The sequence below is a fragment of the Micropterus salmoides genome, unplaced genomic scaffold (assembly GCF_014851395.1).
Source record: "Micropterus salmoides isolate LMB-PRFRI ecotype aquatic unplaced genomic scaffold, ASM1485139v1 Ms_hic_scaffold_4, whole genome shotgun sequence".
In the NCBI taxonomy this organism is placed as follows: Eukaryota; Metazoa; Chordata; class Actinopteri; order Centrarchiformes; family Centrarchidae; genus Micropterus; species Micropterus salmoides.
This window is the reverse complement of record NW_024043372.1, coordinates 15,874,848-16,153,775: the sequence shown is the minus strand read 5'-3', so window position 1 is coordinate 16,153,775 and position 278,928 is coordinate 15,874,848. Positions and strand designations below refer to the sequence as shown.

General features: G+C 40.2%; 7 protein-coding genes and 2 long non-coding RNA genes across 14 annotated transcripts in view; 5 read left to right on the top strand and 4 right to left on the bottom strand.

The window, feature by feature from the left end:
- The first annotated feature begins 1,061 nt into the window (after window positions 1-1,061).
- shmt2 (serine hydroxymethyltransferase 2 (mitochondrial)) lies at window positions 1,062-34,487 on the top strand. Its single transcript, XM_038696081.1, has 12 exons — window positions 1,062-1,219; window positions 17,657-17,848; window positions 21,633-21,712; window positions 22,914-23,114; window positions 24,118-24,199; window positions 26,710-26,832; window positions 28,814-28,953; window positions 29,257-29,419; window positions 29,798-29,897; window positions 31,475-31,630; window positions 32,334-32,441; window positions 32,677-34,487. The coding sequence occupies exons 1-12, from the start codon at window positions 1,190-1,192 to the stop codon at window positions 32,802-32,804; spliced, it is 1,503 nt and encodes a 500-aa protein (XP_038552009.1). The 5' UTR covers window positions 1,062-1,189; the 3' UTR covers window positions 32,805-34,487.
- A 3,327-nt stretch (window positions 34,488-37,814) lies between these two features.
- On the top strand, window positions 37,815-120,544 carry LOC119885418. The gene is made up of 4 exons (XR_005441338.1): window positions 37,815-38,336; window positions 54,381-54,453; window positions 105,108-105,223; window positions 120,407-120,544. It is a non-coding gene; the product is annotated as an uncharacterized LOC119885418 (long non-coding RNA).
- Window positions 52,177-62,360, bottom strand: LOC119885417 (cytochrome c oxidase subunit NDUFA4). The gene is made up of 4 exons (XM_038695443.1): window positions 62,133-62,360; window positions 57,279-57,364; window positions 54,598-54,661; window positions 52,177-52,404 (listed from the first exon to the last, which is right to left on the bottom strand). The coding sequence occupies exons 1-4, from the start codon at window positions 62,172-62,174 to the stop codon at window positions 52,348-52,350; spliced, it is 249 nt and encodes an 82-aa protein (XP_038551371.1). The 5' UTR covers window positions 62,175-62,360; the 3' UTR covers window positions 52,177-52,347.
- fam210b (family with sequence similarity 210 member B) lies at window positions 88,159-99,821 on the bottom strand. Its single transcript, XM_038695442.1, has 3 exons — window positions 99,089-99,821; window positions 92,371-92,564; window positions 88,159-89,227 (listed from the first exon to the last, which is right to left on the bottom strand). The coding sequence occupies exons 1-3, from the start codon at window positions 99,638-99,640 to the stop codon at window positions 89,011-89,013; spliced, it is 963 nt and encodes a 320-aa protein (XP_038551370.1). The 5' UTR covers window positions 99,641-99,821; the 3' UTR covers window positions 88,159-89,010.
- Window positions 105,284-202,158, bottom strand: ppp1r16b (protein phosphatase 1, regulatory subunit 16B). 4 transcript variants are annotated; one of them, XM_038695440.1, is made up of 12 exons: window positions 202,006-202,153; window positions 187,501-187,564; window positions 167,518-167,932; window positions 141,509-141,579; window positions 129,307-129,452; window positions 125,799-125,902; window positions 117,442-117,566; window positions 110,267-110,392; window positions 110,108-110,183; window positions 109,581-109,710; window positions 109,310-109,457; window positions 105,284-108,815 (listed from the first exon to the last, which is right to left on the bottom strand). In XM_038695440.1, exons 3-12 carry the CDS (start codon window positions 167,780-167,782, stop codon window positions 108,342-108,344), a joined length of 1,665 nt encoding a protein of 554 aa, XP_038551368.1. In that variant the 5' UTR covers window positions 167,783-167,932; window positions 187,501-187,564; window positions 202,006-202,153; the 3' UTR covers window positions 105,284-108,341. The 4 variants fall into 4 exon arrangements, with proteins under 4 accessions (XP_038551368.1, XP_038551366.1, XP_038551369.1 ...); XM_038695438.1 differs by lacking the exon at window positions 187,501-187,564 and having other exon boundaries at window positions 202,006-202,158; XM_038695441.1 differs by lacking the exons at window positions 187,501-187,564; window positions 202,006-202,153 and adding an exon at window positions 193,989-194,125.
- Window positions 202,159-217,764: 15,606 nt separating this feature from the next.
- LOC119885497 lies at window positions 217,765-218,424 on the top strand. The gene is made up of 2 exons (XR_005441351.1): window positions 217,765-217,905; window positions 218,117-218,424. It is a non-coding gene; the product is annotated as an uncharacterized LOC119885497 (long non-coding RNA).
- A 5,050-nt stretch (window positions 218,425-223,474) lies between these two features.
- On the top strand, window positions 223,475-245,433 carry LOC119886544 (rho GTPase-activating protein 40). Of its 3 annotated transcripts, none has more exons than XM_038697360.1 (15): window positions 223,475-223,747; window positions 229,171-229,391; window positions 231,790-232,010; window positions 232,800-232,878; window positions 233,231-233,379; window positions 234,562-234,727; window positions 235,082-235,173; window positions 235,592-235,669; window positions 236,729-236,888; window positions 237,933-238,015; window positions 239,663-239,869; window positions 240,293-240,436; window positions 240,869-241,020; window positions 241,427-241,482; window positions 242,138-245,433. In XM_038697360.1, exons 1-15 carry the CDS (start codon window positions 223,677-223,679, stop codon window positions 242,242-242,244), a joined length of 1,986 nt encoding a protein of 661 aa, XP_038553288.1. In that variant the 5' UTR covers window positions 223,475-223,676; the 3' UTR covers window positions 242,245-245,433. The 3 variants fall into 3 exon arrangements, with proteins under 3 accessions (XP_038553288.1, XP_038553286.1, XP_038553285.1); XM_038697358.1 differs by lacking the exon at window positions 223,475-223,747 and adding an exon at window positions 224,851-225,900 and having other exon boundaries at window positions 231,793-232,010; XM_038697357.1 differs by lacking the exon at window positions 223,475-223,747 and adding an exon at window positions 224,869-225,900.
- Window positions 245,434-272,783: 27,350 nt separating this feature from the next.
- Window positions 272,784-277,558, top strand: slc32a1 (solute carrier family 32 member 1). The gene is made up of 2 exons (XM_038697542.1): window positions 272,784-273,719; window positions 274,947-277,558. Exons 1-2 carry the CDS (start codon window positions 273,333-273,335, stop codon window positions 276,132-276,134), a joined length of 1,575 nt encoding a protein of 524 aa, XP_038553470.1. The 5' UTR covers window positions 272,784-273,332; the 3' UTR covers window positions 276,135-277,558.
- Window positions 277,559-278,915: 1,357 nt separating this feature from the next.
- aurka (aurora kinase A) overlaps window positions 278,916-278,928 on the bottom strand; it is a 5,630-nt gene continuing 5,617 nt past the window's right edge. Inside the window, exon 9 of the mRNA XM_038697544.1 lies at window positions 278,916-278,928. This exon is cut by the window's right edge and continues 930 nt beyond it. The gene's annotated coding sequence lies outside the window, so the exon portion shown is untranslated.

Here is a 278,928-nt window from a genome sequence, read left to right as displayed (position 1 = left end):
CTCTGGCTCGATACCCTATTATGCTCTTGATCAATTACATTGAGATGGAGGTCCAGGGAGGTCCATGTATCTTACACAAGTTGCTGCGGACAGTCGGGACACACAGATTGATGGAGTCACAGCGACCCAGATTCTCTGGAGTTCCCCTCTTAGTTGCACAGATTCTCTACTGTGGTTTGGTGAAGAATCACTGGACTGGTCGTTTTGGACAGATACATACATTTGCGGTCATGTGATTGCGTGTTTGTGTGTATGTGACTCTGATTATCTTTATTTATGCCTGTGTGCGGTTGTTCAGAATTTCAACAAAAAAAAAACATTTAATAAACTATGAAAGAAAGTACACTATAGTAAAAGAATGTTTGTATTAAAGATTATAACAAGTCACAACAAAATAGCAGCACTTGACATATTGATCACGTATTTATGCAACAGTTTGTGCACCTAATAAGTGAAAATGGGTCAAAGATCGTTTTGGACAAACATCAGATTGCAGACGCCTTTGAATAAAAATTTAAGTTATTAGTAAATTTATGTAAACATTACGCTTCCCCAACCCCAACATGTAAATTCACTGGGATTACAGCTTTACACTGAGTGCACAATGCAACCAGTTTGAACAAACAAAATCAGACAAGCCACACTCATATCCATTTTTATTTAAAAAATTAAAGTCGCAGTGGCTTGAAAAGGCAAACACAGCACCAGAGGAACACAGGGAAAGCATTCAAATTCCCAAAGGAAGGAAGCACCAGGGGCTGAGGTACAAGCTGTGAACCTTCTTGCTGTGCAAGAAACTGACTAACAAAAGGTAGGCTACTCAATAACCTCCCCTACCTGCAAAGTTATTACAATAGAGTTGTCTATGAACAATTTATTACCTCTATTATCTGAACATGTCATCCACCACAAACAATTGCCTGTGTACTTTGCTACAGCATGCAAGACAAAGGTCTGCTGAAAATACTGTCTGTGTCTGACAACGGATGGAAGGAGTCGATATAGACAATGAATGAGTAAATGAATGACAGATCCAGTACTGCTTTAACGGCCTACGATTCCCATCAACCCATGCGGCAGGACAAGCGTAACCAGCCGTTGCTAACAACTCCGAACAGCCCTTTTGGAGCCTGTCAGCAGCGTGTCGCTTGGCTGTGCTGCTTCTTCCTCCGGCCTGAGACCTGGAAACATGTTCTTCGCTCTGAGACAACTCACACGGGTACGTGCATTATAAAGCCCCGTTGCTGTGTCAATGTTTCCTTGACGGTGTGTTTGAGTTGGGTAACTTAGCTAGCGGTTGTGTATGGTTGAACAGTTAGCTAGCTTAACGTCAGTGTGGTTCAGTAACGTTCGTGGGTGTTAAGTTGCCCACCTCCGCTTTAGCAGTATGTGCACTTGTCATCAAATGGAAGTATATTTGCAGCAGTTAGCCGCTAGCTACCTCTGCTGTCCTGTTCGCATTGCATTTTTGAAATCTTGTTTGCTAGCTGATAAGCTAGCAGGCTAGCTGTCAGTGCCTTAATGATGCAACAGCGACCGCTCAGTTTCATCATGTGGGAAAACTGAACGAAACAGCACCACTGATCATGTATATACGTATCACCAAATTTAACTAACTTACCTATCATGGAATATTTAGCTAACGTTACGCTTATTTGAAAAAGTGAAGCGCTACGTTACTTTGTAAAGTTATTTTATAGTGGATGAGCACTTTACACAATGTTAAAAAGATAAGCCAAAAGCCTCAGATATGATAACTCTGTGAAGATAATGCAAGGGAAGGTTAACGTTACAGACAATAAAATATTAACTAGAAATTAGTAGTCCACTAACGTTCAAAGTGCAAAACGAAGCTGGAGGTGCACCAAGCAAATATTAGTCTCATACCCCCATGGGTGGCTCTGTTGCCTTAACTTTTTTTAACTGAGGTGCACCAGGACACAGTTTAGGCTGGGCGGTATGGCCTAATATTCATATTGCGTGTCGAGGCGGCTTGTTGTTAATGACATAAACCATAAGGCTCCTTAGGGACAGGGGAGAGAGGTGTAAGGGTTACCTCCTGCGATGATGATGGACAGGTGGAACGGGCACCGCAGCGTTGGTTCATTGTTCATTCACGTCATTTTAACAGGGCTGACAATTTTTTGTCTGGCGAATACCAGTCTTAAAACTAAATGTACTCACCAGAGAAAGTGAACAGCCTACCCATAATACGCTTTTTCAACGGCGCTGGTTAAATTTACACGACGAGTCACTCTAGCTTGATTGACAGGTCGCCATGGTAACGATTTGTCAATCACAGATAATGAAGCATACTCTGCTTTACGGTCTATGTTCCTCCAAATGGGACCATAATTTACTAAATGAACATCATGTTCTAAGACCTGAAACTAGCGACTGAGACCACAAACTCATTAGGAAACTGTTTACTGAGGTAATAAATCAGGTGAGAAATAACCTAATTTTACCATTATTTCTAATGGAACCGGACTTCTTTTTGCAATCAGAAGAGTCGCCCCCTTCTGGCCGTTCAATAGAATGCAGGTTTTAAGGGACTTCCGCATTGGATTCCAGTGTTTACCCTGGGATGGAGTTGTAGCAGCGGAGGTGCAGCAAAAAAATTTTGGTGTACGTAGTATGTCTGAAAAGAAAAACACAACATGTCTCAGCAGTATTGCTCTTGTGTCCATGAGCATGCGATGCACATTAGATTAGTTAAAATTTCAGTGTTTTCCCATATGTTTTTGTGAGCTTTAGAGGAATGTTTTGGTGGTGGTCGTGTTAATCAGTGTCAGGGGTTTGGGGGTCCTTCCCCAAGAAAACTTTAAGTTTTCCAATGAAAAATATGTAATTCACATTGTATTGGGCCATCATTTTCACAAATATCTCTGAAAAAATAGTTGGAAAACCTAGAACAGATAATAAATAAACAACACCCAAAGATCAGTCTACTGGGGAGGAACTACAACCATTAGATTTGGGGAAATTAATTTGGTTGGATATGATGCTCTCCACAGTGATTTTACATTTATGGCACAGCATGTTTTGGGCATCACCACCTAAGCCTTAACGGCAGGAAATCCCTGTTAATATGACCTCAGAATCATTAAAGCTTTTGACATTCATCTGTATAGACATTAATATAAAGAAATAAGCAAAATGAGAAAACACTTCTCTTCTGAGGTGCATTTTATCTGCACATTAAAATCCTAAAAGAAATGTCTCCTCATTAGCGTAAAAGGACTAGTTTGCATCACTAATTTGCTTTACTAACCTCAGCTACTCCAGTCACCACTGTTCTTTCTTTTCCTAACAAGCACTTTTTCAGACTCATCTGAAAAAATGATTGAATCAGTCTATACAGAACAGATCTGTAGGCTAAACCACTTGAGTCTAAGTTTATACCTAATGTTCTCAACATTGGACAAGTACATAGTAATAAAATACAGCTACCAGTTAATTTGTATAAATTGAGCTAATGTTAAGTTACATAGCAGCCAAAAGACGAAACCCACTGTATAAGCTTTCCTGCTCAGCTGTGCAGTCTGAAGGGGAGGGGAGATGTTAGCTAACTTAGTGCAAACAGGCTTCACTTTTCCAGCAGTTGGGGAAACAACAAACACTTATTAAAACTAATGCTAAAACTCTAATATTTAGTCTACTCTTCTTGTTGATATACCTGGTTCAGACAAAATATTTCAAACACGTTCCAGTATAACGCAATACATTTCAATAGCAGCACAAACTGCATTCACCAAAATTACTATAAAATTGAATCAGTACCTCTTGAAACCAGTTCGAACAAAATCTGAACATTATTATCTTCAAGTATTTATTGCAGGGTTGTTGTATTAGACTGCATTAGTTTTACATAACCTAATAGACTGGGAACCGAGTGTAAATCCTAATATTTTACTACATAAAATACATACATAAATGCAGGAGAAAAACACGTCATAACCAGCACTTTACAATACTGTGTAATGAAGACCATAACAACACTACAAATCCTCAAATATCTCCTTATACTTTAATGAACGCCTTTTTGTTGCAGTGTTAATAATTTAACTTAACATTATATGGTTCACAAAGTGTGCTTAAGTACAGGACTGCATTACAATGTACAGTGGACAATATTATCCCTGTAAGTTATCATGTTTTTGAAATCTTATTCCCTGTTAGAGTAATTGTAGCCCCCTTAATACAATCATTTAGTTTGACAAATTAGTTTCCCAGTGGTCACGTCAAAGTTAAATAAAGTTTCTTAATCTGACAGTTTTGTATTAAACAAGTTGTTTGATTAGTTGAGACCTTTTATACAGCCTATGGTTGAGACATCAGGGTGATGGCGGTGTTGGGGGGAAGGGGAGTTTTTTGAGGGCTAATAATAGCCTAATTTTGAACTTTATGAAGTGACCCATTTTTGAGATGGTGCGAATTTCATGTAGTTTCTCAGAAACAACTAGGCTATGCCAAGTTTGTGCCAAAATCTTGTGGCATGTATTCAGACCTAGTTTTATAAGTCACTGTCAGTGTGTTTGAAGTTTCCCATGAAGCTGACTGACTCACATGCTTGCATGCTTTTCCTATTGGTTCTAATTGGTTAAGTGTGCACCTTCATTGAATTTCTAAAGGACTCACAAGACTCTTGAGTTCTTTTTGGTTAAGGCAAGCAGCCTCCTCATCGGATATGAGTTTGAGAGGGAGAGGTTTCAGTCCTTGTGCAGTTATTTCTTGTTGCTATTGAGCTAATCAGGCTCACGGGGAGTAGGCTGTGGGTGTAAGTCTGCCCAGGTATGTTAACAGCTGCCAAAGTATATTTCATTTATAAAACTGTGTAGAATACTCACCAAAAGTGTATGTGAGCTCAAAAGCCAAAACACGGTGTACGTCAAAAAAATTCAGACTTAGAAAACTGTGCGTACGCACACAGCAAGTTCCCTTTATAAATCACAATCAACTTGAAATGTGGCACATGTGAGGGAGCTCCATGTCGACCCTTCAAACGCCCATAGTTGCCTATAAATGGTCAGTGAAACGCCCCTCATTAATATTAATACGTACTGATTGCATGAAGAAAAGGAGGCAAATTCTGACAGAAAAGGTACAAAACGAAATTTAACTCAGTGTGACAATGACGTTCCTTTTGGTGAAGCTGAAGCATGTTGTTTGGTGGGTAAAAAACGCACTTTCACGCAATGCTTGTGCACCGGAGGTAAGGGGGTACCGGAGCACCACTCCTTTTATAAGTGATCTACAGGAAGGGACATCCCTCCTGATTAGTGACGTCGCTGGGGTAAGCTAAGTACTAATTTGGATTTCCCCAGTAAACCAAATGCATTCCGCATTTGTTTAAACATTTATTTAGGCTAAACAATCAGTCCACTCACTTAACAAAGCTGCCGATGAGTTAGAAGAAATATGACTTGTTGAAAATTACAATAAAATAGTGTTATATTTTCCATAACGTGTTTTTACAAACAGCGCATCACATCCATACACTGGCGCACAGCGTTTGGCTCAATAAGGCAAGGAACATGTGATAACAATAGGCTACATGAAACTGTGCACTCCCATTTGCTCGACTAATGCATTGAAAACGGCATCATTTTAAATGTAATTTGTCCTCCTGTTCACATTATTGATGAGAATAAATTGCACTGCATGCAAGTATTAATATGATTCCCGATTAAACTGTACAATACTTCTCCAATTGTGTTTATGATCCTAAATCTGGTTCTTTTTGTGCGCTGCAAATTATCTTAAATTATGTTTTTTGCGCACTTCAGGGAAAATAAATCAAACGGATGTTTGTTTATTCAGAAAGGCTTTAAGCCTATAATACTCAGAGGTAATATTATTACATGTAGTATATGTGAGTCGCAGTTTCTCTTTTCTCCTCTTTATGTGCGTACGCATGGTTCAGAGTTTACTTACCGCACATTCTCCCGTCAAGTTTGTTTTTTATAAATCACAACCTTTGCTTGGGATGTGGCGTACGCACATATCCAGCCCTGTTTTGTATATACGCACCGTTTATAAATGAGGTCCCTGGTAAAGCAAAAGTGAACACACCTGTTGGTGCCAATGTTATTCGGTACCACGGTTCTCTTGATTGTTGTGATAGGCTACGTCATTAACAGCAAACCTCCTCTCTTGAGTGACAGAGAGAGAATGTTCTGTAACCTGGTGTGGATTTGGAGAAAATGTAGTTATGTTAAAGTTATGTTTTTAAAATAGAATAGCCAATGTTTATGCTGGTGCTAATGGGGATGCAAAGAGAGAGAGAGAATTTTCCATTAAAGAAAAGTTACAATAATGTTTGTGTGTACTCATTTATAGCTCTTGGAAGAAAATCCTAATTGGCATCTCTACTTCTGACCAAATTAAGGCCTTTTGGAGGTGCTTAAGCTTTGTATTCAGTGTATAATGATGGGAAAGGTTTGAGTGCAAAGTCACACAGATTTAAATTGTAATGCAGTAAACTTGAGTCAAAGAAACTGACTGTGAATATGAAAGAATGTAGCATTTCCAAATGTTGTTTTTTTTAAGATCTTATTTTTGGCCGTTTAGGTTCTGCTCTGTGAGACATCTGTGGAATTGGAGAAATGAGAGTTCAACAGCATGAGATCATTGGAGAGAGTACTGATATTACCACAAACTCAGAAACTCTTTCTTTTTAAACTACTGATTGTAAGAACTGCAAGCCAGAGGTCAAATAGAAAACTGAGATGTGGCTCAAATATCTTGTTCTTAAAAACACTTAAAAATGTTAAATTGTCAGTAACAAATGTGTCCTTTCCTTTTTCAGTTTAAACACACAGAAAAGTTCCCATGCCTGAAGCTGTTTATCAGCCTTCTGCTACTGCTTGATAATAATTTACTGGTATTACCTAAGTCTAGACTTGCCACAACTAGACAAGTAGGACAGTCAACATGCCAGTGTTGGAACCAGGAAATTGACATCAATTTGCATTGAAACAAATCCAAGTAAAGTATTAACCTATCTAGACAGTTCTCTTTTGTTTTGTTTTTTACCAGATAGTAGGGCTGCCTGGTTAATGTAATCACAATCGCGATGTCGTACGTGAGATTACATAACCGCAAAAACTGTGCGCTGCAGTCTGCTCATTATCCCGCCCACACCGGGCTCTCGCATGTGCCTCTAAAAACAGATATTAAGCCTATCTGCAATTAAAAAATTATTTATGAACTGTGTGTGAGTAACTTTTAAGACAACAACCTACCGTAACACCCCTTCCCGCCCCGCTGCTAATCGTTCAAATGATAGTCGGACTCGCCACTGGAGCACCGAGAGAAAAGACATTGCTCTTTGAAAGAGAGATGTCGTCGGCAACTGAAGCTGTAAGACAACTGAAAGAAAACAGACAGTATAAGGAAGGTTTGGGTTTTGGCTCGAGACCTATTTAACATTAGCTGTATCGATGCCTTTTGTTGTTCAGCATGTTCAACTTTTCATAAACCCGATGTACTTGTCAGTCACTTTCCGTCAACCAACCACAGCCCGGATGGGTCAAGACATTAAAAAAAAGTTTGACGTGCTACAGCAAATCCTTAAATGTTGAACAATATGATTATTGACTAGGGCTGCACAATTAATCTAATCGCGATGTCGTCATGTGCCGCAAAAAGTGTGCGATTTAATAAAACAGTAAAAGTGTGTGAGACACTCTTCTCTGTGTGCGCTGTAGTCTGCTCATTATCTCCGCCCATACCAGGCTCTCGCAACAACCTAGCCCTAACCCTTCTCTTCATCCTGCTGCTTATCGGCAGCAGCTGAAGTGGTAAGACAGAAGAAAACTGGGAGAAGATGAGGGAGGTTTGGGTTTAGCTCGCTAGACCATTTAACGTTAGCTGCATTGATGCCTTTTGTTGTTCATGTTCAACTTTTCACAGAGCCGACGTGCTTGTTAGGCACTTTTCGTCAACTGACCAATCACAGCCGGGATGGGGTAGGACATTAAAAATAGTTTGACTTCGTTTTTATTAGGGGTCAAGCACAAGTGGGCTGAGAACCCGCGAATGCAAGGCATCGCGGTTCCCAGTACCAGCGGAGCTGGGAACCCTATTTTTTTCGCTCTGATTTTTATTAGAAAAATCAAAAAAAAAATGTTGGTGAACTTCATCAGCATATAATCATCTAAACACAACAATTGAAAATTTTAGATGACAGTGATGATTATGATAGCAGACCTGGCTTGATGTCACATGTGAGCTGGACACCCAAAGGCGCGCTGCCAAGTTCCGGCGACGGATATCCAAGCTCTGGAAATCCAAAATCTCCCAGAAACTGTGCGGCTCTGTCGGACAGATGGACAGGAGAAGGCTGGCTGGCGCTGTCCTCAGAACCGGCCAGACATCTAATAGACATCATAATTTTTTTTTATTATTTTTATTCTTCTGTGAATTTTTGCCTAATTCCACTACTGCAGCCTACACGGTAAGTGCTAGGAACGCGAAACTCACAGGGTAGGTTCAGGCCCATCAGACGACGGCATGTGAAAAATTACGCTCACTTCGGCCACTAGGGGGCGCTACAAGCAAGGTCCAAAGTTAGCACATTCAAAGCGCTGTAGCTCCCACATACAGTGGTGGATATCAAAAACCATATATCCACGCCGCAAGTCGGATCGACACCAAACTTGGCACGGATAATCTATGGACCAAGCTGATGAAAGTTTGTAGAGGAAATTTTGATCCGACAAAAAATGTCGCAATTATATGCGAAAAACGCCACTAACAGGAAATGATGACTTATCTTTGCTTTGGAATGGCCGATCGACAAAAAACTTGGAGCGTTAATGTGGGACGACCCCCTGAGGGCCTGTGCAAAATTTGGTGCAACTCGCCCCTGGGGGCGCTATTTAATCCAAGAAAATTGTTCCTCTATAACCACAAGTCACACTGACATCAAACCACTGCCGAATTCTTCAGCATGCTCCCCTTACTACAGGCACCAAACTTCACCCTAATATGCCCATAGGTGGCACTGTTATTGCAGCTTAAAGTCGTCAACAAAAATCCCATTGACTTACATGCATTTTATATCTCCATAACCACAAGTCCGATTGATACCAAATTTGGGTCAAGTGTTTCCCATGGGGCCCTGATGACACCTGAAAACTTTCGTGCAAGTTGGCCAAAAGGTGGCGCTATAATCGAAGCTCCAATACCCCATTCATTTCAATGGGATTTTCAATCAAAGGACATTTTGCCAGATAACTACGGCTCACTACATTGCACATTCATAAACCTTACGTCTACGTGTTTGGGGGATGCTGCTGATTCCGATGGTATAGGACACGCCTCTGTACGATGACGTTTTCATTTCGCGAAAACTGGAAAATCTATTTTAATTAACTCCTCCGAAGCCGCTAGTCCAATCGGCCTGAAACTTGGCACGGACCATCTCTGGACCAAGCCGAACAAATTTGTAGAGGGAATTTTGATCTGACAAAAAAATGTCCCAATTGCACGGTAACAAATATTTGCGAAAACGCTAAAAACCGTAAGTATAACATATCTCTGGCTTGGAAAGGCCGATCGGTACAGTTAGCCCCTAGATGGCGCTATTTGAAAAAATCCCATAGACTTACATCCATTTTACATCTCCACAACCACAACTCCAATTGATACCATATTTGGGGCAATTGTTCCCCATGGGGCCCTGATCACACATGACAATTTTGCCAAAGGTTGCGCTAAAAGCGAAGCTCAAATCTCTCACTAAATCCCATACATTCCTATGGCATTTTCAAAGGCAGGACGTTTTGCGTCTGTTTGGAATGGCCCATCAACACCAAACGTGGGGCCCTTATGCGGCATGACGGCGGAGCGCCTGGACCGACTCAGCTTGCGCTGGGAGGCTTGGACCCCGCTTATAACTGCTTGCAGTTCTAGTATATTATTGTTATACTAACAGTAAACTGTTAACTGTTTATTTAATACACTCATGTACAGTTCCTCCTCCAGGTTGTGGATAGAGACTCTGCATTAGACAGATGTACATTGAGCTGGTGCCAGTGTGCCAATATTTGCTGCTTCTATCCGCCCCTTCCGTAGAGCAACACGCTCCCCTTGTATCTGTTTTACTAGTTGTTCTTATAAACATTGTTGAGAAATACACATTTCAAAATGTCAGTATTTCACGCATTGCTTGATAATTAAGCAAGTAAACTCATAGTACCGTTTGTTCTATTATAATTGAATCGCAATATTGTCCACAATAATCGCAATATGTCTTTTTCTCCAAATCCTGCAACCCTACCAGATAGGCTATCAATTCTGGACAAAATGGTTGGTGTTAAGTATGTGGAAAGTTAGTGACTTGTCCCAATTACTAGTAGACAATTTAACTATTGTATCTTTGGTTATGTTGAATACTGAAGTCACACTTCAGAGTAACTCACTGTATAAATGAGAATGTGTAAATAACTACTTATTAGTCAAAATCAATAATAAAAGTTCTCATATTTTCTTTGCAGTGTACTGAAGGACTAGAGATCAGCTTTGCAGGGCTTTATTTTTTGTTGGTTAGAAGACCTGCTGCCCTTTGGAGTTTAGTGCATAACTCCTACTCATCATGCTTTTGTTTGAAGTTCAGAGGAAAAGATTCGAAGCAATCCTACTTTTCTCAAAAGTTCTAGTCAATACAGGTTGACTTGTTTTTTTCATTGCAACATCAACCAGCTGAGTGGTATTGATGGATTCACACGTTTTTCACACTTTAGCATTTTTTAATTCTGTTTTATTCATTCATGTCTTATCCTAAGTTTTTTCCTGTTACAGAAGCACTTCCTAAACTCATGGCTGTGTCCTATCCTGTCTCCGACGCTATATCTATTCTTAACTTAAGACATCCTAACTAGAACAGTAAACTCGATTCTTCAACAGGCACTTGTCCTGTCATGCATGAATCTGTGTTAGGAATGCACACAAGACTGTCTGGATCCTTGACAACGGAGTTGTCTTACTTCACTTGCCAGTGGATATCTAGCTTGCTATAATGGACAAGAAAAGACTGGCATTTAATTTGGGTGATCAGTTGGAGGCATTCATAGTGTCAGTGAAGGAGAGAAAAATCTTCTGTGGGAAAGTTTTATTCCCGGTTATCGGCCCAGGATAAAGATATTCACCTGATGTAGCATGTTGATCAAATTCAAAATTAATCGTCATGGCAGTCAATACATGGTCCGCATGGCTCTACAGTGCGACCATTTTGTTCGCATAAAAATCTATACGTGAACCGGAAAAATGACTTGCAAACACAATGTGCGAGTAATTACAACCTGCCATAATCCCCACCCCGCCCACTGCTTATCGTTCAAAACACCCCGCCCTGAGTAGCGGGCAGGATGCGACTTAAAACTGGTGTTAGTCAAAAGAGTTGCCAAAACCCTGACAGGAAAAAAGCCAGCTAGCCTCTGGAGCACCGGGAGAGATACCGGTGGGCCGGGCGCTCAGTGGCCGCTTGAGCAGCTTGTTTCAAAAACAAAGACAGAGATGCGGTGTCAGCAGCTAAAGTGGTGAGAAGCAAGAACTTAGGGCGAAGATAAGGAGGTTGTGGGTTTGGCTAGCTTGGTATTTAGCTGTATCAGGCGCCTTTTGTTGAAACATTATTCAACTTCTCATAAAATATATGTGCTTGTCAATGTCACTTTTCGTCAACTGACCAGTCACAGCCTGGATGGGGCGGGACATTAAAAAAAGTTTAACTTCCCACATTAAACTTTCAAATGTTGAACTCCTCCTACATGAATGGTTATGATCAATGATGAGATGGTAGCATTATCAAATCAAGAGACCAATATAGGCCATTTTTCTTGGACATGGAATGAAAACAACTCACAAACCTGAAACTGCTGTTTTGTCCAGCTGGAATTAATGGTATACCAGTGGTGGGCTATATAGTATACTATTATATAAAAGTATAGTAAAATTATATAACTAATATATTTACATACTAACAGTATACTATTAGATTAAAGTTTTACTTTTTATCTAATGTTATAATATTACAACACTAATACTACAAAGAGCCTCTGCAGTGGAAAGATGCATTTCCACTGCACAGGATGTCAGAGTGCAAATATGTGCTCCTTCTTGCCTCCTCCTGAGAGCAACGCGTTCCTGTTCTTCTGTTTTACTAGTTAGTACTAACTTAGTACTAAGTTATTAGGGATGCACCGAATGTTCAGCCACCAAAATTAATCAGCTTAAAACAGCAAAAAAATAACTTTCGGTGTTCGGCCTAATAAGTCAAAAGACCGAACAATTACGTTGACATGTCGACAGTGTGGAAGCTTTTTACAGATGAAAGAAAGATGCAAAAATCGCCATATGCAGACAATGTTCTGCTGAATTGTCTCCTAGCACATCCAATCCAATGACTTCCTAGCAAAGGCAACAAACGGTCTGACCTGCTTTGAGTGTTTCTGTCACTCTTTTATGAGAAGTCGATAAAGCTAGCTGCACCTAAATTTGGACTGCACACATATTCAAGCCTTTATGGTAGATCCACTGAAACAGACCAGTGCAAGCTGACGGGCAGGTTAGCATCTATATCCCGTCATTTTCTCTCTATACAAAGACATGTGTTGCAGTATGAGTGTCCTACCTGAAGAGAGGCTATGAAGTCTTTATGTTATGTAATACGAGAAACACATACAACATGATTTATCAAATTGGGTCGGACTTAATGAATTTAGGGCAAGGACAATGTCCGGTTTTCAAAATGAGGTGTCTGTACAGGATGGAAATAAGATTAATTGGATTATATTCACAGAAAGTATAAAACATATTACATCATGCGTACATTAAAAGTAAATTGACAAATGTAATTTACTTTACTGGACCCTCTTGGGCCTTGGACCCACCCACCATAGTCTCTCCAAATCCTGTGGGAAACACTGAGTAAAAGACACATTTTGACTATTTAATTTATGCAATGGTAAAAAAAAAAAAAGGCAAAATAAATGGAAAAGGTGTGAATGTACTTGTTCGGTGTTCGGCAAATTTTTTCATAAAATTCGGCAATGGGCAATAATTTTCATTTCGGTGCATCCCTAAAAGTTATTGTGGCTCATGCATGTGTGCTCAATTTCACGTTGACTGGGATGTATAAAGGAAAGGTGCGCAGGACCTGGAGTACGCCTGGTTTTATACATATGGATATTTCTGTGCGTACGTACTTTTGAAATTCAGTATAAAAGCTGCGCAGTCTTTTACCCCTGAGGCCCCAGATCCGGGAATTGTACGGTTTGAGGAGCCTTTCAGTTATAATATTTCGGTTTTCATGTTGTTCCCCATCTTCAATGTAATTGCAACACAGACCTAACAACAGTGCTGCCATTTTAGGCAGTTATTTTTAATTAAGGACAGGGTCTATTCCATTCTAACGTCTGATTCCTAACTTAGGAAATGCTTCAGTTAGGACGGGTCTGTAATAGTTAAATTCCTATGCTAAGAAAGATGGGATATTTTTCATAAACATAGTTAGGAAACTTGTTTCTATAATACCAAAAATCCTAGATGTCATCCTGACATCCTTTCCATGAAAGATGGCTGCCACTAACTTCAAAATTTCAAGTGTTCCTCATGTCAAGGCTGATTAAACACGTAACTAACATCTGCTTGTGTCTCGGTATAGCTTTCTACAGTAGCCCAAAGGCTTCTCAAATGTGAGGATTTGCTGTTTCTGTCTTATGACATTGTAAATTGAATATTTAATTATTTTTAAGAACGGTCACATTAGGCTATGGGAAATTATACCAGGCAGTTTCACTACTTTCAGCCTAAGTTTAGTGAAGTTTGCTATACCTGAGAGACGGCCCTTTCTATTTTCTTCTAGAAAGAAAATAGTGAATTGAAAACATTAACTGATTTTCTCTCCTTTTATTGCTGTTAGAATACTGTAATATCCACTAACAACAGTGCTGCCATTTTATTTTTACAATGCAGGAAGGTTCCACCGCCCACACCTTCTAAAGAGTGTCTCTGATTGTCACCCTGACATCCCTTTGACCGAATAGAGTGGAGTCACAATGGACGCTCTCTCCTATTGCTGTTAGAAACTCTTAATATCCATTGTGGCATAAAATCATTATTAAAATAAAGTTTTTAGAACAAGATAATACAATGCAGGAAATGTAAGTATTTCTAGTTTTGATTTAACAGACTGTGCATGTGGCAGGGACAATGTGACAGTTGTGGGCACAGACGCAAGAAATACCATGAGCCAGGCTTGACCCAGACTTTGTCAACAGTACAATACACAGCGTGCACCTAGACTCCCTGAGGCACCAGGAAGTCCAGTGTAGAGCTCTTTCACCATCATCTATGCCATCATAAGAAGTGTTGTGGAACGATTACACGAAAAATGTATTGTTCCGCTGCCTACACCTCCTGAAGATTGGCTTTGTTGCCGGCATCGCATAAGTCTCTGATTGTCACCCTGACATCCCTTTGACCTGAATAGAGTGGAGTCGCACTGGACTCTGCCTCCGTCCCTTCACGCCTCTTCACCCCATCCAGATTTCTCAGTCTAGTGTTATCCAGACTGAATCACAGGGCAATTTGTAACGGACAGCCCTGCTATTAGTCAGTGACAGGGAAAGCAAGGCAACTTTGTGTCAGACTGAGGGATGCAGCTGCCCTGTTGACACTTCTTCTTTCTAACCTTATATCTTTCTTTTCTTCACTGTTTCTCCTCTCATGTCCCTTCTGTTTTTCTTCCGTTACCAGGTTGATTGTTCTTTGGTATAGCCTAGTCGCTGATGGACAGCATTCATCTGTAAAATTGACTTGCCTCAGGAGCTGCTTCAGGAAATGGGCAAAATATAACAGAACTAGGATTAATGAAATGATTTTCTTCTCTGTCTTTGGGCACAGATGTTTGTTCAGGAATGGTAAACGGCCAATAATTACCGTATCAATGTCATGCAGATGCAGCACATCTGTGACTGCCATTATTTCGTGCTTGGCGCCCTGGTTGATGTGGCATATCCCACCCCTTTTCTCACAGCAGAGTTTTCATCAAGTTCACCTTCAAACGACGGTGTCATCTGCCGCCTAAAAATAGGGCCACTGTGACATATTTGGTGCTTGTATCTCGGCTCTCACTTTTCTTGGATCATTTTACCCTGTGTTTATTAATTAATCTCCCGTTATGATCAGGGCTGGCAAATGAGGCAGGAAAGTGGAGAGGCAGACCACAGGGACTGACCTGCATGTTGTTTGTTTAGGCCCACGCTGTGGGACGCCATGGAAGTGATGTTGATGACAAGACGAACTAATAAAAACGCCACACGAGTGCTACTAGGCTGAGCTTGCTTAGCAGCATTAGTGACATTTCGGGGACAGGACAAGGGTGGGAAAAGGAAAGCAGGGGTGACGGAGGAGGGAGAGGCACCCTTGTCTGATTTGCAGTTGTCAGTGGTGCGAACCATAGCAGCGTTGACTTGTATTTGGTTTCTCTGCCACTGCTTTCCCCGGTCTTGGTGTGTCCCAGCAGAAACGCAGACAGCGAAGGACAGTTCCCGTCAAGATTTAATGACCCGTGTGATTTCTCTGCAAGAAACGCGTCCTCAGAAGCAGCCTGACCTGTCTCCCCAGGCCCTCATCTCTTCCAGAACCCAGAGGGGAGGGCCTCTCCCCTTTTCCACAATCACCATTGCCACTGGTGACAGGAGGCCATAGTAGAGACAGTTAGAAATCGGTCATTAATGTGCCAGACGCCTCCCCTGGTGTGTTACCACTGTCCCCTCTGCCACCCCGGCAAGCAGATGAAGAGGCGGAGTAGAGAGGATGGGCTGAACAGCGATGGAGTAGATAAACTATCTGCAAGCTGTTGTTAAGGATAAAGGGTTCTTGTTAACTGTTGCATTATAAGATTACAGTTGGTCATTTTTGCATTGTAGAGAAGAATAGATGCACCGATCGCAATTTTTTCGGATGATTCCAAGTTTTTTAAAAGTATGAGCTTTTTTAACATTTCTGTAACTTTTCTTTAATGCAAAATCCTTTATTTATTTCTTTGTTAAGATCCCAATTAGCACCAACATAAGCATTGGCTTTTCTTTCTGGGGTCCGTTCAATTGTATGTTCTTAATAAAACAATGACTATTTATGAAGATTTTAACATTTTCACCAAAACTGCACCAGGTTACAGGACCTTCTGTCATTATCACTTATACAAATCTCAAAAAAAAAAAGTGCTGCAGGTCCGGTCACTGGTGCATCTCTACAGAGAAGATTCCCCATTTGATGCAGCTTTTATCATTTCTGTCCAACATTAAAATTATTAAAAAATAATTGTCTTAAAAGGTGTTACAAACTACAGAGTTGGTTTATTTTGCTAGATTGACAATGCAATAAAGCCATTATAAAAAAGACTAAGTACCCACCACATTTTCTTTCATATGGCTGTTCTTAACCAGTCCTGAGCATTGTGTTAATTGCTTTTTAATGGTGCTATTAAAGGGAGGTTGTCCCTCACACCCCAGCACACCTGTACAGATGATAACTATATGTTGGCAGTGGTTGGATTGAGCTGAACACAGAGTCATCATCATATTGTTGATTAAATGATGGAAGAAAGCCAATTTGTTCTGAGTGCAATCAACCTGTCAGGGATTTTTTTTTAAACCTCTTTGTGTTCTCCCACACAATGCTCTTCCTGTTGATTGAGGTTTATAAAGGGGACTTATGCACTGAAGGGCACACATACAGCTTTAATACATGACAATATTTTAATACTTTTTTTTTATATTATCTATGCAAAGAATCTACTACTGGAGCCAGCAATTTAAGATAATATATCAGAGGCATAGTGCATAGATGAACCTGGATTGTACCCAGTATATAGGATTCATGTTTAACTTGGGAAAAATCCAGAAACCATGAAAATTGTATGGACTCTGCACACTCGCATGATCAGGCATTGCAGCAGCAGGAGGAGAACTCGCCAGCTTCAGTCCAGATTAGATAAGCAGGAAGTGCTGAGTCTGTTCTCTATATGCCTCCTTCGGTACACTGAGGCTGTAAAAGTCAGTACTTCAGTTTGTGGAAGTGCTGATAGAAGCATAATTGAACAACCATGCTGATTATTGATATCACACAAACACGCCAGTATCTAATTATACCAGGCTACACATTAGAGTATGAGGAACGGAGGAGGGGACTTGAAATGTCTCCTTATTTATATAGGACAAATCAGGCTGTTACATCAAATATGTAATATGATCAAATATATTCTGTAGAAAAATTGTTTTTTCATGACATTCTGGGGCCCCAACTAGTTTAATCTTCATAGATAATAGAACTCAAAATTCATACACCAGTTGTAAAAAATAAATAAAAGTGCTCATCTTTTTATGGTACTTCTATTAAAGCTATGGTCATCTGCAGTGCAGTAAGATTTTGGTTAAATAACAAAATCTGCAGGTGTGGATGAAGGAGGGGAGAAAAAAAAAAAAAAATCCCCAAATTTTGGTTGCTTATACCAGACTCCTACATGACCCAATATAGTGCAGTGACCCAGTACTAGAAAATGGGTTCACCATAACTGTTACATCAGTAACACAAATATAGTCTCAATTAATCCTTTTCCTTTCTCTGCATCTCCTCTGTCACACAGCCGCTATGCCAGCGAGCCCCAGTTCGTGTCTGTGTACGCGGCCAGCAGTCCCACGCCGCCACTCGTACTGTGGATGAAGATCGTCCATGGACGGGCCAAGAAAGCCTGGCTCAGGACGACCCCGAGATGTGGGATCTGCTGCGAAAGGAAAAGGACAGGCAGAGCCGCGGCTTGGAGCTCATTGCATCTGAGGTAAAACATCTTTCTCAGATATGAATGATTTTTTTAGGGATCTTTCTTTCTTCCAAAAATCTAAGAAAATTGGCCTACGTCCTAGAGAGCTGAACATTTTTCAGCCTATCTATTGATATGTGACAAACGTTTGCCTCACTGCAACCTATGGTCAATTCAGAAGTCAGTCACTCTGTTTTTCAGAATATGCTAAATCAATTAACATCTATATCTCCACAAGTCTTTCTTCAAACGCTACCAAAATCAACACAGACATTCTCTAGATGGCTGATTTCAAGTGTTTCTAAGAGTTTTTAAATCAGTCAAACGGTGAGTCTGCAGTGATATTCAGTATTTTGCTGTAACTTCAATTCAGTTTTATTTATATAGCATCAAATCACAACAACAGTTATCTCACAGCGCTTTTCATAAAAGAGCAGGTCTAGACCATACTCTGATATTTACAGAAGCCCAACAATTCCCAGCTTGTACAGTATGCACAACATTTTCTTGTTTGCTCAGTTTTGGATCAAATGCCATCAAAATAATTTACAACACACCCCAGAATGATGTGTGATTTTGTTTTCTTACCAACATCTTGACAGTTTAAACTGACAAGAATATTCGGGTTTGGCACATGTGATGTCACTGCCTCAATTTGTGAGAAGGTGTGTGGAAACAGCTCTCACCAGTAGCTCAGTCAGTAAGTCACCTACTCTGGAGGTCTGAAGTTTCAGGGTTCAAATCCCCACGTGACGCAAGTAGGACTTGCTGACAGTCGGGTGTGCAGATCATAGTTCTTTATTTTATTTAGATCCCGTGACACTTCCTTCATATTTTTCTGTGTTTGTTTTGTGCATCTTAAACTTTAAAACTGGGAAACAAAATGTTGGAGGTGGGTTGAACATTTCACCCAGTACTCAGGCACATATAATGTCACTCTTATCTCAAGGTGATGCTGTTAAATTCAAGTTTGCGTTTCCACAATTACCTCAGTCAAAATTCTTTCTTCACTTTAATCTCTGTTGTTCTCTTCTGAAAATATCAATGTATTTGTTTTTTTTTGCTAAATTCACTTTACAGTGGTGAGAGATGGGAAGAATGGGATGCAAAATAAATGGTGACGACGTATGATGTTCTCAAGCCTGATTATAAGTAGTAAATGATGGGAATGAAGGATGATTACCAGATAGCCTTGGCACACTAATGCATTTCCTTGAACCTCTTGATTGGTCAGGCAAGGACATCATTGGTCAGTGCCTTTAAAGATGCTGTCTTAGAATTTACATGCTGGCAGATAGTTTGAATTATAGTAAAAAGGTTTGTCATTCAGACAGCCTATTAGTAGAAGATAAAGTCCCATTCTGTAGAATTTTTGTGTTGATTGAGTTGACTCATTTTTAAAGAAAGACAGTCACTCGACGCCTGTAAGAGCTGCCAGCACATCCCCTATATATGTTGGCAGTGCAGGAAGCTGAGAATGCTTCAGCACCTCTGATTAAAGTTTTTTGCAAAATGAATGAATGAATAGACTTGCTAACTCATGGATATCTATTGTTTTTTGTTTTTTTCTCTTCATATTACTGCTGGCGGCATTAACAGAAAGCCTGTATCAGTGTTTTGTCAAGCCTCATACTGTAGATAAATATAGCACAGCACATCAAGTACAACAAATTATTTTACATTTTCCTTCATGCTGATGCTTTTATCCAAAGCAACTTACAATTGCTATACAAGTCAGAGGTTGCACGCCTCTGGAGCAACAAGGGGTTACATCAAGCCATCACCACCCTTAAATTATATACATATTTGCATAAAAGCCATACACTGCAAAAACATTTTTGATAATTTATTCCTAAATTGTTTTGCCGTTGTATGTTTTAATATTTTATAAGAGTAAATTTGCTGGTTTTTAGTATTTTCATTGGCTTGCTAGGCCAGAGAAACTGCGACCTTCTGTCTCAAACATGATAAAACAGATATCATAAACTCTGACAAGTGAATTCACATCAGATCATTCAAACGTGGCTTCTTGAAAATGTTAGCAGAATAGCTCACTTGTTACAGAAACATTTGGGTAACTTTGTTTTCATTCCAAGGCTGGATTTTGGGAAATTTTACTATTCAAAAGAGCAGACAAGGTTTTGTCTTGTGATGTTCTTTCGATCCCCGCCTGTTTTTTCTTCGCCACAGTAGTTGTTCAGTGGAGTATATCAGCCCTCTCTCTACAAAAAGCCTGACCGCTCTAGTGTGAGATAAAACTGATATCTTCATTCCGCCTCCTCCCCAACTCACTCTGCAAGGCACATCACAGTACAACTCAGGCAGGGAAGGAATGAATGAAAAGACATACATTATTCCCCCCCCATCACACACACACTTAAAGACGCTGAGAAGCAAATGCAATTCCTTTTTTAATATATGCACAGTCATTGGCATGACAGACGGACGCAGCACAAAGCTGTTACTGGAGCTGTTATCTCCCTTGATCTCCTCTTGGCTAGGTGAAGCATTAGCATAACCACACACATCACCTGAACAATAGACAGAGTAAAGACGTGTGTGTGTGTGTGTGTGTGTGTGTGTGTGTGTGTGTGTGTGTGTGTGTGTGTGTGTGACCTTGTATACAGTGTTTAAGGGGGCTTTACTAAGCCATAGTGCCCAACCCTGGTATAAAAAGAACATGGTACTTGATGTTTTTTTCACATCCAGCAGTAGCCTTACTTCTTTTTAGCATCTTAAATATAAATAGCTCTTTAAATTAACATGGCTTTTTCTTGTATACTTCAACATTTTGTATAATGTCCAATCCTGTACTGTCAATATGTACAATACCTATGGGGAGAGTGTCTTGTGGGTCAGTTGTGGGTCAGGGTATTATAAGGGCTTATTAAAACTGCTTGTTTTTCCAACCAATAGTCCAAAACAAAAAGATCTAATAGTCTTTGTTTGAACAACTGATTTAAAAGGGTTGGGCACTGAAACCCGGTACCAATATGGAACCAGTTCCTTCTGGATGCAAATTGCGGTACCTCTTTTCGGTGCCACTTAAATTTGTCGATTGACCTTTTTTCTGTTCAATCAACAAAAAGTTAAAGTTAAATTTTAAATATAATTTTTTTTTATTAAAGCCCTTTTTTTTCTTTTTTTTTTAAGGCTCAATTTGGCAACGGAATTGTCAACAAGCCCCAAACGATACCGAATCCTACTGATTTAATCAACTAATTGTTGTAGCTTTATGGCAATCAAAAAAACAGTATTGTAATTCAGTAGCCAGATTTTAATTGGTCTAACTCCACTGATAGTATTAAGAAATTCACTAAAATAACTTCAAGGAATGAATACTGAAATCAAGCTAATACAATGTGTTTATTTGACATGTCTTTTTCATCTTGCAGCACACAGACAAGATACAAAGAATCACTTTTGGAGAATAATTATCCCTTTAGCAGCAAACCATACAAATTAAAATTTGTTTTTCTTGAAAAATGCATTGCAAAGTGATTAAAAATGGCCACACCAATCTATCCCAGCATGTGCAGGAAAGTTTATTATTACATTATCTCGTATCCTCCAGCGGCGAGGCGATAAGCATTGTGAAGTGCAGTGTTAGTCTATGGAAGTCCAGAGGTTCAATACTGTAATGATTGTCTTTAGCTGGAGGGGGATTTCTTACTATCACTTAACGGACTTTAATTTGCGGTCCTTGTCCCTTCTGTCCACTTGCGCCATTGATCTGTGTGTGTGTGTGTGTGTGTGTGTGTGTGTGTGTGTGTGTGTGTGTGTGTTCGTTCTCTCACCACAGAATTTCTGCAGTCGAGCAGCTTTGGAAGCTCTGGGCTCCTGTCTGAACAACAAATACTCTGAAGGCTACCCAGGGAGAAGGTGAGTGTGTTCATTCAGTCACACCCAGCTTATTAACACTGTTGATATTCTTTGCTTTAGGATATTTGTTATATTTGCAGACATGAACACCTAAACACGCACATAGACACTGATTTATTCTGTGTTCTCTAGCTTGCCCTATAATAATACATGCCAACCACACTGCAAATAATCCACAGCCTCTGCCTTGCCAAAGAAAGTTCCTGGGGGGATACATTGGAAGAATTTAGTGCCCAGGCTGATAGTTTTCTATTTTCAGTTTTCCTATTTTCTGTTATTTCCCTCAGATAATTCACATTTATCAGCAGCAAACAGAGAACTGACATGTTTTGAAATGGTTCTCAGTTTATGCCTTTGATTCCTGGAATACAAGCCTACTATAAATCTCCCTCCCACTGTGGTTTTAATTTTATTTTCCCCCCACATCCTACTCATCTGCTGTTTTACACTTTAATGTAATGAAACAAAAGGGTGACCTCATTGAATGAGTGGTTTGTACAGTAGTCATCTGTTGCTCCTTCATCTGTAATTCCTCTGAAAAGGTTTTTGTGACCAACAGTGCCATTTTTGGCAAATGCATGATTGGTAACAAGCACTGTTGATATTGACTGAAAGCAGCTATAACCAGTATATTTATAATAACAATTTATCAAATGACAATGTGAAAGGGGCTTGTAGTGAACCTACAGAGAATTATCACCTGGATTTGCAGCTCCTCATGGCTTTACAGAGCTTTAGAGTGACATTCAGCTCACATCTCTCATAGCATTGTTTCAAGCGAAAAAGCTTTAAAATCTCAGTGTACACCTGCTCATCACCAAACGGCAGACAGAAAAAGTTAGCGACTAGCTGGTGAACATATTGGAACAGTTAGCAGTTAAATATTTCCCTCAGGAGCTGGTAGAGACCAAAAACACGAGAAACACGACTTTGAATGACACCCTGAATAAGTGATAATGTTGCTCCCCATACACTTTCTTATAAATAAGAAACTATGTTCTAACAAGCCCGCCATATCGACTTAAAATGGGATGATATGTCATTGTTCATAACTTGTTTCCTGTGGCAAAAAACATTATTGCGGGTTTGAATTTAATTACTATTGGAGCTGAATCCAGAAGGATATTTGCAGGAGAGATGAATCTGTAAGTAAATGGCCGAAGAGTGTCTATATTTTTTTTTTTTCCTACCCCACCCTCAGATACTATGGTGGAGCAGAAGTGGTTGACCAAATTGAGTTGTTGTGTGAGAAACGAGCCCTGGAGGCCTTTGACCTGGACCCAGCTCTGTGGGGTGTTAACGTCCAGCCGTACTCTGGCTCTCCTGCTAACTTTGCCGTCTACACCGCCGTGCTGAACCCCCATGACCGCATCATGGGCCTGGACCTGCCCGACGGAGGACAGTCAGTAGTCACTGCTATTTCTTTTTATTCTTAATCCTCACCCTGTCACTTATTTTCTCCTGTTAGAATTTTCTGTCCCTGTTTCTTTGTTTGTTTTTTTGCGTGCATTTTCAGGTACTGCATTAGAAAAGGTTGATAGAAATGGCAAAATTCAAACAAACCTCCTCAGTTATTCAGAAAGGTTCTTATGCTCAATTGAAAAAGAGTCGACACCGAGAGGAAACACCTTTTTAAAAGAAGTTGTGATGTAAAATGTAAACTCACATGTCTGATCAGCTGTTTCTGTTCTGAGAGGAGGAGGTGGAGGAGGAGGAGGAGGAGGAGAAGAAGGGTTAGGGAATTCTGCCCCTCCATTTTTTTTTCCTCTTGGATGGCCAAGGTGACTAGTTTTGTGTTTTCTTCAGTCTCTTTGGATTTTATTGGTGGTTGGCAGAAAAGTGGTTTTGTTTCTAGCTACTTTTGTTTGTCAACTTCTACATTTTCTTCTCGGTTTTACAGCCACAGCGTAAAGTAGCCTTTACTGGCAACTTCTTGTGAAACTATGCTTTAGTCAAAGTATTTTCAACTCAAAGTCTGCTGTCTGAGATTCCTCAGTCAGATAGCTCTGAGGGGCATTAGCTTTGTTTTGAGAATTGTCTGTTAAGCAAACAACAGGACAACTATCTTATAAACAACAGTTTACTGGGCCATCTTGTTTAATACTTCAGTAATGCTGAAAGGGGAGACATCTCCAACCTCTGCAGGTTCTTTATAGAGGACGGCGTGTCGGTCCTGCAGGTGCTTTGCTCTTTCGTTAACACCGCTCAGTCACTTTCATATGGGCTTGCTTGTATCATTTGCTAGTATCCAGTTTTCTTTCTTTGTAATCTTCTTTTTTTGTAACATTTCAAATGTTTGCTTCAAATTTACTTGACTATTAGATGGAAATGTGGCTACTGACATGCATTTTACCTCCTTTTTTCCTGCACATTTGACTGACCACATGTTTCTTTTTGATCCCCAGTCTGACTCATGGCTACATGTCCGATGTGAAGAGGATCTCAGCAACCTCAATCTATTTTGAGTCCATGCCCTACAAGCTAAATGTAAGTAGAGAACCCTACAGCTGATATGACTTCCTATACCAGTGATAAACAGTCAGCTCTTTTGGTAATGGTGAGGAACAGTATCACCAGTAAAATTGATGGGAATGGGACAACAGCGATACAAGCCATGATTCATCCTTTCATGTCAAGGCAATAGGAGGGAATTTGTTCTGACTCATGAACCGACATGAACCAGTACTGTTGGTCAGAACTGCTGATGTGTCAGGATCTACCGTCTTAGATATCTGATACCTGCCAGTGGAAAGCATTGCTTGTTCTGCTGTAGCACTCTCTACAAGGTTTCATGTGTTTTAGTTATCTCTTCTGCTTTGTCAGTTTCTGCCCTTAATTTTAAAGTTGTCGGTTGACATAAAAGATTGTGCTGGTATTAATGTAGGAACCACACCAAGACTGTAAGTGAACGTTTGCAAGTGAATATGTTGTACGTTATGTTGTGGAGTTAAGATGTGTTCCTTGCTAACTGAATTTTCTTAAGCCCCTTCACTGTAAATCTGTAAAAAAAGAAAAATGGACTGGATAAATACCAGTTTGTGCCTGTACCTCCACGACATAAAATATGTAGTGTATGTGCTGCTTATAATAAACCATACTTTTTTCTTTTTTTTAATAGATATTGCTGTCATTATGTTGGCAGTAAAGTACACAGTGATTTCAGTCATCCTTATCAGTAGGTATCAAATGTGAAGAATATACCACATTTGTTGTTTTGATCAAAATGTACGCACTGTTTTTTGTTTTTTAAATTACTTCTGTTTGAGTCATGGAATGAAATTAGCACCTGCCACCTGGCAAATACAGGGTAAATGTTTGCTGTGGCAGGTAAAAATTTCAGGTCACCTGCCACCATGACAGATAGGTTTTCGTCATATTCTTTTAATTTAAAAAGCAATTCTTAAGGAAAGAATAGCAAGGGATTAAGGTTACATGATATATTCCATATGTCCACAGCCAGGTACCACTGACTCAGTGTTTATAAGAAGAGTGTCAAACAAATTGAGTGGCTGGTAGAAATGTTCAGTAACCTGCCTGAAAAAAAACTAATTTCAGACCCTGGAGTCATTGACTAAAGTAAGTAGAGAGTACAATGAGCACCAACATCTACATTTCAAATGGCAAATATGCTGGTCTTGGTATTTCCTCTGAGAACGAATTCAATAACAAGATAGTGATTCAAAATAAACAGCAAAGAAGAAAAAGTGTAATAAAAACATTGATTCCCTTTTTGGGAAATCCTATTTGCACTTATGCCCCCGAAGGAATAACACCAAGGCAGTGTGGTTAGGGGTACAGTCGCTAACTCAAACTTCAGCCCAGCAGACACTTGCTGGCAGATGCTAGGTGACAGAAGGGCTTGCATGTAGATGTTTTGGTTGATGTCCCTCACAATGCAACCATACAGTGCTATTAGTTTAGTATAGTATGTAAATCACTCATTGAGATCTGTACTACCAGGTTCCCTCAGAAGTGACGTAATTTTTTTGAGTCAACATGTTGATATGATGAGTGTGCATCGTATTTTAGTGTACAGTGTTTTATTCCCGGGGTCATGGTTGTGTGGTAGTGTTGGTAGCAGCTGATGGATGGCCATGAGAGTCTGCATGCCCAGGCCCGCTGATGTATGGGCAGGCAGGACCCCTCTGCGAGAGAGATAATGGGAAATCGACAGGCTGGCCAGCACCACTGGCTCTGTCTTCACAATGAGCAGCTTGATGGAGTGAGGGGGCATCCATAGATGTGCTCTGGAGATGGGAGATTATCAGGTTGTCTAAATAAAGCTCTCCCTCCTCCTTTCCTCTCGCCTTTTTCTTCATTGTGTCTCCTTTTATTCTCTATCCTTTCTGTCTCTCACTTTGTTTTTCCTTCTCCGTGCTGCTCTCTTTCCCTCGCCTGTAGTGTCTCTCTTTTCTTGTGCTCGTCGGAGGAGTAGAGGGGTAAAACTGGATATTCAGGCACACTAGTCGACTCCATTTCATGTGACTTTTGAAGTACATCCCCCAAACAATGGTTTGTCTAACATATTTCTCAAATTGCGTATCTCAATGAAAAGAGCAGGGAAAAGTCCCCAAACCAACGTCTGATCTGTTCAGCCTCATCACACCAGTTGAGTGATCCCTGAAAGGCTGAATTAGGATAAGTAGGGGTGCATTACTGCAATTGCTCCATCTTCTTCCTTGATGTGATGGGTTGAAATGTCTCCCTTAGATAAATCCCTTCCCCTTTTTAAGGTAGCCAAAGTACTTCAAATGCAGCTGCATCAAATGATCTTCAAATGGTAAAAAATCTCTCTTCCGTGTTGATATGTTTGCTCTTGATCCTCAAGATATCTGACAACTTTTTTTTTTTTCATCCTCATGTTCCTTTTTCTTCCCCCTGACCCTTACTCTCCCTCTAACACTCCCTCTAACGTTTTTATATTTATCCTCCACTTCTTTCCTCCCTCTCTGCCTCATTTTCTCTCTCCTCAATCTGCCCCCCCCCTGTCTCTGCAGACTGCAACAGGACTCATAGACTACGACCAGATGGAGATGACGGCCAAGCTGTTCCGGCCCAAGCTCATCATCGCTGGCACCAGCGCCTATGCCCGCCTCATTGACTACGCCCGCATCAAGAAGGTGCACGGAGAACTCTCTCTGTATTTCAAACTCACCCGCTACCTGTTTTCTCCACTTCTCATCCTGCATTAGGGAGGTCAGACCAGCTTTGTCTTTTTATTTAAAACTCCGTCAGCCTTTATCACCGAACTTTCACACTCACCTGCCTCCCTTAGTGATAGGTCGCACCTAGCCGGGATCACTTCCAACCACATCTTCGTTAATTTCTGTGCCCCAGCAGAGACCTGTCTGCTCTAAATACCGAGCATTCACTTTCAAACGGCAACATTTCCAAATACAAATCAATTTTCTAGGGTCTTTCACACTTGCACTCAACAAAAATGCTTTCTTCCTCTCTTGCCTACTCATCCGGACTGAACGTGGATACTCGCACTGACTCATACAGCAGCAACTTTTAACTGCACACTTCATTGCTCTCTTTGACAGTGCACAAGAGGCCCCTTTTATCTGTTTTGCTATACCCACCCGCTCATTCACTTCATTCACTCCATGACTGCTTCCCTTTTGTTGCAGAGCTCCACTTTAGCTAGTACCATCAGATGGAGTGTCCCACCATTACAGAGCTGTGTTGTTATTAAGCACCATAACTACTTTGCCACTAGGCCTGAAGTGGGGCCATATTTTCCCCATGGCATGTGTGTGAAACTGTTCACTGTTTTATGACAGAATCTGCCAGGCCGGGCTCCTCTCCAGATTTTCAGTGTTGTTACTTAGATTGGAGTAGGGGTTTTTTTTTGTATCTGAAATTTGTTTCACTACCGACGTTCATCAGCTACCGCACATCACCCTCTTGTGTTCTTTACCCCCTCCAGTAACCTTGCCATCTATCCTGCCTTTTAATCTAATAAACATGCGCTGATCCAGTTTAGATATGAAAGGAAGGGAGATTGTCATGATAATGCATATTAATTGGAGCACTAAAAAGATTGTTTACTGCTCTGATCATTTGCCAGCGAGTCATTTGCATGTTAGCGAGCTATTTATTGTTTGTGCCTTTTTCAATAAATGTTGGCAAGAGACGGCAAGGATTTATTGAATTACACTGTAATATTTCGGGCCTCTGAAGACTGTGGAAGAGTGCAATAACACCAGCTCTGAATTGAAATATCTGCCCTTGGAGAAGACAGGTATTGCTAACAGATGTAGATGTAGTTAGTCTTAACTATGGGGGAATTATATAAATGGATAGCGCTAAGAGATTGTATCTTGCATTTCTACTTGGAGCACAGTCAAATAGTAGTTTAGTTTTATAGTAAAGTCCTTTCTGGTAGCACTCTGTATATCAAGAATAATAAATGCAAAGACAGTGCTGTTAATAAATATTTGGACAGTGCACATTTTTACTCTGTGCTCCAGGACACTACATCAGTGGCTGAGGCTGAAGTGCTGACACTCAGCATTATAGGGGTTTGAGTGTGTTCCCATCTATGTTGGATTAGCAGTGTAGACTTTTTGTTCATAGTCCCACAATTTTAACAAGAATACTGAAAAGGCAGCTGAAGAGGTTTTCATGGCAAAACACTAAAATGCTAAATGACTTCAATCAGACTGAGTATTTGTTCACTTGCTAAAGATCAAACTGAAGGCAAACCCCACCCCCACCCCCCTAAACAGGTGAGAACCTAAGAAGTTTCGTAGAGTTTGTAGACTTAAGGTCGTTACTGACTTCTATCTGAACTTGTCTAATGACTTGGTCACCTAAAAGTAAGGGATTATGTATAAGATTGTATTGTTCCTACACCGTAAATCTGGAGGGGCAAACACCTTGAGTCAGCACTTCAAACTGACTCACTGTTTCATTTTAAATCCAAAGCTCTGGAGCAAACTTAGTTCACTGTTTATAAGGCAGTAATTTCATGACTGTGGGCTTGTACAAAAAAGTTATAAAATAAAAATGTAATATAAAATGTGCTGCCTCATGCTATAAATTCTAATCCTAATTTTGTGTTTGTTCCCTCTTTTCCACCCTTTTCACCCTCAGCTGTGTACTGACATTAAGGCTTACATGCTAGCTGATATGGCCCACATCAGTGGCCTGGTGGCAGGCAAAGCCATCCCCTCTCCCTTTGAATATGCTGACCTGGTCACCACTACCACACACAAATCCCTCAGAGGAGCCAGGTAAGAGCAGCAGAAAAGTCAGAAATGTCTCATTAGAACTGTTGCATTGTTGTGACTGAAGTTAGGGTCTAAGAGGCTCAATAGCAGTGCATTATTGTTTCTCCCTGTCACATACCTTTTAGAGCATCATGAAAATTATTTGTTGTCTTTAGTAGTATTTTGTGACGTCATGATACCCTCCTAATCAGACAGCTGCCATGCATAGCGACAAATCAAATTATGAAGGATGATACCTTTTTTGGGATTTAGAGAAAAATAAAAAGGTAAAAATGCTTTGTCAGTTAATTAGTCTGTTCTGTTCAGGGCTGGCCTCATCTTCTATCGTAAGGGTGTCCGCTCGATGGATAAGAAGGGGAAAGAGATCATTTACGACCTGGAGGACAAGGTCAACTTCTCGGTCTTTCCCTCACTGCAGGGTGGACCTCATAACCATGCCATCGCTGGTGTGGCTGTGGCGCTCAGACAGGTCAGCACAACACACAAACTGCATACAATGCAAAAGTAACTAACTTTATTTGTATTGATGTAACACTTTATTACCCTGGTCTTCTATTTCCTAATGAGAATTTGATGATCAGATTTTACTGTGAAACAAAATCTTACCTCAGGAACTTGTTCCCTAAGCTACTGTGCACATCTGCACCTTCTCTTTCTCAAGTGTGAACTGTCTAATGCTGTGCTACTGAAATATAATCTGTTAAAGATGATGGGAAGCCAATGTCTCTCATGACGTGTTGATAACTCTCAAATCATTTCTTGAGCTTAAACAAACAAAAAACTTAATCTAACTTAAGTCTGTCTATATAGCTCAACCGCCTTCCATTGTTAATTTGTGTTTGGCCAGGCACAGTCTGCCATGTTCAAGGAGTATATCAGCCAGGTACTAAAGAACGCCAAGGCTATGGCTACAGCTCTCCTCAGCAAAGGCTACACCCTGGTATCAGGTAATCTAACTTTTTTAAGCATTAAGCAACTATTTAAGCATTCTTTTTTTATTTTTATTATTATTTCCTGGGAGACACTGCCTCAGCAAACCGCAGCAAGAAGCAGAAAAACACAAGTCAATAAAGAGTAATGTCCTGTCACAAAATGCAGATTACACACCAGAATAGCATTTAAATTCATGATGTGCAGAAGGCTAATGTCAGTGTAGCTGTCCTGTCAGTCAAGAAAATAAAACCAGATGAAAGTGGTCTGTTTCTGGTTGTGAATGAATGCTTGAATATTGTACTGCGTTTAATTCGCTGGCCTCAGCTTTTTTTTGATGTATAGCCTTCAATTGCTACCCTAAACAACACAGAGTGCTGTGCTTACACTGCATTGTGTGCATTCTCCATTCTTTTCCCACTCCTTTGTAGATGTTGTGTAAAAAAGAAAGGGGTGTTGAATACTGTTAGTCTATACGAAACATTAAAAAAAGGAGTGTGGCGCTACCTTAGGTAAGTTAGTTACATTAATGGCTGAAGGAAAATGTAGGCATTTTCAAGTATGCACATTTTAGTAATAATATACAGTCAGTTGCCAGTTTATAGGAACACCTAGCTAAAACTAATGCGGTCTAATACAACAGTCCTGCAACAAGTCCTCCTTCATGAATGATGTTTGGTTGATTCAACTTTATGGTCATATTGGAGGCTGCAGGTGCACTTGACCTGGAGTGCATTATATACCCTCACTGATATTAAAAGGGTGGACAGAATTTCATGTCCCAGAATGAAGTAAACCTACAGTTCTCAGATTGACACAAAGCAGATATGTATATAAACATGGGGAAATGTATGGGAAAGGTGAAGATGTGATTCATTGGAGGCCCTGATTAGGCATGGGCCGCTATGAGACTTTCACGGTATGGTAACCTTAAGCAAGAGTATCAAGGTATCGCGCTTACAGCTCTAAAATGTGTTTTTAAATGTCTGGGTAAAAAACATCACCTTTTTTCCACTGAACACAATTTTTTACTTTTAAGCAATAAGATATTCTACTGCTGCTAAAAATAATGTCAAATAACGCTATAAAATCCATTGTTATTATTTCAGTGTTGATGCACATATAAACATAAGGAGAGAGAGAGAGCGCAAGTGTGTCATGCGCACACACACAATGTTCAGGGATTCCCCTCCTTCGGCCATCCTACACACAGGTGACTGAGGAGAGGGCGTGTTTTGCGCTATGCTGCTCACAACCAACCTGCAGGATTCCTGCACTTTCTGTATTTGACAAGACAAAAAAGCGGCTCATACCACAGCAACGCTATAACAGAAATAACTTTTTGCATACAGCAGGATACATTGAAACCGGTAACTGGCCCATGTCTAGACCTGATAACACACTACCCAACAGTCATTTAATTAACTGCATTCAGTTTCATATCCTAAAGCTCACAAATCTAGTAAAATTACCTCATCCATGTTAAAGTAAAGTTGAGGTGGTCTAATCAAAGGCTTAAAAGTGAAGTCTGTTTTTACAGTCTCCGACTTTCCTCCTCTTCAAAAGTTATGACTAAAAATGCTGAATATTTCAGGTGGGACCGACAACCACCTGGTCCTGGTGGACCTGCGGCCTAAGGGCATTGATGGGGCTCGGGCTGAGAGGGTGCTGGAGCTCGTGTCAATCACTGCCAATAAGAACACCTGCCCCGGGGACAAGAGTGCCCTGACTCCTGGTGGCCTCAGGCTTGGTAAACTTCACGTTACATTACATTTAACTTTAAGGTTTTGTCATACTTATTAAGGGTATAATCAGAAACCACATTTTATGGTTTGTATATACAAAAGGTTTTAAATCTCAAAACATGTGTAAATATCACCACTTTGTCAAGATAATAATTTTTGATATGCTGGTCTGCTATTCAGCCTGATGTGTTCAATATTTAACTACAAGGTGAGTTGTTTTTCTGTCAAATTTACTTTGCACTTCCTCTTCACGTAATCTGTTTTACTTAAAATGTAGTTCTGCATATGGAAATTAGTCAGCCACCAATTAAGCCACAAGCACTGAGCACATCATGATTAATTTAGCATGTTTGGGTTTTTAATCATCTTCCAGGAAGTTCAAGAGCTCCCCATCTACACTGCCACATTTATAGCATTGTCTTAAGGCGAGGTTCTATTAATTGTTTATTATATTGAGATTTGGGCTGCACCTTAGTGACCCATCAGCCATTAGTATCAGTGTATGTTTGACACATCTGGAGTCTGTGTAGATGCATTACTAAAATTTTAAGTAGCTCCAGGGTTCTTTTTTTTTTTTCCCAAAGACCATATGGTTGGTAAGTAGAAAAAAAAATAGTTGGAGTCAGTTGGGCCTGTAAAAGCAAAAGGGAGTAATTGCTACTTACTTTGTATTTCAAGCTGCAGATTTTGTGTTCTTCTCGGCCACAGGTGCTCCAGCCCTGACCTCCAGACAGTTCAAAGAAGCTGACTTTGTGCAGGTTGTCGAGTTCATGGACGAGGGCTTCAAGATTGCCTTGGACGTCAAGAAAAAGACAGGCAAGTCTACTGTGAGAAGGGAGACAGATTACAGTGTAGCCTTTTTTTGTCTTTTCTTTTTAAATCATAATTTGAAGCTATGCACTTATGAGAAAGGCAACAAAAGTGCAATATTAAATTGTTGGATACTGAAACATAAGGGGAGGCCTGTGGTGGGGGGAAAAAAAAAGAAGGAAGTAAAGAAATTGAAAACTGAGCCTTCCCTCCCCCCTCTCTCCTCTGTTGTCTTCTCCAGGAAAGCTCCAAGACTTCAAGAACTTCCTTCTTCAGGACCCAGAGACAGTGGCTCGCATCGCCGAACTGCGCCACCGCGTAGAAGCTTTTGCCAGGCCCTTCCCCATGCCAGGTTTCCACGACCATTAGGCAAGCCAATATAGAGTCGAGGGGCCATAAAAGCCAGGTGGCAGAAAGCTGGCTGGGCAGAAGTGTGCAAGGAGAGGGGGAAACATGTGGTCGGTGCCTGTGATTCGTTCCCTTTATTCTAATCACATCTGGGAAACCACATTTGTTTTTTTCATACTACTTTGCAGTTATCCATCAAGCTATTCTTGTAAAGTCATGCCCTCCATGTCGAGGTAAAGAAACAATAAAATATGGCTGATTTTGTAGAGCCGAAGAACCTATTTTCTATGGTATGTGTAAATATACTTCTCAGTTGTCTTCATGCATCTTCAATAATGTGGGTGTGTGGGAGGAAAAAAATAACATATCAAATCAAACAACAAGCAACAGCTCTTGGTGTCACAGTCTCTGTGACTTGATTAGTGTATAATTAGTTATAAGAATATACTAAAGAGTCTTAATGCTGTAAAGAGTCTTAACAAATCCCATTTATGTAGATTATTACATTCACATGGAGATGTGTGCACGATAGCTTTCTGCTGTCATTTTCTGTTTAGGGAAACCAGGTACATGAGGAGGCTTCATGAGATTAAGGGGTGTCCTGCCATACAGATGGCCTTTTACATTTCTGTGGTGGAAAGTTAGTCAAAAAAATTTAAAGAAAGAACCAAAATTTAGTAAGAATATCATTTTAAAGTTATCCCTTCAATTTAGAGGAGATGTGTGCAACTTGTCTTTTACAAGTCAGATTATAGAGGAGGTGGATTAATAATTCTAACACCTTTTTAATGTATAGTCCAATAAAGGTGGTCACAAATACTGTTTAATAACACATGTCACACACATTGTAAACACATTTTTAAAATGGGAATTTGTATTAGATTGCATTAGACTAAAATATGTCCACCTTGTGTGAAAATCTATTTTTAGTAATTTTCTTTCTACCCTGTAATGATTTTGTCCTTTTCTTCAATTTCAGTGTTTAATTGCATTATTATTTTTGTAATGAGAGATAACCAAATGGACTAACAGATCTCCCCTCCATTATTATTTCATACTTTCCTGTTAAGCGTGTTTACAAAGAATATATACTTTTCTATATATTTAAAAAGAGTTAACTATGTAATTTCCATCACATCACCTATATCTTAAGGTTTCCAATACCAGCTGGTTTGTTGTACCAGAAGAAATTTGTAGTGCAGTCTGCCTCATTTTAAGTCCCAATCATTTCACCATGGTGTTCTGTGGTTGAAACTGTAAAGCAGCTTGATTTGATAAAACAGTATTTTGTCGTCTCTCCGGTTCACAGATTGGAACTGTTGTCATTATCACTGCATCAGTGAGGAAGCAAGATTTCTGTTTGTGAAAGGGTCTTACAGCACAATTGAGAAAAGAGTATTAGAGCTGGATGGCGTGGTTACTTTACTTTGCACAAAACGCAGCTTCTAAAGTGAACCAAATCATATGAATTATCCACATCACACATTTTTGACAGCCAATATATTAGACTTTGCCAAAATATACCAAAAAGTAGTTATTTTTAACTACGATGTTCATAAATCTCCTGTTTTCCTGCAATCATCTCTGATATGTACCTGCCATTGTACATCGACACAAGTTTGAACTAACTGTTTTTTTTTTTACATAACATTTCTATTAATTAGTATTTGGTGAGTACATAATAAAATACAATACTGAAAACACTGTATTGTGTTATTAATATTATACATCACTTGTCACAACCAACTAGTATGTGGGAAGATGTCATTCTGTCAAAATCTGATAATGTTTATGTGGGAGGCTGTGCACTTTAGAGAAAATGTATGTGAAATAATATTTAACTAGCTATTGTACAAAAATGATGAGGAGTAATGGAGTTGCAGTATATGTAGTATCTGGTGGCAGTGTTTCGATAAGAAAATGTGTCCCTATCAACCTAGATTCTCACCACCTAATGCTGCCCTGCTCAGAAGACCTATTTTGCAGTTGAGAAATACTTGGGTGCATTTCTTAGGTTAGCTACTTATAGTATTAGTAGTATTTCCATTTCATACAGCTTTACACTATGTGGAAATTTTGTACTTTTTACACTACATTGTGATGTCAACTGATGAGTTTTCTTAGTTATGTAGGGGAGAGTGGGGTGAGTTGAGCCAGTTTTTACTTGGTGTCTTTAGGATGTGGTGCATCCCTGGGAATAATCCATTTGGATCTAAAATAAACTTTTCAAAATCTGGCGTGTACTCTTGGCTCATGTGGTTCATATGAGGGGGTAAGTTGAGCCACATGGGGGTCCGTGACATCAATGGCATTTTATAATGCAAACTCAAATGGCAGTTCCAAACATTTAATTGCATTTAGTAGTGAAATATAGTTGTTTCATATCTATGTATCCTTTAAAGTCATCCTGTTTGTCGTCATGTCCCGTGCCACCTGATGAACGGACTTCCTAGGGTGACCAGACGTCCTGAAAGATCCGCGACAGTCTCAAATTACTAGCCGTTGTCCAGACTCCTGTCTGGGTTGTCCCGAAAATCAGACCTATGAGTTTTGATTATAGCTTAATTAATCATTAAATACTGATCATTGTGCAGTTCTCTTGCTCCAGCAGGGGTTGCAGGTTATCTGTACACATTGTGTGTCAACAGCCTTGTTATAGCCTCAAAGTAACACTCGTGCTCTTTTCCCCTTTTGTTTTCTTGTGGTTAGTGGACGTGACAGTCGCGAGGACAGGGAAAGTGTAGCTTCAGGCACCCACGCCGAAAGATCTGACACACGCGTTGCGCAGGAATAAAATAAAAATTAGGTAAAAGATCATGATTGGCCTACCTATCCACAGTTGTTGTGTGTTTCCTAATGACAGACAGGTGACTTCATGAACAAAAATTATTAATTTTAGCATTGTGTTTTGATTTTCACGTGTGTTAATGGTCATTGACACTCAATGTACCGGTAGCCACACCGAATTTCACCCATTCTCATCTGGTCACGCTTGTACCTCTCCCACTACTCTGTCCAAATCCACAATAGGAGTTTAAGAGTAACGTCATGCAAACATTATAGCTTCATGTTGTAACTTCCTAAAGCACTAACACATGCATAAGATTTTTTCAAACCTATCTGCAATTGTTCAGACCCAAGAATCAGACTCCTTGAACATAAAAAAATCACTTTGAATGGCAAAAAACAGTTTTTTTATTCTCTTACATGTGCTTATCACTTATTCAATGGGCCTCTCTCCACCACAGGGTGAGTAAAATGATGAACTCTTCAAAAATGTGTATTCATATAACCAATTTTGTCTGTGGTTGTGGAGAAACAAGGGGTGGCTCAACTTCCCCACAGGCTCAAATCACCCCGCTCTCTCCTACATAGCTTAAGTTATATACTTGTTTACTTTTTTCAGGAGTTACACTTGTAACAGAGTATCTTCAGTGTAGTATACTTCCTGCACTGCTGTTTAGAAATATTTCTCAGTCAGTTAGTGATGGGAAAAGTCACTCTTTTGAAAGATTCGAGTCACCAAATCTCGTTCATTAAAATGAACTAATCTTTTTTTATGTCATTTCGTTCATTTTAACTAGGCTGGTTATTGCAGTGCTTCAGCCCTCTAGTGGGCGATTTAAAAAAAAACAAATAAAAAAAAAACAGCGCCGTTCTCAAACAGAAGGCTGTCTGGCTTGCTTTAATTGACAAAGTAATGCACATAATGCACAAATTCACCTCTTGATCTTTCTCTATCACGGTTCTATAAAGCCCCATGGAGCCACAACCAAATTCAAACCATGTCAAAACCACAGAAATATGTTGTCAATATTCGATTAAGCCACTACTCCGGCTAAATCCGTCCATTTTCACAATCTTTCCTGAGTATACTAACAGACCAGCCATTTATATAATATATATATAGTAATTACTATCACTATATCTGTAAAGTGCTCATTCATACAGTAGCCTAACGCCTATCCATGAGTAAAATCTATGTATTAACATCAGATTTACAGGGAATATATTGAAGTAATAAGCTTGACACACTAGATGAATAAAACACACTCTTATTAAAATTTAACAGATTTAATAATAATCTCAAACACTGCAGGTTGTTCACCAGTGAGGACCGGTGAAACAGCAGCAGGGCTCTGTCGATAAATAAAAAGTAAAAGTTAAGTTGCGTTCTCTGGCGGACCGGATCAGCTGTTAGCTGTAAACAAACCACAGGGCTAACGCTAACGCTGCTATGTGGCTGTGTTTTGATGGTTTAATGTCCGGGTCCGTTTGTTTTGGACAGGAGACGACCTCTGTGGTAATTCAGCTCCCGGTAGGACTCTGTCAGGGCTCAGAAGTGGAGCGGACCCAGAACAACTCTCATCAGCTGTTGGCTGTAAACACTAGCAGGACTAAAGTTACGGTGCGGCTGTGTTAAAACTATAACTTAGCACAACATAACTGCGCTGTAATAACGTTATGCTTTATTAAATGTCACAAAATTATCAAAATAGATATTAGATATGTCAGTCCAGTGACTGTTACCTGACAACAGACTTGCCTCTCATTCCCCGGTGCTGGCAGTAGGTCAGCCTGCCGAGTGAAGACCCATGTGAGCGCTGAACGATTAGTTCATTCCTGCTCCACAGTAGCCGAGATGTCACGTGAAAAATTAACGACTCAAACCCAGAGACCAACGGTTATGAGTCGTGAACTAATCAATTCTGTTTCCTGAGCTGCCTGCTTACCACAGCCCATAGACTGTATATAAAAAGCCACAGCCTGTAGCCAGCTGTCACGTGACAAATGAACGATTCAAACCCAGAGAACCACAGTTGAGAGTCGTGAACTGATCATTTCTGTTTCCTGTGCTGACGGAGACCTTGCAGCTGCTGTGTAACGAGTGAACGTTAGAGTCCAAGACTATTCACGCATGCGTGAAAATTATGGAATTACTCACTGAGACAACCCGTTCCTCCGGAGTCACATACAAGATTAGGTCAAATGAACGAAACGTTCTTTGAACGACACAACACTACAGTCAGTCTGTGAGAGGTTGACAAACAGGATTAGAAGTTTAGTTACAATTAGCCAAATTAAGTCATAGTTTGTTTGCGTCCTCCACTTCCGGTGTTAGATGTGTTTCCCCAACGGTTATCCGTAAGTCACTAGATTTACCATAACACAGGTAACAAGACTTGTATGTATTGTCCTTCCAGGAGACTGTTTAAAAGGACAATTGTGGGCCTGAAAGCTAGTTCGGAACTAGCATAACGTTAGTTCCTGTAACTAGCCGCAACACAAATCCAACGCACCCTTTTTGATTGGGCAGACTAATTAAGCCGTCGCCCATGTTCACTTGCGGCGTCACAACTCACCTGTAACACTGCTAAAAACACCGCTGCTGCTGCTTTCACTGGTCAAGTGGCTTTTTTATTAAGAAGCTAACTGTTACCATTTAACTTAGCTGCTGTGTTCAAGGACCGTTGCCGCCACTTGAAACTTAGAGGCACTGTTCCAAAGGGTTTACCTTGCTACCTGTTAAGATGCCGGGCATCACTGCTTCAAGTAAGTGTTAGTTGTTTTTTTTCTAACATGCCTGTCATGAGTTGGACAAGTTGCTTGTCCGATGTAGCTCTCTGGCTGTTTGCTCATGCTGATCTGCTTTTGTTGGTGCCTGCTAGTTGCTGTTGATCTTATTCTGGCTATCATCTACAGTGCAGTATTTGCTTTTGTGTTAATTGTGAAATACTTTCTCAGTGGTTTGAGGTTACTTTCCCTTTGGTTGATTGTTTGACACCTGCAGTATAACGTCATTCCGTTTACTAGTTGACATACATGTTGGAAAACATATTTTTGAGCATTAGAAGTGTTAATGGCCTGAATTGTGTCATAATTCCCACATATAGCTTGACCAATTGTCAAGTAATATTGTATATTAACATGACTTTTGCCTTGCACCCACCACATTCAAACAAGTACCTTGAGATAAAGGCTTCACATGAGAGAAATATTTCAGCTGAAACCAATGAGTTCATGTGACCGTTTGCTTTACTGTTTTTCAGGCCTTACCTTTTGTGAGATTTATGCAGCTGCAGCAGCAACATTCAATGCAGCTGCACAGTGTCGCATAACATTTTATGAGAGAGTTGCCTGCTCAAAACCATTAATTTCAATAATTTTAAGATGTATAAATAAATACTTATCCTTAGCCTGCTGCTGCATAACAGGTGGATTGCTCTGCTTGGAGTTATCAGTCTCTATTCCCTAAACACTACACAGTATAGGTGTTCAGTGCAGCAGTGCATGTACAAATGCATCTTTGGGAGCGAATCTTTAAACTGAGCTGACTAAATTGAATCATCATTAGTCACTTAACAAATCAGTAGCTTTTCCGAGCTATTAACCTCATTAAACTTAATATAACAGCCTGGACCAGCAACAAAATGAATGTACTGAACCTGGCCTCATCAACAGTGATGCGTGCTAACGTACATACGACTATGAAGAGCATTTGAAAAGTGATGTGAACACTTGGCTTAGTGGGGAAAAAAGCAAAGGAACTGCATAGTCCGTGATTACGAATCTTTGAACTGAACTAAATGACCTGATTCAAATCAGCAAAGTGAGTCAAGACTTCCACCTGTGCTGGACAAATATAGGCTACTGGAGGTGTCATGCTGGGCAGCAATCGGTGGTGCAGGGTTCGTAGTAGTAGATTTCACATAAAAGCTGGTATTGGGCTCTGTACACTTTTTTTTTTTAATATGCAGTTTTGGTGGAGGGTATATTACTGGCACCTGTAACACCTCTCCCTGATTATTATTATCACTTCACAGTTTCTACTGTGCTGAGTTTAATGAGTGCTTGCATGGGTGAAGAGGTCAGTGCCTTGATGGCAAAAATATCTACACTGCACTTACTCATTGATAGAGCAATTTGAGTTGTATGTGTTAGTATTTGTTTATCTGAGCACTAAATTGAGCATTCGTACATGTATCATGAGGTCATTTCAGTGGACATTTTAGCATGTCATAGAATCAAACCACAATCGGTAAAAGCCCCTAATGGTCATTCATGCACATTAAATTGTTGCTATACTCTCCATTGATATTTAAAAAATCAGTTCCAGATGAGTTAGCTGACTGACTAGTTTGTTTACAGGATTGTGATGAAGACAGTTTTAAAAAAAAAAACTTGTTGGAAGTCCAAAGATTATCCCTAACATTTGTTATGTGTAGTTATGAGATCTCACCAAGATAACATGACGTAATGCAGTTTAAAAGGGTACTTTGAACAAAAGTACAGCTGATTACTGTGTTTTGTGGTGAATTTGTGGCCTCCAAACGTGTGTTGCCAACAGTGGAGTTGCAGAGTGCCCTCTTGTGAACAAACTTTGCAAGGACAACACTCATAACATGATTTAAGGCCTCTCTCTCCATTTCTTTAATTGTCATTTATGCCTGGTATAAACACTGATACCAATTCATCTGCAATTATCTCATATTGGCACATCGATTTTATTATATATTTAAATTATTGATTGGGCTGTAATTTGGATATTGCACTTGGCCATACTGTGATTTGCAGCCTTAATGTAAAATACAACATCTCCCTTGCGTTTAGAGTGAAAATCAATAAAGCTGACAATATCAATCACACAATTCAGTGGTACCTCTAACAAAGTAACGATATAAATACACAAAGTTATTTTCATTTTTTTCCTGTCCTGTTTCTCTCCTGTATAAGCTTTCCTATATCTCCATGTTTTTAAAAGAAATCATAAAATGGTTCCTAAATTCCCTTGAATACCCAATTTGTTATTTTTTACACTGACATTCATTACGCCGTATTATTGATCCAAGCATCAATTGTAGGTGCAACAGTTTTCTTCCAGTTAAAAACTATCATTCATTTTTGCCTGCAGTATAGCAAAATATTGTCCCTGAGCAAGACAACCCCTAGTTGCTCCAGAGGCATGCAACCTCTGATATGTATAGCAATTGTAAGTCGCTTTGGATAAAAGCGTCAGCTAAATGTAATGTAATTAATCAATTCTTCCATCGGTTAGTTCAGTATTGGGCAATTCACAGTAAAAGCTTTACCAAATTTGTTATCGCTGAAGAATATTTAATCAGTTTTTGTTTGATGTGCTAACAGCTACTTGAAGACATGAACACGGACGTGTACCCACTGTCTTTTTGTCAGGTTTGTTAACAATGCCTACTGAGACCAATATTATCTGTGCATCACGGCACACACTTAAACAGAAGACATTGTCACTTTTGTGAATATTGCTGATAATGGAAACTGCTTTGAGAAGCTACAATGTGTACGTGTACATGCTAACGTTTACAGGCAGCATTGTTGGTGTTGCATCAAAATGCATTTAGGTCGGGGAATTTAAGTCCCCCTTGCAGTTTTTTGTTCATTTTATATAAAGGAGCCTTCTCTTTTAGAGGAGTGAACACAATGAGAAGCAACACAGATGAGCGATATCTTTCAGCAGCAGAACAGATCGTAAAATCACTCTGTAAAATGAATAGGCCATGAGCAAGAAAAAGTACTCTTCAGATGTAATTGTCATAATTGTACACAGTATAACCCATCTGCTACATTTGCTCATAATGTTGGTCATATATCAAAGCCTTAAAACTCCCTTCTAATCTGCCCTCTGCTGTTATAGAAGCGCACACACACACACACACACACAATGAAATGTTCGAAATGAAAAGATGATAAAATTCAGTTCCCTTGATGGCTGATCTGACAATAAATCATGTCTGTTTAATGACGAGAGGGATAAATGACAATGTCAGCAATTAATTTGAAATGTTTCTTCAGTGGGGGGGGGTGTGTGTGTGTGTGTGTGTATGTAAAGTATATGTATCTGTGGATACAGTATGCATGAATGTACCTCTGTCACTTCAATACTTGCCACAATTAAACCTGACAGAAGTTGATATGATAGTAAAACGATCTAAATATAGATAGAAAGAGCTGACCGGATGTAATGTTCCAAATCCTATTCAGACATCCAAGCCATACTAATGCGCTGTAATTATCAACATGAGCGCTCCTCATGGTGTAAGAGGCATCACTTCAGTGTGTGGGTGTTGTCTGCATGTCCAATAATCCTAATCGCCGTCCCAATCCTTCCTTACTACTGCACCTGCTACTACTGCTGCTAATAACATTAGTAAAATATTTCTTCCTGTAACACTTTACTGTATCTACTGTAAAAACAGTTAAGCCAATGCTGCTGTAATGTATAACAAAATTAAAGGAATAGTTAAAGTAAAAATAAGTGTAGGGGTAGAGAAGAATTGTAACATTTAACAATAACATACACATGTGTAAGAACATGTTTTTTTTTCTTTCAAAAGTTACATCGTCTCACTTAAGGTAGCAAACAAAAACTTACTAACTGTAAACAGTTTTTATGCCTTTAAGACATTCATTTGGCAGACTCTTATGCCCAAAGTGACTTGCAATAAGTGCATTCAGACTTGTTTGAAAACTTAACGTTCTTTTAAACACAAACTAAAAAGGAATATCTTTGAGTTTTTAATATGTCACAGTAGGTGTAAAACTGCAAAACACAATGGCTGAAAGTTACTGTAGCTGCTTCATTCTCAGCGTGATGGTATTGTGCATGCTGGCTCACTGGTTAACTTGACATCTGTGCTTTTCCCACTATGTCAAGTGACACTGTATGCCCTATTTTGCTAATTTCTGTGATTAGTTAAAAAAACTTTTTTACTGGGTCAGGTTCATAAAACTATGGGTTTATTTCATAAAGCAATCTAAAATGTTTATTTGACAGAAAGGCTATGTTTTTGTCTTTGCATCTACACTATTGCTGGATTAATGTTACTTGGTACTTAGGAGGCTGAAGAAATCTTACCCCCTAACAATTATTTATGCAACAGTTCCCAGATCTGGATGTGGAAACTAGATCAGAACCAGTCTGTTGATGTAGGCAGTGAGATTGTGCATGCATGTCAGAGAGAGAGAAAGAGAGAGAGAGATTATTATATCTTTTTTTTAACCTCCAAGTAAACAAACATTTTGTCACACCTTCAGTAGGGAGCCAATAATTGAAACCTGTTGTGTTTTTTTTTTTGTTTTTTTTTTCACCACCTCGAACTCAATGGGAACTCTTCTGGCTCCTGAAGCGGTGAGGGATTCTAGGAACAAGACTGCCAATGCAGCATAATTCTTTGTCCTGCTTTTCACACAGTGTGAGCTATTCTCATGCTGTATATTATAAACATGCCGCTGGCATATTTAGGAATTCATATAAGCAGGATGTTACCTTGTACATTGTCATATTTTTAGTGGGATGTGCTGTTGTCTGTGCTGCTTGTGTGGCTCGCTTGTGTTGTGGTTTGGTGATCTGTATTGGTCAGCTCAGCAAACTTTATATAAAGTCTGAAAAAACTACTTTACTAAAGCATAGCGATATTCTCATCAGACAGAAAGATGGGAATACAAAACCATGTCACCATATGTATGATTAAAATGTTGAACTTTAACTATATTATTTCATTCCGGTTTTAAATAGATTTTACTATTGAATAATCTGTGTTGTTAACCTATAAACACTAAAACTAGCATATGCCACACATCAAAGATGGGGCATGTTGAATTTCTTGGAAGAAACTTCACTATGAATTCTCTATAAACTAACCTGGAAAATTTTTTTTTCAAAACATCTGCAATGGGACTGGAATCACTGCTGGGGCAGATATCAAGTTCTTTCTTTGCCTTATGGACAGTATATTTTTGCAAGAACCTGCCTGTATAAATACAATTATTTAATACTATTGCTGTGAAGGGATAGTTTGGGATTTTTGAAGTGGGTCTGTATGGGATACTTATCCATGGTCAGCGTATTACTGCAGTAAATGGCAGTCAGCGCATCTCCAGCTTGGAGAAACAAGCTGTACCGGTACAGAAGCTAAGCAATCTACTGCTGTGGACAGGGTCAGCAGCAAAATGTGTTTTAGCCACCTAAAAGACACGCCGACCACCATCTACTTATCCATAGTCAAGTAATAATGGATACGTACTTCATACAGCCCCACTTCAAATATCCTGAACTATTGCTTTAATCACAAATTTACATAGTAGTTAAATCTAATTAGAAGATCTTCGTCCTTTTGCCAGTTGATGAATAAATATGCTCCATCTGCTGACGCAAGTCATGTGAAAGGGTTGAAAGCTCTGGAAAAAGCTTGATTACATGTAAATGGCCCATGGTCTTTAAATTAGAGCCCGACTGATTTATCGTTTTGCGGATATTATCGGCCAATATAAGCTACTTGCTGCTATATCTGCATCGGCATTTTTAACAGCTGATATGACTATTAAAGAAACAGTCGGATCCTTCCCTCAGGTCATAAGTGTTGCATAGTTTGCCCACCAGAGGGCGCTTTGCAGCTCCTCTGTTCAAAATAGTGCAGCACCACATAACAAAACATCAGCTGAGCTCAGGGCCTTTCTCAATCTGTGTTCTTGTCTGTACTTGTGAAACGTAATCTTTCGTGGCTCAAGTGCTGTCCCAGTACACAAGTTTGCATTTTGGCAAGAACGGTTCAAATTCCCCAAAGTGTTCTTGACACGCCCATTTTGCCGAGGATACATCAGTTGGTAACTTGTTCGAACTTGACGACACAGAGATCCCAGCATTCATTTCGGCATTCAAGCGACAGAGTGATGGCAAGAAGCTGAGAGAGAGGCCAACAACAGAACGTATTTTCACCACTAAATCCACTTCTGAGAAGTTTTGAGGCAAGAAATAAACTGTGTAGATGTCGAATATTGGCAGTTTTACTAAAAATGATAGCGAATCGAAAAATCTGGTCTTGTGGAACTTTATTAGACATTACATTGCTAGTGTACAGTAGAGTTATGGTCACAGTATTTGCCTTTTATTTGCTTTTATTTTATATAATTTTTATGTCTGTGCAAATATATCTTGTTAAGTTAAAGCCTACATTTAACCCGATTCTGAGCTTTTTGTTTTGGGGGATAAAGCCTGGCTGTTATAATTAGAGCAATGCAGGCGACCTCTGCCCTTGGTATTGCGCAATACCAGCAAGAACGCATCGTCTCAAACCGTCAGCAGCGTTATGTGTGCTGGTGACTATGCAAGTTCATTCTTCCAAGAACGACTAGCAGGAACGTTCTCCCTTAAGAGAAACACCCTCAGTCTGCCGGAACTACGGTGAGTAGCTCCTTTTTATAGCTCAGTTTTAAAGGTGAGTTGGTCATTTGTCACGTCAGTTACGTGACTTAAATAATAATAAAAACAAACTTCATCACTTCTCCTCTCCTCCTGAAAACATTCATACCAGACTTGCTAACTGACCGTTTTTCACTGCACTCTCCTGGGTCACAGCAGGATGTTTAATGTTACAGTAGGTGATTGGTAGAGGCTAATGTTTCGCTGACAGACGTGTGGTAGATGTATTTCTGAAACAGCGCGGCACTTCTAGTGAACAGTCCTCATTTCTCCCCAGTTCATTACTTCTAAATATTCTCTAACATCACTTACAGCAGCTAACGCTGCCCATTCGTAAATTAGCCACAAAGCCAATGGCATGTTTATCAGTATAGCGCTAACGTTCTTAATGAGCAGTAAATTATATTGTTTAACGTATTCTAAATATATCTGCGAGCTGCTTGTATCAGCCGATATATTGGCTATCAAAATTGTCATCAGACTAAAAAATACCATATCGGCCGGGCTCTACTTTAAATTGGGATTGTCATCTTTTACTATATCAAATTTGTTTTTTATGTTTTAGTGGGCAGATGTAGTGAACAGGTTGACACACAAACACCTAAACCTGAGTAAAATACACGTATTAAAAGCTTTATAAGTGCATTTGTTCTAATGTCAGTGAAGTAGTCAATAATAGAAAGGTGTAGTAATATTTAAATATCCCTGCTTTCAAATCTGCCAAAGACTGAGTGAGTACTACGAGGATGTACTGTCAGCTACTGTCACTTACATAAAGGTCAGCCATATGCGACAAAAACAAACTTTTACTTTTTACTTCCAAACAGGCCAGTTAACATAATTGACCAGTTAACATAATTTACCAGTCAAGCAATGCCAGCACATTCTTCAACATCAGACATCTGATTACTTTGAAAATTACACACAGACATATTATGTTGTAAACACGCACAGAACACACACACACACACACACACACACAAACCTCCTAGATCACCAGGATGCCCTGTGGTTTGACCTTTTTTAAAGATTTAAAATTGCAGTCCTCCCTTGTGGAAATGAAACTCTACTAAGTAGGTTCTTTACAACTCTGCAGTCTGTTTTTGTACACCCGTGAATTTTTTTTTTGTTATTATACGTTATTTAATGCTCAAGGCTTTGTGAACCCTGAAACATACCACAACAAGGTATTTTTCAGTTTTACAAATGTAGCAGTTTTTCTTAGCTTCGTTCTGAAGTGATCAAAAATAGCATTTTTGTTTCTCAAAACATGGTTTTGTGAATATGTCATCACTAGGTCAGTACGTGGACCTTAGATAGCCCAAAAGTGAAGTCCCTTGAACCTGTATTCCTTTTAAAGGCCAGCAGGAGCTGACTCCACTACTTCGGAAAAAAAAAAAATTCGATATGAGAAATTTACCCTATGTCTCACTCGATTTATTATCTCAGCAAATCCTTTCAAGTCTTCAATACGGCATGATGTTTATTTAGGAAATGATGGTCCCCTTTAGAGTAAAAGAGATGATCAAGCAGGGAATGTTTTAGGACGTGGCTTCCTTATCCTTGACAAGTCACAACCACAATGACCTGTCAGGCATAGCAATGTGTAGACATGTGTCACCATTTCTGAATGCGGTCACTTCTGGTTCTGACGGCCAAAATGCCAGACTCTGGGCTTCAAAACGGTAGTCCACAAGCCAATGTGTGACGTCACAGTGGCTACGTCCACTTCTTTTATACAGTCTATGCATAGAACACATTTAAGATGATACTTTTGTTGGAAATGAAAGTCGGGAACAAAAGCACCATCTAACCTCACAACCTCTCCTTTACGAGAGGTCTCTCCATTTGCAGTTATGGACAAACACTGGTTTGCTCTTTGATTTTCATGGATCACCTCTGGGAGAAAACATTAAAGGATGAAAGGCCTCACTATCTCCACTGGATCAGTGGATCTGCCCAGGGCCTCGCAACAACAGCCACACTACCCCGATGCTGCCACCACTGCCTTCTGTTTTGCGGCATGTCCTATTTACTTATTTATCCGTCTCTCCTCCGCCCACAACTCCAACTTCTTATCTCAACCATTAAAATTAATCCTCATCTAAAAATACCTACTCTTGCTCATCAGAGAGGATGCAAAGAGGAGATGGTCTCCCTCCCTCCTTCTTGCCTCACTCTCTCTGACAAGTGCCCAAGTATCTGTGTGTTGAGGAAGTGCTCTCCCTTCTACTTCTGAGGTAGAAAAATGACAAACACAACCTGTGTTTGTAAAACTGAGATCTTAATCACACACTGCCATACTTCGCTGCTTACTGAGGCCTGATTGTGACTGCATGTCTGCCTTAATGTTTGCTGTTTTCAAAAAGGACTGCGTGGGTGTGTTGACACTGTTAAAGCCATCAATGTAGTAATTCAGCTCTATAGTCCTATTATCGGTAACATGAGTTGGGAAAATGGCGAAAGCAGGAAAGCAAAACATGTTATTAGCTAAAGACCTCTTAGAACACACATTTGGGATGGGACAGTGTGTTCAGGTGATGTTTTTGAAAACAAGTGCTTTGTAAATGGACCAGCGCCTTTTATTGTCTTCGACCACTAAATGCGCTTCACACTCACTACATGTCGCATTCACTCCGTTCACACACATTCATACTCTGATGGCAGTGGCTACCATGCAAGGTGCAAACTGCTCATCAGAAACGAATACATGCACACACGCTCACACACCGATGGCACTTTGGGGTTCAGTATCTTGCCCAAGGACACTTAGACGTGCAGAATGGATAAGCCGGGGATCGAACCGCCAACATAATCAGAATCGGCTTTATTGCCAGGTATGTGTACACATACGAGGAATTTGACTCTGGATTGTACATTGCTCACAATGTACTTACAAAATCACAATGATAAAAATAAAATCAGACACAGACTTCAGTGTAGACAATACAAATATCTCATGATTAGTGGACGACCTTCTCTACTTTCAGAGCCGCACTTGCTAAATGGGGAGAATGTGAATTGCATAAAAAAAAAAAAAAAAAAGATACTACATAACTGCTATCATCACTGTCTTCAATGCTCTGAAGATCGTGGAGATGGTCGCAGACTTCAGAAAGAACCTAGCCCCACCCTCCCCCATCATCCTGTGTGACTCCCCAGTCGCCACTGTGAACTCCTTCTGCTTCCTGGGCAGCATAATCTCCCAGGACCTCAAGTGGGAGCTGAACATCACCTCCCTCTCCAAGAAGGCCCAGCAGAGGATGTACTTTCTGCGGCAGCTGAAGAAGTTCAGCCTGCCAAAGACAATGATGGTGCACTTCTACACCGCCATCATTGAGTCCATCCTCACCTCCTCCATCACCATCTGGTACACTGCTGCCTCAGCCAGGGACAAAGGCAGACTGCAGCGTATCATTCGCTCTGCAGAGAAGGTGATTGGCTGCAATCTTCCATCACTTCAGGACCTGTACGCCTTGAGGACTCTGAGGTGTGCAGGAAAGATTGCAGCTGACCCCACCTCAGACACAAACTGTTTCAGACTCTCCTCTGGAAGGAGGCTGCGGTCCATCAGGACCAAAACCTCTCGCCACAAGAACAGTTTCTTTCCGATGGCAGTGGGCTTCCTCAACAAGGCCGGGTCCACACTGTCAGTGACTCCCCAAACTCTCATACACTCTCCTGACTGACTCCCACACTTTACAACAATGCTTAACTGTGCTTTATGCTTATGTTGCCAACTTTTTCACATACTTGTCAGCATTGTATTATAGTAATAGTATTGTTTTTGTATAATTTTTTAGATCTCCTTACTTTTTATATATTTATATTACTATTTATGTGTACTGTAAGCACCAATTCATACCAAGGCAAATTCCTCATATGTGAAAATGTACTTGGCAATAAACCCGATTGTCACCAAAATTGGTAAATTGTTTGATGGTGAGATGCTGGCGTCACCCTCTACCTTAAAGTTTTTACACTGATACTAACACACAGAGGCAATGCAATCATGACGACCTGTAAAGCTGTTCGGGTTGGGGGGTGGGTGTGGGTGTGTGAGTGTGTGTGTGAGAGAGAGAGAGTGACCTTGTGATTATGCCCCAGTGTGATGCTTTGGCCTCACTGATTACCTGTCAGCAGGTTTTGTTCCCGTGTGTGTGTGTGTGTGTGTGTGTGTGTGTGTGTGTGTGTGTGTGCCACACACACAAGCCAGCAACAGACAATACCCACTGGGCAGGTCACCACACTGTTGCAGGAAGCATATTGCTGTTTAAAAGGAGCAGGCGCGCACACACACATAAATGGGCCCATGCAGGGTCGGGAACATAGATTGTCTATTAAGGAGTGTATTAGGAGAACCCAGGGGTCTGACATTGAGACAGTTTGTGTGCCATTAGAGCGGGATTTTATGTTGTTTGGTGTCCAGTGATACTGTGTGTGTGTGTGTGTGTGTGTGTGTGTGTGTGTGAGAGAGAGACACACACACACACGGGCGCACAGCACACAGACAAACATTTATCATTCAATGAACTCTCCAACATGGGAGACTTAAGCCAGCAGGAGGCATATTTGGAGAAACTACTGATTCGGAGTCTTGTCATTTTCCTGCTTCATACCGAAGTGGAAAATTAATGTTTTGGTTTTTACAGACAAGCAGTGATCAAACCCTTCAGTGATGTGTCTCTTTGGACTGCATCTTTCTGGGACTGAAAACTAGTTTAAAAGAACTCTATGACCCACACAAATCTTCATCTCTCATGATTGATTTCTATTTTGGTCCTCTTCATCTGCAACATCATATCTCAGCATGTGTGACTTACTTGTCCTAGAAGAGCTGGATTTGTGATGTAATGAGCTCCGTAAATGTTTTTTTCCCCTGGAAATTAAAAGCAAGATTTTGATTTTGTGTTAATAGTTCATTAACAGATATTGGCTGTTCATGGTGTGCATAGAAATGTCACAGACTTTTATTAGTTTAGCAGCAGGGTGGCTTAGTGAGCCAGGATATTGTCCTTAACCTTTAGAACCTACTGTAGATGAGGTGTCCTCTACTGTTTTATCAAATATAAGACTGAGCCTTTCCATAACAACAAACTTTTAAGAACCTGTGAGATATTGGCACTAGATTGTCTTTAATGTCTCCACTGTATTTTACAAAGCAGGACACTTTGTAAATATTTCCCAGAGAGTGGCCCAGAAGTGTGCCGAATAACTGTTTAATATGTTTAGCAGATTTTTTCAATATTCTTGATTGATTAATCTAATATGCTTTAATTTCTTACATTTGTTTTCAGCTCCCTATTCTCCCAAAATTCCTTTCAGGGTATTGCCTAACATACATATCCCTTTTAGATATTGATTGTTAAAATAATAGATCACTCAAAATTAACAGCACAACTATTGCTGCCTGAGAGTATGTGTAACTTAATGTAGAATCACTTCCTGAGCAGGGCCAAAATTCAGTTTAAAAAAACTTTTCTCTCAAAAGCACGTGGAAGCTGTGTCATCCAAGAGAGACATACCGGAAAAGAAACCGCTTTAAATGAATTTAGCATGGTTTTACAAAATTCACTCGCCTCCAGATTGAGGCCAGTGGCTGTACTGTCTTTTAGTTTTGTTTTAGTTTGCACCAACGTCTGAGGGAAATATGTCTTTTTAGCTGCTAAATGCTCCACTATTTTCCAGAGGTGGGAGTAAGTCACAAATATCCAAATCTCAAGCAAGTCCCAAGTTACTTTGAAAGACAAGCAAGTCACAAGTCAAGTCATATGAAATTCTTAGGAATTTAGTTTGTTTAAACCGTTTGAGAGGTGGCAATTCAACTGTAAGAACAGAAACACACAATGTTCTCACATCTTCCAAAATGATCAAACTATATTGAACTATACACAGGTTTTATATTATTTAGTCTACTATAGGCTTCACTGATTATTGAAATGGGGTAGAAAAATGGAGTAAAAGAAACACTTGTCAGTTATGGTAACCTCTTTCTTACCATTACTGTGAAATTAAAAATTTTATACCAATGCCATGAAAAATTTATATTTTACAGTTTTTTGTTTAGTTGTTTTTTGCTTCAAAAACAACACTGCTGTTGCATCACGCTGTAGATTGACGCAGATGTGTTTTTGTTTTTTTTTTTGCTGGTAGACCATGAACTTCCTACTTAAAGTTGGATAGCGTTATTTTCAAAATTTTAAAAAGTGCCAGTCATTGGCACAATTGGTTGCAATTCATTCTGCCTACCCACCAAATAATAGGGGCTGGCCCTTCCTTACAGCGCGGGCTCTCGTTAGCTGTTGTAGGCTGTGGATGTGATGTGAGCTCCTATTTGGTCGAAATAGCAGTCAGTCGAAAGGTCAGAGTTCAGTGGCTAACTTGAATACATGAGATTGCATAATTTGTTTGCATCCAAATTGGAGTTATTACAGTTATAATGACAAACTAGCCATGTCTGCCGGCAAATATGAAACTATTCAGCAGCAGACACTGGGGATTTATTGATGGAATAATGTGTTTTGGACTAAATGTTTTTACTGGATTTGACGTTACCATTTTTGTTGGAATATAATCTATCGGTGGATTAAGTTACTATGAGGATCACCAGGATTTTAGCTTTCAAACGGTGTATCATGAGTATGAACTTAACATAGCAGTTGTGGGCACATAAAAAAAGCTGTCATCAGGACCTGTTATCACCAGGGATGTTAGGAGGTGGTCACATAAAGTTACAACAGCACCAAACTGCAGCCAAACAACTGGATAAACTTAATGCTAGCTTTCTATGCGTTTGAACAGCCTATAAGTTAGCTAAAAAGCCACAGTCACGTAACGTACCTTTCTTTATGGGTTCTGTAGTAACGGATGAAGTTTGATGTTGTGTTGGTCGTGTCACTTATCTTTGAGCTGCAGACCTTGCTCACCACTGTTCTTTTCTTGGTTACGAAATGTGAAATGCTTTAAAGAAAGACTTTTGGCATCATTACTAGTTCTAAACTTGCTTTTCAGTATCAGACCCTAACTTATGACCTCTCGGCCAATATCCACCAAGTGAAATATTTTATGATGAATATGGACCATCTAAATAAATAGTAAAGTAGCAAACATAAGTACCACCTTGTGTATATACTCATGCACTAAAGAACCAGCCTTATATCTCACATGACCTTTTATTAGTTTTTGTTCGCAGGTTAGTGTTAATTCAGAGCTCTTGTCGTGGAGCATGAGGTAAGACTGAGCAAATGTTCAGGAAGACGTTTCACATCACTGAGGCCACAGCAGGGGGTCAAGCCAAACTTGGTGCCCCTGGAGTTGCCTGGAGGACCTTTAGAAGTCAGGGCCATCTTTCTTCAGGTTCTTGTAGTCTGTGTTGACCGCCAAAAACTGTGGAAGGCAGGAGGAATACATTTAAATCTGTTTTGCTTAAATTAAATTCATCAGTGCTGTCTTTAGGAGAACGTGGGGAGGAAAACAGTCGCAGGGGTGAACATTTTCTTTTTCCACTAGTGCAAATATAGACACAAACATGCACGCACTCACCCAAACACACCAATCTACCATGATATGATTCACATTACTTTCTTACTCAAACCATTCAGTGGCCTCTCGTGCCATATGGATGGGTGAATTGTAGGGCTGGACCCGAATATTCAAGGTTTTTTCCCTGCACGCCTGACATCCCTCTCACTGCAGTGAATGTAAAGCTCCAGTTCACATCAAAGGGAAAAGAAAATGCCGAAGCTGTGTGGGAGCACTTTAAATTGAGTGATGACAATGGCAGTGTGGCAGTTATGTGGTTTATAAATTTTACAATTGCATTACTGATCAACACAAACAAATGGCCTACATTTTATTAATTATTCAGTAAACTGTAGGCTACAACAAACTAACAAACATGTTAAAATAAAATAAGAACATTTAGTAGGCTATCCTAAAAGTTAAAATTGAAATTTGCAGAATTGTTACGCCACTGGAAATAGCGCTCATCCTGTCTACTCTCCCTGGACCCCAGCCGATAGACAATGCCATTGTCCATTGGCGATGGCTGACAGACATCACGACGTTGATGTGCTTGTAAAACCCTCGCGCCCCCAGCAAAAAAAAATCTAAAATTTTCACGTCCTGTGAAAGCAGCTTTTAATGACCACAGTATTCTTTGCACCTGCCTCGGAATTCTCTTCTCCCCATGCTTTGACACACACACACACACACACACACACACACACACACACACACACACACACACACACACACACACACACACACACACACACACACACACACACACACACACACACCTCTCAAATGTAGGTGTGTGTGTGTCTTGCCCTGCCTCTCTGAAGTTTGTGCGAGAACGCATGTATGCACATAAGACGACTGCTGCCCCGCACCGATGACATAGCAGACATCGTGCGATGGAAATTTTGTAGACATCGCCCAACCCTATTTACTGATGTCTTTCTGTAAGATCTAATTGCAGATGTCACTTTAGTCACTGTTCTGATTGAAACACTCGCCAGTTGAGCAGTCTGTGACTGAATCTCCTGCCATCCGTGCCCCCAACAATGAACCCTCCTTCAAAGTCACCTAGATGTTTTTGTCTTGCAATTTTGATACAAAAGTATAATCTGGACCTGCTCAGCATTTGTATGTATGTCACATGATGATGATGATGATGATTGGATGTTAATTGCTTAATTGTACCCATACAGTGAAGTGTGGAACCATTATTTATTCAGGTTTGTCCTTTAATTTGTTACCCGCCTGTCGTCATCATCATGGATGATATGTTGTGTGACTGCATGGACGTGTTCCGCATTCATCACATCCCTTCAACCACGATAAACACATATTTTTGCACTGGCAGTGATTATTTTTCTCCCTGAATATTTTTCTTGATTGGTCTGCCATTAAAACCCTTGTGCCCCCCCCCAGCCTTCTCCCTCCCCTCTTTCCCCCCCCCCCCCCCCCCCCCCCCCCTCATTACGATCATTGTTTGGACTTCAACGGAATTTCGATGCGAGACCTTTGCCTTGTTATCGAGAATTAAACATGCCGTGTCCTGACCTTTTTGTCTGAAGCGACTTTCATTCCACTGGCAAGCAGTGCAGCCTTGAAACCCTCAGAAAATGATCTTTTCTCTGAAAAACACATCATCCAGATCTCCTCTTCTGGGACCTGTCAGTTGGTTGTTTTTCTGCTCTATTTTGGATCAGTGTTAATATTTTCATTAGTTTGTCTGTGGCTCTGGCCCTGTTCAAGAGGGTAAGGCAAATTAATACAGACCACTAAAAGCTTCCGTTTCCATCTGCCTTAATTTGTTTTTGAAAGACACTTTATTTTCCCTTTTATTTGAACAGATGTGAAGAAAGCCAGGAAGCAGCCATATTGATCTGACATTTTTCCAGAATTGGATGGTCCAAATCTATTTTGGTAAGTTTTTAAGTGATGATGGTGAAATGAGATTTTCAGTGACTCAATGAAACAATTCTATTCTTATCTAGATTAGTTTTCTGGAAGACATGTTTGGTGTGAGCGTGCATATGGCCGCAGAGTCTGTGACAGGAGAGTAATTACCTTGTACTGGTAGGTTGGGTCGAGCTTGTTCCAGGGCTCTGGGTTGTTCTTCTTGTCCCAGAAGCTGCAAATGTGGAAAGATTCAGGGCATGAAGAACGAAGAGAAAATTCAGAACATGAGTATGAGAATGGCATGCATGATGATAGAGGCATATATGATGTAGGCTAAAAGCAATATAAACTGCAGATGCAGAGAAAACGACTTGGAAGAGAAACAGGCCGAGATCTAAACAAATAGGAGGAAAAAGACAAAGGAACAGAAGGACAGCGACAAAGGGAGATAAATACATAGATGCTGGATGGAGACATGAGTGGGGGGGTGATTATGAGATGAGGTGAACTCAGCCCAGTGACTTGGCAGTGCTCCTCTGTTCATTAACCAAAGTCTGGATTTCACAGCACTCCACTGCGACTGTCCATCCCTCCTCTTCCCCCCTCTGGCAGCACGTCATGCCACCAAAGCACAAACAAAAAGACAGAGAGACTGATGGCAGAGCGGGCATGTCTCCCCCCGTCTCTCCATTACCACAAACACTAGATAGTCTCTGAGAGAGAGGCAGCCACTGACCACAGCACTTATCACCAGCTGGTGATGAGGTCAGGCTTTATGGCTGACCTCCAGAACAAGTGGTTCTGTGTGGTCCAAAATAGGACATGAACCGTGCACATTTTACAGTATGTGTTCAGAGACTGAATTTAGTGTGGTTGGTGCAACTGAGAGACGAAAATCTAACACAGCCAGCCATATTTTTTATTATCTTTAATTCAACAACTGTAGCTATCAAAAAATCTTTGTTTTGATTCTAGTATTAAAGTCATTGAACTCGTAATATGTGCTTATTTAATCCAAATATTTTTCAAATCCCTTATCAAAGGCTTCACTTTCATCTTTTGTAATAAGGCCCAACTATGGGCTAATATTTGTGTCAGTAAAAACCGAATTTGATTAATTTAGATCTGAATTTAAATTCCTCAATTTGAATAATCTCATTAAAAACTGAATCTGAATAGCATAATTTGAAATTGAATTTATTAGTTTGAAGCTGTATTCCAATAAACTTGAAACTGAATGTAGTAACATGAACTTGAATTTAGTCATACAATCATTACATCCAATCTATAAATCAATTGGCTGAAATTTTCTGCAGATGTTAACTCACCACAGAGATATTGGCCAATAAGTAAGAAACTTGCAGTACAAAAATGCTGAGGATGTGTTTGAGGTAACTAAGCTGGAAACTGTAATGCTCCCATACAGTAGATCTAAATGTTTTTGAAGGATCCCCCAGCTCTGGGGTCTCATTTATAAAACTGTGCGTAGAAACCTTACTAAAAGTATACATATACCCAAAAGACAAAAATGGCGTACACCAAAAATATTCAAACTTATAAAATTGTGTGTACGTACACTTCTAAGTAATGTGATGTAAACACAATTAGCTTGAAATGTGGCGCATGAGGGGAGGGAGGAAGCTCCATGTACAATCTTTCAAACGCCCATAGTTGCCTATAAATGGTCAGTGAAACGCCCCGCTTTAATATTAATATGTACTGACTGTAGGAAGAAAAGGAGGAAAATAATGACAGAAAAGCTAGAAAATTAAATTTAAGTCAGTGTGACAGTGATGTTCCTTTTGGTGGGTAAAAAAACACTTTGGCACAATGCTTATGCAACAGAGGAAAGGGGACACAGGAGCTCCACTCCCTTATAATCTCTCCTGATTAGTGACGTCACTGGCGTACACACACACACACACACACACACACACACACACACACACACACACACACACACACACACACACACACACACACACACACACACACACACACACACACACACACACCGGGATGACCCAGGTACCAATTTGGATTCCCCCATTTTGAAAGGAGATTATATTATATACCAAATGCATTCCGCTTGTGTTTAAACATTTATTTAGGCTAAACATTCAGTCGATGAATTAAAAGAAATATGGCTTGTTGTTGGCTAAATGACTTAAGCTTAATGATTTGCTTAATAAAATAGTGTTATTTTCCATAGAGTTTTCAACCCGCTCTACCTCCTGAGCCACAGCCGCCCTATAGGCCTATTCATTTCAAACAGTTTCACCAACCAATCAACAGTTTCAGGCAGTTGGGGCGGCAGTAGCTCAGTCCGTAAGGATTACGCTGAGAACTGCTGGTTCGAATCCAGTTCGGACCAGAGTTGCGGAGTGTGGACTGGTAGCTGGAGAGGTGCCAGTTCGGCTCCTGGACACTGCCGAAGGAGGCCTTGAACAAGCCCCTGAACCCCCTCACTCTGACATCTCTCTGTGTGTTGCTATGGGTCCTTTTTGTGCATGTGTGTGTCTTTTGGACCTGTGTGTAAAATTATAACATAATAATAACAGAGTGGAAAAAAACATTGAGTTTCCCCTCTGGGATTAATAAAGTATATCTTAATCTTATTACACCCCCATATTGCCAACCTGGACCAAGATCCAAAAGGGGACCACCTATCGGAACCCAACTCTGTTGGCAGCGTTAAATCGAATGAAATGCAGCTTAATTTATGCAAGGTTTGGATTCAGCTGACTGGATTGGAACATTCTGTGAAATCTCACAATATCAAAAGCAAGGTGGAAGATTACATGATTAAGACTACAATGGCTCTAAGTGTAGAAAGATGACAGTCTTACATGACATGAGGTCCTCTCGCCAGACGAATCAGATAGAGGGTGGCCCCTGTGATGCCCACACTCAGGAAGAAAAATTGCGGGATTAACTGAGGAGAGGAGGAATGCATTAGTTCGAGACCAGAGACACATGAAGGTAAACAAACAATCAAGTGGTCGGCTGTGATATGTACCATTAACATACACCTGTGTGAAATAAACACATCAAACACACATACACAGATAGTTGTTGTTCTAGTTTTTTTTTCCCTCTCCCTGCCCTCCTCCATATGCATGAGGCCCAGGCCATGTGTGAGGCAGCTCACTGTCAGCCTGGGTTGAATGGGCAAGGACACAGTGGAAGAGAGAGCTGCCGCATCTCTGGGTGTGCCAGCCTCTGCTCCACAGCACTATACCTGTCAGACTGAGCGACAGCATCTCGCTCGCTCGCTCTCTCTCTCGCTCTCTGAGACACACACAAACTGAGAGCGAGACACACGTAAACACATGCATTTACTTACACACACACACATGCTCGTAAATGAGCCAACACACACAGGCATGAATGTGTGCACACTTGCACTTGACATTGGTGGTGATGATGACAGGAATTAAAAAAGAAAAGCACATTAGGGGGACAGGGGGATAATGTAATATGTCATCTTAAACACCCAAAGCTTAGCTGCGTCAATCCTCTCACCACGTAGCATCTATTCATCAACACTACACTACCATGCATTTCCTGTCTACTTTGCGATATTATACTCCCTGTATGAGAGAGAGAGTCACACCACTGGCTAACAGCTGTTCTCAGCCCACACAGATCTAGTTAAGCTGTAGGGAGATGACAGTTTGATCAGGTTGAACTAAAGGATGTCTCTACTCGGCTGTATCTAGACATCTGTCTTCTGTCTGATTGCGTTGCCACTTGCCTTGTTGATTAGGAGATGTCTGGTGATAAAACTTTGATATTCACTACCTTTTTAAAGCTGCTGTTGAGAGATGACTCAAACAAACCACTTGGCACACAAGTATTTAACACCTCCCACTTCAAACTTTCTTACTCAAGTGATCAGATGCTGAAGGTACTTGACAGCAGTATTGTACAGATTCACAGCAGGGCTGAAACTATCAGTTGTTGTCATTGCCGACTATCGGCGAATTATTTACTCAATTCATCGTTTAATAGACAGGTTTCTTGTATACAAACACTACTGGATGCGTGCGCAGCCACTGAGCAAAAGCGCTTCTGTAGTCGGTCAGAAGACTGTAGTCAACCGCTGTATCAGTGTAGATTACGCATTGTTTCTAAATTCTTGTTGACTTAATAATAAACTCCCATTCCAGAGCTGGATCTGCTTGTTTGTTTCATTTCGCATATTACTATAACATGCACGACCGTGCTGCAGGTCAGCGACACCGGAACTAAGGTTAATGTTGTTCAAGACAGCTGCTAGCCGAAAAGCCAAAGGAAGAATGGGGAACTATGGAGAGGTGTTCTTTCCACAGCTGTAAGTACTGCCATTGTCACACAGAGATACAAAGAATATTGTCTTCCATTGTAAACTTTGTGCAACCAGCAAAAAGCTTTCAACCGCGAACAGTTTTGTTTTGCAATTTGAATTATTATTAATAATATCGTCGTCGTCGTGTCATTACAAAGATGCCGTTTAAGGGGGGAGATGGCAATCTTCTTATTAAGAACACTTGTGGTTGTTCATTACTAATGGTAATGCACTACAGGAAGTGCTGGCGGCAGTATCACTTCCACTGTCTGCCTTGACTGTAAGGCTACTCACGAAGAAGAAGCATTCATGCAAGAAGCAGATAGCAACGGAGAAAGAGGCTAGCAGCAAAAGGTTTTTGTTTGTTTTTACAAGTTTTGTACGCTATTTCAAATACTAAATACACTTTTGAGAGGTTTTGTGGCGCGAAATCCGCTGTGAAGAACCTGAATATTGAGAAGCTCTACAAATGCCCGTGAGGTTAGCGCTGCTAGCCAGGTTGGCCTGTCACGCCCACAGAGCCCTCTGGGTGGGGTTTTACAATCGCATGTCTGCTCGACCATCTGTCAGCCATTGCCGAGAGACGATCTTTACAATCTGAATAATGGTTTAACATTTTAAAATAAATCAAGAAACATCTGGCTGGTTATAGTACTTTACTTTTAATGTGCTTTTATTTTATATAGTTCCAAATCAGAAATCTTTGTTAAAAGTTAAAGAGGTGGTATTATGCTCATTTTCAGGTTCAAAATCTTATTTAGGGGTTGTACCAGGTTTACATGGTTTAATTTTCAAAAAACACACCACCCGCGGGTTGGAACAGGCATCCCCCACAGCCACTTGCGAAGCTCCTCAACTCCGAAAATATTCAAAAACATTTTTGTTCCGCCATCACTTCTTATAAAACTGTCAATATTCAATATCTACACCGCTGATTTCTTACCTCCAAAACTTCTCAGAAGTGGATTTAGTGATGAAATTGCATACAAAAACTGTAAAATATAAAGTTTTCTGTTTCTGGCCTCTGACTGGCGCACGCAATGATGATGCAGTGAATAGTGAATATTCTCTCTGACCAATCAACAGTCTGTCGTGTTTTCACGACAGACGGCTGGCCTTTGGACTTTTTCACTTGTTACATGCACAAAAAAGATATATAACTCAATAAAGGAGAGGGGAAAAGCCACAAAGCATAATACCACCTCTTTAAACGTTTTAAAGTTAAAACTTACTTGGCAGTAAATCAGATTGTGAGCTTATTGTTTTGGGTGAAAAAGCCTGGCTGTTATCTGGAGCAGCCTATCCATAGTTCTTTGCATTCTTGGTTTTGAGGTCTCATGGATGATGCTGGCTAAGAGAATGCTCTTTTAGTTGTGTTGGCAAACACGTTAAGTGCAATAATAAATCAGTGAATTATAGGAGTATCCTATGCAAGGTTATTGCTAGTTTTGAATTAGTTTTTAACATGGGTTTGATAGTTTAGTTTTTATTTTTGGGAAAATGCTTAGTTTTAGTTTTCATTAGTTTCAGTGTTTGTTTTAGTCTTTGTCGCTGCAGGATGTCAAGCTCAATTCAGTTTAGTTCAGTCCAGTTTAGTTTTTTCACAAAACTGGAAGATATTGTAAGCCCCCCTTGGAGCTACAAACAGGTCCCTAGCACCCTGAAGGCATGTATGACAGGAAAGCAGTTAGCTACTTAGGCTGTGTGTTGGATATCAGTAATTCACTTGAAAGATAATTATTTATTCGATTAGTTGAGTAGTCACGATTATTTTTGTCACCCCCTTATCCTAATTAAACCATGTAAATAATTAAATAACTGATTAGTCGACAACGAAAATAATCCTTAGTTGTAGTCGTTTTTTCATGTCAGAAAACATCCATTTCCCAGAAGAAGAAAGATGAGATCTTCAAATTACTTGTTTGCTTGGAATTTCAATTTATGCAATTTTTACATCACAATTTCTCAGAGGCCAAAGTGATGTCGTCAAAGTCCTATTTATTTATATTTTCTTTCAATCAAAAGTCTAAAACCCCCAGATATTGCATTTGCAGTTATATATGAAAGACAAAAGCCTCAATGCCTTACAATTTACATGGTGAAACCACTGATTGTTTGTTGTTGAATGACTTCAGCGATTCATGGGTTTTATGTTTGCTGAATTGTTCAAGTTCACTATGAACTCCTCAACTTCTTCCAAGTTAACCTCGGAAAAAAGTTCATAGTGCACTCCAAGTTTTCACTGCACGTGTGTGCGTGCGTGCGCACAGTGAACACACACACACACACACACACACACACACACACACACACACAGTGAACACTGCACAGATACTTTGACTGCAGACACTCTGCTTCGATCACTGAAGTAAACAAACACCCATGCACACACAAAAACACGGAAGCAGGTCAGCTTTGATCACTGACACACACAGACGCACACACTCTCTAATAATCAAGACAAGCCTGTGTGTTGGGAGCTGTCCACTCCCCAGTGCTAATATCTTCATATCGTGCCACACAAGTGAGTGTTTCACCTTTTATCATTCAGCCTGACCGATATAGGAAGTGTTTTATACTCGCTGGGGTTCGATACTGTTGCTGCCCTTATTACTTTTCTGGTGCACTGCCAAGCCAGCCCTGTCAATCCATGAATTTGGGTCACCCTCAGCATAGCTCTGAGGCAACAGAAAAAAACAAAAAAAACAAGCACCGACTGATTCTGTGTCTTTTTTTTTTCGTCTCTTTCTTCATTTTTATTACGATAGCAATAAAACAAATTAACATGCCAATCATATAAAGTAATTATGTGCCCCCAAAGTTTTAGTTTTTAACAATTCAGATGATCAAATCAGTAATTAGAATTGTTTTTAAGTTATGTAGCAGAATAATCTAAACTCAAATGTCCACTTTTATCCACTTTTTTTATCTCATAGTCTTGGTTTGATATTATATTAATGCCAGTATTTATTGTGGCAGATATTTTACGTTAATAATGTAGTAGTGCTGCAACTAACGCTTATTTTCATCATTGAAGTCTTCTCATCTTTTTCTCAATTAATTAATTAATTGTTTTGTCTACAAAATGCTCATCACAAGTTCCCAGAGCCCAAGGTGACATTTTATAATCGCTTGTTTTGTCTGACCAACAGCCCAAAACACAAAGGTATTACATTTTGTATCACATTAGACCAAGAAAAAGCATTATATCCTCACATTTTAGAAGCAAATGTTTTCTTCTGTTTTTGCTTTGGAAAAACAACTCAAATGGGTCGTATTTATATAATTTGAATTGAGGAGTTTGACATAAGGTTGAAATAGTCATTGAAATATTCACAAAGCTCAATAGAAATGGGAATATGATGCAACCTACCCCCGGATGTTTCTTCGCATGTTGAAACATGGTCTTAATCATCTTTATTATTCTTCTTAAAGAAGAAGCAAATAAATCCCCCAAATAAAAATAAAACCATACAAAAAGAAAAGCTGACAGCTAAAGTCTGACGAATGTATCCTTATGAATGAATGTCTCTGTGCAGATTTATAGAAAGAGTTGTTTGTTAGCTGAAGTATAGTATGTTGGCTAGAGCAGTGAAACTGTTGCCAATCTCTCCCCTCCACTCTGTCGCCCGCCCTCCCTCCCATTGGAGGGTCAGGGGGGAGAGGGAGAGACAGTCCTAATCCTCATAATCACATCTGTTGAGGACACTGTATGTTTCCACTGAGGCTCATTCGGTACTCAGTGTCCTAAATTGTTTTGTTACACAACCACAAAACTGCAGGTTTCCACACAGATAGAGACTGACATTTTCCAAACATTTCCTCATTTAGATGCGGCAGTAGTGCTAGCAATAGTGCTAGTCCTGTAATGGCTTCATGTTTAGACCTCACACCCAGAGTGCAGCCATTGTGTTGGATAGTTTCAGGTTATATTGTCGTTTCTAAAATGATAAGCCACTGTTTTTATGGATAGCCATCACTCTAAAACTTATTAAAAGGGGAAAATTTGGCAGAGCAAAGAAGTAATGGCAGCGTCCAACAGGGGAGAAGTAATGGCAGTGTCCAGCATGTCCCTTGGGTCGAGACCTTTGTACCAGGCATGATAATGGCAATTGATTAGTCAGTGATGCAGCGCCTGCAGACCTTTCAGGTTTCTTAACAGTACTTTGCAACCTAATGTAATTAACACCAAAATACTAGACTGTGCAAAATGCATGGGTCATTACTATTCCGTACTTAAGGTACCTATTGTGTTCTTATCGTTTATCATGTTTAAGTGGAAGAGCCGCAGTGGTTGCATTTTTAGCAATGCTGAGGTCGTGGCTCAAAGGGTGGCACTGTAATTCTGTCAGTCGCTTTGATCTAAACTGAAACGTCTCAACAGCTACTGGACCAATTGCCATGAAATTTTGTACATTGACATGCCCAGAGGATGAATCCCACTGAATTTTCCCTTGCCCCACCATGAGGTGGACATTTTTTAGTTTTTAGTGAAATGTCTTGAAAGCTATTGGCTGAATTGTTATCACATTTTGCATGGACATCAGTGGTTTACAAACGCTACACTAATGACTTTGAAATTCTATTTTGAGTAAAATGAATAAGGATTGGCATGCATTTTGGTTTAAACATTTTTGTAACCCACAGGATGAATTGGAATACCTTTTTATCAGATCCCCTGAATTTCAAGTGCATTCCTCTCAGCCTCAGCATGTTAGCAATGTAATTGTGACCATGTTAGCATGCCTTACATTAGCATTTTGCTCAGAGCATTGCTGTGCCTAAGTATAGCCTCACAGAGCTGCTGGCATGGCCATAGATGCTTACTCTTGATAAACCACAATTTTTACTTGAAGTCATCACAGAGTCCTTTTAAGACATGACATTGACAACTCTGCTGTGAATAAAACAAATGTTGCCTATAAAGTAATAAAAAAAAATACAACCAGACGCTTTAGTAGCTTCTAAACCTCATTTAACTGGTCAAATACTCAACACCCTGTTATCTTCACTTAGCAGCCTGTGGAATTAAGATAATGATCAATATCAAAGGGGCTGTATGTAGTTTTTCAATGAAATTACTAGGGCTGGACCCGAATATTTGAATATTCGATCGTTGTTTTTTTCACGCGCCTGACCTCTGCTCAGAGCAGTGAACGTAACACTCCAGTTTACATCAAAGGGAAAAATGAAGCCCTCAGCTGCGTGGGAGCACTTTAAACTTAATGATGACAACGGCAGTGTGGCAGCTATAGTGTTTATTCATTTTACAATTGCTTAATTTCATTATCCTACAGATCAAAAAATGTAAAATAGCCTACATTATAAAATGAATCAGTAGCCTAAACTGTAGGCAACAGCAAACTAACATAATGAACACATTTAAATCATAATCTTAGGCCAATTAAAGAACATGTAGTAGGCTATAATAAAAGTTAAAAGTGATGACTCCTAATAATGTGTGGTTTTGGTCACGCTACCGGAAATAGCATCATCCTGTCTGCTCTCCTTGGGCGCCCATCCCTCTAATAGATTCCCGTATGCTGCTCAGTTTGGAGTCTCAGGTAGGTATGTTCCAACCTGCTCTGCACAGCAGCCACCAACCTGGTTAGGCACACACCTAATCTTCCACTTTTCCCATGCTCCATCTCTTGGCATGTTTTTCCCCCGTATGATTCTCCCTCACTCATGTCATTGACAGAACCTCATTTATCCTTCTTTTGCTGTTCTGCTTATATCTATCAAATGTGTAGCTGTAGCTCCTGACAGCCAGCTTATCAACAGACATTTGGCATAACGCGACCGCTGCATCCCCTGTTTACTAGCCTAACTAACGTTACAGTGATGTCAGGCAGGACAGCCAACTAACGCTACATTAGCTCGGACCTGCCGCTGTTTGCATCGTAACGTTCAATATAGATTTATTCTCAGGTGCGGTCGAGTCCGAGACGAGTCAATGACCACCAAAAAGTGGTCTTAAGACCATTCCCAGGACCGGTCTCGAGTACTACAACACTAGTTAGCACGTCGGCTAAATGCAGTAAATGTAACGTTATCATGTTAACGAGCATGGATTAGTTCAACTTCAAGCAGCTGATAAAAATATTTCTGTAACATTACATTGGGAGTTTACCTGCGTTTCCACTATGTTGTGTGAAGATGTCTCCCTGTCTGTCTACTAGCTGCTCTCACGCTGCCTTTTTTTTCCTGGAGTATTGAGCCAATATGCCGGTGTCTCGCTGCACTGTGTAACAGGTACATAGCTGGTGTTGATCTGCCTCTGAGCAGGGAACGTTGAAGTAACAGAGCCTGAACATGTCTGAACAAAAGACACAGCTGACATGCCCGTGTTTCTACGTTTATTGCAGGATTTCTGTATGAATGCAGTTGTGTTTCGGATTACGCTCGCCCATGAGTTCAAGTGAGCACGCTTACGAGCACATACCTGGTTGCAATCTTAAAGCTGCACCGCCAGTGGCAGGTGAAAACTCCATAATGCCCTTTTAATGATAATATTTGAAATAGGACTAATGATGATAAATTTAGCTGCGGGTGTCAACCAAGAACATTGGGCAGCAGGAAGCCCGCAACCACAGATCCAGACTCCAAAGCTGCAGAGCCTGAAATACCTGCTGATAATGAGAGGAGAGGGATGAAAAAACACAAAACTACGATAAAGGGAAGATTTTCAGTTGGTAACGTGCATTCATTGTATAACGCAGGGAATCCACTGACTTTGTCTACGGCATGTTACGGCTGCGCCACAGTTTTGATGCGTCCACCACAAAGTCCACTGGAAGCATGTCAGAAGCGTTTCAGCAGCGGAGCGTGCAGCCTGCCCCACCTTATTGACTTGTTATTAATTTGTCATTTTCGTTCTTCTACCTTCTTCACAGCTCTGTGACCCTGTTTCGTTCCATCAACTTCAGGCTGCATTTCCCACAGGGAGCATTTCAGAATCGGAGCGTTTTGCCTGCCTGACTTTGATTTTGTTGCTTTGGTAACCAGTGTTTGCATTTTGTGCTTCTACTATGATTAACTACGTAGTTTAATGTGTTCCTTTTTTGTCTGTTTTAACCGTGTTTATTGTTTTATGATCGGGAGTCTCCACACTGTTTTATTTTGAAAATTGACCGGATCCTCTCTGCCGTTCTGTGTCTGACTTCCTGCCTGACTTTAATGGCCGTGATTAGCTCTGGCAACCATGGCGCAGCCGTAACGCGCCGTAGACGGAGTCGGTGGATTTTAGGGGTAAGAATGCATGGAGAGGGAGAGGAGTAGAGAGGAGCTCATTGCATCATGGGAAGTCCCCCAGTAGTCTAGGCCTGTAACAGCATAACTAAGGAATGGTTCAGGGTTCACCTATGCCAGCCCTAACTAAGCTTTGTCAAAGAAGAAAGTCTTAAGCCTACTCTTAAATGTGGAGGTGGTGTCTGTCCTCTGAACCCAAACTGGGACCTGATAGCTGAAGGCTCTTACTACCATTCTGCTTTTCGAAGTAACCCTGCGTTCTTCGAGTGCAGTGTTCTAGTAGCATAATAAGGTACTATGAGCTCTTTAAGATATGATGGTGGCTGACCATTAGGGGCTTTGTATGTGAGCAGAAAGATTTTAAATTCTATTCTGGATTTTACAGGGAGCCAGTGCAGAGAAACTAATACGGAAGAAATATTATCTCATTTCCTGGTTCTTGTCAGCACAGGTGCCACAGCAGTCTGGATCAACTGAAGAGCCTGCATTATTTGGGATGTGCACCCATTTCCCCAGACTTTTGACTTCACTTTACTGTATGAAAGTTTTTCCAATATTTGGGAGTGATTTATGCTGTGCTGCCTGCGTCCTGCAGTCTTGTGAGTCACCGTAAGTTGTTTTACCTGACGTTTGTCAGTGTAAAGAATGCTATTTCTGTATACCACGTGACAAAAGTAATGGGTGCAATTTTTCACCCAGCAAGGAGAGAGAGATTGATGGAGGTTGATGGGGAAGGAAAGGTGTTCAACAAAAGAGGATGGGAGGAAAATGAGATGCATTAAGATGAAAGAGGAGAGCGAAAAAGTCAATACATGCTCCCCCTCCCTCATCAGTCTCCCCCATTGTTCCCCCTAACAGATCGCAGGCCGAGTGCTTAAAAGACGAGGCAGAGTGCAATATCCAAATCTGTTTCCCACTGGTGATGTAGCTAAGAGGAAGAGTGGCTTTAATGAGATTTTCTTTGTAAGGATGGATACAGTGGGCAGGGCCTGTCTGGAGTCCTGACCCCAACCCCAACCAAACCACCACCACATTCATACACTTACATACTGCTTATACACATTTAAAGACAAACATGTGACTGTGCGTCTTTCTTTGTTTGTTGCAACCATAATCAACAATTTTGTTATTATAATAATGATTATGTCTGCTCAATGTGTAAATAAACAACTATAATAATAATTAATATGTCGGTGTTGTGTTATTAGCTTGTTTCCGCTGCCTCCAAGTGTCTGTTATTTTTATCTCTCTTGTTTCTCATTTTCTGTCTGTGCCTTGCTCTCTGTAACAGACATCTGCACACATTTGAAAATAAATACACACCTCGCTACCATGAGGTCATGTAACCTGATATATCTCAGAAATCCACCTCATGACCCGACACACACACACACACGTCGCGTGGAATCATAGTGCCCCTCAGTGACCAAACATCCAGGGAATACAGCAGCATTATCCCACCCACCACCTCCCGTACAAATAAATGGTGACCCCAACATGGGATCTCACAGGAAAGCTTCCAAGTAATCATTACTTATTTCTCTACTTGTGATTGTGGCTCATGATTGTACAGAGACTGCAACTGTGTTTATTTTGAATTTTAACCGTTATTTCCACAGAGGACCAAGGGTGCCACTATTAAATTGTAGCCCAATAACAAGGTGAGACAGGCCCCCCTCCTTGTCATTTACAATGCCCTAAAAGATAGAAAATACAAGGGCCAGTTTCCTGATTTTTACACTGCATTCTCTTTATCTAAAAGCTGTATTTAAAACGATGATTCCTGTAAAAAAATAATAATAATAAAACTTATTTGTGATTGGGAATCAATAAGAGACAATGGCTTTTTACCTGCATGAACCTCATGAAGAGAGTAAATGTTCCCTATATTCTGTGTATTTAGTGCAGTACAGTGTCACTTATGCGGACCCCAAAGGAGTATTTCTCACCTTCTCCTCTCACTACTGGAACATGTGGTGAGGTGTTTTTTATTTCACTTATAATATGAGGTGCTACATGTCCCAAAGCAGCAGTTATTTTCAGTATAGACTAATAAGTTTATTTGTGAAGATCTTGCAACAAAACTGAACTACAGGAAAATAGAGGTTTTGGGGTTTAGGTTGGAGTATATTAATAGTTCCATTCTTTAAGAAAAACTCTGTTACCTGCATTTTCTGGGTTATGTACTACTCAAACTTCTAATAAAAATGCAACTTATGTTTCCCAAATGCAAAGCTAAACTTCCACTTAGCGTGATGGCTACATACCAATCTCAGCATCTGTTGCTACATACTGTATTGGATACAGAATAGTTTCAATTACCGTATGGAACAACAATATGATAATGTAGAGAACACTGCAGAATCCTCCCATGAATATCACAAACAGGATAGGTGACAAAGCACAGCCCTGGCGAAGGCCAACCCTCACCTGGAAAGAGTCCGACTTACTGCCGAGTACTCGGACACAGCTCTCACTTTGGATGTACAGGGATTGGATAGCCCTGAGAAGGGCCCCCCTCACCCCATACTCCCGCAGCACCTCCTACAGTATCTCCCGGGGGACCCGGTCATACGCCTGCTCCAGATCTACAAAGCACATGTAGACTGGATGGGCATACTCCCAAGCCCACTCCAGGATCCTTGTGAGAGTAAAGAGCTGGTCAGTTGTTCCACGACCGGGACGAAAACCGCATTGTTCCTCTTCGATCTGAGGTTCGACAATCGGCCGAACCCTCTGTTCCAGCACCTTGGAGTAGACTTTACCGGGGAGGCTGAGAAGTGTGATACCCCTGTAATTGGCACACACTCTCTGGTCCCCCTTTTTGAACAGGGGAACCACCACCCCAGTCTGCCACTCCTTGGGCACTGTACCCAACTTCCACGCAATGTTAAAGAGACGTGTTATCCAAGACAGCCCCTCCACACTCAAAGCTTTTAGCATTTCTGGGCGGATCTCATCAATCCCTGGGGCTTTGCCACTGTGGAGTTGTTTGACTTACCTCAGTGACTTCCACCAGGGAAATTGACCAGAATCCCCCATCAGCCTCGCGCTCTGCCTCTACTAAAGAGGGCGTGTCAGTCGGATTTAGGAGTTCCTCAAAGTGTTCCTTCCACCGCCCAATTACCTCCCCAGTTGAGGTCAACAGGGTCCCATCCTTACTGTACACAGCTTGGAAGGTTCCCCGCTTCCCCCTCCAGAGATGGCGGACAGTTCTCCAGAAACACTTTGGTGCCGACCGAAAGTCCTTCTCCAATTTTTTTCTCCGAACTTCTCCCACACCCGCTGCTTTCCATCTGCCACAGCAGAGGCTGCAGTCCTTCGGGCCCGTCGGTACCTTGCAACTGCGTCCGGAGTCCTCCGAGACAACAAATCCCCGAAGGCCTCCTTCAGTCGGACGGCTTCCCTGACCACCGGTGTCCACCACGGTGTTCAAGGGTTACCGCCCCTTGAGGCACCTAAGACCTTGAGACCACAGCTTTCCGCTGCAGCTTCAGCAATAGAGGTTTTGAACATTGCCCACTCATGTTCAATGTCCCCAACCTCCACAGGGATGCCAGAAAAGCTCCGCCGGAGGTTTGAGTTGAAGATCTCACGGATAGGGGCCTCCTCCAGACATTCCCAGTTCACCCGCACTACCCGTTTGGGCTTATCAGGTCTGTCCAGAGTCTTCCCCCACCCCCTGACCCAACTCATCACCAGATGGTGATCAGTTGACAGCTCCGCGCCTCTCTTCACCCGAGTGTCCGAAACATGCGGCTTCAAATCAGATGAAACGATTACAAAATCGATCATTGATCTTCGGCCTAGGGTGTTCTAGTACCGTGTACACTTATGAGCATCCTTATGCTCGAACATGGTGTTCGTTATAGACAATCCATGACTAGCACAGAAGTCTAACAACAAACACCCACTCGGGTTCAGATCAGGGGTTCCTCCCAATCACGCCTTTCCAGGTATCTCCATCATTGCCCACATGCGCAATGAAGTCTCCCAGCAGAACTATGGAGCCCCATACAGAACTCCATTCAGGGTCTCCAAGAAGGCCGAATACTCTAAACTGCTATTTGGTGCATACGCACAAACAACAGAGTTTCCCTCCCCCAGTATCCGAAGGCGTAGGGAGGCGACCCTCTCGTTCACTGGAGTAAACTCCAACGTAGCGGTGCTCAGCTGGGGACTTGTGAGTATCCCCACACCCGCCTTGCGCCTCACACCTTGAGCAACTCCAGAGAATAGTGTCCATCCCCTATCAAGGAGTACTGTTCCAGAACCGAGACTGTGCGTGGAGGTCACCCCACCAGATCTAATTTGTAGCGCTCCTTCTCCCGCACAAGTTCCGGCTCCTTCCCCCACAGAGAGGTAACGTTCCATATCCCCATAGCCAGCCTCTGCCGCCCGGGTCAGGTCCGTCGAGGTCCCTGACCTTCACTGCCACCCATGTGGCCACATTTTCCAACATTTTACGCACACGCAAAAAAGAGTTTTTGCACTGATGCGTATAGATATCAATATGGGTTTCTACCCCTAGAAATCTTCAGAGGGGGGTGTGTGTGTGTGTGTGTGTATGTATGTAGGCCTACTTATCAGAAATGGAGCAGAAGTAGTAATAACAGCATGAGCTTTGCTGCTTTAATAACTCAGAGCGATGAACTTTCCTTTTTCCTTCTTACAGAGCAGATGAGTGGAGAGCATGACGTCTGTGGGGAATAATCCATCTGTGAATGATCTGATTTCAGTTCTGCCTAACTACCAGTGCAAACGTAAGAAAGTCATAGTTAGACTGTGACCATCGTTATTTGCGATTTCTCCGAGCAGACGGTGGAAGAGAGAGTTGTTCCTAAAGCAGAAGGCATTTCAGCTAATAGCCGTGTGTGAATGTAAGCATGAAAAACAGCACAATCTGTTTCCAAGTTTTCAAGAGGCATGGAAAATACCAGTCACCGCCACTGACAAATTGTTTCTGTACACTGTAGCACACACACACACACACACACACACACACACACACACACACACACACACACACACACACACACACACACACACAGCCATAGAAATTAAAGGAATCTGTGTTACCATGGTCTGGCAGGGTGCTTGTTTTTATTATTAAGTGGCACAGTAGCATTTCAAACCCTCCACTATAAGCAGCAGCAGCTCCCTTCCATCCTCACCACCGAGGTTTGGATGATGGTCACGACTTTGTGTGCCCAAACCCAGTCCCACGAGTTCTGCAATTGCTTTGATGCATTTTTCAAAAGGGCTGTGACATGAATGCCAAAAACACATAGCTTCCCATTCCTCCAGACAGCACACAGTATCCTCACCATTTCTCCTTTGTCACATTTTCTTGCGTAACCGTTTTCTTTGCCGTTTGTAACAATAATATAAGTTCTGTTGAGAGCGCTATACTGTAGCTCCACACTGCCAGCTGACAGAATTGTGGCAGTGCTCAAGTTCTGTTTTGGTACACTTTGTTAAGAAACTCTTTCTCCCCCTCTTCTTTTTCTCTTTGTCTCCTCCTCTATAATGTTTTGCAGGTTAGACTGTGTTTATCCAGACCGAGGCAAATACAACTAGAATATCTGGATATTGTCTCATCATAATATCCAACTTTTTATTAACGTTACTGTGTTATTGTTTAATGTGATTAATCAAAATGTTATCGAAATCACAAAATGGCCAAGTGTAATATTGTAGAAGCTGCCATTTTTTGATTAAGGTAAAATGTGCAAAAATTACTATAGTGCTGCAGATATACCCCAGTCTACAAATGTTATTCTCAAGAAATAAAACATGTTTGTTTGGTACAGACCCCAACAAATGTCCCATCATCATGATTTAAATTTTTTTTTTTTTTTGTGAAAATGAAAATTGTGACGCAACATTTTAAAATGATCATTACCACTAATTGTGAATCACAATTGTAATATCTGTCAAAATGATCACAATATGATTGTTTTATCTTATCAAGCAGCCCTAGTTTAATGTTAAAGGTGTTACAAACCCACAGAGAATAATCTACCAACTACAGAGCTTTACTGGCATTGTAGAATTATTGCGGTTTTCTGGCCCACAAACACTGCTCTCACAGCTGTTTAACAGAAAAAAGGATTAAGAAACCCACCATATGCTTACCTGCACATAATTGTGCTGGTTCCAAATCTGTGAATTGCTGCCCACATCTACTCTCACTGACAGTTGTTTTCCTCAAAAAACAACCAATTTTTTACTTTGAGAATGCACACAGAGAGAGTTGAGGACCAATGTGAGCTTCAATTGAAGTGCATCAAAATAAAAATAAAGCCGACCAAAGCCTGCATGGAAGGTTCAATGTAGGCCCAAAAGCCCTGAGACATACCGTCACACATGAGAGATATAACCGTATTGCTTAGATTATAAACTCTCTGTGAATCTAAAAAAAACTATTCGGCCATCAGTGATGCTGCGTTTGTGTTTGGCAGATAAGCCTTGTAGGTGGGCTGATTAAACAGTCATGATCCGAATCACACAAACACAGTGAGCCAAGAGACATTTTGTTGATGCAGCATAGAGCAGCTATGCAGCTACCAGAATTACAGGGTTTCTGCCATTGCTCTACGTCATTAAACCATGCTTGTGTGTGATCATGCGCAGTAGACACTGGTACCAAAAGAAAGTAGCCCCGTAGTAGTATTTCAGAGGACCAAAACCGGCTTCACTGCTCTCCATTGAAACCCGCGGGGTGGCTTCATCCAGTAATATACGGTCTATGCTTCCTGGTCCCAAGCCATGAAATAGTGGATGAGATTGATACAGTAATACAGGTTGTTGTAAGTCGACTTACAGAAATGACTCTTCTTTCACGTGGGGAAAAAAAAAAAAAACCGGCTGCAAAATAACAACCCCTCCCAAACAGAAAATGGCTAACAGGAACACAGAGTCAAAATGACTTGTGGAGCAAAACAAACTGATGGTTTAGTCAGATTATCAGGCTAGCAACAAATGACTGACAGGAAAGGTTAGCGACTAGCAGGTGAGCACACAAAAACCAGAGAAAAAAGGATAGACTTAAATATTGGACTTAAACAGGGTTTTTCCTGCATAAAGAATTACGAGGTAGCCATCTCTGTCAAATGTCGTCCCACCTCCAGCTCTCGACAAAATCTTGACAGGTGTCTTCTAGGGCTGACCCCAAATAGTCAAAGATTCGATGCTTCGATGGGCGGAGCCTGATTCGACTGTCAATCTCACAGTCGAAGCTTCGCAGCGAAATAAGGATTATGCCATTTTGAAGATATTGGTGGTATTACATAGATTTTACATAGAACTACATTACAATATACATTTCAACATTTAATGTTGTAAATGAACATGTAAAAAGAATAAAACTTTCAATAAATATTTTTAAACTGCATAAATAAATCCAAAATTGTAACCCTAACATTGAGTTGTCAATGAGCATGTGTAGGCATAGCGTCCGTGTGTAGCAGAAGAGATGGAGCCCCAACTTCCCTGGTGTTGGACTTTGATAATTTATCACCGTTGATGAACCACACAAAGAATATTTTATCGTGTTTAAATGGCCGGCTACTTGAAATAGACCCGCGAGGTACCGCAACATGCATGTACTGCTATATACACAAAAGTGCAATAACATGATTTGCAAACACTTTAAACAAAGAAGGTGCTTTTTACCAGCAGTAGTTCTTTTACACAATAGCAATAAAATATTTCTTGTAAATCTCAACTTAAACATTAATGTAATTAAATAAAATATAAAACAAAAGCTATTAAACACTGCCAGGGCATTACCTTTTTATCTAGCTTGTTTAAACAAGTTATCATCCAGAGCCACGATCAGGCATCTTCTGAGAAACAGGTTAACAAACGTAAATCTGTTTTCTTGTTTGTTTTTTTTCTGAAGTAGCAAGTGTCTCTGTTAGTGAATTGCTCGCCTCACACACACGCCCGCCCACTGCCGAAGTTGAATTGTCTTGAACATTTTGTACGCGAAGCGCAGCACAAATCATTTGAAGAGAGACTGATCCTCGTTGTTTGTGAGTTTCAAGAACCTATTACTGTTTACTAGATAGGACATCAACAGGAGGGAATTCACATGGCAGAGCATCTTGATAGAGGCCTATCAGGTAAAGTTGTTTTAATTTTAACTTAAGTTAAATGGGCTACAGCTGTGTAGCATACAGAAACCGTTGCCATGGTTACTATCCAAAAAGCGTCTGCCATTTCCTCGCGGAGTGCTATCTGATCACCGGAGCGTAGAGCAACCCCACGAACGTTCCTAAGACCGACATCCTCTCCAATAGTAATCAGCGTGTAGCTATCCACTTCGCTATGGCATTTGATCGCTTGTCTTGCTTTTGTCTTGCTCTACTTCTCCCACACGCTGCATCCAAGTAGTCTCCCGAAGCCTCGCTCCACTGCTTGTTTGGGTGGGTGATTTGCAGGCTGATCAACATCCCACCCCTCCTGTGACCCATGGTTTGACTGTATGTGTATTCAGAGCCAGTGAGCAACGTACTTTCAAAATGCTTTCAAAAAACTTTTCAAAAACTGCGTTAACGTGTCATAAAATAATTGTCGGCGTTAATTAATGAATGCGTTAATCTGTCAACATGCCAAGCCCTAATAGTTATTAGTGTCCACGTGATGAGGATGGTTTCGTTATATTTTTCAGGCAGCCAGAAATATGATTTCAGATGATGAAGGCTGATGTCGCTCCATGACTGCTGGATTTGTAAATAAGCAACTGTTTGGTAACAATATTGCCATAAAAAACTTTACAAGGGGAGAATATGCTAAAGTTGAGTTTTGAGCTAATGTAGCTTTAAGTCTAAATAAGTCATCTCTCCTATTGCCGTGTATTAAAAATGAAATAGTATTTTATATATATATATATATATATATATATATATATATATATATATATATATATATATATATATATATATATATATATATATATATATATATATATGAAGTAGTATTATCCTGAGGCACGAAGAAAGGTGAATTTACACTTTCTATGGGAAGATTCTTGCACCTTCCTTTCTGCCTACCTAGGATCTTCATTTGAAAACCCTCACTTATATTATAAGGGACCAAGAAATACTGCAGTTTCTTTATCGTGTGCGATTTCTAAAACCATACTTAATTATCCTGTTGCGGGTTCATCATGAAGCACGTTTAAAATGTCTGGTGTTGTCAGTGAGGGAAACACTCCACAAGCATTATGGATTGACTTGAGTGTCATAAATTCTGCCAAATAGCCTAATATCATAATATGAAAGGCAACGTCATATCTGAATATGAGAGGAATAATAGCTTTTCCTCCTTCTGTCTGGGGGTTTTGATGAAAACCTCATTTTATTGCCACAATCATAATGGAATTATCTCCAGGTGTGATGAGGGCATTTAATGAAATCATTACAAAGGATTACTTGCTCTTTTTCATGGGCTTATTAAAAGGGCCTTTTGTGATAGGAGGCTGAGTAAGAGAGGATGTGTTTATTTAAATTTTTTTTCTCCCTCTCCACTCTGAGTGATTGCGTGTTTGTCAGTCTGGCAGTCGCACCATTTGTGGCTGGCATAAAAGCCTGCAGGGAGCCACACGATCTGATTGGGAATCAGAAGAAAAAGGGGGAAAAAATACATTGGCTGCTGCAGTGTTGTATTGATGTGTTTGAACATGGGGCTCTCATTTTCATGCCCTCAAAGCACACATAAAAATGGTTTTTCAATAAACGCTACACTTTGATGCATAGTTTATCTGTTCAGGCTATAATAATGGTGGTTTCTCTTTCTTTCTTTCTCTCTCTGTGTCTTTCTTTTGTGTGCATCCTCTTTTCCTTTTTCCTTCTCCTCCTTTTCTATCTGTTCCACTTCTTCTTCCTCTTTGTTTCCTTCTTTCTTCCCCTGCGTTGTATTGACTACCTTTTTCAGCTCACCCACCTTTTTATTAGCCATCATGTGACTTCACCTCTTAAATATTGAACTGTATTTAACCTACCCCTGTAAATCTTATTCCTACATTGCCAGCGGGAAGACATACACTATGGATGTTTCGCTTAATGAGCAGCACAGGCAAATCACAGTAGTATTGCCATCCATAATTCTCTTTGATTGAGTCCTGAATTGTAAAATCGATGTCTCTTTGCCCCCTGTCCTCTTGTAGTTAATATTTCTTTCTATGACAAAGCTTTGTTTCTTCCCTCATCAACCAGCGGTGGCCTCAGGATCTCCATACATCAGCTTTTGATGGCAAATATACCTCTAATTATTCATCTTTATTGTTGTTATTGGCATTGTTGTTATGTCCGGGGTTTTTGGCGACAACCAGTATTTTATTTTCTTTTTTTCATGGTTATCTCATCTCACTTTAAAGCTGGAGTGTGGGACTTAAATCAACATCAGTTACATTCAAGCCCTTGCCAAAAGTGTTCACCTAATACTGATTAAGTTTTGAAATCTGGTGACACTGGTGCACTGGTAGTGATGCGTTTCATGTCAACCAGCAGGATTGTTTTGCCAGAGCTGAAGAGGGGATCAACTGTAGCAATAGAGTAGGCTAGTAGTAAGAAGAGTCCAAAAAAGTTTCTGATACTGCAGATAAAAAAGAAACTCAGCATTCAGAGGAAGGATTAGGAAGGAGGGGGAGGGAGGGGGACAATATACACACAGAGGTACAGACAGTAAAGGTAATGTTGCTATAGACTAAATGAAAAATGGTACAGATATTTATAGTAGTGTTAATGACAATAATTGTAATGTTAATGATTTATAATAACAATAATAACAATAGGACTAGTAACAATAGTTAATAGAACACAGGAGCAGCAGGTGACTCGCAGCCACAGATCCAGACTCAACAGCTCCAGAGCCAGAAACACCTGCAGGAAATGATAGGAGGAGAGAGGAGCGGGAAGAGAAAGCACAAGACTACCGGAAAAGGGAGAAGTTGTGTTAGTAACATGCATTAATGGGATGAGGTTGCGTAGAGAGGGAGAGAAAGTAGAGGAGAGAGGACCTCAGTGCATCATGGGAAGTCCCCCGGCCGTCTAGGCCTATAGCAGCATAACTAAGGGATGGTTCAGGACTCACCTGAGCCAGCCCTAACTATAAGCTTTATCAAAGAGGAAAGTCTTAAGCCTACTCTTAAATGTGGAGATGGTGTCTGCCTCCTGAACCCAAACTGGAACCTGGTTCCACAGGAGAGGAGCTTGATAGCTGAACGATCTGGCTCCCATTCTACTTTTGGAGACTCTAGGAACCACAAGTAACCCTGCATTCTGGGAGCGCAGTGCTCTGGTGGGGTAGTAAGGTCCTATGAGCTCTTTAAGATAAGATGGTGCCTGACCATTAAGAGCTTTGTAGGTGAGAAGAATGATTTTAAATTCTATTCTGGATTTTACTGAAGCCAATGCAGAGAAGCTAAGACAGGAGAAATGTGATCTCTTTTCCTGGTTCCTGTCAGAACACGTGCTGCAGCATTCTGGATCAGCTGAAGAGTCTCAATGGACTCTTTCGAGCAGCCTGATAATAGGGAATTGTAGTAATCCAGGCTAGAAGTAACAAATGCATGGACTAGTTTTTCTGCATCATTTTTAGACAGGATGTTCCTGATTTTCACAATATTACGTAGGTGAAAAAAGGCGGTCCTTGAAATTTGCTTAATGTAAGACTTAAACGACATGTCCTGATCAAAGATAACTCCAAGATTCCTCACAGTGGTGCTGGAGGCCAGAGCAATGCCATCAAGGGCAGGAATATTTCCTGATAATATTGCCTAAAGGAAGCATATATAAAGTGAAGAGGATTGGTCCGAGGACAGATCCTTGAGGAACTCCATGACTAACTTTGGCGTGCATGGAGGACTCATTGTTAACATGTACAAACTGAAATTGATCTGATAAATAGGACTTAAACCAGTTAAGAGTGGTTCCTTTAATGCCAATGAAATGTTGGTGATGGTCAATGGTATCAAATGCAGCACTAAGATCTAATAAAACCAGTACAAAGTCCTTTGTCTGATGCAATGAGGAGGTCGTTAGCAACTCTAAATCATGCATCTCTAAATCAATGCATCCCTGTACGGTGTCCTTGAGTGCCGAGAAAGGCTCCTTAAATAAAATGTATTATTATTTTAGCAACTGCTTTCTCCAGGATCTTGGAGAGAAATGGAAGGTTAGATATAGGTCTATAGTTGGCTAAAACATCTGGATCAAGTTTGGGCTTTTTCAGAAGAGGTATAATTACAGTTACTTTAAAGTACTGTGGTACATAGCCTGTTGATAAAGATTGATCATATCTAGTAAGTGCTGACTAAGGGTAAAACATCTTTAAGCAGCCTAGTCAGGATGGGGTCTAAGAGGCAGGTTGATGGTTTAGATGAAGAAATTATTGAAGTTAGTTGGTAAAGACTGAGGGAAATAAAGAAGTCTAAACATCATATATCTGGTTTTACAGCTGTTTCTAAGGTTCCTGAGTTTGGAGATAAGTCGGTGCCAGTTGAGGGCAGGTCTTGGTGAATTTTGTTTCTAATAGTTAGAATTTTATCATTAAAGAAGCTCATGAAGTCGTAACTACTGAGCTATGGGAATACTTGGCTCAATAGAGCTGTGACTCTCTGTCAGCCTGGCTACAGTGCTGAAAAGAAACCTGGGGATGTTCCTATTTTCCTCTATGACAAGTAGTACGCTGCTCTGGCATTACGGAGGGCCTTCCTATAAGTTTTAAGATTATCTTGCCAAATTAAACGAGAATTTTCCATTTTGGTGGAACGCCTATTCCTCAAGTTTCCGTGATATTTGCTTTAATTTGCGAGTTTCAGTATTATACCATGGAGCTAACTGTCTTTGTTTGATTATGTTCTTTTTTAGAGGGGCTACAGAGTCGAGTGTCATTTGCACCGAGCCTGCAGCACTATCAACAAAATGATCGATTTGGGAGGGACTGAATTTAGCATAGGAGTCCTCCATACTTTCCTCCATACTTTGTGACTTGATAATGAATTTAGAGCTGATGGAATTGCATCCTTAAATTTAGCTACAACACTATCAGACAGACATCTTGTATAGAAATGTTTGCCCAATGGCATGTAGTTCAGCAAAACAAACTCAAAAGTTATCAAACAGTGGTCAGATAAAGAGGGATTCTGTGGGAACACTATTTTCTCTACCTAAATGTGTGTGTGTGTGTATGTATGTATGTATATGTGTGTGTGTATGTATGTATGTATGTATGTATGTATGTGTGTATATATATATATATATACACACACACACAGTATGTAGCCTATATGTGTATCAGCCATAACATGACCACTGACAGGTGAACACTGATTATCTCGTTAGTGTGGCACCTGTCAGTGGGTGTTATATATTAGGCAGCAAGTGAATGTTTTGTCCCCATAGTTGACGTGAACGTTGAAAACTGGCAACTAGTTGGTTTCGTATGGGGCTGCGTAGCCAACGACCAGTCAGGGTGCCCGTGCTGACCCCTGTCCACTGTGCCTACAATGGGCATCAGAACTTGACCAAATGGAAGAAGGTGGCGTGTGCGTTGCTTACCTGGGAATCGCTTGGCACGAGGATGCACAATGGGGAAAAGGCAAGCAGGCCGAGGCAGTGTGATTTGGGCAATGTTCTGCTGGGAAACCTTGGGTCCTGTCATTCATGTGGATGTTACTTTGACACGTACCACTTACCTAAGGATTGCTGCAGACCATGCACACCCTTTCATGAAATTGGTATTCCCTGATGGCAGTGGCCTCTTCCAGGAGAATAATGCGCCCTGCCACAAAGCAAAATGGTTCAGGAATGGTTTGAGGAACACAAGGAGTTCAAGGTGTTGACTTGGCCTCTAAGATCTCAATCCAATCGAGCATCTATGGGATGTGCTGAACAAACAAGTCCGATCCGTGGAGGCCCCACCTCTCAAATCACAGGACTTAAAGGATCTGCTGCTAATGTGTTGGTGTCAGATACCACAGCACACCTTCAGAGGTGGAGTCCATGCCTTGAAGGCTCAGGGCTGTTTTAGTGGCAAAAGGGGGACCAACACAATATTAGGCAGATGGTCATAATGTTATGGCTTATTGGTGTACGTGTGTGCATGTATAAAAGGCACCAATGACAAACAACATAAAATATCTATATACAAGTCAAGTGCTTTTGTAAGTTGTAAACAATACAAATAGTGTAAAGTAATGTTTAAAGGGATTAGGCTACATGGATAATTATGTACAGTATATGCACATGTCTGTATACATCATGCAGACAGTAACAGTGCATGATGTACAAATATAATCAATAATGAAAGTAAGTAGATGTTTTGGTGTTGGTTATTGACACTATATAAGATAAGTTATATTGCTGAAAAATACTGTACACTTAAATATGTAATTCTGCGCACAACTACATTAGATTGTGTTAAACCATTTATTTAATGTGCCTTAATTTAAGTGTCACCCTTTTTTCTTTTAATACTTTTGTACTTGCAAGCCTTTTACTATTTTTATTGTGTGGTATTGCTACTTAAAGGATCTGTGTATACTTCTTCAACCACTGGTAAAGTCAGTGCTTTGGGAGTGACGCAGGGAAATTGGAGTCTTAAAGATAGTGAATTACTCACTGGCCTATTTTGAACAGCCCCAACAAAGATTCTGTTTTTAATTATAGCTCTAAATTCACATAAAATGTGCTGTATGTTTAAAAAAAAAAGAAAAAAAAAGAGAAAAAAGAAACTAAAGTAATTCAGCTGGCAGCTGAGTGGCTGAGTCTTTCTCTGCAGGCCATCACTTCAGCTGACACCAAGGGTGAACAATGGTTACGATCACGGCTGTTGTCAAGCTGTGATGAATAGCTCCGCCTAACCACTCAGGAATAATGCTTAAAACAGAAAATGAATCCAAGTCGTGAATAAATGTATTAAACATTTGTGTTGTGCGTGGTCAGCACTGACTCCAGTTAGCTGAAGGAAGGAGGGAAGGCCAGGGAAAGAAAAGAAGAGCAGGCGACCAGTAGAGTGGCACAAAATCAAGCATTCAGCAGCTCCACAATACCCCATTAGTCTTCATTTTCAGCAGGACATGCAGTGGGGCCCTTACGTCTTGAGGAACAAACTAAAATTTATTGGGTCGGCCAGTTCGGGCTAATTGAAAGAAATTGTCTGTCTGTTTGCTTTCCATTATGTTTGTAGAGGGCGGTGGGTTGGGGCGGGGTGATGATCTGGGGCCTGAGCTTGTTGCCCTCCGCTCGTCACCCGGGCCTAGTTTTCCATTAATGGTTTGATCCATGAGCGCCCTCCACTGAGCGGACAGTCTGAGCTGTGGGAATCATTTAAGGAGGAATCGTTTAGGGAGGATTTATGAGATGCATTCATTATGAAGTGTGTACAGGCAAACAGACTTCGATCGGTAATGGCAGCTCAGTGGTGGTTTACAGCGCTGTTTCTGCACTTGCTGTAGTTTTGGTCCACTCTTCTCCCAGAGTGCAAACAAACTGATTATGACTGATCATCTCAGCCTTGTGATTTTGAAATATTGTTTTAGATGCAACAACGGGATCTTCCATAAATGTTGATTTCAGATTATAGCTGGTTTTACTGCAAGTCATTAGGTTACTGGTGTATTTCTTAACACTATTATAGTGTCCAAGCAATTGGACACAGTTGTAAACTTGAATGTTCAGTTTTCATCATTGTCAAAGAGTCCTTGAGCAAGACATTAAACCTACCTAATGTAGCAGCCAGTTCAAATGACCTTTGTCAACATCTCTATTAATATGATATTATAGAAGAATGGTTGAAGGTTGAAAATACTTTTTAACTACTTGGGTCTTTAGAATTTTCATATCTCTCTCTTTTTATCACCAACTATTTATTTACCAATTACCTTGATCTACAGACATAGTGTGTTGCATTTGGGTGTACTTCATTAGATCTTGCAGAGCAACTTTCTAATTCAAGTATGACCTAACGTCTGAATAAATGGTTTAAACAATTAAGTTATTGTCTAAATTTGTTTAAAACAAACCTAATTGTCTGCCCTTTTGGACCTCTAAAGGAGTACCAGGATGTTAAAATGTAGAGTGTGTAATACGGCAGTTTAGCACTTATACATTCCCAAAACAACAGACAGTAAACCAGTCCTGTTATCTGACTTCTACTTTAAAAGACTGTTTTGTACTTTCTAGAGGTGATTACTAGGGAAGCCCTAAGCGGCCATCGATTCAAAAAATTTTTTTTACTCCGTTATCCTGTGATAACGGGATAATTATCTCAGAGATCACGATTGTTGTTTCCCCGTGATAACAGGATAATTTTCTTGTGATCTTGAGATAACAAAACAGAAGTTTTACAAAGTAATTTTAATGGTAATTTCAATGTAAATATTAGGGATGCACCGAAATTAAAATTCTTGGCCGAAGCCAAAACGGAATATATTGAAAAAATTTACAGAATACTGAACAAGTACATTCACACTTTTCCAATAGTTTTGCCTTTTTTTTTTTTTTTTTTTTTTTTACCATTGCATAAATTAAATAATCAAAATGTGCTTTTTATTCAGTGTTTCCCACAGGATTTGGAGAGACTATGGTTGGTGGGCCCAAGGCCCAAGAGGGTCCGGTAAAGTAAATTACATGTATCCATTTACTTTTAATGTACACATGGAATATGTTTTATACTTTCTGTGAATATAATCCAATTAATCTTATTTCCATACTGTATGGAAATACAGTATGCTGTATTGGGAGTGGGATCCCGCGGGTCCCCCGGGACCCATCACAAATCGCGCTGGAGTGGGTGGTTTTAACTCTGCTGCGGGTGGGAGTGGGCAGTTAAAAAATATACTGGGGGTCCCGCAGTAGCGCTGATAAGATGGAGTCAAGAAACAAAGTTGAAAAGAAGATTAAAGTGAGTGCATGCGCTGCTCCCGGGAACGTACTACATGAGACTGATTCGAACCGGCGACCTTGAGTAAAAGAGGTATATACACTGACGAGGAGGCTAAACCCCATGGGCACTGTGTTGGTCGCCAGTGATTCTCTTAAGGTATGGGGGAATAAAGTTTACTCACTGCATAGCCTCATCGGTGTCCATCACACGCTCTTATACAAGACTTTGGAAAACTTCTCACTTGTTACTGACAAAAATTAATTTATGTTGGTTATTCTGAACGTTTAGCTTAGCCCAAACATTTGTGTACTTTTTTTACACTGCATGTCACAATGTTTACGGGCGCGGACGGGAGTGGATACACATGTTGCAGGAGCAGGCGGTAGAGCAACACATGATGCGGGAGTGGGCGGTAATAGTCACAAAATCAGCGGGAGCGGGATCGAGAAAACAGTTCCGCGCAAGTCTCTACTGTGTATATACACCTTATTTTAAAAACCGGATGTTGTCACGTGTGTATCCTCGCGCTAAATTCATCAAGTCCGTCCCAATTTGATAAATGTTGACTCGGATTGCGTAACATGAGGACTTCTTAGCCTCTCTTCACTTCTCTTTGTAAAGAGAGAAATGGATAAAGTCGCTAACCTGCCTGTCAGCTCGCACTGATCCGTTTCAGTGGATTCACCATAAAGGCTTGATTACGTGTGCAGTCCAAATTTAGGTGCGGCTAGCTTTATGGACTTCTCAGAAACGAGTGACAAACACTCAAAGCGGGTCAGACCGTTTGTTGCCTTTTCTAAGAAGTCAGCCACAGATGGGAGTGGATGTGGTAGGAGACAATTCAGCAGAACAGTGTCTGCAAACGGCGATTTTTGTGTCTTTCTCGGACACTTTAAAATGCTTCCACATTGCTGACATGTCAACCTAATTGTCTGGTAAAATTTATTCGGTCTTTTTACTTATTAGGCCAAACACGGAAAGTGCCTTTTTTGCTATTTTCGGCAGATTAATTTCGGTGGCTGAACATTTGGTGCATCCCTGGTCAAATCACTCACTGGTTAGCTCAGTTGGTAGAGCACAGGACCAACATTGTTTTTTCTTTTCTTTTTTTTCCATAATCCTTTTCAACAAAGTTCTTATGAAGAGACTGTTGCTGGACTGTGTGCATCCCAGCGATTGGTCCACATCCATCAACCTATGTACTTTTCATTTCTACATCATTCCCAGGCAGCAGAAATTCCTGTGCTTCTCATTCAGGGGAATCCATTTAACGTTACACATTACCTGGCGGCTATCTAAAAGTTTCTTAAATAGCCATCGGGAAATGTTAACTTTGTTAAAGAGGATAATAAAAAAACAAGTTGCTGAAAACAGGATTAGAACCCACAATCCTTGGATTACAATTCCTGCGCTCTACCAACTGACCAGTCACACTGAAAAATGCTATTATAATTATCAAAAAGAAACACAGGCCTACCCCTGTATTCAGCTGTGGTTTGTTATCTCAAGATCACAAGAAAATTATCCGTTATCACAGGAAAACTGTATATTTGAATGGATGGCCACTTAAGGCTTCTGTAGACTTAAGAGGAAATGAGATAAACCCTTTCCACCAACAATGTAACATTCATGCTTATCAAGTGCATCCTCATTTTTAACAAGAAATTGTAGTGGAACAGTTGGGGCATCCCCATTGCTAAATGTCAGTGTGATGCAATGTGTACAGTATATGTAGGAGGGAGATTGAGAGTAAACCAGAAGGTGTCACGTTGCTGAACATCTATTAAAACTAAACCTGGATGAGATTCATTTGTAAGTAAACAAATCAAATATATGATAACTACCACCTAAACTACCAGTTATACTGTATGTGATGTTAGCAATTCTGGATGGGGACATAACCATATGAAATCAACAGATGTAGGAGAGCTGGTTTTATTTCATCTTGCATTCAGTCTGGCATCTAATGCTGAATATGTTTCTTGTTTGTTGTGAGTAAATCTGTACTAGAAAATATTTTGTGGAAACAAATCCTATTAGCCTGTCAGCCAGATCAGTATTTTCATGCCCGTATGTCTATGTAATTCTTAAAAATGGTTATTGTGAATTCACAGAAGACAAAATGGAGGTCATGATTTGACTCAAAAATGGGGGAACTGTGGCATTAATTGGACTAAAAGGACGGAGACTCTCAATATCATTACATGTCGCAGTACGCTGCACCTACATTCTGAAGTATTGCATTAACAAAGCCCAAACTCAATGACCAGCTGCCTGTTAGCTGAATGCCTGTCACTTGTCTAAGTTACAGTAACAGTCAAAAACATAATCCTATGCCTGCTGTCTCCTCTCCCTTCTCTTCTGTTACCTGTTGGATAAACTCTGTCTCCAACCTCGCCTCCCACTCTGCTCGATTATAATTGCTCACATTTAACAGCTGAGCTTCTGAATCCTGAGGAGCAAAGACGAGGAGGAGGAGGAGGTGGCGACATGCACAAAAAAATAAAATAATAAATGCACGCATCTCTGGTGGAAATTGACTGGCAACGGCGTTTAAAATAATAAGATGCAGCTGTTGATAGTAGTGACTGTCTCCAGGTTTACTTCCCCGTGGCCCCTGTGGCAGCCGAGGAGCCGTGATGAAGGCAGACAGCTGACAGGTGCTCCAGGATGATGCTGCCATCAGGTGCATCTGCTAAACTTAACTCAGAGGCAGGAGAGGAGAGATAGGGAGGGAGAGGGGGAGGAAAAGAGAGTGAAAGACAAAAATGCTCGAGAGTGAGCAGGGAAAAAGGAGAGGAGTGGCCAAAAACATGAGGAAAAGAGGGTTTATGCAAAGAAGACAGATGATGGTGAGAAGGCAAGAGAGAGCGAGAATAAGTGTTTGAGTTTGCGGTGTGTATGATTGCGTGCACCTTGAAACTTTATGCCAGCCCCTTCCTGTGAAGAAATTCATAGGGTGTCTTTGAACCCGCGAGGTTGACGTCTAGACCCTGACACTCCGGAGGGCTAACAAGTTTACTGAGCAGGTCAGGAGATGGGTGAGATGGCAAGGGAAAGGTAATAAGGGGGAGATAATGAGCAGGTGCAGAAAATGATGGAGAGGAAATAGTTCATATTAATAATAAAAAAAAAAGAAAGAAGAAATGAAATAAAAGAAGGTGCAAGGCGGGGGAAAAGGCAGCTTGTCAGGAAGTTAGTTTGGGAGTGCGTATAAGGAGTAAGAGTGGATGTGTTGTTGCCATATGTTGATATATCACTGCATGCATCAGCACTTTGCAGCTGCTACACACACACGCACACACACATGCCTTCCGACTCTTGTGTCAGAAATGCAGCCTGGGTCTGAATACACAGCCATAATGGATTCACTCTGTGTGTTGCTCTGACAGTGGTGGCGCTGACAGTGTACCTGACTTTAATAAAAGGTGCAGCGGGCACAAGTCAGGAGCTGAGGCAGGGATTTGAACCCCCTTGAACCCCTGATGCTGGGGGGAGGGGCCCCTCATCCAACTCAAGGCCAGCCAGATGAAGTGTTCACTTGTATCACGACCCCCACGCGCAAATGCACAGCAGTGAAGGAGAGGAGCCTGACAGAGCCCGGTGCATCGCAGGTAGCCCGACAGAGTGGCTGGGAGCGCTGTCACCAATTTGTTCCTAGCCATGGGGGATATGCAGGGGATGGAGAGGCGATGGCAGCTCCCTGTCCTCATCATGGCTAATGAGGCCCAGGCTTCTCCTGCTTTGTGTGTGTGTGTGTGTGTGTGTGTGTGTGTGAGAGAGAGGGAGAGGGAGAGAGAAAGATCAGTTTGTATCAGTTCGTGTCACAATGCTGCCAAAGCTACTATTCCTAAAAAAACAGGGTTGATATCTGGCACAGATCACCGTGCACTCTTAGCTCTCCTTATACAACTCTCCTGGCTGAATATTTTACTGGGTCAAGAAACACACACACAGGGTGAGAGTCTTGTTCAAGGCGACCACCATTCAATACATTGCGGATCTTCAGGGACGCCACACCAGCTGAGGTTTGCTTGCTGTGCTGGCTGACCCATCAAACCCTCGAGGAAGGAGAGGGAGGACAGGAGGGAAGAGAGAGGAGAGGGATGGCGCCACACCTGCTGTGATAAAATACACCCTGAAATAATGAATTCTCATGAGGACTAAAACTGGTCAACGTATGATGACCTAAACCCTTAGGAAACATATGGCAAATGCTTTATTCAAATCTTAATCACTGGGGTTTTTTTTCCAGCCTAGTTTTTCAAGTTGAAGTTTAATCTAATTCCCATGTGTCTGTGACAGAAAACTACATTTTTTTCTGTAATGTTTTGAGTAATTTCACAAAATGTTTACACTCATTTTGTTTCATCGCTTTATACACACACCAATCTGTCAGGTTGAACAACACTTAAGTAGTTTGATATGCATTTTAGTAGATCTTATCTGTGGGATATATGAGGAGGGATGCTCCTTCTTGTGATATAATGCCGGTATCCATCTTGAGGACATTAAGAGTACAAATACATTCGATCTCATAAGAGAGGAAAACTGTGTGATGCGTTTGTGTCAGAGGAATGGAGGAAGAACGGCACTGTATTTGCAGTTCATGAGCTCCCCAGTGTGGTTAAAAAGGATAAGTGCAACCAGAGTTTCAAAATGTTTTTTTTTTTTTTGCTTTCAAACATCCTTCCATACATTTGGTTGAAAAGTAATCCAGACATATAATAATGGCAGTTAAAATTGTTCTTTTTCCCATTTGTTTTTATATTTGTTGTGAATTAGAAATGTGGAGTTTTCTACTGGATAAAAATGGTTAACTAAAAAGGTGAAACCAGCTTGGCTGTAGATGAACTTATCTGCATTGGAAAAAAAACAATTATGCAACAACAAAAATTTTTCACGTTTTGATATTGCTGACATGAGCAAACGGGTATTTATTCCTATTAAATTTCTGGCCAATATTCACTCTCCTTGTAGATCTCCACCAACTCTTGAGGGAAATCTTTGGCTCTTTAGCTGCTAAATGCTCCACAGCATTCACTGGCTAGTTTGCTAACTTTGCTGTCTGGTGCTGGGCAGGTAGCCTCCAGTGGGTTTTTAGAGCTATTTGTCTGCTGCAGCTGTTTAGAACAAATAGCCACTCAGTGAAAACACTGAGTGGTGAGAGTGAATCAAAACGGTTAAATTGCGGGCTATAAAACCAAAACAATGAGCTCAAAGTATATTTCATGACAAATTAACACCAAATATAAAAGAGAGCATCCCTTTTATTAGTTAAATAGTCCATTCAATCAGGAAAAAACTCACAAACCTACATTCTTCAAAGCTTGCAATGAACTATAATCAGCTTCACTAATTTGAGATTAATGTTCTTGAAATTACTGCTTGGACGTTGGCATTTGCTAAATTAAATAACAAGGAGGATAGAAAAAAGGATGGTAAAGCAAAGGGATATAAGGGGAAGAAAATGGATTCCAGGAGAGATGCTTAGAAGAAATATAGGAGGGAAGCTATACAGCAGAAAATAAAAACAGACCGTAGAGAGAGCCTGAGCTAAGTAAGGAGAGAAAGGATGCAAGGAGGAGTAGGAGACAGAGGGAACCTGAATTATTCTGCTGATTCATATAACACCAGAACATGGCCTAGTCAGCTAACAGGGAACAATGGAGGAGAGATCAGCTTTTTCCACTTCTTCCCCCACGGGGAACCTTCACAGCATTGAGAGAAATCTGCCTACTGAAAGAGCACAGAAATAAAACTTATAATCCCTGATCATACTTTTGATTGTAAATAAGTATTGACAAACAAACCCAGCTTTGTTTTTGGAATGTACACATTAAGGCATGAATTTATATACACTTATTTTGTGGAGCGCTGTTTCACACTTTTAATCCTACAGTAACACAATTTAAATTTTCATTCTGTTGCAACTGGGACAAATATAGGAAATTCTTCACCTGCCTATACAACAACAGCTGAGGAAAGATTACGCATTTCAAGATGAAGGCAAATGAGTAAGAATATATACAGGCGGTTTAATTATGGCCAATAACAGTCAGGATGTTTGTTGCTTAATGAGGAAGCAGAGGAGTAGAGGGTCATCAGGGGGCAGGTGTGGGCGGTTTAAAGAGACCAGTCTTTCTGAAGTAACGCACGATGAGAGGCACCGACACCAGAGTGATGCTGATGCGAACCGGAGCGAAGAGCTTGTGGATGGCGTAAGCCAAGACGAATGTGCTCGTCCCTGCTGCCATTTTAGACCGAACGACTGCTTCGCTGAAGCCCAGTTTGCACAGCAAGGCCGTCATATCGATCCCACTGGGGAGACAAATGACATGGAAAATTGGTGAGAAGTACAAAACAACAATGTAACATAATGATAAAAGGAACAACTTTTAAAAATAAAATAAATTAATAATAAAATAATTAATAAATGTAATGAAAGAAATTAAAATTAAAAAAACGTGAGAAAATAATAATGGTAAACAGCCATCCAAACCCCCCATGCATCTTAACAATAAGATTACTTTCTATAGGCTGGATTACTACAGAAAGAAAATAAACGTTGAAACGTGCCTGAGCTTCAGAGCCAAAAAGTCCTAAAAGCTTCAAGATGCAACAACCACCTCTCTTGCTTTTGCCTAGCTTTTGTTCCTGGCTGGTTCCTCAAGGACCAGGAGGGGGACATTAAATACGCTGCTCAAAAAAATAAAGGGAACACTAAAATAATACCTCCTAGATCTGAATGAATGAAATAATCTCATTAAATACTCCTTTCTTTACATAGTTGAATGTGCTGACAACAAAATCACACAAAAATTATCAATGGAAATCAAATTTATCAACCCATGGAGGTCTGGATTTGGAGTCACACTCAAAATCAAAGTGGAAAACCACACTACAGGCCGATCCAACTTTGATGTTATGTCCTTAAAACAAGTCAAAATGAGGCTCTGTATTGTGTGTGGCCTCCACGTGCCTGTATGACCTCCCTACAACGCCTAGGCATGCTCCTGATGAGGTGGCGGATGGTCTCCTGAGGGATCTCCTCCCAGACCTGGACTCAAGCATTCGCCAACTCCTGGACAGTCTGTGGTGCAACGTGGCGTTGGTGGATGGAGCGAGACATGATGTCCCAGATGTGCTCAATTGGATTCAGGTCTGGGGAACGGGCGGGCCAGTCCATAGCATCAATGCCTTCCTCTTGCAGGAACTGCTGACACACTCCAGCCACATGAGGTCTAGCATTGTCTTGCATTAGGAGGAACCCAGGGCCAAACGCACCAGCATATGGTCTCACAAGGGGTCTGAGGATCTCATCTTGGTACCTAATGGCAGTCAGGCTACCTCTGGTAGCAGTCCTGCTGCTGGGTTGTTAATAATAATAATAAATTTTATTTATAATGCACTTTACATTTCAGGGAAATCTCAAAGTGCTACAACAACAAGGGGTTGTTGCCCTCCTACGGCCTCCTCCACATCTCGTGATGTACTGGCCTGTCTCCTGGTAGCGCCTCCATGCTCTGGACACTACGCTGACAGACACAGCAAACCTTCTTGCCACAGCTCGTATTGATGTGCCATCCTGGATGAGCTGCACTACCTGAGCCACTTGTGTGGGTTGTAGACTCCGTCTCATGCTACCACTAGAGTGAAAGCACCGCCAACATTCAAAAGTGATCAAAACATCAGCCAGGAAGCATAGGAACTGAGAAGTGGTCTGTGGTCACCACCTGCAGTACCACTCATTTATTGGGGGTGTCTTGCTAATTGCCTATAATTTCCACCTGCTGTCTATTCCATTTGCACAACAGCATGTGAAATTGATTGTCAATCAGTGTTGCTTCCTAAGTGGACAGTTTGATTTCACAGGAGTGTGACTGACTTGGTTATATTGTGTTGTTTAAGTGTTCCCTTTATTTTTCTGAGCAGTGTATAAAGTAAACGAGTCCATTCCTCTCTTTGGGTCTGTGTGCACATCACCTTTTATCTCCACCAGAGGGAGCTGTGTTTGATCAAGAATGTTGTGTAATAGTTTATTTTGCAGCCTTTTAACGCATTTATACTGATGAGCATAACAAGCACTGCAGGCATGAAATCAAAGCAGGTTTAACAAGGTACACGTATCGCTGCCTTTGGGCGGCACTCTTGTCGAAGCATTTTCATGAGTCAGGAAAATAAATATGTAAAGAATGTGCCCAACACGTGGTTCAGAGCTGCGTCAGTCAACACAGCTCTCACACACACACACAGCTCAGTTGCAAACTTTAGTCAGCTAAATATAAAGATCCATCTGCACCCTGACAACTGTTGGGTTCTGTGGCCACACAGTGATCAAGCTCATGCGAGCTACAGAGTCAGTTTTCACTTCGAGGGTCATTATCGGCTATCCAAGTAAATCTCCAAGCTGTCAGATAATCTGCCAAGTCTCTCTGGTATTTAAGCCACTGGCATGTGGCCAGACAGACTGACAAGGGCCTCAAAACTGTCTAGACTGACACACTTGCTAAAACGTTGTGCTGCGCTGTTTTAGCTTTTCACTGTCTGTCCCCATCAATAGAAGGCTATCAAATGCACAAGACTATTTAATGTATTTCAAATTCTGCATGGCTTGTTGCAAAGTTACAAGTCTTTAAAAAAATGCTTGTAAGATGAGAAATTGAACGTGATTTCAGTGTCTGCCTGATTCAGCCGGTAGTGGTTTTTCAACAACAGCATGGCCGGTGTAATGTAGCTGACTGACTAGACATTTTCAAGTGCCTGTACTTTGCTTTCTCTCATAACAGGTCCCATTTACGGGCAATTTGCAGCAGACATTTTGCATTCCACTGTAATTTCCATGAGTCCGTAATTTCCTGTGCACAACTTCAGGTTTAAAGACACTAACTGCCAGATAATATCAGTAAGTGATGTTTGATGCAATACGTTGAGTGCATAGTAGTCTTGCATTTTACTTTCCCTTCAGCCAGCTTCATCTGCTTTTACTCCAGTCAGTGATTTCCTACATTTCCCCCAAAACTTTGAAAGTGCTTAGGGAAAACTTCAAAATATGTTGCATAAAGTATGCAGGCTCTAGACGATCACTCTGAACAAGAGAAAAAGATTCCTCTACTGACAATAAACCACAATAGTCAAAAGTACTTCTCCTTCTTGTGCTGAGAATCGCTGTATCTAGAAATATGCTTTGACATAGCTTGACTTTACAGCAAAGAATCTATACTTCATCAATCAAAGAGATAAAGAGAATTTTACAAAACAAGAAAAGAGGACCAGACAAGGTCATGGTCCACCACGTTTAACCACAATGTTAAGACATTTTTAAGGTGGATAATTTTGCACTTCATCAATCCTGTGATCTTTTGTTATGAAAAGACAAAATGGGAACTACTAAATAAAAACTCAATCCAGTATAAGTGGCCACATTCACCTCTAGATAAAGCAATAATCTGATGTTTTGTTACCTGGATATAAGGAGGTAGAACATTCCTAAAGACATGAGTGAGATCCCGATGTGAAATGAAACTCCCACAGCTCCATACTCCTTGAAGACTTTCTTTAGTTGCTGGGTCTTGTTGGGTTTTCCTCCATCTGGCTCCTCTGGGGCCTTTGTGGCGGATAAAGATGTAGTAGAGGCCTCCTTTAAATTCTGCTCCTCCTGGACCAAAAACATTAATAAGAGCAGAGTGAAATGCGAGGATGAATTAAGAATCAGACTCGATCAGAGTCGGATAAAGAATCCCTGGTGCTACAGGAAGCAGAGGAATGAGACAGACAGACTGTACATCTAGACAAAAATGGAATGAACGGCAAGAAGTGGATTACAATTGTGGGAATAGTTACCACTCTGCATACAAAATCGTGACACTTTTCACTTTAGCTTTCCAGGGATTCCCTCGAACTACAAAAAACTGACAATGACCAAGATGGAGGCTTCACTTCTTGTTCATATTATGTCACTTTTTGGATTTCAATACACGAGGCAGAAAAGCACAAACAACCAACCACTTAGTATGTTACATTCAATATCCACTTGACGTGAGTTGACAATGTTAGGTGTTGCTGTGCTGTTTACTTTCACTTTAATTTGTTACGTTTGTCTTGACAAAACACTTGTTGTAAATGTAAAGTTATTTAATTCAAGTGTTTACAGGCACAATTAGTGTAAAATGTAAAAATTCCATGCATGACCTTTGACCTTACAATTGTCAGGGTTACAGTTTGCTTTGGCAGGGTAGTATGATAAAACAATCTCATTATTACACAATTCATCTAAACAAGTTCAGAATTTCACCAGAATCACCACACAAAAGGGTGTATGTTGGAGTAATTTTGTTCACCCAAACAAACTTATTATTTTTTTAGGTCAGATATAGAAATCACTATTGTCATAGAGAAAATAACTGCTGTGACAGCTTCATCCATGTAGGTCAAACAAAGGCTGAATAGAGGAAGCCTTTTTATTGTTTCTCTGTTCATCGTGCAGCCAAGTCAGCTGATTTAAACAGAATGTGTGGTTTAGGTAATACAGGTGCTGGTCATAATTAGAATATCATCAAAAAGTTGATTTATTTCAGTAATTCCATTCAAAAAGTGAAACTTGGATATTATATTCATTCATTACACACAGACTGATATTTCAAATGTTTATTTCATTTAATTGTGATGATTAAAACTGACAACTAATGAAAATCCCAAATTCAGTATCTCTGAAAATTAGAATATTAAGACCAATTGGAAAAAAAAGGATTTTTAGAAATGTTGGCCAACTGAAAGGTATGAACATGAAAAGTATGAGCATGTACAGCACTCAATACTTAGTTGGGGCTCCTTTTGCCTGAATTACTGCATCAATGCGGTGTGGCGTGGAGTCAATCAGTCTGTGGCACTGCTCAGGTGTTATGAGAGCCCAGGTTGCTCTGATAGTGGCCTTCAGCTCTTCTGCATTGTTGGGTCTGGCGTATTGCATCTTCCTCTTCACAATACCCATAGATTTTCTATAGGGTTAAGGTCAGGCGAGTCTGCTGGCCAATTAAGAACAGGGATATCATGGTCCTTAAACCAGGTACTGGTAGCTTTTGGCACTGTGTGCAGGTGCCAAGTCCTGTTGGAAAATGAAATCTGCATCTCCATAAAGTTGGTCAGCAGCAGGAAGCATGAAGTGCTCTAAAACTTCCTGGTAGACGGCTGCGTTGACCTCAGAAAACACACTGGAGCAACACCAACAGATGACATGGCACCCCAAACCATCACTGACTATGGAAACTTTACACTGGACTTCAAGCAATGTGGATTCTGTGCCTCTCCTCTCTTCCTCCAGACTCTAGGACCTTGATTTCCAAAGGAAATGCAAAATTTGCTTTCATCAGAGAACATAACTTTGGACCACTCAGCAGCAAGTCCAGTCCTTTTTGTCTTTAGCCCAGGCGAGACGCTTCTGACGCTGTGTCTTGTTCAAGAGTGGCTTGACACAAGGAAGGCAACAGCTGAAACCCGTGTCTGGCATATGTCTGTGCGTGGTGGTTCTTGAAGCACTGACTCCAGCTGCAGTCCACTCTTTGTGAATCTCCGTCACATTTTTGAATGGGTTTTGTTTCACAATCCTCTCCAGGGTGCAGTTATCCCTATCGCTTGTACACTTTTTCTACCACATCTTTTCCTTCCCTTCGCCTCTCTATTAATGTACTTGGACATAGAGCTCTGAACAGCCAGCCTCTTTAGCAATGACCTTTTGTGTCTTGCCCTCCTTGTGCAAGGTGTCAGTGGTCGTCTTTTGGACAGCTGTCAAGTCAGCAGTCTTCCCCATGATTGTGTAGCCTACAGAACTAGACTGAGACCATTTAAAGGCCTTTGCAGGTGTTTTGAATTAATTAGCTGATTAGAGTGTGGCACCAGATGTCTTTAATATTGAAGCTTTTCACAATATTCTAATTTTCTGAGATACTGATTTTGGGGTTTTCATTAGTTGTCAGTTATAATCATCAAAATTAAAAGGAATGAACACTTGAAATGTATCAGTCTGTGTGGAATGAATGTATAAATTATACAAGTTTCACTTTTTGAATGGAATTACTGAAATAAATCAACTTTTTGATGATATTCTAATTATATGACCAGCACCTGTATGCTTGATCTAACCCTTTCAGACTCATGAAGTCTGTCACTCTCTCTTACAGATGCGCGCGCACACACACACACACACACACACACACACACACACACACACACACACACACACACACACACACACACACACACACACACACACACACACTCTTCAGCTGTCTGACATGTAGCAGGGAACAGGCAGGTCACTCCAGTGTGTGCTGGCAGTAAAACAGATTAGTGAACTACACACAGCACAACAATAAGGCCACCACAGCAGACAACAGACTGCAACAGAACATTGGTTATGGAGGCGTGACTCAGAGCAGCTTGGGAAGAAGGAATTTAAATAAAGAGTGCAGTATGTTAACAGTACAATATGTAAATAAACATAATCCTCCCTCTAAATCCTGAAGGGCTGCATTTTACAACAGTAGTCCTGCTTAATGCAGCACAACCTGTACAGGAAGTTAAAAAAAGAAATAGTTCTATGCCACTCATGTAAACTCTTACAGTTGTTAAACTTTAATGCAAGGGAAAATGAAATTTGAGTGCCGGATGTACTCAGCATTGAGTTGACTAAACAAAGCTTTGTGGTGTTGTACAGTCATTTGGCTTAAAATTGTTGTCTCATGTGAAAATCTTTCATCATATCCCTCTCTCAAAACATCATTGATTTGTTTTAATACTAATCTGTAGGTAGTCATTTATTCAGTGTCCTGACATAGTTTTTGTTACATACTGTGTGAAACTGCAATATACATTTTCCCAGGCTTTGAGCTGTGTTGGCAGCATACTGAAAACCTCTTCAAACCATTTGAGTAAATACCTGGGTGCAACTGGGTTATGGTGCAGCAGGGGTTCCAGGGACAAGCTGAACTTTTTAAAAGCGTGTTACTTGAATGCTAGGACTCCTTTTGGGAATTTAGAAATGATTAGGTATAGGGATGTAAATGGGCCCATAATGAAGATAATACATTTATTATGGATCATGAAGAACAAGACAATAGGAGAAATATCTGTAGTGAATCACAGATGCAGCATGCAGGAGGGCAGTCCAATGTGTTTCAGTTTTAAAATAAAATTACCTTAATCAGGAAATATCTGGCTAAAGAACGAATAAATAAGCCCAAATATCCAACCACGCATTCAGAACCAGAGTTCACTATTTAAGAGTTTCTGATACCCAGTGCTATGGGGCTCCTCTAGTGTGCTGCTATGGTAAGTCTGGGGCGTCCTTTCAGGTTAATTTGAGCTTTCATTATGATTAAAGCTGCTAGGGGAAAATAATTTAATTTGTATTGCCCATATTTAATATTTTTTTTGTTTTGATGATTAGGGCTGTTAAACTGTAATTGGAAAAAGTAAAGAAATGGCAGCTGACGGGAGGACATTGTATCCAGTGCTTCCATTTCAAGCCAGGTTATTTAAATATGTCAAAAGGAAACGTATTCCCTCTCTGAGAAAACAGGAAGTAGCTCTGGCCTCTATGGAATGAGCCTAATTTTTGACATAGTATTGACCGTGTGCCTACAAAGCTGAGACAACTTAAGTGCAAAGAATACGATCTACTGTGACCTCTTTAACAGGGAACTTATTGTTACAGTAGTCTAGGACAACTTGAACAGTGACAAGGACAAAATTTAGGCTGATGAGAAATGTGTTTATGTGTATAAGGATACTTTTCCTGTGAATTTTGGCAGAAATAAGCAGATAAAAGAAGACAGAAATTATAACTATGGTAATAATATGCATAAGAGTAACTTTTACCTTACAAAAAAATGGAAAAATAAATGAGCTTTCAATATGTAATGCTCTAGATTTCTGACTGAAGCACTGTACTGAAATGTGCGAAGTTTCAAAGTTTACATAGGCCTATGTGTAACAGGATATTTCATGTACATTTGTTCTCCATTCAAAACTTGTTCCATTGATTTGAAGTTTAGCAACTTGATTTATAACTACTTTTGTAACTGCTACCTTGTTGTTCCTTCCATGTTCAATAACTCCATGGTCAAATGTGACACATTCAGTGGAAAGATCTGTTTCTGAAAAGTGGGACTGCAAAAGGCAGATGTAGCCTGCTGTCTTTTCACTGCCATGGAAGACATTTTCTCTAAACAGTAACTTTCATTTATATCCTTCCATGCCTTTTTCACTGCACTGACATCCTGCTTGCTTTCAACTGTCTTCTCTTGTAGGCCTGAGCCAGACAATTAATCAACAGGGCAGAAACAATGAAGAGGAGAACAGGAGAGAAAAATGCTGATCTGTTCTCTTCGCTTCAATTTGTCTTGCTAAATTTTGGCCAAAGTCTCCTGGATGAAGCTAGAGTCTTGGCGACGTATTCACTGGCCTGCCAACAATAAACAATAGCAAGGCCAGAGTGGGCGAGGGGAGCAGGCCTTTTGCTAAAAGTAAAGGCAGGCAGCAGTGTAGGAGGGTCATGTGAGCCAGCGGCCAAAGGGAGTTGTGCCAGGGAGGGTGTATGGGAGGGGAACAGTGGGCTGCTGTGTCTGATAACAACTTCTCAGAGGCATGAAAACACATACAGATATGCGAAGTCACAGTGGCATGCAAACAAAGACACACATACGTGCAACTACACAGACAGAGCAGGGGGGAAATGTCAGAGGCTCGAGCAGCTAAAAAGTCACTGCTGAATGTCAAACTGAACAAAATATCCTGCTACAGAACTGTAATTTCTTGTCTCCTTAAATGAAAAACTGTACCAATTTTATCCATCAATTGTGTTTACAGCTCTGTGAGTACTGCATATGAGTGGGGGTAAAAATTGCACAAAGCCAAAATCTCATAAATTACCTTAGGTGATGACCCAGACTTATCAACTCTACCAGTACTTCTGTTAATACTGTACCCACACTCCTTACATTTATATTTCATATTTCTACCTATTCCACGTCAACTCTAACTCTAATACTTATTATTACCATTGCTTTCTAATTCATTACATTTCTTTAATACGTTAAAACACTGTACATATCCACACTGCTTTATATTTATATTTTTATATTTGTACATTCAACTTACCTACGTTCTATTATTATTTATATTCTTTATACCTTGATATGCAAGTGAGCAATTTGGAAAGAATTTTCCCTTGGGGATCTATAAAGTATTTCTGATTCCCACTTTGCAAGACACAAAAGCCACCAGAATCCAGGTTGCCCACTTCATAAAATTGGCAGTGTGGTGATGTGCCTACATTAGATGCTTGCAGAAGGGAGGATTTTGAAGATGAATAATGGCTATAAAGTCTTTAGATTACAGCAAGACTTATGATCAAAATAGGTATTCTTTTGTCCATACCACAGAGCCCGATATCAAAACATAGTTTTGGCATTTCTTTACTGCTATTTATTGTTACTTGTTGACCAACATTAGTAACAATATGCTACAATAATCTGCCAATATATAATTGGCCTAGTCTTAAATAAAATTCAAAATAATTTAGCTCAAATCACCTCTGTGCCCAAGTACAGCCTCAGAGAGCATCCAGCCTGGCTGTACACTTTAGACTTGTGTACAGTAATTATCTAACAAAAGTCATTATAGGACAAGTTCACCCACTTTTTAATCTACTGCTCTTTCACCTCTTATTCTGTCCTAAACCTATCTAATTTGAATGACTCATTCTTCCAGTGACTTCCTACAGAAGGAGCCAGCATGTCCAGTTGAACAGCCAGGTGTCAACGAGCCTGTTGCACAGTGAGTCAGAATGAGTACTCTCAACTCTCTGCTTCAGATTCAAGTTGTGAATGCGGATCTTTATGCATTGTAACTTCTGTGTATTCCCTGCAAACGTAGACAGCCCGCATGGGGCTGAGCGTCATGCAGTGTTGTATAACAATCCTGCCTGCTTACATGATGGCTGTTACCGAAGAGGCCCCGGCAGGCTGGCAGCCCTTTGCATATTTTATGGTTTTGAGGTCAGAGACACGTTCACGGTGTTCCCCACCAGTTGATCACTGTGTGGACACAGACTCGGACCTGTGTGCTCTGATTAAATGGTCATTGGGGTTACACAAACACTTGAGTTCAGTTGTTGAGGATTACCCTTTTGTTGTTGTCAGCCGCCTGTCCCTCGCTGGCGTCGCTCTTCTTCGTGGCGGTGGAGGAGGATCTGGTCTGCATGGTCCTGGTGGAGCAGCATCGATTGAAAACCCCCCAGCTAACATTACCTGTGAACAAAACACTGCCCACCGACTCTCCTCCCTTGCCGTAGCGCCTGTTCACGTGAACAAGCGGCCGCCTGATACTGTGTGAATTGCCGCCGTCACTTTGCACGCTTTGGGAGAGACTCTCAGCTATAGCAGCCACCTGGTCCAAGTGTCTCCAGTCCGTGCTTACAAAACCAGCCGACCAGTCTGAGTTCTGGACGTGTTGCGGGTCCGATTGCTTCCCCAGTTGCACAAGAGTTGAATCGACGCCCCAGACGGACACGCAGAAACACCGGTGTCGCTGAAACGTGTTGTCTCTGCGTAATGTCAAAGTCACGTCTCTCAGTCTGTTTGCTTTAACTTGCACAAGAGGCGAGCCAGTTGACTTGAAAGCCTGATCCAGAGCCGCTGCAGCCAGCCGCTGCCTCCCTGAGCGGCACAACAACATTTTCAGCCTTGAAACCAGCTTCGTGTCTCCGGAGGAAGATAAATAAATAAATAAATAAATCGAGTAAGTAGTTTACAACAGCTAAAGGCTAATTATGAGTGTAAGTAGCTGTAAACATGCTGCCCCTATGCCCTCCTGCCTCTCTCCGGTCCTCTTGTTGACCGATTATCCCCGTCAGCCAATGAGGGCTGACGCGCAATCGCAGATACTAAAGCCTGAAGAGAAAGGAGGGGGTATTTAAAGGTGTAACCTTGTTAATTCTTACACTTGAGTTATATCACGAACCGTCTCGGGAGTATATGAAACTGAGCCCAATACATGTGTTTGTAAAGCCAGGCAGCGCTGCTTCAAGTATACTATACTTTTTAAATGAATACATTATTTGCAGGCTGTTGGTTCACTTTAGTACACTTCAGGTAGATAAGGAGCAGTTTGAGTCTTGAATATAGCTCCAGTTGTCATCTAGCAGAGTAAGAGACCCACTGATCCAACCTCGATAGCCCAAGCAACGTTTGACCATGCTGTGAATAAAATTAGCAAAACAACACAATTATACAGAATTCTTATGACAAACTATACAGTGTTAGTTCGTGCTTATCTGTTTTTGGATGTACATACTGTGTGTTTATGGGGAGATAAGGCTGTCCAACCAGTAGAAAGAAAAGATAACAAGTCATTTGTAACGGTCAGCATGTTGTTTTTATAGCCGTTGCATCGCTCATGGAGGAAAAAAGAAAGATGTAATGTATTCAAATCTTTAACGTTGCAGTTTTTCCCCTTAACTGTAGGTGAAGCCAAACGATTTCCCTGTCTTCTCTTCTGGTTAGGGGACGTATTGAGACCTTTTAACTAAAGTAGCACTACCATACAACAAAAAAACTAACAAACACCATCACAAGTAAATGTCCCATATTTCAAATTTTACACTACTTACATTACAATACTTTGGTTTTGCATACATGTGCAAATTTACATGAGAAACATGAGGCAATGGTGCAGACATGTTAAGAAAAGCCGAGCTAAAAAGGAAGTGGTGGCAGAGCACAAGTACTGAAATCTCACTACATTTACCTCACTGTGGAAGTTTAATGTAATTCCTTAAATATTTCAGAGACCGATGAATCATGTCTGTGGTCACTGTTGCATCATGTGACAAACATGATCTGCTTTCAGATGTAAAAAGAGTGTTCTGTGGCATTTACAACTTTTTTTCTTAACCATACATTGCTGATAGAAAAGCATAAACGCGCATGAGGTAAAAGGCAGTGAGAAAGAAGTGCAAGTGAGTAGGAGGTGAGATAAAGAAGAAGAGGGGTGGGATGTTTGGCAGGAAGCCATAAAAATGGCATCGACAGAGCCTCTGACCTTTCCTCTGCAAAACCACAAGTACAACATATGGGCTGATTTAAAATAGAGATTATTTTTATACCCCCTCTTCATATTTATGGTCGGGTAAGAAATCCTTTTATTTGTTCAGAATGAAACATCTCTTTGTCAGTATGGGACATCACTGAATGTGAATGTTAAAAAGTGACATTAACTATTATTTGTAGTAGTAGTCCTCAGATGTGATATTAATGTGAACTTCTGCTTCCCACAGCCAGAAGGATCAGGAAGAAGTTTACCCTAGTTCCTTATCTGTGATGTCAGCTTAAAACAGTCCCACGTGGAGAATGGAAAAGGTGACTATTCATATAACTATGTTTAGGTCAGAATTAATTCTTAAATTAAGGTCACTTGGGTGTAAATGGTCTGACGCAGATTACTAAAAATTTCTCACATATTTTATTGGTGTGGCTCTTGGTTGGCTTAGCGTCAGTGTAACCATGTCTGCTCAGTAAACAATAATTTTGTGATTAGTTTTAAACTGGGCTAAATTTGACATCTAAAAAGGAAAACTTTTTTTAGATGTCGACGTTGTATTATAATAATTGCTTCAACAGCAATTCAGTGACTACATTTCAGTGTGTACTGTCATTACAAACAATAGTCACTTAAATGCTGGTGAAACAATGATTATACTAATGCAGGGATCCCGACCTAGACACATCTGGTAGGTCAGAAGATGATTAAACAGATGAGGGGGAAAAAACTATATATTTATGTTTATATATTTTTTTCTATAATTAAAAAAAACTTCTTGTGTAATGCGAGATGCTTTTACCACTTCAGGCCTCAATAATCCTCTAAATGAAACAACCAAGAACCTATGAAGGAAAATTTATTCTTTGGTTCATCTGAATGTAAATGTAATGTATGATCTGCTCATAACTCATGTCTGCATTTGGGCCATAACCAGTGATACGAGATTACAAGTGGACATTTGGTTTATTATGAGTCACTTGCCAAAAAGTTTGGGAATCACTGTAGTAACCTAGACTTTCACTTTTCAGTTAAATTTAGCTGCATGCTAATTGGGTGGTTTCTTGCTTAGGTAATGAGCTGTTCATTCAGCTTTCAAGATGACTTATCTGTTTTAAACTCTCATGGTGTGACATGGGCATTTCAAATACAACATATTTTATAAAATGCACTCACTCAGTACAGTACAAGACTTTGAACTGCAGTTATTGGAAACCGTGTTAATGAACAGATGTGGACTAAAATAAACAATTATACAGTTTTTGTGACGCATAATGTTACATTTCAGTTGTGTAATAACTATCATACATTTTGAGGCTTAAACATTGGATTGCACAAATGTTCGTTATAGGCCATGTTCCTTTTTTAAAATTAAATGAGTCAGGACTGTGAACATCACTCATCCTTACTTCTTCTAATTCAGAAGAATCGATTCTTTGATTCATCATCTTTCCAATGAATGTTTTTCCATCAGTGTTTTAACTGCAACTCGCTGAGTATTGCTTGTGATTGTGTTGTGAATTCTATGGAGCACCCTCCTGACCTGGCATCAGGCCTTGTAGCTAAAGGACTTATGCAGAAGGAGGAGGACATACTGAGAACTGCACACCTACAGCTAGGTCATTAATGTAGGACACTTTACAGGTGAGAGTTTGTTGTTAAAGGATGGTGTCTCAGCTCTGACATGCTCAAACCAGTTAATCAGGTTTATTGTGGACTGTAACATTTCCTCTTTTAGTTGAACTTAAAGTCGCAGAGAACTAAATGCTGGTGTGTGTCATGATTGGATCTCTTAAATAGCTTCTACGTGATGACACTTTCAGATTTACAGTATTGTGATCAGTGAAACGTGTGTTACTGTTATAGAACATCTCTTGTGTAAATTAATGCTTGCCAGCAAATTGTAATTATAAACTAATAAGTTAGTAATTTAAGTTTAGTTTTACAATTCTTTGCATCAAACATTAATTTGATTATTTTCTGTGATTATGCTTATAATTTGTTATATGTAATTATATATCAGGATCAAGGATAAGAGTCTACAGCCACCTTTAGGGACAGCAGTGCTTTGAGCTAAATGCTGTCAGCATGCTAGCATGCTAATGTTTAGAAGGCATATTTACCATATTCACCATCCTAGGTTATTGTGTTAGCATGCTGTTATTTGACAAATTCAAACTAGAACCGGATGATGGCACTAGAGGAAATGTCAGGGGATTGTCAAGGGAAACGTGAATATCTGCACACAATTTCATAGCAATCCTTCCAATAGTTCTTGAGATACAACTGACATTGCACTCCCTTGAGCCATGCCGCTAGTGTAGACATTAATATTGATTTCAACTATATCTCTGAGTCAGTAGCTGTTGCACTGACATAGTGTCTCATCTGAGAGTGAGTAACTGACTTTGACCTCAGAGTGGAAATACCTCGGTTGACAGGCTCTCATTGACTCGTTCTACTAAGACATCTTAAATTCAGGTCAAAAAAGACACCGAAGCCCTGTTAAGTCCAACGGGTCCTGGGAACCGGGCAGACGTTCTGACCCACTGAGCCATACAGTTCCTCCATGCAATCGTTCTTTTTGTTCAGCTTTTCTCTATGTCTTCTAACAAGCTGGCAGGATGATCAGTAGTTGTGGCCTCCTCCCCACTTTCAGTCCCTGCCATACAGCCTTCATTTGCATGCCGTCATTTCATCAGTGCAGATGCCCCTTCTTTGCATCCATCCATCCATCATGGTGGTCAGTGTCTAAGCAACATTTCCCTATTTTATCCTCCACACTCCCAACTGCTCCTCAGTACCTTCCAGCATCATCCCTTCCATGTATGTGTCCCGCAGGGTGGTCAGTATGTGTCTGTATGCTCTTCCTGGCTCTGATCCACGTCGTCCTTCAGTGAAGAGGACTGAAGGACTGGGACCGGAGCCAGCTGGCCTGGACTCAGTGTAACTCAGGCACAATAGCAAAGCCAGGCCACGGAGAGGAGGTTAATGCAGTCTGCATCATGTGTTTTCAGCCCTATTGTGCTCCTCTCTGTCTATATGCCTTAGACATACTGACTGTGCCCACAGGGGGCTTCAGATGAAAGAGTGATTTCTCCTAACATTTGCTCAAGACATGGTGATACAAGATTGTAACCATCCATCCATCGTCAACCGCTTATCCTTCATACAGGGTCGTGGGGGGTCATCAGGCAAAAGGCGAAGGTCCAAGACTGTAACCTGATGTAGATTTGTCAAATTAGTTACTGTTTTTGCTGGTGTATTTTTATTATTTTTTTTTTAATTCCATGACCCTGCACACTGTTTTGACAACCTAATGAACTGTAAAAACTATATATAGATATTCGTGCCTTAAAGTCAGCAGCTATGAGACTGAAAATGCTTGCCAGTGGCTGCTGTTTTCCACATGAACTGGCAGTGGAGAAAGTACAGTATGTTAAATGGCAGGAAACAAAAAAAGGCCAGTCAGATTCAAAATCCCTAAAATGTGTCTCTCGGTAAACTTTGAGAAGCATAAAATACTACTTTTCTAAATTGTCTTTACTTGTCTCTCTAACCCAACTGTTATGCGTCTGAGCAATGACTGGTGCATGCAGCCAGCAGAAATATTGACCCTGCTGACCCCACAGCCAGTGAACGAGAGGAAGTTCAGAAAGAGGGCGGAGGGGGTGGACAAAACAAAGAATCATTGAAGGAAGCACTTGACGCTGGGCCAAGACCCTGACAGCTGTGTGGTGAAGGGCGGTCCAGCCTCTGTCTGTTTCAGAACAAAAAGAAACTGTAGAAGTAGGGCAGAGAAAGCAGACGTCTCAGGGTGAAATATAGTTGTAACCTTCATACTGCATGCAAACATGAGGTGCATATTCATCTGGCTTCAGCATTAAAGTGCCTGAGTAATGTCTGAAGAAAACAATTGTGCTAAAAGATGAACAACAGCAAGAGTTGTTTTTTTTTCCCCCAACATGCAACAAGTGATGTGTCCACCCAAGCCATGCATGGCTTCAGCTAATTAGTGCTTTCACTGTTGCTTAATCTGTTGCTTATTTTCTATGAATTGCCTAATTGTAATGTCTTCAAATGTCTTGTTTTTTCCAACCAACAGTTGGAAACCAAAGACACTCTACATACAGTGATAAAACTGAGAAAAGCATCAAATTTGAACAACAGGGGACCAAGAGATGAGTGTCTAGGAACGTCGGACACATTCTAATTAACATGGTAAGAGATCCAACGTACCTGACAACACAAAACAGCTTCACTAATTCAGAAGAGATGATATAAAATTCTCAAAATATACAATTTATTCAAAATATGTTAATGCAACCATCAATATATTACAGTAATTACAAAATCAGTAGTTTTTCATCTTTATAATCTTATCCTTATAGACAACAAGGCTTGCAGACAAACACAAGCTTTGATCTTTAAATACCATGAGAACACCGGGTACTTTTCTGGCTAATACTGACCAGGTTGCAGTTTAAAATTACATTTCAGTGTTATTGGATTTCATTAATAAGAAGGCAGAACTGAAATTCAAATTGAAGTGATTGTAGCACTTGGACAGATGTGAGCTGGAGTAACTTCAATGAAATATAGCTGACTCATAACAAGATGATGTCACTGCCTTGGACAATTCTTGAAAAAATGAAGGAACCAAAAATAGGGGGTAGAGCTGTCTCTTTGAATGACTTAATTTGCACTTCCTCAAACTGAGTTTACAATCCAAACTGTTTCCAGTGACATCTGCTGAAAATTAGGAAAAAAAACACTAAATAAAGAAATCAACCGCAGACGCTGGTCACCAGGGAGAACACATTATGCATGATGAAGATACCTGGGTGCACTCAACTTCACAGATAGATTTTAAACTTCTGGACTACTAAGGGGGTCTACATAGACTCAGTTTCCCCTTTGACAACCAAATGTCTGCTAACACTCAATGTGGGTAATTGATTTTTCCTACAACTTCCTCAACAGTAACAACACAGACATGTAAATGCAGTTCATGGGAACAGATAAGGGGATACTAATACAAACATATTTACAAACACATCTGTACAAATATTTGACAATGTACAGTAGATAGTGGGGATAAAGTGGTAGTGGCATTGTGGTTAATCACACATTTAAAGGGGATGGTCATCAGACAAATCTCTATAGTGGCAAGAAAGCCTTCCTTCAAAGTTTTTAAATGTCCTTATAAGTAGTTTAAATCATGGAAGACTTTTTGGCAATCACAAGGAGATTAGATATTAAAAAGGAGTAAGTCAACATTTTGGGAAATATGCTTATTAGCTTTTTTGCTGAGCGTTAGATGAGGAGATTGATACCCCTCTCATATCTGTCTGTTAAATATGAAGCTGGAGCTAGCAGCCAGTTAGCTTAGCATAAAACTGTAAACAGCTAGCATAGCACAGTAAAAAGGTTTTTCAAAAGATGCACCTGTAAAGCAAAATCCACAACGACATGTCAAAGCACAGATGTAATTTATAACATGAATGATGGCTGTATTCTATTTCACTAGCTGTTTCTCCCGTTTTGCTTTCTTTATGCTAAGATAACCAGCTGCTAGCTCCAGCTATATATTAAAGGTGGGGTAAGCGATTCTGTAGAAATGCAATACAAACATGATATAGAAAACATGACAAATACCATGATATAGAACAAATAACGACACAGCAAGTAATGGAACTAACGTTAGCCAAGTTGTGGGTAAACTGTCGCTACAGTTGTTGCTGCTAATAAGCCTACATTTCCCAAAATGTCAAACACAGCAGAGAAACTACTTCTAGTACTTGGTTTTTGGCTGCAACGTTTATATTTTGTTATGAGGACACCTGACACGATGGTGTGGGCTCACTCCATACCAAATGTGGAGATTAATGTTTTTGTTTTTTGTTTTTTAAATCAGGCAAGCAGAGTCCATGTGTATCTTCAGTAAACTCATATTATACGTACAGTTATTCATTACATAACATTTACAGTTTCTGTTAGACAACTACAATGACTGGGAGATAAAGCCACACAATGGCCACCAGAAAAAAAACTACAAAGAAACCCATAAACAAATAACACTGTTATTTGTAGTGACACAAATATGAAATCCATCCCAATAGGATGGCCTGCTTGTGTGATATTAATAACATACATATAGCAGACAGTAACCCTTACTTCACTTTATCAGTTTGATTTTCCTTGTCAGAAGGTGCTTTGCTGGAAGACTCCCCAGCTCATCTTGCATTGCATTCACTCACCATCCAAATAATAAATACACTCAACTTTTTTTTTTCTTTTTTTTTACATATTACATAAATTTCATAAATAAAGAAATGTACAGTAATTTTCAACCATGTTTGCTTAAATTATCTAAACGAGAGAGCACAAAACATTATGCATAAAACAGAGCGTGACCTGTCAGTTCAGGTTTGATATGAGAGGACGGTGAGGTGAAGTATAGTTTGACAGAATATTACAAAACACTTGCGCACTACTCTGCTCTTTCCTGTTATCACTCGCTGTAGATATACACTTCCTGAATATTTTAACACTGTTTTATGGCATTCCTTCCCTTTTTACATATGCAGGCAGCATTTTAACGTGATAGATACTTCAAAAGAGAAGTCACAGGTCTTTTTGCTACGTTTAGCTATTTCTGATATGTTGTAGTACAACACATCTGGAACGCTCTGTGCTGCCCTTCCTGCACATTTGAAAATGACAAGAATATGTGAGCTCATCCTGAAGAAATGTTTAATTACATGGTAACCATCCATGTGCAAGATAAAAAAAAAAGAAAGTCTTTCATATTTATCTCTGAGGGCAGAACATGCACTTGTACCTTGAGATCTTTTCTGATTAAATTTTTTTAAACCTTTCCAGGTGAAAAGCTTAAAAAAACTGCCCACACTTTTCTTAAAGGTGGGCAGGGACAGCAGGGCCAGAGTAACAGCTTCTTGCACTCTTTCTATCCCTTTTGGCATGTCTTGTAGAGAGACTCCATTTTTGAAAAGGAATTTTAATCCAAGCGACGTCTAGAGGAAAAAAGTGGCATTGCTCAGTTCCTTTCCCGTTCTCTGCTACACTTGAAAAATGTCTGAATTTGGGGATGGTGTCTCTTCAACTGTAGCAGGGCATCACATGGCAGGGAGGTACAAGGAGAAGTTGCTAAACCTTCTTCAGGCCAACTGTCTTCTCTGGACGAAGTTTAAAGGAGGGGAGGAAAAGGACTTTAAAAGACAGCAACACTCACTCTTTCCTGCTTTCCTTCCTCCCTTCCTTCCCTCTTTTCTGTGCAAATACTTCCTGATCCATCAACAGTCACATGACCAGGGAGCTATGACACGCAGCAGCAGGTCTGCGCCTTTGGCTGCTCTTCCTCTATTGGCTGTTTCAGTTTGAGCAGGGGCGGGTCGCCGCTGGCTGGTGTGTAGTAAACCGCGCTGCCATTGGAGGAGACCAGCGGCATGCGGGGGTCCTCGGAGTTGGTTTTGGCATCAGAGAAGGAGTCTGTGGAGCCATTACCTAGGTGACCGTTAAACAGGGGGTGATTCAACAGTTTGGCGGCGGCCCTCTGTTTCTTTAGCTCAGACAGTGTCTGAGCGCGCTCTCGCGGCAAGGCTTCCTCCTGGGTGGGCTGGGTGGTGATGACCCCACCCTTGTCAGACGATGGCGTGTTGCCATTGGAGGGCGGTTGCGGCGGCATGGACGTCATCGTAGAGATGAGGCCGTTCTGTTTGCTGTTGCCATCTTTGAGGATGGTTGGCAGCTTGGGCTTGTCTGGCAGCTCCACAGCTATGACTGGCTTGACCTGCAGGACATCAAAAAAGATTTCTCTTAAAGCCTTCTGATAATCTGCTGATAATGTGCCCCAATTTGATGCAGTTAGTGTGTGGAAGCTCTTATTGCCTAATTAGAGCAACAGTTATTTTTGTAGCCGTCTTCACTTCAAATATGTGACTATCTAGCATTCTTATCTTCTGACTCTTCTGTTGGAAGATTGTATTGCACTTTTTTTCCATTGTGGGTTTCTTCCTGTGTGACCGTGTTTTAAAGACACCAAAATCTGACATTTAGACTCCTGATGTGTGGGAGAGATTATAATATTACACCTTTCTAGCTGTGCTAAAAATATCTGTCATGTCAGGTCACACATATCTGGCAAGTTATGTACAGGAAGTTAGAAAATACACCATCAAAGGAAGGATTCATTCTAAAATGTTACTTAACTAATGTAATTACACAAAAGGTTTCCCTAGTTAAAACTAGCAACAACAATAAAAGATGAATAACCTTAAGACTCACATTAACCACCTGGTTATTCTCCTGATCGGACTCTTTCTCCTTTTCATCCTCCTCCTCCCTCCCACCCCTCCACATGATGGCTTCCGTCTCGTATTCTTTACGGCACAAGTTGTGTCTGTCCGACATGCTGGCTCGCCGCACCACTTTTCTGTGGAAACAGACACAAGAGTTTCCAGTGAGAGAGCGCATTTGTCCTTGATCAGCAGGGCTCTTTGAGCGGGGGGGGGGATTTGTAGTAGCAGTAGTAACGCCAGCAGATGTCAGCACTTACCCACGACTGCCTGCACTGGATGTTCGCCTACACAGTGAGGTCTTGTGCTTGAGCTGTGACTTCATGATGATGTCGTGTTTGTGTTTGAGGTCCAGCAGGATGGCTCTGAACTCCTCATCCTCACACAAATCTTAAAGTGAAAAGGGTGAAGGACAGGAAATGCTCCTTTCAAATAAACTGCGTTTGCTTTACTGGTCTCTAAATGAACAATAAATGAACAAAACCAGGATTGTGCAATGAATTTGTTTATATAATTATCATTAACAATGCTACCAGTCTCTCATACTGTTAACATACTTAAGTTGTAATAATGTACCAACCATCAACACCGCCAAAAATGTAAAAGCCGACATAACTAGTGCTGAAAATAGCACAAAAAAGGGTTCCATATGCTTTAACAAGAAGACCCATGGTGTAAAATTGCATTGACTAAACGAGCTGGAAATGAGACCCTGCTGAAATAGGACTTTGTTTTCTTAACTCCCCTCCAGGTGTATTGATAAGAAAGTGCTGAGGTGTAAACATACCAATGGGGGTCTCCTCTAGGAAGGTCTTGGCGTTGAGACTGGCTCCATGAGACACCAACAGCTCTGCCACATGCATCTGACACAACAGCAGAAGCAAATTACGTTAATGGTTTCAGAATCCTTTGTGTGCTTATCCGTTTCATGTTATGTTTACCTTACCTGACCCCAGCACGCTGCAGCATGAAGGGGCTGCCATCCATCTGAATCTCTCAGGTCCATGCGAGCTCCCCCCTCCAGCAGCAGCTCTGCAGCCTGCACGTAGCCATTTGCTGCTGTGATGTGGAGCTGTGAGGACAGAGGACGAACAATGATTTGATTTTTCCAGTACACAGCATTTGCAATAGATAGTGCTCTGTGCATCAAATCCAGCATGGATTTCACACTAAAGCCACAATTTAGATGCCCAAGAATAGTGTACTACTAACTCAAAAATATCACACTACACCTGCAAAAATCTATATATATTCACTTGTGTCCAAGTTTGAGGATGTGGGTGTGTCACTGGGCACCTTCAATAATAGGTCCATGGCTTTGTAAAAAGGCTCTGCCATCATTTCAAGCTGGTGGGGTGCTGAATCCTGCTGAAACGGCTCTTCTGCAGTTTTTAAACTTCACCGCATTAACAGTTAAAGATAAAAACTGATCCTGCTGGCCTGAGATGAACGCAGGTCAGAAATGCACTTGTGTGAGAAAACCGAAACTGGGAAGACTGTTCTATTTGGATAGCACAGCCAAAGAGAGACAGGAAATGTAGGACAGAGAAGTGGGGGAATGACATGCAGCAAATGACCCGCGGGTCGGACTCGAATCCAGGCCGCTGTTGTACCAGGTGAGCTAACAGACACCCCTCACACTGCTTCTTTAAAATGATATCTATTCTTTCAGGATATTAACTTTAGTCATGTAGTTTTAACCTCTTAAACCTCTCTGAACCAACAGCAGGCCAGTCAGTACAAACTTGTGTTATACAGTCAAACATTGTTCAAACCCACAGTTCTTTACTTTAAATTCTACTGCAGATACCAGCGTTTCCAAAGATACCAAATATGTTGGGCTCAATTAGTTAGGTGACAGGAGACATCTTCAAATTGTTTGCTTTGACTGACAAGCAATTCAAAAGCAGGGCTCCAGAGTCCGATCAAAAATAGATGTCTAGTGTGACTAAATGTTTGTCTCTGTGTGCGTTTTCCCCAAAACTCACTCTGGCAGAAGAGAGCGCCAATCAAAAGAAGAGAAGGGGCGCTGGATTTATACTCCTGGTATGACTCTATGCCGATGCCTATAGCGCTGGACATGCACATACCCTAGTATTTATACCTGTGTGTTGGTGTCTGTGTAGCTCTGCAAGTACACCACCCAAACACTAGTTGGCGGTGGGGTTGTGATGTTCCACTGTGTTGACTTCTGTCGGTGAGCCGGCAAACTTCCGGTTTAACCCTCTACTAACTTGAATGGGGGTGAAATAATAATTATGTCTTCTAGACTTTACAGCTGTTATCGACTGAATGAATCAAATTTATTAATAAATTGTTGGTTCTTCTGTTTGTATGGGAAATGATAAAGGTGCTGCGAAAAATTTGTGTGCACCTAAGTTTTGTGCGCGTTAGGGCTGCAACTAACGTGACTTCTTCAATTAGCTTCTTTTGTCCAACCAACCATCCAAAACCCAAAGACTCTTCATTTGTCTTTATAAATGACTTGCAACAATTCCTCACATTTAAGAAGATGAAACCAGCAACTCTTTCAAATTTTTGCTTTAAAAAAATGAAACGATTAATCGATTATCAAAATAGTTGTCGATTAATTTTCTTTCGATCAACTAATCGAATAATTGACTAATCATTGCAGCTCTAGAGGGGGTGCACCTAAATGAAAAGTTTAGGCACACCAGTGCAACCAATACAAAAAGTTAATCTGGGGCCTTGAAAAGCCAAAGATATTCAATTTTCTATCATAGCAGAAAGAAAGCCATTAAATATTCAAATTTCAACAGTTCATTTGGCATTTCTGCTTGAGAAAAATTACTTAATCGATTATTTAAACTGTTGCTGATTATTTTTATAGCGATTTTATTGATTAATGAACTGATTGTTTCAGCTCTACATCATATGTTTGATGAAAAGCTGCATAAATGTGATCCTGTCAAAGTGAGTAGTATAAGATGATTTTAACAACCTTGAAGCTACTTTAAGGGAAAACTGCACAATAAATTAATAGGAACATTATGTTATGGGCTTATTCATAAGACAACAATAATTGGTGTTGTCCGGTGTTTTTGGACACACATTGGACATTTTTCAAAACCTTCAAATCATCGTGAATCGGTCTGAGAAACACACATACACTCATGATATGAAGGCCAATGCCAGCCTTCATTTCATCTGTAGCAGGACTGAAGCCTGATGATTTCTCAGGCAGGTTTATTTGGTTACTATGTCAATAACCTTATACCCTACTTAAACTCTAATGAGAGAGAATATATCTTCAACATAACTGGTCCGAAATAACAAGCAGAGGACAGAGTTTGAGCAACTGGTGACGACGTGAGCTTATACACACTGGAGTGTTAATGAAGTGCATAGAGAAATGCACACAATGTGAGATTAAACATTATTGATCCGCATGCGGAAATTGGCAGAGGAAGATCACTGCTTTGTGTACTGCCGGGGTTCAGGCACATGCACTTGATGGGGTGATGCTTCTTGTAAGGTATATCATTTTGTAACGACTCACTGAAATAAATCAAATTCTACTTCAGTAGGATGTAATGCAAAATGCCAAGAGAAACCAATACTTAAAAACAAGTCATGGAAATAAAACAGTGACATCAGAGTTAATTACAGGCAGCAATTTTCTTTTGCAGTATTTTTAATACAAAGGTGTCTCCTAGAAAGCAGGTGAGGGAGCACACTCCTATGTATAGATAAAAATCACTTAAAAATAGAAGCATTTAAATTTTGTCTGTTGTCTTTTAAAAGTATATTTTTCTGTGACTGTTAAATGTCACAGAAAATGACCTAATGTTTATAACCTACACTAAATGTATCTACAGCAAAACATCAGAACAACAGAAATATTTGGAAAGCAGAATGTAAAGGCTGAATTCAGGCTTCATAGCACATCAGTTATGTCAATGGCTGGCTGATCTTTGAGTACCGGACATGTTTAAGTGGATGTTTATCTGAGGTGCTACAACAAGAGGACATTTTGAAAGCATAAGAGGAATGCCAAGGTCAATCAGTTCCTGGATGGCTCAGCTCGGTCTGGTTTTATTGCCTGTTGGATGAACAAAACCCACTGATGCAGGGCAGCATCTCCAGAAATGGTATTCTGCTAATGGAGGCTTTGTTGCTTTTGTCTCAACAGCAAACACCTGGACAATTTCTGCGAAAATATTCCATTAGATTTGCTTGTTGGATGGTCAAATAGCTTTGGAAACCCCCTACTGCTACTGGCATAACACACTTGAATCTCTATAGGTAGTTGAATTGCATTTTGGGTAATATAGGCACCAAGTTTGACATGAAATAAGAATGTTTTGAATAAAAAAAGATGATCTCTCATCAATTTTGATCTTTTTTTTAACTGTATCGTGAGTCAGACAATGTTAAATCAGGTATGTGAGGTGAGCGTTAGGCCCAGCGGTGCTTTGAGCTAAACGCTAATTTTGGCATGCTCAAAATGACAATGGTGATGTTTAGCTTTTTAGTTTGGCATGTTAGCATACTAATGTTTGATTAAAAAGTGAAAGGATCACCAAAAACGGTCCACAGACGGAATTTCATTTTGATATTTAATGTCCCATGTTGCACTTGATAGCATAACTTTGCAGCAAATACACTTGGGTGATGGCGCTACCAGTTAATGTAATTAGAGTTAATGTGACAAATAAGAGCTTGAACGTCAATGATTTTTTTCTTCAACAAAGTATTTTGAAAAATGTCACGTTAAAAGTCTTCACTTGTGTGAACAGAAACGCTCACAAGGAACAGGAAGTATAATGTTGCCATGGATATTGGATCATTGGAAGTTCATTGGAGTTCATTTTTACTGTGTACCACTGGATGTACTGACAACTATCACTGAATCACTTTGATACTCAGGGAATCTTAACAACTGGAGGATGATTCTCAGGCAAGTTCTGTTCCAGCACACACACACAGCGAGTTACACCGTGTGTTGCAAATTGAGGCTTGTTTTTTTATTTCCCAAAATAGTAATTAAAAACCACTTATGTTGATGTTCAAGCTCATATTCATTACATTTCAGGTACGGGTCATTGCCTAGCAACTTTCTGGTTACACAAATCAGACAGATCAAAATTTCTCTGTAGCCTGTTTTTTCATTTTATTATATATATATATATACACACACACATTTCTTGTTTATTTTTATTTTTTTAAATGCATAATGTAAAAGCACATTGTAAATAAACTTGCCTAATTAATTCTGCCTGTCAGAATGAAACATGTTCTGTTCATTGTTTCTCCTCTTAGAGTTTGATCAACCCATTTGCCACCACAAGAAATGAAAATCATTGTATTTCAGTGGAAAACAAAAGATTAACCTTACATAACTTCCTACCAATTCCAGGTCTCTTCCTCTCTTCTTTGCCAGAGATTTTAATAAGGCATGCTCTAGTTTGCTTCATCATGCTTGAATGAGGATTAACAGGGCGCATAAAGCATGGGGACAAGCAGCTCAATCAGACAATCTGTGGTAAGACTTTAAAGCTTAACAGGGTTATTTTGGGCTACTACCATGTAATGCCCCCTAGCTATTTTCATCCAGTGATCTGTCATAGCGTAGCTAAATTCCTGATACATAATAAAGACTTCATTAAGGCATCTGACATTATACGCTCCGCTCAGGAAAATTGTATGGCAATGATTTTTTTTATGCCCTACTTGAATTTTTAATGCATCAGTGCACTGAACCTCTAGACAAAACAAATTCAGTGACGACTTTATAAGGTACAGTTCCCCAATAATACTAAACTTATCCACTCAAACACGCGGCTGGGACACACAAGAAACAAAAGAAAGCGCCGTCTTATCATTCCCACGCGTGCTTGGGTCTTCTCTAAGGCAATTTGACAGAACATGCAAGAATGACTGCATTTGACTCAGTATATGCAGAGTCAGACCACTAAATATTTCGAATCATCAAGTTATTCGGGGTTTTCTAGTCTCAGTTGTGGCCTAAACGGCCCACAACAACACTAACACAGCATGCTGGTTTTGAGTGAAAGTAAAACCATTTATGATTCATAATCCTTGTATCCACAAGCTAACAGTACAAGAGTACTAGTCCATGAACAAATATGGCGAGCCCCACAGCCCCCATGTAGTCTCTGCAGTACACAAGCAGTGGTTTGGCATGTACCAGAAGTGTCGAGGGCAGAGAGTATGTACAGGAGCTCGTGTCGAGTCAGTTCCAGTATATGGGTGTGAAGTGCTGAACTGTCTCAGCAGGGGAGCATGCAGCTACAGAAAAACATCAGTCAGTCACCACCTGCACTGCTTGAAGCAACTTAAAACTTTGTCACAGTACTTGGGTGAGTTTGTAGTACTATCTATAATCTTCATTTGCTGTTTGGTGAAATATAAAACAAGAGAAGGTGCGAGTGCCAGGCTGTGGCTGTTTTGTGGAAGTACTACATACCAGTGCAGAACCAGTACATACCGAACTCTGCATCAGTTTGTGAGCTCTGTGCTGAAATCTTGCTTTTATGATTCTCGGTCACGTCTCAATGTATTATTGTTTTTCCTTAATGCATACATATGTGTTATTACAGGTTTATTCTAATCCATCGGACTGCAGACATATTCTGTGCTGACGAACAGATCACTTTTATAGCTGCAGGGCATTTTAAAATCATACAGCTGATTTGCCTTTAAGAAGGTTATATTGAGTCTCTAAACGCCTGATTAGCTTTGAAGATTTTATAGCCTCATGAGCCAGTGTAGCAGAGCACATAATCATTAAACTGTGAATCTAAAGATGGTCCCCTGAATATTTACACACCATTTCCTCATTCCTCCCAGTACAGACATGTGATACTTGATTATTTGATAAGAGTTGTGTGCGTTTCTGCAGCACTTTTCTCAAAGAAAACACACTCATTACAGTTTAAACTCAACACAGTCTGCTGGCAGCTCATGTCCTCTCTTATTGCCATAGCATTCATGGTGTTGCTCTTGTCACAGATTATATTGCATTATATCAATTTGGCAAACCTTTGTCAATGCAACTTACAGCTTCTTCTATACACACACATTGGGAGCAATTGTGTGTTCCGTGTAAACAGGAGGACCTGAGAAATTAACCACCAACCCTTCAATTAATTTAGTTTACACATCACAGTTTACGGGTGCTACCGCATATGTGAAAAGTAATATAAAGCCTTTTGTGGCTCCAAAGGGGGCTTTCGTGAAGTCTGAATAGCCTCAAGTGACATCAGTTGAGGCAACGTTGGTTGGTTAAACTTAAACTGTTTCACAGTGAAATCCACAAAGAGTTCTCTTTACTTGGAAACTTATTGTGAAGCAGCTGCGGGAACGGGTGAGTCTGCATTGCGTTATACTCAAACTTGGCTTACGTTGTTGAAATAATAAACACACAACTGTAACATAGCTGTTTAAGCTATCTCTGGTACAAAACAACAAATGGTAACATTTATATATGATGTTGTACACAGCCCCTTTCAAATAAATGTAATCAATAAATTTTATTTCTTTCCCCTGTCCTATGCACTTTTTTTTTTTTAAACAAACTCAAGCTTTTAATTTGCTTTTAGATATTTTTGTCTGACGTTTTGCCATTTTCTTTATACCTAAGCCATAAAAGAGACATTTCCAATCAGCTACAATTCATTTTAGTTGAAATGACAATAAACTTGAAAAAACATTTTGTCAGCTTGTTTTAAATTGACATTGGTAGAGAAAAGTCGAAACGAACTCTGACACTCCCCCTCCACCCCACTTTACAGTACATTTTGTAAATGTCTTTGCACATTTAAATCTAATGAAAATAATTTACTTTTCACTGCACAAACTGCCCTATTACACAAAGGTTTTTATTCGTCTATATTTTTATATTTTGTCAGTTCATATGTTTATATAAATACAAATCCTCTCCCCCTGTAAATATCTGCCACATTGTTTATTTTCTCTACACATAGTTCTATTAGTATTTTATATTTCTAAGCATCTGTTTATTCCATATTTATATATTTATTTATGTCAACTGTTTGTCACCATAGCAAATTCCTTGTATGTGTAAAATACTACTTGGCAGTAAATCTCTTCCTGATTCTGAGAACAAAGTCTTACCAGAGTGGCTCCCTGAGAGTCCTGTTGGTTGACCTCCTCTCCCTGTCTCAGCAGTTCCTGGATGTCTCCCAGCATCCTCCTCTCTGTAGACGCTCGTGTCTCGTTGATCATCTCCTGGGTGATGCCTGTCAATCAAATACACAAGCAGAAACACAACATTATTTCCTGCCAGCCTTAATATACAACTGCAGCATGCTGACAGGGCCAGTTCAGAGGGCCAAAGCAGAGCAGCTCAGGTACTATGGGGTAGGGACACAACATGGCATGTACATAAAACTAACTTGAAAATGTGAAAGAAAAAGAGAAATTTTCTAAATTGACAGAAATTGTTTTTTAAAATTACACTGGGTGTTTTTATGGATTCCCCTCAGCAGGTGTTTAGCATCCTGAATTTTTTGGTACTTTTAGCAAAGTATTTGGTTCGCAATTATAAAAAAAATAAATGGAATAACTGTTTTGTCTAAGTGGTAGTCTTCATGCTGGCTTTCCTACCATCTCTTGGCAAAGAGTTCTGTAGTGTTGGGCCAAGTTGAAGCTCAGGCAATTCTGTACTTTACAGCTACTCTAAATTCCTCCTTTAATCCATCGCCCTGCTGCCAGGTAGGACTCAATACTGTCACCGCCACACTTGATGACTTCTCCCACAGCTCAGCAGAAATATATTGTACTGCACTATCCAGCAAATTCAAATAAATGTCCGATTAACAATAATGAAAACAGCCTGTCAGTCAGAACATTTTAATATATGTATCACTCGAGGAGGTCAACTATCCTTTCAAAAGGACAGCAGCTGAAAATGAAAGCTTAAAGTTGTAATATTCAGAGGAGTTGATCATTTAAATATACTTAAATATCTTTGGTGCAGTGGTTAGCACTGTTGGTTAGCATTGTTGCCTCACAGCAAGAAGGTTGTGGGTTCAAACCTCCGTTGCCCCGGCCTTTCTGTGTGGAGTTTGCATGTTCTCCCCGTGTCTGCGTGGGTTCTCTCCAGGTGCTCCAGCTTCCTCCCACCGTCCAAAGACATGCAGGCTAGGTTAATTGGTGTCTCTAAAAAATTGTCCTTAGGTGTGAGTGGTTGTTTGTCTATGTGTGGGCCCTGCGATGGACTGGCGAACTGTCCCCCGCCTTTTGCCCAATGTCAGCTGGGATAGGCTCCAGCCCCCCGCGACCCTGTACGCAGGATAAGTGGTTGACGATGGATGGATCTTTTTTGTGGAGTACGGAGGACAGTCCTCTGAAACGGACTACTTTTACTTGACATAAAAAGGTAGAAGTAGAAAGGCATCACCTGACAGTCAATATTTCAGCACTGCGACCTTTCCCGTGACACTGAGTTATAAATTGAACCTGTGCAGGTGCACTCAGCCAACATTACATCCTCCAGCGCGCCGTTTTAAAGTCAAACTCCTGTTTCAATGTCACGTTCTTGTTTCAGTGATGGCCAGTGATTGTGGCGAAAAAAGGTGAGAAGGTTAACTGGGACTTCTCTCCAAATTGACAATCAGAATCACAGCTGCAGGGTGTTTTAAGGCGCAGGAATCAGAACAATGACAGTCCCCTTTGTCGACTTAAATTAAATGCATCCCTCCAGCAATTTCCTTCATTTTCTGTTTTCTGTTCTGTTGTTCCCCTTCTAACCATTGGTCTCTCTGATACTAATGAACAATTTGTTTCTGTCATGTCTTGATTTAGCTACAGTGCTAACAATGCTTAACAATGCCCTAAAGGATTTAAAGATGTAAAATACAGTAAACATTACTCTTGGTCACAGTATCTAGTGTAGTAAACAGAAATACTGTGAATATATCACATAAATAATGAAACAAGAAAAGCTATTTTTAACCCGGAAATCTGACCGCTAAGGAACAAACACTGGTGGAACAAAAGTACTCCCAATTAGGGTTGTGTATTGTTTACAATACCAGTACCAAAACCAGTACCCTTAAAGTGATACCAATACCAACTGAGTACTCATGTTAAACCACCTGCTGAAGCCATAGTAGTTGATTGGTAGCCTATTATTATTTTTATAGTTGTTAAGGACAAGTAAGGTGATTTTTTTTTTCTTTTTTCAAATAACTGTTATATAAAAATATTGGGAGATTGTTTCAGCTCCTCCTCATCCTAATTAGGTCATCCTCACGGGTAGTAGCCTATATGGGAAAAGACTTGTGAGTTTTTTTGTATTTGAATGAGAGAGAAGTGAAATAGTTTAGTGACCAAATGAGTTGTGGGAAACAAATTTAAGTTAATTTTTTGATACGTTTGTTTAAACACAGGGAATTATTTTGTTAACTTTCGATCAATAAACTGAATTGAAAGATCTCCGCGAGTGCTTTTTCCTTTTTGTGGTGAGTCGCAAACCTCAAAAAAAGACGACAGTAAGAAGTAGAAAATGAGTCATTAAACTACACTAAAGACTCACGTCCAGCCGATCACACCACCTACATCTGAAGAAGCCGCAGCTGCAGCCGGAGGCTCCGTGAGTAAAATCAGCTGATCGCTGTTGCGCCACCAATGCATTTAATTGATGCAATCAAAACCATACAAATAGTATTTTTTTACTGCGATTTGGTTATAAAAAGTATTGAATGGAGGACTGGTTTGACTGGAGATGTTTTGATACTACTCAATACTGGACTGTTTTGGTCGATAAAATAAAGGTATCGACTAGCGATACCTATCTCTATTGTACACATTTATTTCATCTCAAAGGCTACTGTAATGCGCTATTCTCATCACTTATTAATCCATGGACCATGGTCTCACATTACCCCTATACTTACCTATCTCTTCGCTGGCTCCCTGTCACACATAGGATCCAATTCAAGATTCTCACTATTACTTTAAGAAATGAAAAATATAACACTATTTATTAAATAGATACAGTATTTCAGTGTATAGTCTTGTTTTTTTTCTTGGCAACCTTGTTAATTGAGTAGATGGAGTCTGTTTGCCTTTGTAGGACAGCATCTACACGGATACTGGAGGTGCAGTGGAGACGCCGGGGGCACTCAGCTCCTGCTCAGCACCACCACAGGCAGCCACCAAAAACAATAGAAAATGTCTTATTCACTCCACACACTCTGAGTGAGTATGTGCCCTTTTGTCCACCAAACAAACATCTTCTGTCTTACTTCAACCTTTCCAACATGAACTTAAATCTCACACTCACACAATTTTGTTCTTTATTTTGCTTTTCTATCAGGATTTGCCCTCATTTTCTTCATGCAGTCAGTATGTATTAATATTAAGTGGGGGTGTTTCACTGATGATTTATTGGCAACTAAGGGTGTTAAAGGTGGGCTTGGTGAACAGAAGCTTGGTCGCCTGCGCCAAATTTCGAGTTGATTATGATTTATAAAAGGAAATTTTTTGAAGTGAATCCTATGCAGTTTTACAAGAGACTCTTGATATGCTGTTCCCTATTATTTTGGAGTATGAATTAAAATTTTAAAGATTTAAAGTCATAAATGATGTTTGTTTTGGGGGGAAATTGCATGACAGACTGTTGGCCCAGCTTTTTCCTTGTATCTGCTTCCTTTCCTTGTATCTGCTTCCCCTTGGACATATTATCCATAAACATTGCGTGTCTTTTCATATTTACGCTGATGACACACAAATATACTTGCCCATCAGATCCACAGACCCTGGAGTGCTGAGTTCACTTAACAACTGCCTTTGTGAAGTTAAAAAATGGATGTCAAATAATTTCCTCCAGCTGAACTCAGACAAAACAGAAATCCTGGTCATCGGGTCCCAGCAGATGGCAAATCAAATACTGCCATCTGCTGGTTCCCTAGTAAATCACATTAAGCCTGTGGCAAAGAACCATGGTGTTTGGTTTGATAGTAATTTAAATTTTGAGCAGCACACCACAAAGCTTGTTCAATCATGTTTTTATCAACTTAGAAATATAGGAAAAATTAGACCATCAAGGACACCGAGACCATTTTACATGCCTTCATCTCATCACGCCTGGATTATTGCAACAGCCTTTTCACCTGTTTAACCCAAAAATCTATTGATCGACTCCAGACTGTCCAGAACTCAGCTGCCAGGCTTTTAACCAAAACAAAGAAATATGACCACATTACTCCTATTTTAGCTTCATTACACTGGCTCCCAGTATGTTTTAGAATTGACTTTAAAATTCTATTGATCACTTTTAAAGCTCTTCATGGCCTCTCGCCTTGTTATATTTCTGAACTTTTAGTCCCATACACACCAGCACGTACCTTGAGATCCTCGGGCAGAGGTCTGTTGTCTGTTCCAGAGTCTCGACTGAAAACTAAAGGGGACAGAGCGTTTGCTGTCAGGGCCCCGAGGCTCTGGAACAGCCTGCCCGAGGAAATCAGGTCAGCTGAGTCAGTCAACTCTTTTAAGTCCCTTCTTAAAACATACTTTTATAGGAGAGCCTTTCCGATCTTATTTGACTTTATTTTATCCCTTTTATTTTATTCTATTTTACTAATTTTATATTTATCTTAAATGTGTATTTTAGTCTTTTCAATGTTTTCATGCTTTTATCTTGTATTGTTTTTGTATTATTGTCTTTATACTTGTAAAAGTACTTTGTAACTTGTTTTTGAAAAGTGCTCCACAAATAAAGATTATTATTATTATTTTTATTATTATTAGAGTGAGCATTGCTATTTAGCACACACTCATTCCATATTAGTTTTGCTCACGCTTCCTTCCCTTTTCACCAAAGGTTGTAGCTCCAGGAACGACCAAGATGATAAAGAGAAATCCAAATCGAATTAGGGCCTCAACTAAGGATTATTTTGATTACTGATTAATCTAGTGATTATTTTATCTATTACTACCCCGAGCTCAATATGACGCAAAAGTCTTGTTTTGTCAGACCAAAAAAGATATTTAATTTACAATCATATAGAACAGAGAAAAGCAGCAAACCATTACATTTGAAGAGCTAGAACCAACAAATGTTTGGTATTTTTATAAAATAAATTACATCACAAATTCCACGGCCATGTTCATCTTTCTTGAACTGGAATTCTTTATCCCTCAATCATTGGGGATACAAAATGACAGCTGTGTAGCCAGTGGCTTTGACTACTCTGCATTCCCCACTCTATCACCGGTTCAGTTCCTGGTAGACATTTTCCCCTTATCACTGCAGCTCATCACAGATGGACTGGGCTCTACAAGGGAGGATCAAGGAAGCGTCAGATCAGTCGATGCTGCATATGAAGTGCCGTGTGTTTCTTTGTGTGAGTGTAAGAGGGAGAGACAGAGACAGAGAGAGAGAGAGAGTGTGTGTGTGTGCTGGTGTGCCCATCCCTGTGGCGTCTCTGGAGAGTGAAGTCTTCTCCAGCAGTACAGTGCCGAGAACATTACGGAAACAATTAGCAGCGCAGCGCTTCTTTTGATCGGCTTAATAATCATTCTTCTCACCTACTGTACCACTATCTGCATTCTGCGGCTTGAGAGATCCTATTGTAAGCTGAGAACCTCATTTTTTGCGGTCTCAGTTTTCCCTTTTCAAGCCCCCACCCTCTCTCTCTCTCTCTCTCTGTCTGTCTGTTTCGAATATTGTCTCAAATCCAGGATTAAAACCACACAATGTGATGTCCTGTGCCCTATTTGCACTGTTAAAACTATCAAAATCATTAACTCTGCACTTGTTTACAATAAAGAACTTATCATAACAGGACTTTTTGTGACCTTTACTTATTTAAGGAAATATGACTGAGCACTCATGATGCTCCAGCATCACCTTCCTTCCACACAGTTTTCTCCTGTTTACTAGTGAGCAGTTCCACTGAAGCATTTGGGATTTAACATTACGCTGAAGGGTCCTTGTTTGCTGCTAATTCTCTACCATGTTCACATGCTAAACGGACAGCAACCCACAGCCTTACATGTAAATATACCGATGTGCACAGACGAATAGGATGCTAGTCTGGTTAGCTGCAAGTTCCCCCGAAAATAGATCCCTATAAAGTCTTGTGCTCCAGTAGTAGGAAAACCTCATTCAAAATCCCACTAACATTTGTAACAACGCTACTACAGGCTAATACAGCCTTGGAACAGATCCTTTCTCAACAGTATGTTATGTAGCCCGCTTCTTATGTCTATATATAAGGAAGGTAATATTGTTGTTTTAATAGTTCTTTTTAGAGGCCTTTAACAAAAGCCTCAGACCTTCGCGGGCTAAACGTCACGGCTCAACAAAAGAACTGAGTTCATGGGCTGCAGTTAGAGGTCGAACTCTGAAAGTTTTTACACAGGAAAGAACAAAAAAAAGTACAATAGAAGATAATTTTATGGATATAGACAAAACAAAGTTACAATGACCTGAATATCCACGCTGCTACGGGTACAGGTTAATCAAACTGTAAAAATGACAATTTGCCATTTTACAGGAAGTTATGTAAAGTAACTTTCTTGAGTCTCCGCTGGTTGCCTGGCAACTGCACCCTGCTGTGAAATGGTCCACATAACTCCCTGTAAAACAAGAAACACCTAATTGTAGTTTTTGAGAGAGGTCTCAATCTTCTGATCAAACTCCACCAGAAAGCGAATAAGCATTTTTCACCAAAATGTTAAACTATTCCTTTAAAACAACCACATTTCGGCAGCCAGTCTATACATTCATACTGCAATATGTCTCTAAACCCAAAGCCCCTGCAGCCACAGATGATTTTACAGCTTTATTGCCAACTGTGTGCTCAAACGTCTGTCTGTGGATGTAACTGTTTACCAGAAAACAAAAGCAAAACATTGGCAAGAGCTTATGTTAAGAAGGTTGATTGTGATTTAACTCCAGTGTCCATAAAGCTGTCTGTCACCTCGACTCTCTTTGTGTCAGTTTTTCCTTGTATCGCACAAACACAGACACAAATGCACATCACACATTTAAAACACAGCGTGAGAATTTATGGGCATTCACATGCATGTCAGCGCTGATCTCTTTGAACTCTTTCTCAGTCGTGTCACACAGACCAAGTACGTTTAGTTTACAGTGACACAGCATATATATACAGTATCCCAATCTGCCTCCCGTCAGGAGTGAGCGACCTATGTATCTACTATATTTCAAAGCACCCCGAAGTGTCAATCCTGAAAATGTGCAGGACACCATGTGCTTTCTGAGGTCACAACCCCGCTGCCATCTTCCTCAACAATCTCTTCCTGTGGTTGACATACCTTTAAGACTGTAGGATACAAACCACTCTTATCTTGCTGCAAATGTTAAGGAAACTGTATACTGTATGTTGAAAGTAAGGAAAGGGTTTGGGGTTCAAAGACAGAGAGAATTGTGCAATATTGAACATTAGCTAATACCCTTCCCGTCTGTCTCCACATGCCAAAACTGTGTGTATGGAGCTATAGTAAGACTGGTTTAGAAAAGTCTGAAAAAATATCTTCCAAACCTTCAAAGTGTAAAGACTGGATTAAACAGTGTGTTCATCTGCTCTAATGTAAGTTGCAACTGTAGCAAGACCAGCTAATTAGCTTACTGCCTGCAGTAGTAACAGAGCGTTACTTTCAAAGTTGTTCTCCAAAAATATTAGTTTGTAGGGTTACAGGTTATGTTAAATAAATAGCCCAGTTCATCACTAGCAAATCCATTATGTAGTATTTTCTCACTGTGTGGAAGCTGGTCCTCGATGCTATCAGAGTTTATGCTAACGTTTAACGTTTAGCCTGGGACATGCTGCTTTAGCCTCAGTCTTTTAGCACAATATTACATAGGAAGCCATGAAGAGCATATTTATGATGATTTTTCCATGATTCTTGTCTACTAACACCTCTAAGCTTGAAGCATAAAAAGTCAGCAGGAGACGGCCTTTTTTAAACAACTCACAGAGCTAACATTGGATCAATTAGCTAGCTAGCAACAGCAGATGCAATCTGGCAGTGACAGTTGGCAAAAATCAATGCTAGAAATAAGAAACCTGCATTTGTTTACCTCTTGTCTGAAAACCAGGAGCTATTTTTTAAAAATCCCTAAGAGTTTTGACTGCTAAACTTGACACAGTTATCATTGTAACCTGCATTATGTGCAGAGCAAGAACAAGAACAGAAACAGCTTGCTTGACAGGCGTAGAAGAGTTACTAAGGCGGGTGGAGTGTGTGGTGATTGGATTCACATAAATCACATGTTGCACAAGATGATAGTTAACAAGCCTGTAATGATAAAATGAATTGCCATAGGTTAGAAAGTAGATGAATCTGTCTGCAGACATTGTGAGACTGATAAGTTCCCAAACTTGTTCAAGGAAGCACAAAAACTGTGCATATCAACTGAGAGCTTCAGCCTAAAGATTCTGTTCACAGATGCTGATGTCTGAGGTCGTGCCATGTCTCAAACATTTATACTCTACCTCTGTTGGCCATAGCCGTCTCAATGATGTCCAGTGTTGGGTCGTCTTCACACAGGTCATAGGGCATGTTCCCATCAGAGTTGACCGCCAGCAAATCTGCACCGCTGTGGGAGATAGACGTGCAGATAAATGATTAAAACCTTTACAATTTTTATTGGGTAATAAATGTTTACAAATGTATATCCATGATTAACATGAAGACTATGTAGGGGAATCATCTGTGATTCAAATGTACACAAAAAGGTTAAAATAAAAAGACAATTGATTAGTCTTTTTTGGTTAAAAGCAAAACGGCTATATATAATAATCAAAATAATATAATTTTATATTTTGTAAAAGGTGTGTTTACATCCGCAATGTTTTAATCATTACAAGGCCTGTATTTCATATTCTGGTCAGTTGCAAGACCCACAAAACGCTGAGGGGCTGCGGGGGGGGGTTGATTTTTAACTCAAAGTCTTGGACAGGAATGATAAAATAAATCTCTGTTGCAGCGCTAATTGATGATGCTAATTTACTCTTTCAGTCCAGAACAAGTTGGCCTGCATTATTCAGGGGGTTTTGATCAGTAATTTCACTGTGGATAATGAGTCCAAGCAATATGATGAGTGGCTTGACAAGTCCTGCATGTCAACAGGTGGCAGCAGTGTGTCTGTATATCTTGTGTGCCTATGTTACGTGTGCATTTCTAGTTACTGCATACAGGCTTTGATTCAAAGTGCGTGCACATACAGTCTTCATTAGTCTGCATCTGTACATGCCTCTTTCTGTGTGTGCATGCTGTTACCTCAGAGGATCTAATTAAATCCTAATTAAACATGTTCACAAAGTGTATACCCATGTAACTCTACAGTCCTTATTCCTTATGTTCAGATATGTTCATATGAGAATGTTTTTGCCTCTGGGTCAGTATTATTTAATTATGATTTACATTTAACAAAGATGGCTAATAATTCAATCGGTGTCATTTGTAAATCATTATCCTAGTAAATTGACTCCAAGCAAATTCTAATTAAAACTGTAGTTTGTCTAATGTAACACACAAACAACATCCAATTAACTGTACTGTACGTCAATTGTAATATTTTGTGTAACATTCATACACTGCCATATCATTAGATCCACTGATGTCAGAAAAATATGGATAAATAATATTGTGACACTGATTTCAACCATATCTGCCTGCCCTGATCTGCCGTCTGCTTCTTTCCAACAACTGGAAAAGGCGGAGAACAATGTCATTTCCCATTTTCAAATATTGTTTTTTGTAAATTATTGTCTTGCTACTGCTATTAGTGTGGGAATTTCCTCTACTGCCAGGTGCATTTCCATCGGTTTTGGCTACTCGAGGTTGCAGCTTCTGTTGTTTTTGGATCAGAAACGCCTCATCTCTCTAGCCCAGAACTCAATTAAAAAATAATTCATAGGTTTCTACTAATTGCCATCAGACTGTGGTGTGTGCGTGTGTGTGTGTGTGTGTGTGTGTGTGTGTGTGTGTGTGTGTGTGTGTGTGTGTGTATACAGGGTTTACAGGGTGGTGAGCGCTGCCCACCCCTCCACCTGGTTAATACGAACTTTAAACTACAGTGCCTTGCGAAAGTATTCGGCCCCCTTGAACTTTTCGACCTTTTGCCACATTGCAGGCTTCAAACATAAAGATATAAAACTGTACAAAATTTTTTGTGAAGAACCAACAACAAGTGGGACACAATCATGAAGTGGAACGAAATTTATTGGATATTTCAAACTTTTTTAACAAATAAAAAACTTAAAAATTGGGCGTACAAAATTATTCAGCCCCCTTACGTTAATACTTTGTAGCGCCACCTTTTGCTGTGATTACAGCTGTAAGTCGCTTGGGGTACGTCTCTATCAGTTTTGCACATCGAGAGACTGAAATTTTTGCCCATTCCTCCTTGCAAAACAGCTCGAGCTCAGTGAGGTTGGATGGAGAGCGTTTGTGAACAGCAGTTTTCAGTTCTTTCCACAGATTCTCGATTGGATTCAGGTCTGGACTTTGACTTGGCCATTCTAACACCTGGATATGTTTATTTGTGAACCATTCCAGTGTAGATTTTGCTTTATGTTTTGGATCATTGTCTTGTTGGAAGACAAATCTCCGTCCCAGTCTCGGGTCTTTTGCAGACTCCATCAGGTTTTCTTCCAGAATGGTCCTGTATTTGGCTCCAACCATCTTCCCATCAATTTTAACCATGTTCCCTGTCCCTGCTGAAGAAAAGCAGGCCCAAACCATGATGCTGCCACCACCATGTTTGACAGTGGGGATGGTGTGTTCAGGGTGATGAGCTGTGTTGCCTTTACGCCAAACATAACGTTTTGCATTGTTGCCAAAAAGTTCGATTTTGGTTTCATCTGACCAGAGCACCTTCTTCCACATGTTTGGTGTGTCTCCCAGGTGGCTTGTGGCAAACTTTAAATGAGACTTTTTATGGATATCTTTAAGAAATGGCTTTTTTCTTGCCACTCTTCCATAAAGGCCAGATTTGTGCAGTATACGACTGACTGTCCATAGGACAACAGAGTCTCCCACCTCAGCTGTAGATCTCTGCAGTTCATCCAGAGTGATCATGGGCCTCTTGGCTGCATCTCTGATCGGTCTTCTCCTTGTATGAGCTGAAAGTTTAGAGGGACGGCCGGGTCTTCGTAGATTTGCAGTGGTCTGATACTCCTTCCATTTCAATATTATCTCTTGCACAGTGCTCCTTGGGATGTTTAAAGCTTCGGAAATCTTTTTGTATCCAAATCCAGCTTTAAACTTCTCCACAACAGTATCTCGGACCTGCCTGGTGTGTTCCTTGTTCTTCATGATGCTCTCTGCGCTTTAAACGGACCTCTGAGACTATCACAGAGCAGGTGTATTTATACGGAGACTTGATTTCACACAGGTGGATTCTATTTATCATCATTAGTCATTTAGGTCAACATTGGATCATTCAGAGATCCTCACTGAACTTCTGGAGAGAGTTTGCTGCACTGAAAGTAAAGGGGCTGAATAATTTTGCACGCCCAATTTTTAAGTTTTTTATTTGTTAAAAAAGTTTGAAATATCCAATAAATTTCGTTCCACTTCATGATTGTGTCCCACTTGTTGTTGGTTCTTCACAAAAAATTACAGTTTTATATCTTTATATTTGAAGCCTGCAATGTGGCAAAAGGTCGAAAAGTTCAAGGGGGCCGAATACTTTCGCAAGGCACTGTAACTTCAGCTTGATGCAAATGGGGTAAAATGTGTCAGGAACTTGTTTTTCTTTACTTTTCTCAACTTCTGAACAAGAACTCAACTCTCATAAATTACTGCAAATTGAACACAATGATTAGCTGAATCAGTAATACATTTTCATTGTTGTGACTATATGATGGTTCAAACCACTTTCTTTCTTTCTTTCTTTCTCAAACAGAAGTGTTCTTTATTCCAGGCGAGACACCTCCACAATAAATCAATGCAGGAAACCCTGGTGGAGTTCCTGGTGTAGCGTATCTGTCTTACTGTGCTATGAGTATCTTGACCAGTCCTGCGTGGCCACATGTAGCAGCAGCGTGCAGCGGCGTCCACAGCTCGTTGTCCTGAGCGTTGACGCTGGCTCCTCGGTCCAGCAGGATCTTCACCATCTCCTCATAGTTATCTATACAACACTGTAACGAAAGAGAGGGAGAAGGGGGAAAGAAGAAATGCATTTCATTTTTGATACTGTAAGACTTGCTGGTGTAATACCCCATACTGAGTTAGATGGAGGAAAGAAGTACGACAAGTTGGGGGTAAAGGAGTAAGAAAGAAATGGATAAAGAATAAGTGATATTGAGTGAACAGGAGGCAAGAAGGCAGAGAAGGGAAATGCAACAGAGTTAACGCTTTGCAAGATATGTGTCTGTATCTGCCGTTTTTAACTCAACCACAAAGTAATGTGAGAACGCTGGCGACAGATTGACTCTTGTTTGGAGGAAAATGAAATGCTGACTGAGAAGAAGCTCTACGTTTTGTTATTTTCAGTCTGGTCGTAACAGTGAGTACTCAGCTGTGCTGTAACACTTCAACACCTTAATCATTGTAAAAAAGGAATGAAAAGAGACTCATGTGCCACCTAGAGCACAGACGAACAAGAAGTCCATTGAGAAGTCTAACCGCATCTCTACAAGATAGCTTATTGCAGAGTGCAAAGCTGAGAACACATTAAGCCAATTTGAACACAGTTGTTCTGACATCTCGCCCATTGTGTGGGTTGTTCCCTGGATCTGAGACAAAACTGGAAATGCACCCATAACTCACACCCATTCACAGACAGAGAAACAAAGACGAAGAGGGACAGAAAGTATTTTCCTTGTTAGACTTGGGTGTGATTATAGGGTGTGGAGGAAGGAATTTTTTTCCATGAAAACCATCCTCCAGTCTAGCTGCTGTCAGCAACAGCAGTTTTCTCCATCAGAGCTAATTGGTGTGAGTGTGGCAGAACAAAGATGGCCGAGAAGACAAGGGAGGAAAAACAACACCGAGAGACAGACTGCACGGAGCGTGAGGATTCAGAGCAACCGTTTCAGCAAGAGCCTGTGTTATTATTTGTGCTGCTAAAGTTGCGGGTTTGAATCTGTTGTAATCTCTCATCACTCACTCTAAAGCAGAAATGTCATGAAAAATCTTTCTTTGTTCTCAGAAACAGTTGCATGTTGTTACCAACGAGAACCTTCACTTCTGTGAGAGGCCACCGAGGTGTTTTCATTTCTCTACGCTCCGTTTTGAAATAAAAATGAGACATCTGTCATAATAAAATGTAAAATCTCCTCTGACAAAATGACTGCTGTTGATCCCATTATGATTCTACCCACTGAAAGCCATTTATTGACGTTTTAAACAATGAGAGTGAAATAGGACAAAAAATAAAGGTTTATAACAAAAAATCCTGATTTCCACCCAACAAATGAATCCTTCAGTGCAAACATTAAAGTCTCTAATTATTAATTCACCTGGAAAATTGTGATGGGAATTTCTTTACTACCTTCCAGCATTTAGTATACTTAATGGTTAATCAAGAAGATTAGCAGATTAGAATATAATGAAATTAATTAATACATTTTTGCAGCCAATATAAATGTATTCGGGCAAAAGGAATTATATGAGATCTGTAAACTACATTTTTGTGAATGCAAACTGATTTTATGATTTTGTTTTATTTCCGTAGTCACTCAACTAATGACAATCCCTGACTACTAGTTGACACTGAGGACAAAAGGATGGTGCAGTGCCCAGGAAAATCTTCCTTCCTTCAAACATTTGTCCTTATTAATAAAAGTATTATATGGCCGTTATTTTTTACTAAAGGCCCATAAACCAACCGCTGCCATTTTACAGAATTTTAACATCAATTGTCTGTTTCAGGTTTCAATTGACATTAAAAGGAAGTTCCAAACATTTTAGGTAACAGGTAATAAATGCTTACCTTTTTTAATAAAATTTTTTTGGCATAATAATATTATAGTGCCTGCTGCCTCGGTTTACACTGTGCTCCATCTTTTGGGCAATTGACAAAGTGAGCGGCAGCGAAGTTTCTTTCTAGAGCAGAGAGGACGGGCTGGAAAGAGACTGTACATCAGCAAGTAACTGAGTTACAGGCATTAATGAACCTCATCACCATCCCTGCAGATGTGTTATGGTTAAGATTCACCAAGAAAGAGTAATGTGTCAACGCCCCTGAAAAGTTTGATGTGAATTTGAAAAAGTGACCCATTAGAATTAAGAGATAACTTAAGTCACTGATTCACAAAAATGTCATTAATAAGAAATGGCATGCACGGATGAATGAGTTAATTCACTTTATCTAGTCTTTAAGTGGCCCGCATCCTATGGGTTTTTCATGCAGTTGTTCTACTGAACCAAAGTCCGGCTCTTTTCAGACATGAAACAAGTAACATTACATTAATCTGACAATATTAGATTTAGACCTGTGCTGTGCTGAAAGTGTTACAAAAATCTTACTAGGTGCAACCTAGTAGTTAAGGTACAAATTAATTGACATGCTCTTACACATCTGTTGTTTTGAGTGATAAGGTTCTTATAAAGAGTTTCTTTTTCACCCCCCAAAAGAATTCTTCACCTTTTACACTCATCTTTTAGTATTCCTCCACACTGCACATGCTCACCATATAAACCTTGAGAAGTTGAGTTGCACCAAGAAGACTGTTTTTCTTGTTCATGGATTTACATAGAGGATGAACAGAACTGCAATCTCTGGAGGTTTCTAGTATCTGACAATAGGAGCAAGAGCAAGTCAGACAATAATACAGAGAGAGGCACAAACATGAATATAAACCACAGGATGGAAGTGCCAGGAAAAAGAAGGGGAGGGCAGATTAGAAGACAGACGAAAGTGACTTTGGAAAATGCAACTACTGCAGACTGTCTTCTTCAGCCTCCTATTGACATCATTTAGATTTAGACTTTTAAATGCTTTTAGCACAGTTAATGGGCGTACAGCACCGGTAACAGACCAATGTATCACAAATGAACAACAACAGAACATTACACCGCAATTAAATATAGTAGGGAAAAAATAAATGTTACTTTTCTGACAATAAATATCCGTGCAGTAGTAAGTATAAGTGTTGATCCTGCATTGAAGAACTGAGCACAGAAACTGTTATTTTGCGACAAGGCGAGCAGATGTGAGTGAGGTGATTTAATGAGTAAGACTGTCACCTGGTACCACATACATACATGCCGGCCTAAAACAAAACCAAAATCTGTCTTCTGACACCTGCCTTCCAACTCTGTGTCTGCCTTCCTACACAAATGTTAATCTCAACGCTTAAACAGCGGTTTAGACTGAATAGACTGTTAGACCACATTGGTGTAGGAATAAAGTGAGTTGCGTGTGTTTTCTGGAGTTTCGTAGCTTCGACTCCAAAGTCTACTCATATATGGCAGTTCTGACAGGAGTCTGTGAGTGGGGGGGGTTTACATAATTTAATATAAAAACACAACAGAGGAAATGAAATTACTTGACAGATGCACAGGATAGATAGCAGGAATACAGATAAGAGGTGAAACAGATGCATAGAAAACACAACCACAGACTGACTGGAAACACTGTGGGCTGACAAACACATCCTGTAAGTAACATTTTAGTCGCAGTGAAAGTATGTACGTGAAGATTACCAGTTCAAAATGTTCACACGAGAATTATTTTGATTAGTACATTGTTTGTGTGAGTTAACTGACCAGTAAAACACAATTTGGCTCAGGAGCTACTGTTCATGTGACCCATGTGTCCTAAAGAAACAAAAAGTCAGACACAAGGATAATTTTTGTTTCAGGATTTGTGTGAACGATCTTAAAGTAACCTGGGCAATATGTTGCCTGGTTACACACTTCTTAATGGCCACAAAAATGGTGAAAAGTGTGGAAGATCAACTAAATGCATCATAACATATTCCTTAATCGACGTGTAAAGCATTTACATACAGTATTTAGTGGTGGCTAACGTTAGCAAACTTTAAATACTAACTTACATTACTGAGTCCATTTACTAAATGAATGAATCTTCTCTGATTCTGATGTACAGATACATCACTTGCTACTGATTTATTGGGTAAAATACCAACAACTCCCAAACAGGAAACTACCAACATGAACATGTCAGACAAAACAAAGTAAAATGAAATGTTTATTCAGTCTGATCATCAGGCTGGACAATATAAACAGCGGACATGTTATCAGCCTCTGCTGATACATATTCTTCTCTTTTGTTGCCTAAAATGCTGTCCCGGCGATTTTTAAAGTGAAAGATTGCAGAAATCTCTGATATGTTTATGAGAAGGAGAAAAAAAGCTGCATGATACTAAAAGCAGGCTTGCGGCATCAAAAGAAAAGAAGACTTGAAGGCCACAGTATGGAGATCCTGGTCCCAGTCAGGAAGAGGTTCGCTTAGATGTAGTTTGTTCTGAATTTCTTCTCAAGCACTGCACCAGTCTTGGTATGAAAGGATTATGTGCATAAAATAAAATAATCACAACCTTTTTTTTTTTAAGTAAAGAATATAAATTCAGTTGGACTTGGTGTGAAAGGCCTTTAATGTGATGCTCAGATAAGGAAAGTAAGAGACAGGAAGAATAAAGTGTCTATACGACCTTGTTAAATAAAGCTGCCGAAAGGGGAAGTGATACTCTGTGGAGGTTGGTTTTATTTCTGTCAACTACTTCCGGCGTAAACAATGTGAAAAGCGCAGCAAAGACAACAGATTCAAAGGAAGCGACTGAAGAACATGAGTCACAAATATCCTTATTATCATATGTGTGTTGGTGTATGATGGCATTAAATTTGCAACTTGTCCATCTCCTTACACAGAGATGGTAATTCACAGAGCAAGTTACGGATTTCATTCTCTCTCCGAGTATCGTAATTGGCAAGCTTGAAGATATAATTCAGGAAAAATGAGCAGCCTCATAAAACTGCCAAGAACAAGACTCTTGAGAGACGTACAAGCTTGTCAAAGACATCCGATACACTGACGGATTAGCTCACATCTAAAGCTCCAGCCGGCAGCAGTGGCATGGCAGATGTCGTAAGAAAAACCCAAGAGAGACTGCAACCTACACACCACCTAGGCTAATCTCTTAACCTCCTTCTGAATAAACCCACATCCTTCAGCCCACCTGCTAGCTGACTGCTAGGCTAATCTCTTATTTTTTTCCTCTGAAATAAAAATCAAACATACTTGCACCCACAAGCTAACTAACCATAAAACTAAACTCCTAGTCTTCCCCTGTAGATCACTAGACCCCTTCTTGTCTTGGCAACAAGACAATGAGCCAAGCAAGAAAATAATGTGCCTTTCATGAGAACTATTCACACAAGGATAGGGAGTGCGGCTTTGACAAAGGCTCAGATTATGCCTGGAAAACAACAGCAACAGTCTTGTTGGGATCCGTCAGTGGGTTGAGGGGACTGTGGTCTGGGTCGAGGAGCAAAATGACAAGGTAATAAGGCTGACTATGACTGTATGGCTGAAAACAGGGCTATTGCCAGAGAGACGGAGCTGGCTATGAAACTGAAATACTGAGGGGTTAAGTGAGCAAGAACAGGACCAGGTGGTGGAGAGCACAGCTGAGACTGCAGGAGGTAAAAGGATAAAAGGGCTTTAAATTATTTTACCAGAGCTGATGGGACTAATGCAAATCATGAAGAGGGAAGGGGGTCTGAGTGAAGAAACTCAAGATGCCAAGTTCAGCTGTTGAGAATTACACCTAAAAGGCTAAATGAATTAAATGCAGGCTTTGACAAACAGCTGGGGCTTCAGGAGTGCGGTGGATCATTTCTGAGCTTAGGTACAGCTTAAACCACTGTTGCATTTCATTTTCCAACCTCTCTCCTTCACATACTGTCTAACAGGGCATCACATCTCTGAAAAACACATTACTCAGAGAAATTACAGGTGCTAAGAAAGGCTAGATTGACAGTTCTAGGGTTATTACTGAATTTGGGGAGCTGAGTGTAAGGACATGGTACTGGAAGGCTGTAGTAACTAATGACAAGGCTGATGAAAAGCCTGCCTCCATTCATCTCTGTACCCGTTTCTGTCATCTCTGCATAAATACTTGAGCCTGACAATAGTTTGTTTAGCTGTCCCAGATGACCTGCAGTATTAAACCACATTTTATTGTTTATTTTCACCAGTAACCACAGGTGTCACATGCACTGCATTCTGCAGTTACATTTACAATCACAGGTTTTAACCATCACTGAACTGCCTTCTTGGCCTTCTGAGAGTATCTAGCATGTAGTTGTCATTATGGATCTACCATGTTTTTAGTAGTCTGTTCACACTGATACAGGCTAATAAAAATGAAAGTGCAAATATTAAACACTAATGTCAATTAAGCCTAAATACATTTTTAATTTGAAAGTCCAGCCCCCACAGTGTCTGCTTAGAGAAATTCTGGCCCTTGAACAAATGTAGATGAGGACCCCTGCTTTAAACCAAATGTCTTTCCCTGAACTGATTGGCTCATAGAACGCGTGGTGCTAGCGGCTAGAGAGAAAGAGCTGTTTTTAAAAGCATCTTCAGATCAGTATATTTTCTATCTGGATGTCTGTGCTCTGGAATTAAGTTTCACTCCTACATTCTTGCTCATACTTTCAGATATATGTATTTGAGATGTGTCAAGTTATAACTACAAACCAAACATTTCCTGCTGCTTCACATTAAAAGCTGTCCCCCAGCAAAACAGCCCTTACTGTGATGCAGCCACAGAATATTTAATGTATTGCAACTAGGGCTGCACGATTTTGGCCAAAGTGATCATGAAGATTATTTTGATCTATATCGAGATCACAATTATTTATCACCATGATTCATTGATTTTAGGGACAAGATATTTTTATTGCACTTTCTAATAAAACAATTAAATAAACAGGCAACTGTTTTCACATCCACACAAGAAGCTCTCTAACTAAAGCGTTTGCCAAAACCAAAACACAAAGCGCACAGCACCCCTGAACCTAGTGGAACCTAACATACAACACACTACTGTGGGTACAAGAAGGGTATCAGTTCTTAAACCTTATTCCTGGCCCACTTCCTTACCTTTGCACAATTTACCCAATCACGTACACAATGTGAGCCAAGACTAACAAAAACACTAAGTACATCAAGCTCTGAGACATGTGTCACCGAGGCAAGCAAATCAGGACTGATAGCTGCCCAGAACTGCAGATCCAGCAGGCTTTTAAACAGGTGGTGGTTTTCACTGGCGCTCCATGATTGGCCAGCAGTAGCATGACGCACCAATTGATGTCGTGTTCACAGGAACCCAGGAAGTAGGCTAGCTCAGCTAGCTCAGCCTAACAAATACTCACAGGTAAATTACAGACGGGTGCCGGCGGCAGCCGTAACAAGTGCATCATCTCCTAGAAGCTAAATATAAATAACATTTTACCCGGAAACTCCTGAGTCCATTGTTGGCTGTTGTTATATTGTCCTTTTTGCGTTTCTACCTATAGCTTCTACTCTGCTTACCAGCAATGCCTCTTTCATCGCTGCATCTCCCACAGGGAGCATTTCAGAATCAGAGCGTTTTACCTGCCTGATTTTGCTGACATGTTTAGATTTTTTTGATTTGGTAATCAACAAACTTAATTAAGTAGGCAATGTAGATAAATGGTTATTTTTTCTGTTTTAACTATGTTTTTGTTGATTTATGATTGGGAGTATGCACAGGGTGTTTTATTCTTGCCCAGTTCGATGTGCTCTGTGCAGCCTGACGGGGCTTCCGTCAAAAATAGACTTGTGTATTCTTTGCAGAGCTGAGCTGAGAGCTGCTTCTAGCATGCCTCTGGGACGCGCTGCGTCTGATCGTCTCCCAAGCATTGACTACAAGGGCCGCGAGTGGCTGGTCGCTCGTCCAGCTCCGGCCACTCGTCGACTTTGCTGTTCACTCTGGACTGCAGCGGCAGGAGGAGGATGCGCGCGCAGCCAAACCGGCCCCTTGGCTGTAAGTTTAGCAAGCGCTTGATTTGATATGCATCAGAGTTTTCCATAAGCGGAGCATGCATTTTAAACATGTTCATTTAATTGTGGGAAGCTAACACATTTAAAATAATCAGCTAAGCTTATTAAATATATTCACATAAATAACACTGATCAGACATTGAACATGCTTCGTAGGAGTTCCCATTAAAACTGTGACAACTTTAACTATGCCATCGCTGATCGCAGACCGGGGATCTCCCCGCATATGTCTTTCCCCCACCCACTTTTTTAACAAATCTGTTGTAAAGATAAAATAAATATCCCTGGAATGAGTCATCAGTGTAACTAATCAACTGGACATGGTTAAACTAAAGCAAAAATAATGTATAACTAAAATGTTTGCTGACCACAGAAACTGTGGTGTAAGGGCATTTTCTGTGGGGGTAGAGGGACCGGGTTGCCCATCTTAGTTTCTTTCACTCTTCAAGAACATACTTCCTTCTTCTCGTGATGCATTTTGCTCTCGACCAAGCTTCCTCTAGTTAAAGACACACCAGCTCACCCGAGTTTACCAACAGTTGCAGTAGTGCACAGTTATAATTTGCAATTTGCTCACTGGTTGCTGTGCAAATGTTATCTTTAAGATGTGGACCATTCATAATATTAGACCTCACAGTATTGACCAAATTGGATGACTTCCAGCTCTGACTAGTGAATGAGAGGAAGTTTGGAATATGGCAACATTTTGAGATCATAATGAGGTCACTGACTAGTTGACGTCAGCAAAAAGAGGACATTGAAAAATGACAGCAAACTGATTTGTAGGCGAAACGTTTAACTGCAACCACTCACTGAATATTTATAGATACTCTGTCATGTCTGGACCACGTGCAATGAACTGCAGGGGTGTTGTGCAACACAATAAGATACTTATGTATTGTGCAATATAATGTTTTAAATGTTGCAGGGAAGAATACAGCAACAAAAAACATTATGTATATATAAATAATCCTACCCCCATCGAAAACAGCATTGTCTGAAGACTTGCCAAACACCAAAATAGCGCACACTGTTTTTTAATTATTAGTCAGAATTGTACAATTGTGGAAATTTATCATGGCATAAATAATTGCATTATCATTCTTGAGAACAGCGAGGTAAACGGCAGAGAAAGACGTTTGTGTAAGAAAATGATCAGCCAGGAAGTGGCCAGATGATGTCGCTTTTGCTGGACAATCCTGCTCAAGTCCTCACAGTGGTCTTATTAAAATGAGGATGTTGTGATTATGACGCAGCATTAATGACTGTCTGAACATGGCCTTACACACAGTAATCCAAACAGAAACATGCATACATAACCTTGTCATTGAACAAAAGGTCTCCATTTGTCCTTCACATCATCCCAAAAAAAATGCTAGGTTCTCTACCAGAATCGAAGCTGTCAAGGAGCTTTCATGTAGAGTGTGTGTGTGTGTGTGTGTGTGTGTGTGTGTGTGTGTGCCCTGCAAGCCATCTATTGATTTATGTCTCATAGCAGTGAGGTGAGACCAACCTTAGATAGGTATGACATCTCATTTAGAGAAACATCACCCCAACTTTCCTTCATTTATCTTGCCCCCTGCCATATGATGTGTGTGTGTGTGTGTGTGTGTGTGTGTGTGTGTGTGTGTGTGTGTGTGTGTGTGTGTGTGTGTGTGTGTGTGTGTGAGTGAGTGAGTGAGTGAGTGAGTGAGTGAGTGAGTGAGTGAGTGAGAGAAGACGTGTCATGTGGTGGTATTCGTCAAATCGTAGCAGAAGGGAAAAGGTCTCATCTCAAAGACAGTGTGCAGGCTGACCCATCCAAATAGCAGATTATCGGGAACACACACATTCAAAGCCGAAAGGTCAATCTGATGGCCCACAGCCCACAGCTTTTAAAACACCAGCCACACCGGTGGTGACTGATGGACTTCAATTTTCTCTCCTTGTTCATTTCTCTGCCTCCCAGCAGGAACCTGAATATTAGGCTTTAAGCAGCTGAGAGGGAAAGAGACTCGGCTGTGTTAGCTGAGGCAGAACGAAAACAGGCAAAGAAGGAGAGAGGACATAAACTGTCAGAGGTATAGTACAACTGTAGAGAGAGATAAATCAGAGGGGCCGGGAAGGGTGAAAAGCAGGGAAGAAACTGAGGTAATAGATGATGATTTATTTAACTTAAGAGAGAAAGCATGGTGTCTTTTTACACTGTGTCTATCTCCTTCTCTGCCCATAAAGATGCTGTCTAGGCCTTGATGTGGGATTAGATTTTGAGCTTCTCCAGGGTTTGACATTTCAGTGTACGAGGGACAAACCAAATGGTTTGATGCTTGTTTGTGTTTACGGTCAGCCATTGCAGCAGCTTTATGGACAGTCTTCAGTTTGAATAATCAATCCTTTCTGGCTGGTGAGTGCCAGTTTAACAAAGCCGTTTAGACTTCTCTGTTGTGTTTAGGCCAGTCTTAATTTTGCTCTTAAATTTGTCTAATCCAGGTTAGACAGCTTAAAAAATGTAAGCCTAAAAAGTTAGCTAGCCTACCCACCAGGCTAACTCAGAAATACAGTAAGTGCTGAGTTTTCATTCTTTTAATTTGTCATTTGCTAACTATTTTGTAGAGCGAGTAATGAGAAGAGAAAGACTTATTTAGAGAGCTAAACAAATGTTTGTACGCTGAAAAGTGGGCCAGTCTCTTTCAGTGTGGTGACGGGAACTGGCTGTAAGTCAGAGGAATGAAGGAAAAACACTTTTCACACCAAAGGTTGGACAATTTGTGACCAAATGAGACAAGTAATGATCCATTATTTACACAGACAACTGAGCAGTGTTCAGTGAAAAGTGATTTGGAGCACTGATTTGGATGAGTTGGAAGCTTTGATTATTGTGCCAGTAATGGCTCTAAGAAGCAAGCGAAAATAGGCAGATCTCCTCTATCAATTTCCTACATCAAAATGGACTAATTTCCCCAATACTGAACTCATTTCCTCACTATTAAAGATAATTTTTTTCAGTGTCAGAAAACCTCAACACATTCTGCACAAGGCCTTTAATTCCTACTGCTGCACTACACAACTAAATCACACCAGACATGGTAATGGTAAAGTTGGATCTTCTAAAAGAAGAAGAGAGTCACAAGACACTCCAAAGAGGGAAAACAAGAAGATGTGGAATATGTATATAACAGAATAAACTCAATAAAATATCAGTTTCAAAGGTCAAGTACCTTTTGCAGAATGGGATTTTGTATTTCTAATATTAAAATTGAGCAGTATGTCAGTCTTGAAAATTTGCTATTTGTCCTTGTCGCATCAAAATTATATATAAATCATATTCTATTTTATTTTCTAGTGTCCTCAATATTTTGTATAGCAGAATAAAAACTGATTTAAAAAACTGATTCAAAACGGACGACACACAAAGTTTTCTATTCACATATGAAACATTCAGATTAGGCAGTTCCTCAGGGAAAACTCTGGGAGATGAGGGGGAAACATATCTATTGTAAAAACAGTCAATCCTTCCTTCTTTCTTTCTTTATTCTGCCATTTGCCAATGTCATGTTTAGCTGCCTAAGGAAATTATAATTGAATTAAAATTGGCTTCAAAAACTGCATTTAAATTAAAGTTAATTTTGGAGATTACCCAAAAATAACTGACTGTCTTTCCGGACGTTTTATTTCCTTTTGCCCAGAGGAGGCTAATGTATGCTCCATAGCATATTCATTTCTAAAGGAAAAACTACGTAAGTGCTGAACAAGCACCACTACTAATGAAAACAATCAATGCTGACAAACTTACAGTATGTGTCTTCTGGAGAGAAAAAACAGCAACCTTTCAGCAGTTTCCCATTACATTTTAAATAATATAATTGTGTGATGCTATGGTTTGTTTTTCTTTTTGGACTTCATCTACAGTAAATAACGCCTTTATCCAAAGTGCTTCATAATTTGGCCTCCTGTTCACCTCATTCACACACACCAGTGTTTTACCCAACACAAGTCACCAACCCTGCAATTAGTGGGAGACCGGCTCAACATGCTGGTGTTACCAGAAGACTTCTTCTATCCAACTACTTTCCATCATTTGTCATTTTCAAAAAAATGTTTTGTATGTATTAGTTATTAGGGCCCCAGGTTCAGGGAAAAACACCGTATGATAGAGACATATCAGAGAAGTCAGACACAAAGACAAAAGGTGGAAACAGAGTGAGACAATCTTACCTGATGTAGGGCGGTGAGACCGTCTTCATTGCAGAGGTCTGGACTCACGTTATTCTTCAGCAGGTAACGTACTGGTGGTAAGAGAGATGGAGAAGCACATAAGGAAAGGAGAAATTATGGATTTCTTTCAGTTGGCTTAAATAACTGCATTTCCTTTTAAAATTTCAACCAGATTTAGAGGCATCACCTGCACTGATGAAATACTATTTTATGGCTGAGAATAAAAAAATAAAATAAAAAAATCCGAGTTAAGAGGCACACATGTTGCATGGCGATTCGGCTGTTCTACTATAATCAATATTTCAGAAATGATACGTTGTTCTGGCTGCTGCATACAAACAACAGATGCAGGATAAAAGCATTATGAGATTCCATACAACCCAATTCCTCTTGATTGCTTACACTCTGCACCTTAACTTAACCTTTTGTTACCCAGTAACATCAGCAACCAATCAATCTGCAATCCATTAGTCTTACTGCATCGTCATGATGCATCCCTGCAGGAACTTCAATCTCACAAATTATCAGCCCTGCCAGGATGTTACCCAACTGACCTTGGAAATATGGATGAAAGACGGATGAGGGGGACGGAGGATGATGTAATGATGCTCGGGATTACACCGTTTGTCTACCTCCTAGTCTAAACAGATAAACCCTCTGTCTGGAACCTAATTCACAAAATATCAACTATCACAGTCTGCACACTGGATAGCTGCCTGACTGCTAACGCCGCTAAACCTGCTGGACAGGAAGTGGCAGTGGCACATAGGGCTCCTTTCCATGTCATTATTATCCCGTTTTTGGCAGTGCTGCCAGCTGCCTTTATTTCATAGAGACAAAAAAACCCACAGTGAGTGGATAAATCAGGTTATGACGCTGAAAGAGAGATGAGAGAGATTTGGGATGATAATTATTACATCTGTCCCTCAGACTGGCGGAAAAACAGTCTCATACATATGAACTATATACACCACGTGTAAGGGCACGAACACACAAAGCCAGATGGCTATACACAGACACACACACACACACACACACACACACAAAACAGTCATTGATGTTTAATAACATCAATAGTGGAGGGGATCAAAGGTTTAACCCCCCCCCCTCCCAAAGATCTTGCCTTTATATTCAGTACCTTTATGTATCAATCTAAAAATAACATATTGTAAAGAGACTGTTTATCATGTTTTTGTGATGTTACTGTATAATAAAACACTTATCGATCCATCATTTTTGAGGATTTTCTACTTTTCTGTTTTACTTCGGTTTCAACTGTTGGCCAAATAAAACAGAACACTATATACCGTAGAACAAACGATTAGACAAGAAAATAATCAGCAGATGTAATAAACAATGAAAACAACTGTTTGTTGCAGCTCTTCACTGTAGCCCTGGCAGCAACAGTATCTACACAGGATGCATTCAGACACAGCTTTGAGTGCAAATCACCTGCTTTTTGGCTCCCAACACACAAAACATAAGAAAATACGCTTCAGGTCGCAGTTACAGGTGTAAAGCGTTAGTTGAACACAAGCCATTAATCTGCCTGTGTTGACAGATGGATTGATTAAAATAGAAGCGTATCTGTTCCGTCAGACAGACGTGAGACGTTGACATTCAAAGGACACTGTTTAAAGAGATTTTAGTGAGTAAATCAAACTTAAACCGTAAAAGTGAGAAAATTACATGCTTGCACACACACAAACACTAACATGCCACACAATCAGTAATGTCATTGGCGAAATAGAAAAGTTAGTATTTATGCTCTGTTGCTGTTTGACAAAAATGGCATCTGGTCATTATGGAAACACATTATGCAAACCACAAAATGTGGCTGATTGAGTGCTTTTACAACAATAAAGTACAGTGATGTGCAGCCATCATCAGCCAAACTCTATTAGCCTACTTCCTGAATCCTGCATCTATTAGACCTCTATTAGGCATCCGATTGGTATCACTGTTAATGTCCAACTGTGAAATTTGACTTTGCCAGAATATTTTCAGTATTATCACAGTCATCTACACAGGAGCTCAGCAGCAGTCACATCTCCAGCATCAGCTGCCATTAAAATCCAAGGCCAGCAAACCAAAACCAAGCAAAACGAGCTGCTGCAGCCACGAAAACTGATGCCTCACTGTTCATGCACTCCTGTAAGAGGGAAGTGAGGGGGAAAAAGTGAAATATTACATCGAGTGCTGTGAGAATTGGATCCAAGGTTATCCACTGCAAGCTCAGTCTGACTGCAGCCCATAAATGTCACACACCATCTCTGCTTTCCACTGTGTATTTGGAGCGCTGGTTTGTACATGAACAGTGTTCAGCCTGGATGGTAAACAACACATCTCGGAGGAACTACAGTCCTAACCTAAGCTTCACAGTCTGATTTTCTTGAAATTAGGTACCACGCTGTTTTTCAAAATCTTCAGGGGACCTTCTAAATGTCAAGTGTAGCTACCTAAGGAGATTATAATTGAATTTAAATTGCATCTTTAAAAAACTGCATTTAAATAAAACTATTTAGGAGGATGAATCGAGCACAATGTTCCCAGCGTCTGCCCTGGTCACTGTGACTCTCAGTCAGTGGCTGAAGTATATGAATTTATTTATTTTTATCAACCAAAGCAAAGCACAGTCAACTGTCTTGTGAGCCACTCACACACTATACTGCCAGCTCCACTGAAAAGGGTTTGCCACAATGTTTACTATAACATAGGCAGCTTCATAGCATAATCATTTTTAAAGAAATGTATATATCAAAACATTACACAGTGACCCTGCTTCAAACTAAGAAGCCATACTGACAAACAGAGATAGAGAATGTTTCTGCCACATCACAATGTTACTAAAGATAAGTCGATGCCAAAACTTGATGTCTGTAAAATAATCAAAATTTGCACTGAAGAGGTTTAGGTACTGATTATTGGCTGCAAACTCAGTGGGAAAGGCATAATCTAAGCTTATTTTTATTTTATTTTTTTTATCTAAGAGACAAAAAATCCAGATCCTTTAGCCGCTGCCACTGCTAGCACTCGGTCCGCCGTCTGTTAACCTCCCTCAGCTACACGGAGCTCTGAGGCTAAGCCTGTCGGACATTTCTACATGCAGATACTGGATGAATAATGGCAGGCTATGCAGTTCATTGGAGAGAGAACCTCCAGGAAATCCGTGTTCTACTTGGTGAGTAAAATTCCTGTATTTTATTCATGTGTTAACATTTAACAGGTATCGCTGTCGGCATATAGCTTGTTGGCTTAACGTTAGCTTGTTACGCTAATTAGCCAGATATGAGCAGCCCCAAGCTGCTAAGTTAGTGTAAGTAAGTAAGTTAGTGTAGATACTAGTCAGATACTTTTATAAGTGGCTGCACCTGATCCCGATGGACACTAAGAGTTTAAAGGCAGAGAGCCGAGGGGGGAGCGGCTGCGGAGTTCTGCCTGAAACTGTCACACCGAGGAGCACCGATGCCACTTTTTTAGTTAGCTGTCTCTCCCAAGGAGAGCCGTGCACATCCAAGTGTAACGTTACTGTTTAAAAACGATAACGTTATACTATTCCGTTCCGAGCCGCCTCTGAGTTTGTTTGGTGGGTTAGAATTGGCCAAAAAAGGTAGTATAGTTCAATAAGAAATATAAAATAAGATCCTTATAATAAACGTTCAATAAGTTCTGACTTGGGTAGTTATTATTGCATAGTGTCCAGCAGAAAACCGTATATTGCACATATTAGGAAACAGTATATTTCACATTGCCACCCCTAATTACTGTCACATGCCAGAGAGGTTATCATGCTGAGGCGATCTCAGAGTTCAGTAGCTTTATGGCTCTTTGAAAGAAGCTGCTTAACTGTCTACCCATTGTTGTCTTTACAGGTGCCAGAGGAGCTGATTGCAGAACCCTCCAGATGTGATTAGCTGTGTCCAGCTCTTCAGGAGAGAACAGCTCCAGCTTCCAGCTCTTCAGCTCCTGCTTTTCTTTTTACTCACAACACCTGAACACTACTGATGTGAAAATATGACACTGGGTCCTTTTCAACAGATTCTATCATTATAATAACTCTTACAACACATTTCAAGTCATACAAAACTACTTTTACATTTATTATACATAATAAAATCTTCATTCATCATCAGTTTCATATTTTAATTTTAAATAGTGTGATCTAAACTTAATGTATTATAGTTAACAGCTGTAAATGAAAATATTAAGATGCTATTTATAGGCTAACATTTTACATGTTAGTAGAAAGTAAAAAATGAAAGGTTGATGTTAGGTTGATATACTGTTTTATTTTGACATTTCTTTAAGAGACAAATGTGACATTGACTGAGAAGTTACTCTGTTGTGGAAAAAAAAAGAATTATCTGCACACTGAATAGTTTTGAAGCCCTGTAGGAGGTGTCATTTATTGCAACCTCTGAGAAGGTCTTGTGTGGTTTACATTGTATAGACTCACCTATTTACTACATGTGCATTCGGTCAGCTCTGAGACCTCAGAGTTTGCAAAGTCACAATAAAAAACCCTAGTGGGATTCATAATTACTCTGTGCAGATCATTCTTTGTTTGAGCACTTACCCACAGGATGGTTTGGATGTGCCCACATTATTCTGTGTTTAAACTAGACTTTTATCAGGGAAACTTCAGGCTCTTTTATATACAGTATATGTTTACTGGGTGTATGGCTCTTTAATTATCTTAAAGCATAAGGTAGAAAGTAAAAATACTCCTGCACACACAGAAATACACTGCATAATTACTTTTCAACATTTCATGTGAAACATGTTGGGAGTATTTTCACTTTTCAACTTATCCTAGACTGATGTTCTTTAGCAAGAGTTCAGTTTTAATGTTTCATGTTTTATCTGTGGTATATGATTAGCTTTTCAGTAAGAAGTAAAGACAGGGAGTGCTAATATATATAGAATTTATTACAATGTGAACCATAAACCATATCTTTTTTTAAATGGATCTATGGTACAAATATGGACAATATTTAAAAGTCAAGGTGGGACATCTGGGATCCACAGTGTGACTCTGGGAGGAAAATGTGTAATAAATGCTTCAGGGCGATGAAAAATATAAAGTAAATACAGAGTCTTTAATAAATAGAATATTGTAGTGAAGTAAATTTTCTAAAGTAATTTAATTCAAAAAGTGAATCTTTGATATATTCTAGATTCATTACATAAAGCGAAGCATTATATGCCCTTTTTGCTGTCATCTTGATGATTATGGTTTACAGCTCATTGAAATAAAAACTCCACTATCTCAAAATTTATTTTAGAATAGCCTAAATACATTTCTGTATTATAAATTATACAGAAACATCAACTAGAGAAGAGCTCTCTAATCACCTAATTAACTCAAAACACCTGCAAAGGTTTCTGAAGCCTGTAATCTCTCTCAGTGTGGTTCTGATGCTCACAATGAACTTTTCCTCAGTATTCAAATTTTTTGAGATGGTCCTCTAAAAGATGCCTTAGTGTTTTAATGTTGACAGCACTATTATGTCACATACGTGGGAGAAAATGGAACAAGGGAGACGGTCTTTAAATGTTTTTGTTTTGTCCTTTTAAGACAAATGTCAAATGTCCAGTAGCCAAGACTAGTAACGTTATTTTAGACTCAAAGTTTAAGCTTTGAGTAGCAGATGTGGAGGCATCGGAACCTCAACAAAAATCAAGTACCTTTCTTTCTCTCAAGTGTCCTATTCCAGACAATAATCCGACACAGCCCTGCAGACAGCAGCAGCGTTACTCAATATAGCAGTGTGGGGAATTAATTAACGTGATAGCAGCCATGGCTAACGTTTTACAAGTTATACAGCTTCCATCATGTAACTAAGGACTCTACCGCTAGCTTATTACGTTTATTACATGTAAAATACTGAGGTGACGTCCAAATAAACGACTCGTAACCACTACTAACCAACAGTATGTAAAAGGGTTAAGTGATTTGCTTGAAATTGTTCATTTGAACTGTAACTTTAATGTTAAGTAAACTTAAGGTAATTGATAACAGATTCATAGTTAACTGTTAACGTTGGTCTCAACAAAATCTAACGTTAGTGTTGCAAAATAACGTTAACGTTACCACATTAATATATTAAAAGCATTTAAAACCTTGTGAAGTATCATGTCAATAACAGATATCTGAGTTATTTTAATATTTTCCGGTGTCTTACCTTGACTGTAGCTGGTAATGTCGGTAAACTGGTAACAACACGGCTGCAGGTTCCAACCTCCACCGTACAGCACCGCAGAGTAGCATGTAGCATTAGCTGCTTAGCCTGAGCTAACTCGGTCACATGGAGCTAGGCGGGAGTGGTTTCAGCAACACGTCACCTCAGCTCCACCTACGACCCGCCTCTTTGCCCATTTTTGGTTATCCGGGATAACCAAAGATGGCGCCGTCCAGCTCCGCCAATTTTGAGCTTCAAAATGGCTCTTCAGAAACCAACGGGTGGCATCACGGACGCTACGTCCATTTTTATATACAGTCTATGGATTTATCTCCATTGACTATGTAATATGCCTCTAATTTGTACAATCCACTGTTGCGCGCCTACAAAAAAACAGAATTAATCTTAATTATCTGCACTTGTCTTTCCTTTCCTGCTTCTTAATTCACTGTAGCAAATGACGCAAGTCTAAGAGAGACAGTCAGGGTATGATAACTCCAAACCTTTAATGAGAGGATTTCACAAGGACATGAAATGATTTTTTTTATTGATTTTTCAGAGTAGACATTCACCCTTTTCATCCCCCCATACGAAGATATGTCAGAGTTCAGCTAGACAGACACCAAACATTTTAGAACATCTTTTATAACTAATGTTTACAGTCTCTATATATTTAAAATTAAATTAAAATAAGGTGGAAAGAAATGAATGTGGCTACATGAAGTGTTCAATTGGCATCTAGCTTTTAATCCACAGGAAGATTTATTATATCCGTGTCATCAGCCACCTGCCTGTCAACCAGCAGTTCAAGCTTCAGTCTCATCCTCAGAACAAGACACACACACACAAAGGATCACAGTCCTATGCAATATGCATACACATGTTAATGAAATTCTCATGTCTGTAATCAGACAAATACATACTGTACATGCACATGTAAAAAGAAGTGTGAACACACTTCATGATGAGGCTGAACAATACGTCGAAATTATATTAAATAAAAACAAGAGCAGTAGTCCCAAAAGGACTTCAACTCAAAGTAAAGTGAGACTAAACACAGAATCATAATAAATCACAGGGAAAAAACAAAACGAATAAGACAAAGCTTTATTACTACAGTATTATTAAGCGGCAGAAAGGCTGTGGGGATCTGGATGAAGTTAAACTTCATCCAGATCCCCACAGCCCCATGTCCAATCCCATCTGACAGCTCGCTAATGCAAAACTTACCACGTACATATAATCTGGCATCCTGGTCTGCAAAACATTACTGTGAATAAAGCAAAAAAAAAATCTGTTTTCCAGCAGCTCTGATCAGATAACGGAGATCTAATTTCTGTTGCATCCAGCTTTAACAAAACTCTTTCACCACGGCTAAAAACAATCCAGAGGTTTAGGCAGTTTCATTGGTGTGAAAATAAAAATTAAAAAACAATCAAGATGAGTGACAGAATCTGCGTGAACACCAGCACTACCCTGTCACTTTTAACTCCCCCTCCTGGAACACCCTGCTATTAATCTCCATTAAATACTGACTGGTGTTACGCACAAACCTCTGAGGCAGTAAAGGCAGGTATGGGTGTGTACGTCAACACAATTGCATCTAAATGCATGGCTACGATTCCAATTTATTGTTTTCACATTATTTCATATTCACGCGGGAGCCCCTCGTGTTTGTATTTGTATGCATAGATTTTCCTCTGCATGATGTTGGCCATGCACACAGCAATGTGTAAACACATTCGGTTGTCACGTTGTTTGAGTCTGGAAAAGTAATCAGTAGGTGAGGGTTATCTAATGGTGTCTCTCGGAGGCAGAAGTCAGACAGCTCTGCCCCCGCCTCTCAACCTGGAAATTATACATTTTAAAATATGTGCTGGAAACCAGATAGGATTACCAAATGCACATGCAGGCAGCACAGACACACCAACAGTTTGATATTTGATTTTTTTTTTTCTTAGAATGCGTCCAGCAAAATATAGGCATTGGTTCTGAATTGCTTTCTTTGTGAGAGAGAGGGCGGGCGCTGGTGCATTAGTTATGACGTGTGATCTATCTGACGATGAGAGTGATGTGATGGAAAGACGGAGAGAAGTGTAAACAGCTGGGGGAGAAAGACGGCAATGGCTCAATTTGAAAAACACACTTTCATATGGTTGTGTTGTCGCTTAATATTTATGAATGTTTCTGTTGCTTTGTTTTGTTTCAACTCTTTTAATGCATATTTTATGTTGTGTTTTGTAAGATTTTTTTAAAGTCTGGGTGGAATATTTTGTTTTTGTTTTACATATTTAGTCTGTCTGAACCAATTTGTGTAAACAACGTTCAATAAAGTGCTTATGAAATTCAAATGCTCTGTCTTTTATGCCAATTTACTGTAGCTACAATATGATGGTGTGTGTGAATGTGAAATATATAAATATAATATAAGGTGACAGCTTGAGTGTGTGTGTGCAATGATAATGGCCTCCTTTATTACGACAAAACAGAGATGCACACAGTAACGCAAACAAATGCATCAATACTGAGGCAAATTCAGAATCTATTTCTCCTTTTGTTCCTAGAGTGCAAAAAGGCATGAGCAGACATTATCACCCCTTAGAAGATACAGTATCTCTCTGTAAACGCAGTCAGTTACTTTTCATGTTAGTGAGAATATAAAAATGTTCAAATTTCAATGTTTGATCTATGCGTGATCTGAATCGATATGAATGGTGATGCTCAAAGTGAAATTCTGTCTCTTTTTATTTAGACTCATCCTGTTATACAATGTCTGCCTGTGTGTGGCTAATGTGCGCTAGGGTGACAGAGCTCTTCTATCACATCAAAATATCACAGAAATCTCCAAGGGCAAAACTAAGTGTGTGTGTGTGATTTGTCTCACTCACACACACACACACACACACACACACACACACACACACCCACACCCACACACCCACGCACTAAGAAAGTCACGTAATGTGATGCAATCCCTCCCTGCTGAAAGATCGATGGCTGGAACATTCTGCCTTTTCAAATGAAAAAGGAGACAGCACACATTAACATGAAAACAAAAATAACAACAACAAACCAACCAACCCCTTTTAGGAGCAGTGACTAATTAACAGTGTAATTACCAGATAACTTTCTGGATACATTAACTTACACAGGGGAGAGACATAATAATGGCAAAACCTCATTAATGTGACTTTGTCTCTATAATTACAATTACTAACACGGTTAAAATATCCATTAGCAGCATTTATCAGATATAAAACACCTTTGGCATTAGCACTTTGAATTGTGAGTTTACAAAACAATTTAAAGGAAGACAGAAACCACCTGTGTGAGTGGGGATCACCAAATGGAACACAATTCATCCTGAAGGAAACGTGAACATTTGCATAAAATGTCATGTCAATCAAGGTAGATTTATTTGTCACAATACAACAGGTTTTAGAGTCAAACTGAGTTTGTAATTCCCTTCTGCTACGTAGCAGACAATATAAAAGCAATTATAAAATGGTAAACAGAAATAACTATAGAACTAGAAGTGGAGGAGGTGTGTCCACCAATCCAAACTATCTGGGGTCAAGTCATATATCCAGTTACGGAGTGCTAAATTTGCCGATCAGTTTCATGGGGGAGATTGTGTTGAATGCTGAGCTGAAATCGACAAACAGCATCTGATTTAGGTCTTGTTTTTCTCAAGGTGTGTGCGGGCTGAGTGGATCTGTTGGTTCTGAAAGCAAACTGGTGAGGGTCCAGGAATTTTGTTCTTTATGTGCCGAAGAACCAGTTTCTCAAAGCACTTCATCAGAATGGGGGTGAGTATATATAATCCAATCCATCCAGTGGTTGTCGAGATATTTCAGTTTGGATCAAAGTGGTGACAGAGTGACCTAGCAACAGACCGACATCGCAATCCCAACAGCTGCACAAAAATCAGCTAATACTAACATTTGAGAGGTTGGAACAAGATCATTTTTGGTTGACAAATGACTTTAATGATAAATCAAATATCAGAAGTGTCGATTATTTTCTGTTGATTGACGTATCAATTGAGAACTTGTCTAAATTGGTAAAAACACCCAGCTTGGGAGCAGTATTTGCAGTGGTGGTATAGTTATTTCGAAGATAAAGTTCCTTTTTCATTAACAGACTGTGTTGTTTTGCCTCCTGCGTGTCTCATTAGCAGCATGTACGCTCAGACTTAATGACCAATAGCACTTAAAAAGGAACTTCTTTCCTTTTATCTCACCTATGACTTGAGTTTTATAATTAAAGGAAACGGGATCTTAAAGAATACATCACACAAATCCCGAAAGGGGAGTGCAGGAGGTAAAATGTTCTACACACACACTGACAGATAGAAATAGATCAGACAAAGTAAAATAGACTTGGAGCTGGCGACCATGAATGTGATTCCTATCTGTCTGTACCACCACCCTCTGGGGCCAAGCATACACACACATACATACAAACACAAAAATCTTTAAAAAGCAATCCATTACATCAGAGGGTCACCGTGGTGATTATCTACAACCACAAAATCCAGTAACACGCCGCTGCAGAAATCTCGAACATGTCTTCCTGGGCAGGTCCCATACATTCCTATTTAGGGAGGAGATGGAGCTGGACGAGATGCTTCCAAAAAGATAAAGATACATCAACAAACAACAGCACGAGAAGAGAAACCCACCCTTCCTTCCTGTTATCTTGCTATGCCTCGACAATACTGTGTGTGAGTGTGTTGGAGATGGAAACAAATCCCAAGCGAATGAACTTTGACTATACAGAAATTATTTAGGTCACAAGTTTCCAGAACTCTGATAATTGATAAGAGGTTATTCACAAACATGAATGTGGGCTCCCAAAGTGGAAACCAGGGTCTTGAATATTATGAATACTAATATACTGTGAGGTTTCTATAGTTCAGTAGTTTATAGCAGAGTTCCAAGTCTGTGCTTCTGTATACATCTTAAACAAAGTAAAAGTCACGGCATCCACGCCATAGATACGCTTTAACTGTAGATCATGTAACATGCACACTATTTGGACAAAAGTACTGGGACAACCCTGTCCCAGTACATTTGTCAGGGGCTGTTTTTTCATGGTGTGGTCTTTCTTAAAGAGATCATAAAATGCTTTTTGGCTTGCATGTACAACTACTAAAACCTTCCATGTTTGCAGTTACAAAGATTACGAGTTCATTTGTATTCCTGTTCAGGGAATCCCTTGGCAGATAATTGATGAGGGAGCCTCATTTCACAGCATATTGGATGCACGGACGCTCTGATCTAAGAAACGCGGTACCGAATACCTGCATATCTCCCGTCATGGAAAAGCAACACCGGTGTTTGCCAGCTGTACATTTATTAGCAAGGATGTTCTTATTGTCAGGGTTTAGCTCAGGATGCTGACTCATACCGATGCCCCTGTAGGCTCATATCTCACAGCCAATGACCAGTGATAAGGGGGGAATGGTCGGTGAAGTGAGGATCAAGTAAAGATTGTGATATGAGAGAGCTGTGTGAGTTCAGATGCGGGAGAGTCCAAGTGTAGAATTGATTTTCTTTCAAGAGTATCTCTCTTTGCTATATTGAAGAGGCAAATATTTGTTGTGCAGCAATAATAACTGCCACAGAATCCCTTAAATATCACATACTAGCTGACACCCATAAGAAAATGCTTTATGTAATATACCTAAAATGTCACTGTGGTTTATAATCCCTCTGAAACTGTGATATGCTGGCAAGAGAGCAGATCCTAATCCACTGCAGGCAACACTGATATTTCACAGTCCCAAGTACACTATAAAGCATTATAAGATAGGTCAAATTAAATACAGAGATAAGGGGGATACACTTGAGGCTGCTCCCAGTGACTCTGTTAAATTAAACGTTGAACTGAAATTTGAATTCTTCTCACTTTAATGGAATATACTTTCCATTTTTCAAAAGAGGATAAAGCCATTTTTGGAAACAGCGTCCAGCTTACTGGCCGTTTCTTATGGTATCACTGAGCCAGTGTTACAAGGAGAAGCACCATCGATCTTCATGGTGTGCTACTACCAACATAGGTTTAACCCATCTGCCCCTTTACAACATGCAACATTTGGAAGGCCCCGTCATGCTAAGTTTGCATTCCAATTAGATGATGGAAGCTAGTTAGCCTAGCTTGCTATATTTAGCACTGATTCCAATTAGGTGCTAATGTGCATGCATGTTTTAATGTGCACACTCAGTACCAAAAATATACATGGCAACATTTTAATTTCCTTTTTTCAGCAATTTCAGTTTTGATAAAATAAATCAAAAGATCTGATTTTTTTTTTTTTTTTGCAAAAAAAGGTGTAGGGGGACAATAACTGAAGTTGACAATAACCTTCAGCATAACTATTGTTTTTATTATTATCGAAATAAACCTTATGTATAAAAAGTTATGCAACAATTTTCCATTATCTAACTTTTCTTCTAGCTAGGAGAAAGACCCAAAGGCCCAAATACAATACATGTAATACACGAGAAGTATGCTAGCACTAGCAAGATGCTTACCATGTTTGTTAAGAAACTTAATTTGATTAATTTTGTGACGCTCAGCAGGACATTTATTCAAACATTTCAAGTCATGAAACTCTAAGCCAGAAGAAACACGACTATACTGCAAGTTCTGCATAAGGTCTGGAAAAAAATAACAATAACATTTTAAGTAGGTTTAAAATCAGCACAACGTATCTACAAAAACACTTTCTGAATCCCAGTTTCATGATTTAAAGTGTGATTACACAGATAAAATTGGGCACCTTTTCAGCATTTTGAAGTCACAGTACATGAAATGATCAAGAGGCATATTTCTCATTCAGCTCGCACTACCGAGGTAATTGATAGAAATATTGCTAGCATTCATTTCTGTCATCATTAGGTTTTGTCACGACTCCATTTCATTCATTTTTCACTAATTTACTGCAAATCGAAAAGGGCTGATGTAGCACACATACTCATCAGTGCTCGTCAGATCCCACAAATGAGATACTTTAATCTTAGAACAACCTAAATAGCCCAAAACATTTCAACAGTGCAAACATTTTCAGAATATAACAAAATTATGTTCCAAACACTCTTCAGGCAAGGTAGCCCTCTCTGCTTTCATGTCGGCTGTGCAGAAAGTAGGCCACTTGGCACGTCCATAAGTAGCAGCTAAATGACATTGGTTTTAGTAGGACGTTAGGGGAGACGATCATTGATATAATTAGCATTCTGCTATGTTAAAATTATCATCCACATGGTGAGCTATTAAGGGACTTTAATTGTATGTTACATTGCTTTAACAGATGTAGTTCGATAGCACAGCGGGGAAGGCATTTTGGAAGACACAACAAACTGCAGATTGGGATACGGCAGGTGTTCTCTGGGTCACTGTGAGCAAATTAATGCTGAAATAGAATAAACATAACATATAATAATGAGCTCAGGTTTCAATTTGGAAAGATGATTGGAACTTACTCTAAAAGCTAGACAGCGTTAAAGGACTCTTTATAATGTAGTTAACAGACAAATCCAGGTGGCCCGCTGACATTGTCACTAGGATTCATCCTCAGGGGACCATGTGGAAATGTTGTTGAGATATTTCATTCTGCAACAAAGTGATGGGCCGACGGACAGACCAATATTGCCATCCCTAAAACTGTGCCGCAAGAGAGGCAAAAAAATATATAAAAATAAATATTTCCAAGAACATCGGCTTTTACTGACCATTTATTGTAGCAGACTGTATGTAAGGCACTAAGACCAGGAGCCAATCCAGGCTTCATAATCAGTCATATCAGTACAGAGTCACATCAGCTACAGAAACAGATGGAGATGCAAAACCATTAAAAAATAACCATTTTAACAAACATTTCAATTAATACTCTTCACCTTTCTAGCAGTATTCCAAACCTGAAGACAAGCTGCCATAAACAAAAACATTCACTCTTAGAATTGAGTTCTGCTTCTTGCTCCTACTGACATAATCAAGAAACTATGTGCCCAATGTGTAAACTTAAATACAATTCAAAAGTGGCATTCAAGTCTGTGCATGCTTACGATCTACTGTAGGAACAGAGAAAGACTGAAACAGTATTGTTTGTCTCAGTAATACTCTGGATTATGCGGCAGTGCTCCAACCAGTTAGCGCCAGTATGCTTGCTAAAACACATTATAATAGCAGGCTTCCTCCGGTTATAGTGAAAGAGAGGAAAGGATAAAAAAAAAATAAGACAGACTGCCGGGGTGTGACTGTAAGACAAAGGGAAGTCTTTTCTTTTCTTTTTTTATCACAAATTAAACATATAGCTCAAACCCAACGTGAAGACCTGACCTGCATGTCTGAGCCAAGGAGCAACCAACACTGCTCAGTGTTCAAGAGGAAGTCTGCCTATTTGACACATCAAAGTCTATTGCAGGGCACTACTGCATATGTGACTTGTATAAAGCCTTTTATAGCTTGTTTTTTTTTCAATGGCCACTAAATGAATTCAATGGAGAAACTGCCAACTTTTCTTTAGAAAAACAAAAATCCATCAATTCTTAAGAGCTATTTTTACTTTTTCCTAACGTGTCTTCTGTGACATTTTGAAAAGTATTGTTCCATTTAAGGTTTCTGAGGCTTAATGACGGGTGTATTTTTGGCCTTGTTGTTTGCCTTGATTGACAGCTCCTCAGGCTATAAACAGCTGCTTTGGTAGCCATTTGTTCATCCCAGCTCAGCTCCACTCCACTGCCCCGATTTGGGTTTTACGGCTCCAGTAATAACAGATAAAAATGGCAGTGAGCAGGATTGGGTTATTATTGGTATTTTATCTAAATCTAGTATCTAATCTGCTTTCTGACCTTTTCAAATCCCTCATCCAATATTTATAAGTATAGTTTTTAAGATGTATAAGTGAGAATAGTAATACACATTTTCACTCCATGTCTCCCATTAGTTGTTTGTTCATCTTCATATTTTTCAGGTTTTTACTCTCAATCTGTACTAAATTCATCCCCCCAGTCCACAGGAGTCTCTGGAGGTTCACAACACATACAATTCACAGGTCATTCACTGTGCGTCAAGTCTTTAACATTATCAATTTAAGTGTTGTTAATGAAGCACGCTGCCCCTGTTTGGTTTGGTGAGGCCCAATCCTCATTGGATAATCCAGAATCCCATTGCAGGATTATTGTGTGTTGGAGGGATGTTCATTCATTATGGGGGAGGGATGTGGGTAGGCAGATGGAGAGTCAGTGGAATATGCTACGAGGTGGTTTAGAAAGAGTGGGGGAGCAGTGGGGTGCTGAACAGGCATACGGGGAGGATTGGATCAACCCAACTCGCACTGCCACTTAAACACCTTGCTGGCCAGTTTGGAGGCAGGTGGCCTCAAAGGCGCTGATAAGGACGCAGTGGATGGGAGAGCAACGGGACAGATGCATCAGGGTTTTTACAGATCCAGATCAATTTCATATAAAAAATAAAATGGAAAATGCTAATAATTATAATAATTATAGATTTTACTGAGTCAATAAATGCTTACAACTGTGCCAGTTACATTCATGGTAATACAAATACCTCCCTGACAGTTTTTTACACTTTCCATTTGCAACATAAACAGCAACAAAACTAAATTGTGCTTCTTGTTGGCTCAAAGTATGTGTCATCTTTTCCATTTAGAAGATTTCTTCTACAATACTATTTGAAAATAAATCCTTTGCTGGGGTCACTACCTTCCACTACATCAACAAATCTTCCAGATTAAATGACAAAAAATGGCATTTGTCCATGCCCTCTATGACATTTAGAAGTGTCTTCTGATCTGACAACTTTTGAAAAATAAATGTATTTTATGATGCCATAATTACTAAGGTCACTAGAGGGATTTGTGACTTGAACATAAATGTCCTCCTTCGCCACCAAATGATTCACACTCCCTCAAACATTTCTGACGTCTATTTAACTGCTTACTTTTCACCTCAATTGTCATAACAAAACAAATCAGATTTTTCCAGGAGAATATCCTTAAATTGGTCGATGTATGATGCACAACATGCAAATCATTATCTAAAATCTAAAACGTTAAGCTCTTTCCCATTCCTCTTTTTTATATTTAGTTGAGTGTTTATAATTATAGTTCAACTATTGATATACCACCTAAAATCATTCTCAGATGACTTTCCTAATATCCGTTGACTGTGATTTGAATCACACCATTCTTTTCCACCAATGACAGTTTTACTTGAGGGTGAGTTAACCCAGCAGCCACAACCACACCGTCTCCCACATGCTATCCCATGCAGCAGCAACAATGATGATGCACAATTTGTGCCTTTGCAGCTGAGTAGCTCTGGGCCGTGGCTGCCTGGACCTCTCTCTGTCTGCCTCAGTTACCATGGAAATAGGAGTTAACTTGAGAGTCAGGGCTCTCCCGGGAGATCCGACTGATGTCAAAGAGGGGAGGAGAGGGAGAAGATTTCAATGAGCTCATTGGCAGACTACCACAGTTCACTTAAGACTGCATCTAATCCAGCAGTGAATGACAATAATAGTAATAACAATAATAGTATGATTTTATGTGAGCAGTTTCAAAATTGGCAAATGCACCAGAAAGACAAGTACATGAAAAGAAGAAAATGAGTGCTGTACTGAAAGTAGGACACAATGAAACAGCCAGTAAAGTGATCAAGTTCAATAAATGACCCTTTGTTGTTGTGTGTTGTTACATGGCCAAGAAACATGTTCAATTATGGACCTAAATAAGCCAAAACCCTAATAATTCCACGGTCCAATGCAACCTGCTCTTTTAACTGACTACACCAACTCTGACACGATATTACAGACATTTATACTGTACACAACACGCTCGTTCAACCAATCACACCGCTTCCACTTTTGTACTTTGACTTTTTTTCAACAATTTTTAATCCCAAATGATGTTACATGACCAGGATGAGTCAGTCCCCTCTGGCCAGACTGAGGCACGTGAACTAGCATGGAGGGGAGGAGACAGCAGTGCTAGTGTGTGCCAGGCAGAGCAGCAACGCATGGAGGAGCAGAGTCTGGCGAGCCCATGGAGGAATGTTAATTTAGACAGACAGGGGAAGAGAGAGGCAGCAGGGGAAGAGACTCGCAGCGAGGACAGAAAAAGAGTTTTGTTGACCTGAAGGCTACCTGAGAATCCATGAAGACAGCCCTAATCACAAAGGCCTCAGAGGAAGGAAAAGAATATCAATAGAGGCAGTAGCAATGGTGAGAACCACATAAGAAAGACGTAGTTTCTAAAATCGACTGATGTCAGGAGTGTAAGACTAGTCCTCCTAATCACAGAAGCATTCAATAGATACCTGCCCTAGGATGCTTTTTATGTGTAGTTCTCAACCCCGTCATTGTCGCGCCCCTGCTCAGGGCATGAAATGTCAAATCCCACTTCAGTAATCAGCTGCTCGGAAATGTCACATAAAATCAGTGGTGATCGTACAAGAGGGAAAAGCTAAAATGCAAAGAGCCGGTGGTGAAGGAGCCTTGATTTGGCCTCAAGTGAAGCGGCTTAATTTTATCCCCAGGAAAGATGTACGGATGGTAAAAACAGTCGCACTTATCTTTGGTCTTATGATTGAATGAGGAACACATCAAGAAAGAGCCACATGGCATTATATGATGTCAGCAGACTGAATGCAGTAAATGCTGAATTTGTTCTTGACAAATTTAATTAAATCTGAAACTAAATTTATCATTTTTATGATTTGAGTAATTTAACATCTCAGGGCAGACCTGAGCTCACAACACAGCCAAGTGGTTGAAGGCCATCATGGTTTCAGATTTTATTACTGAAATTTGGTCAGTGGTCAAAAGTACATATCAAGTGAACGATATAATCTAGGGCTGCAGTTAACAATTATTTTCATTATTGATTAATCTGCAAAATATTTGTGATTGATCAAGTAATTATACGGTGTAAGGAATCTTCACAATCAGGAAGATGGAGTCAATTAATTATTATAATTTTTGCTTAAGAAATGACTTGATTGATTATCAAAATAGTTGCCAATTAATTTTCTATATTATTTTCTATAATCTATTGAATAATTGATTAATAGACTAGTTGCTTCAGCTCAAGTTTAATCTTATACACACACACAAGATCATAGTAATACACACACACAGTCTTATAGTAAAAGTTATGTATTGTATAAGTATACTATGTAGGTATTGTATGCTGTTTACACATAGTTTAACCCTTAAAAAACATCTCAAACTGTAAATGAGAGATGATAGACTACAGTGGCCTGCATTGCAATTTAAGAAAACATCCAAACAAAAGCAAATGAAGGAAATAAATAGGCACAAAGTGAGAAAACAAATTCAAATACAGAAACTGTGCAAGTCGCAGAGAACACAATGGGAGTTAGTTACCAAAAAAAGTGATGAACATGACTCCTGTCCCCTGAAAATTCTCCTGTGTTTTTTCTAAATGCTGCACGTGTTGTTCCAAGCTGCATTGCGTTGGACTCTGAGCCACCATAATAAACAGAGCTGTAAATCTTCATCTCTACACATACCTGTGTCCTACCAGACTGCTCACCCTTGTTGTGGTTCGTGTTACGACACATGATGCACGAGAGGTACTGGCCAGCTTACACTACAGTTGTCAAAGGTCAGCGGTCACATCAGCTTAGCTCACCATGAGTAAACAGCCTCCTGTTCGGGATCACTTGTTAGTGCTGAGCTAAAAAAAATCTCTCTGTTAAAATCTTTAAAAAATGTATGACTTTTTAAAATACTTTGGGCATAACACAGGTTGATTACATATTTGTGTAGTTATAAAAATAGGTTATGGCTTAGCCACAAAACTAATCAAACAATAATTTTGAGAAGATATGAAAGGCCCCATAATAAATCATTATGAAATACTTAAAGAAAAAAGGACCAAAAAAGACCAAGTACACATTTAAAGTCTGTTTGCTAGAAACAAGCCCCTGGATCACTTGTCATATCACTGGTCTTTCTATGAGATCAAATGTTTACTGTATTTGAAGGGATCTGAAAGAAGTGGTGGATAACAAGCTTCAGGCAGCTTTTATTGGCTGGTAAATCTGGTTCAAAAGTCCATCCTTTTATGTCTGCAAGTGCAAACGTTTGAAGTTTACCAATTCTATTCTGTCTTGGTCTGACTTTATCATTGCAATCTAACAAGAGAGCAGTAACACTGCACAGAGACCTACATCATCACTGCACAGCACTTTGATTTTTAATATTGTGACTGTGATTAGTTATCCCGTTTCATGAGCTCAGCTCATTACTCTTGTATAAAAATCTTGTTAATACCAGCCTCTGATAAGCATGACTACACAGAAGCTAGTTTGTGTTTAGCCAAAAATTGTTAAGTGCCTCCCTCCAAATCAAACAAAAGTATCTTTTCTGACAAATTTAGGTAAAACTTTATACAGTATATAAGTACAATGGTACACCAAAGTTTATTTGGAGCCATTTTGTTTCACACCCAGCTCTAATGAAACAGGCTGTTAGCATTATTAAATAAGCCATGCTAACGGCTCTGCAAGGCTGTACTTGGGCACAGTGTTGCTTTGAGCTCAATACTAATAATCATGTTACCACGCTCACAATGACGATGCAAACATGCCGATGTTGAGCAAGTTTACCATGTTCACCAACTTAGTTCAGTGAATTAGCATGGTAACATTGGCTAATTAGCGCCAATCACAAAGTATAGCTGAGGCAGATGGAAATTGGACAACTTACTGTAAAATTTTGACCAGATGATGGTACTACGTGAAAAGTCAGGGTCATAGTCTGGGAACAATGAATATGTGAACAAGATTTCATGGCAATATATCCAATAGCTGCTGAGACATTTCACAGAGAAAATGTAAAGGTGAAAAGTCAGGAGATCACCAAAAGTCAGTAGGATTCGTCCTCTGAGGAACATAGATGTCAGCGTACGATATTTTATGACAATCCTATGGGCTGCTATTTATGTCAGTAGAATCTGAATTTGAATGATTTAGATCTGAATTTAAATTGCTCAACTTGAATTATTGCATTAAAAACTGAATTTGAATAGCATAATTTGAATTTGTATTTTTTTTTTACTTGAATAATTTTATTGAAAAACTGCATCTGAGTAACATTATTTGAAATTGAATTTATTAGTTTGAAACTGTTCCAATTAACTTGAAACTGCATGTAATATTATGAAACTGAATTCAGTTGTAACTGAAATTGTATTTAAGTCTCACTAAAAATTCACATCTATGTTTTTACTTTCAGTTCTCTCAATTCAAATTCTCTACAATCCATCCAACAGGGGAACTATTTCGGTCTGAACCAAAGTGTTGGACTGATCTGACCTAACAAATACTACATCTGTGATTAGCTGGAGATATTTCTTGCCTCCGCACTTGTCATACAGTTGGTGCAGAGTACGAGCTTTAGCATCTTTAACATAAATCCTATATACTGTATACTAGGTGTCAGTCTTGTATTTTGCATCCAAGCAGTATGTTGCTAAAGTCCTCCAACCTCTTTCAATCACCCAGAAAATACTTATTTTAACCAGAGAAGGTCACCGACTCTAAACATTCAACACAAAAGGTCCTGAGGTCCTGACTGACTGTTCTCATTTCCTTTCGAACTCCATGAAAGGATCTGATTAAATCTTTCTGCTGCCATTTTAAATCAAGAGCAAAGGTTAAGCAACAGTATCCGAATGTGTTTCCTTCTATAGCCTAGATTAAAAAAAAAAACGTAGAAAGCTGAAGTAAGATTGGACTGAGGTGTGTCAAAGAAACAGAGAGAATGGACATCACTGTCAATAGTCAGTGTTGTCTTGACAATCACTTCCGCATCCGATGTAATGTACTTTGGTTTGTGTTGCAGTCGTCTTCTTTTCACTCCGCTCTTGTGTGTCTTTTTAATACTACTCTGTTGCTGCCATATGCCTGGGAGCAGCTAAGCCTATCTAAGGCCTCCGAGGAGAAGGCCTTAACACTCTTAATAAGACAGCAGAAGAAGACAAAAACTCCACTGAGACCTAATTTGCACACAAATAACTAGAAAGAGAAAAAGAAGGAGACAAAACCACAAGTGAATTCTCCTTCCAAGGGCCGTTTCAATCCTGAAATCTTCAAGTTATTCCTCCTCTGTATTTATATGGTGGTGATATGGCTGAGAAAAAAAAAAGGTGGTGAACCAAAAGGAAAAGCCACATGGCTAAAAAGGGAATGGGGATTTAAAGCGTGGCTTCTCAAACATAAAGTTATAATTTATGATTTTAAGTGGGGAATATGTGTGTTTGGTGTTGCCACGTGATAATTATAAAGTCCAAATAGAGTTCAGGGGTGGGAAACACACAGAGCTGTAAAACACAGACTGGGTTCATGGAGGGGTAAAATACAACCGACTCAGTCATTGAAGCCAGTCACATTATCACATGTTTCAAACAGACTTAAGTCTTACAAGATAGAAGACAAGAGTTACATTAACAACACTGTGGATCTCCAGTCAGTTTCAGAAGTAAAACAAGTTGACTGATGCTCTTGTATTTCTATGCTTGTGAAAAATGTCGGCTAAAAGCTGCAGCAAAAAATCTCAATAGGGTAAAAAAATGCACCTCTCCATGTGTCTGTGGTTGTTACCTTTTTGAATTATGTATCTATACTATAAAATGTGCTTATTGTAAGTTGCTAAATAAAATGCCTTAAAATCAATATATAATAAAATGACTCAAACTTCATAAGATGCTTTGGCAGTTTGCAGGAGATACACAAGTATGACTAATATAGTTAATTTGAATAGAAATTAAAGAACTATAAAAACTCAAAACCGTAAAGGTTTACTCACTCGTAATTCTTTCATTTGGTAAATGAACTGCTTTTATATAGGGCCATTACATTAAAAGCAGTATGACAGAGTTTAATGCTCCATTATACTCAATATATGTATACAACTGCTTGTCAGATCTTCAAACTCCTTCAGAAACCCCCTGGTGGGCAGTGTCCCACCATTTATGTAGCTTTACAAACCGACAAATCTGATTTCACACCTACATCACACTGCGATTGGCCATTAATCAGTTGGATGATTCAACTGTCGTCAAACCTGATGGTTTTGCCTTGATTATAAATACTGAGCAGCTTTGCAAGTCAAACTGGAACTGCCATGAAAATAAAATTAAATTCACTTTATAATAGTTTTCTTTCAGGTGTCGCGCATGTTACATTTGTAGAACCCAACTTTTTGGTTTCAGTTGTTGATTTTTTTTCCCCTTTTCCACAGAGATTCTTAAGCCCTTCAATCATTTGAGTTGTTTGACAACTTTATCAGATCACACAGCGGTGTTAAGAGGAAATGTCAGCTCAGTCTATATTCTGTGTGTGTGTGGGTTGACTGTACTTTTTGACCTCAATGGCTGCTCCTTTGCAGGATAGCGGCTCTCTGGAGAGCAGAAAACCTATCAGTCTCAATAGCCAGAGAGCCGCAGAGAGAGACAGTGAGGTGCTTCACAGTAATTTCACAGCCAGCAACCCACACCACTGTGAGGGGGCAGAGGGTTTGGTAAGGTGGCAGCCGGAGGGCAAAGAAATGGGCTCAGAATCAGGATGCATCCCTTTCTATCCGATCCTCTCCTACCTACCATTTTCTACTTTCTTATCCCCACAAACATCTTCTGAAAAGTTTAACACATTCACGGGTACACACAGACACACAAACTTCAGCTCGACAACACATTGTGTCCTCTGTGGCTTTACTATATCTGCATCTCCCCAAGGCTTGGTAAGTCTGCTCCCGCAGCTTCCAGTAAGGAAGTTATAATGACAGGGACATTGTAGTTCAGAGAGGAAAGAAGTCTCTCAGTCTCTCTCTCAGTCTCTATCTCTGTCTCTCTCTCTCTCTGTCTCTCTCTCTCTCTCGAATATAAACATGCACACCTGCATTGTTCATGGATAGTTTCAATAACACCATCTACTGTTCAAGATACAGTAAAGCTTACAAAGTACAACAATAAAAAACAGTAAATACAGCATGAATAATGCACACCAATGAACATACACACATTTGTCAGTGTGTGTGTGTTCACACACATACCCTCCGGTCAACCCAGTGATGCTCTGACTGCAACCACAGAAAAGCCACAGGAAACATTTCACTAAATGCAACCAATCGGAGATTAAACAAGAGTCAGCCCGGCCAATCCAACGTCTCATCTTATTATGGCCTCGAGGCTGGTGGAGTCAGCCTCAGGTCAAAGTAAATCTCCATCTCGTTTTGTTGTTGTTTTTACTCTCTCTATTCTCTCACTTCTCTATTAGTTTTGGAACTTTCCACTGCTCATATTGGCTTTGACAGTCATTTTTACAAAAAAGTATAGTTCTGATTTATGAAAATAAATCTTGATGTGAAAGTCAGCACTGATGTCTTGTCTTTCTAAAATGCTCAAACTCATTTCCATCATGATCTACACTCAACTTTCTTTTCTATTTTTACATAATAGAAAATAATTGAAATGACTACAAAAGGCAGTGTTCGTGTCATGCATTCAATGACTACACAAGAGAATGCATGACACCGTCACATCATATATTTGCAAAGGAAGCCCGGAGACTGCAGCATAGTGTGTGGAGTCATGATGCTTGATTGAGCATTTGGGGACTAGAGGGAATGAGAGGAGATTATCAGGCTCCTGAGCTAGCCAGCTGCCACTGGAGCTGTGTAGGCAACACTACACCCCGTCTCCCTTTCTTTTTATCTCTCTGCTTCTTTCATGGTCACCCTCATTAAACTGCACTGATAACAAATGTTTCTTTGCCCAGGCACTGTCAGCATTAAGTAGAGCACTGACAAAGCTTCTGCAGATCAGTAATGCTCAAAGTGCCCAGTGCTGCACACAGAGAGACACTGGTCTTGATGAAAGGAGGATCGCAAAAGTTATTAGGATTCATCCTCTGGTAACCACAAATGTCTGGACAAAGTTTCATGGAAATCCATGAGATATATCAGTCTTGACAAATGTGGTCGACAGACCACCATGTCTTGATGTCTTAAAAACGTAAAATACTTGGCCATATGCCATTAACTCTAAAGCAAGTTTATTGAAAACTTAATAAAAATAATAAACACATGTCAACAGCAACACTTTATTGTTATTTCTACATTTATTCAGCCCACTGTATCATGTAAACTTAAGGCCAGATGGCCTTCAAAAGTTGTACAAGGGAATTGTTTTGCTGGGAAGGTCAAACATCTTTTATGTAAAAAGAAAAAAAAGACTGGCCACTCAACAAATTCAACTATTGCTTCGTGTGTTTTCTGTGTCCTCTCAAAACTGGTTATAAAGCACATAAAAGCTGCTCTTTGACATTTAATTAGCACCACAATTCACTAATATCTTAATGCCTCAACCTCGTATAAATACTGGCCTGACCTTAAAAACACAGAATATGTTGCTAATATTTATGAAGCTGCTTTCGATAAATGTTTTATTCATCAAACATCCTTCCTGATTCATCCTTGAATGACAGCATACAGTATTGTTAATTACACACATTTCCTGGAACTGACAGTAAATGAGTACATGGTGCATGTTTCTTGGCCAGTATGTGTGATTTTTCAAACAGATCTAAAAGAATTCACCAACAGCAACAACATCCTGGTTCAAAGTCTAAGTGGCTCAGCAGTCTTTCGGGGAATTACACACCGCACAACAGCATGCGAAGAAAACCTTTCAATGCAGTTCAAACCAAAATCTTTCACACAACAACACCTCTGTTCAACGAAGCAACAGAATCAGCAACATAACTGCTAGTCATTTTTTCTACTATGGAAAGAGCGTTTCCTTTTTACCCAATTCAATGATATCCTTTTATCGCCTGCTGGTTTTGTCAGATCTTTATTTAGGTTACACATGATGGCAGAATCAAACAGGCCATCCAGACAACACAAACCCCAAGACTTACACTGACTCTCACTCCAGCTGGAGCTTATACAATCCAGTTCACAGTCCATGTGCATATGGGTGCACATGTGTGTGTGTGTACACACACAGTGCAGAGCTGCTTCTGCTATGTAAGAATAATTCTGAAAATACCTCAGCCTTGTGGCGGTTTCCATATCTGTAAAAGACAGACTCGGACAAACAAAGAATGTACAGTAGCACAGCCATGGGCTGTATTTGTTTTGATAAAAAGAGTTCTAATCTAATTTCAAGTTAAAGTAAAGCTAAGTTAGATGTCATATCTAACTGATAAGCAGCCCGTTATCATTCCTGCATCACTGACACACTGTTAGCACTGGCACAGCATCGGACTGTTTGTACTGGAGGAAAACAATTATTATCTCCAAATAGGGGGGGCACCATCCGTAGAAATTTTAATTAAAAGACTGGCAGAGTTTCATCTCAGTGTGACAACTCCATTATTTCCCAGTGATAAAACAGTCTCCTATCGAACATAGTGGAGTTCCACTGGCAGCTTAAGTGGGCAGGCCACGCTAATAGTTGTTCTGACCTTGCCATTTTATCCAGCTGAAGTAGTGAGATGAGGCTGAAATTAGAGTAATTATTCAAATGTGGTGTCCATGAGCTTTGTGCTGGGTTTGATTGTGAGCTCATGAAAGAAACCCACACTTTTAGTGTGTGGCCTTGTTACAACGAAAATAAATCTGGTTATATTTTGTTTGTCCCTAGGTGACCTGTGTTTATAGCACTTGGGTAGTTAGTTTGTGTCATCCTTTTCACTAGACAGCATTCACTTCCCCATAAATCTACATTTTTTGAACCAATTTCAACATAAAAATATTATTTAAAGCCCCTACCTTCATCTGGATCATTCCTGGCCGAGGCCTCCAGAAGTGCCACGCTGGCGGCAAAGGACACATGCCTCTTGGACTCTTGCTGGAGGTTGTTGGCATTGCGTGCCTTCTTGTCAGCCTTTCGCTTCTTGTTTTGCATCTCCTTCTCGTACACAGCCCATCTCTTCAGCTGCTGGGTACGCCGCTTCTGGGCCGCCCGCAGCCTCTCCAAACTGGGCACTTTGTCCAGCTGCTGCAGCTCCTGGATCAGCTCCAGGTGGTTGGCCATGACGCAGGGGGTGGGGTGGGGTGGGGTGGCAGTAGTGGATGACGGTGGAGGGGTGAAGTTGGGAGACGAAGTATGATTCTAGCGAGGGCTGCACCTTCGGCCGTGGCCTCCTCCCATCACCATCATCGTCATGCTTTTGGCAGCAGCGTCCTGAGTGAGGAGAGAGAGAGAGAGAGAGAGAGAGAGAGAGGCTGAGCCAGTGTTCATAAAATATCAGCCACAAATTTTTACTACCTGGAACTTCAATAAATACTTTAGTAAATATGTGAATGTAGAAGTAGTTTCACACAGCCGAAGACTTCTAGTAAATCTTTGGAAAGATGTACTGGGGAAACACTGAACATCAAAAGTGGTCTGTTGCACCACAGCAAAGTGCACACCTATGCTGCTCAGATGCATTTTGGTGGCCTACCTAGAGAGGCCCAAGCTCAAACGAACATGCAAACAAGTTTTTTCTGTCTTTACTCTGTGTTGTCTATTTGAGGCCAGCAGATCATCAAATCATATTTCTTTCCTAACAAACACTCTCTGGTTCACATCAAGGTAAAACAAACTGAAAGCAATGTGTCATTCTAATAATCACTGCATTTTCTTCCATTTGCATGATATACACTCCATCAAGATGATGCCTTTAAGGGCTCAGGAAATTGGACAAATGTACCTCCATGAAAATGTCTCAATTTTTATCTAAATGGCTGAGCATGGATTGCAGTCTCAATTTTCCATTTGCTTTGTGAGCCGTTATAGACCCGTCTACCATCTTCCATCAAGGTTAACCACTTCCTTCCTGCTGGTGTGATGACAAACTGATGAAAAAAGTATGAGGGCAGTATGCTGAAGCGGGGATTTTACATGTCATCATTACCTTAATGTAGCCTGGCTTGGCTGTAAACATGAACAAAAGTCTCTTTCTCTCTCTATATCTCTCTCTGACAATTGAAAGTGACAGAGTCAGTGAACTTAGAGATCTACCAAGAAAGCAGCATACTGTATGTTCAGTGATTCTATGGAAATCTCTACAAATGATCTTCTAAAGGGGGAAAACTAACTTAGCAATACAACAGGTCAAAAGCAGGATTACACACATTTGCAATAAACCTTAATTAGTTAAATAATTAACTGTTAAATACAGTAAATACAGGCTAAATACAAACACACAGTAGGTAGGAATTCGACAGTGATCGAGCTTATTCAGACCACTTCCTCTGAACAGCACTCTTAACAATGTACAGACATTTTATTACCACAGCCAGAAAACCCTCTCTTGATAAAAGTTCAGGCCTTCCTAGTCACTTAGCATGCAAACACTTACCAAAACAAATTACATTTTATATGATCCCATAGTTTTAAAAACATGTATGTTTTATCTATGAAACGTGTTTGTACTTACTATTTCATAAATGCTCCTAAATACTTCCCCATGTCTGCAGCCCTTCACTAATGAAACCCTGAAGTCCAGCAGCATCGCCTTATAAATCCTCCACAATGCAATGTAGTTAAAGTCTGCCACCAACCTTATATTACATTTCCTTTGCAGCTCTACAGTACCTACCTAACTGCTAAAAACATGGACAGGAAACAAGCAGCATAAACACTTCCTACCACACCACTGTCAGTTCACCAGAGCAGTGTGTGTCTCAAAAAGGCATCCACACATGCAAATGAAACTCCAAGCTAAACCTTGCCGCACTGTTGACTCTGACACTTTTGGATGCATAAAACCTTCCAGCGCAAAGGTGCGAGTACGTCCTTCAATTTAATATACAAAAAGAACCTATTTACCAAACGAAAAGCTGATATCAGTACAATCAGTGTGGGCTTGTGTGAAAGAGGCACGAGCTGGAAATGTCTTTAACACGGCAAATTGGTTATTAGCAAATGATTCATTAAGACTGGGTCAGAATCCAAAGGCCGATCACAAGAGGATTAAGCAGCGGGATCTCAAATTATTCTGGAGGAATTTCAAAGTAAAGCTGTCAGCAACTTTTTCCCTGTCCCAGTCTTTCAAGGAAGACAGACAGCAGATGCATAAGTGCTTAACAGTCTCCAGCCATGGGTTTAATTTGCTGGTTTGCATGATACCAAAAAGATTTTGAAGCTAAAAACTTTACCATACAATAAACAAGCAATAAAATTTATCTACCTGTAGTCATCATACCCGAGGTAATAAATAACAATTCTTCTAAAACTTATTGCATGTAAATATATTCTGAAAGCACTGCTCATTCTCCCCAGAATAGCATGATAAAATAAACACATATTGTCATAGTGTTTGTTCTGTCAGTGTCACCTGTTCCTGGCACACTGTTCCTACTAATAGAGGCACATCCATTCAAGTAATGACATGAAACAGACCCCTCAGCTCATCTTAATGCACCGTCAGCACTAAAACAGGAAATGCACCATGCTGGGTAATAAGGGGACTGCTTAGATGAAAGCAAAGATATGAGCAACACCACATCCAGCTCCTGTGCACGTGTTCGTCCATGATGTCTTTACTTTTTAATCTTAGACATTTTAAACAAAAAGAACCCTTAACTGTTTTTGTTCTCATATTGTATTTTACAATTTATTATGAATAACTTTGCTTAGTTGTAAAGTTTGTATGGCCTTATTTTATCAGTGAAATTAAGTTCCAGTCAGCTGAACTGCAGCCAAACTGTCAGACGCCCTTCTCTGGTTTAAAGGAGCAGACTTCAGTTAACGAACTGATGAAATAATAAATACTCCACAGAATCACAACACACAAGCACACACAGCAGTGGCCACACACAACTGAAACACAGCTGCAAAATAACAAAAAAAACTTGGTCATGAAAAATATGTTTTTGATTGGTAGGCAGACATTAAAATATTCTAAAAAAGGACCTCAAAGAGCTAGTCAACAATTTTACCAACGGTCTACATCCATACAAGTGGCCATGGCAGTGGTAAAAAATACCATTTTTATATACCATAAGTACATTTACTCAAGTACTGTACAATTCTGAGGTACTGGAGTATTTCCATTTTATGCTACTTTATACTTGTGCTCCACTACATTTTAGAGGCAAATATTGTACTTTTTTACTCCATTAACATTTATCTGACAGGATTAATTACCAGTTACTCTGCAGATTTGATTTTTAATACAAAATATAAATCAACTATAAATGGTAAACAGACTGCATTTATAAACATTTGTACATTTGTACTTTTACTTAAGTCACACTTTTAATTGTGACATAGTATTTTTATACAGTATTATTGCTACTTTTACTTAAGTACAAGAGATCTGAATACTTCTTGGTGTCTATATAAGTGTGCTATCACCTATGATTACATGATTACAGATTAATAAATGTTTCCCCCTGAGGAATAATTGCCCAAAAACATAATACAAATATCATCAACATTTTTTTGTATGATTAAACCATCACCATTATCACAATGAGAGCCATAACTTCAACACACAGATCTGATCCAGGAAAAGTCCAACTAGCAAAGTGGGTCTCAGAAAACCACTGTGAGCCTTAAACTGCTGACATCTATAAAACATTTTACAAGGAATGATTTATTTTACAACAGGCCGAGTTTAACAAGGTAAAAGTTTCCCCTGATGCACCATGAATGATTCCAGGCATGGCTTACCCCCCTTCTCTCTCCCTTTGTCTCTCTCTGAGATGTGTGTAGCAGGCAAAGTCAATTTACTTCAGATAGGATGTGTGACAAACAAGGAACATCCAGTGTTTTCTTTACCTGTCTTTGATGGTCAGTGGCATTAGAGCCAGGAGCTACAGCTAATCAAATCAGGGGAATCAGAGCAGACATAATGATATTACTCATATACACACATACACACACACACACACACGTGAAAGTATGGCTAGGGGTAAAAAAGTAACTAGTGACAAAAACAGATCCACATAAACTAACAACTTCTGTATTAATCAGCAGATGATTGCCGTATCTCATGTAAAGCACTTTGAATTGCCTTGTTGATGAAAGGTCAGTGTAAACACAGGTCGTGGTGCCTGGTTCAGTTGATCTGGCTAAGGGGGGATCGTCTCAAGGTCCACTGATCTTCAGTTCCAACTCCCACTCCATTATCAGTTTCTGTCACAGGTAATACGTGTTTCACCAATAATGCCAAAAAACAAAAATGTAGCAGTTGCCATAGTCAAAATTTTCTGATCCAGTCGATTTGAACAATTATGGCTTAGCCCTTTAAATCAAATCCAATCAGACATTAGTCAATGGTGTTTCAGAAAACAAGATGGCAAATTTTCACAGTTTTAGGATGTTTTAAAGACCAAATAATGAATCAATAAAGAATCGCCAGATGAATCGATCGTTAGTAGCTGTGTATATTGTGTGTAAACATAAAAATCATACATGCTGCCAAACTAGGGCTGGACAATAAAACAATAATTATCGCAATATATTTTTTTCAATAACAATATAACTAAATGTTCAATAAATAAATGTTTGATTTTATTCACTTTAATCATACACGGACTTAATTTTTTATTAACATGGTTATTTTGTTGAGGAAAAAGGACTGAAAAAAAGCTTTTACTAAATTTTACTTATGCATATGTGTTGAAATAGATTTTATCATAATTGTTTTGAATGTTCTACCTCAGATTTGTGAAGTGATCCACTGTTCGGTGTGTTGACCATAAAGACGAGTTTAAACCACAATTAACCGGGTTTCTTCAACTTTCCCTCAGTAGCAAAAACAAATAAAGATTTGATACTTATCGTGATAATTATCGATATCGAAAGATATGAAACTTTTTATCATGATAACATTTTTGCCCATATCGTCCAGCCCTATGCCAAACTACAATTTTTCCAAGAAAACCACAGATTTTTTAGACTAATAACAATCGTACTACCCTCCCAAAAGCACCTGAACGCCCCAAAACCCTGAGTGAAAAGGAAGACAAGCTGCTTGGAAACACCGCTCTCTTGATAGGAAACCAGTGCCTAAAACTAGCACGCAGCAGTTTCCCCGCTCATCACATGTTGTCAGCTTAAGCTTTCATCAGGCTTTACTCTGTGGGCAATGCTCCGAGGGGTATTTACAAACAAGTTTCCATTTGACTATTCGACTGACATATCGACCGACTGTTCTCTGACAGCTCATGAGGCAAATCATGAAATTTAAAATTTGCTGACATGCTGACATGCTGTCTGGTTTATATCACATTAAAAAATACATTACCACATCCTTTGGCATTTTTTAAACAGCTGAAGATAGAAGAAAATAAATCATTTGTTGCCCCAAGGGGAGGTCTTGCACATTTTCAGCAGTTCATGAAAAACAGACAATGCATGCACTCTGTGTACTTAATATGATATCCTAGCAGGAGTAAAAGACAAACTGTTTGAAGATATGTAAAACACGGGGAGCTGTGGGCAACTCTAAGCCCTTTGGCGATATCACAGCCAGTCCCTGAGGCCAAGACAGCAAATCACAGATTGACCTCAATCAGCTCCCAGGCTTGCAGATAAGAATGCTACACTGCACTCACGCTTTGTATTTCACATTTTTATGGAAAAAGGGCATAGTGTAACTTTTATACCAATTATTTAAAAAGCAGGTCAGAAAATCCACATCAAGCAGCTGCTACTGCCGCTGCTACCAGTAAAGTATCAAGTAAAACGTAAACCACCAACACAGAGTAACAACTGTTCTCCCAGTTCTGTCTCCGTTTTAATTCACGTCGTTGTTTTCATAGATTGTCAGCAAAACCCTTGCTTTGTTGTGGCTACAAGATCACAAAGATGCAAACTACTCCACTCACACTCCTGAATAAAATGTAAATGGTCTGGAGTTTAGAAGATGCTGTTTCTTTGCCCAAAAAAAAACACAGCATGTCCTTGAGGCAGAGTTTCCATTTACCCTTTAGCCTCAAACCATAATTGACTTTCTTGTAAAACCTGCTAGACCAGAATATTAATAAAAAGGTATTTTATAAAAGACAGAGACAATCACATGGCTTTAAAAAACAAACAGAATAGCCCACATTGTCCAAGGTAAATATCTTAATAATGAATTGTTATAAGCCTGGAGGCATTTACTGTATCTCAGCTATATGGAGAAGCTGGTAGTTTGAACATCTCGTCATGGCTGCCTTACAGTTCATTATAAAGTACTCTGCGACTGAGTATTCATGTCCATTTTCTCAAAAAACTCAAACTACGTGTGTTTTTCTACTACTCAATTTAAAAGGTGCTGTTAGATTAGAATTAGGGGTACATTTAAGTTAGGTATGTTCAAGTGAGGAAACAAATGCTTCCCCCGCCTAAAAATCATAGCATGACAAAAGTGTGACATCAGCGTTAATTCACTAATATCTCCACAAACCAGCTGGATTGAGGTCATTCTGGACCTTCCATCATCATTAGGCACACAGAAGGCAATATAATATAGACGGAGATTATAGATAATGGCATCACACTATGGCACATAATACACCACAAGCAGGATTTCATCTAAACCTTAATAATATTAACTGTCCTGCTATAATATTGTCCATTTTTACTTATTTTACTCCTCTACTTTTCACTGCATCTTTCCTGCATATTTCTCACCTGCACCTCAACCTATATGTGTGTTTGTCAGCAGTGTGGATAAATGAACAGTCATTGAATTTGACAAAAACAATCCCAACAACTCAACTCCATTTACTAGCTTTTTCAGGAGCTTTTCACTGCATCACACAGTCAACAACAAAACAAATACGGCTTTCTCAGATGTCATGGAGATGAATTTGATGACATGCAAGCTGTACTACTGCTAATTAGCGATGCAACGATCCGAATTTTCGGATCGACCGATGCCAAGTCCCAATCCGATACCGGTGTGAAATTAATAAGCTGTATTCCTCACTGTGAGGAAGAAACTGAGAATCATTCTTTTATGTGTAAGGCAACATCAAGCATGAAATACCTCCAAACTGCTGATCCCTTGTTTTTAGCTCCTTCCATGCTGTTATGTTGGCTCTACTGGCACACTGCTGGTGCACATTGATCGGCACCCTTATCACCGATGCCCAGTCCAGCTATTTGAGTCAGTATCGGACCAATATTTGATATCAGTATCAGACAGTTAATGCAAACCAAATTTCCTACCACCACTGCTTCACATTAAAAGTCAAGCTCAACTAGCAACCGTGGTGGCTTTTATTGTGAAACAGTCACAGGATACGCAATGTGTTCATTTGTCAAAAATGTGTCTACACAACAAGAAATTTATCTTTTTTTTTTTTTACATTTTTGCAAGGGATTGATGGAACAAGGAGGAGCATTCACAATGAGCTGTTAGATGAAGAGCTGCAGGTGACAGGCTGCACACATGCCACATTGTGTAAAGCATGAAATCAAACAGCAGTTTATTTATTTTTTACCGACTTCTTTATTAAAACAACTTGGCTTGCACTGTAAAGAGACATACCAGTTGCTCTTCTGTTGTATTTCTGACAAAGTAGTTGCTCAAGAGTTGTTTGTTGTGGTATGAAACCACACTTGCTGTTACCACCAGGAACCACAAGTGTCGCCAAATCACCCAGGACTGAAATCTTTGAGTCTAATGACGGAGTTGCTTAGTCACCAAAATAAGAAACTGCAAGTATCTATACGGAAAAAAACAGTGGCAATGATATCAGACATTTTCACTTAACAGACAAACCAGGCTGGAGCCAACTGTATGTTTTATCTGTAATTAAAATGCAGCACTCACTGATTTTAAGAAAACCCCTCCACTATCCAAACACACCCAGCGCAGTCATTATGAGTTCTGTGAGAACGGTTCATGAAGAGTTGAACAAGTCAACAGAAAGTTAATTCCCCCCACGCATTCTGAATTTTCATGCAGAAGTCCGTCACTTGTGTTTAATGTTTTTGACTGAGTGCCAACAGACTCAGTGTCCTAATGCAAACTCTTTTAGAGAGAGAATAAATTAATGGACCTTAATAGACTTGAAGCTCAAAATGAAGCCTGATGGTCAAACACCACAAGCCTTTCAAATCTTCCCCCCTTACCACCTCTACCTCCTCTCATCACCTCATCAAATCCTTCTGAAGGAGAAAAGCTAAACGTTTCTCATCACTTCCTTTTATCTCATTGATTTTAAGAGGAGAGTATATGAAGAATAAAAATTACAATTCAGCTTAAATGGATGCAGTCTGACTACAAAAACTGTGTCAATGTTAGAGCACAATCCAAAGCTGACGAAAAAAAAAAAAAAAGACTGTTCAGTAGCAGACAAAAGATTTTAACAATACCTCAAATTAAAACCATATCGTTTTGAAGACTTCCCATTCACTCACTTTCATCCCATTATGAATGTATAATGTATTTAGAAATGTCCCCTTAACCCATTACAGATATGCCTTTCATAACAACAATGGTAATTTTCCTTTAGGTAGTGAACAGACCATCTTGACAAGCAATTACTTCACTTGTTTAGCTTCTAACCGTGACAAAGACGAGGACAAAGGGGTACAAAGTTGCACAGTTGCCCTCTCAGCTGTAACGGGCAGTAGGAGCAAGTTACCAAAATAAGAACACTCAGTCCACTGTGGCTGTGACCCCGTCAATCAGAAAGAAGAAGAAGAGGAAGAAGGCCGAGCACTGGGCTGTTTGTGTCCTTTTGCTGCTGGTGAATCCTGCTGTACTTTCACTGTCTCCTCTCCTCCCCACAGTTCATCATTTGCTGTTATGAGGAGACAAGCTAATGCTGTTTTCAGTCTCTGCCTGGCACGAGCAGATGCAGCAGAAGGCAAACAGATCTGAGGAAATAGGACGTCTACAGTAAAGCAGAACACAGATGAAATGATTGGTGGTGAGTTTTTCTGCGTTTTATAAGATAGATAATATGTTTGGGCAATCTCTCTTTTGGTATTTGATTCAGGTTATGCAATTCATCATGCATTCATGAAAAGAATCTTTTTGCTGCTACACAAAAAGTATTAGAAAGACAGTGATGAAACACTGACAAATAAACAATAATTGACTGCAATTTTAAAAATAGATATAGATACAGTGGGTACAGAAAGTATTCAGACCCCTTTAAATTTTTCACTCTTTGTTTCATTGCAGCCATTTTCCAAAAATCAAAAAAGTTCATTTTATTTCTCAGTAATGTACACTCAGCACCCCATCTTGACAGAAAAAAACAGAAATGTAGACATTTTTGCAAATTTATTAAAAAAGAAGAACTGAAATATCACATGGTCATAAGTATTCAGACCCTTTGCCGTGACACTCATATTTAACTCAGGTGCTGTCTATTTCTTCTGATCATCCTTGAGATGGTTCTACACCTTCATTTGAGTCCAGCTGTGTTTGATTATACTGATTGGACTTGATTAGGAAAGCCACACACCTGTCTATATAAGACCTTACAGCTCACAGTGCATGTCAGAGCAAATGAGAATCATGAGGTCAAAGGAACTGCCTGAAGAGCTCAGAGACAGAATTGTGGCAAGGCACAGATCTGGCCAAGGTTACAAAAAAATTTCTGCTGCACTTAAGGTTCCTAAGAGCAAAGTGGCCTCCATAATCCTCAAATGGAAGACGTTTGGGACGACCAGAACCCTTCCTAGAGCTGGCCGTCCGGCCAAACTGAGCTATCGGGGGAGAAGAGCCTTGGTGAGAGAGGTAAAGAAGAACCCAAAGGTCACTGTGGCTGAGCTCCAGAGATGCAGTCGGGAGATGGGAGAAAGTTGTAGTAAGTCAACCATCACTGCAGCAATCCACCAGTCGGGGCTTTATGGCAGAGTGGCCCGACGGAAGCCTCTCCTCACTGCAAGACACATGAAAGCCCGCATGGAGTTTGCTAAAAAACACCTGAAGGACTCCAAGATGGTGATAAATAAGATCCTCTGGTCTGATGAGACCAAGACAGAACTTTTTGGCCTTAATTCTAAGCGGTATGTGTGGAGAAAACCAGGCACTGCTCATCACCTGTCCAATACAGTCTCAACAGTGAAGCATGGTGGTGGCAGCATCATGCTGTGGGGCTGTTTTTCAGCTGCAGGGACAGGACGACTGGTTGCAATCGAGGGAAAGATGAATGCGGCCAAGTACAGGGATATCCTGGACGAAAACCTTTTCCAGAGTGCTCTGGACCTCAGACTGGGCCGAAGGTTTACCTTCCAACAAGACAATGACCCTAAGCGCACCGCTAAAATAACGAAGGAGTGGCTTCACAACAACTCCGTGGCTGTTCTTGAATGGCCCAGCCAGAGCCCTGACTTAAACCCAATTGAGCATCTCTGGAGAGACCTGAAAATGGCTGTCCACCAACGTTTACCATCCAACCTGACAGAACTGGAGAGGATCTGCAAGGAGGAATGGCAGAGGATACCCAAATCCAGATGTGAAAAACTTGTTGCATCTTTCCCAAAACGACTCATGGCTGTATTAGATCAAAAGGGTGCTTCTACTAAATACTGAGCAAAGGGTCTGAATACTTATGACCATGTGATATTTCAGTTTTTCTTTTTTAATAAATTTGCTAAAATTTCTACATTTCTGTTTTTTTCTGTCAAGATGGGGTGCTGAGTGTACATTACTGAGAAATAAAATGAATTTTTTGATTTTTGGAAAATGGCTGCAATGAAACAAAGAGTGAAAAATTTAAAGGGGTCTGAATACTTTCCGTACCCACTGTATTTATCAAGCAAAAAGATGGAAAAAATATATATAACTTAAATAATAGTCAGCGGCAGCCCTAAAAAGAAAATCACTGAAGGCACCCTGAACACCATGGCTGCAACTAATGATTTTTTTTCGTTTACCAATAGTCTGATTATCGTCTTGGTTAATCAACAAAACCATTTGGTCTTTAAAATGTCAGCAAACTGTAAAAAATGCCAAACCCAGAGTGACATATTCAAATATCTCGTTTTGTCAGTTCACACTAGTGTCTAAAACAGAGAAAAGCAGAAAGTACTCACTTTTAAGAAGCTGGTACCATAAAATGTCAGCTGTTTCTTTTAGTAGAGAAGTGACTCAAGCGATTAATTGTTTATCAAATTAGCTACCAAGATTTTCCATCGATTGACTAACCGATTCCTTGCTGCATCGCTTCAGCTATACCGCATACACAGCAGAAACAACCAATACACAACTGTCAGCATCCACAAGAACATGACACAAGAACACACACTCACTCGCTGCACTTCGCATCAGCTGTAGTGTCAGTAACAGTGCGTGACATTGAGCAGTGAGGAGGCGTGTGCTGTGTCATCGCCGATGGAGACATAGTGGCAGTAGTGTCACACACAATGGCCCAGTGTGTGTGATAGAGTGTGCGTGTATCTGCATTTTATCTCTGTGTGTGTATTCATGCGCGATACACAAACCCCTCTATCTCATGAGAGAGAGTGAGTGAGTGAGTGAGTGAGTGAGTGAGTGAGTGAGTGAGTGAGTGAGTGAGTGAGTGAGTGTGTGTGTGTGTGTGTGTGTGTGTGTGTGTGTGTACATGGTGTATGCATGCCTGCTTGACATATAACTGTGTTCCTCCACTCTGCCCCCCTAATCCAGACTCGTCGTGGCCCCCTGAGTCCCTGAGACCCCGCGTTCAGGGCCATTGCTTATGTCTGCAGGTCCTGCTAATTCATTTAATCACCTACTAATACCAAAGGCAGGCCAAGCTGATTAAAAAGCCCACCGAAGCCATTCAGCCAGATATTAGCGGCAGTTACAGCTGTCGTCCAAGTGACGCACACCATCATTCCCTACACCCAAGGTGGCTGACTTGGCTTCAGGGTCGTGATGCATAGAAGACCATTTTATTGTTAACTGAAAAAAAAAAAAAGAGAAGGAAGAAGAAGAAAAATTTATTGCAGGAGTTCTGAAGTGAAATGAACGATTGGGTGTTGTGCAGCAGTACAAAGCTTCTCTATCAATCACTTCTAACTTTTTACACCACTTCTGGAGTCCAGTGGGATTATTTAGTACAGAAATTTGCAATGAAAGAGCTCAATCCAATTTCATGTTTAAAATGAGCAATATAGGCTCTTGGAATGAAATGAAATGACTTCTCATTTCACAATTTAGCTGAACCATAAAAGCTTTTTACACAGCGAAAGGCCTGTTCTGATTTCACAATTGAGCTTAAACCAAAGTGTTGAAGGCATCAGAGACAAATCCATGACTTCAGACTGTGCAGTAATTGTCAGCACACTGTGTCTGTCACTGGTGCTGGTGAAGATGATGGCCTCAGCTGACATATTAGACTCAAAAATCAAATCAATGCATAGCCCACTCTTTGCATACCAGAAAAGGTTAGACAATGTGCAGCATTTATCATATGCTAATAGGTACTTAAAGCATGTAGCACACAGAAATATGTTAATGTTCCCTGTCCTCCCATCAGGACTCCAGTGACTTTTACCATTAACCAGAACTATTTGATTATTTGTTGTGTGGTGCTTTTAAAGCTATGGATCTAGCATAACTAATACCTCTTTTTACTTTAAGGATAATTATGGCTTGTTACAACTTACCTCATCTTAATTTCTAATTCCAGCCACCATTTAAATCAACTGTGATAACATTGTACTTCATAAAGTAATTACTGCTATCTGGAAACACAGTGACATTGCATAGAGTATGAAGGGGCAGACAAGAAACAGGTGTGCTCAGATGATCAGAAAGGTTGTAAACAAGCCAACTGTCAAAACAGATCATCTAAAACCAGTGATTCCCAACCAGGCACTAACCCTAGTATGACATGGGTGAGAGAAGAGGGTGAACTAGGTGGCTAGTGAAGTGAAACAATTGTTAAAACATCCAGCTTCTGCCATTCCAAACAGTAATAGCACAGACCCAAACTTGAGACCAAAGCTAATTCAAGAACCCCTGATCTAAGCAACTTTATTTGGAGGTAAATTCAATGTCAATGCAAAGACACAAATTTTAAAATTAGACACGAGTTTAAACTTAAGCCACCAGACAATAAGGAGAAAAAAGATTGCTTGGGGAAAAAGGCGAGGAAGTTGAGTTTCCTGTTCTGAAAATATGTGTCAGTTACTTGATTCCAGCCATCGGTTGTACTTTACTTTGAAACAAGTTAGCGTAGCCCCGATTAACCCAAACTCCATTAACAAAACAATCATTTTAAAAGTTGTTTGCTTGTAATCTTGCGGGACAGACCTGACCATGAATTTAGACTTTTTTCAAGTCGGCATCATGATGTAGTTATTTTGGAATCCTTTTGATCTGTTAATTGCAATTAAATCACAGCAAAATCAGTTTGTCTTAGAATCATACAGCTGTTGCAAACCGGATTAAGGGAAAATATTTGCAGTATTTTGTGTGCTCATGTTACAAATATTCCAGGAGTCAAACTCGCACGAGTAACGCGAGGTAAACATTCGCTTCACTTTCTGTGTGAACAAATCTTTACAACTTCTGTAACTTTTTACGAAACATCATCATCCACACCCTCGTTCACGCAGCGTTTGGCAAGGTGTGTGGACGTGAGGGTTTGAACTCCTCTTTGAAGCCCTCATATTCATTCTTCCAACAACTATTTCTGGCACTTTTTGTGTGAAACTGAATCACTTCCGGGAAAGATCTTTTGAAAATATGCCCCGTTATCACTCTTTTTACAGCGAATGCTCTCCTTTTTGACCAGGACTGTTCGGAACAGCTATAAATACTTTTATCCTCCAACACGGTCGGACAATACATCATTCAAACTAGTTATTTTCAAGCATAACCCAAGCCATTGTTTCCCATTTATTAACGAGACCATGGCGGCCCTCCACAGTCTAATTTGCTCCGCCATAGTTTCAAAATGAACCGAAAATATTTATACACACATCTCATAATAACATTTCAGAACTGTAACGTTGTGTTTTATGGGTGCTGCTGTAAGCTCACAGCTCACACACTTTGGCATCAGACTCGAGACAACCACTTTTTTTTTGAGGTAACTACAGTAACATTAACGGTCTGTTACTGTCACTCATTTGTGAGAAGGCAATTAAGCTAGTCGCACCTAAATTTGTCTGGTTTTCAAAATAAGGTGTCTATCCTGAATGTAAATGATTAATTGGATTATATTTACAGAAAGTAGAAAACATACTACATGTGTACATTAAAAGTAAAAATAACAATAAAATGTTTGGGAAATTACATATTCTATTTTCTATTCTTCGATTTAGGGTTACTGGAAAAACATTAAATAAATTTGTTGACTTTTGTTGCTGTTATATCACCATTTATACAATTGGTTTATGATTAAACTGGGCACAGATAGCCTCTTAATTTTGCACCAAATTAACGCATTTAACTGCGAGAGGGAACCCAAGAGGGTCCAAGGCCCACCCACCATAGTCTCTTAAAATCCTGTGGGAAACACAGCACGCTCAGTCATCACTCAGTGTGCAGGTAAACAGCCTAGTAGTTGTCGTGTTGTTGTTTTTTTCTTCTGAGTATGTAACCTGTGGGGTTTGTTTAAAGCTTTAATGATAATCATCTCACTGCTCATTTTTTCTTGCCTTGTTTGACTTGTGATGTCACTGTGATACAAGATTCAATTATTCACTTGGTAAGTACATTATTGCCCTCACTAATTGGAATGAAAGCCAAAACTATAAATAAAAAAATATCTAAAGTTGTAACAAACCTGAATCATCATTTAATGATCAGACAGAGACAGCGGCTCTTAAGCTTATTTTACCTCAGACCCAAATTCCTGAAGTTCCGTTTTCAAAGTCCTCATTATCATACACTAACAATTATTCTGGGCCCTGAGCCAGTGTTGGAGAAACACTGCACACAAAAGGCTAATGACACAGGAAGCAGTTGGTTTTGACTGCTACACTGAGATCTGACATCTGACCTTTCTGACAACCGCAGCCATTACCCGAAACACGACCCCTCGCCATGTCAAACTGAAGCCACTGAAGTCAAACTGACAGAACGCAGGTCTGTGTTTGGAGAGCCGGGAAGGACAGCGTGCACACGCGCACACATGCGCACAACACCTTAAACACAGCAGTCGTCAAAAGAAGCTGACTTTTTTTTTTGTGAACCCTGGGGGTCATGGTATTTCTGTGGGAGTCCCGCGGGATGAGAGTCAATTTCACTATTCATCAAGGAAGTGGTATGGGCAAGGACGAAAATTCAATCATAGGTCATAAATATGCATTTCCAATATAAATAAAGACAAACATAGTTCCCCTCAGTCAATTCTGCCTAAATTATGTAACCAGATTCCAGTATTATACATTTAAATATCCTCTAATGTCTGTCATGTAAACATTTGTTACATAATGTCTTGATGCTAAATATGTACCCACCCCCCCATTTTTCACAGATATGGAAATAAACATGCAAGAAAAGGGGATACACGATAAGTTGGAATAAGATAATTCTATTCCTTGGAGAGGCGTCATTTGATTTTCTCAAAGTCAGCCTCTGACAGTGTGAGCCAATTTGCCAGCGCTTTATGTTTATGTGTGTCATATTATGGACGTCTGTCTCAGCTCGCTCAGTAGCGACAGCACCAGTTTCCTTGTTCAACAAAGAGAGAATCAAAAGGAAAGCCTGATTCTGATTCAGCAGTGGAGGAGAGCAGAGGAGTGGAAAGAAAAAGCAGAGTAGCAGCTGTTGGTGTTTGTAAACAGATAAACAGAAAAGGCCTGAGTGAGCCACACACACACACACACACACACACACACTTGGCCAGAGAGTCAGATCATTAAACTTTAAAGAAGATGCCTTAACCTATGTTTTGCTGGCCTTTTAGTTATAGTGGATGGAACACCATAAATGGCTGATACTTTGCTCTGGCGCCTTTGGTGAAATCTATCAGAGGAATATCTGAAGATGCAAACACTTAATTAAACTGGCCTGGTTTTTAATACCTTACTTTGACAAATATACACCTGATTTTCACCAAAAAAGTAAAAGATCTGAAATGTTAAACCAACAGTTTAACTTTTCACTTTCTTATGGAGAGTTTGAGGAATAGTTTGAAATCACCCTCGTGTCAGCACGGTAAATATGAAGCTACAGTCAGTAGCTAATAAATAAATTAAATAAAATAGCCTAAGACTGACATTTTGAGCTTGGTGGTTCATTTTGGACCTTGGAAACAGGTCCAAAATGAACCTGAAGCACCTCAAGGTCTACTTATCTGCTTGTTCTGGAGCTTTTAACTGTATCACATGGAACTAGCACAGTACCTAATAAAATACAAGTCTAAAATTGATAAAAAATGAACTATCTGATCAAAGAGTAAGTAAACAAGACATGGCCAGAAATTCAGTGCCACCGTTGGTACTTTTTACAGTTTGACACTCAATATTGAGGAGGATCTGTGTTCAGATTTAAACAGGATGCTGCAAATATAATGTAGAGGAATGGACGCAAATACTTGTCTAACTATTTTCTGCTCAGATCTCTGTCCCATGAAATAACTTAAAAACATGTTGCAAGCAACCAGTGCACCTCTTCTCCATAGATCAGTCAATAATCCGGCTCCTGCTCTCCGTCTTCCTTTCTTAGACTATCACCTCTCCACTCCTCCATCCCTCTCTCCCTCGGCGTCCTCTTAGAGGACGTTTTTATTCTGTCTGGATTACTTGTCCTAGTTGGCGCGGGGCTGCTGGTGGGGGGAGAATGTATTTCCTCCAGTGGAGCCTTGATTTAAAGCACTCAGGTCAACTTGATTCTGGGTCATTGTCTCCCCTGTCGTAATGAACCAGGGCGGTGGTAGACAGCAGGCTGCATATCTTCAAAAGCAAGGTGTTGGGGTACTACACGACGCCACAGCTGGCCAGCTGAGTTCATAACTCATGCAAGATGCATTAACATGGTTTAGGCAGCTTTAGTTTTTGCGCCCTAAAGTAATTCAATATTCCACAGTGATAAACATGAAGCAATAAGCTCAACTCATAAGTACACACGTTACATTAGCTTATGTCCACATAAGCCGTTTTCTTGATGCTTGTAAATACTAAGCCAGCAAATCTTGCAGTAACTCTTGCCTACTGACCAACTTATTAAATCACTGCTACACGACACTGCTGGCCCTACAGTCATGCAAAGTCCGCATTATTATTCCCGTTAACCTAATTCATCGTTGTACTTCTTCCTGGCTGACACAGCCGGGTCAACAATGCACCAGGTCCAGAAGTCCCACCATTGTACTGTCTCCAATCCTGCATTCAGCAAAGATGGACAAAACCAGAACTCGGCTCAATCACCTGGACGGAAAGTTTTAAAACATGAGGAAGAAAAGATCCAACCAAAATGGCAGTTCCAATTTCGGAGCATTTATTTCATTTAAGTAATTACGAGAGTGCAAAACATCTCGACTCCTTTAAAAAGACTGAAAGAAGAAAGTCATACTGTTGTTTGGACACATCTTAGCCAGTTTTTTTTCAAATTGGTGTAATTTCTTTGGCCAGTTCTTATAAAAACTACTTTATTACAAGAATCTGCTATGACACAACAAACAAAATATGTTACTTGTTTAACATCACTCCATCATTCCACTTTACTTGTTGCAGCATGTAAAGGCATCTAAAGTTTCTATTTTGCTCCTGCTTGTCCATCTTGATTTTGTTGTTTTGAGCAAGCGGAGGGAGTGCCACAGAGAAATAATGCTAAATATGCTTCATCCTAACAAGAAAAACAAGCCTGAACAAGCTAAGACATTTTAGCACTTCATTTTCATCAAGTCCCATAATGCCTCTGAATGTCTGACAGCCCTGTCTAAGGACCCATGCAGGTGTCACTAATCATTACTTAGGCGGGAATCCAATACTGCACCTACGCCAGCATAAAAACAACAGCAGAAATTATCTGACACTTTCACTTAACCGGACCTCATGGTCACATGGCAGCTGAGTCATGGAGGAACAAAACAGTATTTAGTGGGATAAATCCGAGGAGGAGGAGCATGAAGGAGTTACAGGAGTGAATAGAGAAGAAAATAGAATGCAAATGTGCAAAAATGATTAATCAAACAAAAATTTAAAAATTAAACATGCAACAATATCTACGTGGACTGAAAAAGTCGTACTAAAAAGCAACCTGCTGTGTCTCAAATATTAAGATACGCTGAAATATGCTATCAATCTGATATCCATCTGCTAAAATCCCATTTGTGGGTTGTGAATTACAATGAAGCTGTACAATGTGAAGAAAAAAGAAATAAAAAAAAACAAAAAAATACACTTTATAGGCTCTCGCTACGTTCTTTTGCATTTATAGAGGATTTATGGGATGAATTTTCTTTCCCCCCCGCAATTCTCACTTCAAACTAGATTCATCTTCGTCTCACAACCGTCCATCTGCCCAAGATGAAAATTATGTGAGGAAAGCAAAACACGCAGCCAAATGCCACACATGAAAAGAACAATCAATCACATGACATGTTAACAACGTGCAGCAACACATTTTCTGACAACACATTTTCAGCAATCGAGGCCCGACGCAGCACTTTTTTGTTTGTTTTTTAACAAACCAACCAGTTTGCCTGTTAGAAGACAAATACCTGTTCGGTTTGTATGTTGCAAACTTAAGTCTCTTAAAATTACAGTCAAAAACATTCACATGCATTTCTTTGTTTAATTTATATATAAATAATAATTTGTTAACTGAATAATCATTTTACCACCAGGTCATCTGTTTGTCAACTAATAAACACAAAACATTTTCCATCCCTGCACAAGGTGACCACAGTGTCAGCAGCAGGTCAGAGGGAGGCTCAGCAGACAGAGAGTAAACTCTTACTGTACACTCGTACGCTTGTTGTTTATCTTTGCACCTGTAGGCTGACGTTGCTTGTAGGGAACACCTAATCTGCTATTGGTGGCCTTTCAAATAAATTCAACTTGAATTTTCAGGGGTGCTTGTATTTTATCATGCAATGTACCAAAAGGAGATCCACTTGACATGATGTCAGAATACGTTCTATGAATTATGGATTAAATATAATAATAATATGGATTAAAATAGTAAAATGGACTCTCCCAAAATGAACATGAGCGAACAGATAATCATCAATTCTAGAGCCAGTCCTGTAAAGTGCTGGTGATTCTCAGCCTCTTTCCCACTTGCATTAAGTGCATTAAGGTGCTGTGGGTGTTTTATTTCCATGTTTGCCTCATTTCTTTTTGTTTTTATGTAAGAAGCTGTTACTATTTCTAAGTTGAAGACCTAGTGAGATTACAGAACAATCTTCTTCCACAGCTGTGGTGAGAGCAAAGCAGCGACATTCCCGGGCAAAGCATGCAACAAGTGAACTTGATGGATGGTTTGATTTAGATCAAGCGAGCCACTAAAAATAAATTTAAAAAGCTACCCTAAAGGGGTTTTCTTGTAAACAAGTTATGTTTACATTCTATTTTTCCTGCCAAAACACATTTACTGCATGTAGGACTGCAACAATTTTTACTGTTAATAGATCTACTGATTATTTTTTTGATTAACCGATTAATGGCTTGGTCTAGAAAATGTCAGAAAATAGTGAATAATGTCCATCACAATTTCCTAAAGCCCATCATGGCACTTTTAAATGTCTTGTTTTGTCCAGCCGACACAAACATGTTCAGTTCACTATCATAGAAGCTTGAGGAAACCAGAGACATCATTATTATTATTAACATACACGCAGTTTAAGAAGCTGAAACCAGAGAATCGTTGGCATTTTTGAAAAATAGAGCAATGAGTGGTCAAACACCTCACAGGGTACCTGTAATGTCTTGCATAAACTCATCTCACCAGCCACATTCCATCTCTGGCACGTCTTGCGTAATCTGTTGAACACAGACGCGTCATGTGGTCAGAGACACGACAAAAACTTTTTCCATATACAGTAGAAGACCTGTGTGTGACGTGTGAACTACTCTGAACTAATTTTCCCTGGTAATTTAACCAGAAATGTTGCGGCTTCCCTGTGTGTAAGCAGTTCCTCATCTGGACTCAGTCATCTGTATTCCTGTTTTACAGTCCATTAGGCCAACTTTGAAGGAAAATAATTCACCTCCTCTCACCAGCAGGCACTTTGCAATAAAGATTCATGTCCTGCCATGTTCAAAAAATTGTTTAATTATTCTTCTGTAGTCTGTAGTCTCCATTTGCTTGTCATCTTTGCTATTGTGTGATGGCTGCTTTTATTCCTTGAGATGCTTTTTTATAAAATGGACAGCTTTTATTTCACCTGCCCACCACAAGCCTATTGCTTTCTGTTTCATCAGCAGAAGGGCGTGCAGGTCTTAAGCGGTGGTGAGACGTTTACAGCTTTCAAAAAGAGATCCAGAACCTCGGGTCAGGGTTCCTAACCTGTCCAGAGAGGACACCGCAACCGATCCCACAACTGCAAGTCAATCTGGACTTGGGAGAAAGACTGAACTGGTTGTTGTCCTCAGATTTTCTTGTTTACATGGCTTTACAAAAGAGGCCTCAACCTCAGTGCAGGAAAAACCTGGCCTGCAGCCTCACTGCACACCAGCAGCAGCCCATGTTTAGGGCCTGCTGTCCTGTCCCGGTTCTGGGTGGGGTTACTTGTCCATCTGCTCCACACTGACATGAGCGATTCATGTTTATTTTAGACCAATCTGTCTGTTTATTTATAAAAAGGGTTTGACCACAGCACGCCCTGTTCTCCAGGTTCTAACTACCCCCCTGCTGCAGTCATCCGGTTCACTCTATCTCCAATTCAGGAATATCCTCTGTTTTTATGTTTGTCTTTCTTTTCTGAATTGTTCCTCCCACTCTTTTTCCCTCTTCAGTCTTCTCTCCCGCTCTCCCTGTCTGGGGCCCTGTCCCACTGTTGAGTCATTTCGCTGCCTAATGATGGTTTGAGTCCCCGGCTAAGACCCAGCCAGAGTAAACAAGGCTTAGAATCAGCCAGCCTGCAGTAAGTGTCACTTCTAATCCACTACTAAACCAAGATGGGTGCGCAGTGAGTCTGCACTGTCCCAGTAACTGCAGCCATGGGCAGAGCAAAAGCTATGCAGGCCAATATCTCATTTTACTACACTACAAAACAAAGATCTGTCTGGATTTGTTAGGGTCAAAAAATGCCAAGGCAGACAAAACACATGAGAGTACAGTTGATCTCCACAATCTGTTCTTGCTGCTGGACAGTTTGATGATTCCCAGGGCGCATAGGCTGAGAGAGTTTATATTGTCACTTGAGGTTCAGTTCACAAAAAAAAAAAAAACAGTTGGCAAATGAACTGGCAGTCAGGCCACAAATACACGATTGAAAAACAACTTTAAGGTTCATTAACTTCTGACCTAATGTAGTTGTGGGACAGTTTGCCTAAAATATGGAAACTTTTCCCCCCAATCTTATGTGGAGACAAAGGAACTGCACAACTGATTGCAGTCAGAGATCAATTACTGTTAAATGGTATAGTGAGCAGAATGTAATCTGTACACCCAGTGGCAAAAGATCCCTGCGCATTTGTCATAACATTATTTATAGCACTGTTTGTAAGAAAATGCTTCACTGAGCACAGAATAACATGAAAGCCCATCTCGATGCCAAACAATATTCTCTTCAAAGTGTGACTGTCTGTTTTTTACTTCTCTGCGTTCCCTTCAGTCATACTCATATTGCTCCACTAACCCGTACACTATTGTCAATTTTCTAGGGATGCACCGAATGTTTGGCAACCAAAATTAATCGAAAAAAAAAATAATAACAATTTCGGTGTGTGGGTTGGACTTGATGAATTTAGAGCGAGGATACACATATGACAATGTCCGGTTTTCAAAATAAGGTGTCTATACAGTATGGAAATAAGATAAAAATTGGATTATATTCACAGAAAGTATAAAACATATTACATGTGTACATTAAACGTAAATGGACACATGTAATTTACTTTACCGGACTCTCTTGGGCCTCGGACCCACCCACCATAGTCTCTCCAAATCAAATGAGATGCACTGAGTAAAAAGCACACTTTGACTATTTAATTTATGCAATGGTATAAAAAAAAAAAAAAAGGCCAAATAAATGGAAAAAAAATTGTAAAAAACCTTATTTGGTATCCCGGGAAGTTTTTCATCATATTCTTGTTTTACAATTTTCCGTGCATATGTCTAAACAATATTTTTTGGCTTATTTTTTGTCTGTTTGAAGTAAATAATGCAAACAACATTAAAAAGTAAAACCAAAATATTGGTTCTCAACCAACATTGGGATCCAGGACTATTGGTGGTTTTAAATTTACAAATTTGGATTAATTCACTGTCACAGACATCAACGATAAAATGCCGATGCAGATGTTTTCCTTTAAAGTTCTTTCTAGGGCTGAACGATTTGGGGAAAAAAATCTAATTGCGTTTTTTCTGCCAAATATTGTCATTATGATTCGATTTGCGATTTTTTTTGTTTAAGTTCAATATTCACTGGCAGGCTATTTTTGACTGAAGCCACATCAAGCAGCACAGAGCAGATGATCCAGGCAGGAAGTCAGACACAGCACGGCAGAGAGAATCCAGAGATTCAATTTTCTAAATAAAACACCTTTTGCAGATTCCCGATTGTACATAAACAATAACATAGTTAAAACATACAAAAAAAGGAACAATTTAATTACGTAGCCAACTTAATCATAGTAGATGCACAAAAATCAAGGATAACTGAACAAATAAGCAAATCTGAACAGGTCAGCAAAATCAGATGGGAAAAACGCTCTTATTCTGAAATGCTCCATGTGGATGTGTAACGTTACCTTAGCCTTCAGAGAGCTGAGCGGAATGTGCTCACAGAGAGCTGTTATCCGTAGTTGGAGCACACAAATGACAAATGAACATGTCAATGTCGGTTTGGCTGGTGCCATTAAAGGAGACCTATTGTGCTTTTCCACATTTTATGACTTATCTACAATGTTATAATGTTAGATGTTCATGTTAAACATGGCCAAAGTTTCAAAAAATTAGGTTAAAGCATTTATAAGAAATCACTGTGACCTGTGACCAAAAACCTCAGTTTCCTCCTGTTTTGAAGCTCTGTTTTGGACTGCTTTTTCTACCAAGGGCTCCTTTCTACGTAATACCGAGCCAGATGGAGCCGGTGTTCCATATATAGTCATGTGCTCCCACACTAACACACGGCAATGCTCAGTCTGCCTGTTCCGCCCAGCAACAACAACAGCCTGTTAACATGCTTCAGGTCTTGGCCAATCAGAAGACAGTGGGCTTTGAGAGGGGGGGCCTTAAAGAGACAGGAACATCTACAGCTTGTTCAGACCAAGCGGCAAACTTCCAGTTGACCCACATGTTAAAATGGCCAACTTTATAGCAGCCTGGTTAAAAAAATGGTTTTAGTGCATATTGCTAATTTTGCCCTTCGTGACAACTGTGAGGGGGGTGTATTGTTTTATAGCTCACCTGTTTAATTTATATTAAGCCTTACATTTCTGCATTATTAGGGGCGTGGCCGCTTTGATTGACAGGCACCTTTAGCCGCTGCCACTCCTAGCACTCAGTCTGTAAAGCTGATGATACACAGAGCAACTTTTAGAGCAATCGTGCAGGGCAACGTTACCGTCAATGGAAATGAGTAAAGATTACAACCATAATCCCCTTCTCCCACCACTCCGCCACCCGCCCCGCACCGCCACTATCCGTTCGGACTTGCCGCTGCCAAGATTGCCCAGCAACATTGCTCAAAAAGTTGCCCCGTGTATCATCAGCTTTAGCCTCACTCAGCTACACGGAGCTCTGAGGCTCAGCCACAGATGGATGAATAATGGCAGGCTGTGCAGTTCATTGGAGAGAGAACCTCCAGGAAATCAGTGTTCTACTTGGTCATTGAAATTTCTGTATTTTATTTACATGTTAACATTTAACAGGTATCGCTGTCGGCATATAGCTTGTAGCTTAATGTTAGCTCGTTACGCTAATTAGCCAGATACGAGCAGCACCAAGCTGCTAAGTTAGTGTAAGTAAGTAAGTTAGTGAGTTCTAACCGCAGCTTTTAATGAGTCAAAGAAAAGTCAGCAAGCAGAGAGAAGCCAAAATGTAACGTTATTAGATTATCCTTAGTGTTAGACATTAGAGTGATAATGCTTTTGAGAAAAGGCGTCTGTGTGAAGTTGTAAGTGAAAGGCACAGCTCTCAGTCAGCTGATGTTATGTTAACGGTAACTATTACTAACAGGCGATGTGAGATTTAGCTACGTCCTGTAACGGAATCACTGTTCAGTTAGATACTAGTCAGATACTATTATAAGTGGCTGCACCTGATCCCGATGGACACTAAGAGTTTAAAGGCAGAGAGCCGAGGGGGGAGCGGCTGCGGAGTTCTGCCTGAAACTGTCACACCGAGGAGCACCGATGCCACTATTTGAGCTAGCTGTCTCTCCCGAGGAGAGTCGTGCACCTCCAAGTGCAACGTTACTGTTTAAAAACGATAACGTTATACTATTCTTTGTGGGGTTCATCAGTGGGGATGATTGATTCAAAGTACATATTAAAGGCAGTTTAGAGACAAGTTATTACACTTAGTGGATGTAGCATTCCTTGATATTCAGCAAACAATCTGAGGTGATAACTGCGTTTGATCAGCGACGTTTCTGATAAGGAGCTTAAGAGGTGGATGCATAATTCGGCAGAACAGCTGTTGTAGGCTACCTGCAGAGATTTTCCATCCAACTTTTTTGTCAGCATATAATGCGAGTTATGCCTGCAGACAGGTAGCTGGGCTGTAACTAGGGCCATGGTTTAGTTAAGGCGAGAAATTAAGTGTGTGAGAGTTTGTTTGGTGGATTAGAATTTGCCAAAAAAGGTAGTATAGTTCAATAAGAAATATAAAATAAGATCCTTATAATAAACGTTCAATAAGATCTGACTTGAGTAGTTATTATGCACAGTGTCCAGCAGAAAACCGTATATTGCACATATTAGGAAACAGTGTATTTCACATTGCCACCCCTAATTACTGTCACATGCCAGAGAGGTTATCATGCTGAGGCGATCTCAGAGTTCAGTAGCTTTATGGCTCTTTGAAAGAAGCTGCTTAACTGTCTACCCATTGTTGTCTTTACAGGTGCCAGAGGAGCTGATTGCAGAACCCTCCAGATGTGATTAGCTATGTCCAGCTCTTCAGGAGAGAACAGCTCCAGCTTCCAGCTCTTCAGCTCCTGCTTTTCTTTTTACTCACAACACCTGAACACTACTGATGTGAAAATATGACACTGGGTCCTTAGATTCTATCATTATAATAACTCTTACAACACATTTCAAGTCATACAAAACTACTTTTACATTTATTATACATAATAAAATCTTCATTCATCATCAGTTTCTTATTTTAATTTTAAATAGTGTGATCTAAACTTAATGTATTATAGTTAACAGCTGTAAATGAAAATATTAAGATGCTATTTATAGGCTAACATTTTACATATGTTAGTAGAAAGTAAAAAATGAAAGGTTGATGTTAGGTTGATATACTGTTTTATTTTGACATTTCTTTAAGAGACAAATGTGACATTGACTGAGAAGTTACTCTGTTGTGGAAAAAAAAAAAGAATTATCTGCACACTGAATAGTTTTGAAGCCCTGTAGGAGGTGTCATTTATTGCAACCTCTGAGAAGGTCTTGTGTGGTTTACATTGTATAGACTCACCTATTTACTACATGTGCATTCGGTCAGCTCTGAGACCTCAGAGTTTGCAAAGTCACAATAAAAAAACCCTAGTGGGATTCATAATTACTCTGTGCAGATCATTCTTTGTTTGAGCACTTACCCACAGGATGGTTTGGATGTGCCCACATTATTCTGTGTTTAAACTAGACTTTTATCAGAGCAGCAAACAAGGGAAACTTCAGGCTCTTTTATACAGTATATGTTTACTGGGTGTATGGCTCCTTAATTATCTTAAAGCATAAGGTAGAAAGTAAAAATACTCCTGCACACACAGAAATACACTGCATAATTACTTTTCAACATTTCATGTGAAACATGTTGGGAGTATTTTCACTTTTCAACTTATCCTAGACTGATGTTCTAAAGCAAGAGTTCAGTTTTAATGTTTCATGTTTTATCTGTGGTATATGATTAGCTTTTCAGTAAGTAGTAAAGACAGGGAGTGCTAATATATATAGAATTTATTACAATGTGAACCATAAGCCATATCTTTTTCTTTTTTTTTTAATGGACCTATAACTCAAATATGTACAATATTTAAAACTCAAAGTAAACAGAAAGAGAGAACACCTTTCCACGTCAGTCCACGCCAACAGATACAGACTTCAATGCCAATAAGGCTTCCAGGGCTCTGCAGCTCTCTGGCACCAGGTAGGACATCTGATCCACAGTGTGACTCTGGGAGGAAATTGTGTAATAAATGCTTCAGGTGATGAAAAATATAAAGTAAATACAGAGTCTTTAATAAATAGAATATTGTGGTGAAGTTAATTTTCTAACATAATTCTACTCAAAAAGTGAATCTCTGGTATATTCTAGATTCATTACACAAAGTGAAGCATTTCAAACCCTTTTTTTGTTTTCATCTTGATGATTATGGTTTACAGCTCATGGAAAAAAAAAACTTTAGTATCTCAAAATGTATAAACATTTTAGAATAAAAATACATTTCTGTACTATAAATTATACAGAAATGTCAACTTGAGAAGAGCCCTCTAATCAGCTAATTAACTCAAAACACCTGCAAAGGTTTCTGAAACCTGTAATCTCTCAGTGTGGTTCTGATGCTCACAATTAAATTTTCCTCAGTATTCTAATTTTTTGAGATGCTCTTCTAAAAGATGCCTCAATGTTTTAATGTTGACAGCACTACTATGTCACATAAGTGGGAGAAATGGAACAAGGGAGACAGTCTTTAAATGTTGTTGTGCTGTCGTCTTAAGACAGACAATTTTATATCAGTTGTGAAATGTCCAGTAGCCAAGTTGTTCTAGTAACGTTACTTACAGTTAAAGCAGGCGTGGAGGCATCAGATCCTCAACAAGAATCTTGTGACCAATATAAAAAGTACCTCTCTCTCTCAAGTGTCCTATTCCAGACAATAATCCGACACAGCCCTGCAGACAGCAGCAGCGTTACTCAATATAGCGGTGTGGGGAATTAATTAACGTGATAACAGCCATGGCTAATGTTTTACAAGTTATACGGCTTCCATCATGTAACTAAGGACTCTACCGCTAGCTTATTACGTTTATTACAAGTAACATACTGAGGTGACATCCAAATAAACGACTTGTACCCGCTAGTAACCAACAGTATGTAAAAGGGTTAATTGATTTGCTTCAAATTGTTCATTTGAGCTGTAAGTAAACGTTCACGTAATTAATAACTGATTCATAGTTAACTGTTAACGTTGGTCTCAACAAAATCTAACGTTAGTGTTGCAAAATAACGTTACCCCCTTTATATATTAAAAAGCATTTAAAACCTTGTCAAGTATAATGTCAATAACAGATATGTGAGTTATTTTAATATTTTCCACTTACCTTGATGAGCTGATGACCATAAACTGGTAACAAAATGGCCACAGGTTCCAACCTCCACCGTACAGCACCGGGGGTTTAGAAGCTACCTCTGCTAACGCAGAGTAGCATATAGCATTAGCTCCTTAGGATGAGCTAACTTGGTCATGTCGAGCTAGGCGGTAGTGGTTTCAGCAACACGTCACCTTATTTCACAATGTTAAGAAACCTTTTCAAAAGTCATAGTAGAGCCACACCACAAACCAAACACTTGTTCCTTTATAATACATTTCTTTGAAAGCTGTTAACATGATTTTTAGACATCCTGCTGACAAACAAACAGGACCAAAGGCATAACTTCCTTAGTGGAGGTAATTAGATAGCTGGACTTTGAACCACAGCAGCAGAAAAGTGACCATGTCATTGTATCAGTGCTGGTGTAACAGATGACCACAAACTGCCATGTCTGTGCCAGATCTGAGCTACCTTATTTACATGAATGCTGCAACGGGTACTGATCAGTTAAGACACGTGCGGGGGATCATATTGTCTAGTCACAAACACACTTAAAACATCTGGCCTCTTCTGAGGGTTCCTAAAAGTAAGCTTTCAGCCAAACTTGTGCTCGCTCATCAGTTTTTAAACAGATACAGCTGTTATTAACTTTAACGGAATCCTGCACTTTAGAAATCAGAGCTGAAGAGCATCAGTTCTCACTAGTTTATAAAACCTTACTGGGCAAAACATTAATGGTTAACAGAGCGTGGTGTGTGCGCGCCTGTGCGTGTGAGAAGGAATGTGTGTGCCTGTGTGGAGGGTTTGCAAGTGAGCAGTGAGCCATTCTCATTGTAAAATGACACATCTATGCCCTCACACACACACACACACACACACACACACACACACACACACACACACACACACACACACACACACACACACTCAAAGGCCTGTTGAGAAGGAACGACACCAAAGGCACAAACCACAAGATACTGAGACACACATACACACGCATACACCCCTCAACTTCAGCCTTGGCACGACCAGGCACAACCAAGCACCAGAGTGTGTGGGCCAATGGGTGCAGAGTGCAGACAGAGTCGGAAGACAGAGCAAACCAGGCCTTGTCTCAAACAGCAGAGGGAGGATTCATAAAAAAACTGCCTTCAAAAAGCATACAAGCAATGTGCACACACACGACTTTCAACGTTGGCTGAATTTTGCCTTTGAAGTTCAACAGCTGTGTTTGTCTAATCTAAGAGGCATTTTGCTCATCGGGAGAGCAGAATAAAAGCATGATTCTTTATATATATTTTCTAGAGGCCTCGTGTAGAGAATCTATTTACTTTAGACTGTATGAAAAATAGCTGGAAAGCAGTGCTTCAGATGCAGTAGAGGAGAAATCCATTCTTGCCTTCTATACATTATGAAGATAACATCTAAAAAGGACACTGGGAAAGGTAAGAATGTCCTGTACATATGAGTAACCATGTGCTGAATTCAAACTAGACCAGAGAGGCTTGCTGTGCTTTCCACAACAATGTGAGGAAAAAACCTTTACAATCCCCCATTCCCCAACCCCACCCCTCGGTCAAACGCCTTCCTGAACACAGAGTGCAGACCACAAACTCCATGAGCTCACTTCCTGTTCACAGCACTTCACTTACTCCTATTGGTTAGTCTGCTATAGACGCTGTCTGCATAAGATGCTGGGCTTTTAACACAGAAATATGCAATGAGCTACAAACAAAGCACAGGGTCAGTAAAGGATGCAGAAACACAGAGTCATACAGGACACTGTGTATGTTTAAAAGCCTTTAAAGACAGGTTTCTCTTTTGCTTTAACTGCAACAACACACTGTGCTTCATGGATGTCAGCATGCAGAAGTGCAGATTTATACAAGAATGAACAGCAGGCTGTTTTAAGCTTGTTGACGTCGTGTTTTTGAGGCAATGCAACAGGGTTTTCTTAGGCTGTATAAGCCTGCGGGCCCGGTCACACCAGAAAATGGCATACATGCATTCTCGCAATATACAAAGTGCAGGAAGCTTGGCGATGTAGTGACATCCTGCAGGTTGCAGCCTAAAACTCTTATCGCCCTTCATATGATCAATGTTCTGCAAAATTAATTTCAGAAAATGTGTATCAACCAAACAAGGAGGTCTGTCTGGGTTAATCCTGCAAATGAAATACCTGACAAATTAAGGTATTTCATCACATTGATGCAAAAATCCTATTAAAAAAATCTAATATTGATATAAAACAGTCCTGATCATTGACTTGCAACATTACCCACACACAGAAAACAACAAAAAATAACTTGCATAGTTTTGATGTTTTCTACAGTTAACAATATATCACAGTGTATGCACAGGAAGTGCATACAGTATATGCGTTTGTGTTAGGGAAGCCCTTCATAGTTTATCGTGTTAATGGCAGTTGGAATCAATGACTTATACACATATGATGATATGTTTGTCCTGCCCGGTGTTGTTATAATGGTGTGAAATGAGGAGTTGGAATGAGTTATTGAGGGGTCACATGTAATAAGGGTTATTACACGTCTAAGGGAGTGGGTATAGAGATTTGATTAGCTAACGATTTACATTATCGATCAATCATTTGGCATTATAAAATGTCAGACAATTGTGAAAAGTGTATATCTGGAAACCCAAAATGTCTTGGTTTTGTCCGACCTACAGTCCAACACTCAAAGATCTTCAGTTTACATTGATATAAAAACAGAGAAAAGCTGAAAATCCTCACAAATGATGAGATGGACCATATAACATTTTTGCTTGATAAGTGATTTAAATGATTAATCCATTATCAAAATTAGTTAACATTTCTTTCATCAATTGATTAAGCTGCTAATGGTTTGATCATGGGGCTTCTGGAGTTCGCAATCGGTCAGGGGCGCAAATTTGCATCTTAAAATCCACCAAAGTTGAACTCTCTGCAAAAGAAACCCAAATTGACTTCACTTAAGGGAGCAAATCCACTAAAGTCTAGTCTGACGTTTTGTATTTTAGATCATCTTTATAAATACTGGTGTGACAGAGCCCAAAAAAAAATAGAGGGACTGTGCGGAGTCATAAAGGGGTCTGTAACCCTCAGATCACTGAATGTGGAGATACATGGTTTTAATTGGACAGTGACCATTTGCAAATTAAGAAACACACACACACACAAACACAGACCTGATCGATTGGGAGGACATGCCAAAGCTCTTCTCTACAATACTATAATGTTTGTGGTTTTATCCTCTCAGCGAGGGGTTTAGATATCCCAGAATCCATCAGCAGGGGATCCACTATGTCCACTGATCACTTAAGTATTTACGCAGCCCAAAACAACCCAAAAAAAAAAAAAAAAAAAAAAAAAAAAAAAAAACACACACCACTTCAGGCCAGGGACAATCTGAATAATTTACATCCCCGCTGGATTTAATCCAGTATCATTTTGTCTTGCACTAGAACCGCATTCAAGCACTGTTCACAACCTCTGTCAAAATGTGTGTGAAGCCAAATTTATCTGACCAACTAACACACAAGTATTAACTCTCACATATAAGGACAAACTTAACAAGTGTGTCTTTGTAAGAAACTTTGATTACAAAATGGTTAAGAAATGGGGCAGTGGCCCCTAAGTAGCCTTGATAGCTGCCCTGAGATTTTCCCGTCTCAGTATTAAGAACACAGATTAGCAGACAGCGCCCGGTTGCTAGCTGTAATCAGAACGCTGATCTAGTATAATCGCTTTTTGATAGTGAGCAAGCACACTGGTTTCAGGCACAGCTCAGAGAAGACATCTTAAGCAGCAGGAGGTCAAGAAACAGATTTCCAATGCAAGCATGAGAAACTGACTTCCCGCGAGGACCAGCAAAAGGAAATTGTATTCTTTTTAAGCAAAAAATCCTAATATCAATAAACAACTTATGTGGTGGTTGTGTGTCTGTGTTGACTTGCTTTGATGCCAGTCACAGACGGCACCCAGTTCCACTCCAAGTTGTATTTCAGGATAAAGTGAAGCCGCTGTCTTTCGGTGTGCCTCCAGGGCCGCCTCTGTTTCAATATTTTATGAGCCACAGCCAAATCACCGTGTCGGAATAATTAAACATCAGTTAGGGTACACAACTACAGAGAATATATTCTGGAGGCAGCTCATCAGTGAAGAGGGAGTACTGAAGGAGAGCAGTGGGGCTCCTCAGAGATCAGAGACGGCTCACTCAGACACTCAGAGAAATCTCATTTCACCACTACACTGTATACAGCTTAATGATTTATTGTCTGAAATACCAGAGGAACTGTTAGTAATGTGGAGGAGTGCATTGCGTTGATGTGCAGGTCCAAACAATAATGGAAAGAAGGCATTTATACACACACATTTATATATACACATATATACACACATACATATATTTCCTGTGATCTGTTTTACAGTGTATGGAAAAAACATCAGTTACATCTTTTCACCAAATATGGATCTTAGCTTTATCTGAAAATAATGTATCGTTCTTGCAATGATTAGGCTGACAATGTGCAAAATACAACACTACCTTTTAAAAAAGTAACATACATGATAGCTGCCTGCATAAGCTAATCAGGCTGATGTCAAGAAGCACGAACACCAGAAGATGATGAATTAGTGTGCCAATTTCTAACCCAAACCCTCTTCGTGTTCCTCCTCTCTGAAAGAAGACAGTTGCCTTCTTGCCAAAACAGGTACCATCCACACACAGTGATGTAAACCTGTTCTACTTTGCCTCTGCGCCCCATCTTACTGTGAGCACAGCTCTTGCATGCGTAGAGAGAGCCAGGGCACCCCCATAGTTTAGTGGTTATGACACCAACCATGAACCGCAACATACCGAGTTTGAGTCTGGCCAACCTTGTAATAAAATGCATTAAAATTCCCCAAAAGTACTTTTAAAAATATGTCAATATCCTGAGAGTTTAGGCTGAAGTGATGGGCCCAGTTTATCTTTACATGTCTTCTTCACAGTTACAGAATTCCACATGTGATCATCACATGTCAAAGCTGAAACAAAGCTATACATATAGTTCAGCCCTAAGCCTTGTTGATTACACAAGGTTTACGTAATCAAACATTACAATCTGTATGCACATGTGCGATGCAGACCTGCAGGTCGTTTTCAGGTGCTTGCATGTTTGCGAACACAGATACACTCCATCTCTTGTATACTTGACCATCTGTGTGTACAGTTAAGTGTGTACGCATGAAGGCAGATTGTGCTGTCTCTCTCTAACAGCCCATTTCTAACACGGGCTGACAACCGGTGCAGATGCCGAAAGGAACAGCAGGAGAAAGCGCTCAAGACGTCTCCACACATAAAACATTTAAACGCCAATGAAGCCAGGCAGGGGATCCCACCTACCTTAACAAAGTGTACATGTGGAATCAAGTGAGAAAAAAAGAAAGTCGATGTTTTCAGTCTTTTCTGAGAGAGAGGCAGTGACAGTGAGAGCCTGTAAGTGGTACATCACTGATGTCATCGTAGTACCAAGGATCTCATATATGTTTAATGCGGCCCAGTCTGTGTTGTAGTGCTAATGTGACGTCTTCATAATCACTGTTGCGGTCTTTTTGCAGAGTGATAAGATAAAAGTATAACTAAAATCCACAGCAAAACAGGAACTATAAGTCAAACTAAAAAAAAATGACAACAATTTTGATAATGAATTAGGTGTTTGCCAAATATTCACTCATTTAAGCTTCTCAAATGTGAGGATGTGCTGCTTTTTATCTGTTTTATAATTCTGCAAACTGAATAACATTTGAATATTCTCCCTGACATTATATTTTTGTCATTTTACAGACAAAACGATTAGTCTTGTTAGTTGCAGTCCCTCAAGCACATTGCAGGTTCCTGCTTCTCAAATGTGAGGATTGTGTGATGTTTTTATATCATTGTAAATTAAATATCTTTGGACTGTTCTTCAATTTGTTTGACAGACAGTTTATCAATCGGAGATGTCAAACATATGCTGGTTCTAGCCTTTTGCTGCTTTTCTTTTTTATACAATTGTAAATTGAAAATGTTTGAGTCTTAGACTGTTGGTTGGACAAAAAAAGTAAATGTTCCCCATTTTTACAGGTTAATCAAATATTTAATCAACAGATGAATCAAGAATGAAAATAAACGTCAGCAGCCTTGACTCACTTGAAGATCCATGTAAAACATTTGTTTTCTACTTTACTAAAAACTGTCAAACACGCTGTACATAAATAAAGTATATGTGATGCATTTTCCATTCAAAAGTTGAGAAGCCACTTCTACCTGCGTTGACCAAACCTTCGCCCAGGCTTGCTGAGCTCTCCTCACTTCTGTAGAATGACTTATAAAGTAACAACAAAGTAAATATCTGCAGCTTTCAAACTGCGTCCAAGTGGCCAAAGTAGCTACGGCAAAAACGCAGTCGCGGTTGTTGGAAAAAAGCCATGTGCAACATTGCAACGGTGTAATGGCAACATCTCGGGGAGGATGTTGAAGCCGCTCTGCTAATCTCAAACCGCGTCGCCAGCAGCGGAAACGGCGGGTTTCACCGGTTTAATTACAGGTTATTAATGCGTTCATGACCCTCGAAAGGCGGTAAAGTGAGCTAGCTATAACTGCTCCAAGAGGAACAGGAGTCGGACATGCCTCTCCTCCTCCTGCCGCTTTTTCCTCCACTGAGGAAAAGATTCCCTTCTTCCCCCTCGTTTAGTTACAAGCGGCTGAACCCAACAACCTGGCAACATTTCCCAAAATTTCTGCACTCACCTGAGCCTGGGGTTCGTGGTGTTCACATGGAGGCGAGAGAAAAGCTGAGAACCGGCGGTGATATCCTGATGGTTTAAACTTGTCCCGTTAGTAAAGACACTAGGGCTGCTGAGAAAAGCTTACTGAGAGCGAGGGTGTCTGCAGAGTCCCTCTCTCTCTCTCTCTCTCTGCTCTACAGCTCCACTCCTTGAGGGCGGGGCTGAGAGGGAGGAGGAGACTGAGGGACACTGTGTATGGCAGGGCTGCACAAACTGGGGCCCCCCAGACCGCCAGTGGCCACCACCATCACCCACCACAGCACCAGCAAAGTTTTATTTTATTACCTCTAAATGTTGTAACAACCGTTTTATCCTTAGCACAGGTGAGAAAGTTGGTGTACTGATAAAAGTAAAATGTGACAAAGTGCGATGGAAACAGATGCAGGTGAATTAGAAGTCCGCTGAAACATCAGCTCCACTGAAGACATGAAAAATGGTTGCTCCTTATGTTCTGTCTGTATGTTGCTATAGTCTTGTGCAAGATACATCTTCTGGATTCACTGGGACGCATCATCAGTGATGTAACCAGGAGTCCTCGGGTCTTTCGGGTCTTTCAAAATCAGACACCCTCATCCTGGCGACCCAGCCGGGGTTGATCAGGCCCCAACTTGCGTCCCAGCAACAACCATCCACAGATCAGTCCTCTTTATCCAAAGCCACCTTGTGGCTCTCTCAGCGGCTTCCCTTGCGGATTGTATGGCCCTCTTCTTTGCTACCCCTGTGATGCCCAGACGGTTTAGGATTTTGCAGAGTGAGCGCCCTGCAAAGCCTTTTCCTGAATATAGATCAAAGCTGACGTGTACACACACTGCTGTTGACACCACGGACACGGCCTATTTCTGTTTATACAACTTTCTGGAGTCAGTTTGGCGGACTTGTTCCTCACGTCTCCAGTTGATTGGTGGGTCACAGAAACGGGAGGCACATGGATGTGTGCACAAAGATCCTACACAACACCCTAAGATGATGATTTTTTTCGTCACGCAGACCCTAGCGGTTGAAAAACTTTTAGTTGCCACTATATGAGCTCACCTTGTCTCACATCCTCAGTAACTGTAGGAGATCATGAGGGACCTACTGCTGCTCGCCTCTCTGTAGCTGTTTCTGAAACTGGCGGGGCCATGTGTTAAGCTTTGCTAGGTAATTTCGACATATATAATGTCATTTGACAGCTAGCTATGATGCTGATGATAATTTATGTTCTAGCCTAGAATGCAAATATGCATCAAGCTACATTCCTCTCTGACTGCCTTCAATCTAAACAACTACTGTACTGATATTAGCTTAAACCATTCTTCATCTATGTTAGTTGTGATTTGGTCACCTCTCTTTTGTTGAAATTAGTTAGCAGATGTTTTCCTTCATTTTGCTCTCTTTCTATTCTTCTTTCTTTTCTTTTTTGATACTCCGATTTCCTTTTCTTGGGGAAAGACATGACTGTCACAAGGCACGTTGATGCTCCAGCATCAGCAGTCACTCGGCTAGATTAGCCATTTTAGAGAGGAATCCTAGCGACCTTGGGTAATCAGTACCACTTTACCCCCCACTACTATGGCCCTGATTATGAGACATTATAAGACTACCCCAGACTTTTTTTTGCATGAGCCAGTTCAGCATTCAATAAACTCCAACTCATATTTTGCAGCTACACTTCTCCTGATAAAACAATATGTTTTCTACAGACATTCCATTTAATGTATTATATTGCAGTATTTTGACTTGTCTTAATGCTCATGAGGTGTCAACAATACAGTGAGGCTGAAAATAAAATCTGTCTGCACTTTGTCTGTGGTGAGACAGGAGACAGTAGACTTGGCAAGAGAGCATCTCTCCGAGTCTCTGAAATTTCCCTCCCACTCTTTGGGATTTTCTCTTTTTTCTTTCTGTATCTTTTGTCTCTGCCAACTCGCATCTCCTTTCCTTTCTATTTTTTTTTTAATCTTCATATCTCGACTCCCATGTCTCCTGTCTTTCTGTGGTCATACATTGAGCAATCACATGAAGTGAATCAGTGTCTTCAAGTGCAGAGATCTGATTCTCGGTACAAGATAGTGGTTGTTTTTTGTAGAAAATTCCTGAAATAAGTTTTAAAAATGTGAAATATAAAGGAAAGATTTTTAATAGAATAAGATTTTGTATATGTTGCATGAAAAAGAATTCACAGAGGACACTACCCCTAGAAATTACATTTATATGCTACTAGTATAATGCCAGCAGAGCAGTTCATGAACATTCCCAGCACCAAAGTAGAAGATCTCAAGGAGCCCCAGAGGGACTCTTTTCAAGCTTTTAAAGCTGTCTGAGGTGGTAGAGGTGCTGCCTCACTTTTCTTTTCTACTTTCAATTATTCATCATTCAATGATTCAATTACTATTATTGACCATACAGACCATACTGACTTTACTTTCCCAGTCGTGTTGATCATTGAGAGCTTCAAAGTGTATGTTCAAGGTACTTTAGATCAGAGCAAAATGATCTCGACATGAAGACGTCACCAAGCTTTTGAAACATGACAGGTAAGGAAGTCAGCGTGCAATACTCATGATAAATGGGCCTCATGGGAAACATAATGATTGTAACATTTTATTACTGCATTTGTGTCTCAAGATGTGCAGTATGTACTAAAATATATTGATATCCAAACTTGTCAAACATGCAAATTATGCACATATTCACAAAGACACATGGATAAAATCAGGGGCAAGTTTTTAAACACATCTGAGAATCTGGGTCAGCAGTAATGGTTGATGGAGTAAAGTATTTGTTCACACACTCCCCTTTTCTCCTCTTAACCCTAATCTTCCTGGTCCCATGGCAGCTGGGAAAGACGGGCAGGCTTCAGACTTTACCCTTTACATATTTCATGGATTTGCGCTTGCCCCACTTCTCCCAAGGAGCAGAAAGGGGTGGTTGTTTTGTAGGGAGTGGCTCGACTAAACAAAGCCCACAAGTAACAGTTAACAATGAGGCGCTCAAGTTTAGTCTGCAGCCAAGAGAGTGGTAGAAATACGCATTCTTGCCTTGAATTATATAAGAAGTCTGCATGCCAGTCAGCAGCCAGTTAGCTTATCATAGCATGAAGTCTAGAAACAGGGAAAAACAAAAAATATTAATCTGGTCATTTTCAAGTCCGAGGCTTTCCATCATCAGTTGTTCTAGTTTGAATAAGTAGGCAGACAAAAAGACACACTGTTGGTAACTAACGACAAATGCAGACAGAAAATATCGGATCCTGCTGCAGCCCTCCTCCTGAAGAAGCATTTCAGGAAAGACAAAATGTCTTTGTGTGATGCGATTAAAAACTGAGTTATAAATCGGCTCCACAATACAAAGCATGTCTTTCTGCCGCGCATCGATCCACCCTCTCCTTTATCTTTGAATCGCTCTTCTCTCTGTGGTGAAGACTGGATCCATTCCAAGTAGTTGCCCTGAGCAATGAGTCCCCCCATTAAGATATTAGCACATCAACGAGGATGGAGTATGCTCTTATTATCAGCCACTTGTTTGCAGTCAATTGTATATCAATCAGACTGGTATTTATCACAATGTAATTTAAGTATTAATGTGTTGCTCTTTTCTAGGGTATACTGTGGTTAATAGCACTAAGAGGACAGACACTGCTGTCAATACCATAATGGGCTTTACACTGAAGGCACTTGAATATTGGAGTGGATGTTATTATTCACCAGTTGTGTGCTTTTAGAATCCAATACTTTACAATGTGTTTTCTGTTTGACATTTGAAAATACATGAATGAATGCTTATTTTACATACAGAAGAACAGTGGTGGAATGTAAGTACATTTACTCAAGAGTTAAAAATAATTTAATTACATCTACTCCGCCCACTCTGATAAATGTAATACATCTATAAATATACAAATATTGTTCATTTCAAATGTTTCTGGACACAAGATGTCTTCTACTTCACTGAAAAGCCCATTCTCAGTGTAAACGTGTTTTCATATCACACTTGTGTGGTGTGTGTTGCACCATGATTGAATTGAATTGATTTGAATTAAATTAAATTTTATTTATATAGCGCCAATTCATATCAGAAGTTATCTCACTGCACATATAGAGAAGGTCTAGACCGTACTCATGTAATATTATTATTTCCACCATGAGCAAGCACTTGGTGACAGTGTAAAGGAAAACCTCCCTTTTAACAGGTAGAAACCTTGAGCAGAACCTAGACTCAGGGTGGGTTGAGAGAGAGGGGGAGAGGGGGAAGAGAGAGAGACAGAGCATTTTTTTATGAACAAAATTTCCATTTCCAACTATGGCCTGGCAAGAGCAGAACATCCTCTTGACAGATTAATGAGACATAACTTGTGAAATGATAACATATGAACAAATGGCACCATGGTGGAAGCAGAATGGAAGATGAAGAGACCATAAGGAGCTTTGTTGTTAAAAAAAAACACATGACAATTTTTTTTTTTAAATGGATTAAGTTTTAAAACAACTGCTGAAAAAGAAAGAGCAGAACACACAGTAGCCCAAAGCAAGTTCTACAGATTCCATCTTACATTGACAAGATGTAAATAGTAAAGGCAGTGGTAATAATAGAAATACCAATAAAAAGTAATAATAATGATAATAATTGTAGCAGTGGGTGTTGAGCAGGAACATAGGGGCAGCAGGAAGCCCGCAACCACAGATTCAGACTCCACAGAATTAAAATAAGATGGTGACTGACCACCCGCGACCCTGTACGCAGGATAAGTGGTTGACAATGGATGGATGGATGGTGACTGACCATTAAGGGCTTTGTAGGTGAGCAGAAGGATTTTAAATTCTATTCTGGTTTTTACATGGAGCCAGTCCAGAGAAGTTAATACAGTATCCCTATTCCTAGTTTTTTTCAGTACACTGAATCAGATGGAGATTCTTAAGGGGACATATTCGGACAGCCTGATTATAAGAAATTGCAATTATCCAGCCTTGAAGTAACAACTTGAAGTAACAATTTGCAATATTACGTAGGTGAAAAAAGGCGCTATTATAATCATTCAGTTTTGTTTGAGTTTATCAGAATATTGCAGATCATCCAGGTTTTACGCATGCTATAAGTGTTTCCTGATAATATTGCCTAAAGGAAGCAAATACAATGTAAACAGGATTGGTCCATGCACAGAACCTTGTGAAACTTCAACCAGCTAAGTGTGGTTCATTTAATGCCTATTAACTGTTCCAGTCTCTGTAAAAGGATCTCTGGTTAATGGTATTAAATGCAGCATTAAAATCTATCTAACTAGACAAGTACAGAGACAAGTCCTTTGACAGAAAAAATAGAAGATTGTTTGTAATTTTCACCAGTGCTGTCTCTGTGCTATGATAAACTAAATCCTGACTGAAAATCCTCAAATAAACTATTGTTAGGTGGAAGGTCACAACTGTTTGGCAACTACTTGATGATCAATTTGGAAGGGACTCAGGTTAGTAGGAGTCCTCTATTATATTTGTAAATGGTATTGAATTACGTGCTGATGGAATCACTTCCTTAAATTTATATACATCAGTAAGTTAGTGTAGGAATCTCTGCCTGATGGTGAGTAGTCCATTAATATGACACGCTATTAGGACTATGCCCGGTGATAGAAAATGTATTTTTATTACCTTTCAAATTAGCTTTGCAGAATGCTGTGAAATGTATGAAAATAAATCTCCACATCCACTTTATCCAGACTACTCTCACATTTTTCTACAAACACTCCCAGAGAAAAAAATTACATCAGCCACTGACCTAAAAACCTGAACATGCACTAATCACACTTTTTGCTATCTCAAAAATCCAGACCTTCTGCTGTGCAAGTGGTTCTTCTGAGAACTGAAAAGGTGGCATCATTATTATGACCCAAGGAAAGAGAATCCACAAATAAGTGTGTTTCCTGGGAGCACTTACTCTAGGTTATTTGCATATTGCTGATGTCTCAGTTGAAGGCAGGAATCATGAATTTAGCTGCTGGAACAAAGCCATACATGCACATAAAAGAGAGCTGACTTTGGTTTTGGACAATTTGTTTTTGTTACGTTCTGCCTCTGGGGCGGAACGCTGGAAACAGAGGTAAGGACCCAAATGCAGACACTGAGACGAAAACTGGAGAGTTGGTGAGGTTTATTGCAACTAAGGTGAAAACTTACAACGCAGGTGAAAACAAAGTCCAAAAATCTAAACGAGAAAATAATCCACAAGAAAACGAGAAACGTGAAACTAAACAGGTGACTAAACTAGAGATTTAAACTCAAAACACAGATTCCCATAGAGATTCCTGTAGAGACAAAGTAACAACATACACTGGAAACACGGGAAACATCCAAAACGAGCTGACACCAAGTGACAGACAGACAACCACTTAAATACACAGGTGAGTGAGAAACTAATTAGACACAGGTGAAACCTGAAAGACAATCAAGGACAGGCAGGAAGTAAAACAAGACAAGAGACACTAGGGCAGACTAATTACAAACTAAAACAGAAACTAACTGAAACACACAAGGAACTATGTCACAAAATGAAACATAACACAGACATCAAAAGTAACTAGCTGACAAAAAACATACAGAACATAAAGACAGTAAAAACAAGACTAGATAACACTAATGAACTCAAAAGTAAACCTGACTAAAAAACAAATGACCAAAGTAACACATACTACAGAGAAGAGCAAACACAAGGGCAGGGAATGAACACAGAAACAAACACAAAACACATCTAACCAACCCAAACCCGTGACCCCTTTTCTTATATTGTAATTTAAACACAAATGATTTGATTTGTTGTCATCCACAAACGTATCATGAAAGTTTCCTGTGAATCTTGTCGGTGCTCCAGAAAGTAAATATTCTTTTTCTTTGAAATGTCTGTGCTGTCGGCAGTGGTGAAAGATACACTCTGTTTCTTTACTTATGTAATAGGAGCAATACAACAAACTGTCATTCAAAATCCCACAGATGAAGATGTGCTTTGACAAATGAGTTATTATAGAATTTTTAAATTGTTCACATTGTATTGTATAATTAAGTAGGCTTTTAGGTCATCTAGTGGATCCTGATGTAAGTGTCAAAAGGTAAATTTGGGGGGTTGTGAGATGATTAATAGGATGAAAAACGACAAAACAAAGTTGCAAAGTATTGGATAATGTACCTCCTTGGAGTTTAAACACTTATTTAAATGAAACTGTCTGAGAAGTTTAGAGGGAAAATGTTCCATAGACATCTGAATCGTGACAAGGGGCCGCAACTGGTCACTGTTATTTTACAAGATGTCACAACCCAAAAAGGTTTGGGAAACACTGGTTTAATCTTTAACAATGTATTTTCATGTAAAATAAAAGTAACTAGTACTACAGCTGTAATATAAATGTAGTGAGGCAGAAAATATGGTATTTCGCTCTCAAATGTAGTGGATTAGAAGTATAAAGTAGCATAAAAGTCAAGTACTTCAAAACTGTACTTAAGTACAGTACTTGAGTAAATATAGTTTCTTTTCATCAGTGGCTGCAGGCAGGACATTCAATCTGCATCAGTCAGATTCTGACACTAAAACAGAGTATCGAGGTTCTCTCCATCCTGTCAACGCAGCCAATGATTACCACGCACACGTCACGCTGAAAGGAACAATAATGCAGCTCTGAAGAAAGAACCTGAAGGTCTGAGCGTTCTTTTGGAGGATTTGTCAGTAGACCAGATTATACTGTGACTCCTCTTTGGCAACATATAGTAATTCTCTTTCATCTCTTTCAGTTGGAAAAAAAAAAAGAAGAAAAAAAACGAGAAACGAAAAAAAGAAACGAAAAAAAGAATTTCTCCTCTAGCCTCTCTCTCTTCTTGGCATTGTATCGCTGTCGAATGCGTATTGTGCCAGAAATAGACATTACTGGCAGGTGTGAAAAAAAATGCTGTAAAGAATGCTGTAAAGAATGCTTTCAAAAATTGTGATTTTGTTGATAATTGATAAATATGATCTATAAACATGTCTGTTTATGAATGCATTCTTACTTTACAGCATTTTTTCCACCTCTGCCTAATCTGTGTGCAGTACTGTAGATCTATGTTTAGCTCATGATGACCAACGACCAGCAGTTACTGCACAAAAGTTGCTGTTGCTATTTTAGTGTGCGCAAAAATGACACAGCAGCTTTCCAAATCTTAAAACACCAACCATAATAACAGCAGAGGGGTAATGTACTTTCTGCTGGAGGCATGCCGTGGTCTGACTCTGCAGCAAAGCTGCGGTGGGAGTTCCACTGAGGTTTAAGATGGAGTACAGGCACTGACAGTGCAGTTTTTGTGAAGCTTTGAAAACTTTCTTTTAACTCTGATAGAGCAGTGAAATGTGATACTTGACCTCAGTTCATCATATGCTTCTGCTAAAATGTAAGGATATGTAGTGAAGAAAGACAAAAACCCTGTGTAATCTCCACCCTTACCAACCAGCTCTTTAATTTGCTGAAGCTAGACAGATACTCCCAGACAACCCCAAAAAACACTCTTCATTCCCTCTACATATTCCTGCAAGTCAAAGCTACACTACACAACAAATCTGTTTGCAATCAAGTGCCTATAGTAAAATAAAAAAATCCCAAACCTGTTTACAAATGAATCTGATGTTTTTAATCACTGCCTGAGACTCAAGAGTGTAAACAGCTGCACTTGGAGAAAGTAAATGCTGAAAATCAACTTGAACAGCTAAATCTCTCTGGAACAGATCAAGATAAACCACTCTATTTGAAATAAATGTACTGAAAAGTTGTTTAGATTAAATAGTGAGAGTTAATGCAGGAACACAGTTTTACAAAAACCTCCAGGGAATGGTCCCCCTGTTAGTAAACAGTAATAACAAAAGGATGCCATTCTGTGGCCATTAACTCTCATTTTCTCAAGTACCCTCTGCAGCGTTGGGTCCCGAAAGATAAGAGCTCCCTCTGGTGGCCTCACTAGGAAATTACATATCAAAATATTTGAAAGAATGACAACAATGCTGGAAAATAAAAAGGGGAGTAAAATATTTATGTTGCCAATATCTGAGACACGTAGTATGTAATGACTTGCACTTACCGTCACTGTCTGTGTGTCTCTATGCCTACCAGGAAATGTTTTAAATTGTCTGAAGGACCACAAAGTGTTTGTGCTGACTCTTTTGTAGTATCCACATTATGACACAAAGGGGCGTTGGTATGGTGTTATACTCACAGACTGTAGGTTATGCTACAGTCCTTCTACACTTGAACAACAAAGTGGCACTGATGCCCCTCTCTTTTTCTACTTACCTCAGCAACTGAGCATCAGTTATTATAGACTGCTGAATAAGAAAGAAGAAGGTGGAGCCGCAGCACTGCTTTCGACTTCGCTGACTTAATTCACAGTATTCCCTGAATGTTGAATATAAACTGAACATGCAAAACATCAGTGAGCCTCCTGATGAGGTGAACCCAAGTAGAGTAGCCAATTTCACGTATTAATGCCCCTTATTGATTTATATGCGCTGTTCTAATAGCATTAGCAGTATTGCTATTTTAGGGGGTTTTAGGGTTGTAACACGCAAATTGCCATAGACAACTACATTTTAAAACACATGGTCTTCATCTATACTAAAAGACAGTACCCATCCCAGTCACAGCCTGTTCACCCTGCTGCCTTCTGGGAAGAGATACAGAAGTTTCAGCTGCCGCACCACCAGATGACAGAGCAGCTTTTCCCCCCAAGCTATCAGACTTCTAAGCTCAAATTCATCCTCAGCACTGCTCCACTGATTATAGTTTATTTCTGTTTAACATTTTTATAATTGCTTCTGTATTAATGCATACCAATTCACCCAATTTCACTATATAACCTGTTATACTGTGACAAATAAATGTACCTACCTACCTACCTATCTCATGCTTTAGTAATTTGTCCTGCATTAGTCAATATGAGCAGTTATTAATAGTATAATATGATTTGCATTCAAATTAAATGAACTAAAATACGCAAAAACACCAGTGTGGTATGGAAATCCATGAGTGTGTAGAGAAAAGAGTGGCCACAGGCTGGTGGACTATCGCAGTTTGCATATTCTACAACAAAACTGTACAGGATTCATGAATATTTTATCATTTTGATATGATGCCAGAATATTTGACAAGAAATGAGCTTGAGCATGAAGTTCATTCTGAAATGGTTTTAAAATGTATGTCATTTTTATTTACATACATTGGTTCAATTTCTTTTCCCTGTCTTTTATCCATTTTCCTTCCCCCCTGTCATATCATCTAATTCCCCCATCAAAAGTCATCACAACTTGTGTTGCGGAACTCACATCCCACCAAGAATACTTTGCTGGCCAGTTCAAACCAGGTTTAATCCCAAAGTAGGATATTGGAAGGAATGAAAGGAGTTAGTGGTTAAATATAGCAAGCGGTTTTAGTCTTGTTTAAATAGTGCCCATTGTCTGTGAATTTATGTAATCACCCCACTAATGTTAAAACTCTTATTTGTAAACTAATAGCAGAAAACTGCCAAAATTGTAAGCAAACAAGAGCTGTGGAAAGATGTAACAGAATGACACATGTGAACATTAACCTGTACTGTCAGTACAAATAGGCAGTGTTGAATATTGTTGGACAATAAATTGTCTGGTTTTACTGTGTGAAGAGACTTCTTCATGTTTTAAGTAGGAGCCTTGCCATTTTTGCCACTTGGCCACATTTTCTGTCACACTTATCTAAATAACCAGAATCGTTTTTTCAGAAAAGACACAGTTTGCCTTCTTGCTACTTAATTATATGCAATATTAATGTGTGATACATTATGTGTGTGTCACAAGCTCATTATAATAATTATATACTGTATAAAATGAAATGCAGACAACTGTCTTTTCACTGAAACAAACACAAGCTATCATCCACAGCAGAATCCACTACACCACATGAACAGGGCAGGTTTCATGTGTTGTTGTGACATGAGCCAGAGTGAGTAGGACAGCAGGTGTCTGGCCCTTTTCCCAGGACTACTACAGTAAAGCAGCTGAGGGTGTTAGGGCATTTAGCAATCCAGCTTAATGCACACGTGTCACTATATAAGCCAATGTAAAAAAAAAACCAACAGCCTGAGCATCAATTTTTTAGCTATTGTTTCTATGTTTGTCTCTGACCTAAACTTAACAGCAAGCGCTCACCTGTGTAAAATGGCTCAGTGAAGGAAATCTGGCCATGTAAAGGAAGCTAACCTGATCATTAGCCCAGATAGGGTTCCTCGCTGCAGATAGAGTTTCAGTCAGACATTTGTCAAGCTTGTTATGAGGTCCTGCGTGCATGCTCACAGTCACTCCTATGTGCAGGTATGTGTGCCAAAGATGTTCAAACACACATATGCATACGCATATAAATGAGTTGGAGTTCTGACATGCAAACAAGCTCACACACTGTACTGTCATTCTGTTCAGGCCCACATGTTTAGCACTTTCCCCTAACTCACATATAGTCGCTGTCCACTGAAAACCGTGTATCTCCATATTTGGTAATTATAAGGTTTCTACATAAATTGAAGGATGCTGTATGTTGAGTTCAGACAATTATAGTACTATGTCTACGGCTGAAATACCCTAGTATTTTTACAGCCATGAGGCTCTGTGAACCTTTGCTTTGAGCGAAATGCTAACATAAGTATGTTAACATTCTCAAAATGACAATTCTAACATGCTGATATTTAGCAGGTTCATTGTTTACAATCAATGTTCACATCTCAATTTCTCATGTTACCATGATGGAAATCAGCACAGCATCAACAGAAAGCACAGTTGAGGCTGATGGGAAGGTCAGTTTTGCAGGTATTCGGTCATAAACTCATGTATTGGACAAATTAAATCTCAAATTAGAGGCATGTATATCAATTGATAAATTTAAGAGGGTCATGAAAAATGTGGTGAAGGAGGCTTGTGGTTGTTTTTGTTGAGAGGCCATTGTGTTTGAATATATGTACTTTTAGTTTTTCTTGTTTTCTTGTGAATTTTGTTGTTTTGCATTTTAACATGTTGTATTAATGTATGGCTATTAACTTGTACCTACCTGCTGCCAGGTCTCTCTTCTAAAAGAGATTTTTGATCTTAATAGGGACTTCCCGGTAAAATAAAGGTAAAATAAATAAATAAAATTCACCTGATGATTGCGCTAGGTGAAACAAAGTTTTTTCAATTCATCCCAAGGGGAAGATGAATGTCTGAACTAATTTTCATGGCAATCCATCCAATGGTTGAGATATTTCATTCAAAACCACAAAAGTGAACCTCATGGTGGCACTAGAAGAAAAGTGAGGGCAACACTTCAAGTCTTCAAGATTTATCTTCTGAGAAAAATGAATGTCTGGACAAACAGTTTTTCCAATCCATCAAGTAGATGGTGAGATATGTCACTGGATAAGTAAAAACTTTGACCGGCTGGTGGCACTAGATGAAAAGTCAAGGGATCACCAAAGTCAAGATTCATCTTCTGGGGACCATCACTATCTGCACAAAATTTCATGGCAATCCATCAGTTGAAACATTGTTGAGATATTTACGTCTGAAACAAAGTCACTCAGAGTAACAAAATCTATATTGACAACACACATATTGTTTCCATGTTGCCCTTCTAAAGGTTCAGTGTGTAAGTTTTAGTGGCATCTAGTGGTGAAGGTTGCAAATTGCAACCAGCGGCTCACGATGCATTCACATGCTCCTGGGATTGTCCCATTTCCCGAGTTGTGAAGTCGTTCTTCTACAACAGAGATGCGTTGGATTAGCATTATCAGAGCATATAAACAACATGCAGACTCATCTTGTTCACTCTACATGGACAGGAAACTAACAATTATGACCATATTACAATTAACATGTTTGCAAAATATGTATCTGCAATATGTGATTTTGCATGAATCAACACTTTCTCTTTTAGCAATAAAGATTTAAGAAGACAAAATAGATTCTGACACCATCAGAAGCTGACATCAATCGTTAAATAACAAGTGTGGTCCTCCGCTTGTCCAAATTTCTCTTCTCTTCTTGCTTCTAATGAACCACTCGACTACTACTACTACTTCTAATGTTACTTATTCTTCTTCATACGTATTCAACGTAGTGAAGAAAGGCGCTTTGTAGAGCCGTTTGTCTGTATGGGCTACTGTAGAAACATGGCAGCGCAACATGGGTATATGTAGATAAAAATTACTCATTCTAAGGTAATAAAAACACAACGGTTCATTATGTAAGGTCTTTATACACCACTGAAAACATAGTTATGGATATTATATTGCATTTCTGTCAATAGATCCTACTAAATATTAAACACTGATCCTTTAACAGTCAGAATTTCAGTTTGTGCTGTATTATTGTCTCCGTGAATGCCTTTCAGCAGGGGATCATCTGCAGGCATATTCGCTGTCTCCATGGAAACACAGAGCAGCCGTAGGAGGGGGAGCAAGCTGATGACCAGGAGGCGTAGCTGAGCTTCATGTGAGTCCCTGAAATGAAACAATGACAGGAAGAGAGAGGGCTGCTTTACAGGCCCTCTGTGATTTCTATCGCTGCATCTCTCTGTTTCTGTTTCTGTCTCTTTCTCTCTGTCTGTGCCCCCCCCCCCTCCCCCCTTCCTCCTACACACACACTTACACAAACATATACACACACATTCACACAAAGAGCAAAATGAAAACAAAAACAGGATGCCAGTGATAATTTATCTGTCCAGGAGGAATGATCTTTCCACCTAAAAGCAGCAACTAGACACAGTGCAGGGGTGGAGTGATTGAGTTGGGCTGCTTTTACAGTATGTGAGGAATGGGATCTACAAATAATTAACTCTGCTGCTTTACTGTGTCGACAGTGTGAGTGATCTGTTACTAAAAGTGATATTAGAGCCGTGAGAAGGCAGAAGTGAACATGATAGGCTGATTGTGTGTGTAATGCATACACACACTGATTATTGGGAATATTACAGTGTAGATTAAATTTCCATCAGGTGTTTGAAGTGTATTACATTCAGTCAAAGCCCCAGCCGTAACTAATATGAACATTTCATCCGCACACCAACCATAATAAAACAAGACACAATCATGCTGTGAGGCTGTACTTTTAGGCACAGACGTGCTTTGAGTTAAATGCTAAAAGAATCAGAATCAGAATCAGCTTTACTTGCCAGGTATATGTACACATACGAGGAGTCTGATTCAGGATTGTACGATGTGCTTACTCATACAATAATACAATAATATAATCAGACACAGGCTACAGTATAGAGAACACATATATACACACTATAAATAAAAACAAAAACAATATAGACAAATTGACAATTAGTGCAATGAGCAGAGTGCATAATAATAATAATAATAATAATAATATTATTATCATTGTTGTTGCTGTTGTTGCTGTTGTTGTTATTATTGTTATGTTTCGGAGGTGGATGACATATAGAGGTACACATACACATACATGCATACATGTACACAGTGCGATGGAGAATAGTGCAAAGGATGCTGGAATAAATAAATATTATGTGCAGCTGTTACGTACTTGAGGTTGGTGGATTTGGTGTACAATATATACAATATGAAAATCTAGCAGTATGAACAGCTCTGGTACCCAGTAAAGAGGTGGCTGATTGTGGATAACACGTCTTAGTTGAGAGTATTAGCATGCTAACAATTGTGAAAAAAAGCCATAGCTGCTATGAAATAATCAATAATGTTGCATTTTTACAGTTACTGTGTGGGCATAGCATGGGCATGTGCCATTTTAAATAGTTGGTACATTATTGATTGTGAGGTTAAAAGTTCATAATTGACATTGGAAATAGCAGTCTGACAAAAAAAAATGTTATCACAAGGTGTGCTTACTGGAAATGTTTGTGAGTTTTAACTGCATCTTGTGGCCTTCCAGTAAATTTACCTTGGGGCAAGAATTTAGTCACATTGTGTTGTTATTTACTCAGATTTAAGTGCTAATCATATTTTAAATTGGTGACATTTGTGTCTTTGTCCAGGGGCCTTAAAATGGAAATACCTACTAAGAGTCTGGTTTGCATTCATTTACACAACCTTCTTGTTTTAAGGTCATGTAATAGTGTGATCCTGTATTCCTTCTTTGTGGTTTACCTCATTCCCCAGAGACTACTGCAAAGCTAGGTTAGGCTGCTCTCCAACTATGCCTATCAATGGCTCTGCATTGTTCTATTTTAAACTAAACAAAGATGGGTAAATACAAGTAAGTGCAATAAGTATACAGTATATAAAAAGCAACAATGAAAAACAACATACAATGTCTATATACAAGTCAAACTGTTTCTGTAAATTGTAAACATGAATATAATAGTGCACAGGTCCAAAGTGCAGAGTGCTGGAATAAATATTGCATGATTAATGTAATAGGTTACTTTATATATTCAGAGCATTACAAACGTATGATATCCAACATGAGAGACAAATTGAGTAATTTGCCAATTATTACAGAGGTTTTGATATGTTTTTTGTTTGATAGAAGCTTAGAGACCGAGCCGAAGAGATACTGTAATTCAATAAGACACAATAGTTAGGCTACAGAGAATCATTGATGGGTTGTGAAGAACATGTTGTAGAAACAGAAATGGTACTACGCTGCGGAGACCCTGCGTGGTGACGTCAGGCGCAAGGTGAGAGGGATAAAGTGGACGTTTAGCGGAGGAGAGCGGTCTCTCTTATGTCATCTCTGCAGGTAGGGCCAGCTCCGCTCTCCTGCCATCTGTTTGTTGTCACTGTTCACAGCAAGACGCATCACTGTTGCACTCACATTACTTACTTACATGGAAAAATCCTCTCTTCAAGCACAGCTGAGTCGCCTCACGCCGGGGGTGTGGACGGTGTTTTCCCCGGTGAGTGAACTGGTTCCGTTTTGGATCTCTTTGTTTCCCGTTATCTATAGCTACCCTTTTTTATGTGTTTAAAACCGTGAATTATCTGATTAAAACACTTGTGTTTTCTTATACAAGAGGTTGTGTTTATTAGAAAAAGAGGCAAAATGATTGACTTATATATTGTTTTGTGTGAAATGTTGCCGTTTAGCTTTGTATTTCTCTTCTCCAGTCGGGAAGCGTTTCTGGTTTCTAGGGTGTCAGGACCTGTTGCCGTGGGCGTGTTTTTCTGCCTGCATGTGCAGCTGTCAGTGCAGTCTGCTAAACATGAACATCAATGTAGAAAGCAATTGTTTCCGTATTGCATTGCAGTTTGTTTGTAATATTATGCATGACTGATTGTCCAGTTAAGAGTTTACACAACATGAACAAGTATTTTGGTAAGGACACCTTAAATTATTTTTTTTTAAGTTTTGTGACAAAAGAAATGTACTGAGCAGGACATTTTACAGATGACAAATAAACCTATGTAAGAAATCATGTAATGGAAACATATCTTTGGCATTTCTCTGCACTGAAATTTCTTGTTATTTTGCCTATATGTTGATGTGGGCTGAAGCTGACATTTCTAAATAAGGATATTTATGGGTCTATCTCTAGCTACCTCCACAGGGAAACTTTTAAATACATGTCAGTGAATTAAAGGAATGAAGCATTTCCAATGTTTGTAATTAGCTGACATTAGATATTGCCATAGTAATCTATTTAATTTTGTTTTGTTTAATGATAATGCACACTTTGATGTGCTATGCTTGAGTAATACTGTTTAGTGCTGTGAATTTCAGATTAGTTTTCTGCAGACTAACATCCATATACAGATACTGTCTGGCTTTTAGGAATTATTGTCACATTGTGGATTTTAATCCCAGATTTTTTCAGCTCACTGTCATGTCTGTGTACATTGACGAGAACACGTGGCAAATATGATTTGTTTGTTTTAGGTAACTTAGATTGTCTGTTAAATTACTGATATAATACCTTAAGAGCTAGGGCAAAGGGTGTGTGCTTCAAAGTAGTGGTAGAGTCAGTGCAAAGTACTACTGCTCTTATAATCCACTTTTGCTCCATATGGCGAGAGAAAAGAAGGTATTCCAGCTTTCATTGCTAGCAGCTTAAGCCCTGCACAGCTCAAGTAGGCAGCTGCGGTGAGTGGCTTTACGAGAGCACACGTTAGTTTGTTTTGGTTGACGCAATGTGAAATCCAAAAGACAGAATTTGGATTCACACAAAGATGTGAGAAAATAACCAATAAAGGAAATAAATAAAAATAATAAAAATATAAAATATTTGTTCATCCATGATGTCCCTGATCCTGATGTAGCTCGCAAGTGTCGAGAAAGGACCGACAGAGTTTGTGAAATGGCTAATGCAAATGGTTACACGCAGATCATGTTTCAATCATTTATCGTGGGTGTTATGTTCATGTAAGTGTCAGTGTTCAAATAAGACGTGCTTTTATAGCTCTACTGTGGTGAACCTGCTTTACTGCCTGCTTTTCATTCTCAGTAAGTAATAAACATCATTAGATGTCACGTAAAGCGTGACAGTGAATGAGCTGCATGAGTGCTGGGTAGTAGGGGAACAGCAATGAATTCACAGTCACGTGTCGCATCATCAAATATGAGCTGTTGCATCAGATCAACAGTGGTTATTATCTTTCTAAACTCACCAGGCCTGTATATCTTTCACACCAACCGAAGTCTCTCAAACAAGGCTGAAATATAGAAGCTGAATCTGTGCACGTGACATAAGAACATTTTTAACAGTTATGGGATGGGGCCTCTGTGAAGTTATTTTATTTAATGAGTCCCATTCGACAGGTACATTTTTTGAATGACTCATAATTATGTTTATATGACCGGATAATTGAAGCCTTCTCCAACTCACTTCCCACCTGTGCTTGCAGAACAAGGTCACATAAACTGCCCCGATGAATTAATGTGCCAAACTTTGCGGCCATAAATAATGATGAGCGGCATCACTGTGGGTGCGATGCAGGATTTCGAACAGCGCAGTCCTGCCCATGTGTATGTATAAAACGACACGTGCATGGCTTGTTTTTTCATCCCTTAAAAAATATTTTGCACTTGTGACTATCTGTAACATTTTCACTGGTCTGTGTGGTTCAGTGCTTTGCTCATTGGGTTGAAAACGAACTTGCATCAGCTGTCATCAAATGAACTGCAGCATTTGATGAGTGCATTGCAGTACGTTGACCCTGTTTCTGTGTGCGCGTGTTGTCTGCACACGTGTTTACAGTTTGATGGCATGCTTCCAAGTTTTTAAATATGTGTGTGTGAGTTTGCAGGTATGAGTTACTGAGCGCATCGTTCAGGCTCTGTGGTCAACATGTGCTTTTTTTAGTCAAGCCACCTGGAAGTGGGCCTGGGCTACATATCCATCCTTTCCCCTTAATCTTAATTCACATTTTAAACATTTAGCAGATTCTCTTATCAGACATTTAATAGCAATGCCAACAAATGAAGACCTACAAGAGACACATTTCCGCCTCTCTTCTCACATCCTCTGTCCTCTCCCATAACCTCCTCTCCTGTCTTATCTTCCTCTCTTTTTTCCCTCTTTTTGTTATTTTTCTCTCCTGTATTCGACTCCCCCTCCCCTCCCTTCACCCTCCTCCTGTACTCCACACACGCTCTGTGTGCTGTTTGCCAAGAGGTGGATGAGCAGGGCATGAGGCTAAGCTGGCTGTCACATGCCATCTGGGGGTCATGGTCACACAGAGATATGTCATCACGTTCTCCACTCTCCTTTTCCTCTAGGCATATCTGTGAGCTAAGAGGGATTGTCACAGAAGGCGAGAAAGGGCTTAACTTACCAGCAGCAACAGTCAGAGATGATGATTCAAGAGACAGCAAAGAAACATTTTAAAGACAGGTTTGGGGCAAGAAGGGTTTTGGTAAGAGGAAGTTACATGACAACAGACATAGTGGTTTTACTGGACTTAACCAGGAAGAAAATAAAGATGAGAGTGAAGAGAGTGACCGAGACACAAAAGACGGAACACATGGGGGACCACAGAGACCTTTCCATAGTCTAAACCAATGGAGGAGAAGAGAATCAGAATCAGAAGGAGCTTTATTGCCAAGTAGTGTTTTACACATACAAGGAATTATCTTTGGTGATAAGGTGCTACGTGTAGACAAACATACAGTTGACATAAATAAATGTAGAAATATATAAATATGGAATAAAAAAATGCAAATTATATAAGAATAATAAAAGAATAGAGTATTGCCAGGTTTGTACGTGATATGAAATGAAATAATATTTACACGTGTAGAGACAATTGTATTATTTGAAAGGGGGGGAGTGTCAGTGACAGACCCGGGCCTTGTTAATGAGGCTAGCTGCAGAAGGGTAGAAGTTGTTTTTGTGGTGAGAGGTTTTGGTCCTGATTGACCGCAGTCTCTTGTCAGAGGGGAGAGTCTCAAACAGTTTGTGTCCGGGGTGGGAGGGGTCAGCTACAACCTTTCCTACTCACTTTAGAGTCCTGGAGGCGTACAGGTCCTGAAGTGGTGAGCCAATCACCTTCTCTGCAGAGTGAATGATATGCTGCAGCCTGCCCTTGACCCTGGCAGTGGCAGCAGCGCACCAGATGGTGATGGACAAGGTGAGGATGGACTCAATGATGGCGGTGTAGAAGTGCACCATCTTCTTTGAAGAAGTTCAGAGGAAGAAGAAGAAGAAGAGTGAGGAATAAGTTGGCGAGGAAGGCAAAATCCTACGAGGGATCTCTGTGGTTTCCCTAATCTGTGTTGATCTGGTTAGAGACAAATTGAGTGGAAGACTTGGCTGCGGGCAAACTGCCAGAGAGCTGAGACACCAGCAGCATAGAGCATAGACTGTGGGTTTGATTTCAGCCACACCTAATGGATATGTTAATTAACAGTGACTGACTGCACATTTTAGCGGGAACATCTATTAAAAATCTAATTAAGTGTGCATGTTTGTTTTTGACTAATGTAAATTGTTGTAAAGGAGGCTTGATTGTTGTAAAGGAGGCTTCACTGGGCCAGTACAGTATTAAATATAATACAAAGTGGACCGGGGCACACCAAAAGGGTTTCTGAACTGAAAATAATAATACTGAAATGTTTGTAGCTACTTGAGGTCCTTCTTAGCCAACCTTTAATAAGCCACCATCACCCAGAAGAAATACACTTTTATGCTATTCACAAATATCTTTGACATGAAATAATTTAAAACATTTCCCTCAGTGGGTATAGAGGGCATTGTGTAAGGTTAGCAATGTTCTTAATGCCCCAGTGGGTTTAAAAAGTTTTCGCTGTGAACAAAGTCTCAAAGGTCACATTTTGAGCTTTATACCACTGAGTCGCTCACATATGTTCCTAGAAACATGGTATAGATTTCTTATAATCTTAAACTTACCCAACACTGCTGTGGTACAAAGTCCAATCCTTACTGTTGAGCTCTCAAAGCTCTCTCCTACTAAGACAAATTTAGTAATTCAAAATACGATGCCGTAAGAAACCCAACATCTGTCTTAGCTCAGTTTAGCAACAAGTAACCTTTTTGTACACCAACCCAGAAATACAGCAAGGACAGTCAGAGCCGCAGAATTTGACTAAGAGGGATACAGGAGTTTGGTGTAAAAGTGCCCTTTTCAAATGGAAAATCAGAAGACTATTTCCTCACACATTTGCTGTATACTGTATGTCAAGCAATGCCTGAAAAAAAAAAGACAAGACAATGACAAAGAAAAATTTCTTTGTATAGCACATTTCATGCACAGAGGCAGTTTAATTTGTTTTAATTAAGGTATATAAAGACATTTATTGAGAAATAAAGAATAAAAAACAAATATATTATAAAGATGAATAGTTGAAATTCTCTAAAGTCCCAAGTGCAATTAAATTTTAAAACAATTGTTGTAGTCACAGTTGCAACCTCTGACATATATGGCAATTGTAAGTCACTTTGGATAAAAGCGTCAGCTAAATGAATGTAATGTAATGTAATCTTATAGCTATGCTCCAATCTATGCACAACATGATGACTAAACACTAAGTTTGACCAAGTTTGCAGCTTTGTCCCAACTGACCTGTGTCATGTGGCGGGTTCAGATTATAAAAGCAAGTCAGATTTTGGTCTTAAACCCTGTCAAACCAGGTTATGTCCAAAAACTCCCCTGATGCAAAAAGCCACTGTTTCTGTGTGAGACCTTGCTGATTTTCACTGATATTAAACCCTGCTGTAAATAAGTGACAGTAAATTGGATTATGGCCTTAAGTGACTGGTAAAAAACCATAAAGACAAAAGAGCAGAGGTCAAGTTAAAGACAACATCTCAAATTCCATTGTTTGAGTAAATCAGTAAATGAATACGTGAGCATGTTGCCACTAATAGAAAGGATGTTTTAAACTTTTTTTTGTCCCACTGGTTGATTCAGCTCCCAGCTCCAACCCCGTCCACCCAACCAGCCATTCAGACAATCTCTTCCCTCAGTCTGTGTCTCAGCCCTGGTCAGGTATTCAACCACTCAGCTCCTGTCCCTCCTTGCCCCCCTCCAAAATGCAGACCTCTCCTTTCCTGCACCAGGATGCGATGTAGTGACGTGCTGAGCAGCACAGTGAGACCGTCCTTGTTCGAATGTGTTTGTGTGTTGAGATTTACAAGGAAACAGCTTGCCAGGGGCAGGCAGCTGCTGTTTCCTACAGCTTGCAGCAGTCTGGGGGGACAACAACAGCAGGATGCCGTGGGGGAGAGGTGGCTCGTCGACCCTGCTGCTCTCGGGCAGAGCCATCACGCGGGCCAAGGCCAGGTAGGATCAGGCCTCTACTGCCGCTGTGGACTCAGGGGTTGTTGGGACTTGGAAGCTTATGTGTGTCTTTGTAGACTGTGATTCAAACTCAATGATCTCTGTGGTTGGGATTGTCTTTATATCATAGGACAGATCCTACATGCTGTGACGGGTTGACACGAAACACTTTCTCAAGGCTGTTTGAGCGAACTGTTGCATTTTCTCTAAGCTAAGGAGCTTGCAATGGAATTCAGCCACAAGGATTAAAGACTATGTTGCTTTCAACACGAGTCGCTTTTTCAATTGGATTACTGTATTCCTTGACCAGAGTTTTTGGTTGGGGTTACTTTGTGTTATTTCCCACAGTGCTGAGTATAAATGTAAGACAGCAGTGTGACATTTTGTCCATTCCCCCTCTCAGAGTGGATGGTTTCCTGTTGATTCTCTAAGTTCATTTAAGGCCAATTCAACAAGAAACAGGCCCTGACATTTTCAGACTCTGTTTTAAATGGTCTATTTACAAAAGGAGCATGTGTTTGTGGCTGAGCTTTGTAACTCACTTGGAAGGTGAGGAGTATTATTAGCAGGTTTAAAAATAAGACAATGCCTGCCACTCTTCTCCTCCATTGGTTTCCTCATTCCTCTATAACCTGTCCCCTGAGGGTACTCCATGGCAAAGTTGCTGGCATACTTAGTTAGATTTAATAATTACAATATGAGTTGTTGTGAATGTGGCACAAGAGTTTGAGACTTTATTTTCAGATACATTTTTAGAGCTGAGTTAAATGACAAACTATAGAGGTTAACTATAAGTAACTGATTAGGCTCTTCCTTGTAAGCTCCAGCGGGTTTCAGTTGAATTTTCATGGAAGCGCATTCCCAGAATTGTTCATCAAGACAAAACAAAGTCATGCTTTAGCAGAGTTTTGACAAACGTGCATCAGTGTTTAGGTGAAATGTTTGAAAATGGCAGGCTTGACTAAAATGACCCAAATGTCAAAAACCACTGGAATGATCTTTTCACTTTTCACCTCAACTTGCATCCTCAGCTGATGGCCGTGTGATCAGCATGACAAGAGAGAATGAAAAAGTGATGAATAGACAGTGATTTGGTGCATGGGTTGTTGGGGGGTTACAGTGCTGCTCACAGGCAATCTTGACAGACCTGTTGCACTTGAGGAACTTGACACTTTCTCTTGCTGTTGGGTTTTCTCACTCTGCCTCGCGCTCACACACGTAAATCACATCCACCAGACCTCTGGTATGAGGTTGAACTAGGATGGTAATCATGACAACATGAATTGTGTGATAAGAAGCTGTACCATACCAGGTAAATTAGCTGTACTTGGGATTACCTGTGTGCAATGCAAACTCAACCACAGAGTTTGAGAAAGGAGAAGTCTTCATCCTTTGATCCATTTGATTAACTTAATTCTCAACTCATACAGTGGCAAAGCAAAGACCTGATAACACGCCTAGTCTTCATCAAAGAATCCTTGATTAATTAGCTCAAGTAGAGATGTGTAGCTTTCACTGAAAGGCCATTGAAGTGCCTGAGGTGTTCCTGTGAGTCGACAATAAGGTTAGTCAACTCTCACTCGTGTGGCGTCGTTTACATGCATTAGACCTTTACTTTACTAGAACAAGTACTGTCATCATTATGTTACAGCCAAAGGGGTTTTAACTAGTTTTGTTGAACATTCTTGTTTGAACCAGAGATGAAATTGATGCAAGCAGGGAGTGTCACCTCAGAGTGACGTGGGAGGGGACAGGTGTGAATGGTGTGAATGATGTGTTCATGTGCGGGGAGTTGTCACTCCCTCCTGCATTCCAGCTCAACTCAGCTCACAAACAAGCCAAACAGCCTCTGTTAAGTCTGCCAACATCACTTCCTGTCACCACACAGAGAAGCTGGAGCAGCAGAGAGACTTACATCGTACTCACATGGTGTCCAACTACCAGGACTGGATAAAGCTAGGTTTTGTGCTGGACTGTAATTCCTGGAGCTTAAGCATTGCAGATATGGGAGGCAGAGAGGAGGTAGTGGTGAGCAGGCTCAGGTCCACCACCGTGCAGTTTCCAAGCACTAAGTTGAGCCGTTTCAGGCTCTATCTTACCCAAAGCCCAGCGAGGAGAAAGCGTGTGAAGCCATCCTCCCACGAGAAAAAAGCCAGGTACGTGTGATGAGAAGGAGTTGGAGTTGGAGCTGGATCAGCAGGATCAGAGTGATGTGTGTGCTTGAAGTGAAGTCGTGTAGATGGCACTTTCTGGGAAAGACAAAAAATATTCTGACAGTGGTGGAATAAGTTTTTAAATCATTTACTTTTCGTATTTCATCTACTGATCACATGTTTTGTTTGTCTGAAAAGTAACTAGTAACTATAGTTGTCAAATAAATGTAGTGGAGTACAAAGTACAACACTGTGAGTGGAATATTTGATGAAGTAGCATAAATGAAGATACTCAAACAAAATAGCACAATTACCTCAAATTGTACCTAAGCGCAATACTTGAGTAAATGTAAATAGTTACATTCCATCACTGCTGACAGTCATCATAACATAAATATGCAAATAAATACCTTTGCAGGTACGTGTAGTTTCTGCTGTAGGGTATAACATTTTTTAGATGGTGACCCTGATTTGGCATTTTTCACAGCTTTTAAACATATGATAATTGTTTGGTAGTTTGCAGACAAACCCTCATTTATGGGATAGAAACATGTTTATTTTGTGAACTCGGGTCATTTTATTGTCTCAGAAAATTCTCAGATATTTTCACATCATTTAAATCTAATCTGAGTTCTTGTAATGTTCACTGAAGTTGATGTGGCTGCTGAGCAGCAGGATGCAGAGTGCATTGCTGTGAGCCAGCTGTCTGCAGACCTCTGATCTCTCAGGCTTGATGTATTTTATCCTTAAATGTAGCAGGTTGTGAGCACATGTTATGGCTTTGGACAGCTGTGTGTGAGTGATATATTGAGCCAGATGTTGCATAAAAAGAACAGCCTTTATTATGAATGTATTGCTTTTTAGCATCAGTACCGCATTTTCCTCTCCATATTGTATTTAAACCTAATATCCGTGGAACTAATAGAAATCACTAATCTCTCTGTCTTTAATTAATTTAATTGTCTCAATTGAGTGGAGACATTAATATTTTTTACACAAATCATTTACACAAATGATGTTGCTACAATCTTAATGTGACAAAAAAAAAATTCAAAGTATTCAAAGTGGATCAATCTAAATCTGAAACATTTGCATCAAATTGAACAACAACTGTGATGATGGATTAATTGTTTAAGTCATTTTTCAAGCATACATGCCAAACAGTGGCTGTTTTTCAGCCTTTAAGGAGTGAGAATTTGTTGCTCTTCTCTGTTTTATATAATTGTAAATAGAATATCTGGGTTTAAATCTTCTGGTATACTGGAATGTGAAGACAGAACATTAGGCTCTGGTGCAATTGGCATTTTTCCACTGATTTCTCATATTTACAAAGGAAATGATTGATTAATCTGGCCCTGCGATGGACTGGCGATCCTTTCAGGGTGTAAATGTAAATGCTCCGTACTTGTATAGCGCCTTTCTAGTCTTTTCGACCACTCAAAGCGCTTTTACACTACATCTGCATTCACCAGTCATACACATTCATACACTGAGCCTAAGTGCTCAAACGGAAACTAGCATTCGCACTCATTCATACACTGGCGGAACAGCCAGGGATTGACCTTCCGATTAACGGCCAACCCGCTCTACCTCCTGAGCCACAGCCGCCCCAAAGCCAAGCCGCCTCAAGGCTGTTGACTCAAGGCCTTTCGCCCAAAGTCAGCTGGGATTGGCTCCAGCCCCCCCGCAACACTGTACGCAGGATAAGCGGTTGACGAAGGATGGATGGATGATGCCTCAATCACTGCTGATGCCTTCAGTAATGACAGTATCATTGTGGATACCAATGAGGTACATTGAATCTGTGCAACATTTTTTATAATGCATTCGATGTCTGGATTAGTTAGGTAATTACATGGTCTTAATATGTTGAGGGAAGATGTCTGTATGGAAAAATCTAAAAGAAAACAAAGCTGAAATGTCTTTCCAGTCAAATGAAAGATCCGACTAAAATTGCACATTTGTTACGTCACAGATCATCAGATTATGTAGTACTAGATATTAATATCCGTTACATACTTGAGGCATACTGCCTAGACTCTGCTGGTTGGTCAAGTAGGAGATGGCATCTTCTTGGTTATCAATAACATAACACAATGTATGTTGGAATGTAAACATTCTGGTTTAGAGAACAATTAAAACAACAGTATGGCCCATTTTACTTAACATTGTTTGATAGTTTTGATTAATGTAAAGGCTTTAATGCAGTGTAAGCGTAGTGATAGTAAGGTTTTTGCTTCTTGCTTTATATTTCAGCATTTGTCTGCGTATGGTGGTCTAATGTTACTCAATGAGAAGTTAATTTTTTTTTTTTCTGTTTCTTTAAACAAAAGGGACTTTCGCTTTATTAATTAACTGCTGTAATCACAGCCCCACTCCCACCACTCGACCCTGCTCTAAGACACCATGAAACTGGTTTAACAAACCAAAGCATTGATCTGGAACAAACCGGATGTGATCTGTCTTCGTCTGTCTTTTAGTTGGCATGGGTATTTATGAGGAACTTAGTGATAAGCTCATGGCATCTCAGTATGACAGATATTTTTGGCTCTGATATGTCGGCCATCTATCATCTCATTGTTCTGTCATGTTGACACAATAAGGCACCTGGCATTCCTCAGAAATGAAGTAGTGCGTTTGGTATGTCTCATGAGACTTTCTGACTGGAGGAATGTGACTGAACTGCACACTGATGGAGTGAGTCGGCAGACGACTTCCTGTGTCCCTGATCACCGGTTCACACTTTAGTGCTGGGGGCTGCGAGTGTGTCCACAGCTGAGTGTGTCCCATTGTTGTCAGGGAACAATATCCTCTGTTGTTATACACAGAAAAGGCTGGCTGTGAAGAATCTGAGATAATTTAGGATTTATTTTTCATGTTTCATGTTATTTCTGCCATTTTTAGTGGGTTATATGTTTGGATCTGTTTCAGTAGATGAAGGGGCGTTACCCCTAGGAAAACAGATCTCCCATTCTTACAGTGACATCTAGTGGATCTACACGGTACCATGCCTCCAGGCCACATTTTGCAAGAACAATAGAGACCCCCCTTTGTGTCCTCTCTCTTGCCATCTCTCTCCTCACTCCAGCCCTCCCTCCATCCCACTCCCTTTGTCTCTCCTTTTCTCTGGGCTCTCCCGGCTGATTCCTCCTCCCCACACCGCCTCAGTCTTTACCGTTCCTCCTACGTTTGTATGCGTCTTTGTGTTCCTGCTTGTTCGTTTGCATGCATGCATGTGTGCGATTTCTTTACGTGTGTGTATGTGTGTACCAGAAATCCCAGCCCCACCGAGATGAGCGTGGAGCCCTGGGCCAGCCCGCAGGACCAGGCAGCCGCTGAAGACGCACACAGCACGCACACGCCGTCCCCCCAGGATCAGGAGCAGCACCCCGACAAACTCTGCCTGGACTCGTTCTGGAGTGAGGTGGAGACCATCCGACAGGGGAGTGGCTACGCAGACGAATGCACCAGGAGAGACTCCAGACACTCAGAAGGTAAATACTGCAAATCCTGCGCTGACAGATTAAGAATGGGCAGAGAGCTTAGATGGAAGTCACCATGGGTTTATGTGATATAATTACAAACCATCAGTGTTAAACACAGCCATCCACCCAGGATCACACACCGGTGTCCTCCATGAAATGATGCGTTTGCCATGGCAACATATCAGGTTTCTCTCATGCAGCAAAGTAGCGCTCATCACTATGACAACACCATCAAACACTCTGCGGCAGGGAGTGTTTTATGTGCACAAGCCAAATAGCCATTCATCAACGCTGTCTTGATAGGAATGTGCTTTAATTGTGTCCACTCAAACTGATCATATTAATTCTACCCTGTAATAGATCCTTTTGATGTTTTAAATGAATTGTTCTCTAATGAGTAAACCCTCTGAAGTCTGGATTTTGGTGCGTCTGTGGCCTCATTATTATTTTGAGAGGTGAAACAATTTTGTTACTTTTTAAATTTAAACAACTTACCAACTACTGTCCTTAGTGTCCAAGAGCCAGTCCTTCATAAAATCAGACTTAACCTGGTTATGAGCAGAAGGTTTACAAAGGGGAGATTTACACATCCGTAAATTAAAACACTTTCCACCTCCTAAACTGGTTCTTACATAGAGATTAGTTGTTACTTAACATTTACACATATTAACTGCCGGGTCTAATTGTTGCGTAGCTAACTAACAAATCTAACATTAGAGTTTAGCGTGAACAGTTACAGAGATATTCAGATATTCTGGTTTTCAAAGAACTTGAAGATAACAATATATTAAGAATAAACCCAAGAGAAGGACATACAGCAAACCTTGCCGCCAAGGACATGTCCCTGTGTCACAACCTGAGGGACAACGAGTGACTCAGCCAACTGTTGCACTCAAAGGAACTTTATACACAGACTTGGTAAGGGATTTATGAATAGCTGCTACAACTCAGTCGAGTCAGATATTTAACAATTTATAGATTATATAATAATAATAATAATAATAATAATAATCTTTATTTGTAGAGCACTTTTCAAAAACAAGTTACAAAGTGCTTTAACAAGTGTAAAGACAATAATACCCAAGAGACAATAATACAAAAACAATACAAGATAAAAGCATGAAAACATTGAAAAGACTAAAATACACGTTTAAGATAAATATAAAATTAGTAAAATACAATAAAATAAAAGGGATAAATAAAGTCAAATAAGATCGGGAAAGGCTCTCCTATAAAAGTATGTTTTAAGAAGGGACTTAAAAGAGTTCACTGACTCAGCTGACCTGATTTCCTCGGGCAGGCTGTTCCAGAGCCTCGGGGCCCTGACAGCAAACGCTCTGTCCCCTTTAGTTTTCAGTCGAGACTCTGGAACAGACAACAGACCTCTGCCCGAGGATCTCAAGGCATGTGCTGGTGTGTATGGGACTAAAAGTTCAGAAATATAACAAGGCAAGAGGCCATGAAGAGCTTTAAAAGTAATCAATAGAATTTTAAAGTCAATTCTAAAACATACTGGGAGCCAGTGTAATGAAGCTAAAATAGGAGTAATGTGGTCATATTTCTTTGTTTTGGTTAAAAGCCTGGCAGCTGAGTTCTGGACAGTCTGGAGTCGATCAATAGATTTTTGGGTTAAACAGGTGAAAAGGCTGTTGCAATAATCCAGGCGTGATGAGATGAAGGCATGTAAAATGGTCTTGGTGTCCTTAAAAGTTAACATAGATCGAATTTTTGCTATATTTCTAAGTTGATAAAAACATGATTGAACAAGCTTTGTGGTGTGCTGCTCGAAATTTAAATTACTATCAAACCAAACACCAAGGTTCTTTGCCACAGGCTTAATGTGATTTACTAGGGAACCAGCAGATGGCAGTACTGCCATCAAATACTGCCATCTGCTGGGACCCAATGACCAGGATTTCTGTTTTGTCTGAGTTCAGATGGAGGAAATTATTTGACATCCATTTTTTAACTTCACAAAGGCAGTTGTTAAGTGAACTCAGCACTCCAGGGTCTGTGGATCTGACGGGCAAGTATATTTGTGTGTCAACAGCATAAATATGAAAAGAAATGCCATGTTTATGGATAATATGTCCAAGGGGAAGCAGATACAAGGAAAACAAAATGGGTCCTAAGACCGACCCCTGAGGCACACCATATTTAACTGGACAGAACGAAGAGACATAGTTGTTTACAGACACGCAAAACTTCCTATTTGACAGGTAGGATGAAAACCATTCTAGGGCAGTACCAGAGATCCCCACCCAGTGCCTCAGTCTGTCTAACATGATGTTGTATATCACATCAAAATGATACTTTGGTATTGTAACATTCTGCATTTTTATTTGCATTATATCTGCATCTTGTTGCTGTTGTGCCTGTGTGTTTCATGTTTGGATCTTTGTTTCAGAAGGCGAACAGGAGGAGCAGTGGTTGGCTGATGCTGGTTTGTCGAACCTCATCAGTGAGGACTGTGAGGATGTAGACAAAGCGGTGCTTCTGTCCACACTAACCCGGACCCAGGCCGAGGCTGTCCAGCGCCGACTGGATTCTTACACACTCTCCCTTCGCAAGAGGAACAAATCGGCACCACGTGACGTCCGCGACGTCTTCAAGTCCCCCATCACTCAGGTCAGGACTCTTTGAACTTTTAAAAAATCCCTGAATCCTTGCTGGTCTAAGGGAAACTGTTCTGTAACTCACCACAACCTCTGACATCCCGATGGAGGAGGAAAAGCAAATGGTATACAAAAAGAAATGAGAGCCAGATGTTGTATGAAAATATTGAAAAAAATTGAAATAGGACATTTGAAAGTGACTTTTTATGTCTTTTGCTTACATTGACCCAAATGAAAATGCAATAGCACTTCATGCTGTAAATTGTTGGGTCTAAATGTAAATGCAGTTCATAATGAAGATTAACATGCATACATATACGCGTTACATATTTTATATGTAACATGTAGATTTCACGTACAGACTCAGCTTTCCTTGATACGTGCAAATCCATCGGATGCCTATATTTCCAGTCTCAGGATTACTGTTGTACAAGTTTACAGCAAGCAGAGCCTGCTGTAAAATATAAAATACCCATTTCCCTGGTGACTGTCAGGACCCAGTGAGGGACTCTCTATTGTTCCAGTATATTGTGCCATCTTGTTTCATGCAGAGGGGCTAACTTGTGACAAGAAAGGCAAATCACATGTAAAGGCCATGCTTTGTCCCCGCTGTCTGTCTGAGCAGCCCTGAGAGGGGAATAGAGACTGTTCCTCTGATCCTTATCAGTCCTTTCTCAAAGGAAACACTCTATTCCTATTCCCAGAGGTGCCGAAAATATTACATATTTTTAACTTGAGTCGTTCTTTACAGAAAGGGCTCAATATGGGTTTGTGAAGTGTCAATAAATGCTCTATCTCACAGACCCTTCTACCTGATTCCCGGCATAGTGAAGACCTTGCCCAACACAGCATGGCATCAGTTGCCAGAACACCACTATCAGGTAAGAGCTACATACAATAGTATCATTACAGTGAGCCAAAATTAAAACTAGCAAGTAACGAAAGGGAATAAGGGCTTCTTAATGTTTTAACAGTGAAAGCATGCAGCATGTTGGCTCTATCAACTTAAAAGCAGATAAAGAATACTTCTGCAGAATGTTTTTTTCCATTCCTCTGTTTTGAGAGATGTGAGTTACATAAGAGATAATGAGAGCGTGTGGCAACACTTCCCCATATTTGTTGTGCACTCATGTTGCGTGCATTCACATTTTGCTTTTTTTTGTGACATCTCTACAGTTGACTTCCTTAAGTGAATTAATAGATTGGAGTTTACGGTGTGTGTTTCCTGCTCAGCTGCGACGCCGGAGCATCAGCGAGGTGCCCCTAAAGAGGAAATCTTCATCACAGATGTCGCTTACTGCGAACAGGCCGTCATCTTCCTCAAACAGGCCACACTGCTGCAGAACAACAGCCAACGCAGAAAAGAGGACGGCACCCTGCCCGTAAGCACCAAAACACTTTGCCCTCTCCTACTCTTTTCCCAGCGTGACTGTAGGTCCCACTGTCGATGGGAAAACTGTGCTAGTATTTAAATGTTTTAAATGGGGAGTTTTGGAAACGTTCCAGAGAATTTGCAAATGGGGCATAAAAAGGAAATACGGACACGTGTTTAACTGTTTGTGTTCCCTACATTAATTTCTTTTGGTGGGCGTGAAAGTACATCTGAAATCTATTTACAGAAAAGAGGATTTAGAAAAGAGCATACAAAAGTACATACATGATGAATAATAAGCCCTATTAAGAGTTTGGCTTGTGTACCAGGATGGGATTACATCTTTGGTGATCACGGTTTTCAATCTCTGTTAGTGAAAGTCATGACAAAGTTAAGAGTAAAATTAGGTACAGGGTGAGAACTCAATACGAAACTTAAATATATATATTTTTTGTGTTAGAACAAATCTTTCTGTGCTCTGTGATCACGACCACAAACATGTCTAGCTGGACGTCCTGCAGTTACCAGTGCCTTTTGTTCTGCAGTACACGGCACGCTGTATCCAAAGCTCCTTCTTTCTCTTTATCACATTTACGTATCACATTTTATAGTAGTTTGTGGGTTTTCTTTCTTAATTTGAAGGGTTTGTTGTAACTTATTGAAAAATAAAAGTTATTCCGACTGATCAGGATAAATAAATCACAGTGGACCAAAATATTTAGAGTTTTGGGTCAGGTCATGTAAACCTGTTAATAACCGCGCTCACACACAAATGTTATTGTTAGCCAATTCTAATCAGCCTTGCTGTTGGTTAGATAACAGGGTTAAGCAGAATGAATGATGGCAGTTAGCTCAAAACAAATAAGGAGAGTTGTTGTGTCACAGAGTCTAGCAGATGTATTTTTCTGTTTCAGGCTAAATAAGGAGAAGGGAGGAATTAGTGGTTTTAAAATACCGATGCCACATTTTCTTAAAGATAGTACAGTTTTAATCAATTAATATTTTAAATTAATTATACAAACGGATGCATTATGTCAGTGATTTGACACTGTCGCCATTTTCTTTTCCATTCCTCTCCTCCCTGTTCTTTATCCCATTCTCTCTATTTACCTCTTCACCATCCACTTCCCAACTCTCAACTCCAATCCCCCCCTCTACTCACATGTCTTTCTCTTCACTCTCACCTTCTCAGCGGGTGATCTGCCCCAAGTGCCGCCTCGGAGTGACTCGTATTCAGGATCTCTCCCACACTGACATGAAGAAGGTGCGCCAGTTGGCTCTCATCGACATGACGGCGCTGTGTGACCTCTTAGAGCTGGAGGTCAAAAGGCACAAAACCAGCAAGAGGAAAGTCCCAGGTATGGTGGCGCCCGCACACGACAGGAGCATAGGGCGTGCACTTTGCAAAGACACACACAAGAAAATAGGCATTCTGTAGACAGCTTTTTTAAAGACAATAACATTTTAATTATGTGCAGTGTTTGTTCAAAGCAAAGGAAAGCAAATTACTCAAACCAGTTGTCTGCACCACTAGTTCCCCATGCACACCTTTTTGCAGAGATTTCCTCATTCTGGAAGATTAACAGATCTAACATCCATGGATGTAGGCATACACACACACGCAACACAGGAAAATGTCTTCCTTATGCAACTTTAGCTAAATGTTAATGTAAGATGGAGAGCAATCGCATGACACTTTGGTTCTTTCACAGAGAGCCCGCTCTTCGGTGTGCCGCTGGCCACGCTGCTGGAGAACGATCAGAAACTGAAGCCCAACACCTCGACTCCTCTCTTCCTGCAAGCGGTGTGTGTTATATGACCTTAATATAATTTTTCACAACTTAAAAACATGAGGTTGTTACTTTAGCCAATAATCTAAGCAGCTTCTGAAGTCATTGGAGCTTTTCAATGTGCCTGTAATATAACAGATCTGCTGTTCTCCCCTGGTCTACCATAAGATGACAGTTTGCATAATTGTAACCATATTTTGTATCTCAGCATGTGTTCAGCACATTTTTTGTCTTTGTTGAACCTCAAACTGTGTCTTCAGATAGATCACATAAATTCATTTCTGTGTCCTTCGAATGTGAAATGCTTTGACCACACCCTGTGTGTAGCAGCAGTTACTGAGAATAACCAGCAGAGGTGAGCAAGAGATTCTTATCTACTGATGCCTGACTCTCTGCTAATGTCTCTCTCTGTCTCTCTCCCTGTCTCTGCAGTTGTTGTCATTTTTAGAGAAGAAGGGAGTCGATTCAGAGGGGATCCTGCGGGTTCCAGGATCTCAGTCAAGAATCAAGGTGCAATATTTAGGTTCACAACTATTTCTGTCACACAAAGCTGGCACTGCACCAAATCATTTTTCTGCCTTTTTTAAAAATCTTGTGTTTAAAGTAATGCAAAAAAAGTTTCATGACCTAAAGGCAAACTAAATATTGACACTGTTAAATGTCAAAAGTGCTTGAACGGCAGTGAGGAAAATCAAACCACTTCACTGAGTTTAATTGTAGTTGACATTTAGAAAAATAAGGGCCAATGAGACAAAATCAATAATGTTTTTCCAGCTGCTGTTGCCAGATACACCTTATGATTCTGTATTTAATTCAGCACATGCGAAGTAGATGGGAATCAATTAAATCAAGCAGTCAGAAGAGGGCGCCATTTAACATATCCCAGCAATCAGTGTATTGTAGTCATTTCTGTCACAAGCTCATGAAGGATCTACTATCATCAGCATATTCTGCCTTGTTGTCCTGTTGGCAGAGCACAACATACTTTCCTCCTGATTGTAGATTCACAAATATGGGCATGAAATCACCAGTCTATACGCTAAGCTCAAAATACTGCTTAAACCATTGTAGTATTTTTATAAGACATAGGAAACCTATGGCCTTTGTTAGCACCAGGCTGTAAAATAAGAATAAGTAACACACGGTAATAGTGCTTATATACGCTTATATATACCTAAGGCACAAATAGACACCTATAACATTGCTCCAAGGTGGGCTCTCTTTATCAGAAAAGAGCCCTCATGCCTGGGCTTGCAACATCGACAGCCATGAAGTTAATTTAGGACGAATAAGTTTTAAATCGCTGCTCCAGAGCGGCATCTGCTCTGTGAGTGACACACAACTCTCCATTTTAAGACTTTATCATTCAAAAAAAATGTGACATTTATCAACAAACTTCATATATGAAATAGAGTGACATGTAAAGTCATGAAAGCCATTATTCATCAGTCATGACAGATCTGCAAGACCAGACACATAAATAGAAAAAAACAGAAAAGTGTTAAATTAACTCACTGATGGTAAATTCACTGAAAGTGTTCATCTGTGGTCATTGTTTCCTACCTTCAGCTGCTGCAGCAGAACTTTGAGGCCAACTTCTACTCAGGGCGTGTCAGCTGGGATGAGGTCAGTCCAAACGACGCTGCCGCGCTGCTCAAGAAGTTCATCCGGGAGCTGCCCGCCCCTCTTCTCACCGCTGAGTACCTCAACACCTTCAGCGCTGTCAGAGGTCAGTGTACACGCTCAGATTTAGCAGTTTCAGATGTGACAGTTTCACAACAACGCAGCTGCTCCAGTTCCCAGTAACATTTTCAGTCTTGTTAGACTGAAAACACTTTATACACAGGCTGTTATCCAGATATTTTTTATGAAAGACCTTTTGCTTTCAAGACAGTGTTAAATCATCCCTCACCAATTACACTGCTTGCCAGATATGTGTGTTTTCACATCTGGCAAGTTGCACATATACTGCATAAAGCAGACATACACAACAAGTCCTCTTCTCCTCCTCTACACAACTCTGCTACTCACTTTTCCAGACAGCTCAGCAGGGTTCACATCATAATTGCGTGAGTCTCTTTATCACGATGACTGCGCTGCATGCTGCTTGTCTTTTATACTCCGGCTAAGAAATACACATTAAGATGAACAAGTTATCCTTTGAAGAGGCGTCCCTGCGCTGCCACGAAATAAAAGAGTAAAAGATCTGCTGGTTTCACATTAGTTTCACCTTAATACACTACTGGATTGATATTAATAAAATCTGATTGATGACTCACTGATGTGTAGTTTGTGAGAAGAGTCAGTGCAAGGTGATAAATGACGTGTGACCACAGAGACATAAGCTAACAAAGCTAATGGCTACCTGTCACAATGTCATTAATCTTCAGGTATCCCATTATTCATAGCCAAACGCAGAGGAAATGAAGAGACTTAGACTTTAGAATTTATTGTCCCAGAGAGAGATTTGTTTTCACAGCCAGTTCAACATAGAAACACACAGATATAAAGACAGCAACCTACAGATGAAGACAATACCCCATAAATATATTCTTTTATCCCAGCACACAACATAGTCAGTGAGGCGATTTGTTCATTGCTGTAATGGCAGAGGGGACAAAACTCCTGCTGAAGCAAGCTCTACTTCATTTTAAGGTCCCGGATCTCCGTCCAGATGGCAGTAATGTGAAGTGTTGTGAGTGCTAGGCAAGTGTGTGTGTGTTTGTGTGTGTGTGTGTTAAACATGTCCTACCTTTGCTCTCTCCTGCTTCAGACATCACCGAGCTGAAGCAGAAACTCCACATGTTGAACCTGCTCATCCTGCTGCTGCCTGAGCCCAACAGGAACACACTGAAGGTACACACACACATACACAAAGACTTCAACGATGCACTTCATGAAATAGAGACAATACTAGTTAGTTATAACTCAGTATGATAGTTTTCATTTAAAGTAATCAGATTTTTAATCTGACTTGCAAAATATCATCATCATAATAATAATAATAATGATGACAATGCATTTTATTTGTCACACAAGGACACTTTACAAAACCAGGTAATACAGGAAAATATAAAAGAGGCCAAAAAGAAAAGGGGGAAAAAACATTGAATATACAGAGTACGAACACAGTGATAACATATATATTGCCAAGCAGAAGGAAAGGCTAATCTAAATATGTGATATTTGCTAAAAAGAACCAGCAGACCCTGAACGTTCCATCATGTAAACAAGAATCCAGTTTCCTCTGTCAGGATAAAATAAACCCAGTTAAAACAGCTTGATTTCTGCCGAAGAAATCTGCTCGGGCCACGTAAATACTTCTGAACGGCAATCCTTCCAGGTTCTTATATCCATGTCCGGTGGTGGAATGTAACAAAATACATGAACTTCAGTACAAAATTTATGGTGCTTGTACTTTACTCTTGCACTTTATACTTCTGCTTCACTTTATTTCAGAGGATAATATTGTACTTTTTTAATCCATTACATTTATTTGCCAGCAATAGTTACTTTACAAATTAAGATTTTATACACAAAACAATGATGACTTGTTGTAGATTTAACTACCCAGCAACTAAATGAGCTCCACCTTGACTAACTACAACAGCAAATTGCTCCTTGCACATTAAAGCATGAGTAATAATAACATAATAATATAATTTATGATAGCATAACACTCACAGGGGCCACTTTGCTATGTTTGAGTACTTTTACTTTTGATATTTTAATTAAGTTTTGTTTAGTACTTAATATGTATCTTAACTTAACCTTTTTAATTAGTATTTTTACGACGTGGTATTGCTACTTTTACTTAAGTAAAGGAACTGAATACTTCATCCACCACTGTAGAAAATCATAGGTTGAAAATTAACTACCAAAATGAAAGAGTCAAGTGTAAAACAATATTTCATATTCAAGTGAAAAAACACTGCAAAACTTTTACAGAATCCATAAATTACACCAAAAGTGTTAAATTGGCATTTAAGTTATATTCAGCATTTTTCACCACACCCTACATGCTCTTCTTATGGTTGTCAGAAATTCATCCCAATTTACACTCTCATGAAACTTGACACACCGAAGCGCTGTTTCATAATGCATTACTATATTGTTCTGCTCTTAATCCATTTTAAACACTCTGTTCGGTTATATAATGGCTTGCATTAACCATGACTCACTTTCACCGTCACAAGTGTGCAGTCAGCTCCGCTTATACCATCCAGGAGCATAAAACCCACCTGAACTAATTACTTTGACTCCAGTGGAGGCAGCTGAAACTTACTGAGCATTAACATACTTCTCAGTAGAGGTTTTGCAGATGATTCAGTCACTGTGATAATTCACTTGACTCCATTTTGTGCTTCAGTTCAAAAGAGCCCTCTCAACATTTACACACTGTACAGTTGAAAGTGATCGAGTGTCTTTCATCCAGTTTAATAATACATTTTAAAAAACGATCCGACATATCCGTATGCATGTCTCCATCCATGTGTTCTTCAGGTCCTCCTTGAGTTCCTCAGTAAGGTGGTTTGCAGGGAGAAGAGGAACAGGATGAACCTGTGGGCTGTAGCGACCATCATGGCTCCCAACCTCTTCCTCCATAAGGCCGTCCCCAGCAGGCTGACTGAGGGGGCAGAGAAAGGACATGCGGAGAAGGCAGCAGATGTTATGAGGCTCCTCATCCGCTACCAGGACCTGCTCTGGACGGTAGGCTCACCCTCATATTCAACCTCAAGATGGAAAGGATCGTTGGTGTTACTGAAGAAACATTAAATGGGAATAGTGTAACTATTTAGAGGCTGTGTTACGTTTTCTACATGTGCCCATAACCAAATTTAGTCTTTAACAGTTTTCTTAGCAATAAAGAGTAGTTAAGCAACATCTATCACAAAAACTTTTGAAAAAAAACTTGAATTTCACATCCCTGTTGTCATCTAGCAAATTGAAAAGTAAATATCTTCAAAAACTATAATTAAATTGAAGTTGAGGGTTCATTAAATAAATAGCAGTCCCCTGATTTGATTTTTCTGGCTGTAAGATCCAGAAAAAACAAGCAAGTCGACCTTATGATAGGAATTGTAAACATATATAACCATTACAAATGTTGCGTCATGCTCCTTTTCTCTTCAGATACCTAATTTCCTCATGAGCCAGGTGCGTAAGCTGAATGAGAACAGCAACCGGCGTTACCAGTTTTATGATCGCCGCATCAAGAACCTGCTGAGAAAGATCCACACAGACAGCCGCGAAAAACCCAATAAAAACACCTCAGAGGTGAGTCGGTTTAGCATACCTGTGGAGCCTCATTTATAAAACCGACCTGGAAAAGATGTCTAAGCAAAGCCTAGACTTGACGAATGTGTCTTCCCTGCTGGTCATGTAGGGGTATTGCAGTTTGTGGTGAACTTTGGCATTAGCTTTATGAACAATGTGATATGAATTATCAACACTACTATGTGTTTGGCTTTGTTTGTCAACTCACTATTAAGTCCACTGAATAATATGTGTTGCAGAAATTATCTTAAGACTTAGTTCAAGTGTAAATCTATGAACATTTTTATAAATGAGGCCAGACTGTTGCTTCATTCATATGCCGCCACTCAAACACGTGAAAACATAATCGTTTGATCGTTTGATCGTTTACTATCCAAAGTTGTTATAGTGATATGTATTCTTTAAGTCTTTGTTGTTTTTTTTGCCCTGTAGCTGTGCCGTACCGTGAAGATCCAGGTCGGGGATCTGGTGAGCAGCACCATGGAGTTCCAGCTCAGCATCAACTCCCGAGCCTCAGACCTGCTCGCCCAGTTTCACCGCCAGTTTGTCCGCAGCCCCGAAAATGGAAAGGGCAAACTGCAAAGGTACGATACCAGATACAGTTTAAATGACTACATGCTTTCCTCAGCCTTTTATCCAGAATGTTTTAAACATACAAACCGCCATCTGGCATTGTAAGTAGATTATAAATGCTGACGTGTTTGAATCTGGCTTCCAAACTGTATTTGTATGTATCTGTTGGTTCTCACAAAGCACGAAAAGTAAATAGATCCTGAGAATTATTAAACCACAACGATGACTTGTATTGACATCAGGGATGATGATGATGATGATGATGATGATATCAACCTTAAGTATTAGCCTTTTTTTCTAGCAATTGTGTCACTTTTGTCACCTCATCGAATTTTCCTTTAAGAATGACATATCATGTTTATCTACCTTCACGGGGGAAAAAAGGATGACACTTAAGTTTTATATGTCTCTCAACAGAAAGGGCTCGGCGGCATATCCAGACTGCGCCCTGTACGAAGTGGGAGGGAATATTGGTAAGTGAAAGAAGCTGCGCTGTTTTACTCTGGTCAAAGCAGCGCAGACATTTGCATGTCTTTCTGCTCATTGAGCTGATGAGGGTAGCACGGTCTTGTGCAAGCGCCAAAGAGACACGAGCAGTACATCTGCAGTTATCAGAGCAGACAAATGCTTTAACACATGCCTGTGCTCTCGCAGCAGAGCTGACAGTAAAAAACCTTTGTAATGTAAAACTTCTGCATCTGCACGTTAGTACCTGAGATTATTCATTTATCATCACTTTGATACCAACACAAGCCCTGAATTGAAACTACAGCTGAAAAAAGTTGGATGATCAATTTTTTCCAAAATAAAACAATGCTTATAGCTGAATCTTTTCTGCTCTTTGTAACTGAATATCTTTGACTGTTGGTCAAACAAAATAAATCATTTAAAGATGTCATTTTAAATTTGGAAACTGGGACATTTAAAAAAATGTTCTTACATTCAATAGGTCAAACAAATAATTGATTAGTTGAGACAATATTCAGCAGATTAATCGATAATGAAAATTATCACTAGTTGCAGCTGTAATTGATATGTAAAATCAACCTAAACTTTTTTATCTTGCTCAGCTACAGAAAAAAAATCCCTCAACTAGGACTTTAAGTATTTTTTGTGTGTTTTCTGCAGGTGAGCGCTGCGTGGATCCCGACACGCACCTTCAGGATTTATACAACACTAACCATGGAGGAGAGTGGGTCATCAAGCTGAAACCCAATGCGAGCAGAGGGCTATGAAGGACGGATGGATGGACAGATTGGGCAACAGCTCCCTGAAGAAGGACAAAGGCAGAGCCGAAAAAACATTCACGCAGCCCTCTCTTCGTGTCCTTTTCATCCTTGGAGCAACAAGCGAGAAGGAGACAGATGGAGAAAGCAGAAACAGATAGTTGGAGAATCTGCCAGGAGCAGGGCCGGAAAACTGTCTACAATCAGATGAACACACATCGCCCACTTTCTCTTTCCCTCTATCTTTCTCTCTTCCTTCACACTATCTTTCCTCTCCTGCGTTACGCTGCAAGCAAAACGTTGCTGACGTGACTCATTACTTCCGACAGAGAACCTGCTGCATAGAAAAGAGAGGAGAGGGAGAGCGAATGGGCAGTTTGGTTCGCCAAACATGAGCGAGCAGATGGGGATGTAGAGCACCTCTGGCTATAGAGAGTTCAAGTCCCACCCCCTTCTCAGGCCAGCCAAGACCATGTGGTTTCCTATTCTGGGTTTCATTCATCAGTCTTTTGCAAAAAGCTAAAACAAGATTCAGGAGATTTCCGCCCATACACTCGGCTAAATATGTGTCTAATCCTGGACTGGAAAATTAACAAATTATTCAGTATCCTTGTCAAATTCTACTAAGCATCGTTCAGTGCATTTACAGGCATTTAAGTAACCTGGTTACTCAGAGGTTTACACAGGTAATTGGGGAACGTGTTGCAGTGGAGTATCCTGGTGGTAGAAACAGATGTTTAGACTTCTAGAGGATCAGCCAGCTTTGAAGCCAGTTTCAGTCAGACACATTTTAAATATCACAATGACCTCTCCTTTTCATCCAGCTGTTACTTTCCCTGTCCACAGTCTTTTGTCTGGCACTTGCGTACGTGCAAGTGGTACTTAGTGGTACTTGTGCTCTACGGCTGTTGCTTGGAGGTAGCCACCTGCATGGTAGCCTCTGCCATCAGTGTGTGAATTGGGAGAATATGACATGTAGTGTAAAGCTCTTTAAGTGGTCGGAAGACTGGAAAGGCTATATACGAGTACAGTCCATTTAAAAGAAAGTCCAATAGAAATCCGGTTACAGGTATACATGGCACCGAAATGTGCGTTGTCCAAGAAATCTTCTTGGGAAATCAGGTCTCTCTAATCCCCCTACTCCAGTTACAGTACACACACCAGGTTTGCATGTAAACCCAATGATGGACTCCATTTAGGTTAGTATATGGACATAAAACTGTGGTCTGCTTTTTACAAAATACTGATGATTAAAACCCAGCAACGAGAGAAAATATATTGAAACCCGAAAGCTAATGGAACAGAAGCTAACCTGGGAACGGAGTAAAACTTAAGCTCTAACGGATCGATCAGTTAATCAGCTGACTGATCCTTCTCATTTGCTTTTTGTCTCCTGCCTCACATGGTCTCTCCATGGACAGTTTTCCAGCTCAGACATTTTGACCGCAAAATAAACAAAGACTTGTCTGTACCGGCTCCTTTCTTCAGCTATGCCAATCGAAGAGGGAAAGACCAAGATGAACTGATAGCCCCTTATCTGTGAAACCCTATGATCTCGTGGGCCTTATAAAAAAATCCATGGACTTCCAAGGACCCCTGACCTGTACAGAACGGTGCTCAAAGATACCTTTTTTTTATATACCAGGGGATTTGATGTCACAACCTCAAGGACACCTCTAAAGGGAATTGTTAAGGACACAGTGAAGCTGGTCTTCAGTTCTCATTTTTAAACACATGAATGGAGCCGAAAGTGCTGAAGTGACTCATGGGGCATTCTGGGATTATTATAATCATTATTTATATGAATGTAATACCATTGTGGCTTCTGTATTTGATGAGTATTGTGTAGGCTAGAGAGACTTTAGGATAATGTGTAGTTGCTGCACTCAGTGTAACGGTATGTTGTGTTAAGTCACCCATACTCGCCGTGGGAATTTGTAGTGTTCTTGTACATATTTCATCACACTATGTTGTTTTTTGACGGATCACTTAACATCTGTTTCTCCTAAACAGTACAGGAGGATAAATTCCACTTGTAAATATTGCTCATTTATACCCTCTGCTGTGAAGAGGCACCGAAATCACAGCAGTAGGACTGTTGTGATCGTGTTGCCACTCAGACTGTTCCAAACACATGCAAGCAGCAAATGAATGTGTTTAACATTTTTGTGCCCGCCGTCAGATGTGACGAGATCATTTACTCCTCGCAATCGCAGCCATGTTGGTGCTCCGCGGCCATTTTGTGGGAAGTGTCTCGCACACACCACTCAATAGACGGAGTAATGACAGGCGGCCCGGCACCAGCATCCATCAACACCCTCTGCTCCATCTCTGTCACCTCCCAATAATGGACCATAATGGCAGTGCGGCGCATGCATCAGAAACACGCCGAGGAATCACATTTCTTTGATAAAGGAGAAGGTAATAAATGGCTGTTATAAATTCTGCTTCCCTGGACCCAACGACAGCAGCAGTGTGTGTGTGTGTGTGTGTGTGCATGCATGTGTGTGATGAGCTTCATTACACAAGTCCAATTGGCCTGTCCCAGGGTCCCAGGCACAGTTCAGTGCCTCGACACAAAGCGAGCTGATGAAACTGCCTTCTGCTGACAGTCAGGAGAAGTAGGTCACCTCTGAAGCAGCATCCCAGAGGGCAAGCGGTGAGGGTCCAAACACCCCAAGGAGCGGAGCACATGGACACGTATTGTCTAAACACACATGACACACACGGGTACGCTTGAACAACATCATGTGGAGTCACCAAAACAGGGGGCACAAGTTCACACACTAAATCAGTTTTCTATCGACTTTGTTTGTGTTTGTACATATGTGAATGTGTTTGTGTGAGAAAAGGAAAAAGCTTCTTTTTGGGTAGATATCTCTGAAACAGTGTTATCTATACAATTATCCAGGGAGTATTTTAACATTAAATGAATGACAGTTACCTGAACATTTGTTTCCTGCCATGATCAAAGTGTGGTTGTGGACCTCTTATTGTCTTCATCAATGTCCAGCTTTTATTGTGAAGATTTTAGACGTCACTTTGTCAGCAGACGTCAGAATGTATATTTATGCCCTTTACACAAGTCATTGTTTTTAATACTTCTGTGAAAATACCATAGTCTTTGCTGTAGAAAGAAAAGCACTTTTGAAAAGTGTTTTTTTTTTTTTTTTGTCAATAAATGTGAATCTAACATTTTGGGATAAACATGATATTTTTTCAATATGAGCAATGGGCGTGGTAGGAAGATGGTATCAACCAAAACATCATTCATCATTCTTGTGAATCTACAACTGCATCACAGAAAGAGGCAAACATAAACACATATTATGTGAAAACAGAGAAAATCTGTAGTGAAGTATTGGTTCATTCTGCTGCTGTAATCAATAGAGAAATTAACCTTGTAATGTGTGCGGGCGAAGAGGCCAGAGCTGCTCACTCCCTTGATTAATCATCGCCTCCGCTCCTAGAAAAAAACCATTCGCAACTAACTGCCTCATCAACTTTGATTATTCAAGGTCTTGGCGAGTCCAAATGGCCGCTTGAAATACAGAAGGAAAGAAGAAACATCACGTGCGATACAGCAATGTCTGGTTTTTCTTTCACAAAAAAGTTCAGAAGCTGTAGATTTTGTATTTTTAGAACATGTGGGTAATTACTGACAGCTGTGAATGAAGCATTTCAATCCAAAATTATATATTAATTATTTAAATGATAGATAAAATGAATTCCGGCATGATGGATTTAGAATCTTTTTAAGGGACGTAATCATCTACAATTTTGAAACATTACCGATTATTTTCCAAAATGAAAATGAAGTATTTTGAAAGAAAATCAACAACTAGTTTCTCATATTCTCCCTCAATAAAAGCACATATTTCTGTTTTAGTCAATTTCACCAGACCTCCCAAGATTTTCTGTCAGCACAGAAAGCATGAATCACACCTTATTTCAAGTAAATCCTGGATGTTTGTTTTTTTTTCCAGCCTCATTCACTCATTTCAGACAACAACAAAAAAAAACTAAGCAAACCAAACTGCATCCCCTCAGACCGTGCGGCAGCAGCCGGCCTGCCAGACGCAGGCCCCTTTGGCCTACTGCAGATCTAAATTACTGTAATCAGAGGATGAAAAGCAATCAGCACCCTTGTATGAGCTGCTGGCAGAACGCCTGACCCCCGGCTCTCTCCACCAATCAGACCGCTGCATCCCATTCGCTACTAATCACGACGTGCACTCAGAGCCCACCGCTTCCCTCACATTTGGTGGAGGAAGTGCTCTTCTCCTTTTGTCTTTTTGTTGCCGGGCTGACCGGAGTCGACTGGCTTGATGAGGGATGACGGTGCAAGATGGAGCTTTTCTTTCTGTGCTTATATGGTGGCAGCCATGGTTTCCCTATCCTGGCACCAGCTGAGGAGACAGTTTGCACAAAAGTAAAGTTTCACATTCAAATTTAGACTCTAATCTCTTCTGCTAATGATGTGTTCAAGTGAGGCAGGAAACAGATGGAGAGAAAAAACATGCTCTGGTATAAATTTAACACTACTGAGGTAATCACGGATGGAAATAATTTGTCCAAGTAGACAGTTTGGAGAGTTTGTATAAAAACTTACAGGCTTGGTTACCTGGTTCAAACCACTTGTGTTATACACTCCCGTCAAAGTGTAAGTAATTGTGAGTTAGGGCCTTAGATACCACAGTATTGTTTCTACTAATGAGCAGAGAGTTACACACATTACATATCTGTAACATAAATAAAGGTTTCTGAAAAGGTTCCCTAAAACTCTTTTTAACTATTACAACCAAGAAATGTACGGTTGAAAAGTATAAAATTAACAGTTTCAAAACAATTAATATATTTGGCATTTCTGTACTTCAATTTCTTTTCATTTATAGGCTGACATATACACTGATATACCTACTATTAACTAATTTTATTTAACATTTATCATTCAGGCTCTCATACACTATATATTACAAATATTATTAACAATTTATATTTGTACATGGGTGAGCACAGATATACATGTACATGCATTTATATACAGTGTATTTAGTAATGTTCTGTGGTTGCTTTTAAAGCCTCTGAAAACTTCAAAATCTTCATCAGTTCATCTCAATAGCATTAAATATTCAGGAACACAAATGTAAAAATTTATTTTGAGTTTAACACTCAAAAACTCAGCTAACCTGCTTTATCTGGACTGTGTGGGTGTAGTTTGATCATTATGTTTCAATTCAAATGCTGCAAAATCTTGATTGGTGCACAGAAGTACCACGTGACATAAATTTTTTACCACATCAAATGAGTAAAAAAGAGCAGAAAGAGACAAAAAAGGAAAACAGAAATCTCTCATGTGAAACAACCAAATCTGTTCAAACTTTGGCAGAAAATGTTGTGCTCATGTAGGACTCCATCAATCATAGTATGAAGCTGAGTGAGAAAATAATCTTACCGGGGCCTTTAACGTCACACATGAAGGAAACAAACCTGACCAACTTTGTGAATAACAGATGACAAGATGACAAAAATGACTTGAGGGATAAAATAAAGCTTATCTGCCATGAACGAGGATGCCTCTGTCTTTGTCACATGACTCACCCCCCATCCCCTCCCCTCTTATCTAGACTCTCCTTTTCTTACCCTCTGCCTCCCCCCTCACTCTTTCCCACCCTCTGCTCGCCGCCAGGGGTGGATCCCAGCGTTTATCTCTACCATCCAGCCCCGGTGTCTCCTAGCAACAGAGCACGGATCATTTAACTGCCCCTGCATCCTGTTTTATCCATGCAGTATGCCAACTGCCTTTATTCACATTTTCTGCTTTTCTGTTTTAATTTTCACCTCTCTGGCCCTGAAACTACCCTCTGAGCCTGATTGTTGGTGGGTGTTCTTTTAGTGTAGTGCTTGTCTCTCTGGCTTGGAGCACTCAAACCATATCAGTGCCACACTTGAGGCAGACAGACAGGCAGGAGAGGCTGTTCTGTCAGGACGTGTCACTCCAGGATCCAGCAGGTGCACAAAACACACACACACACACACACACACACACACACACACACACACACACACACACAATCAATGGGGGAAGACAGGACTTGGCCCTCTGTCTGAAAGGCCCTTGCAGAATCAATTAGCATTTAAATTAATGAAGCGTGTAATGAAGAGAGCACTATCTCTCCTGCAGAAAGCCGACAGACAGGCGGCGAGCTGATTGTGAATCTGCATCAGGAAGACACACTGAAAGGAACATCAAACATATTCAAATAGCCACTTCGTCCCATTTTTTAAGGAAGGAAAAGTGCCAAATTAAAAGCAGAGCTCCTTTAAATAAACCTACAGTATGTATGAAGTGTTATTATAATCACATTTCCATATAAAAAGTGCCATTAATAAAACACATAATTAAAGATACAATGATTGCATTGTAAAGGCTGTCTTTATCTTTCAATATCCATCAGTGCAAATATGCTTAAAGGAGTCTGCTTCCGGTGCAGATAACCCAAACTGATTTACTCAGGCTGATGGGAATTTGAGCCCATTTCAGCCACTCAGAATATATTTCTCAATTTAGACAAAAGACTGTAATAAAATGTTTTTTTCACAAACTACTAAATTAATATTGTGATGAGGAGGTGAGGCAGTAAAAGAATAAGAAAAATGAATATATCAAAAATATAGTTAGTTGGACAACTAATGTGTAAAACATCAAGCTTTAAACCATAAAATTCCAATCAGTGTTTTGTTCTCCACCAAAGAGTAGATCAATTACACCTATGTAGTAATAATTTAAGTTAAGCTAGTTTACCTGAAAGCTAGTGGTTATACAAAGTAACTGTAGCTGCAGCTAACTTTCATCATAAAACCACACCAGCCAGGGAAGGTGCTGTGAATCACCCATATTGTGCACTGCTGTAGTTTTAGTGAATAAACCAAGCGGGAAGCTTCCAGTAAACCTGCATTCTTTTGAACGGCCAGCAGGAGGCGACTCAAAAAGAAGTCCGGTTCCATTAGAAATAATGGTAAATTTACCTTACTTCTCACCTGAATAATTTCCTCAGTTAACACTTTCATGATATTCGTTTAGTAAATTATGGTCCCACTTAGAGGAAAATAGACCATAAAGCAGAGTATCCATGGCAACCTGTCAATTAGGCTTGAGTGACTCGTACCCGCGGCACCGTGTAAATTTAACCAGCGCTGTTAAAAAAGCGTATTAGGAGTTGGCTGAGTGCATTTAGTTTTAAGACTGATGTTCGCTAGACAAAGTTGTCAGCCCTGTTAAAATGACAGTTAACGTGAATTACAGATGCACCACCACAGCTCCACCATCTCGTCCAAATATGGTCACGTCTGGTGCCACTGGTTGCAAAAACTGAACATGGTGGCGGCCTATCGGACAAACTCGATGCTTCAAAATGGCAGTCCACAAACCAACAGGTGATGTCACGATGACTATGACCACTTCTTATATACAATCTGTGGAATAAACTTACTAAACTAATTAAGCTAAAGCACTTTAACCAGCAAGCTAATGCAACAAAGTTAGCTACGATAAAAGTTAGCTGCAGATCGGTAGTGATGAAGATTTTTTTTAGCCATGATGTTTGAATATTCTACATACCTAGCTTGAATACTACTAGTAGGATAATGTTTAAGATGTTTATTGAGAGAGTGTGAGAGTGAGGGCCCATTAGGCCTCTGGCCCGGTCTGAGGGTTTTTCCTCCCACAGTAGCTACCTGAAAAGGCAGGTGGGTTTATGTGAGGAAAATGGAAAGAGCAGGATAACCTCACATTATTCCGACTTTGGAGTGTTTTCGCATTATTTAATATGTTTGACAAATCATGGGACAATCTTGAATTCATGTGATTTAAATAGCCTAAATCAGAGCCCTTTAGAGAGGCCTTTTTCTGTCTAAAGGGCTCTGGCCTAAACTTGCTACTTTTGGAACTTGTTGTTAACACATGAAATCAGCTCTTTTTAAATTAGCTGACTCTATTGTGTTGGTGTTAATATAGGATCTTATTTGATGATGGCCTAGAAGACAGTTTGTTGACACTACTATTTTTCAAGTACAAAGTGGAAGACATTGTTTGTGTCAGATATTCTCAATATCTTCAACTAGCGGACAGGAACAGTTTCTCTGACTCAATTGCTCGTAATTACAGTTTAAACAATATGACGTGAACATGGCATTACCACCGGTAGCCACTTTTCCGCCCACATGTATCACACACTTTAATCAAATATTCAGAAAATCTGCCAGAGAAAATGAGAATTAATGCACATTTCCATACTGTTACACAAAGATGGGTGCATCAAGATAAACTGTTGGTGGCTTCAGTGCCATTAACCACTATGCCACTATATTGTTTCATTTATTAATATTACAGTATCCTCATTGATCCACACAGATCTGATGTTGTCATCTGCCGCTATATTTTTTGTCCTTTTAGTGACAAGTGACATGCTTTATGTACGTCATGGTTTTCCAAAGAAGGTTAAAGTCAAGGGCAACTGGACTTGGTTGAAGATACTAGAAGAAATTGGTGTTTACAGAAAACCCACACACACAGAACAATACCTACTCTTTGATTCCCACCACCCACTAGAGCATAAGCTAGGGGTCATGAGAACATCGCACCACAGAGCGGAAAACATACCAACAAGCGCCCAAGCCAGAGAGAAGTAACAGAACAACCTGAAGGGGGCACTTACAGCCTGTGGATACCCTAAATGGACCTTTGTGAAAACAGTCACAAGATCCAGGAAGAACAAAAGTACAGGAGATGAGGAAAAGAAGGTCAGATGCAACAACATTGTGATTCCATACGTGTGTGGAGTATCAGAGAAACTCAGGAGGATTTTCAACAAACACAACATCCCTGTGTTTTTTAAACCCAAGAACACGCTAAGACAGATGCTGGTACACCCCAAAGGCCGCACCCCCAAGCGCAAGAAAAGAAATCTAGAGTATGCGGTCCAATGAAGTGAGGAATGCACAGACCTCTATATTGGGGAGACTAAACAACCACTACACAAACGCATGGCTCAACACAGAAGGGCCAACTCCTCAGGTCAAGACTCTGTAGTCTACTTACATCTGAAGGACAGAGGACACTCGTTTGAGGACCACCAGGTGCACATTTTAGACAGAGAAGATGGATGATTTGAAAGAGGTGTCAAGGAAGCCATCTACACCCGGGTTGAGAAGCCGTTGCTGAGCAGAGGAGGGTGTCTACGCCACCACTTATTCCCCACTTACAATTCGGTCCTTTCATCGCTTCCCAGTAAAACTCAACAAACGTAACCTATTGGCCTCAGGTGAAGATAGATAGATAAAATGGTCGTTCAGTCTTGACCTTGGTAGTCCTAACGTTTGTTTAATTTTTAATTTCCAGGTGTTCCCACTATTGAAATTGTGCAAAAAAAAAAAATAAGGTTAGCTAAAACGCACTTAATTGCTTTCAGGTAAGCTATCTGGCTACACAGTTCAGTCGATTGCGCTTATCTGTATTCATGAATGACAAACTCACTGTTCTGGCCACTTGTAGCCACACCTACCTCATTATTATAATCTATGCAAATTAAATGTAAATGCTCCTTATTTTTATGATGCCTTTCTAGTCTTTGTGACCACTCAAAGCCCTTTTACACTACATTTACACACATTCATACACTGAGCCTTACAGAAGTGGTGGAACAGGGTTCAGCATCTTGCCCAAAGACACTTCGACATGCAGCCTAGAGGAGCCGGGGACAGAACCGCCGATCTTTCGATTAACAGGGAACCCGCTCTAGCTCCTGAACCACAGCCCTATGCATGTGGAAAATTGGAAATGTTGAAATCAAATCAACTATACAATAAATTTAAGAGCAGTTTTATTTTAAATTTTAAGTATACATTTTATTCTTTCTTCTTAGACTCCATTTTATTTATTTGTTATTTATTCAGGTATTCAGTGTTATTTTTGACTCGTCTGATAACCTTATACTGCCTTTTGTCAATTTCGGGGTTGTGGTAGAAAAATTCTGTTGGCATCTGATGATCTTTGTGACACACAAATGCACCCCTGGCAGCAATGCCTCACTCACAGCGACAGATGCTCCATCTGCTGGGTCACCACGCACACCCACACCCACACACACAAACAAACACAGAGACACACAGTGACACTTCAGACTGACAGCATGTCTCACACTGAGCAAATCTGACTGTATGTATTCACAAACTGATGCTTTCACACTTCACATAAAAAATGCGGGTTTGTGTGTGTGTGTGTGTGTGTGTGTGTGTGTGTTTGTGTGAATGTCTGCATGCCTGCATACACATACTGACAGCAGCTACTGACTGGCACACAAACCTTATCGCTACAACACAGTGACAATAGAGACATTTTTGCCCAGAGCGTCAAAAAACCCACCGAGGGAGGGTGGAGGGCTGTTCTACCCTTCCTCAACATGACTCACGGCTTAAGACCCCTCCTCATGTGTCACTGTCATCAAGAGTCCCACCAACCCCCCTTTTATCCAAATACTGTACATCATTACAGGAGTTGACATGAGTTTTATTTTGTTTGCTTACACAAACAAAATCTTTATCTGTCACCTCAAACTTGACCTTTACATCATCCACATCTGAGTAGAGGAGGAACAAAGAAAAGTAGGAGAAAAAAGGATAAGAGAAAGAAAACATTTTGGAAGGAGAGGAAGAAAGGAGTGGAAAGACAGAAGGAAAAATAAGGAAAGGAAGAATAAAACGAGGAAGAAAGCAGGAGAAAATGGGGAGAGGTGAGAATGAAATGAAAGTAGAGAGGAGTAGAAGAAGAGGAGGAGGAATAGCTGAATATGCCTCCCTGTCCTTCAGGTGTGCCCTCAGATGTCTAACAGCTCCTTTGCACCATAATCATGACCGTGCACACGCAAATCCAATGAAGAACCACAAACTCAGCACACGCCCACCGACACATCACGTCACATATTGTCCTGCCTGCCGGTCGCTTCACTTTATGGCATGCGTAGTGTAGAGAAGCACCCACGCTGCACCAATCCCTCCAGGGGGCTTTTCCTGACCAAAGAATGGAGAAGGAGGAGAGAGATGTTGGTAGACAGTAGTAATCATGACAGTGGGACGCCAGGGGTTAGCAAGTCAGTCACAAATGTGTGTATGTGTGTTGCATTCAGGGTGGGGGACACCACTGTGATCTCAGTGTGTCAGACGATGATGATGCTGCTGCTGTGTTGTTACAGAGAGATGGGACAGAGCACTTCATTCAGCCGCAGACAGACTGTGACAGGGCCGACAGCAGACATATATACAGAGGGGGTTACACACAACGCCGAGAGCAGGAAGAAAACACACTCTCACACTGAATTACTTTCACTACTAAAATGTGTATCACTATTCAAGCAGATACAGAAATAACAACATGAATAGGGTCAAAAGGGTGGATATCATACTGATAAACATTTTATTACACAGCCTGTAACATTTGCATAAGGTCTTCTGTGGCTCTGGATGAGCGATCAAAGGTCTTCAGTAGAGTATCTGACTTTGGGTTTGGAGGCAAATTTTAATGTTACAAACCAGGAGGTGTTAATTCTGAAGGATGTGGGTGGAGGTCTAATGAAAGATGCTATGACGTTACATTAAGGGAACAATAGGATCCAGTGTTTGTGGAGCTTGACACATACATTAAAGTAAAGGTATCTCTACCACTTTTTTCTGTCTGTCTTTGCAAGTCCTCCAACATCACCCACGTCTACTACTAATAACAATGCATTACATTTACTCATTTAGCTGACACAAAAACCCAGGTCTTCCACACTAAAGGCATATGTCTTATCCACTGCTCCTTTGCCACCCCACCACATATAATAATATATCATGTTGCTTAAAATTTTCAGTTGTGAGTCTGTTGGTTTTCCACAAATCTTCTGCAAAATCCCGAAATCTGACAATGATATGACTCCCATAGGTCATATAATTTTCTTAAACAGGGGATGGACAAAAATCCAGGAACAAATACCTGGCAGTATCATGCAATCAAACCTATCAGCTCTTTAACAAGTCAGATAACTCAAATTAGAAAGAAAACCTAATTTCTAACTTTCCTCTATTGGTTTCTGGTCATGCAGATAGTATTGGTTTTATTTGTTGAGGTTTAAATTAAACAAATAAAAACAAAACGATCCACATGACTACAACTAGGATAAAACATTTAAGTATTTTGCTTATTTTAGTCTTTTTGAGATTGTAGTTTGTGTTGCTGTTGACCTGTATTGCATTACATTGCAGCAAGGTGTTTCTATTATTTTGGCCGCCCTTTGTATAATGCTCCTTTGTGCACAGTGAGCGTTTGTCAGCAGCTGATAATGTAGTACCATTTCCTGCTGCTAGTCTGCAGTGTTGCCCCAAGCCTCCTTTTCTCAACGTCAGTCATTCACACTCTCTCTCTCTGTAGACTTGAGACACCGTCACACACACACACACACACTCTCTCTCTCTCTCTCTCTCTCTCTCTCCCAATTATTGTGACCATGGCAACTATCTTGGAATATGGCCTGTGAATACATTCACTATTACCAGGTCACTGCCTTCCAGGCTATCTGTCCCCCCATTGACACACACACACACACACACACACACACACACACACAGTATACTCTTTCCAGCCACTGTCGGCTCTAATCATCGGCCACCGAGGAGACACAAAGCATAAAAAAGAGAGGAGAAAAATAACCATGGCAACAAATTTGAGGCAATTTCAGTAATAATACGAATTAGACGCCAAGCTGAATTATGTTGGGCAGAGAAGAAAAAGCTCTCAGCTCTGCTTTTGATGTGACAGGAATAAGAAAATGCTGCAGGGCCCGTGTTTGTGTTTACAGTTTTACACGCAGAAAAAAGTGAGTTTATTTTATTTTATTTTGTTTCAAAAAGGCTTTGATGATCATGCTTTGCTATTATGAAACTATTTCCATTTAAAGCTGGATGCCACATTATGTTGGTCAAAATGGGACACACACACATTTGCTCATACAAAATGAGTGTCTGAGCATAAATGGCAGCTGGCAAAACAGGCTTAGCCAAGCATGAAAATCAACATGAATTCCCACTCGGCTGGAGCTCGATGCCCTGATGCGGCGCTGCCTGCGACCCGTGTCCACGTCCCCAGACGCCCCTTCACACAGTGGAGTGTAGAGCCTTGCCACTCCATGAGGCGGACATAATCTCAGAGTGTTTGAGAGCAGGACGGATCTCAGAGGATCTACAGAGTAAAAGTAAAAGGAGATAATGTAGCAGTATATTTGAGATAATTATCAGATATACTGAGACCAGTGTATAGCTGCAGCTTAGAGCTAGAGCAGGTTGCCCACTAATCAGAAGATCGGCGGTTCGATCTTCCAGTCTGCACGTCGAAGTGTCCTTGGGCAAGATACTGAACTCCAAATTAGTTTCTGATGAGCAGCTGACACCTTGCATGGCAGCCTCTGCCATCAGAGTGTATGTCACATGTAGTGTAAAGCGCTTTGAGTGGTTGGAAGAAAAGAAATATACAAGCACAGCCCTTTTACAATTTTACCCTTCATTTTACCATTTTTCTGTTTCATTGTCGAACAGAAATCCGGTCACAGGTACATATACATTATTAACTGTTGTGTTTGTTTTCTAGTCTTTTTTCCATTAATTTTGAACTGAGCCTTTGAGTTTTATCTGAATTGTTTTATTTCTGTCTATTTTCTCTCTGTCTAGTTTGTCAGCAAATGTTTTAAAATCACACTCATACACTTTAAATTTATTCTATACTGCTTTACTTTCATTCTTAGAATTTTTTGGAACAATGTGAAATGAGATTATAGCTGCATGAAAAACTGCAATTTCACTTTAAGATAAAATCTAACATGTTTGGACACATCTTACATTTGTGTGTTTGACATACTCTTAAGATTTTGTTCACTTTTTACATTTTTAAACTGATTCTTTCTTTGAAAGGTATCTGCTGAGTAGGTGTCAATACATGAAAACGGTCTTCAAGCACAAATATCAGAATAAACTCATCCATCTTGTTGCCCAGTGAAAACCATTTATCTCAAAACATGGTGTGTTTTTTTCACAGGGAAGCAGAATGATGGGTGTTTACACAGTTTTTTTTCTTTCACAGTTCTGTCACAGTTAGTGTGTGGAGAGGCAGGTTGGAGGACCCAAATGCAGGACACATGGCTGGCAGGTATAGTTCAAAGATTTATTTAAACAAACCAAAGGCGAGCGCACTAACAAGCAGTGGCTGAGTCCAAAGAAGAATCCACAAGGGCAAGGGAAAACACAAAATCCAAAATGCAGGTTGACAAAGTTTCAGGCAGATATCCAAAACCGACAGAGCTTCTTCACACCACGAAAACACTGTAACACAAAGTAATGACCCGACAAAGACAAGACAGAAACACCAGGTATATATACAGGGACTAACGAGCAGGGCGGGAGCAACACAGGTGAGCAACATGAGGCTAACGAGGCAGGCAGAGAGAGAACTGGGGAAATAGACAGAACACATGTTACAAAGTACCAGAACACAGAACTAGAACACAGAGTACAGAGCAGACTAAACCAAAATAAAGTAAACAAGAACTAGAAGCAAATACTAAAACATGAACTAAGGACCAGGACTAAGAACAAAGATATAGAACTAAAACCCAGACTCCCCAACAAGACACACAGACAGGATCATGACAGTACCCCTCCCCCAATGGACGTCCCCATATGTCCCAAAACCAAAAACCCAACCAACAAAACAAAACAAAAAGTCCAAGACCCAACCAGGTTGGGCGGAGGGAGGACAGGAGGAGGGCCAGAGTCCATGGGTACAAAAAAACAAAACACACAGTCCAGAGTAGCAGGGGCAAAAGCAGACGGTCTGGGACAGAGACGAACCGGACATCTCAGGCGGGTGGCCTGAAGGCAGGGCAAAGGGGAACCAGAAGGGCTCAGGTGGGCGGCCCAAGGGCAGGGCAGAGGGAGAACAGGGCCCAAACAGTTCAGGCGGTTGTCCCGGGGGACGACCCAACAGGCCGGGCAGATCAAAAGGACGACAGAGTTCAGGAGGTTGCCCGTGAGGGCGACCCAACAGGCCAGGCAGATCTAGGGGGCAAAACAGTTTGGGAGGCCGACCCGAAGGTCGACCGAGCAAGTCAGGCAGATCAGGCAGGAAACTGAGTGATCTCCCTGGAGGTCGGCGGCGGTGACGTGACCTCTCCGGAGGACGAGCATGAGGCCGGCGTAGGAGGCCTGGAACCTGAAGTAGCAGAGCTGGACTGAGGGCCGGCGAATGGATAGCCGGGCTGAGGTCCACCGGCTGAGCTGCTAGGCTGAGGTCCACGGACTGAGCGGCTGGGCTGATGAGCACCGGCGAGACAGCTGGGCTGATGACCACCGGCAAGACAGCTGGGCTGAGGTCCGAGGACTGAGCACAGGGAGCAGGAGTTGGTTGGACCACCGGCGGGAATGGTACTGATCAGGCCACCAACAGGGAACAAGGAGCAGGTGTCAGCTGGACCTCCGGCGGAGTTGTTACCGGTCGGACCACCGACGGAGAACAGGGAGCAGGAGTCGATAAGACCACCGGCGAAGCCGGTGCCGGTGGGACCACCGACGGGGCACGAGGAACAGGAGTCGGCTGGACCACCAATGGAGATGGTGCTGGTCGGACCACTGATGAGGGGACAAGAGTCGATCGGGCCACCGGCAGAGCCGGTGCCGGTTGGACCACCGACGGAGCACGGGGAACAGGAATCGGCTGGGCCACCAACGGAGCTGGTGTTGGTCGGACCACCGACGAGGGACCAGAAGTCGATCGGACCACCGGCAGAGTTTGTGCCGGTCGGACCGCCGACGGAGCACGAGGAACAGGAATTGGCTGGGCCACCAACGGAGCTGGTGTAACGAGGCAGGCAGAGAGAGAACTGGGGAAACAGACAGAACACATGTTACAAAGTACCAGAACACAGAGCAGACTAAACCAAAATAAAGTAAACAAGAACTAGAAGCTAATACTAAAACATGAACTAAGGACCAGGACTAAGAACAAAGATATAGAACTAAAATCCAGACTCCCCAACAAGACACACAGACAGGATCATGACAAGTTTTCATTGACTTTTCACGGTTGAAAAGTTAAAATTGACAAAAAAAACTTGAGCTGAATTGACTTAAATGGAGAAAAGTGAAAAAGTAGCCAGCTCTAAAAGTTATAATTGTATTAAAAGTATTGAATGTTTTTTTCTTTTCTATTTCAAAGCATTTTACTCACATTACTTTTAAGCCACAGAAAATGTCAAAACTTGAATGAACTTTAATGTAATTTGCATCAGTATTTTTTGAATTTGACATCATTAGCTGTCAGAAGCAGAAGAAATCAAAAAGATATACAACTCTTCCTGTTTGATATTTGCAGAAAGGGACAGGAACTCAGCATAGGTTATAGCCCACATCGCTTTTGTCCCCCTTTCTTGCTTGGGTAAACTATTTTTGTTCAACCTGCCAGTGAGCCATTTACACAGAGCCCTGCAAACCACTGCTCCCCTGTGCCATTTAACTCAGGCTGTGAGCTGCCTTGGGGTCAAAATTGTCCTTTTAACTGCTAGAGCAAACGGTTCTTTTTAATGGCACCTCACTGCTCTCACCATCTTAAACTGGCTTTAAATATGGAGCAGTTAAATTTTGTCTGTAAACAAACTGTCTGAAAGTAGTTTTACAGGTTAACATTTACTATTTTAGAAATAGTAGAAATCTAAAGCCCATTTAAGACCAAATAAATGCGTAAAAATTGTTGATCAAAACAATTAAAAGGGGGACATTTTTTTTAGCCTGTGAAATCCAGTGCTTCATCTGTAACATGATCATCTCCTCCTTCTAAAAAAGCCTATAATTTACAGCTGCTGTTCAGCAAATTCAAAATCCAAATAGAGCTGGGTCTTTTCACCCTTCAGAAAGCACCAGCTGTAGGAGACAGCATTGACAGAAAGAGGAGGAAAGGAAAAAAAGAAGATAAGGAGAGAGTGAGGGGGTTGCTATTAATCTATCCCGTTCATTCACCACTCTACAATGAATTGCAGCTGTGGCTGCAGATAAAAACTCAGCTTTTTTTCTCTTTCTTCTCGGGTGATTATCTGCAGTCAGGTGGCTAGGTGGAGGTATGATCACAACAGAGCAGAGGTAGAGAGGACACAGCCAGGGAGGGAAAGAAGAGGAGGAGGAGACGGTGCAAGCAGGGAAAAAGGGGAGCATAGAGAGGATGATGGAAGAAGGAGAGAAGAAAGGATTTGGGAAAGGTAAGGAAGAGATATGAAGGAGACAATGAGAGTTAGAGGGCAAGGACACAAGAGGCAGAATTGTTAATGACTGCAGATGATAGCAAGGATACATGAAAGATAGAATAAAACTACTGAAAGCCACCAAACTAAGTGGGTAAACCATTAGAAAACAGTGACAAAATTGGCCATTGGCCATCACAATTTCCCAGAGCCAACAGCCCAAACCCCAAAGATATTCAATTCACAAAAAGAAAAAGCTGCAAGAACACCTGACATTTTGGCGTTGAAATGTACTTAAATGAATAAGCGATTATCAGAATTTATTATAGTTTCTCCAACCTGGTTTCATCAGTAGGGCAGCGTGGTGGTGCAGTGGTTAGCACTGTCGCCTCACAGCAAGAAGGTCGGCCTATCTGTGTGGGGTTTGCATGTTCTCCCCGTGGGTTCTCTCCGGGTGCTCCGGCTTCCTCCCACCATCCAAAGACATGCAGGGTAGATGTTGTCTCTAAAATTGTCCTTAGGTGTGGATGTGAGTGTGAGTGGTTGTTTGTCTATGTGTGGCCCTGCGATGGACTGGCGAGGGTGTACCCCGCCTTTCGCCCAATGTAAGCTGCGATTGGCTCCAGCCCCCCGCAACCCTGTACGCAGGATAAGCGGTAAACGATGGATGGATGGATGGGTGGTTTATCAGTCTGCGTACAAACAACAGGATACTGTGTTACACTTTCAACAGTCCATGCGCAAAAGTTCGAACCCCAGGTGGAACCAAAATTCACTACTGATTTATTTTAACTTACTGTATGTTACACAATACGTGTAACTTACATTTACTCATTTGGCAGACGCTTTTATCCAAAGCGACTTACATTTGAGGAACAACATACAAGCATCAACAGAGCATCAAATACAGATCATGCAACTGACGGCATAAAACTGACAATACATACTAATAAGAGCAGCAATAAATACTAGTAAGAGCTCATAGTACATATCACATCAATGGGGTAAATACCTAGGGAAGGAAGTAAGAGTTAACAAAAAGTGCAATCAATACAAGATCATTGTAGGGGATAGAAGAAGAAGAGCACAGGACGTGCATGTTAGAGGTTAGGAGTTAGAGATGTTATAAGAGGAAGTGTTCTCAGAAGAGATGAGTTTTCAAGAGCTTCTTGAAGTTAGAGAGGGATGCTCCTGCTCTGATGACGTGTGGTAGCTCGTTCCACCATCGTGGTGTCACAGATGAGAATAGCCGGGACTGGGATTGCTTTGTGTGAAGGGATGGCAGAGCCAGGCGGCGTTCGTTGGAGGAGCGTAGCGGCCGAGAAGGAACGTAAGTTTGTATTATGGAGTTTAGGTAGATGGGTGCAGACCCAGTAGTCACTCTGTATGCAAGCATTAGTGACTTGAATTTGATTCTGGAGGCCACGGGGAGCCAGGGGAGGTCACTGAGTAATGGAGTGACATGAGTGTTTTTGGGCTGAAACCAGACGTGCTGCTGCGTTCTGAACCATTTGTAAGGGTTTCACTGCACAAGCTGGAAGACCTGCTAGGAGGGCATTGAAATAGTCGAGGCGAGAGATAACCATGACTGGGTGGCGTACTGAGTGAGGTAGGGCCTGATTTTCCTTTTGTTGTATAGAGCGAAGCGGCATAACCGAGAGACAGCAGCAACATGGCCTGAAAAGGACAGCTGGTCATCAATCATGATGCCCAAGTTTCTCACCACCTTGGTTGGAGTGATGGTTGAGGAGTCAATTTGTAGTGTGATGTTATGGTGGATAGATTGCTTGGCTGGAATGACCAAGAGTCCAGTCTTAGAGAGGTTTAGCTGAAGGTGGCAAGCCTTCATCCATGCAGATATGTCCGAGAGACAGTCCGTGATCCGCGCCGAGACGGTGGGATCGCCTGGCGGGAAGGATAGGTAGAGTTGCGTATCGTCTGCGTAGCAGTGGTAAGTGAAGCCGTGCGAACGAATGATCGGCCCCAAGAGGTGGTGTAAATTGAGTGGCCCTGTGGAGAGGCAGTGGGAGGAGGATAATTGTCCTTGCCACAAAACTTGCGTAAGGTAACTCACCTAATGTCCCCTGTCTGAACATCTTGTGTTTGTTTGAGCCACCCATGCCCTTGCGTAGACATTTAAACGTAAGGGCATGCTTTATACTTCGTCACCTGATATTTTATTCTCTGACATTTGCATGCACAATGGGCACGCCGTGTCTGACCAATAAAAGCACAGGATGTTGGCATATGCAATGCACGAGATCTGAAAGTTTTAAGTCTTGCTTTTTGTGTGCAAATTGATGAGTTGCGTGCTGGTAAAGGAGCAAGCTGTGTGAATAACAACTATTTTATCCTGGCGCAAATACACATAACAATACTAAGCTATAGCCATGCTAGCAGCTCTTTGAGGCTGTACATTTTTTAGCCAAATGCTATTGTCAAAATGCTCACGATGACAATGCTAACATGCTGATATTCAGCAGGTTTAATTACTACGATCACTGTCTTAATATAGCATGTTAGCATACTAACATGTATTGATTAGCAATAACACGAAGTACAAATTTAAACTTTGATCTGATGATGGCGCTAAATTAAAAAGTGAAAGTTATTACAACTCATCCTGAGGGGAAAATTAATGTCTGAACAAAATTTCATGGCAATACATTCAATAGTTGTCGAGACATTTCACTAAAAATACAAATATCAACCTCATAGTGGCGCTATATGAAAGGTGAGGGGATTACCAACATCATTAGGATTCATCATTTGGGGACTATGACTGTCTGGACAAAGTTTCACAGCAATCCATCTATTAGGCCTAGTTGTTGGGGTATTTCAGTCTGGACCGACGTAGTAAACCAACAGCACCGTCCCTTGCCCACGCCCCCAGCATAGCTAAAAACAAAGAGCTAGAAACGGGAGAAGACAGTTGATTACTGGCTGGAGATAAAAAACTACAGCAATGTTGCTGGGAGATACCACTACACACAGTGTGTGGGGGGGCAGATAGAGAACTGTGAGACTGAAATGCAATAATGCAGCATTGAGAATGAGAACTGGAGAGAGGAAGTGCAGATATGGAGGTGTCTAATATTGTTTGCTGTTTATCTCAACTACACACAACCACACAATAGAGATGTTATCTCGCCCACCAAAGGGGGGAGGAACATTTCAGATCATGGTGGAAACAACATGATAAGCTACATTCAAGATTGAATTAGGGAGAGGTGTGATCTGATAGTTTGACTTGCTGCAGATATGACCAGAAGAATATTTACACATTTTTATAGGAAATTATAGGAATTCCTCAACACGGACACCTTATAGTCATTTTGAAAATGCAAATAATGCCGACAGGGGTGGCAGATCAGAAATGTCCTTTGTTCAGTTCATTTCAGCATGGAACACGTTTAAATATGAAACATGTTTGAGATCCTTAATTCAAATAACATTCAATTATAAAATTTACTTACATTTTCAGGCTTCATCAACACAACATTATTTTACAAATCATTGTTGGTGCATTGAAGTACTACAGGAGACTCATACTCATGAGAATTATTGGCCGAACTGCTATTTATTTAATGCAACAACAAAAAAAAAACTACCCCAAAACAGAATTCACTGTATAGTTTGTACAGCACAATACCACACAAAGATAATGAAAAACATCATAAAATACAAAGGTAATTAAATATTCACAGTGATGAATTATCCACCTCAACTTAAAAAGATGTCTTCCATCTCTGCAAGTTGATTTTATGCTGGTATGAACTGAAACTATTGGCTACCTAGTCATTAGGTAATGGGTGGCAGTAATGTAGCATAAGTATGTGAATTAATGGACTAAAATGTGAAAACCCACCAGTATGGTCCTTCAGGTTTTGTCATATTAGGCCCTCAGCAGTTTCATGGTAATTAAACCTAACTCTGTTTCCACCAAAACTACATTTAAGGGGGAATGTGGGGTGCATGCCGCTTTGTTGAACATGAACACATCGTCCACTGGAGACCAAAACACAAGGCTGTGGTCAGACAAGCGCAGGCTGCTGACAGGACCTGATTTGTGTTTCTGTCAAAACCCAAAGATAGAGGGGATGAAGAAAAATGAGCATGGAAATGGAGACGTCCTGCTTTGCATATCACAGGTTGCAGTTATTTTGAGCCCATGATTGAAAGTAGTCACCAACACCAACCTCTTTTCATTTCCCCAGGGTCATTTAATTCTTCATTTAGTGGCTGCAGTATAAAACATATGCAACCAAAGGTGAACATAGAAAACTGTTGCTGTAATAATCAGTCAAACATAACGCCTTTGGATTGGACAGTAAAGCCAGCAAATCAAGAAATATTCAGTGACTATAACACATATTATTATTAACACAAATTATTATTCTAAATTTAAAATGTAGGGTCAGTTATGGTTATTTCCTCTAGATCTACATGCAAAAATAAACCAAAAAAAGGCATCAAGCAGCCCCATCTGCATCACTCATGTTCAACTAGCTAATTATGAAAACTTGACCGTTAAACGATTTTGCAAGGGTGTTGTAGAAAATCTCTTAATATCTGTGTGTTTCCTGTCTGGCCGCCTCTGCAGCTGTGCATGTGTTCCTCAGTGTTCTGCTTAAATAGTACAAGAGGGGGGTCAGAAAGCAATCAGTGGTGAATTGTAGACACACAGGGAGAGAGCCTGAGGGCCGGTGTTGAGAGGAGTGAGAGAAGTTGAGTATATTGACAGGTTTGTATGAGATGTGTTACTGCAGTGGCCCTCGGGGACGTCGCTCACTATAGCACAACTCAGGGAGAAAACAGTCTTCTGATGACAGTGGAGGAAGGATGTGTTTAGAGAACAACAGAAAAGTGTGTCGGACTTTATTCTGTACTGTAGAAGGTTTGATCATCCATGGGATTGACTCATGTCCATGTTCTTGATGGAAAATGTCCCCCAATACAGTACAATGGAGGTCTGTGGTACTTATCAGACTTTGGATGCACAAACACATTGTTGGTTTTGGACTTCATGGGATTTGCTGATAATATCATCAGATTCGTCCTTTAAAGCTAGCTGGATTTAAAGGGGATACATTATGGGACATGCATTATGTCATATTATTTTATTACATATTAATTTACTGGGCTCCTATGTGTGTTTTCAAAGCCATCTAAAGGAGTAAGCTCTTACAAGCAGCAGTGGCTCAGATTAAACTGAAGACGGAAGCAATGTAGCATTTCAGTCTGTAGCTGTATTGACCTGCTGTCTAAATATAGAGCCAGTCATTGGCCTGGTGTTGCAGAACGATTATAGCTCTTGAAAGACAAAAACACCTTTTGTAGCCAGGCTCCTGTATTTGTGCGACGTCTCGCACATCAGCCCAGAAATCAATAGTAACATCTATTCTCCTGGTGTGTGATGTGCATTTTTGTGTGTTCCTGTGTTTGTGTAAATGTGGGTCCTGTGGCTGAGCTCATGATAAGTGCTGGAGTATTTTTTTTCCTCCTGCTCTTGATTGTGCCACTGACAATAGCAGTTAATGACAGCCCAGAGTGGCTGCGCAGTTCAGCTGTGGGGGGATGGGAGGATGGGGAGGGAAAAACCCATTTTCAAAAGCATACATGGTTTTATTCATAAACCTGTGAGCAACATGGCCAGCGGTTGCCTTTATTAAGCTCTCACATGAGCGCTGCGAGTTTCAATTAAATCAAAGATGTTTGAAGGCCTTCCGACATCACAGGGACTGAACAAAAAGCTTTCAGCAGGTTGTGAATGTAGTCAATTGCAAACAAGATGTGCATTTCAATGAATCATTCAGACTGGATGGGGAGAGGAAATGGATGGGTTATACTAATGAAAACACAGGGATGCGTTAGAATAAACAAAGCATCAATGCTAATTTGAAAAAGGGATTCCCTGTATCGCCAGGCTGGATTTGTTTCATCTTAGCTTTTGATCCAGCGTCTAGTTAAAAGAAATGAAACAATTTATGCTCCTAGAAGAAAACACTTCATAAGTAAGTGAAATGTATATTAGAAACATGAAGGGCACTGAATGCAGGTGAGTCAAGGAGATTCGCCTGCATATGAGCTTTTGAAAGATATGAAAAGACTGAAATTGAACACTGAAATTTAGTTTTTACTGATATGTTGTTGTAATGAATATACTGCTATGTTCTGTCCCGAAACACCTCAAGAGATTCAGTTTTAACTGATTTAAAGTCAATTTTTAAGTGTCTAAACACACTAGCAATAAAATCAGTATTTGTGCACCTAAATATGACCACAAGCTGTGAAGCACGTTAAGAAATGTTGTCTAATATGAACTCATCTTACTCTGTTAGGTGTTGGAAGTTGTTAAATGTATCTTAAACATTTAAGACTAGAGGAAGTAAATGATGTAAAAAAAAAAAAAATTCACTAATAGTGTCAGTGAGGGGTCAGTAACTAAATGAAAGTGTCACCTGTGTGATATGAATGAGGTTGAAAATGAAATGCACATTTTTTATTATGCTGTCTGCGTGATAAAGATTTTATAACAATCTTTGAGTAAAATGTTTCTGAAAATGTCAACATCCCGATGTGTTTGACATGGCAGATGAACTTAGTTTCCAGCTGCTATGTGGGGTTTGAATTAGCTCATTTGTTGTTAAAGAAACTCTTTGAAATGTGGGAAATATGCTTATTCGCTTTCTTGCCACAAGTTAAATGTGAAGATTAATACCACTCTACCAGCAGCCAGTAAGCTTAGCATAAAGACTGGCAACAGCTAGACTGGTTCTGTCCAAAGGCAACCAAATCCGCAGCAAGTCTAAAGCTTAGCACAAAAACAAGAAGCAAAAAATCAACCTGATGTTTTTATATTTCTGTTTTTGTATTGATTAAACAAACGAGATGTAATAAGTTATTCAGTGAGCTTCAGATTTTGTTACATTTGGACAGAAACATTGTTGCTATTTACCCCTATTTCCTGACTTTATGCTAAGCTAAGCTAACTGGCTGCTGTCTGCAGACATGAGGTATCAATCTTCACATCTAACTTTTGTCAAGAAAGCAAATTTCACACAATATTCCTTTAGGAGCTCATCATCAATGTGTGAGAGTTTGGTTTGTTAAGTTAATTTATGATATACTATAATAATATTTCATTATCCTTATTCACGGATACATGAAGGCAAGTCTGTAGAATACATTTAAAAACCTGGATTGAAAACATGACTGGCTACTACTACATAAGGCTCCTACACTAACTACAAACTGAGCTCATCAAGCAGGTTGTCTTGATAGAAAACTCGCTGTGACTGTGTCAAGTACTGAAACACCGCGAAGCTTTCAGCTCTTTCAGTCGAAGTGATTCAAACAGGGGAATCCCTGTGAGAGCTGACAAGATGTTGCTGCTCTCATGACATGAAACTTTAATGAGAACAAAACTATTACACATCAGTTAACCAGCCACTAAGGTCTGCTGGCTTATTGACTTTGCTCTGGGTGACAAGACCACACACACACACATACACACACACACACACACACACATACATACATACATATATCAACACTGGAAGGAGCTCTTACAGTAGCCATGTGGATTAGCTGTGATAGATATTGATGATTTTCCATCACTTTAGGTTCTGATCAATACAGGTGACATGCTCCTTGCTTTACAACTGGCTTGCACTTACAAATAATGTCTGACAAAATAATACAAACCGAGAAAGCGTTTCAAGTCATTAGAAGGCAATTCAAAAAGAATAATTAGCTCTGTTATTCCACTATTTATTTTGTTTGCCCTGGGGCAAGTGTCAGATGTGCACCAGATGCTCTACATCATCTGCAGAACTTCAACATGACCAAAAAATGGAAAGAAAAAAACCCACATGCGTGTACAGGTCCATGTACATTGAAGGCTCAGATGTTTTTATTTATTGTACTGTGTGAAAAAAAAATCGATGTCATAGCTTTGTGCCAGCCCCGGGCCGTGCAGGTCTCTGAGGACTAGCTGAGTTTATTGTGCTCAGAAAAAGGCAATTACAATGTTAATGTGTCGCAGCAGGAGAGTGAACCCGACCCGCGCCGGAAAAGCAGGACGTCAAAGGTTGATGGAGAGACCGGAGTCACCGTGGGTTAACAGCAAAACGGCGTCTGGGGAGCGTTTGATATCAAACACACACGGATGTGGCGAGGAATAAACTCACCTATAGATACAGTTTAGACTCTTTTGGAGGTAGGAAACTTGACACCTTAGTATTGTTATTAGCCTAATTGAATTGCCTATTTTTGGCCTTGATCACAAAGATGGGTGGATGGATAGAGTAGAAGAATTTCCCATCAATGTTGTTCTCAGACGCCATCATGCAGGACTAATACAAACCCCTCTCCCGAAGTCTCTCGGGAGCCCATAATAAGCCATTATACGAGCGCATTAGGGGTAATGAAAAGGCTCTTAGTAGTTTACCACTGCGGGCCACCTGGATTTTGTCTCTGCGGAAGTGGGCGGCGGCCGTGACTGCCTGATGGCTCGGCTGCGTGTTGAGGGGAGGAACAACACTGGAGACAAATATGTTTGCATGTAAGCAGGTTATTTTAATATAATTTCCAGACACGATGATCTTTGTTGCACTTTAAACTGGACAACGTAGCCTGTCTATCGAGGTCTCAGCCAGTGTTTAAACAACTTTCACATGCCGATATTTGTGAATAAGATGTATGTGCCAGATTTAGTTTAAAGAATGTTATGTAGCCTATTATTACAATGAAAGTATGGGGGGAATGAATTCTGAGGGAAACCAACCTATCAGTTTATTGTCCGTGTTATGACATTGAAACGTGAAAGTCTCATCCCAGTGGATGAATGTAAGCTTTTAATTAGCCTATGAACATTGATAGATAAGTGTGTGTGTGTGTGTGTGTGTGTGTGTGTGTTGGTTTCTGATCATGCTTGTGTGACTGTTGTTTTGTTGTGTGTGTAATCTCTGTCTGTCTTGCAAAATAGATATTGGTTATGTAGGCCCACATATTCCTGTCTATGTGGGTTTTTTCAAAGGTGACCCTGGTGTTTGTAAATTTCAGTATTTAAAGTGGAATTTACTGTACATTTGTAGTTTCTATTATATAGCAGCTGAGCTGTAACCATCTCTCCACAGCTGGGAAACTACTTGAGGTGATAATGCAGAATCACATACACCATACAGACAGTAAATAATAAAACATCCTATAGGACACAATGGAAGCATGACGAGGTTAGTGGATTATAAGTTTCAGTTTTGCTACTTGAATCTCTAAATTGAAATTGAACCCAATTCAGTTTGATATCCCAACATTTATATACGCCCAAGTCGGTCACACATTCTTGCTTCTCTGTCTTCCTGCTGAGGGAGATATTGAATTTACTGCCCCAATTAACTAATGACACAGATTTTCTTTTTTTTTAAATCTCCAGGAGAACTGAGCAACTCTGTATCCATGGGACAAGACCACGAGATGCAACTGAAAGCCTCTCAAAGTCAAGCAATTGCTATTTCCAAGGTCAATAATAAACCTCCAAACGCAGAATAAATGGCTGTTCAGGGTGGACTTGCCCTTTAAAGATGCTAATGAATAGAAACAAACGCTGTCCGTGGTTCTGAAATCTGGACTAATGGACAGGTTCCGAAATGATTTCCTCTCCGCCTTCAAAACGATTTGCACAAGACTGTTCAGCGCAGACGACACGTAATCTAGTCGATAACACAGACAGTGGGCTACCTGTGATTGTGATGCAAATGTTAATGGACTCTGAGGTCCTCTGATTAGCCTGATGTGGGCTAATTTCCCTCGTCTACAGTCCCCAGAGAGCCCGAGAGTGCCTTTTCTCTGTCCCTTATTAATTGAGGAGTGTTTCGGTGTTGGGTGGTGTTTTTCTGCCTCGCCGGGCTGGCAGACAGACGCAGTATAGCCAGGCGATCGTGGGTTAAATGTGACAGCTGATGTAGCACAGGGCGGATGCTTCGGTTTCCAGCAGTCTTCATAGTTCTTAACCAAAAGTCATTCAGCAGCATCTCTGCACTCCTGATTTTATTTCGCACCTCTCCCTCAAATACTTTCTTATCTTGGCTCAGTCTGGGTCGTGCCTAAACGATTCATGTAACCCCCCCCCCCCCCCCCCCCCCCTCCACCGCACACACACACACGCGCGCGTCATTACTTTGTCTCATTGAAAACATTTCATGGAACAGGTAATGATAGCCTAATGGGAGTAATTGTAGACCTACATAATTGCAGCCAGCGACGTCATGGAAACATAAAACCCAGTTTATTTTGCGTGATAAACTACAGTGTTATATTAGTCAAATGGCCTACAGTATGTGTAGATCACATTTTTATTAATAGCTTATGTTTATTCGTTCCATATGATGTGGTCTACCTTATGATAATAATCAAAAGCAGCTGGTAGTCGCGGAAATTAGGCTTTTATTTTTGTGATTCGAGGAAAAGATGGGGGGGGGGGGGGGTATCGGCGAAGGGGGTGGAATGGAGAGAGGGAGGTACATGAAGGCGGAGAACCTTGTGCCAGCTCACCCATGTGTGTAATGTGAAAAAGGAGAGCCGGGGGGTGATATTCTGAGGAGGGGGAGAGGAGGAGGAGGAGGAGGAGGAAAAATGCGCGTGGGGGTGGGTACACTGTAGGGAATGAATTTGAGGACACAGTGAGATCACAATGCCATTTTGGATATGACTTTGTTTCACCAAGAAAGAATTTTTTTTAAAAGCCTCACCAGTGCATAATCGAACATGCGGGATAAACACAAAAGCGGCGCAAACTCGGACACCAGAGATAACGAGCTTTGATTGGTCATATCTGTATCGACAGACACTAGGAGCCTCCTGGGACGTGGCACCCTGACCTTCTGATGACTCTCAGAATGGGTGATAAACTGAGGAAATCACTTTCCTCCTATTTGCAGATGGATACCCGTGCAGCTCTCACAGTTTAGAGCACGGACGCATACATGAAGTGACTGTGAGACGTGCACAATTAGCCTATTTTACAACAAGACCTGCGAGGAATCAAAGTATCGCTTATTATTGTCATTTGTGTTGTCTGAAACCACCAAATCTGCTAAATCAGAATGAGGCACTTTGTCACCAGCCACAGTAGTATAGGCCGAAACTTGCATTTTACACGGTGAAACTGAGGCCTCAAACATCGACTTTAAGAGATGATGTTGTCCTCGTGCACAAGCCAATGTGCGCGTGCACGTGTTGGTTTCATCATGCAGTCATAACAAGCCTAAATCTTTTTGTAAACTCAGTCTAGATATCTACACAATCATGACAAATTAAATATTGTGTTATTATTTGTACAGTAGGTCGTGAGAATGTCTGCAGCCGCTGTAACCTGCTGTCTGCTGGTGTCAGGGCTGCTCTTTTCATCTTGCAGCACACTCCATCAGACAGCGAAGAGCGCAGATCAGAGGAGGGCTGCAGCCCGCTGATAACAGCCTCTGTCATTAACTCTTTCATTCAGGGCTGGGGAAAGCAGCCATTGTCGTTCCCACAACTGAAGAAAAAAAATCACACAGGACACACGCAGCAGGAGCGCGTCGGAGTGAGCGATTTATTTGCCCTGTATTTTAGGACTCTGATGTTTAAAATCAGGCATTTGACGCAGGCCTGAACTGCCCATCTGAGCCTGTCAGTGATTTGCATCGTGATGCAGCTTGGTTTCCTCTTGAATTTACCTTTAGGTCATTGCATTCTGTGGAAAAATGAATAAAGCGAATTAGTCTTTTATCGCCCTTTTCTCTCTTTCTTTAAAATTATATTTTACATTACATACGGGCTTATCTGTGGTGTTTTCTCCTTACTTAAATCGGACACCGATTCACATTAGGCCTCTCATACTGATTTAAGCGATTGGCTACCTTGAGCAAAAAACAAAGTGTCAGTTTACTCCGCTGCATCTCTGCTCTGATCAAGTTACAGCCTATTCAAGAAAACAGGTCCAGAGCTTTTAATAGGTCGTATTATTTTCTCTCTCTTTCAAGTGCAAAGCAAATAGCCTGGATGTATACAGCAACAGGCCGTGTTACTGTATACAGTGTGTGTTAGTGCAAGGCCGCGTCTTTGAATCATAGTGATACTGCAGCCTGAGGAAACGCGGAAACACTGAACATGGTGGACACAAAGTACAAGTGACAAGGCAATGTCAACAAACTGTTTACAGCACTTTGGGCCTCGGTTACTAAATCGCTCAGGCTACATTAATGGAAAACAAAATCACGTGTAATTAAAGCTTATTATGTCTTTTTAAAATGTGTCAATGAGACAAATAAAATGTGACAGCGAAATTAGAAAGCGCACTGTTACTTGGATTGACGAGATTATTCTTAAACCAGGCTCGATTTTAAAAGTTGTTTATTTTTCTATGAAGAAAGAAATTCTACCTACTGTATATTTAGGATGTGATTCGTTTGATAGGCTATGGGAAAAAAAGCGGAAGTACGCTCGACTTCCAAAGAATAAAAACAAACGCATTTCGCACTCCAGAACAAATCAAGATGGAAATTCTCGTGAGTTAACATATATTGTCTATAAACATTTCCTTTTAAACTCATTTGCCTAGATTTTGAATAGCATGTATATTTTTCTCAAGGGAAGCACCGACATGCCTCAACTTCACAGACACATCAACGTCACTGAATGAGTGAATGAATAAATGAGCGTCCTGAATAAAGGTTTCACTGAAAATAGAGCCGGTGGAATAAAAGTAGATCAAACTTCACGCTTCACTTTATGAATAAAGAATAAGTTCTCAAAAGGACATATTAAAATATGTACGGTCTCGAGTTCTATATCTTACCATCATTTAGCAAAGACAGAATGCACAAAAATATGTTTTCCTCGTCAACAAACGCAACACGGTTTATGAACTCGATCCACGTAATCCCAGAAACAACTTGGGTTACTATTTTGATGCTCCACGTCCTCTTCTCGTTAAAAAGAAATTCGATTTTTTTAATTAATAACAAATCCTAATTTTGAATGATATATAATTTAGTCCAAAGAGTTTGGGTTTTCTTCAAATTCTAGCCTCCTTTTATACGCGTAAAGTTATGCACGATCTGAGGCCCCTGGAATGTGATTGGATGTTTGTATGAGGTATTATAGATTATGGGTTGGGGAAGGGATGGTGGGGGTACTACAAGCGCCTCCCCTAGAAATGCAGCAAATCTCTCCCGTTTTCTCCTGGTGGGGCACTGGGAGGGTTGGAGACGTGCTTTGCATTGGCAGGCTGATGAGGACACGTGTCTCCTCCCTGCCTCCCCCCCGGGCTCCACGGTACCGCATTGGCATCAGTAAAGGCACCTGAAAACAGACAACCATCTCCTGGAAACGCTGCCTGCCACCTTATAACCCAAAAGAAAGCGATATTATAGGCCCTACAGAAACCTGTGGCTCGCCTTTTGTCGTGCGTAAAGCTTTTGCGCACACCGCCAAACTGCCTCAGAGACTGACTAGGTGCGCTACTCGTCGAGCATCAGAGCGCAGTGCCAAGATGCAGAAACGGAGCAGCGACGTCTGAAGGTGACATGAACCTGAGGATAATCAAGAGCAGCAGGCGTACACTGAACACGAAGTGGAGATAGCAACTGAAAACCGTCGGTGTCTTGAAGCAACTTTCCCCCGTGGCTTTATCTAATGCAGAGAATCAAGAGCTGCCATCCAAAGTAGCCTAACATTTTTACTGAGAGGAGGAGAAAAACACTAATTTAAGCTGCAGACAGCTGAGATTTGGGAGAGGAACAAAAAATGGCGACGTTAATCAGAAGCAAGCTTTCTAATAAACTGTCAAATGCAGCCACCGCTGTCTCCAACAAATCCCAGGCGAAGGTGAGTGGGATGTTCGCCAAGATGGGGTTCCAGGCCGCCACCAACGAGGAGGCTGTGGGCTTCGCCGCCTGCGATGACCTGGACTACGACCACCGGCAAGGCATGCAGATGGACATTTTGACATCGGATGAAGTGGGAGGAGAGGGCAGCGCAGACGGGCTGGAGGGGGACAGCCACTACCAGAGGGACGGCACCGGTCCACCGCGCTCAGCCTCAAAAGACGGAGGTCCGACGAACGAGTTGACTGAAGTGAGACCAAAAATCACCGCTTGGGAGGCGGGCTGGAACGTCACGAATGCAATCCAGGTAAAGACGCACTTCACGGATCATGAACTGGCAGCTCCGGTGCTCGGTTCTAATTGGCTGAGTTGTCTCCGGAGCAGCTGTGAAATTCGAGCTAAACGCACACCTGCAACCGCATAAAAAGGTTACTTAAAATGTTCTTTTAAAAAATCACCAGGTTCTGTCCATTTGAAGCAACTTCGTCAAAATGCAGTTTTAAAAAAATGCTACAAAAACACTCCAATTACTTTTGGCTTAAAAACATAACAACACATTTTTATTCTAATATACTTTTCACTGAAGCAATGCAGAGATTTCAGAGCAGCTCAGGCGTTACCATGCCCAGTTGCCCCCCTCCTCTGCTTCTTCCTCCTACTCCTCCTCTCAACACATTCTTTGTCTGTACAGTGATTGTCCAGTGTCACCGATGCACGTCCCTGATAACGGCTCGACAAATATTAAGCATGGCAATGAATCAATTAATCTATAAATAAACACACACCGTCATTGTACAGACTTTGACAGTATGAAGCAAAATCCTAATGGATTTAAAAAATCCTTTTTGGGAATTATTTTGGGGCTATTTAAAAATGCACCGGGATTAATAGCAGCTATAACATAAAGGTCATGTGCGGAAAGATGTGTAGACACACAGGCCTGTTCCGTATATTATTATAAAGTAATAAGTCACAAATACTCCCATATTGTCTTGGCAATTGCAGGTGCAGTCAGAAGTGGCAGAAAATATATATTTTTTATTATATATTAAAATACCCAATTACGCACAAAGAGTTGAGTGCGCACGCAGCAATTTCGTTCAAAAGGCGGTGGTTAAAGGATGTGGAAGGGACGGAGCGTCATTTAAAATGCGAGGATTTACTGGAGAGTGGAGTCTGCGTGTGCAGGCCATGCAGGCTAAAGATCCCTAGATGCAATCCTTTTCATGCCTTATCACGCCCGTGGTCACGGCAGTCACCGTGACGTCAGAGTGTGTCTCCTCAAGCTCGTGGTGACGTCAGAGGCGGGCGGATGCGCTCAAAGCAAAGAGGAAAACCCACAACATGAAGGGGGAAAAAAACAGGGAGTAACATCCACTGAAGAGTCAGGCCTACCAAAGCCCACGTTCTAATGTGATTTGGTTGATTGAAATTAAAAGTAATATGTTCAGAAAAAGAATGATGAATACTTAACTTAAAGACTAAACTATTTAACACATTCACCATGCTTTCCCCCCTCCTTATTTGTTTATAGGGGATGTTCGTTCTTGGTTTGCCCTACGCCATCCTGCACGGAGGATACCTTGGACTGTTTCTCATTATTTTCGCCGCCGTGGTTTGCTGTTACACGGGGAAAATCCTCATTGCCTGCCTGTACGAGGAGGACGAAGACGGGCAGCTCGTCCGTGTGAGGGACTCCTATGTGGACATTGCCAACGCCTGCTGCGCGCCCAGATTCCCGTCTTTAGGTGGCCATATCGTGAATGTAGCCCAAATCATAGAGCTAGTGATGACTTGCATCCTGTACGTGGTGGTCAGTGGTAATCTCATGTACAACAGCTTCCCCAATATGCCAATTTCCCAGAAGTCGTGGGCCATCATCGCCACCGTCGCCCTGCTCCCTTGCGCCTTCCTCAAGAACCTGAAAGCCGTCTCCAAGTTCAGCTTGCTGTGCACAATGGCCCACTTTGTCATCAACATCCTGGTGATAGCTTACTGTCTCTCCAGAGCGAGGGACTGGGCCTGGGACAAGGTCAAGTTTTACATCGATGTCAAGAAGTTCCCCATCTCCATTGGGATTATCGTGTTCAGCTACACCTCGCAGATCTTCCTGCCGTCTCTGGAGGGGAACATGAGCAAACCGAGCGAGTTCCACTGCATGATGAACTGGACTCACATCGCTGCCTGCATCCTCAAGGGCCTGTTCGCCCTAGTGGCCTACTTGACCTGGGCTGACGAAACCAAGGAGGTCATCACAGACAACCTGCCTCCAACCATCCGAGCTGTCGTCAACATCTTCCTAGTGGCCAAAGCTTTGCTGTCATATCCGCTGCCGTTTTTCGCCGCCGTCGAGGTGTTGGAGAAATCATTTTTCCAGGACGGGGGACGCGCGTTCTTTCCAGATTGCTATGGAGGCGATGGACGCCTAAAGTCCTGGGGACTGTCTCTCCGATGTATCCTCGTTGTGTTCACCTTGCTCATGGCGATCTATGTGCCACATTTCGCCCTCCTCATGGGTCTCACCGGCAGCCTGACAGGTGCAGGCCTGTGCTTTCTGCTTCCCAGTCTCTTCCACCTCAAGCTTTTATGGAGAAAGCTGCTATGGCACCAGGTTTTCTTTGATGTCGCTATCTTTGTAATAGGGGGTATATGCAGCGTATCCGGTTTTATCCACTCAATAGAGGGGCTCATAGAGGCTTTCAAATATAACATAGAAGATTAGATGCAAGCCATTGCTGGAACTAGATGTTAACTGCAAATCCCCATTTAGTGAAAAAACAAAACCCGGCGAGCGCAGCCCCCCTCTGCTTAATTCATGCGTAAAAAGCGCGCACGGAACACACGCAGACATTTACGCACTCATACAGTCTTGCATCGATTCAGAAAAAAATGCGCGCGCGCACACACACACACACACACACACACACACACACACAGAAATAGAGCCGGTGACAGTGAGGGAATCCAGTGCACCCACAACACACTATATGGACAGTACATGTTGTATAAATATGAGAACAAACGTACATATACATATTTTCCAGTGGAGTGAACGTTTACAATATTGACCTTAAACAAAATCGCAAAAAGGGCAGTTTGTCTTTTCGTCGCTCTTGTGGTGCTTCCCCACGAGACTTCACTTCATGTTACGCTCGAGTTTGTGATGGACCGATATACGACGGCATAATGTGGTTTAATGATGATTAGGATATGTTTATTTAAAAGTAAAAAAAAATAACAAACGCTACTTTCTTCTATAGGTAATTTGCAATATGATAATGGGGAGTGAATGTGATGTTAACTCCAGAAAACGCCTGTGGATACACAAGACGGAAAAATAACACAACGGCAATAACCAGCAAACCAAATGAATGAATATAGAAATATGTGTAAGAACAGCAAAGGTTCGTTACAAATGAGGAAACTGGACCTTCCCCGGAGCAGTTTAAAATACTGGAAATGCAAAATATCAAAGTAGGCCTACACAGCAGCTATACAAACTATGCATTGAATGTATGATTTCAGACACATTATGACACTGGGAAGTGGAAATTCAATTCCTGCAAATTTCGATTCTTCTGCGTTAAAGTGTTTAATGCTTTGATATTTTTTCCCAATATTTTAAATTTATTTGACTGAGTTTTGAAATCGGCAAAAACGAAATTCACCTGACCTGGTAAAACGTCCAAACCCCACATCCTTGGTCCACATATCAGCTAGATGGGGACCCCAAAATTGAAATCCTGCACACTCAATTTACCATAATGCTTTTCATTACACTTGAAAATACATGACCTGTTCTGAAATTAATTTGAAAGACTCCCGTCTCGAAAATTCGGTGTCTGAGAATCCAAACGAAAAAGAATTAAAAAAAAGGATCATCAAAGAGGAAAATGTGCATACAGACATTTTTCATTCTGTGCAATCCAATGGGTCCTGTGGAAATGTTATAAAACCGTATGTGTAGTGTGTTATTGTGGTTTCAAAAAGATGGAATGTATATCTCAAAGTCGTTATCATATATCGTGAAATTAATATTGAATATAAGAATAAAGACATAAGTGAAATTATATTGTAAAAGTGTGTGGTTTTATGTAAAACGAAAACCGGTCAGAACGTGTATTTTTTTCCCTCTATAATAAAAGACAGAAAATTGAGAAAATAGTCGCATTCATATATTTTCTTAACCGAAATTGAGGTTAATTGAAACTGTGTAGAGGCTGAAAATGGCCTAGTGGCTTAGAAAAAGATAATCATAAAATGTGTGTCTTGATGAATGTGAGGGGGAGGGGGCAGGCATAGCCTACTGGCTGCTCAAAATCCTTTAACAAATTCTCCCTTATTTGTTTTTCATATTTTCTCGTTTTGTCTATACAGAAATCAAAGCAAGCATGTTTCCCACCGGGCCCTGCATTCCTGCATGCTCAAAAGAAGAGCAGATTTTCTGCTGCAGGCATGCGTCAGGCCTTATGGTCGACCCGTTAATCCACTATATTGATTTCCTGCGCAGACAACATCTGGACAAACCGTTTATTCTCTGACTGGGCTGATCTCCAGCTGTTACATCAAGCTACCTGGTGCATACGAGTCCACCTCAACTATTTAGCAGCTAAAAAGAGCCAGTTCACATGCAAGCAAACTACAGGGAGAAAAACATGCTGAAATATGTTTTAATGTGATCACCGGACTAACAGCTGAGAAGCAAGCAGAGATGCTACAGACATCTCATTGCACGTAGATCAACATTTTCGATAATTTGATTATAGCCCATGTTCAATATGAAAAATAAAGCCTATCTTAAGTAATACTGCCATTTTCCTGTGGGCACGCTTCACTGGTCAGTATTTATCAGCTATTCAGAGGAAGCCGACAATTTATAGACAACAGAATCAACTTGAATAACAAGGAAATATCTTTACAGACAATTATTAACTAAACGAAGGAACTCTAAAATTGCTCTGAAGAAATAAGACGCATTTCCTATTATCTCCAGCCAGCTTAACTCACCATTGTCGGGCCTGGGGAGCCACCCAGCGGACAGGACTGCTTATAAACAGAAAACTCACAGCAGTAGGCCAAGCAGGTTTTTACACCATGTCTAATCGTTTTCACATTATTTCACATTTAATAGTTGTTATAGGTGTTTTTTTATTTAATAACGTTTTACCTTTTACTGGCCTCCAAGGCACAAGCATAAATAGCCTACAGGGTAATATTATTTATTTCATAGACTTATATCGAAATGCGCCTTAGACATGAAGTCTCATTTCTCTAAATATAAACTTCTATTATCTGAATATATAAGCTAAATGATAGCCAGAGAGACACGTTTCAGATTAGGGTTACAAAATTATCTGGATAACATTGCTTTACAGTAGCCCACACGCCACAGTTTAGGAAGTTTCCAATTTTTACCCAGCCAAAAGAATCAGATAACCCATCCTTTCCCACTTATAAAAGACCTCTGTATTACCAAATAAAACATTACAATTTCCAGTAACACTTGTTCTGTAACC

Bases quoted from the DNA above. Each gene is read 5' to 3' on its own strand.
- shmt2 (XM_038696081.1), top strand. From the start codon at position 1,190: ATGTTCTTCGCTCTGAGACAACTCACACGG. The intron at 21,713-22,913 runs GTGAGTGTGTTC...CCCCACCCTCAG, and splicing joins GAAGGCTACCCAGGGAGAAG to ATACTATGGTGGAGCAGAAG. The intron at 24,200-26,709 runs GTAAGTAGAGAA...CTGTCTCTGCAG, and splicing joins CCATGCCCTACAAGCTAAAT to ACTGCAACAGGACTCATAGA.
- LOC119885417 (XM_038695443.1), bottom strand. From the start codon at position 62,174: ATGATTAAGACCATGTTTCAACATGCGAAGAAACATCCGGGG. The intron at 57,365-62,132 runs GTAGGTTGCATC...TCCTCTCCTCAG, and splicing joins ATGCGAAGAAACATCCGGGG to TTAATCCCGCAATTTTTCTT. The intron at 52,405-54,597 runs GTAATTACTCTC...TGCCTTCCACAG, and splicing joins ACCCAACCTACCAGTACAAG to TTTTTGGCGGTCAACACAGA.
- fam210b (XM_038695442.1), bottom strand. From the start codon at position 99,640: ATGTTGTTGTGCCGCTCAGGGAGGCAGCGGCTGGCTGCAGCGGCTCTG. The intron at 92,565-99,088 runs GTAATCCTCAAC...TTTTTGGTCCAG, and splicing joins CGGCTGACAACAACAAAAGG to GAGGAGCAGAATTTAAAGGA. The intron at 89,228-92,370 runs GTAACAAAACAT...TTGTCTCCCCAG, and splicing joins TTCTACCTCCTTATATCCAG to TGGGATCGATATGACGGCCT.
- ppp1r16b (XM_038695438.1), bottom strand. From the start codon at position 167,782: ATGGCCAACCACCTGGAGCTGATCCAGGAGCTGCAGCAGCTGGACAAA. The intron at 110,393-117,441 runs GTAAGACTTTGT...CTGTCCTCACAG, and splicing joins ACTCTCAGGGAGCCACTCTG to CTCCACATCACAGCAGCAAA. The intron at 109,711-110,107 runs GTATGTTTACAC...TTTCACTTTAAG, and splicing joins CCTAGAGGAGACCCCCATTG to ATTTGTGTGAGGATGAGGAG.
- LOC119886544 (XM_038697357.1), top strand. From the start codon at position 225,671: ATGGTGTCCAACTACCAGGACTGGATAAAGCTAGGTTTTGTGCTGGAC. The intron at 236,889-237,932 runs GTCAGTGTACAC...CTCCTGCTTCAG, and splicing joins CACCTTCAGCGCTGTCAGAG to ACATCACCGAGCTGAAGCAG. The intron at 239,870-240,292 runs GTAGGCTCACCC...TTTTCTCTTCAG, and splicing joins ACCAGGACCTGCTCTGGACG to ATACCTAATTTCCTCATGAG.
- slc32a1 (XM_038697542.1), top strand. From the start codon at position 273,333: ATGGCGACGTTAATCAGAAGCAAGCTTTCTAATAAACTGTCAAATGCA. The intron at 273,720-274,946 runs GTAAAGACGCAC...ATTTGTTTATAG, and splicing joins ACGTCACGAATGCAATCCAG to GGGATGTTCGTTCTTGGTTT.